Source organism: Mustelus asterias, chromosome 7, assembly GCF_964213995.1.
Source record: "Mustelus asterias chromosome 7, sMusAst1.hap1.1, whole genome shotgun sequence".
NCBI lineage: Eukaryota > Metazoa > Chordata > Chondrichthyes > Carcharhiniformes > Triakidae > Mustelus > Mustelus asterias.
The window spans coordinates 37,143,659-37,413,643 of record NC_135807.1 but is presented as its reverse complement, the minus strand read 5'-3'; the positions used below and the strand labels follow the sequence as shown (position 1 = coordinate 37,413,643).

Here is a 269,985-nt window from a genome sequence, read left to right as displayed (position 1 = left end):
CTCTTTATCATGCATGCATCCATCTTGCATACGCAAGGCAAAAAGTGAATGGAAAGCAGTCCCCCTCAAAGTCAATGCTGGGTTCTCCTGGTCGGGAGTTAAACATTTAACAAGCAGCGACAGTAACTGAGAGGTACCTACTTCTCCATGGGGGAAACTTGGAGCATTGGCTTTATAAAAAAGGACAAGGCCAGTTAAGCACAACTCCATTTTACCAACTAACATCAGAGACCCCAGGCTACTCATGAGAAATTCACAGGAGCTCTGCTATTTTTGACTGATTTTTCGTTAAAAAATAAACAAAAAGCCCATGGAAAGTTCCATGCAGATTTACATCCTTTCCATAAACTTCGTGACCAATATTAAAAGTGTGCCGGTCAGCAAATCAGATTCAGACCCTTTCAAGAAAGGGAAAGTTCCACCATATTAGGGTCAGGTAATCAAGCTATTTACAAGTTTCCCAGTCTAGTCAATCCCCATTCCCTCTCTCCACAAAGTCAAGTTCACACTCTGGTTTGCCAATCATCCAGAACTGTGGGCAACAAGAAAGAAAAGCATTGGGCCGTTAAAAAGTATTTGCCCCTTCAGAGACAGCCATGGATTTAGTTACTAGCGATGGGAAAAGTTGGGAGAGGCTATTTGAATGGGTGGAAAATTTGGAAGGGGGGGGGGGGGGGGAGTCATGTGATGATACTTCCAGCCCAATTCTAGTCTTGGCGAATAAGGACCGCCCTAATAAAAGAAAGCGTCTCCATCTGGCAGAGATTTGCTCAGAAAGCACTGAGCTTCTCCTTCTGGAATCGCCGGGTGTGGGACAGAGAGAGGTTTTCAAAGGTTCACTCCTCAGGATTCTCCTAACAGCTCCATAATCCACTAATGAGGGGAGGGGAGGCTACAGGAAATGTGTTGAGAGGTTACATTCACAATAAATAGCATTTTCTTTTCCATTCTTTTAAAATCATGTTTAGAAACATGGAACATGTCAGTTTTTTTATATTAACTGAAATTAATAAGTCTGAAGGGGAAGCATTGCCATCAGAAAATAAATACTAGAATCCCAACACACGCACAGTTCCCGGATCCTAGGATGCACCCAGAGGGTTTTAACATTAAGTATTTTCTCTATAAATTGCCTGATTACTGTTTTATTGTATTCATTTTTGCAATCATGGCACAGTTTTAGAAAAAGGGGGGGAAAACTTGCCGATATTGGACGGGTCCTCAGTAGTGTTTAATTGAGAGAGGGCGCCACACAACTCAATTGTGGAAAAATTGCACACACACATCGACTTGAATCAAGTGCACCCGGCTTAAAGAGAAAAATTGCAGTTAGTGTTGTTTCCCGTCCACACACATCTTTAAGCAAAAGGAGTGGTTGGAGTTTTCAATGTTAAATCTTAGGAGATGGCTGAAGTTCCAGGCGAAACCCATCAGGAGGTTTTTTTTAAAAAAAACTCCGGTTCAATTCAACTTCACGTTTTAGTTAAAGATACCAGCAACTCCGCCAGCGGCGGATGATCAGACAGACCCTTGCTTTTCTTCCCCCTTCCCTGCACCAGTCACCGATCCAGGGTCAGGGAAATCCTGCTAAAGTCATCTCGACTTCCTTCATTTTTCAAATCAGCAAAGACCTGGGTGAAGTAGTGAGGGTCAGCGTTGATCTGCAGCATCTTGGTACTCATACTGTCAATGATGCGGAGGCACCGGTCCCAGAAGGCATCCTTGGCACTCTCCACCAGGAAAGGTTTGAGAGGGTAGGAGATCTCGTTGCCCATGTAGGAATAGGACAGGTAGAGGCAGGTCAGGAGGGTGGCTTGCAGGTCATGCTCGGTGCCCACCTGATCCCCATCGATGACATCTCTGCACAGCAGATAGACAAAGACCACATTGGCCGGGGTGACAAACGCCTGGTCCTGCCAACCTTGGAGCAGCAAGGAACGGTCCACACTCCGCAGCCAAAGCACCGGGTCAGTCGGGGACAGGTGCTTGAGTCTAAAGCAGCGACGGCAGAGGAACTCCCCCAGACATTTCAGCAACTCGCTGGTGGAAGCCTGGACTATCACTCTTTTGGGAGAGCCGGCCCCGCTGCTGTGGGAGGAGGTCTTCTTGATGGAGGAGACGCCTTGCTTGGTGCCCAGGGGGTCAGCGGGCACCTGGAGTTCGTAGCTGGAGAGGTTGGCACAGGATAGAGACTTCTTCACGTTCTCGCTGTTGAGGTGGACCACGTCGTTCTGGTGGTGGTAGTTGCTGGGGTTGGATTTGCGGGAGCCTTTCTTCTTGGTGGAAGCCACCAGCCGCTTCCAGGTCAAGGCTGGGATAAACATGGAGTGGCGTTTCAAACTCTTGTCCTTCTGCCCATTGGTTTTGGCACTTTGGATGGCGTGGTAGTGACTCAGGGACTTCGAGTCTGTGCCATCCTCAAATAGACTGGACCTCCGAGAGCCGGGAGATAGAGACAAGACTGTACCCATTCTAGCCCGATCAGATTTCCACCAATGTCTTAAGGATTATAAATCCAAGCAGGGGAGGAGAGAGGGGAAGGGCTCCTTTAAGGGGAGGGGAAGAAAAAGCTCGATTAATTCGTGCAAAGCTCTCTGCCCGTTCAAATGCTCACGATTTTAATGGATATTCCAAAATGCAAACAAATTGGCAGAGTTTACACACATGCAAATCAGAAGGAGCTAGTAAATAATCTCCATCCCCAGGCTGGTCAAAAGGCACATTTACCTAAAAAGAGTGGACCTAAAAAAAAATCACATTTATTTTTGGGAAGAATGGGGGATGGGGCTATATGGTGCTAGTTATTACAGAGAAAGAGAGAGAGAGGCAATGACAAATGTACTAATACCTGAAGGATCGCTAGATGAACATCAATTTGCATCCCCGGCATCTGTCCGCCTCGATGGCGAAACCAGTCAGGGGTCTGGCTAAAATTAGGCATGCAATTTTATAAAGCTCCCCATAAGGGGTAGCTTTTAACCCGCATCTCTGAAATTGAGCCCCGACACACGGTCGACCTTCTCCCATTTAATACATGCAAAAGCGTTCGATACATATACACATAAAACAGCCCCCCTTCAACACATACCCACACCCCCCCCACACACACAAAACAGCCAGCCACCCACCCACACACACAAAACAGTCCCACCTCCACAACCCACACACAAAACAGTCCCCCCTCCACAACCCACACACCCACACAACAGCCACACACACAGCACCAAAAGCCGGCCGGTTAACTAAAACACACATACGATTGGAATAAATTCATACATCTCACCTGCGTTTAGGGAGCCCCTTCTCTCCCTCTCTGCAACCGGCTATTTAGTAATAATAAAAATAGCTCGAGTGTAGAAAAGCAGGCTGCTTTTTGAAGAGGCTGTGTATCAAGTTGTGACAATCTAAGGCGATTTGATCTGGCTGCAGCTGCGGCTGTGTGAAACCAATCATTCAGAATCCCTTTCAATCCCAGCCTTCAGAATATGTGATTTACAACAAAAAAAAATGGGGCCGAGGCGGTTCATCTTGCCGCTCGGTTTATTTTTAAATCTCTCTCTTCTACTTTTGTTTTAATCTGGGAAAAGCTTCTCGCTATAGAAACAGACCCCAATTCTCTGCATTTCCCCCCCCCCCTCCTCTCCCGTTGGCTCAGTGAAACAGACCGAGTTAGACTCTGGGCGGAGTGTAAGTGACAAGAAATCTGCAGACGGCACACGCCTCCCTTCTCCTCCCAGTTCATGGACACAGGATGGAATTAATTCTCTCGGGAGGGAAGCTGTCTCTTTGCCATCAGAATGAATATCCTTTCCCGCTCGTTTCTCAGCCATCACCTTGTCTGTAGGACGTATTTGCATTTTAATTCAAAATGCGATTCCGCCATGCAATGTCGGTATGTGAAAACAAGGGCTTGCATTTATGAAAAGTCCCTTTTCAAGACCGCAGGAGATCCTAAACCTTGACGGACAATCCAGTACTTTGGAAGTGTTGTAATGTAAGGAAATGCAGCAGACAATATGCTCATAGCAAGACAATGCCTGGTGATGCTGATTGAGGGGTAGGTGTTGGGCAGAACACTTGGAGAAATCCCCCAACGTCTATGAATAGTGTCTTGGGATCTTTTGCACCCACCCCAGAGGGCAGCTGGCATTTCAGTTTAACAACTCACCCAAAACCTAGGGCAATGCAGCTGGGTTATCAGTAGTAATAGGATGAGGCCTTAGGTGGTCATTAATTGGCCTTAGTTGGCAATGGGCAGGAACCCAAGGAGCAGGAGTAGACCATATGGGCTTTCCATGTCTACTGGGCATCGCAGGGACTGGGGTGCCTTATCAACCCTTTTAATCACATTTTGGTTTTAATGTTTTAAGTTTCATTTGTGAATTATTTTTGGTAGTACCCCTGATTTAGTTCAATTGCTTAATGTTTTGCTTCAAAGGAGTAGACCACAAGGTTCAATAAGGTGCTGCACAAAAGGTGTAGTATATTAGCATGGATAGAGGATTGGCTAACTGGGAGAAGACAGAGTCTTGGGATACGAGGGGCATGTTCAAGATGGCAACCTGTAACTAGTGGAGTGCCACAGGGATCAGTGCTGGGCCACAATCATTCACAATCTATACTAATGACTTAGACGAGGGAAGTGAATGTACTATTGCCAAGTTTGCAAATGACACAATTAGGCAAGTGGCAAAGGTGTCACAAAGCGTCTACAGAGGGATAAAGACAGGTTAGATGAGTGGGCAAAAGCTTGGCAGATGGAATATAATGTAGGAAGATGTGAAGTTATACAGTCTGCTGGGAAGAATAAAGGAGCTGAAGATTCTTTAAATGGAAAAATACTGCAGAAAGCTGCAGACAGAGGGATTTGGGGATCCTTGTGCATAAAATCACAAACAAACTAGCATGCCAGTTCAGCAGGTAATAGGGAAGGCACTCACCTTCTCGGGAGCGGAGACAGCCAGACCTGTGACAGTGGGCTGAGTTTAAATCGGGAGTGACTTCACAGGACAATGGCAATCGCATTGGCTGGTAAGTAATTGCTAATTTGAATTGTCTATTCTAAATTGCTTTCAGATTAAAAGTAATGAAAATATTTTACAGGTTTAAAAGCTAAAAATCAGTTGAAATAAAAAAAATTAAAACCTAATTAAATAAAATAAGGATAGAGACCCAGGTGACGTGTTGTTCCACTTGTCCAAGGTAGACACCAGTGTTTGTACACCATAAGAAATAGGAGTAGGCCATCGAGCCCCTCGAGCCTGCTCCGCCATTCAATAAGATCATGGCTGATCTGAAGTGGATCAGTTCCACTTACCCACCTGATCCCTATAACCCCTAATTCCCTTACTGATCAGGAATCCATCTATCCGTGATTTAAACATACTCAACGAGGTAGCCTCCACCACTTCAGTGGGCAGAGAATTCCAGAGATTCACCACCCTCTGAGAGAAGAAGTTCCTCCTCAACTCTGTCCTAAACTGACCCCCCTTTATTTTGAGGCTGTGCCCTCTAGTTCTAGCTTCCTTTCTAAGTGGAAAGAATCTCTCCACCTCTACCCTATCCAGCCCCTTCATTATCTTATAGGTGTCTATAAGATCCCCCCTCAGCCTTCTAAATTCCAACGAGTACAAATCCAATCTGCTCAGTCTCTCCTCATAATGAACACCCCTCATCTCTGATATCAACCTGATGAACCTTCTCTGCACTCCCTCCAAGGCCAATATATCCTTCCGCAAATAAGGGGACCAATACTGCACACAGTATTCCAGCTGCAGCCTCACCAATGCCCTGTACAGATGCAGCAAGGCATCTCTGCTTTTATATTCTATCCCCCTTGCGATATAGGCCAACATCCTATTTGCCTTCTTGATCACCTGTTGCACCTGCAGACTGGGTTTTTGCGTCTCATGCACAAGGACCCCCAGGTCCCTTTGCACAGTAGCATGTTGTAATTTTTTTCCATTTAGATAATAATCCAATTTGCTATTATTTCCTCCAAAGTGAATAACCTCGCATTTGTCAACGTTATACTCCATCTGCCAGATCCTCGCCCACTCACTCAGCCTGTCCAAATCTCTCTGCAGACCTTCTACGCCCTCCACACGATTCACTTTTCCATGGTAGTGATTTTACTTTGCATTCTGTTAATAAACCATGTTCCTTTCCAGTTGGGCTTCCTGAGTTATTACAGGTACATAAAATTAGAGAGATGAGTACGTGGCTCAAAGACTGGTGTGGGAGAAGTGGGTATTGGTTCGTGGGACATTGGCATCAGTACTGGGGAAAGTGGGGGCTGCATCATTGGGATGGCCTACATCTGAACCATGCTGGGACCAAGGTTCTTGTGGACCCTATAACTAGGGAAGTAGAGAGGGCTTTAAACTAAAAACCCTTTTGTAGGTGTGAGCGTTCATTGCTTGGAAAATTAGGAAATCAGAGTTAAAGGTAGGTGTGCAAGTTATTGATCGGTCTGAGTCTCAACAGAAAACGATAGGTAGGGACAGATCATATGATTGCAACATATGTGTATGATGTATTAGCTAATACTGAAACATGGTTGCAGGGTAACCAGGACTGGGTGTTCAACCTTCCAGGGTATACAATGTTTCAAAAGGACAGGCCAAAAGGGAAAGGAGGTGGGGTAGCGTTGTTAATCAAGGAAGGTTTCAGAGCAGTGCTGAGTGGTGACATAAAGGCAGTGGATAGAGATGTCAAATTGGTTTGGGTCGAAATCATAAATAGTGGGGAAGGAAGACAAGGGTAGGAGTAGTCTATAGTCCCCCAAATGTGACCTCTCAAGAAGTCAGAGCATAAATGGGGAAGTATCAAGGGCATGTTAACTGCAATTTTCATAGGAAAGTTTAATCTGCATATTGATTGGACAAACCAAACCGGCAAGGGTATTGCAGAAGATGGATTTTTGGACTGCATCAAGGATTACTTTTTAGAGCAGTACGTTGTGGAACCTACCCGGGAACAGGCTACTTCAGATTTGGTTTTGTGTAATGAAGGATTAATAAGGAATCTTGCGGTTAAGGATCCCCTAGGAGATCTCTCTTTAACTACTCTTTATACAAATCTGAAGTCCCTATCTGCTTCAAGACCATCATCCCTGTACCAAAGAAAAGCCAGGCAGTTCATTGAGTGCCTTAATGACTATCATCCAGTGGCTCTGAAATCCATCATTATGAAGTGCTTCGAAAGGTTAGTCATGGTATGAATCAGTTCCGGCTTCCCAGATTGCCTGGATCCACTACAGTTTGTCTATCACCACAACAGGGGGAGGCGATGGCCTAGTGGTATTATCGCTAGACTATTAATCCAGAAACTCAGCTAATGTTCTGGGGACCTGCGTTCGAATCCCACCAGGCAGATGGTGGAATTTGAATTCAATAAAAAAACCCTGCAATTAAGAACCTACTGATGACCATGAAACCACTGATAATTGTCAGAAAAACCCATCTGGTTCACTAATGTCCTTTAGGGAAGGAAATCTGCCCTCCTTACCCGGTCTGGCCTGCATGTGACTCCAGAACCACACCAATGTGGTTGACTCTCAACTGCCCTCGGGCAATTAGGGATGGACAAGAAATGCTGGCCAGCCAGCGACGCCCATGTCCCACAAATGAATTTTTAAAAAACAGGTCCATGTCCCTGGCTCTACACTCAACCATGGAACACCTGGATAACAAAGATACCTATGTCAGACTCTTATTTATTGACCACAGCTCAGCCTTCAACACCATTATCCCTACAAAACCCATCTCCAAACACCGTGGCCTGGGGCTTGGCTCATCCGTCTGCAACTGGATCCTAGATTTCTTAACCCACAGACTGCAATCAGTAAGGATAGGCAACAACACCTCTTCCACGATCATCCTCAACACTGGTGCCCCACATGGCTGTGCTCTCAGCCCCTTACTATACTCCTTATACACCTATGACTGTGTGGCCACATTCCCCTTCGACTTAATTTTCAAGTTTGCTGATGACACCACCATAGTAGGCTGGACCTACCTTGTATTAAGTTGATCTTTCTCTACACTCTAGCTATGACTGTACGCTACATTCTGCATCCTCTCCTTTCCTTCTCTATGAAATGGTATGCTTTGTCTGTATAGCACGCAAGAAACAATACTTTTTACTGTATACTAATACATGTGACAATAGATCAAATCAAATGGGGGTAGTGACCACAGTATGATAGAATTCCAGATATAGTTTGAGGGTGAACACCATAGGTCCATAACCAGTGTCTTCAACTTAAATAAGGGCAATTATAATGGTATGGGGGTGGAGTTGTCTAAGGTGAACAAGCTAAGATACAGGTCAGTGCATGAGCAGTGGTGGATATTCAAACAGCTGGTCTAAAATGCTCAGCAAGAGTTAGGGTTAGAGTTTATCCCAATCAAAAAGAGAGATTCCAGGAGAAAGAGGCAAAATTCCTGGTTAACACAGGAGATCAAGGATAATTTGAAATTGAAAATCATGATTTACAAAGTGGCAAGGGGTAGTGATAGACCAGAGGACTAGGAAGCTTTCAGGATCCAGCAGCAAAAGACTAAAAAGCTCATAAGAAGGAAGAAAATGAAATTTGAGAGTAAACTTGCATGCAGCATAAAAACAGTGAGAGTTTCTATGGATACATAAATAGAAAGCAGGTGGCTATTTCTCAAATGCTAAAACACAGAGAAATGTGAGAAACAACAAGGAGGATAGTTGCAAACTTCAGGAGGACATAGATACACTAGTAAAATGGGCAGGCACATAGCAGATGAAATTTAAAGTAGAGAAGTATGCAGTGATAGATTTTAGCAGGAAGAATGAAGAGTGGTAAGATGAAACATACGGCTTAATTTAAAAGGGGGTGCAGGAAGACAGGGGTCTATACTGTAGGAGTACACAAATTTTTGAAAGACAAAATGAGAAGATTGTTGAAAGAGCAAATGGAATACTTGGCTTATCAGTGGCGGAAATGTGTACAAAATCAGGGAATCGTGCTAAATGTTGACCAGTTATTGCTTAGGCCTTCATTGTGTTCAATTTTTGGGCACCATGCTTTATGAAGGGTGTCAAAGCCTCAGAGAGGATGTGGAAACGACAGTCTAAAATTGTATCAGGGATAAAGAATTCAGTTAGGTGGAGAGATTGGAGAAGCTGGACTTGTTCTCCTTAGAACAGGAAGGTTAAGAGGAGATTTAATAGATGTGTTCAAAATCATGAATAGTCTTGATAGAATAAACAGAGACATTGCTTCCCATGACAAAAGAGTTGGTAACCCCCGCAATACAGATTTAGAAGAAGCAGAGGATACATGAGGAAATATTTTGTTGGATATTGAGCTGTGATTCAAAATGCACTGCCTAAATGGATGGAGGAAGTAGATTCAATAGTCACTTTCAAAAGGAATTTGAGCAAATACATGAAAGTTTTTTTAAAAGTGCTGGGCTATGGGTAAAGAGTAGGGGAGTGGGAATAATTGGATAGCTCTATCAAAGAACTAACAGAGAAACAAAGGGCTGAATGATATCCTTCTATACTGTCTCATTCTGTGACACTAGCCTTTCCTCGTAATATAACCCTTTAAAGCTGGGTATAATTTGGGTGAATCTGCTCTTTAGCCCTTCCAAGGCCAAAATACCTTTACTAACGTTCGTTTCCCCAAAGCTGAGCACATTTCTGTAGATACGGTCTGTCCAAGGTTCTGTGTAATTAAAGTACAACATTGTCCCCTTTGAATTATGGCCGTCTTTGGATAAAGGCAAACATTCCATTAAACCTTTTTGATTACTTTTTGTGCACCGACTTTAAGTGATTTTTTTTAGTGTTGGTTGCCCATTGGGACTTGACTCTGTTGGACTTTGCGCTATACCACAAAGAATTGAATGATTGCTGGGTTGACATAAATCCTTCCTTCAGCTCCATTCACCACAGCCAATTGCAAAATCATAGAATCCTACAGTGCAGAAGGAGGCCATTCGGCCCATCGAGTCTGCACCGACCACAATCCCACCCAGGCCCTATCTCCATAACCCCATGCATTTACCCTAGCTAGTCCCCCTGACACTGAGGGTCAATTTAGCACGGCCAATTCACCTAACCCGCACATCTTTGGACTGTGGAGGGAAACCGGAGCACCCGGAAGAAACCCACGCAGACACGGAGAGAATGTGCAAACTCCACACAGATAGTGACCCCAAGCCAGGAATTGAACCCGGGTCCCTGGTGCTGTGAGGCAACAATACTAACCACTGTGCCACCGTGCTGCCCCAAGTTGTTATAGTGATGCGTCAGTTTTGGCTCAGCTGGTGGCATTCTTGTCTTTGTGTCAGATGGTTGTAGGTTCAAACCCTGCTCTTGAGACTTGAACACAAAATCCACACTAACATTCTAGTGCAATACTGAGGGAGTTCTGCATTGTCAAATGTGCTGTCTTCCAGATGAGATGATAAAACTATCTTGCCTTGCAAAACAAGAAATCGTCCCAGTCTCCTGATCAACATTTATCCTTGGATCACCATTGCTAAAACAGCTTTTCTGGTTATTATCTCCAATGCTCTCTGCGGGACCTTGGCATGCACCAAGCATTTGCTACATTATTATGCACACTACACTTCAAAAGTGCATGAAAGATACTATATAAATGCACAGCTTTTACTCTCAATGAGTCTCTCAGGAATAGACATTTACATTAGCGTTGTGAAAAAGGATGATTAAAACAAATTGTTTTTACAGTAATTGCCTCCGGAATTAACTGAGTTGAGTCCTTAGACCATACAAACCATATAAATGACACACAATTAAACAACGGAATTACATTTAGTGCTCTGACTCTCCACATAAGAGATATTCCAGCCATTGAATTGCACTGCAATCAATCCCAGAGAACTTCTATAAATGGAATAACAAATAACTCACTACCAACTTTCTACTTTCTCTGAACACCACCTTCTGCTGTTGTCCAATATGGCTCGCTTCACAAATCAAGTATGGTGAAGCAAGAGCAGTCACGATTTTAGTGGGTTTTAAAGTTGCCTGATGAAGCTGCATCCTAATGGCTTAGAGGCTCCATGCATTGGAAAGTATGGAACTGAGTCATGTAGACAGAGCAGGGTCCTGGTTCTTCCTCAACCACATGGTCTCCCCCTGCCCCATCCCTTCTGCTAGATTCAACTCGATTGGAGGTAATGGGGTTATAAGGAAAGAAGAAAATTCAGTGTACTTACTAGCTGGCAAATACTGTTGGGAAATCTACAGTCGCAGCTACAATGGTATTCCCTCCCTCTCTTCACTGACAATGAATCTGCCGACATTCAAAGTCTAGACTCACACACAAAGAATGGCCATTTGGATGAGGTGCTGGAGAGGGCAGGACAGATGTGAAACCATACTCCATACTCTTGCATGAGTCAGAACCTTTAGAGAGGTTGAGAGAAGATTGAAGGGGGAGAATTAAAATCATTCACTATTAATTTCAACAACTGAATCATGGTAGTGATTTTGTGAAGTATACATGCCGTGGGTAGTATGATGGATCCTAAGATTTGCTGGGATTAGGCTGCAAAAGGCGACTGGGCTTTGTTTGATGGAATATAAGATCTGATTGATTTTGCACAGTCCGGCCTAATGTTGATGGATGCTGTGAGAAACTCTGAAAAATGTCAAAGATGAAATCCTTAGAGATGATGCTATGATAGAGATTGTATTTGAATAGAATGATGATATTGCAAAGGGCAGTGGAGATGTGGAGCATTGTGGAATTCAACTTGATTGTCTTAGGAGAACAAGAAATATTTGTGTTAACACCTTTTCTCAAGAGATTGAAAGGGTGGACAAGAATAGACAATAGGGTAGGCATACAGAATATTAGGAACATAAGAGCAAAGGAAGTTATCTGGCCAATCTTTCATATCCTTTGCCAAATGTCTACTGCAGATCCAGCTTATAAGACAACCCAAATTCTTTTGGTCCAAAAAATTATGTTTTTGCATGTTCTTGACAATTACATTGACTTGCTTTGCTGTCAGTCTCAAGCTTTCACCCCACAAATATATGTTTTACTTACTTTATAACTTATAAGCACCTTATAACTGGGTGCATTGGATCAAGCAAGGGAGTTTAAGACATACCCACACAGAGCCGATCATAAGTGGCAAATGACAAAGATGGCGCCACCTACACCCATGCTGGAGGATTACTTTTATGCTCAGCATACAAGTTGGCTCCTGTTTTTGGAGGAATTTTTCAAGCCTCCAAAGGTCGACCTATATGTCAATGTCTATGGTATGTAGTTTCCTCCTGCCTTGTTCAGTGGCCCTGGTCCCTCAGGCATCCTGACCTCGATAGTCAACAACCTTGAAAGTTTGTAGGTGGAATTTAGCAAAAAGTGGAAATTCTGACTACTAAAGCAAGTCAATGTAATTGTCAAGCATTTGCAAAAACATAATGGCCTACTCCTGCTCCTAGTTTCTATGTTTCTGTGCCTATGTTTCTATGAATCTGCATTACCTCCACTGTACTAGGGGGCACGGTGGCTAGCACTGCTGCCTTACAGCGCCAGGGACCTGGGTTCAATTCCCAGCTTGGGTCACTATCTGTGCAGAGTCTGCATGTTCTCCCCATGTCTGCGTGGGTTTCCTCCGGGTGCTCCAGTTTTCTCCCACAATCCAAAAGACGTGCTGCTTAAGTGCAGTGGCCAAGCTAAATTCTTGCTCAATGTACCCGAACAGGCGTTGGAGTGTGGCGATTAGGGGATTTTCACAGTAAAGTCATTACAATGTTAACATAAACTTACTTGTGACACTAATAAATAAATGTTAAACTACAATGGGAGTGAATAGGAAGGGGTTGCTATCTGTAAATTCGATGGAAATGGTAATGATTGTAAAACTTGGGATGAAAAATTCCGAATGGTTTTGATGGCGAATGTGTTGCTGCCTGACTGAGTAACAGCCAAGTGAAGTGCCAGTCCAGTTCCCAGCCTGTATTGGGCTACCTCAACTGGAGTGGTAGCAACAGGGTTAGATTTAGTCATGGTGTACCTTGACTAAGCCAAAGTTCCTAATTGACATCCACCCATTATAGAACATAGAACATAGAACAGTACAGCACAGAACAGACCCTTCGGCCCACGATGTTGTGCCGAGCTTTATCTGAAACCAAGATCAAGCTATCCCACTCCCTATCATCCTGGTGTGCTCCATGTGCCTATCCAATAACCGCTTAAATGTTCCTAAAGTGTCTGACTCCACTATCACTGCAGGCAGTCCATTCCACACCCCAACCACTCTCTGCGTAAAGAACCTACCTCTGATATCCTTCCTATATCTCCCACCATGAACCCTATAGTTATGCCCCCTTGTAATAGCTCCATCCACCCGAGGAAAGAGTCTTTGAACGTTCACTCTATCTATCCCCTTCATCATTTTATAAACCTCTATTAAGTCTCCCCTCAGCCTCCTCCGCTCCAGAGAGAACAGCCCTAGCTCCCTCAACCTTTCCTCATAAGACCTACCCTCCAAACCAGGCAGCATCCTGGTAAATCTCCTCTGCACTCTCTCCAATGCTTCCACATCCTTCTTATAGTGAGGTGACCAGAACTGCACACAATATTCCAAATGTGGTCTCACCAAGGTCCTGTTCAGTTGCAGCATAACCCCACGGCTCTTAAACTCCAACCCCCTGTTAATAAAAGCTAACACACTATAGGCCTTCTTCACAGCTCTATCCACTTGAGTGGCAACCTTTAGAGATCTGTGGATATGGACCCCAAGATCTCTCTGTTCCTCCACAGTCTTCAGAACCCTACCTTTGACCCTGTAATCCACATTTAAATTAGTCCTACCAAAATGAATCACTTCACATTTATCAGGGTTAAACTCCATTTGCCATTTTTCAGCCCAGCTTTGCATCCTATCTATGTCTCTTTGCAGCCTACAACAGCCCTCCACCTCATCCACTACTCCACCAATCTTGGTGTCATCAGCAAATTTACTGATCCACCCTTCAGCCCCCTCCTCTAAGTCATTAATAAAAATCACAAAGAGCAGAGGACCAAGCACTGATCCCTGTGGCACTCCGCTAGCAACCTGCCTCCAGTCCGAAAATGTTCCATCCACCACCACCCTCTGTCTTCGATCAGATAGCCAGTTACCTATCCAATCGGCCAACTTTCCCTCTATCCCACACCTCCTTACTTTCATCATAAGCCGACCATGGGGGACCTTATCAAACGCCTTACTAAAATCCATGTATATGACATCAACTGCCCTACCTTCATCAACACACTTAGTTACCTCCTCAAAAAATTCAATCAAATTTGTGAGGCATGACTTGCCCTTCACGAATCCGTGCTGACTATTCCGGATTAATCCGCATCTTTCTAAATGGTCGTAAATCCCATCCCTAAGGACCTTTTCCATCAATTTACCAACCACCGAAGTAAGACTAACCGGTCTATAATTACCAGGGTCATTTCTATTCCCTTTCTTAAACAGAGGAACAACATTCGCCACTCTCCAGTCCTCTGGCACCACCCCCGTGGACAGTGAGGACCCAAAGATCAAAGCCAAAGGCTCTGCAATCTCATCCCTTACCTCCCAAAGAATCCTAGGATACATTTAATCAGGCCCAGGGGACTTATCGACCTTCAGTTTATTCAAAACTGCCAGGACATCCTCCCTCCGAACATCTATTTCCTCCAGCCTATTAGCCTGTAACACCTTCTCTTCCTCAAAAACATGGCCCCTCTCCTTGGTGAGCACTGAAGAAAAGTATTCATCCATCACCTCGCCTATCTCTACTGACTCCATACACAAGTTCCCACTACTGTCCTTGACCGGCCCTAACCTCACCCTGGTCATTCTTTTATTCCTCACATAAGAGTAAAAAGCCTTGGGGTTTTCCTTGATCCGACCCGCCAAGGACTTCTCATGTCCCCTCCTAGCTCTCCTAAGCCCCTTTTTCAGCTCATTCCTTGCTAACTTGTAACCCTCAATCGAGCCATCTGAACCTTGTTTCCTCATCCCTACATAAGCTTCCCTCTTCCTTTTCACAAGACATTCCACCTCTTTTGTGAACCATGGTTCCCTCACTCGGCCATTTCCTCCCTGCCTGACAGGGACATACCTATCAAGGACACCCAGTATTTGTTCCTTGAAAAAGTTCCACTTTTCATTAGTGCCTTTCCCTGACAGTTTCTGTTCCCATCTTATGCCTCCATTCTCCCTCAATTGTATACACTACAATGTGGAAGGGTTTTACCATCTCAGTGTGGTTATATTTAGTCTATGCCTCACTTTAGACCCACAACGGCTCAGATTGCAGCTGCTTCAATCCACTGAAAATATATAATGAAAGCTAACAAGATCGGTGAAGTTAATGGAGGTTGGTGAGGTGAAGGGGTGAAGTCACATTAGGGAATGGGAGTCAGAGTGCGGGGTTGGCGGGGAGGGGGGGGTGTGGTTGGTGTAGCGTTGTGTGGGTTTGATCAATTAAGAAACTGGAGTCATCACACTGCTCTTGACTCCATGGTAAGATTTCAGTAAAGGGTCTTCGAGTAGGCATTGAATCCTTCATTGAATGGTGTGCAGAAGGTTTGCTGGTTGATTTACGTAGCCACAAGGCCAGGTAACTCAGCCATACTTTGGAATGTTGCTTTTCAAAGTTGACCCTCACTGCATTCATTTTATGCCCTTTCAATGGGCACAGTGGGTCACAGTCTGAGGATTCAGGATAGACCATTTATCTTATATATTTAGGGCGGCACAGTAGCACAGTGGTTAGCACTGCTGCTTCACAGCTCCAGGGTCCCAGGTTCGATTCCCGGCTCGGGTCACTGTCTGTGTGGAGTTTGCACATTCTCCTCGTGTCTGCGTGGGTTTTCGCCGGGTGCTCCGGTTTCCTCCCACAGTCCAAAGATGTGCAGGTTAGGTTGATTGGCCAGGTTAAAAATTGCCCCTTAAGAGTCCTGGGATGCGTAGGTTAGAGGGATTAGCGGGTAAATATGTGGGGGTAGGGCCTGGGTGGGATTGTGGTCGGTGCAGACTCGATGGGCCGAATGGCCTCCTTCTGCACTGTAGGGTTTCTATGATTTCTATGATTTAGGACGGAGGTGAGGAGACATTTCTTCACCCAAAGAGTGGTGAGCCTGTGGAATTCATTACCTCAGGAAGTAGTTGATGCCAAAACATTGAATGTATTCAAGAGGTGGCTAGATATAGTACTTGGGGCTAATGGGATCAAAGGTCATGGGGAGAAAGCAGGATTAGGCTATGGAGTTGGACGATCAGCCATGATTGTAATGAATGGCGGAGCAAGCTTGAAGGGCCAAATGGCCTCCTCCTGCTCCTATCTCCTATGTCTATGTCGATGTCCAATTTCTACCGCATTGAAGATAGAGGAGTATAGTGCAAAATGGATTGTCCTTGGACAGTTGTTGGTTCAACTGAATGTGTTTTGTGAGAGAGAAGTGATTGAGGGATAGAGTGAGAAGCAGACTGATGAGGTTGATTTATGAAAAATAAAATGCGCTTACTGGCTGCAATGCTTCTTCCCTATCCCTAAAACTTCTCAATTGTAAATTGTTCTTTATTAATGATAGAATGAATAATGCCCTCCGAGTGACTCTTGTTCCAAATATAGCCCCATTCGTCAGCAGACAGCATAGTTTCTTATTTAATCATCAGGAAAGTTGTGTGTATTATTTTTGTTTGTCCTCTTATTGTGACTATAATGGACCATTTCTTCTCCGCAACTCCAATCACATGTTAAAGTGTATTTAAAAATAAAATTGTGTTCTCAAAATTTGTGAGATAGTTAAGAAGTTCAATTCTCCAGAGAGAGAGATAGCCAGAGATGCACAGAGGGGTCAGAGATAGAAATAGAAAGCTCCCAGGACTTGATGGTTTGAGTTATAAGGAGAGGCTGGATAGACTGGGACTTTTTTCTCTGGAGCGTAGGAGGCTTAGGGGTGATTTTATAGAGGTCTATAAAATAATGAGGGGCATAGGTCAGCTAGATAGTCAATATCTTTTCCCAAAGGTAGGGGAGTCTAAAACTAGAGGGCATAGGTTTAAGGTGAGAGGGGAGAGATACAAAAGGGTCCAGAGGGGCAATGTTTTCACACAGAGGGTGGTGAGTGTCTGGAACAAGCTGCCAGAAGTAGTAGTAGAGGTGGGTACAATTTTGTCTTTTAAAAAGCATTTAGATAGTTACATGGGTACGATGGGTATAGAGGGATATGGGCCAAATGTGGGCAGTTGGGACTAGCTTAGTGGTTTTTAAAAAAAAGGGGGGGCATGGACAAGTTGGGCTGAAGGGCCTGTTTCCATGCTGCAAACCTCTATGACTCTATGAGAATATGAGAATAAGATATCAGAGGTAGGTTCTTCACGCAGAGAGTGGTTGGGGTGTGGAATGGACTGCCTGCAGTGATAGTGGAGTCAGACACTTTAGGAACATTTAAGCGGTTATTGGATAGGCACATGGAGCACACCAGGATGGTAGGGAGTGGGATAGCTTGATCTTGGTTTCAGATGAAGGTCGGCACAACATCGTGGGCCGAAGGGCCTGTTCTGTGCTGTAATGTTCTATGTTCTATGTTCTCTGTTCTAGGACAGAGAAATAGAAAAAAAGCTGGAAATTGAAACAAGCAGATATTAAAAAGAGAGAAAAACAGCCTCGTTTTGAGGAAAAGAAAGAAATACGTTAGCATTCTGTCAGGATAACAGGTGTCTTGCCCACAAGCCGGAGAACAGGTGGGGAACCTCCGTATGTTGCGTGGAGAGGCCTTATGGAATCGTGTCCCCTTCAGACATTTAGATAGCCACAGTCAGGTCTTCCCTGTAATCAAGGTCTAAAATATCAGGAGTCCTGCCCACATGGAGCTGGCAGTTCTTCATGCCACTGGTCCAGTGGGAGTAGTGGCAGCTGGCAGTAATGCACCTATCCAAGGTACAGGAACATAGAGGATTCCCACACAAAAGGTATGTGAACGTGGGATGAGGATGACAAGGTGGAGGAGGAGGGTGGTGGTTGGCAGTTGTTGGTGACCGTCAGAGGCAAGGGCAGGGGGCTATGTTTCAGCAGCCCACTCAATCTCACACAGAGTGCTGACTACAAAGGAATCCCCCGGCAGGCCGCTGACAAACTCAGCAGGATTTGATGAGTGACTTTCTAAGGCCGTAGGATAGTCATCCAGCCTCCATTTAATCTCTGAGCCATCACAAATTGCAGTGGGCTCAGGGATAATGGGTGTCAATGGGTTCAATTAATGAATATCCCAGTGCTAGTGGCTGGGAATCCCACGTCATTCTCTTCCTCCCTCCCACTGAATTGGGGACGGTTTTGCAGTTCCACCCATCAAGAACTGACAGCCAATCAGAGGCTAGCAGCTCTAGTGATCGGGGCACCATCTAGGAGGTGGTACCTGCTGCCAGTACCACCAGCACCCAAGGTCCAGTATCATCATTGGTGATGCTGGGAGGAAGGACCCTACATGGGTTTGCTTGTTGTGGTGCTCCCTGTATGGCAAGGACCACTTGCCTGCCACTGGATTAATGCCAGTAGTGGCGAAATTGGCCGGTAAGTGGGAAACTAATACCCATTTAAGAGTCACCATTGACAGTTGGACATGAAAAGTTTGTCCACAGGCCTTTCTCTACAGGCTTTATCAGGGTGGAGGTGGGAAGGTGGCAGGGAATCTATCCTCCTGTCTGATTAATTGCTCCCCTCACTTATCTCACTGTGGGGAAGGACATTAAATACCACCCAGTGAATCAGCTACACAGATAGATATATAGAGACACATGGAAACACAGAAAATAGGAACAAAGTTAGGCCATTCAGCCCTATGAGCCTGCTCCATCATTCAATATAATCATTGATTTATTATTAGTGTCACAAGTAGCTTACATTAACACTGCAATGAAGTTAATCATAGCTGATCCTTTATCTCAACACCAACTCGGTGCTCTCCCCATATCCCTTGACACTTTTAGAGTCTAAAAATCAATCTAATTCCATCTTAAGTATATTAAGGAGGTGAAGGTAAAGAGATTGAGATACAGATAGAAATAGACAGAGGAACAGTAGCTAAGACTGGAGTAGAGAGAGAATGGGACAGAGAGACATGCAGAGAGAGAGAGACAGGTAACTCAATACAGAGAGACTGCAACAGAAAGAAGCAGACAGAAAGATTGAAACAGTAAAATAGAGAGAGACAGAAACCAGACAAGGAGAAAACACTGAGATACAGTGTAAGATATGTAGGCATCAACAAAGCATAAATAAACACAGAGGGGTCGGACAGAAATAGAGACACGGTGGTAGAGATAGAAATAGAGAGATACAGACAATGAGAGAGAGGCAAAAATAGATTTTTTTTCTTATTCATCTGTGGGACACGGACTTCGCTGGCTGGCCAGCATTTATTGCCCTTGAACTGAGAATCAGAAAGAGTTTAGCGGCTATGATTGTCTGCGCCTAGACCAACATTGTGGCAGTAATTCACATTCTGATTTCCAATTGCTCCTCCATGGCCACATTCGCATTGCGCTATGTCACCATGAGAAATACCCTTGAGCAGGGCAATAGGCAAATGGAATTCTCCTGCTCCTGACCCTTCTTCAATGGAATCAATCCCGAGAAGGCTCACAAGATGGCTGCCAGCGGATGGTCCCTCAATTTTGTTCCATCCAGCCCATGGAAGATGTTGGACAGTTGCAGCCCCAAAGCGACAGAATCATAGAACACCCTACAGTGCAGAAGGAGGCCATTCGGCCCATCAAATCTGCACCGACTCTCTGACAGAGTATCTTACCCAGGCCTTTTTCCCTGCCCTATTCTCGTAAGATGTTCATGCTGTTCTAATAGGATCAACAAGATCTTATTCCCTTCAGTTATTTTTCCACTCAGCAGTGACTAACCAAAGTCACACATCAAAAATGGTGACTAATTGGGTGAGGTACCTGTGGGGGCAAGGAGAGATGGGAAGAAAATTCCAGAATAAAAATTCTGAATGATTAAGAGGTACACCTTTGCATAGCGTAACGTGGATTGAAACTGAGCTGGATGTTCTGTACCTGAACACATTGAAATATTTCTATGAGGTTTTCATGTCAGCTAATTCAAATAATGGCTTAATGTCCTCAATAAAATGAGGGTAATAGTAAATTTAATATCGGCTTCTTGACCTGTTCATCACTAAAACCTCACAGTTAGATCACAAACCCTTAGATCTCAGGAAGGAATGATAAGGAAGGAGAATGATCAGACCATTTTTTTTCTAGTTTAGATGGGCCTCAAATGACAACAAGGTCATTAAAATTAGACTGCCAGTACAGCTGAACCTCCTCGCTACATCATTCTGTCACGGTAATAAGGCCAGGGCTGTTCACTTCTGCAGAAACACATCCTTTATTTTATCAGAGGAAGGATGTTAAAAACTTGCTCCTTTCACAGATCTCTGGAGGGTTCTTCACGGAACGCGTTCCATTTTAACACAGCCTGTGACTATTTTTATATCAAGTACAGCGTTACAGAAACATCCTGATTGGAGAAAAGCAGGCAGCTCGAGAGCTCAGTGGTTGCACTTTCGCCTCTGTGTTAGAAAGCCCCACTTTACTGAGGCAGTGATGCACTGTTGGACTATTGAATAAGCCAAGATCCCTGTCCACCCAACCCTTGGCACTATTGGAAATTCCGAGGTCAGGAAGATTGAATGCTACCTAAATGTTTTCTGAGTATGATATAAATGGAAGTGTTTCCACACGCACACTCCAACACTGTTAATTCTAGGGAGGGAATTGAGTTGTAGATAGAACGTAGAGATCATAGAATCCTACAGTGCAGAAGGAGGCCATTCGGCCCATCAAGTCTGCACCGACCACAATCCCACCCAGGCCCTATCCCCATAACCCCATGCATTTATCCTAGCTAGTCCGCCTGACACTAAGGGGCAATTTAGCATGGCCAATCCACCTAACCCGCACATCTTTGGACTGTGGGAGGAAACTGGTGCACTTGGAGGAAACCCATGCAGACACTGGGAGAATGTGCAAACTCCACACAGACAGTGACCCAAGCCGAGAATCGAACCTGGATCTCTGGCGCTGTGAGGCAGCAGTGCTAACCACTGTGCTACCCAATCAGAGATTTATTTTCTGTAAGGCTGAAGAAGCAATTAGAGTTCAATGTTGACATTAACAATCCACTCAATGGCTTCAGCATAAGCAGTGTGAATGGTTGTGATGCCATCAAGAATGGATTTCTCAGGGCAGGACTTCAGTGCTTGGGTGATGATCTGACTGCGATGGCTCCACAGTCACAATCTGAGATGTTCCTTACGTTCCACTAATGGAGCAAGTGGCCACCTTCCTGGCCCACCTTCGAACTATTGAGGGTTCTCATTTTTTGTGGAAAGGTTGAAACCTGGGACTTCACTACTCAAGTCAGCTACCAGGTTGTGCTTGATGATGTTTGCAGGAGGTAGCTCACTGAGATGTAGGGGGCTATCATTGGTTTGCAGGGTGTTGAGTGTGTTCCAGTATGGGTTAAAAACCTATTGGAAAGAGGATTAGAGGAGGTCTTGTGGTGCAACGGATAGTGTCCCTGCCTCTGAGCCAGAAGCTCTGGGGTTCAAGTCCCACCCAGGACTATAAAACATAGGACCAGAATTAGGCCACTCGACCGATCGAGTCTGCTCCACCATTCAATCATGGCCGATATTGTTTTCATCCCCATTCTCCTGCCTTTTCCCCATAAACCCTGATCCCCTTATTAATCAAGAACCTATCTATCTCTGTCTTAAAGACACTCAATGACCCGGCCTCCACCGCCTTCTGCAGCAAAGAGTTCCACAGATTCACCACTCTCTGGCTGAAGAAATTCCTCCTCATCTCTGTTTTAAAGGATCATCCCTTTAGCCCGAGGTTGTACCTCCTGGTTCTAGTTTTTCCGACGAGTGGAAACACCCTCTCCACGTCCATACTATCCAGGCCTCGCAGTATCCTGTAAGTTTCAATAAGATCCCCCCTCATCCTTCTAAACTCCAACGGACCCAGAGTTCTCAACCGTTCCTCATACGACAAGCTCTTCATTCCAAGAATCATTCTTGTGACCCTCCTCTGGACCATTTCCAAGGCCAGCACATTCTTCCTTAGATATGGGGCCCAAAACTGCTCACAATACTCCAAACGGGGTCTGACCAGAACCTTATACAGCCTCAGAAGTACATTCCTGCTCTTGTATTCTAGCCCTCTCAACATGAATGTTAACATTGCATTTGCCTTCCTAACTGCCGACTGAACCTGCACGTTAACCTTAAGAGAATCTTGAACAATGACTCCCAAGTCCCTTTGTATTTCTTGACGGCCAATAAAGATGCATTTGTAACATGGCCAACAGGTTAAGTATCAACCTGCAAAATTCTCCCAACATGCCAATGGCAGGGAATAAGAGTGGGAGAGAATCGTGCTCAGCCATGCTTGACGGAAGCAACCTGTTCCAGGAAAAGTTAGCTGTGGAAACTGATGAAAGCCTATCTTGTGCACCACTAGATGTGGAAAGAGAAACGACAACAGCACAAATGGGCAAGATGTGACAAGTGGTTTCTGCCAGGGATCTGTAATGGGACCTCAACTTTTCATTCAATTTCAAAAAATACTTAAGTGAAGAAATAGAGAGCTGTATATCCAAGTTTTCTGAAGCTACTAAGCAAGGTGGCACAGCAGTAGATTAGAGTGTTGCAATGGGCCATTGGGAGATTGAGTGGACCAGCCTGTGGCAATGTGTGAACGTATGAGGACATCCATTCTAAACTTAAATGAGATAGATCAGAGCATTTACTAAATGGAGGAGAAACAGAGAGATTTAGAGATCCAAATGCGGAAACCTCTTCAAAAACTAGCAGTTACAGAAGGTAATTCAAAAAGGCTAATGGAATTATGCTTTTTATCTCAAAAGGATTAGAAACATAGAAAAAACATAGAAAAACTACAGCACAATACAGGCCCTTCAGCCCACAAAGTTGTGCCGAACATGTCCCTACCTTAGCGATTACTAGGCTTACCTATAACCCTCTATCTTACTAAGTTCCATGTACTTATCTAAAAGTCTCTTAAAAGACCCTATCGAATCCGCCTCCACCACCGTTGCTGGCAGCCCATTCCACGCACCCACCACCCTCTGAGTGAAAAACTTACCCCTGACATCTCCTCTGTACCTACTCCCCAGCACCTTAAACCTGTGTCCTCTTGTGGCAACCATTTCAGCCCTGGGGAAAAGCCTCTGACTGTCCACTCGATCAATACCTCTCAACATCTTATACACCTCTATCAGGTCACCCCTCATCCTTCGTCTCTCCAAGGAGAAAAGGCCGAGCTCACTCAACCTATCCTCATAAGGCATGCTCCCCAACCCAGGCAACATCCTTGTAAATCTCCTCTGCACCATTTCTATGGCTTCCACATCCTTCCTGTAATGAGGCGACCAGAACTGAGCACAATACTCCAAGTGGGGTCTGACCAGGGTCCTATATAGCTGCAACATTATCTCACGACTCCTAAACTCAATTCCTCGATTGATGAAGGCCAGTACACCATACGCCTTCTTAACCACAGCCTCAACCTGCACAGCTGCTTTGAGCGTCCTATGAACTCGGACCACAAGATCCATCTTCCAGAGTCCTACCATTAATATTATATTCCGCCATCCTATTTGACCTGCCAAAATGAACCACCTCACACTTACCTGGGTTGAACTCCATCTGCCACTTCTCCGCCCAGTCTTGCATCCTATCAATGTCTCACTGCAACTTCTGACATCCCTCCACACTATCCACAACACCTCCAACCTTTGTGTCATCAGCAAACTTACCAACCCATCCTTCCACTTCCTCATCCAGGTCATTTATAAAAATCACAAAGAGTAAGGGTCCCAGAACAGATCTCTGGGGCACTCCACTGGGGACCGACCTCCATGCAGAATATGACCCATCTATAACTACTCTTTGCCTTCTGTGGGCAAGCCAGTTCTGGATCTACAAAGCAATGTCCCCTTGGATCCCATGCCCCCTCACTTTCTCAATAAGCCTTGCATGGGGCACCTTATCAAATGCCTTGCTGAAGTCCATATATACTACATCTACTGCTCTTCCTTCATCAATGTGTTTAGTCACATCCTCAAAAAATTCAATCAGGCTCGTAAGGCATGATCTGCCTTTGACAAAACCATGCTGACTATTCTTAATCATATTATACCTCTCCAAATGTTCATAAATTCTGTCTCTCAAGATCTTCTCCATCAACTTACCAACCACTGAGGTTCGACTCACTGGTCTATAATTTCCAGGGCTTTCTCTACTCCCTTTCTTGAATAAAGGAACAACATCTGCAATCCTCCAATCCTCTGGAACCTCTCTCCGTCTCCATTGATGATGCAAAGATCATCGCCAGAGGCTCAGCAATCTCCTCCCTCGCCTCCCACAGTAACCTGGGGTACATCTCATCTGGTCCCAGCGACTTATCTAACTTGATGCTTTTCAAAAGCTCCAACACATCCCCTTTCTTAATATCTACATGCTCAAGCTTTTCAGTCCGCTGCAAGTCTGCACTACAACCACCAAGATCCTTTTCCATGGTGAATACTGAAGTAAAGTATTCATTAAGTACCTCTGCTATTTCTTCCGGTTCCATACAAACTTTCCCACCGTCACACTTGATAGGTCCTATTCTTTCACGTCTTATCCTCTTGCTCTTCACAGACTTGTAGAATGTCTTGGGGTTATCCTTAATCCAAGGCCTTCTCATGACCCCTTCTGGCTCTCCTAATTTCCTTCTTAAGATCCTTTCTATTAGCTGTATACTCTTCAAGATCTCTAACATTACCTAGCTCCCTGAACCTTTTGTAAGCTTTTCTTTTCTTCTTGACTAGATTCATTACAGCCTTTGTACACCATGGTTCCTGTAACCTACCATAACTTCCCTGTCTCATTGGAACGTTGCTATGTAGAACTCCAGACAAATATTCCCTGAAAATTTGCCACATTTCTTCCATACATTTCCCTGAGAAAATCTCTTTCCAATTTAAGCCTCCAATTTCCTGCCTGATAGCCTCATAATTCCCCTTACTCCAATTAAACACTTTTCTAACTTGCCTGATCCTACCTCTCTCCAATGCTGTTGTAAAGGAGATAGAATTATGATCACTATCTCCAAAATGCTCTCCCACTGAGAGATCTGACACCTGACCAAGTTCATTTCCCAATACCAAATCAAGTACAGCCTCTCCTCTTGTAGGCTTATCTACATAATTGAGAGTTATGAGAGTTAATTTACAGCTGTAGAAGCCTCTGGTTAGAACACTGAGCACTGGGTTCTGTTCTGGACACCACACCAGAGAGAGACAGCCAAGAGCCTAAGACTCTAGGTGAGAGGACAGGGATGCCTGGCGAATGGGTGTTTTTAGTCACAGAATCATAAAGCACAGAAACAGGCCCTTCAGCCCAACATGTCTAAGCCAACAATTAAAATACCAATCTCTTCTAATCCCATTCAGACTTGGTCCACAGCCTACCATACTGTGACCATTTAAGTGCTCGCCCAGACACTTTGGGCCCTATTTTACCATTTTTATTCTAAGTGCTGGGTGGACTTGAAACTGGGAGTGTTTCAGATTCTCTTTTAGACCCGTTCTCAGGGGCCCCCATACACACTCTGCCTGAAAAAATAGCAACGATTCTGAATCGTGCTGCAGAAGTCTGTGGGCGGGGCTTATCGTGCCCGAAACACTGCAGCTCCGATTGGCGCCACCAATTGCGCATGCGCAGTGAAGAAATAGAAAAATGCTTCCGGGCCGGATAATGCCTCTCCCCTGGCCCCCACAGACATTGCCCCACGCCCACAACATAACTGACTTCCTTATCGCCCCATCCCCCCCACCACCCAGACCGATCGTGGCCCCTCCCCCCTTCCTGCCACCAATTGCACGCAGAGTGGCAGCAGACCCCCCCCTTCCCCCCCACCGATCACATGCAGAGTGGCAGCGGACCCCCCGCCCCCTTAATAAATAAATATTAAATATATAAATAAACACTAATAAATAAACTTTTAGACTAACAGGTCCATAATTGCCTGGCTTATCCCAGCTGTCCTTCTTGAATAAAGGTACCACATTAGCTATCCTCCAGTCATCTGGCACTTCACCTGTAGTCATGATGTGGAGATGCCGGCATTGGACTGGGGTAAGCACAGTAAGAAGTCTCACAACACCAGGTAAGACTCTAAATTGGACTTGATTTGAGAACAGAGACCTGCTTGAGAACAGAGACCACTCCATCTGACGAAGGAGCATTGCTCCGAAAGCTTATGGTATTTGCTACCAAATAAACCTGTTGGACTTTAACCTGGTGTTGTGAGACTTCTTACTGTACTTCACCTGTAGCCAGTGAAGATTTAACTATCTCCATTATGGCCCTGCAATCTCGTCTCTTGCCTCCCATAGCAGCCTGGGATACATCTCATCAGGCTCTGGGTAGTTATGCAATTTATGCCTGCTAACTTGTGGGCCGAATGGCCTGTTTGTGCTGTAGTTTTTCTATGTTCTAAAACATCTAATACCCTCTCCATATTAATCTTAACATGCTCGAGAACTTCAGTGTCCCAAATGAAATCTCCATTTACAATGTCTTTCTCCTTAATGAATAGAGATAAAACATATTAATTTAAGACTTTGCCCATGTCCTCTGGTTCCACACACACACATTTCCCTTTTGGTCTCTAATGGGCCCCACTCTTACCCTGGTATGTTTTGCAAATTTAGTAAATTCAGTTCCCAGCTTGCCACATTTAAGTGGCATGGGATGGCACAGTGGTTAGCACTGCTGCCTCACAGCGCCAGGGACCCGGGTTCAATTCCTGCCTCGGGTCACTGTCTGTGTGAAGTTTGCACATTCTCCCCATGTCTGCGTGGGTTTCCTCCGGGTGCTCTGGTTTCCTCCCAGTCCAGAGATGTGCGGGTTAGGTGAATTGGCCATGCTAAATTGACCCTAGTGTCAGGGGGATTAGCAGGGTAAATATGTGGGGTTACAGGAATAGGGCTGGGCGGGATTGTGGTTGGTGCAGACTTGATGGGCCGAATGGTCTCCTTCTTCACTGTAGGGAATCTATGAAATGTAAGCGTGAGCTGGTGTGTGAAAATATTGGTGTGTGTTTGTGCAAAATTTTAAGCAGATTTTATTTTAATTCAATCAAATCAAGTCCAATTTAGAGTCTTAAAAGTGTGACATTCCCAATCCAAGCTGACAAGACAGGGCTCTCACCTCCTGTCTTGGGCTTGATCTACATGATCCAAGCTGAGTAGGCATTTTTAAAATACTTTTCCAATTCAATCAAATCAAGTCTAATTCAGAGTCTCAACAAGTTGAGACATCCCCGATCCAAGCTGACAAGACAGGGTATGCGACCCTTTACCCTGTCTTGGGCCTGATCTACATGAGCCAAGCTGATTGGAGTAGGCAGACATCTCCGCCCCCAAGGCTTGATCTCATTTGCATCTTAGCCAAATAGCCGAGATGCCGCTTTTAAAAATTGCTTCATATTGAAAATGAAGCTTAAATGCAACCCAATGGCCACTACCAAGTGCAGCATCAGCAGACTACACTTGATCTTAGACAAAAGGCCGAGTAGGCATTTTGTTTTGTATTTTTATTCCAATTCAATCAAATCAAGTCCAATTCAGAGTCTCAACAAGTTGAGACATCCCCGATCCAAGCTGACAAGACAGGGTATGCGACCCTTTACCCTGTCTTGGACCTGATCTACATGAGCCAAGCTGATTGGAGGAGGGGGAGGTTTCCTCCTCCAAGGCTTGATCTCATTTGCATCTTAGCCAAAAGGCCGAGATGCTGCTTTTAAAAATTGCTTCATATGAATATGAAGCTTAAATGTAACCTAATGGCCTTAACCAAGTGCAGCATCCAATCTATACTACACTTGATCTTAGCCAAAAGGCCGAGAAGGCATATTCTTTGTATTTTTATTCCAATTCAATCAAATCAAGTCCAATTCAGAGTCTCAACAAGTTGAGACATTTCAGATCCAAGCTGACAAGACATTGAGCAACCAAACCACCCTGTCCTGGGCCCGATCTACATGAGCCAAGCTGATTGGAGAAGGGAGAGGTTCCTCCTCCAAAACTTGAGCTCATTTGCATCTTAGCCAAAAAGCCGAGATGCCGCTTTTAAAAATTGCTTCATATGAAACATATGAAGCCTCAGCATAACCTAATGACCTCAACCAAGTGCGGGCCGACCATGGGCTGCCGACCATACACCCGATCTTAGCCAAAAGGCCGAGAAGCGATGAGTTTAAGTGGTTGACGGCAACTATTGCCAAAGTACTGTTGGTCAGTCTTAGCTCAGCTTACATCCCCCAACATCTTGGTCTCAATTTGTCTTCTTATTTCATGATCTGCTGCATTTTCTGTTTGAATTTGACAGCTGATAAGTTCCCATTGATGGATGAATCAAAGGTCCAAACACAAAGATCTATTATTAGTTGTTACAGCTTGAGATGGATGCAAATTAGTCATTGTAAACTTTGATGTGACCCTATCAGAGCTCCAGGGAGCAGGAAAACAGTTTGAAAGCTCTGTGAATAGTCTGTGTGCAGATCTGACTCACAACTGCCCTCTGGTGGCTGGCTGCTGGTTCAATGGTATTCTGTTCCTCAGTAAAAATCAGCAAAATTGAATTTCACCAGAATTTTACGCTCCCCTCCCCCCTCCTCCCCCCCCCCCCCCCCCCCCCCCCCACCCCTCCAGCTTTGTGGGTTTGGCGGGAGTGGGTGGTTGTTGGTGTTTGGTTGTGTGCAATTGCATGGAGGGGATTCCCTCCAGATTCCCACCTACCCCAAGGGCAAGATTCTCATCAGGGGAAGCCCACCTTTGTCCCAATTAAGACTGTAAGACGTTGGAGCAGATGTAGGCCACTCAGCCTATTGAGTCTGCCCCACCATTCAATAAGATCATGATTGATCTGACATAATAATCCTCAACTCCACTTTTCCACCTTATTCCCATAACCCTTGATTTCCTTACTGATTAAAAATCTGTCTATCTCAGCCTTGAACATACTTAACGACCCAGCCTCCACCGTCCTCTACCCGCTGAGAAAACAAATTCCTCCTTATCTCCATCTTAAATGAGCGACCCCTTACTCTGAGATTATGCCCTCTGGTCTTAGACTCTCCCACAAGGGGTAACAACCTCTCAGCATCTACCCTGTCAAGCCCCCTGAGAATCCTAGATCTCTCAATAAGGTCACCTCGCATTCTTCTAAACTCCATTGAATACAGGCCCAACAGGCCCTCTCCTCATAAAAAAAATCCCTTCATACCCCAGATCGACCGAGTGAACCTTCTCTAGGTTGCATCCATTGTCAATATATCTTTCCTCAGATAAGGGGATCAAACTGTTCAAAGTATTCCAGATGTGATCTAACGAGTGTCTTGTATAGTTTGAGCGAGACTTTCCTACTTTTATATTCCATTCCCTTTGAGATGAAAGGCAACATTCCATTTGCTTTCCCTATTCCCTGCTGAACATGCTAGATTTTTGTGATTTATGCACAAGGACCCCACAAATCCCTTTGAGCTGTAGCTTTCTCAATTTATATAATACTCAGTTCCTTTATCCTTCCTAACACAGCATAACTTCACATTTTCCTACATTATATTCCATCTGCTAAGTTTTGCCCATTTAACTGGTCTACATCCCTTCGTGGACTTTCTGTGTCATCCTGACCACTTATCTTTGTGTTATCCGCAAATTTAGCAATAGTACATTCAATTCCCACAACCAAGTCATGAATATATATTGTAAATAATTGTGGTCCCAGCACTGATCCCTGTGGCACTCCACTAGTTAAAGGTTTCCAACTTGAAAATGCCCCTCTTATCCCAACTCTTCATCTTCTATTAGTTAGCCAATCCTCTATCCATGCTGATATACTGCTCCCACAACATCTTATGAGTGATACCTTATCAAGTGCCTTTTGGAAATCCAAGTATATTGCATCTACTGGTTCCCTTTATCTATCCTGTTCATTACCACTTCAAGGAATTCTAATAAATTGGTCAGGCATGATTTTTTTCTTCATGAATCCATGCTGACTCTGTTTGATTATATTATGCATTTCTAAATGCTCTGCTATTACATCCTTTATAATCAATTTATTTGGAATCACAAACTTTCAGAGCGCTGCTCCTTCATCAGGTGACACATCGAAATGAATCTCCCACACATTGTGCACAGCAGAGCGCACTAGTGCAAATCGTGCTACAAAATCTGTGGGTGAGGCTTATTCCCACTGGAGAGGCTGGCAGCATCGCGCTGAGTGGGCCACTGCGCATGCGCTGATCTGTAAGCACTGAGATCAGCACATGTGCAGTGGCCCCGCTCTGCCGGCCTCCCGAATGCTGGCCAGCTCGGTCACTGGCCAGCCCTGCAACCCAGCATTGCTGGCCATGCGACCCCCCCATCCCCCACCACCCCGATTGCTGCTCCCCTGGACATGTCCGGGCCAGCGTCGACCACCCTGAACCCCCCCCACCACCACCCCCCAGCAGCCCTGATCTCCTCCCACTCTCACATGGCAGCCCCTTGGCAGGCCAACCCCCCCCACACCCATCCCGAAGCCCAGCCCCGATCGCTGGCCTCCCTCCGCCATCAAGTCTGAGTGGAGAGTGGCAGCGGGACCCCCCTCTCCCCCTCCCCCCCACCAATCGCATCCCCCAGCACTCCTGCCCCCTATAGCCCCTACCCCCCATTAGGCCCCACCCCCTTGGCATTGCCCGATGCCTGGTGGGCAGTGCCAAAGCGCCCCCTTGGGCATTGCCACTTTGCCCCTTGGGCAGTGCCAGGGGGCTAGGCTGGCAATGCCTGGAGGCACTCCCCCTCACCCTGACCTTCTGGGTGGCCTCGAGGGGCCCCCCTTCACTCCAGTGGTGTCGGGCAGCCAGCTCCTCGCTAGTGGGGAGCTGTTGTAAACCCTGCTGGAGTGAAACACTCCTGGCGGGACCGGGGAGAGGCTAGTGGGCCCGGAGATTTCAGTCCCGGGCCCACTGATGGGATGCTAATCCCTATTAGCATAAATGGGGATTTCTGAGGCAGAGCTGACAGCGCCGGAAATCTGGCACCCGGAGACGCGCAGAGGCCGTGGCACCCAGCGCGAAGCCCGCTAAACAGTCTCCGTTTGAGTCTCGCAAACCGCTGCGCTGCAAAAGCAGTGCGGTGCGCTGGAAGAATTGCCCCCATGATCTTTAGCATTCACCTGAACAAAGGTGATTAACACCGCATTTAAAGAACAGCACTTGTGAGTAGGATGCTGGGTGATTATCACTGGATCATGAGCAAGCTGTTTTTTTTAATATTACCACTTCCTAATCAAGGGTTGCTGAGATGAATTCACTGCCATTCACTGCCACCCTGAGACCAGCTATATCTTAGCACATGACTACGTGACATCTTCCTAGCTGTATTTTTAAAATTAATTCATGGGATGTTGGTGTCACCAATATTTACTGCCTACCTCCCTAAATGCCCTTGAGGAGGTGGTGGTGAACTACCTCCATGACAATGGAGTGGCTTGTTCAGCCATTTCAAAGCATAATTAAGAATCTATTGCATTGCTGTGTATCTGGAGTTACATATAGGCTGGATTGGGTAAGGATGGCAGATTTCCTTCTCTGAAAGGCATTAATGAACCAGTTGGATTTGTACAACATGGTCACCATTACTGATACTAATTTTAATCCCTTAGAATTCCATATTTACCTAATTAACTGAATCTAAATTCCCCTACTGCCATGTTGAGATTTGAACACATGTCTCTGGTTCATTGGGCTGCATGGTGGCACAATGGTTAGCACAGTTGCCTCACGGCACCAGGGATCCAGGTTCAATTCTGGCCTTGGGTTACTGTATGCGGACTTTGCTCCTTCTCCTTGTGTCTGCGTGGGTTTCCTCCGGGTGCTCCGGTTTCCTCCCACAGTCCAAAGATGTGCGGGTTAGGTTGATTGGCCATAAAATTGCCCCTTAGTGTCAGGGGGATTAGCAGGGTAAATACATGGAGTTATGGGGATAGGGTCTGGGTGGGATTGTTGTCAGTGCAGACTCGATAAGCTAAATGGCTTCTTTCTGTACAGTAGGGATTCTATGATTAACCCAGGCCTCAGGATTACTAGGCCAGCAAAATTTTCACAGTGCTTGGACCGAACAGTACAATTGGCCATTGAGTGGAATGATTTTGACTAGCTCCTAATCCTGGATCTGAACTGGTTCATTGAGCAGCTGAGTGTATGCTGAATTTTCAACTGGTTTTCACACTTGCCCATGTGCTGTGACTTATTGATTGCCCTACTTAGGACTGTGCGGTTTTCAAACAATTTATCCTCTGGTGTCAGTCCTGATCGAATAGTAAGAATGAAGGATGGAATATACCAATCAGAAACATTTCTGATTGGAGGAAAACATTAAACTCATTATCTAAGGGTTTAAATGTCAGTGAGAATTACCAGAGTTACAAATATAATAAAGAAATAGTGGTCAATGTATCATTAGAATGACCATAGTGGTAAACTCAGGGGAGGTGCCAGAGGACTGGAGAACTGCAGACATTATGCCCTTGTTCGAAAAATGTTGCAAGGATAAGCCCAGCAATTCAGACCAGTCAGTTTAACTTCAAAATCATTCCACTCAATGGCCAATTGTACTGTTCGGTCCAAGCACTGTGAAAATTTTGCTGGCCTAGTAATCCAGAGACAATTATTCGGGATAAAATTGGTATTAACATGGAAAAATGGGGTTGATTAGGAAAAGCCAGCATCGAGTTCTAAAGGGGAAACCTTTAGAACTCTAGGTAGGGGGTAGGATCAGTAAGTTTGCTGATGACACAAAGATTGGCCGGATGGTTAACAGTGAGGTTAGGTGTCTTGGGTTACAGGAAGATATAATCGAGATGGTCAAATGGGCGGATAAGTGGCAGATGGAATTTAACCCTGAAAAGTGTGAGGTGATAGACTTTGGAAGGAGTAATTTGACAAGGAAGTATTCAATGAAAGGTCTGACACTGGGAAGTTCCGAAGAACAAAGGGACTTTGGCGCGTTTGTCCATAGATCTCGGAAGGCAGGTTAATAGGGTGGTGAAAAAGCCATATGGCACACTTGCCTTTATCAATTGGGGTATAGATTACAAAAGCAGAGGAGTCATGATGGAGTTGTATAGAACTTTGGTGAGGCCACAGCTGGAGTACTGTGTGCAGTTCTGGTCGCCACATTATAGGAAGGACGTGAATACACTGGAGGGGGTGCAGAGGGGATTCACTAGGATGTTGCTTGGGATGGAACGTTTAAGTTATATAGAGAAGTTGGATAGGCTTGGGTTGTTTTCCCTGGAGCAGAGAAGACTGAGGAGTGACCTGATTGAGGTGTTCAAGATTATTAGGGGCATGGACAGGGTGGATAAGGAGCAGCTGTTCCCCTTAGTTGAAAGGTGAGTTATGAGGGGACACAAGTTAAAAGTGAGGGGTGGGAGGTTTAGGGGGGATTTGAGGAAAAGCATTTTTACTCAGAGGATGGTGACGGTCTCGAATTCACTGCCTGGGAGGGTGGTGGAGGCGGGGATGCCTCACATCCTTTAAAAAGTACCTGGATGAGTACTTGGCACGCCATAACATTCAAGGCTACGGGCCAAGTGCTGGCAAGTGGGATTAGGTGGGCAGGTCAGGGCCATTCATGCGTCAGTGCAGTCTGAATGGGCCAAAGGGCCTCAACTGCACTGTGGTATTGTGTGATTCTGTGATTCTTTTTTAACTAACTTGCTGGAGTTTTTTAAAAGGTATGTCATGAACCATACTGATGTTACCTGTGAGTGTGTTCTAATTTCAAACATTGGTTCATGGGTGTATAGACTTTTTGGAATACTGTGAGGAGTCACATAAAACCCCTGAGGAACTAGTCCAGTTGTTGTAAAAACACTTATTAAATAATATTTATTAACTTAAAAGAAGAATATACAATGAAAAGGACTACAATACTCTAAGACACTTAAGTGCATGAATGACTAAAGACACACACACAGTTTATGTAGAAAATTACCCCTTGTTCCAAAATATATCTATGATCCTGAACTTACTAACACTTCCCTTTCCCAAACAACATCCAAATTAAATATATCTGTAAGTCAAATCCAGCTTATAGTTACCACGCAATGCAAGGCAGATGATCAAACCTGGGAAACATATTTTCCTGGTCCAGTGAAGATATTTAAACTGCCTTTAAGGAGGTTTCCTGAAATGTCTGTCTGCCTCTAAGGCTTAGATTCAACACAATAGCATCTGTGATGTAAAAGGTTTTACAGGACCTCTTGGCTGTGAAATGGGTCCTATACTTTGGCTGTGAGGTGTGGACTGCCTGTCTGCTTCTGAAGGGGGTAACTGGTATACTGCTCCCCCTTTTGTCATTTCAAACTTGAGAGTTGGCTGTCTACATAACTTGTTTTTTTTCTCCCCTTTTGTGGAGCTTAGCATTTCTATAGTCCTGAATCACCCAGTCATTAAAGTAACCTTTTTCTGTTTGGGGAACTTAACATTTCTACAGCAGTCATGCAAATAATTTGTTTCTATTCCTAGAGCAATTCACACCTGATCATCTTTCGATGCTCTCTTGCCTTTGGAATGCCGCAATCACTTTTAAAGGCTTGTCTGACCCAGGAAATGCTGGCTGTTACTGTTGCTAGGAAGATTTCTATCTTTCAGGCCTTTGTAACCTTTTGTTACTGTTGCTGCTAGGCAAATCCTTGACAAGGTAACTGAAGGGGCCAGTGAGAGTAATATTGTTGAAGTGGTGTACATGGACTTTCAACAGACTTGTGAGATAAGTTATAGCTCGTAGAATAAAAGAGACAGCAGCAAAACGGATACAAAATTGGCTGAATAATAGGAAATAGAAAATATCAATGGATATCTTTTGGGGTGGAGATTTGTAGTGGTTTTCTCCAGGGGCCTTTGCTTTTCTTGATATATATATCAATGATTCAAATCTTGGTGTGTGCAGGAGACAATTTCAAAGTTTGCAGATGGCGCAAAACTTGGAAGTATTGAAAACTGTGAAGTGTAAAACTTCAAAAGGGCATAGACAATTTGGTGGAGTGGGCAGATGGGTGGCAGATGAAGTTCAATGTGGAGAAGTGTGAGGTAATGGATTTCGGTAGGAAGAACATGGACAGACAAAAGAAAATAAGGGGATGAATTCTTAGGAAGTGCGGGAGCAGAGGGACCTTATTTACACTTGCATTAATCATTGAAAATAACAGGACGGGTAGAGAGATATTCTAAGCATTATTAATAAGGGCATAGGGTACAAAAACAAGGAGGTTTTGCTGTACAAGGCACTAGTCAGACCTCAGCTGGAAAATTTACAGTTTATTTATTAGTGTCACAAGTAGTGTCCCACAGTCCAAAGATGTGCGGCCGGGTGTGTTTGCCTTGTGTATCTTCGGGAGGCAGTAGAGATCTCCAATGTGGGGAGTACGTGGGATGAGAGCACGGAGGGTGTTCTGAAGGTCCGGATCAAAGGTCTTGGCAAACACACCCGGCCGTCCCATCGTATTGGACAATGGGACCCTGTGCGAGAACCTCTCCGGCTATGTCGAGGGCATGCTGAAACCCATTGTACAAAGAACCCCCAGCTTTTGTCGCGACACTATGGACTTCCTACAGAAACTCAGCACACATGGAGCAGTTGAACCAGGAGCACCCCTCGTCACAATGGATGTCTCGGCACTCTACACCAGCATCCCCCACGATGATGGCATTGCTGCGACTGCCTCAGTACTCAATGCCGTCAACTGCCAGTTTCCAGATGCAATTTTACAACTCATCCGCTTCATCCTGGACCACAATGTCTTCACCTTCAACATGTGGAGATGCCGGCGTTGCACTGGGGTAAACACAGTAAGAAGCTTAACAACACCAGGTTAAAGTCCAACAGGTTTATTTGGTAGCAAAAGCCACAAGCTTTCAGAGTCTTAAGCTCCTTCTTCAGGTGAGTGGGAATTCTGTTCTCAAACAGGGCATATAAAGACACAAACTCAATTTACAGAATAATGGTTGGAATGCGAATACTTACAGCTATTCAAGTCTTTAAGATACAAACAATGTGAGTGGAGAGAGCATTAAGACAGGTTAAAGAGATGTGTATTGTCTCCAGACAGGACAGCCTGTGAGACTCTGCAGGTCCAGGCAAGCTGTGAGGATTACAGATAGTGTGACATGAACCCAATATCCCGGTTGAGGCCGTCCTCATGTGTGCGGAACTTGATTATCAGTTTCCGCCCAGCGACCCCATGCTGTCGTGTGTCGTGAAGGCCGCCTTGGAGAACGCCCACCCGAACATCAGAGGCCGAATGCCCGTGACCGCTGAACTGAACTGATAGCCAAGTTCCGCACACATGAGGACGGCCTCAATCAGGATCTTGGGTTCATGTCACATTATCTGTGATCCCCACAGCTTGCCTGGACCTGCAGAGTCTCACTGGCTGTCCTGTCTGGAGACAATACACATCTCTTTAACCTGTCTTAATGTTCTCTCCACTCACATTGTTTGTATCTTAAAGACTTGATTAGCTGTAAGTATTCGCATTCCAACCATTATTCTGTAAATTGAGTTTGTGTCTTTATATGCCCTGTTTGTGAACAGAATTCCCACTCACCTGAAGAAGGGTCTTAAGGCTCCGAAAGCTTGTGGCTTTTGCTACCAAATAAACCTGTTGGACTTTAACCTGGTGTTGTTAAGCTTCTTACTGTGTTCACCTTCAACAACCAGTTCTTCATCCAGACACACGGAACAGCCATGGGGACCAAATTCACACCTCAATATGCCAACATCTTCATGCACAGGTTCGAACAGGACTTCTTCACCGCTCAGGACCTTCAACCGATGCTATACACTAGATACATCGATGACATTCTCTTCCTTTGGACTCATGGCGAACAATCACTGAAACAACTATATGATGACATCAACAAGTTCCATCCCACCATCAGACTCACCATGGACTACTCTCCAGAATCGGTTGCATTCTTGGACACACGCATCTCCATTAAGGACGGTCACCTCAGCACCTCACTGTACTGCAAGCCCACGGATAACCTCACGATGCTCCACTTCTCCAGCTTCCACCCTAAACACGTTAAAGAAGCCATCCCCTACGGACAAGCCCTCCGTATACACAGGATCTGCTCGGATGAGGAGGATCACAACAGACACCTCCAGACGCTGAAAGATGCCCTCATAAGAACAGGATATGGCACTTGACTCATCGATCAACAGTTCCAACGCGCCACAGCGACAAACCGCACCGACCTCCTCAGAAGACAAACACGGGACACGGTGGACAGAGTACCCTTTGTCGTCCAGTATTTCCCCGGAGCGGAGAAGCTATGACACCTCCTCCGGAGCCTTCTACATGTCATTGATGAAGACGAACATCTCGCCAAGGCCATCCCCACACCCGCACTTCTTGCCTTCAAACAACCGCACAACCTCAGACCATTGTCCGCAGCAAACTACCCAGCCTTCAGGAGAACAGTGACCACGACACCACACAACCCTGCCACAGCAACCTCTGCAAGACGTGCCAGATCATCGACACGGATGCCATCATCTCACGTGAGAACACCATCTACCAGGTACATGGTACCTACTCTTGCAACTTGGCCAACATTGTCTACCTGATACGCTGCAGGAAAGGATGTCCCAAGGCATGGTACATTGGGGAAACCATGCAGATGCTACGACAACGGATGAATGAACACTGCTCGACAATCACCAGGCAAGACTGTTCTCTTCCTGTTGGGGAGCACTTCAGCGGTCACGGGCATTCGGCCTCTGATATTCGGGTAAGCGTTCTCCAAGGCGGCCTTCATGACACACGACAGTGCAGAGTTGCTGAGCAGAGACTGATAGCCAGGTTCTGCACACAGGAGGATGGCCTCAACCGGGATATTGGGTTCATGTCACACTATCCGTAACCCCCACAACTTGCCTGGACTTGCAAAGTCTCACTGGCTGTCCTGTCTGGAGACAATACACATCTCTTTAACCTGTGCTAATGCTCTCTACACTCACATTGTCTGTACCTTTAAGACTTGATTAGCTGTAAAGACTCGCATTCCAATCATTATTCATTATTCTGTAAATTGAGTTGTGTCTTTATATGCCCTGTTTGCTGTTTATGAGCAGACCTCCCACTCACCTGATGAAGGAGCAGCGCTCCGAAAGCTAGTGGCGTTTGCTACCAAATAAACCTGCTGGACTTTAACCTGGTGTTGTTAGACTCCTTACTGTGTTTACCCCAGTCCAACGCCGGCATCTCCACATCATGACTACCTGTAAGTGAGTCCATAGACTGGATACAGGAGCTTTGGGCTGGGTTGTGACTTGTGCATTGGGGATTGGGTTAAACAATTTTCTGTGCTGTTACGGAATAATACCACAGTCTACACCAGATTTCTCGCCTAATGAGCTAGTGTTTAAACATGCTCCTCGAACAAGGCTTGGCTTGCATAAGCCTGAAGTCAACGGCAAAGTAAGACAAAAGTAAGACAAAATGCAAATCAGTCATGACACATGAGGCATGAAACTTAAAGAGTTCAGTGCTGCTTGGAAGGTCATGATGCAATACCGCTGAGGAGATGAGGAGAAGTTTGTGTTTGAAGCTTTTACAAAGAGACTCGGCACATTTACATGTCTCGTGAAGATCGGAGAGAGACTCTATCAGTGTCATGTAGATCATTTGCCTGAAAGAGGAGATCTGATAAAGGGCAATCATGAGACCCGCCTTTAGTCCAAATTCCATTTTCAGCCCAAAGTGCAAGTTAGGAAGACTGTGGAAGTCAAAAGCAACTGAAAATGTGTCTGTATTATTACAGATTGCAACAGTAGAGCAAGGTGAGTCATTGTCTTTGATTAAGACAAATCCATCAATGTCACCCGAGAGGGTAGGGAGCATATTAAAAAGGGAGGGTAATCAAACAGATGTAATTGTACACATTGGTGAAAATGACGTAGGTAGAAAGAGCAGGGGGGTCATATGAGAGCAATTCAGGGAGATGGGTGCTAGGCTAAAAAATAAGGCCTCTAGGGTAGCAATCTCTGGACTGCTCCCGGTGCCTAGTGCTAGTGAGGCCAGGAACAGGGAGATTCTACAATTGAACACGTGGCTAAAGGACTGGTGCAAGAGGGAGGGTTTCAAATTCATAGATCATTGAGAAGTCTTCAAGAGAGGATTTAGATGGAATTTAATCCAGATAAATGCGAAGTGATGCATTTTGGAAGTACTAATGTAGGGGGGAGTTATACAATAAATGGCAGAGTCATCAAGAGTATAGAAACACAGAGGGACCTAGGTGTGCAAGTCCACAAATCCTAGAAGGTGGCAGCACAGGTGGAGAAGGTGGTGAAGAAGGCATATGGTATGCTTGCCTTTATAGGACGGGGTATAGAGTATAAAAGCTGGAGTCTGATGTTGCAGCTGTATAGAGCGCTGGTTAGGCCACATTTGGAGTACTGCGTCCAGTTCTGGTCGCCGCACTACCAGAAGGACGTGGAGGCTTTAAAGAGAGTGCAGAGAAGGTTTACCAGGATGTTGCCTGGCATGGAAGGTCTTAGCTATGAGGAGAGATTGGGTAAACTGGGCTTGTTCTCCCTGGAAAGACGGAGAATGAGGGGAGACCTAATAGAGGTGTACAAAATTATGAAGGGTATAGATAGGGTGAACAGTGGGAAGCTTTTTCTCAGGTCGGAGGTGACGATCACGAGGGGTCATGGGCTCAAGGTGAGAGGGGCGAGGTATAACTCAGATATCAGAGGGATGCTTTTTACACAGAGAGTGGTGGGGGCCTGGAATGCGCTGCCAAGTAGGGTGATGGAGGCAGACACGATGGCATCGTTTAAGACTTACCTGGATAGTCTCATGAGCAGACTGGGAATGCAGGGATACAAACAAATGGTCTAGTTGGACCAATGAGCGGCACAGGCTTGGAGGGCCGAAGGGCCTGTTTCCTGTGCTGTACTGTTCTTTGTTCTTTGTTCTTTGTCACAATTCCAGCCATTATATAGAATTAGTAAGCAAAGTCAAAGATCAGCTATGCACACTCAGATGTTAAGAGAGCAGAGTTAAGCTAATAGAAACAGAAGGAGATACCCAGACAAAAAGAGAAAGAAGCCAGATAATGTTTTGCAAAAAAGAAATGTTGTTTTGTTGAAGCTTTTCATCTTGCATTCATCAGGAAATTTGCAAGAATACAAATTGAAGGAAAACAACAAATTTATACTGTATGAGAATAGACTGCTGATAGTTTGGCAAGTGGATTCTGATTGGTAGAGGCATTACCATGGAGTATGTACCAGTTGATGGCGACTGACAGTTAACTGCACAGCGTTGTTTGAAATTTAAATCAGGCAACTTGACTGATTGGTCATGCCATTCAGGGAGAAGGCATCTCGGTAGATGAGATTGAAATCCTATGAGGCCACTTGACTGATTGGTCATGGGGAATGAACCAGAGAATGGCAGTCACTTATTTTGTTAAGCTGAAACAGGTGTAACGTGTGTACATGTTCTTTCTGTCTGCAAAAAACAGGGCCCTGTGTAATAATATATGTACTTTCCAGTACATGCAGATAAACCAGACTACAAGCTTGACTGACAATCTTAAATTGATTGTCAGCATAATTCTTAGTGCATTGAGGATTATATAGCAAATGTGGTCTCATCACAGAAAAACAGTTCTTGTTGGCGGAAGGATTGAAAAGATTGTCAGGAAGCGTAAAGGAGAACATGCCCCTGTCTACATCAATGGGGATGAAGAAGAAAGGGTCAAGAGCTTCAAGTTTTTAGGCGTCCAGATCACCAACAACTGCCCTGGTCCCTCCATGCTGACACTATGGTTAAGAAAGCCCACCAACGCCTCTACTTTCTAGACTAAGATAATTTGGCATGTCAGCTACGACTCTCACCAACTTTTACAGATGCACCATAGAAAGCATTCTTTCTGGTTGTATCACAGCTTGGTATGGCTCCTGCTCTGCTCAAGACCGTAAGGAGCTACAAAGGGTCGTGAATGTAGCCCAATCCATCACGCAAACCAGCCTCCCATCCATTGACTCTGTCTATACTTCCCGCTGCCTCGGCAAAGCAGCCGGCATAATTAAGGACCCCACGCACCCCGGACATTCTCTCTTCCACTTTCTTCCGTCGGGAAAAAGATACAAAAGTCTGAGGTCACGTACCAACCGACTCAAGAACAGCTTCTTCCCTGCTGCTATCAGACTTTTGAATGGACTTACCTTGCATTAAGTTGATCTTTCTCTACACTCTAGTTGTGACTGTAACACTACACTCTGCACTCTCTCATTTCCTTCTCTATGAATGGTATGCTTTGTCTTGTATAGCACCTAAGAAACAATACTTTTCACTGTATGTTAATACATGTGACAATAATAAATCAAATCAAATCAAAGGACAGCAATTTAAGACGAAGCAATAGGAGGAAAAACATTTTTTTAGTGATTAGGATTTGGAGTGCATTGTCTGAGGGTATAGTGGAGGCAGATTCAACTGAAGCTTTCAGAAGAAAATTAAATAATTACCTGAAGAGGAATTTTTTTTAGGGCAACAGGGAAAAATGTCAGGAAGTGGGACTAGGTAAGTTGTTCTTAGAAGAAGAATGAGAGGGGATCTGATAGAAACATATAAAATCCTGATGGGACTGGACAGGCTAGATGAGGGAGGAATGTTCCCGATGTTTAGAAAATCCAGAACGAGGGGTCACAGTCTATGAATAAGGGGGAAGCCATCCAGGGCTGAGATGAGGAAGAATTTCTTCACTCAGAGAGTTGTGCATCTTTGAAAATTCTGCCTTGAAATTCTTGGGAAAAGTCGCTACTGTCTCTGTTGCCCTAAAAAAAATTCCTCTTCAGGTAATTACTTAATTTTCTTCTGAAAGCCTCAGTTGAATCTGCCTCCACTATACCCTCAGACAATGCATTCCAGTTGTGAACCTGTGGAATTCTCTACCACAGAAAGCTGTTGGGGCCAGTTTGTTAGATATGTTCAAGCGGGAGCTGGATGTGGCCCTTGCAGCTAAAGGGATCAGGGGGTATGGAGAGAAAGCAGGAGAAAGTGCATGATCAGCCATGATCATATTGAATGGTGATGCAGACTCGAAGGGCCGGATGGCCTACTCCTGCACCTATTTTTTATGTTCCTTAAGCTGCTCAGACATGATAAACTGAATGATCTTGTTCTGCACTATGATCATTCTATGAATCTAAGATTCCATCTGAGACAGTAGTGAGGCCTTGGTGTAATGTTACATCAGAAAGACACATTTCTGGCAGTGCAGTTTTCCCTCTATACTAAACTGAGATTATGTGCTCTGTCATAAAATCTATTGATCGCTGTGTCCCTCAGTGCTAAAGCAGCTGTGTGTGGAGATTCTAACATTGAAGGTACTGGATGTTCCGATGCTTATTACATTGGTTGCTGCCTCTGGGGATGTTTTGATAGGTCAGCAAATCAGGTCAAGAGTCAGTGAACGTTCTTCTTGATGCAGTCAGTTTCAAGGAGTCTGCAAGCCAACAAATGCCACGGAGACAGGCAGAGGTCCCAGTTAATGTTAAAATAAAGGAGCAGAGAAATGGATTCCAATTTAAAGAAAGCTGCAGGGAGCAAACTTCAGGTAAAGAGGGACACTGAGGCAAAGGTACCCATTTGGTATTCTGCTTAGCATGGCCATTGATCTGAAAGTGTCCTTGTGAATTAGTGTTTGAGGGTATTCGGGAATTCAGAGAGAAGGCATCTCGGTAGGTGAGATTGAAACCCTGTGAGGCAGGCGGTTGTTTCAGTCATCTGAGTTGTAGCGACTTTTCCCAAAAATTCCAAGGCAGGATTTTCAAAGATGCAAATTGGAAACCCTCTTGCTTTTAGTGATATTGGTTGACTTAGAGTCAGTCTGACATCTTGGTGATTTGTTGAGAAATCTATGGAATCTATTTTGGTTGCATCTGTCACTTACTCTGTAGTGTGGTGTGTCCAACCACAGTTCATCTGTTAATTCACATGTACTTCATACTTACCCTGAATGTTAGATTTGATTTGATTTGATTTGATTTATAGAATAATAGAATCATAGAATCCTACAGTGCAGAAGGAGGCCATTCGGCCAATTGAGTCTGCACTGACCATAATCCCACCCAGGACCTATTTCTGTAACCCCACATATTTATCCTGGTAATCACCTGACACTAGAGTGAATTTAGCAAGATCAATCAACCTAATCCGCATATCATAGAACTGTGGGAGGAAACTGGAGCACCCGGATGAAACCCATGTAGACACAGGGAGAATGTGCAAACTCTACATAAACAGTGACCCGAGGCCAGAATTTAACTCCGGTCCCTGGCGCTGTGAGGCAGCAGTGCTAACCACCGTGCCGCCCCATAAATTTGATTTGATTTATTGTCACATGCACAGTGGAGCCCCGTTGTAACGCGCCACGATTTAGCGTGAAATCGGATATGACGCGATGGACCCTTTTATTTGCTATTTCCAGTTTAGTGATTTAGCGCGACCCCGATAACATTCACGATGACATTTTGTGGACCCCAACCGTCGCGTTACAACGGGGCTCCATTGTATTAGTATACAGTGAAAAATATTGTTTCTTGCGCACTATACAGACAAAGCAGACCGTACATAAAGAAGGAAAGGAGAGAGTGCAGAATGTAGTGTTACAGTCATAGATAGGGTGTAGAGAAAGATCAATTTAAAAGAGTATAAGATGCATATTGTAACTTGTTTTATCTTTCTGATTTTGTACAGAAAAGTTTGCTTTTGTTCAAAACCCATGGAATCTTGTGGCTTTATTCCAAAAGCAAGTGTCTTGAATCTCAGCATAATAATGAGAATAAAAGCAAAATACTGCAGATGCTGGAAATCTGAAATAAAAGCAGAAAATGCTGGGAAAACCCAGCAGGTCTGGCAGCATCTGTGGAGAGAGAAACAGAGTTAATATTTCAAATCCGTATGACTCTTCTTCAGAGCTAATGAAATGGAGAAGTGTGATGAATCTCAACCATTATCTACTTTAAGAAGTCTCACAACACCAGGTGAAAGTCCAACAGGTTTATTTGGAATCACGAGCTTTTGGAGCACTACTCCTTCATCAGGTGAGTGTCTGTGTCAATATGCGCAATCTCTTTGGAAATCCTCTCCACTTTGGGCTGACGGTTTGTGGTGTCAATGGTAGCCATGAGGTGGAGATGCCGGCGTTGGACTTTATCTACTCTAGGCAAAATGTTATTGGTCCCCTAAGTGGACCTCCTCCAACATCCCAATCATCCATTCTGATCAAAGATCATAACAGCTCAGATATGTGGAATGCTGCTTGAGCCCACAATCTTTTGACTCAGAAAGGTTAGAGTTTGACACCTGGATGACTTTTTATAGTAAATCATTCTTTAATTTGTTGCTATTGAAAAAGATGATCTTCCCCAATCGCTATGGCAATGACACTTGGTATGGAAATGCTTCAGGCATTATCCAGCTAGAGTCTGCCTGACAGACGTGCTGCTCCCATTGGGTTCAATGCAGGCATTTGTATGAATTAATGACGACAGAAACTGCAGACTGCTCTACAAGACAAATTAACCCTTGTTGTGCCTGAATGCAACAAGTCTTCTGCTGCACAGATTCACATTAACAATCCTGCTCTGAAACGACACTCATGTGAACTGTTCTTCAAATGGAAGTCTGGTGAATGAATATTAGAAGGCGCTGGTGTTGGCATCACAGCCATGCCTGACCCTACCCTTACCCAATATCCACACATACGTTGCAGCAGTGGGTACAGGATACTAAGGAGGGTCAGGAACTTTGTAAAAAAGAGGCTTTGTTGTTTCCCTGGCACAGGACCATTGAGATTGATTATAGTGCCATAGTTTCTGCATGACCCTTTTCACTCCTCCTCCTCCTCATTCTCCTCCCCCCAGTATCTCCACCCCCACTCTCTTTTTCAGGTCAAGTTGTTATCTTATAAGAACATAAGGAGTAGGCTAATGATCTGCTACAACTAGCCCCAAGTGAGGTTTCCCAAAAGTTGTTGATCTGGATGACACCCCCTCAATTTGTCACCGTCCAGCTGGTTCGCCCCCAATTGTTCCAATCCAGGGTGAGGAGGGGTGTTTGGCTCTATCGCCAGAATTCTACCGCCTCGCCGCCACAGAATCGGAGCGGGCGAGGGGCGGACAACGGAAATGTCCATTGATCTCGGGCGGGAATTTCCGGTCTCGCTTGAGCGAGGCCATAAAATCCTGCCTCATGTCTTTATTCAACCCACCTTCTGCTGGTAGCAACAAAGATTTAATGCAACAAGGTTCCCTTTTCCTAGGGTGCCTTTTCCAGAACAAATGGCTATGTTTAATAGGGGGGCCAATTTAACCAGCTGTTCTTGAGTTAAGATTGAGTAAGTTTATTAACTGCTAAAGAGGTAAGGATAAATGGTAAACCACATTTATTTACATTTATATGGATTAGGAATAAGAATTGAGTCCAATAGTAAGCAAATACAAATAAACGTTATAGGGAACAATTGTTGATTTGCGAGATGTAGCTGATGACACATGCAGCCATTATGAATTGATTCCAGTATAGTTGGCTTCTTCAGATGAGTAGTTGGTTCTTCAATTCAGGTGTTCCATGGTTTGGTAGAGATATTTCTGTGATCCTTTTTGCTAGAGGGTTGACTTCCACAATCATAGAGAGAGAGTTTGAGATATTCCTGCAAAGGATGGCTATTTTTGCAGGGGTCCTGCTTCCATTACTGTGTCACACAACTTCAGTGTGGAAAACTTCCAGCTGCTTTTCCTCACAGCACTCAGAGACCAACAGACAGACATAGTCAGGCAGCAGGCAAACTAGCTTTATTTGTATATTTCAAGAGGAAACACAAGTCAGTCTAGGCAATTACACGCAGGGTCTTTGAGATGAGATTGTTGCTGTGTTCCTTTGGAATTACCAGAGATGGGAATCAGTGTTTGGATGCTTTTAGAAATAACTTGTATGGAAACGCAGAGAGAGGTTCCATTGTCCCTTAGAGAATCACGCTGCAGTCATTCTCATGCTGACTGCTCGGAGAGGTTTGTGTCCATTTTAAAATATAAAATTCAGGTCTTTTTTAAAGTCTAATATTTCTGATGCACTATCAATAAGGCGAAAGACTACCGATATGCCAATATAAGTGTAGGCTTTTATTCACAACAGAATCAGGAGCAGATCCCAACAATTAACCGACCTGGACTGAACAAGGGGGAGGAGACAGCCACCTTTATACTAGGTGCTGAGGGGAGGAACCAAACTGGAAGGGGATGTGTCCAGGTATGACAAACACACACAACGGTGGTCCATATAGGACAAAGGCACAACTGAGGTCCACCACATTCACCCCTTCCTTTTAAAAAAACAACACGGGGGTGAAGCGGAAACAATATCACAAGTCCAGACGAACCGGTGGCTTGATCCGTCGTCGTGATCGTCGTAGTGCAGGTCGCAGAGTCGTCCGAGCAGGGAGCGATGTCGGCCCAGGCTCCGTACAGTGAGCGTCGAGAGAAGGCGCTGGGTGGTGTGAAGCGGACCGATCCGTCGTCCCGTCCAGTCGTCGGGTACTGCGTGGCGACGGCTCCGGCGACTCAAGCGAGCTGTACATAGGGGCGAGAGGAATGGGCTGTGGCCCTGGTGGCGTATGGGGAACAGTGGGAACTGGAGCTGGGGGGTGGGGGGCTGCAACAGGCTCTGGGCACACTACATTGGGGACAGGGACTGAGGGAGGAAGAGGCGTAGCAGTCTCCGAATGGACGACACCAGGGACCGTGGGGCGGAAGGACGTGGTGACCTCCGGGGCACCCGCGGGTGCCAAGTCACGGACAGAAACCGTGTCCTCCCGCCCATCAGGGTACGCTACATAAGCATATTGGGGATTAGCATGGAGCAGTTGGACCTCCTCGACCAAGGGATCTGCCTTATGGGTCCGGACATGCTTCCGAAGCAGGACGGGTCCCGGGGACATCAGCCAATCCGGGAGCGAAGTACCCGAGGAGGACTTCCTGGGAAATGAAAACATCCGCTCGTGAGGGGTCGTATTGGTCGCTGTGCACAAGAGTGACCTAATGGAATGTAATGCGTCCGGAAGGACGTCTTGCCAACGGCTGACTGGAAGGCCCCTAGACCGTAACGCTAATAGAACGGCCTTCCAGACGGTTGCGTTCTCCCGCTCTACTTGACCATTGCCCCTGGGGTTATAGCTAGTGGTGCGGCTGGAGGCAACGCCTTTGGCGAGCAGGTACTGCCTCAGCTCATCACTCATGAAAGAGGACCCACGGTCGCTATGAATATAGGCTGGGAAGCCGAACAGGGTGAAGAGCTTGTTCAGGGTCCGAATCACTGTAGCCGTGGTCATGTCCGAGCAGGGGAAGGCAAAAGGGAAACGTGAGTATTCGTCAATGATATTCAGGAAATAAACATTGCGGTTAGAGGAGGGGAGGGGGCCTTTAAAATCAACGCTAAGGCGCTCGAACGCGCGAGTGGCCTTTACAAGGTGCGCCCTACCTGGCCGGTAGAACTGCGGTTTGCACTCAGCGCAGACCCTGCATTGCCTGGTAATCGTCCGGACTTCCTCAAGGGAGAAGGGCAGGTTACGGGACTTGACAAAATGGAAAAATCTGGTGACACCCGGGTGACAGAGGTCGTTATGGAGGGACTGTAGCTGGTCTAGTTGGGCACTGGCACATGATCCACGGGACAGGGCGTCTGGGGGCTCATTGAGCTTCCCAGGCCGGTACATGATGTCATATCTGTAGGTGGAGAGCTCAATCCTCCACCGCAAGATCTTGTCATTCTTAATCTTGCCCTTTTGCCTGGTGTTAAACAGGAAGGCAACTGACCGCTGGTCCGTAATTAAGGTGAATCGTTGGCCCGCGAGATAATGGCGCCAATGCCGGACGGCTTCCACGATGGCCTGGGCCTCCTTCTCGACCGAGGAGTGTCGAATCTCAGGGCCTTGTAAGGTCCGGGAAAAGAAGGCCACCGGACGGCCCCTCTGGTTAAGGGTGGCAGCTAGGGCAAAGTCAGACGCATCACTTTCCACTTGGAATGGGATGGATTCGTCCACAGCGTGCATCGCGGCCTTCGCGATGTCCGCTTTGATGTCATCGAAGGCCCGACAGGCCTCCTCCGCCAGGGGAAAAGAGGTCGATTTTAGGAGCGGACGGGCTTTATCTGCGTAACGGGGAACCCACTGGGCATAATAGGAGAAGAAGCCCAGGCATCTCCTCAGTGCTTTGAGGGTAGTAGGGAGGGGAAGCTGCATAAGGGGACGCATACGGGCTGGGTCGGGGCCAAGGACACCATTTTCTATCACGTACCCAAGGATGGCGAGGCGGCGTGTCCGGAAAACACACTTCGCCTCATTGTATGTGAGGTTCAGGAGAGTGGCCGTACGAAGGAATTTTTGTAGGTTGGCATCATGGTCCTGCAGGTCATGGCCGCAGATGGTGACGTTATCCAGATACGGGAAAGTGGCCTGTAGTCCGTGCTGGTCCACCATTTGATCCATGGCCCGTTGGAAGACTGAGACCCCATTGGTGACACCAAAGGGGACTCGGAGGAACTGGTAGAGGCGGCCATCCGCCTCAAAGGCAGTATATGGGCGATCCTCCGAGCGGATAGGGAGCTGGTGGTAAGCCGATTTCAAATCGATCGTTGAAAAAACCCTATAGTGCGCGATGTGGTTGACTATGTCCGCGATACGGGGAAGAGGATATGCATCTAGTTGGGTATACCTGTTTATGGTCTGGCTGTAGTCAATCACCATGCGGTGTTTCTCCCCCGATTTAACTACGACCACTTGCGCCCTCCAGGGGCTGGTGCTGGCCTGGATAATCCCTTCCTGGAGCAAACGTTGTACCTCGGACCGAATGAAGGCCCGGTCATCCGCACTATAGCGCCTACTCTTGGTGGCTATAGGCCTACAATCCGGGGTGAGGTTATCAAATAACGGGGGGGGGGTGATCTTGAGGGTCGAGAGACTGCAGGTGGTGCGCGAGGGGCGCTGCAGTGACGGTGCCTGGCAGACGGAGAGCGGAGGATAAGGGCCATCATACTGCAGGGTGACGCTCCTATGATGGCTGAGGAAATCTAACCCCAGCAGTACAGCTGCGCAGAGTCGCGGCAGCACGAGGAGCCGAAAACGCTCGTAGACTGTGCCCTGTACCGTCAGCGTCACCAAGCAGCACCCGAGGACCTCCACTGAGTGAGAATTCGAGGCCATGGAGATGGTCTGGCTCCAGGGTCGCACGGGAAGGGCATATTGACGCACTGTGCGAGGGTGTATAAAACTTTCCGTGCTCCCACAGTCAAACAGGCAGTTTTCTGCATAACCATTTACCTTGATCTCCATTATGGACTTGGAGAGTTGATGTGGCTGCGACTGGTCCAGGCAAATCGATGCCACTGTTGAATTAAAGAAGAATCCATCTTCGTCGCCGTCTGATGACGTCACGGATGAAGCTTCCTGCTCAGCTTGCCTTGATGCCAGTCTCAAAGATGGCGACTCCCGCACTTCCGGTGACCGCATCAAAGATGGCGATTCCCGCACTTCCGGTGACCGCATCCAAGATGGCGATTCGCGCGCAGCCGCCGCCTGCATCAAAGATGGCCGCGCCCTCGGAGCACACATGGCTCCACGAGTCTTCAGAAGCGGCTTTGCTCTGCAGACTTTAACAAAGTGGCCTAGCTTACCGCATCCGGAGCAAATCGCATCCTTTGCCGGGCAGTGACGCCGAGGGTGCTTAGGGAGGCCACAAAAGTAACATTTGGGCCCTGCTGGAGCAGCCGTCGCAGTGGAGCCGTCGGTGGAACGGGATCCAAGGTAAGACCCGAGATTATGGGAGGCTGCTTCTAACGTTTCAGCCATCGTGGCCGTTTTCCGGAGGTCTAGGTCATCTTGTTCCAGCAGACGCTGCTGGATGTATGTAGACTCAATGCCCGCAACGTAGGCGTCGCGGATCAGATCCTCCGTGTTCTGAGCTGCTGAAACAGCCTTACAGTCGCATGCTCGGGCGAGGACTCGCAGGGCGCGCAGAAATTGGGCGCACGATTCTCCTGGCTGCTGTTTGCGGGTAGTTAGGAGGTGTCTGGCGTAAACCACGTTAGGGCTCTTTCGGAACTGCCCTTTTAGGAGTTCGATAGCGTCCGCGTAAGTAGCAGCGTCCCGGAAGATTCCATAGACAGTTTCGCTTACCCGGGCGCGGAGCACGTGGAGTTTAGCAGCGTCGGTGTCGATGGCCGTAGCGGTGTCGACGAATGCTTCGAAGCAGTCCAACCAATGATCAAATTTATCAGAGGCTCCAACCTCTTGAGGGTCTAAAGCTAACTTGTCGGGTTTTAGAAACTGCTCCATACTAGTAACTGTTGTGAATAAAATTGATGCACTATCAATAAGGCGAAAGACTACCGATATGCCAATATAAGTGTAGGCTTTTATTCACAACAGAATCAGGAGCAGATCCCAACAATTAACCGACCTGGACTGAACAAGGGGGAGGAGACAGCCACCTTTATACTAGGTGCTGAGGGGAGGAACCAAACTGGAAGGGGATGTGTCCAGGTATGACAAACACACACAACGGTGGTCCATATAGGACAAAGGCACAACTGAGGTCCACCACAATTTCCATATAGGATTTAATGTTTTTTTTTTCTCCAGCATCATAACACAGCCCTTCAAACCCGTTCTGCTATTCAATGGGATGATGTTGATCTCTAAGTTCAACACCATTTTCATGCACTATCCCTTGCTGTTTTTAACGTGTAGAAATATATCAGTCTCAGTCTTGAACATAGCCAATGGCTTAGCCTCCACAGCCTCCTAGGTCAGAGAATTACAAAGATTCACTATCCTCTGAGTGAACAAATTCCTCCTCAGCTCAGTCCTAAACGATCTGAATCTTATTCTGAGACTATGTCTCCTGGTTCGAGAGCCCCCCAGCCAGGGGGAACATCCTTCCTCAATTTACCCTGTCAAGCCTTATAAGAATTTTCTATGTTTGAATGTGATCACCTTTCATTCTTCTAAGCTCCAAAGAATAAAGGCCCAGTCTACTAAATTGTCAACAGATCAATTCTTCCATTCCAGCAATTAATTTAGTGAACCTTGCACTCCAACTATAGAAAGTACATCTTTCCTTAGGGAAGGAGACCAAAACTGCACACAAAACACTAGGTGCAGTCTCACCAAGACTGTATATCATTGTAGTAAGACATAGAACATAGAACAGTACAGCACAGAACAGACCCTTCGGCCCACGATGTTGTGCCGAGCTTTATCTGAAACCAAGATCAAGCTATCCCACTCCCTATCATCCTGGTGTGCTCCATGTGCCCATCCAATAACCGCTTAAATGTTCCTAAAGTGTCTGACTCCACTATCACTGCAGGCAGTCCATTCCACACCCCAACCACTCTCTGCGTAAAGAACCTACCTCTGATATCCTTCCTATATCTCCCACCATGAACCCTATAGTTATGCCCCCTTGTATTAGCTCCATCCACCCGAGGAAATAGTCTTTGAACGTTCACTCTATCTATCCCCTTCATCATTTTATAAACCTCTATTAAGTCTCCCCTCAGCCTCCTCCGCTCCAGAGAGAACAGCCCTAGCTCCCTCAACCTTTCCTCATAAGACCTACCCTCCAAACCAGGCAGCATCCTGGTAAATCTCCTCTGCACTCTTTCCAGCGCTTCCACATCCTTCTTATAGTGAGGTGACCAGAACTGCACACAATATTCCAAATGTGGTCTCACCAAGGTCCTGTACAGTTGCAGCATAACCCCATGGCTCTTAAACTCAAACCCCCTGTTAATAAAAGTTAACACACTATGGGCCTTCTTCACAGCTCTATCCACTTGAGTGGCAACCTTTAGAGATCTGTGGATATGGACCCCAAGATCTCTCTGTTCCTCCACAGTCTTCAGAACCCTACCTTTGACCCTGTAATCCACATTTAAATTAGTCCTACCAACATGAATCACCTCACATTTATCAGGGTTAAACTCCATTTGCCATTTTTCAGCCCAGCTTTGCATCCTATCTATGTCTCTTTGCAGCCTACAACAGCCCTCCACCTCATTCACTACTCCACCAATCTTGGTGTCACCAACAAATTTACTGATCCACCCTTCAGCCCCCTCCTCTAAGTCATTAATAAAAATCACAAAGAGCAGAGGACCAAGCACTGAGCCCTGTGGCACTCCGCTAGCAACCTGCCTCCAATCCGACAATTTTCCATCCACCACCACCCTCTGTCTTCGATCAGATAGCCAGTTACCTATCCAATCGGCCAACTTTCCCTCTATCCCACACCTCCTCACTTTCATCATAAGCCAACTATGGGGGACCTTATCAAACACCTTACTAAAATCCATGTATATGACATCAACTGCCCTACCTTCGTCAACACACTTAGCTTTTATACTCAAATCCTCTTGTAATGAAGGCCAACAGCTGTACTTGCTTGTTAGATTTCAGTGAGTGACTCATGAGCAAGGACACACAAGTCCCTTTGAAGCTCAACACTTCCAGCCTCTCACCATTTAAGAAATATCTTTCCTACCAAAGCAGACAACCTCACATTTCTCCACATTGTATTTCATCTTCCAATCTTTTGCCTACTTAGTCAGCCTCTCCAAATCTCCTTGAAGTGGCTTTTCATCCTGCTTGCAACTCACACTTCCACCTAGTTTTGTGTCATCTGCAAACTTGGAAGTATTATCTTTAACCCCCACATCCAAATAATTGTGGGGCCCAAGCACTGATCCTTATAGTACCCTGTTTGTAACAGCCTGCTAACCTGAAAATTATCCATTTTTTTTTCTACTTTCTGTTTTCTGTCTGTTAACCAATTCTCAATCCATGCCAGTATATTTCCATGATGTGGAGATGCCGGAGTTGGACTGGGGTGGGCACAGTAAGAAGTCTCACAACACCAGGTTAAAGTCCAAAAGGTTTATTTGGAATCACAAGCCTTTGGAGCGCTGCTCCTTCATCAAGTGAGTGGACAGATTCACATTCCGACCATTATCTTGCAGTTGTGTCTTTGCCTATATATGCCGTGTTTGTGAACCCTCCCTCTCTCCACTCACCTGAAGAAGGAGCAGCGCTCCGAAAGCTCATGATTCCAAATTAACCTGTTGGACTTTAACCTGGTGTAAGAGACTCCTTACAGTATATTTCCCCCAATCCCAAGTGCTCTAAATTTGTTTACTAACCTCTTGTGTGGGACCTAATTAAAAGCATTCTGAAATTCTAAATAAACCACATCCAATGGTTCCCCCTTATCTATGCTACTAGTTACATCCTCAAAACACTCTAGGAGGTTTGTTAGTCATGATTTCCCTTTTATAAATCTATGTTGGCTCTACCCAATCCTACAATTATTTTCTGAGTGCCCTGTTATCACTTCCTTTATTTTAGATTCTAGCATTATAAATTCCTGTGTCCATCTAGAGTGGATTTTGACAATGTAAAATCTCATCAAGAATGTGAAATCTGCATTCTGAGAAATTTTATATTTGCCATTCTTATTCATTCACTGAAATAATTCATGTCCTAAATAGCTTTTAAACAAAATGAAAGAAGTAAAACTATGTATTTCACAATATATGTAGTCATGTCATTGTTTAACGGCTTTGAAAATTTACTTGGAAACCTCAGCACCTCTGAGTCTGATCATTTGGGTTAACAACATTCCGAAGAGCTGAACACAAAATCTGAGCTGATGCTCCACAGAAGCACAAGTTTTGCCAATTTTAATTTGATTTGTGGCCAGATTTTTGCATCCTCTTGGAATTGGAAATGGGGTCAGGAATTGCCAAAGCTTTGTTTATTTTTACATCTCATTTAAATTTCCCATATAAAGATTGGCCCACCTAATCGGCCCATCAGCAGAAAGAGGTTTGGGGTAGCGTTGGATTGCAGCCTTGCACATGTGTCCTCTAAGGTTGGGGTCGCCCTAGAGAAAATGTTTTTCATGTCCTCCAGGACTTTTGCCATTCAGACAGGATTTGGCAGGCTTTTGAAAGCCTGCCTTCTTTGAGAACTCAAGAGCCTTGGGTGTAGCCTGCCATTGGAGTCAAGAGCAATTTAACAGATAAGGGTTAAATCTTTTGCCAGCTTCAAATGTCATTCATAGATGCTGTATTATAGGATAGATGTTTTAACTGCAGTGATTGATCATAGAGCTCTGTTGACCATTAATTTGACTATCATTGTTTAATCTATCTACCTAATTGAAGTTCCTCATCCCTGGAACCATTCTCACAACACTTTCCTATATGCTCACAACACTTTCCTATACCCTTGCAAATGCCTTCATATCCTTCCCAAAGTGTGATGCCCTGAACTGGGCACAATATTCCATTTGAGGCTGGATGAGTACTTTATACGGGTTTATCTCATGAAAGTTAGAGTACTTTTCCCTTTGGAATATGTGCCATGGTGAACTCAAAACAGTAGTAAATTGAGCTTTGCAAGCCTCCTGTCATGGGCTGGATAGAAATTTAAATATCCAGAGTTTGTTAACTTTGAAAAGAGTTACCCTGCTGCCAAAGCTTAGAACAAAATCCAGCCACTTTCTGCACTCCTTTGATTGACAGAACATCTGGTCTGAAATAGAAGAAAACACCATCTGGTCTTCCAATTTCAATAGGTTTCATTGTCCAGAGTTACATGTGTTTGCTTTGACAGCTGAACCCTATATGGATTCTTGACCCATATAGCTCAGCAGGAGGTCGTACACAGTTTGATTGGCAATTTTAAGAGGCTATTAAAGGGTTATATGTCTTTTATGTGGTTACTGAATCAATGTTTGTTTTTACAACTGAATGACTACTTGAGAGGATTTAATATTTTTTAAAGCAATTGATGGGTTTTTTTGTGCGGTGTGAATAAACAGGATTAAGGAGAATCCCAAGGCATTTTATTCATACGTTAGGAACAAAAGGGTTGGCAGGGAAAAAATCGGACCTCTCAGGGACAAAAGTGGGGAATTATGCTTAGAGCCCAAAGAAGTAGAGGAGATCCTAAATGAATACTTTGCGTCGGTATTCACAAAGGAGAGGGATGTGTTGACTGGGAGTGTCTCGGAGGGGAGTGTTGACCCGTTAGAGAAAATCTCCATTACAAGGGAGGAAGTGTTAGGTTTTTTAAAGAATATAAAGACTGACAAATCCCCAGGGCCTGATGGAATCTATCCAAGGCTGCTCAGGGAGACGAGAGATGAAATCGCTGGGCCTCTGACACAAATCTTTGTCTCGTCACTGGAGGTGAGGTCCCAGAGGATTGGAGGATAGCTAATGTGGTCCCGTTATTTAAGAAGGGTAGGAAGGATAACCCGGGTAATTATAGGCCAGTGAGCTTGACATCTGTGGTAGGGAAGTTTTTGGAGAGGATTCTTAGAGATAGGATGTATGCGCATTTAGAAAGGAATAAAGTCATTAACGATAGTCAGCATGGTTTTGTGAGAGGGAGGTCATGCCTCACTAACCTGGTGGAGTTTTTTGAAGAAGTGACTAGAATGGTTGACGAGGGAAGGGCCATGGATGTCGTCTATATGGACTTTAGTAAAGCGTTTGACCTCATGTAAGGTTGGTGAAAAAGGTTGGATTTCATGGGATAAAGGGGGAGGTGGCTAGATGGGTGGAGAACTGGCTTGGTCACAGAAGACAAAGGGTGGTAGTGGAAGGGTCTTTTTCCGGCTGGAGACCTGTGACTAGTGGTGTTCCGCAGGGCTCTGTATTGGGACCTCTGCTGTTTGTGATTTATATAAACGATCTGGAAGAAGGTGTAACTGGGGTGATCAGTAAGTTTGCGGATGACACGACATTGGCTGGACTTGCAGATAGTGAGGAACATTGTCAGAGGCTACAGATGGATATAGATAGGCTGGAAATTTGGGCAAAGAAATGGCAGATGGAGTTCAATCCAGATAAATGTGAAGTGATGCATTTTGGTAGAGCTAATGTAGGGGGGAGCTATACGATAAATGGCAGAACCATAAAGGGTGTCGATACGCAGAGGGACCTGGGTGTGCAAGTCCACAGATCCTTGAAGGTGACGTCACAGGTGGAGAAGGTGGTGAAGAAGGCATATGGCATGCTTGCCTTTATAGGACGGGGCATAGAGTATAAAAGTTGGGGTCTGATGTTGCAGATGTATAGAACATTGGTTCGGCCGCATTTGGAATACTGCGTCCAGTTCTGGTCGCCACACTACCAGAAGGACGTGGAGGCTTTAGAGAGAGTGCAGAGGAGGTTCACCAGGATGTTGCCTGGTAAGGAAGGGCTTAGTTATAAGGAGAGATTGGGTAAACTGGGGTTGTTCTCACTGGAAAGACGGAGGATGAGGGGAGACCTAATAGAGGTGTATAAAATTATGAAAGGCATAGATAGGGTGAACAGTGGGAAGCTTTTTCCCAGGTCGGTGGTGACGTTCGCGAGGGGTCATAGGTTCATGGTGAGGCGGGGGAGGTTCAACACGGATATCAGAAGGATATATTTTACACAGAGGATGGTGGGGGCCTGGAATGCGCTGCCAGGCAAGGTGGTGCAGGCGGGCACACTGGGAACGTTTAAGACTTATCTAGATAGCCACATGAACGGAGTGGGAATGGAGGGATACAAAAGAATGGTCTAGTTTGGACCAGGGAGCAGCGTGGGCTTGGAGGGCCGAAGGGCCTGTTCCGTATTGTTCTTTGTTCTAGATTGAAGTTAAAGTTGCCAGAACACCATGACTGTTGGTAATTTAACTGAGGATCACCACACCTCAGGCGAGGGGCAAGGTTGAGAATGCCGGGCCTTCATGAATAACCTCAGCCGGTACGGGAATTGAACTCATGCTGTTGGTGTCACTCTGCATCATGAACCAGCTGTCCAGCCAACTGAGCTAACCAACTGCAGTGAGTTTGATAGTTTTATTAGATGGTTAGAGATTTAATTTTTTTGAAAGCCAATTTCTATTACATTGTTCCTGAGGATGCACATAGTGGATGCTGGGTGAGTGGCTGTGGAAAATACCTGGGGAACATAAGGAACATGGAATAGTGAATGTTTTGCTTTGGGTTTTGAAAGAATGAGCTGGTTGAGTACGGTCTGTACTCTGAGAATTACAAACAACCGAAGAAACATGCTGAAATAAAAATAGAAAGGGCTGGAAAAACTTAACAAGTCTGGCAGCATCTTTGGAGAGAGTAACAGAGTGAAACGTCGGAATTCTACCACCCCGTCTACCACGCGAATTGGAGCAGGCGAGGGGCGGACAATGGGAAGGTCAGTTGACCTCGGGCAGGATTTTCTGATCTTGGGTCGAGTGAGGCTGTAAAATCCCACCCAATGTTTCTAGTCCAATATGATTCTTCTTTGGGACTTCAAAGGAACAGGCTGCTGATTCGATCATCCAGTTGCTGGGATGTATGGCCTGGCTACTGAAATCCATACACCTTGTTGCTCAATTGTCTGGTTGGCAGAATTTATGCTGTTAGATGTGCTTCATGATTGGTCAACACTTACTGAACAATCCTGAGTCTGCTAATAGCTACACTCACAACCAATTTAAGAAAATCAGTCAAACTCGTAATGTGATTCAATTGTGATTGCTTGAAGTGACATACATTCACAGGCAGGGACCCGTCCTCTGCAAAAAAAAGGAATACGTTCAAGCCTTGCGCTTTTCTAAAATTACCAGGAATTTGGTGAGCCTATCCCATTGCTTTCTCCATGGCAACACCTTAGTCAATCTGAATCGACTTGCCATCTTGCCAACCTTTTCTCCAGTAGCATACGTTGTTGTGATTGTTTGAAATGTGTCATTCTTGTGTTTGTTCTGATGAGTGCAAGATGAAAAGCTTCGGCAACATGCCTCCCTTTTTGGCAATATTCAAGATATTTGATTTTTTTGTTTGAAAGCAAAATTAATAATACTCACACATTTTAACATAATCCAGGCAAGAGCAGAAGCACTTCCATATTTTTTCAACAATTCATTAGGCAAATGTACAGTGCCAGAAGATGATGGATAGTTACTTAAAGTGATGACAGTGGATGGGCAATGGCAAACATTCAAAGAGCACGTGGGTGAACTGCAACAATTGTTCATTCTTGTCTGGCACAAAAATAAAACAGTAAAGTTGGCCAAAGGTGGCTTACAAGGAAAAATAGAGATAGCGTTAGATCCAAGGAAGATACCATTTGGCCAGAAAAAAACCCAGCAGGTTAGAATTCAACAAAGGAGGAGAAAAGGATTGATTAAGAAGGGGAAAATATAGTATGAGAGTAAGCTTGTGGGGAACATAAAACTGACTGTAAAAGTTAAATGGGTATGTGAACAGAAACAAGATTGAAGAAGACAAACGTAATTCCCCAACGGTCATTAACAAGGGAGTTTATAATTGGAATAAAGAAATGGGCTGACCAACTAAATACATACTTTGGTTCCGTTTTCACAAAGGAGGACACAAAAACATATCAGAAATGTTGAGGAACACAGGGATTAGTGAGAGGGAGGAACTGAAGGAAATCAGTATTAGTAGAGAAATGGTGTTGGGGGAATTGATGAGGTTGGAGGCTGATAAATCCCCAGGGCTTGATCATTTACATCCCAGAGTACTTAAAGAAGTGGCCCTAGAAATAGTGCACGCATTGGTGGTCACCTTCCAGGATTCTATAATATAGGAACAGTTCCTATGGATTGAAGGGTAGACAATAATCTCCCACTCAATGTCAACAAAACGAAGGAGATAGTCATTGACTTCAGGAAACATAATGGAGGACATGCCCCTGTCTACATCAATGGGGACAAAGTAGAAATGGTCGAGAACTTCAAGTTTTAACGTGTCCAGATCACTAACAACCTGTCCTGGTCCCCCCTGCTGACACTATAGTTAAGAAAGCTCACCAATGCCTCTACCTTCTCAGAAGACTAAGGAAATTTGGCATGTCCACTACAACTCTCACTAACTTTTACAGATTGACTATAGAAAGCATTGTTTCTGGTTGTATCACAGCTTGGTATGGCTCCTGCTCTGTCCAGGACCGCAAGAAACTACAAATGGTTGTGAATGAAGCCCAGTCTATCACTCAAACCAGCCTCCCACCCATTGATACTATCTACACTTCCTGCTGCCTCGGAAAAGCAGCCAGCATAATTAAGGACCTCATGCACTCCAGACATACTCTCTTCCACCTTCTTCCATCAGGAAAAAGATGCAAAAGTTTGAGGACGTGTACCAACTGACTCAAGAACAGCTTCTTCCCTGCTGCCGTTAGACTTTTGAATGGACTTACCTCGCATTAACTTGATCTTTCTCTACACACTAGCTATGACCGTAACACTACATTCTGCCTTCCTTTCCTTCTCTATGTACGGTATGCTTTGTCCGTATAGCGCATAAGAAACAATACTTTATACTATATACTAATATATGTGACACTAATTAATCAAATCAAATCTAATGTAACGCCACTATTTAAAAAGGAAGATAGAGAGAAAACGGAATTACTAACCAATCATCATGATGTTGATAGTGGGAAAAATTCTAGAGTTCATTATCAAAGATTTTATAGCCGAGCACTTGGAAAACAGTGGCAGATTGGACAGAGTCAGCATGGATTTATGAAAGGAAGATCATGCTGGACAAATCTACTGGAATTCTTCGAGGATGTAACTAGTAGAGTTGATGAGGGGGAGCCAGTGGATGGGATTTATTTTCAGAAGGCTTTCGACATCGTCCTACATAAAATTAAACACCATGGGATTGGGCGTAATGTATTGAGATGAATAGAGAACTGTATGACAGGAAACATTGGGGAAGATCTTACCAGAATTTGGCACAATGTCTCCTCCAGAAAAACAGGATGGTTTTCTCTCCAGATCTTTGAACATGTTGTCAATAACCAGCTGGGCGTGTTTCAGCCTGGCTGCACTGAGATCGCAGTGCCATGTTTAAAGGGCGCCCAACCAAAGGAAGCAATAACCTCTCCTCACCCCACTACGGATGTCTCAAGGGCTCCCCCTCCATTCCCCTCCCCCCCCCCCCCCCATCCGTCATCAGAACCGGCACCTTTTCCCCACCCCCACCCTCCCCATGATCAGAGCCAGCATCTAACACCCCTCCCCACCCTCCCCTGCGATCACAGTTGGCACCTCACCCCCCCCCCCCCCCCCACCTTTCCCCACAATAAGAGCCGGCACCTCCTGCCACCACCCCGCCCACCTGGCCCACAATTAGAGCTGGAACATCTGCCCCCTCCACTCCCAGAATCTGAACTGTCACCTCTCACCCCACCCCCTCCAAACAGTCACTGCTGGCACCCCCTTCCTAAGCAGATGTAAATACTCACCTATCACTGGGGCCAATAATGGGAGTTAGGGAGAGACTGCAGCATAGCGCTTCAATACCAGCAGCGTTACAAAACAGAATCGGAGGTTTAAACTTGGCATGCTTTCAGTGCGCACGTCCATGTGTCGGGACTTGCATCTTGTTTGGACACGAATTGCACAATCCGTCGGGATTCGGACCAGAAGTTACGAGTCCATATGTTTTCAAGAAGGAGTTAGATACAGCACTTGAGGAGAAGGGGATCAAAGGATATGGGGTGAAGGTGGGATCAGGCTGTTGATTTGGATGATCAGCCGTGATCATAATGAATGGTGGAGCAGGTTCGAAGGGCCAAATGGCCTCCTCCTGCTCCTATTTTCAATGTTTCTATTACACCTGTACTCAAGAAAGGAGATAGAACACGTCCAGAGAATTATAACATTGGTGCTAGTATAAAATAATGGCCTCTCCACTAAGAGAGAGAATAGGAAAAAATCTAAAAAGCACAAGTATAAGAAATAAATTGTGTGCAACTCCTCACTTCTGTTACTCCCCCCTTCCGTCTCTGTTACTGTCTCCATCTCTACCTCAATTCATATTACTTTCGCTCTCTCCTGCCAGTTTCTGTTGCTCTCTTGCTCCCTCTGCTGTTTGTGATGGTCTGTCTGTTCATCCACAATTGGAGTTCTTCTCCTCCCCCAGTTTCTCGAGCAGGATTCACAACATTTCCAGGTGATTTCTGTCAGTCTGAATATTGTGATCCTCACAACCGTGAATTAAAGGCTGCATAGCAGGAGGCCAGCAGAGTGCAGACAATGCAGATTAGTTGCAAATCGTGATAGCTTGGGTGCTGCAGGTGCATGAATTGCATGACTATTTTTCCTGCATTACCAGCTGATGACTGCTAATTCTGGATTCCTGTGCAATGGTGATCATCTGAGCCATCTTCCGAGTTATCTGGAGGCGGAAAATGGACCATGTTCACAGTGTGCCGCTCCTACTGGATACAGATCTAACCTCTGCAACATTTCCTCATAAGATAGCCCACCCTTTCCTGATATTAGTGGGTACCAACCTTCTCACTAACATGACGTCATGCACTACAATGGGACACTTCCCACTGCCTCAGGAAAGCATAATCAAGGACCCTACACCCTGGCCATTCTCTCTTCCACCTTCTTCCCTCGCGGGGGGGGGGGGGGGGGGAAATATACTAAAGTCTAAAAACATGTACCAGCAGACTTAAGAACAGCTTCTTCCCTGCTGCCAACAGACTTTTGAATGGTCCTATCATATCATAGAATCCCTACAGTATAGAAGGAAGCCATTCAGCCCATTGAGTCTGTACCAACCACATTCCCACCTAGGCCCGATCCCCATAACCCCACACATTTATCCTGCTAATTCCCCCCGACACTCGGGTCAATTTAGCATAGCCAATCAATATAACCTGTGTATCCTTGAATTGTGGGAGCACCCGGAGGGAACCCATGAAGACACGGGGAGAACATGCAAACTCCACACAGACAGTGACCCGAGGCTGGAATTGAACCTGGGTCCCTGGCGCTGAGAGTGCTAAACACTGTGCCACCATGCCACCCTAAAATCAAAGTGGAGAATGTCGGCATTGATCCCACTAACTCTTGTGTGCTAAGCGAGCACCATACCATTTGAGCTAATTCCCCCAAGCTGATCTTTCTCTACACCCTAGCTATAACTGTAACATTATATTCAGCACCCTCTCCTTTCCTTCTCCCCTATGTACTTTATGAACGGTATGCTATGTTCTTTCCCCTATGTACTCAATGAACAGCATGCAAGAAACAATACGTTTAATTGTATCCCAATACATGACAAATAATGAATCAAATCAAATATCAAATGTTTGCCTCGTGAATCATGCAAATGGCCATAGTATTTGCCCTCACCAGTTATAAACAGAGATATATCTCTGCACGAGATATAAGGGTTTGCGCTGCACAAAAACCAGGTGAGATATACCTCAGCAGAAGCAAAATAAAAATGCGGATGCCAGCAATCTGAAATAGCAGAAACTGCTGAAAATACTCAGTGTGTCAGGTATAGAAAGTGAAAGAGGGTGAAGGATTCAGGTCCCTCGCTCCGCAGATGCTGCTGAGTCTTTCCAGCTTTTCCCCTCATACACCAGAGGGCCGCAGAGGTACAGCCCCACACGAAAGATGCCCCTCAGTAAGATGGCGGCGCACTGTTTCTAAGGGCAGGAAAGATGCCCCTTAGTAAGATGGTGACGCATGCTTTCTAACCCAACGAAAGATGCCCCTCATTAAGATGGCGGCGCAGAGTTTCTAACCGTACGAAAGATGCCCCTCATTAAGATGGCGGCGCAGAGTTTCTAACCGTACGAAAGATGCCCCTCATTAAGATGGCGGCGCACGGTTTCTAACTGGACGAAAGATGCCCCTCATTAAGATGGCGGCGCAGAGTTTCTAACCGTACGAAAGATGCCCCTCATTAAGATGGCGGCGCACGGTTTCTAACTGGACGAAAGATGCCCCTCATTAAGATGGCGGCGCACGGTTTCTAACCGGACGAAAGATGCCCCTCATTAAGATGGCGGCACACGGTTCCTAACCATACAAAAGATGCCCCTCATTAAGATGGCGGCGGAGTTTCTAACCGTACGAAAGATGCCCCTCATTAAGATGGCGGCGCACGGTTTCTAACTGGACGAAAGATGCCCCTCATTAAGATGGCGGCGCACGGTTTCTAACCGGACGAATGATGCCCCTCATTAAGATGGCGGTGCACGGTTTCTAACTGGACGAAAGATGCCCCTCATTAAGATGGCGGCGCACGGTTTCTAACTGGACGAAAGATGCCCCTCATTAAGATGGCGGCGCACGGTTTCTAACCGGACGAAAGATGCCCCTCATTAAGATGGCGGCGCACGGTTTCTAACTGGACGAAAGATGCCCCTCATTAAGATGGCGGCGCACGGTTTCTAACCGGACGAATGATGCCCCTCATTAAGATGGCGGTGCACGGTTTCTAACTGGACGAAAGATGCCCCTCATTAAGATGGCGGCGCACGGTTTCTAACTGGACGAAAGATGCCCCTCATTAAGATGGCGGCGCACGGTTTCTAACCGGACGAAAGATGCCCCTCAGTAAGATGGCGGCGTTAAATCGTCATCCATCTGCGCTGTACCTCAGCAGGAAGTGGCGGTCGCTTTTCCTGCGAGGCTCCAGCTGCGGCCGGGACAGGATCAGCTCCGGGTTGTGTTGTCTTTGTGCCCGGCTGTAAGATGATGGGCTCGGCCCGGGGAGGGGTGCGCGGCGGACAGGATCAGTTCACCTGGGAGGAGGTGAAAGCGGATAAACATCGGGAGAATTACCTGGGTAAGGAGAGAGGGGAGGGGGTGGGGTCGGGAGTGAGGGGCATGGGCTGGGCTGGGCGGGGCGGGGCGGGGCGGGGGGGGTTTAGGGGCGGAGTTGGGGTGTGGGGGGGGTGTGAGGGGGGGGTTAGGGGGGTGGGGGGAGGATTAGGGGTGCGGGGGGGGAGGGGGTTGGGGGGGGAGGGGGTTAGGGGGGGGGAAGGGGTTAGGGGTGCGGGGGGGGAGGGGGTTAGGGGTGCGGGGGGGGAGGGGGTTAGGGGTGCGGGGGGGGAGGGGGTTAGGGGTGCGGGGGGGGAGGGGGTTAGGGGTGCGGGGGGGGAGGGGGTTAGGGGTGCGGGGGGGGAGGGGGTTAGGGGTGCGGGGGGGGAGGGGGTTAGGGGTGCGGGGGGGGAGGGGGTTAGGGGTGCGGGGGGGGAGGGGGTTAGGGGTGCGGGGGGGAGGGGGTTAGGGGGGGGGGATTAGGGGTGCGAGGGGGGGGTTAGGGGTGCGAGGGGGGGGAATGGGGTGCGAGGGGGGGGTGGATTTGGGGTGCGAGGGGGGGGGAATAGGGGTGCGAGGGGGGGGGTGGATTTGGGGTGCGAGGGGGGGGGAATAGGGGTGCGAGGGGGAGGTGGATTTGGGGTGCGAGGCCGTGGGTGGATTAGGGGTGTGGGGGCGGATTAGGAGTGTGAGGGGGGGAAGGTTGAGGGGGCGGAGGAAGGATGAGGGGGCGGGTGTGGAGGGGAGTGCGGGGGGTGTGTGGAGGGGGCGGATGTGGAGGGGGGTAAGAGTGAGGGGGCGGATGTGGAGGGGGGTGAGAGTGAGGGGGCGGATGTGGAGAGGTGAGTGAGGGGGCGGATGTGGAGGGGGATGAGAGTGAGGGGGCAGATGTGGAGGGGGGTGAGAGTGAGGGGGCAGATGTGGAGGGGGATGAGAGTGAGGGGGCAGATGTGGAGGGGAGTGAGAGTGAGGGGGCGGGTGTGGAGGGGAGTGAGGGGGCGGGTGTGGAGGGGAGTGAGAGTGAGGGGGCGGGTGTGGAGGGGGATAGAGTGAGGGGGCGGGTGTGGAGGGGGATAGAGTGAGGGGGCGGGGGTGGTGGGTGAGGGGGCGTGAGTGAGGGAGCAGAGGGGGGAGAGTGAGAGAGCAGGGTGGGGGCGAAGGCGGGGTGGGTGTGGGGGCGAGGGGTGAGAGTGAGGGGGCGGATGTGGAGGGGGGTGAGAGTGAGGGGGCGGATGTGGAGGGGGGTGAGAGTGAGGGGGCGGATGTGGAGGGGGGTGAGAGTGAGGGGGCGGATGTGGAGGGGAGTGAGAGTGAGGGGGCGGATGTGGAGGGGAGTGAGAGTGAGGGGGCGGATGTGGAGGGGAGTGAGAGTGAGCGGCCGGATGTGGAGGGGAGTGAGAGTGAGGGGCCGGATGTGGAGGGGGGTTAGAGTGAGGGGCCGGATGTGGAGGGGAGCGAGAGTGAGGGGGCGGGTGTGGAAGGGGATAGAGTGAGGGGGCGAGTTTGGAGGGGGATAGAGTGAGGGGGCGGGGGTGGTGGGTGAGGGCGTGAGTGAGGGAGCAGAGTGGGGGTGGGGGCGAAGGGGGAGTGGGGGCGAAGTGGTGGTGGGGGCGAGGGGGAGAGTGGGGAGGCGGGGGAAGACTGAGGGAGCAGAGGGGTGTGAGGGGGTGGGGTGGGGGCAAAGAGGGGGTGGGGGAGAGTGGGGGGGGCGCGGGGGGAGAGTGGAGGGAGAGTGGGGGGGGAGAGTGGGGGGGGCGCGGGGGGAGAGTGGGGGGGGCGCGGGGGGAGAGTGGGGGGGGGGTCGGGGGGAGAGTGGGGGGGGGGTCGGGGGGAGAGTGGGGGGGGGGGCGGGGGGAGAGTGGGGGGGGGGGCGGGGGGAGAGTGGGGGGGGGGGCGGGGGGAGAGTGGGGGGGGGGCGGGGGGAGAGTGGGGGGGGGGCGGGGGGAGAGTGGGGGGGGGGCGGGGGGAGAGTGGGGGGGGGCGGGGGCAGGGGGGGGGGGCGGGGGCAGGGGGGGGGGGCGGGGGCAGAGTGGGGGGGGGGGCGGGGGCAGAGTGGGGGGGGGCGGGGGCAGAGTGGGGGGGGGCGGGGGGAGAGTGGGGGGGGGCGGGGGGAGAGTGGGGGGAGCGGGGGGAGAGTGGGGGGAGCGGGGGGAGAGTGGGGGGGTGGGGGGGGCGGGGGGAGAGGGGGGGCGGGGGGAGAGTGGGGGGGGCGCGGGGGGAGAGTGGGGGAGCAGAGGGCGTAGTGGGGGCGGGGGCCAAGGGGAGGTGGGGGTGGGTGGGTGGGGGGGGCGGGGGGAGAGTGAGGGAGCAGAGGGGGGAGTGGGGGTGGGGACGAGGTAGGGGCGGGGGTGAGGTGGGGGCGGGGGCGAAGGGGGAGTGGGGGCGGGCGCAAGGGGGGAGTGGGGGCGGGGGCGCGGGAGGAGAGTGAGGGAGCAGAGTGAGGGGTGGGAGGGGAGTGGAGTGAGGGGTGGGGGGGGAGTGGAGTGAGGGGTGGGGGGGGAGTGGAGTGAGGGGTGGGGGGGGAGTGGAGTGAGGGGTGGGGGGGGAGTGGAGTGAGGGGTGGGGGGGCAGTGGAGTGAGGGGTGGGGGGGCGAGTGGAGTGAGGGGCGGGTGGTCGGAGTGGAGTGAGGGGTGGGGGGGGAGTGGAGTGAGGGGTGGGGGGGAGTGGAGTGAGGTGGGGAGAGTGGAGTGAGGGGTTGGGGGGGAGTGGAGTGAGGGGTTGGGGGGGAGTGGAGTGAGGGGTGGGGGGGGAGAGTGGAGTGAGGGGTGGGGGGGAGAGTGGAGTGAGGGGTGGGGGGGGAGAGTGGCGTGAGGGGTCGGGGGGGGAGAGTGGAGTGAGGGGGGTGGGGGGGAGAGTGGAGTGAGGGGGGTGGGGGGGAGAGTGGAGTGAGGGGGGTGGGGGGGAGAGTGGAGTGAGGGGTGCGGGGGGGGAGAGTGGAGTGAGGGGTGCGGGGGGGGGAGAGTGGAGTGGGGGGTGGGGGGGGAGAGTGGAGTGAGGGGTGGGGGGAGTGGAGTGAGGGGTGGGGGGAGTGGAGTGAGGGTGGGGGGGAGTGGAGTGAGGGTTGGGGGCGAGAGTGGAGTGAGGGTTGGGGGAGGAGAGTGGAGTGAGTGGTGGGGGGGGGAGGAGTGGAGTGAGGGGCTGGGGCGGGTGGGGGGGGAGGAGTGGAGTGAGGGGCTGGGGCGGGTGGGGGTGCAGTGGGGAGTAAGGGGCCGGGGCAGTGGGGCGTAAGGGGCCGGGTCAGGGAATGAGGGGCTGGGGCGGCGGGATTCGAGGTGGGGGTTTGGGGTGGGGAACTGGACTGTTTGGGGGGAGATGGCCGGGGAACTTCAGGCAGTGGAAACGGAATGGAACACGAAGGCTGGGAGAGGGTGAGGAGCACAGGGTGCTGAAGGGAAGCAGGTTAGGGGATGGTGAAGGGTGTTGAGGCGGGTAATTCCTGAGTGAGGAGGGAAAGGAGTTAATCCCCAAGGGGAGGGAGGGAGTGCAGTTGTGTTATTGCCTGAGAAGATAATACTTGAGGGAAGGGAGTGAATAATCACTGATCGAAAATTCCCTGAAGGGTGATGGGGTTATTCCTGAAGGGAGAGGGGGTAATCCCTGAGGAGGGAGTGAGGGAGAGGTCTTTCCAGAGGGGGTAATCCGAGGGGGAAGAGAAATGAGACAGTAATCACTGAGGACGTAGTCCCTGAGGAGAGGTTCAAGGGGAAAATCATGGGATGTGAGTGTTACATTGCTCATGCCTAATTGCCCTTGAACTGAGTGGCTTGGTAGACCAGAGGCCTGTGAAGAGTGAATCAGGTTACTGTGGATCTAGAGTCACATGTAGAGGGGATGGCAGATTTCCTTCCCTAAAGGAATTAGTGAAGCAGATGGGTTTTTATGACAACTGATGATTGTTTCTCTTACTGAGACTAGCTTTATATTCCGGATTTTATTAATGAATTTAAATTCCACCAGCTGCCCAGGTTTGAACCTGCATTCCCCCGTACTGATTTGAAAACCCATACTGGGTTTCTGGATTACTAGTTCAGTGACATTGCCGCTATGCTATGGTACAAAGAACAATACAGCACAGGAACAGGCCCTTCGGCCCTCCAAGCCCGCGCTGCTCCCTGGTCCAAACTAGACCATTCTTTTGTATCCCTCCATTCCCACTCCGTTCATGTGACTATCTACATAAGTCTTAAACGTTCCCAGTGTGTCTGCCTCCACCACCTTGCCCGGCAGCGCATTCCAGGCCCCCACCACCCTCTGCGTAAAATACGTCCTTCTGATATCCGTGTTAAACCTCCCCCCTCACCTTGAACCTATGACCCCTCGTGAACGTCACCACCGACCTGGGAAAAAGCTTCCCACCGTTCACCCTATCTATGCCTTTCATAATTTTATACACCTCTATTAGGTCACCCCTCATCCTCCGTCTTTCCAGTGAGAAAAACCCCAGTTTACCCAATCTCTCCTCATAACTAAGCCCTTCCATACCAAGCAACATCCTGGTAAACCTCCTCTGCACTCTCTCTAAAGCCTCCATGTCCTTCTGGTAGTGTGGCGACCAGAACTGGGCGCAGTATTCCAAATGCGGCCAAACCAACGTTCTATACAACCGCAACATCAGACCCCAACTTTTATACTCTATGCCCCGTCCTATAAAGGCAAGCATGCCATATGCCTTATTCACCATCTTCTCCACCTGTGACATCACCTTCAAGGATCTGTGGACTTGCACACCCAGGTCCCTCTGCGTATCGACACCCTTTATGGTTCTGCCATTTATCGTATAGCTCCCCCATACGTTAGTTCTACCAAAATGCATCACTTCGCATTTATCTGGATTGAACTCCATCTGCCATTTCTTTGCCCAAATTTCCAGCCTATTTATATCCTTCTGTAGCCTCTGACAATGTTCCTCACTATCTGCAAGTCCAGCCATTTTCGTGTCGTCCGCAAACTTACTGATCGTTTATATAAATCACAAACAGCAGAGGTCCTAATACAGAGCCCTGCGGAACACCACTCGTCACAGGCATCCAGCGGGAAAAAGACCCTTCCACTACCACCCTCTGTCTTCTGTGACCAAGCCAGTTCTCCACCCATCTAGTCACCTCCCCCTTTATCCCATGAGATCCAACCTTTTGCACCAACCTACCATGAGGGACTTTATCAAACGCCTTACTAAAGTCCATATAGACGACATCCACGGCCCTTCCCTCGTCAACCATTCTAGTCACTTCTTCAAAAAACTCCACCAGGTTAGTGAGGCATGACCTCCCTCTCACAAAACCATGCTGACTATCGTTAATGAGTTTATTCCTTTCTAAATGCGCATACATCTTATCTCTAAGAATCCTCTCCAACAACTTCCCCACCACGGACGTCAAGCTCACCGGCCTATAATTTCCCGGGTTATCCTTCCTACCCTTCTTAAATAACGGGACCACATTAGCTATCCTCCAATCCTCTGGGACCTCACCTGTGTCCAATGACGAGACAAAGATTTGCGTCAGAGGCCCAGCGATTTCATCTCTCGTCTCCCTGAGCAGCCTTGGATAGATTCCATCAGGCCCTGGGGATTTGTCAGTCTTTATATTCTCTAAAAAACCTAGCACTTCCTCCCTTATAATGGAGATTTTCTCTAACGGGTCAACACTCCCCTCCGAGACACTCCCAGTCAACACATCCCTCTCCTTTGTGAATACCGACGCAAAGTATTCATTTAGGATCTCCCCTACTTCTTTGGGCTCTAAGCATAATTCCCCACTTTTGTCCCTGAGAGGTCCGATTTTTTCCCTGACAACCCTTTTGTTCCTAACGTATGAATAAAATGCCTTGGGATTCTCCTTAATCCTGTCTGCCAAGGACATTTCATGACCCCTTTTTGCCCTTCTAATTCCTCGTTTGAGTTCTTTCCTACTTTCTTTGTATTCCTCCCGAGCTCCCTCCGTTTTTAGCTGCCTGGACCTAACGTACGCCTCTCTTTTCTTTTTGACCAATCCCTCAATTTCCCTGGTTATCCACGGTTCTCGAATCCTACCCTTCCTATCCATTTTTACAGGCACATGCCTATCCTGCAGCCCTAACAACTGTTCCTTAAAAGACTCCCACATGCCAGATGTGGATTTACCCTCAAACAGCCTCTCCCAATCAACAGCTGCCAATTTCTGCCTAATCCCACTAAAATTAGCCTTGTCCCAATCCAACACCTTACCCTTGGGACACCACTCATCCTTTTCCATCACTATCCTAAAGCTAACAGAATTGTGGTCACTATTTGCCACATGTTCCCCTACCGAAACTTTGAAGACCTGACCGGGCTCATTCCCCAGTACTAGGTCCAGTATAGCCCCCTCTCTAGTCGGGCTATCTACATATTGTTCCAAAGAACCTTCCTGTACGCATTTTACAAATGCCTCCCCATTCAGACTCCCAGCCCTATGCGATTTCCAGTCTATACCAGGGAAATTGAAGTCTCCCACTACAACAACCCTATTTTTCCTGCACCTATCCATTATCTCCTGACATATCCGTTCTTCCACTTCCCTTGGGCTGTTGGGGGGCCTGTAGTATACCCCCAACATAGTGACTGCGCCCTTCCTGTTTCTGAGCTCCACCCACAGTGACTCGTTACACGACCCCTCTGAATTGTCCTCCCTCTGCACCGCTGTAATATGCTCTCTAACTAATACTGCTACTCCCCCACCTCTTTTGGCCCCTCCTCTGTCTCGCCTAAAACACTTGTACACCGGAATATTCAGTTGCCAGTCCTGTCCCTCTTTCAACCAAGTCTCTGTCACCACAACCACATCCAAATTCCTCGTAAGCATTAAGGCCCTAAGTTCGTCTGTCTTACCTGCTACGCTCCTTGCATTGAAGTAGACGCACTCCAGACCTCCAGGCCCAGTGAGGTCATCCTCCCCCAGAGTACTCTTCTTCTTTGCCAGCCTTGTCCTGGCCCCAAGCTCGTCCCCAGCCTCTACACTTGTAGACATAATTTTTTGATCCCCACCCCCCCTGCCATATTAGTTTAAACCCACCCGAACTGCACTAGCAAATCTCCCAGCCAGGATATTCGTGCCCTTCCAATTTAGTTGTGACCCGTCCTCCTTGTACATGTGTCCTCCTCTCTTGAAAACTTCCCAGTGATCCAGGAATATGAAGCCCTCCCTCCTGGACCAGTCCTTTAGCCAAGCGTTCAATTGTACTATCTCCCTATTCCTAGCCTCACTGGCCCTAGGTATTGGGTAAGAAGTCTCACAACACCAGGTTAAAGTCCAACAGGTTTATTTGGTAGCAAATACCATAAGCTTTCGGAGCACTGCTCCTTCGTCAGATGGAGTGGAAGGAGCAGTGCTCCGAAAGCTTATTGTATTTGCTACCAGATAAACCTGTTGGACTTTAACCTGGTGTTGTGAAACTTCTTACTGTGTTCACCCCAGTCCAATGCCGGCATCTCCACATCATGACTAGGTATTGGGAGCAGCCCAGAGATGGCCACCCTGGAGGCCCTACTTTTTAGCCTATTTCCCAACTCCCTGAATTGCTCTAGTAGGATCCCCCTGCTTTTCCTATCTACGTCATTTGCACCAATGTGTACAATGACATCCGTTTCTTTATCCTCCCCTTTTAATATGCCTCCTATCCGCTCGGAGACATCCAGTACCCCAGCACCAGGTAGGCAGACTACCATCCTGGAGTACCGTTCGCACCCACAGAATCGCCTGTCCGTGCCTCTAACCGACGCGTCCCCCATCACTATTGCTCTCCTAATCCCTCTCTTTCCTTTCCGGGCCACAGAGCCTGACTCTGTGCCAGTGACCTGGTCACTGTGGCTTACCCCTGGAGAGTCATCCTCCCCCACACTATCCAAAGCAATATACTTGTTTTGGAGGGGGACAACCACAGATGACCCCACCACTAATTGCTCACTCCCCTCCCCTCTCACACCTGTCGCCGAGCCCTTCCTATTATGAGAGACAGCCACTGGAATACTCTCTGGTACGTTACCCTTCTGACTTTTACTCCTCCTAACTGTGACCCACGTGTGTTCCCCCTGAGGCCCCCAATCCCTGAGTGAGAGGGCAGAGGAGGGGGTGATCACTGAGGTGGGAGGTAGAAGGGGTAATCGTGAGTGAGCGCAGAGCTGAGAGGGGTCTCATCCTTGGTGTAATGGTGGGGATGCGTGATAGTTATGGGTGTAATCTCTGTGACAGTATCACTTACTAACCTGTCCCTCCAGTGCCCTGTGTCACTGAATGCTTCTTTGCTGATAATAACCAAGCTGCTTGCGTTGACAGGCCACATTGTGTGGCAGAGGCCAGTATCTAATGTGAGAAAAATCATGGGACAGAAGTTACTTTTTTTAGATATGAAACATTAGAAGTTGTGGACCTGTTTGTTAATGGCTAGTCTCACAGACACAGAAAATTGGCAGGAAATGGGTGCAGGTGATTATTGGAGCAAAGGCTGTAGATTTGTAATGATGTGAACTTTTGTTGGGACTCCAAGAAGGGGCCCTGACTGTGTCTGAAATGATCTATCGCGAGGATTTGTTGTCATTAAAAAAATATATACATCCTTAATTTGTCATTTCCTGCAGGAAATTCATTGATGGCACCAGTTGGACGATGGCAGAAAGGGAAGGACCTGACCTGGTACGCTAAAGAGAAGAAAACTGAGGGGGCACAGTCTCGCAGCGAGGAATTGATGGCTGTTCGAAGAGCTGAGCAAGAGGCCCTCATGGCAGCACTGTGAGTGTTGAGAATAACACGTACCCACTGCCATTATCTCCCCCCTCTCCTGAAGGCTCTGGGTTATGGTTCCATGGGCAGCAGCGTTCCTGCAGCATTTCTCGCAAGCTTCCAAATGGAGTGCAGCAGTGAGGGCCACACCCCGTTGTCAGCACACCTGCAAACTAATGATCACTGCACCCGAGTACAATGCCATTCCGATCTCTAAAGCTCAACACCAAGCAGTGCATTTCCCTATTACTTCATTGGTGGCCTGGGGTGTTGGGGATAGGGGGAAGAGTGGAGTGAGTCCGAACTATAACAGCAGCTTGGATTTATGTGGTGCTTGTTATGTAGTTAAAACATCTCGGAGTTTTTTCAGGATTGTATTTCGACCACAAGTGATACAATGTCAAAGAAGGAAACATTGAGACAGGTGCCCAAAAGCTTTGTCAGAAAGATAGATTTTAAGCAGCACTTAAAGGGGAGGAGAGAGAGGTTTGAGGAGGGAATTCCAGTGCTTAAAGGCTGAACAGCTGAAAGCACAACTGCTGATGGTGACTTGAAACAAATGGGAAATGCATAAGGAGGTGCAGAAGCCCAGAGTGGGGGTGGGGGAGGGGGTGGGGGTGGGGGAGGGGGTGGTGGGGGAGGGGGTGGGGGAGGGGGTGGTGGGGGAGGGGGTGGGGGGGGTGGTGGGGGAGGGGGGGGGAGGGGGGTGGGGAGGTTGGAGGTTGTGTGTGTGAGGCAATATTGGGATTTGAACATTGAGGATTTATGTTTCATAAAATAACTCATTTGATTGTGTTTTTGCATAATATGGCACACTGCATTTCTCAGCACTTTGCCATTTCTCAGTAGCCATCACTGACTTTGCTCCTGCCTTGGGTTTTGAACCCAGCCTTCCTGGTGTCGAGCTGTAGATTGCAAACTCTGCCACTCATACCTGCTTCCCGATGTGTCAATATTGACCCTGTATGTTCCCTGCTGAATTCTGTGCACGTGTCTTGCAAAAAGGTTCAGGAAAGTTGTGCTCATTCAAACGTTGATGACTAGACCCGAGCAGGTGATCTTTTTATCACATTGGGTGTTCATTGCTCTGCAGATAGGGTCCAAACCTATCCAGTCTCTATGCACTTCTGGGTAACTATTATTCTATGTATAAAACATCCCAACCCTAGACCATGATTAGCGTAATTAACCTTTTGACCATTTGAATAATTAAAATTTACAAAGTGTGAACAATATTTAAAGAAAGATAACTGAAATAATTGTGAAATGCAAGTATTTCTTCTTTGTATGCCGTGTGTTTTATTTTATTCTTTCCAAGGCTATGGGCTTCACTGATTAAGTCAGCATTTGATGGGCATCCCTAATTGTCCTCCTTGAATTGCTGCACTCCATGTGGTGTGGGTACATCCACAGTGCTGTTAGGGGGGGAGTTCCAATGTTTTGATCCAGTGACAGTGAAAGAGCAGGGATATAATTCCAAGTCACGATGGTGTGTGGCTTGGAGGGGATCTTGCAAGTGGTGGTGTTCCCATGTGTCTGCTGCCTTTGCCCTACATGGTAGAGATTTTAAACGTGCAGTTGAAGGGGGCACAAGTTTCTGCAATGCATCTTGTAGATGGTACAAACTGCTGCCACTGTGTACTGGTGGTGGAAAGACTGAATGTTTAAGGTGGTGGATGGGGTGCCAATCAAGCAGACTGCTTTGTCCTGGATGGTGTTGACCTTCTTGAATGTAGCTGGAGCTGCATTCACTCAAGCAAGTGGAGAGTATTCCATTACACTCCTGAGTTACGTCTTGTAGATGGTGGACAGGCTTTGAGAAGTCAGGAGGTGAGTTACTTGCTGCAGAATTCCCAGCCTCTGCTCTGCTGTTGTAACCAATATGGCTGCTTCAGTTCAATTTCTGGTCAGTGGTAACCACAGGATAATGATAGTGAGGGATTCAGTGCTGGTAATGCCATTGAATGTCAAGGGGAGATGGTTGGATTCTCTCCGTTGGAGGTGGTCATTGCCTGGTTTTTCTTGCTACTTATCAGCCCAAATTTCATATGGACACAGACTGCTTCAGTATGGTGCTGAACATTGTGAAATCATCAGCAAACATCCCCACTTCTGACTTTATGATGGAGGGAAGATCATTGATGCAGCTGATGATGGTTGAGCCGAGGGCACTACCCTGAGGAACTCCTGCAGTGATGTCCTGGGACTGCAATGATTAATTTCCAGCAACCACAATCATCTTCCTCTGTGCTGGATATGACTCCAACCAGTGGAGAGTTATCCCCTTGATTCCCATTGCTTTCAGTTTTGCTCAGGCTTCTTGATACTATACTCAGTCATAGTCATAGAGGTTTACAACATGGAAACAGGCCCTTTGGCCCAACTTGTCCATGCCGCCCCTTTTTTAAATCCGTAAGCTAATCCCAATTGCTCACGTTTGGCCCATATCCCTCTATACCCATGTAACTGTCTAAATGCTTTTTAAAAGACAAAATTGTACCTGCCTCTATTACTACCTCTGGCAGTTTGTTCCAAACACTCATCACCCTCTGGAGCCTTTTGTATCTCTCCCCTCTCACCTTAAACCTATGTCCTCTAGTTTTAGACTCCCCTACCTTGTGGGAAAAGATATTGATTATCCAGCTGATCTATGCCCCTCATTATTTTATAGACCTCTATAAGATCACCCCTTAGCCTCCTACGCTCCAGAGAAAAAAGTCCCAGTCCATCCAGCCTCTCCTTATAACTCAAATCATCAAGTCCCGGTAGCATCCTAGTAAATCTCCACTCTTTCTAGTTTAGTAACATCCTTTCTATAAACAGGGTGACCAGAACTGTACGCAGTGTTCCATGGCCTTGCCAATGTCTAGTACAACTTCAACAAGACGTCCCAACTCCTGTATTCAATGTTCTGACCAATGAAACCAAGCATGCCGAATGCCTTCTTCACCACTCTGTTCATCTGTGCCTCCACTTTCGAGGAGCTATGAACCTGTATCCCTAAATCTTTGTTCTGTAACTCTCCAACGCCCTACCATTAACTGAGTAAATCCAGCCCTCGTTCGATCGACCAAAATGCGTCACCTCGCATTTATCTAAATTAAACTCCATCTGCCATTCGTCAACCCACTAGCCCAATTGATCAAGATCCCGTTGCAATTCTAGATAATCTTCTTCACTGTCCACTATGTCACCAATCTTGGTGTCATATGCAAACTTACTAAACATGCCTCCTAAATTCTCATCCAAATCATCAATATATAAGACAAATAACAGTGGACCCAGCACTGATCCCTGAGGCACACCGCTAGTCACAGACCTCCAGTTTGAAAAACAATCCTCTACAACCACCCTCTGGCTTCTGTCATTATTTTTGTATCCATTCGGTTACCTCACCCTGGATCCTGGAGATTTAACCTTATGCAACAACCTACCATGTGGTACCTTGTCAAAGGCCTTGCTAAAGTCCATGTAGACAACATCAACTGCACTGCCCTCATCTAACTTCTTGATTACCCCTTCAAAAAACTTAATCAAATTTGTGAGACATGATGTTCCACTCACAAAGCCATGCTGATTGTTCCTAATCAGTCCTTGCGTCTCTAAATGCCAGTAGATCCTGTCTCTCAAAATACCTTCGCACAACTTACCCACTACAGATGTGAGGCTCACCGGCCTGTAGTTCCTAGGCTTTTCCCTGTAGCCCTTCTTAAACAAAGACCTAACATTCAAACACTCAAATGGTGACGTGAGATCAAGAGCAGTCGCTCTCGCCTCATCTCGAGTTCAGCTCTTTTATCCTTGTTTGCACCAAGCCTGTAATGAGGTCAGGAGCTGAGTGGCCCTGGATGAACCAAACTGAGCGTCAGTGAGCAGGTTATTACTGAGTTGGCGCTTAATAGCACTATTGATAATCCCTTCCATCAATATGCTGTTGATTAAGAGTGGTAATTGGCCATGTTTAATTAATCCTGCTTTTTGTTGGTAAGATATAGCTGTGCAAGTTTCCACGCTACTGAGTAGATGTCAATCTTATAGCTGTACTGGAATTTCTTGGCCGGAGGTGCAGCTGGTTTCAGATCACATGTCTTCAGTCCTACTCCAGAGGGCACGGGGACTCCGTGCATTCAGCTGTATTTTGCTATCACATGGAGTGAATTGAATTGGCAGAAGATTGGTATCTGTCTTGCTGGGGACTTCAGGAGGAGGCCGAGATGGATCATCCACTTGGCACTTCTGGCTGACGATCTTTGTGAATGCTTCAGCCTTGTCTTTTGCATTCATGTGCTGGGTTCCCCCGTCATTTGAGGATGAGGATATTTATGGAGCTTCCTCTCATTAGTTGCTTAATTGTCCACCACCATTCACAGCTGGATATGGAATGACTGCAGAGTTTAGATTTAATCCATTGGTTGTGGGATTGCTTAACTCTGTCTATTGCATGCCGCTTACATTGTTTGGCATATGAGTAGTCCTATATTGTAGCTTTGTACTCATTTTTAGTTATGCTTGGTGCTGCTGCTGCCATGCTCTTTTGCACTCTTCATAGAACCAGGGTTGATCTCCCAGTTTTGTCTTTTGAAAGATACTCTTAATCTTCACTGTAATCACTTCCTTTCCTAATAAGGCTCCAAGGAGCTGTGAAGAGTATAGGCTAGTGTCAAATAGAACTAACTGACTTGGCACAGATGTGACTGCAGTGATGTGGTTTTGGCCACGTACTCATTTTAGTAGAAAATGCTTTACACACAAAGTTTATTTATATTTACAAAAGGTTTATTTGTATTTACATAAGCTTTTACCACCATTCAGTGACTAAGGAAGTCGAGCACTGCTCTCTATTTTACCATTCTACTCACAAAGTTTAAAGTTGGGGAGACGATGATGTATTGGTATCGACGCTGCATCAGTAATCCAGAGAGCCAGGGAAATGCCCTGGGGACCTGGGTTCAAATCGTACCATGGCAGGTAGTGAAATTTGAATTCAATAAAAATTGGGAATTGAAAGTCCAATGATCACCGTGAAACCATTGTTAATTGTTGTAAAAGCCCACCTGCTTCACTAAAGTCCTTTAAGGGAGGAAATCTATCGTCCTTACCTGGTCTGGCTTACATGTGACTCCAGATCCACAACAATGTTGTTGACTCTTAAATGCCCTCTCAAATGGCCGAGCAAGCTACTCAGTTCAAGGGTAATTGGGGATGGGCAATAAATGTTGGCCCAGCCTGCGATGCCCACATCCCATGAATAAGTAAAGAATGATGTTTATGTGCATATCATGTACATGAATATTGAAATCTCATGCCCAATCATGATGTTGATGACTGAATTATTTGTTAAGCAGAAAAACATCTAGATGCCCATTAGGATGTTTGTCCATTGCATTAGCCAATAGCCACAACCCTGGTTTAGAAAACGCAGTAGTTTGAATGTACTCTCAATACTATCCTTTAAGCTGAAGACTCAAAGGCATTCCACAGGGACTGTGAGATGCAATGTTTCTAAAGTGCTTTTCTTTCAATCTGAAGATGGTCTCTTCCTGGTTCATGAACAATACCGATCTGACCTCTTGGAGACCAAGGCTCACCATCGCATTCACTTCTTCACGTTTCGATAAGGAAGCAATTTGTGCCCGCCCGTAGTAAAACCTGGACGACATTTAGGCTAAGGCTGATGAGTGGCATGAATGTTATTGTCGCTTAAGTGCCGGATAATGGCCATCTCCAACAAGAGAGAATCTAACAATCTCCCATTGGTATTTGAATAACTCCCATTAACATCCTGGCAACTAGAAACTGCACTGGACCAGCCATGTAAATATTATGGCTACAAGATTAAGTCAGAGGCTGGGAATTCTGTGGCGGGTAACTTTCTTCCTGAACCCCTCCCCCCAAAAAGCCTGTCCACCATTTGCAAGGCTTAAATCAGGATTGTACTGGAATGCAGTTGATCAGCACTCCATTCACTTTCTTAAACATTCACTTCTTCCATCATAGTCGCAGCAGTGTGTAAGATGCCCTGCAGTAACTCACCCGAACTTCAACGGCACCACCAAACTCATGACCTCTACCACCTGAAAGGACAAAGTCAGCAGGGAACACCACAATATGTTGCTCATCAAGCCACACACTTGGTGGCATGGTAGCACAGTGGTTAACACTGTTGCTTCACAACGCCAGGGACCTGGATTCGATTCCCGGCTTGGGTCACTGCGTGGAGTTTGCACGTTCTCCCCGTGTCTGCATGGGTTTCCTCCGGGTGCTCCAGTTTCCCCTCTGTCTGAAAGACGTGCTGGTTAGGTGCATTGACCCGAACAGGCCAGACTGTGGCAACTAGGGGAATTTCTTGGTAACTGCATTGCAGTATTAATGTAAGCCTTACTTGTGACAAATAAATAAACTTTTACTTTTTACTTTTAAATTTAAAAATCAGAATGATAATTGGGCCTTGCTCATTATCTTATTCAATTAACGATGGCTATGGAAATCAGGATACTCTAATAGGAATAAAGTCTTGTTGGGGAAGTATTGAGGGAGATTTGCTCAGAGTCAAATCTGGGCTGTACCTGGTGTCAGTTTTCTGGGATTATGTAGGGACACAACCCATGCTGCAATCAACTTGGGAGTGTTTGGTCAGTGTAGAATGACCTTATGCTGTATCTAATCTGCTGTATCTGTCTTTGAGTGTTTGATGGGATAATAATTAGTCTTTGCTATATTTGAACTGGGAATGTTTGATGGTCATGATGTGGAGTTGCCGGCATTGGACTGGGGTAAACACAGTAAGAGTTTTAACAACACCAGGTTAAAGTCCAACAGGTTTATTTGGTAGCAAATGCCATTAGCTTTCGGAGTGCTGCTCCTTCGTTAGATGGAGTGGAAATCTGCTCTCAAACAGGGCACAGAGACACACAATCAAGTTACAGAATACTGATTAGAATGCGAATCTCTACAGCCAACCAGTGGATTCGCATTCTAATCCGTATTCTGTAACTTGATTTTGTGTCTCTGTGCCCTGTTTGAGAGCAGATTCCCAGCTTTATCTGACGAAGGAGCAGCGCTCCAAAAGCTAATGGCATTTGCTACCAAATAAACCTGTTGGTTTAACCTGGTGTTGTTAAAACTCTTACAATGTTTGATGGAGCAGAGTAGATGGGATGTTACTTTATAAAGAAGAATGAGATAATTCGATTTTATCATACACACCAATAGGACTTATCAAACATTAGAAAATAAATCCCTCCAACAGAATCTAAACATAAAACTGATGGTATTTTCTTCTTTTGTCATTAGGGGGTACAAGAATCCCAAAAGGAAACCCACTGGTGTAACTAAAGAGGTAAGGACTGAGTGAAGTGTGCTATAATTAATGGAAATTTTGTCAGAGCAGGTGTGTGATCCTATTTGATATACTGCATCCTGTAAGTGTGATGCTCTGTGTAATGTACTGCACCGTGTGTGTAATGTACTGCACTGTGTGTGTGTAATGTACTGCGCCCTGTGTGTGTGTAATGTACTGCGCCCTGTGTGTGTAATGTACTGCACTGTGTGTGTGTAATGTACTGCGCCCTGTGTGTGTGTAATGTACTGCGCCCTGTGTGTGTGTAATGTACTGCGCCCTGTGTGTGTGTAATGTACTGCGCCCTGTGTGTGTGTAATGTACTGCGCCCTGTGTGTGTGTAATGTACTGCGCCCTGTGTGTGTAATGTACTGCGCCCTGTGTGTGTGTAATGTACTGCGCCCTGTGTGTGTGTAATGTACTGCGCCCTGTGTGTGTAATGTACTGCGCCCTGTGTGTGTGTAATGTACTGCGCCCTGTGTGTGTAATGTACTGCGCCCTGTGTGTGTAATGTACTGCGCCCTGTGTGTGTGTAATGTACTGCGCCCTGTGTGTGTGTAATGTACTGCGCCCTGTGTGTGTAATGTACTGCGCCCTGTGTGTGTGTAATGTACTGCGCCCTGTGTGTGTGTAATGTACTGCGCCCTGTGTGTGTGTAATGTACTGCGCCCTGTGTGTGTGTAATGTACTGCGCCCTGTGTGTGTGTAATGTACTGCGCCCTGTGTGTGTGTAATGTACTGCGCCCTGTGTGTGTGTAATGTACTGCGCCCTGTGTGTGTGTAATGTACTGCGCCCTGTGTGTGTGTAATGTACTGCGCCCTGTGTGTGTGTAATGTACTGCGCCCTGTGTGTGTGTAATGTACTGCGCCCTGTGGGTGTGTAATGTACTGCGCCCTGTGGGTGTGTAATGTACTGCGCCCTGTGGGTGTGTAATGTACTGCGCCCTGTGGGTGTGTAATGTACTGCACCCTGTGGGTGTGTAATGTACTGCACCCTGTGCGTGTAATGTGGTGGAGAAAGAATCAGTTGAAGCTTTCAAAGGGGAATTGGACAGCACCAAAAGAGAGAGAGTGCAGCACTACAGGATAAGAGTAGGATTAGCTGAATTGCTCTTGTAGAGAACTGGCATGGATTGACGGGCCACATGGCTGCTTCCTGCGCTGTAACCATTGTATGATCATATTCTTTCAGTGACGAGGTAGATGTTGTTGTACACTGCCTTTTAAAAAATTCATTCTCATCTAATTTCAGGAACTGGCAGAGGTCTGTAAGCGTGAAGTTGTGGAACCAGACAGCAAAGATGTTGACCGAGTCCTTGGGCTTGGCAGTTCCAGGTAGGGAGAGCCGTTTCTTACCAGTTCTAGTTCTCCCAAATCTATCCATTATACCCTATACTATATATTACTGTCTATAACACTCCCAAATGTATACTGACATATCATTACTGGATGTACCATTCTTATATATATATTGTGTGATGACCTTGTGTATGTTCACATCCCTGAAACCTGCCTTTCATTCTGACCAGCATTCACATGTCAAATGACCAATGTTTTCTAGATCTCCATAAGATCCTTACTGAAGCAGCTCTTTGTAAGGCTCAGGACTCTTAGCATATATAGTTCTGCCTTTTGGTTAACTCCAAGAACCAAGTGTAGAACTTCTAAAAATTCATTCACGGGATGCGGGCATTGTTGGCTAGAGCAGCATTTGCCCAACCCTAATCGCCTTTGAGAAGGTTGTGGTGAGTTGCCTCCTTGAACTGCTGCAGTCCATGTGGCGTAGGTACATCCAACGTGCTGTTGGGAGAAAGTTCCAGAACGTTGACCCAGCAGCAGGATAGTGAGTGGTTAGGAGGGGAGTTTCCACGTAGTGGGGTTTCCATGTGTCTACAGCCACTGGTCGTGGGTTTGGAAGGTGCTGTCCAAGGAGTCTTAATGAGTTGCTGCAGGGCATCTCAAAGATGGTGCACACCACAGTGGAGGGAGTGAACGTTTGTGGTTGGGATGCTTTGTGCTGTGTCAAGCTTCTTGAGTGTTGTTGGAATTGCACTCATCCAAGCAAGTGAAGAGTGTTCCACCACACAAATGACTTGTGCCTTGTAGATGGTGGGCAGGCTTTAGGGAGTTAGGAGATGAGTTACTCACCGAAGGATTCCTAGCCTCTGACCTGCTCTTGTAGCACAGTATTTATGTGGCTGGTGCAGTTTAGTTTCTGGTTGATGCCACTAGAATGTTGACAGTAAGGATTTCAGTGAAGGTAATGCAATTGAATGTTAAGGAAGATGGTTAGATTCTCTCGTTTTGGAGATGATCATTGCCTGGCACTCGTGTGGCATGAATGTTACTTGCCACTTGTCAACCCAAGCATTGACATTGTCCAGTTCTTGCTGCATTTGGATATGGACTGCTTCAATTTCTGAGGAGACGTGAATTGTGCTGAGCATTGTGCAATTATCAGTGAATATCCCCACTTCTGACCTTGTGATGGAGGAATGTCATTGATGAAGCAGCTCAAGGCCTAAGACACTACCCTGAGAAACTCCTGCAGTGTTGCTCTGGAATGGAGATGACTGAACTCCAACTGTTACAACTATATCTTCTTTTGTGCTATGTGACTCTAACCAGCGGAGAGTTTCCCCCCGATTCCCATTGATACTACGTTGGTCAAGTGCTGCCTTGATGTCAAGGGCAGTCACTCTCACTTCATCTCTGGAATTCAGTTCTTGTTCATACTTGAACCAAGGCTGGTAATCTGGTCTGGAGCTGAGTTACCCTTGCGGTACCCAAACTGAGCCTCAGTGAGGAGGTTGCTTGATGTTGATGACCCCTTCCCTCACTTCACTGATGGTCAAGAGTAGACTGATAGGGCAGTAATTGGCTGGGTTGGATTTGTCCTGCTTTTTATGTACAGGACATAACCTGGGCAATTTACCATATATTGCATTGCTCTGCTCTGTGCTAGAGGGTCCCCTATAATTGCAGAGTCCAGATCTACATCCAGCTTTGTCCTGACCAGAGCCTTGTGCACACTCTGCATGAAGCTAACTGTAATGTCTTTTTGTCTACATCATCAGGGTGAGGTGGGCTTTGGTGGGGAAGGGTTGCCAGTGATGCTGTCATATTGCCCATCCCTCAATGACTGAGCAGTTGGCGCTAAGCCTCACAATTGGCATTGTTGGCTTTTCATACTGAGATAAACTCATATAATGCTGAGGTTTGGCCATTAGTTGTCACCATAGAGCTAATTATTGAGGGTGGGCAGGAGTTGGGAACAATAGGTCTCACTCGGTTCATTCCCCTTCCCAGCTAATTTGGGTCAGTGATTTGAAATTAATTCTCAGAAAGAATTAACCTCATAAGAAATGAATCAACTATTTAGAATAATAGAAAACACAGAATGGTTACAGCACAGAAAGAGGTCATTTGGTCCGTCGAGTTTTTGCCAGCTCTCTGCAAGAGCAATTCAGCTAATGCTACTCTGCTGCCCTTTCCCTTTAACCCGTACTTTTTTTAATCTTCAGTTTATTTTCCTTTGAAAGCCTTAATTGAGTCTGCCGCATCTCATACTCAGGCAGCGCATTCCAGATCCTGACCACCTTTAAGAAAAAAGCTTTTCTTCATGTCATTGTTGCACCTTTTGCCAATCACCTTAAATTGGTGTCTTCTAGTTCTTGACCCTCTTGCCAATGGGAAGGATTTCTCTCCGTCTCGATTTTGAATACCTCTATCAAATCCCCTCTCAACTTGAGAACAGCCCCAGCTTCACCAATCTATATACATAACAAGTTCCTTATCCATTTTTGTAAATATTTCCTGCATCCTTTCTAAAGCCTTCACATCATTCCTACACTGTATTGCCTAGATTTGGGGACACTGTTCCAGTTGAGGCTAAACCAGTGTTTTATAAAGGTTCTCCGTAACCTCTCTGCATTTGTTCGCTATTAGATTTCTCATCTGCCAATGATGTGTGCACATGTATCCCCATGTCTCTCTGTTCCTGTACCTCTTTTAGAATTGTTGCTATTATTTTATATTGCCTCTCTTCATTCTTCTTAGTTTCGCTTCTCGGCCTTTTGGCTAAGATCAAGTGTAGTATGGTCGGCAGCCCATGGTCGGCCGCACTTGGTCGAGGTCATTAGGTTACACTGAAGCTTCATATGTTTCATATGAAGCAATTTTTAAAAGCGGCATCTCGGCCTTTTGGCTAAGATGCAAATGAGCTCAAGTCTTGGAGGAGGAACCTCCCCCTTCTCCAATCAGCTTGGCTCATGTAGATCAGGCCCAGGACAGGGTGGTTTGGTCGCTCGCCCTGTCTTGTCAGCCTGGATCGGAAATGTCTCAACTTGTTGAGACTCTGAATTGGATTTGATTTGATTGAATTGGAAAAGTATTTAAAAAAAGTGTATCACTTCTCTGCATTAAATTTAATCTGCTACACGTTTGCCTATTCCACCATAGGAACATAGGATTAGGAGCAGAAGTAGGTCATTTGGCTCTTCAAGCCTGCTCTGCCATTTGATAAGATCATGTCTAATCTGGTAGTAGTCTCAACAGTTTCCTGCTTTCTGTCTGTATCCTTTCTTAAACAGAGGGGTTACATTTGCTATTTTTCAACGTGATGGAAGCCTTCCAGAATCTAGGGACTTCTGGAAAATTACAACCATTATTGTGTAGGCAAAACAGATTTGCATAGAGTAAGATCCCACAATGAGCAGCAGTGAAATGAATCCGTTTCCTTTGTTTTTAAGTGATGTCTAACATTTGCCTATATTAAAACCACATTTGCCACCTTTTGTCCAATCACTTAATCCATCAATGTCGCTGTAATTTAATGCTCCTATGTACACTGCTTACAATGCCACCTGTCTTTGTAAAACTGACACAACGTTTAAATGCTCCTAAGGTGATGAGCTGCAATTCCTCAGGAAGGGATGGGGTGGAGTGTTACAAAGCTTATACTGACGAGAGTGGGTTGGCACCTCTTGTAGAGTTTTAAATTAACCTCCTCTCCACTCTTTCCTCCGATCTCCAAACTCCTTTTGATTTTTTTTAGTGTCACAAGTAGGCTTTTTGACATGAAGTACAGAGCTAGCCAGAATAAAGTGGCATCTGATTAACCAGCCCGTTCCAAACTGTTCCTTTCCAGTGGGACCGCTTCCAGAATGATGCTGACTAAAGAGGACCGTGAGGCGGCTAAGCTTGGACTGGCTATTTTTACGGTAAGAAAAGAGGCATTGGTCAATAATGTTAAAGATGGGATGGGAGACTGGATTACTAAAGTGAGGAAGTTGTCCGACAGTTGTACAGAATCTTTGTCGGAGCAGAAAAGATATTCGGACACAGCATCCATGAGTGATGGATCCTTTATTGCCGAGGAGGCTTCATCAAGCTGCTCTGCCCAATTGTGTACAGTCAGCCTTTTTTATAGGGCAATTCTTACAACTTCTACTAAAGATAATTGTTTCTAGTCCCATGCACTGTTAAATTATTTACATATGATACAAAGAGGTAGGCCTGAGACAATAGATGTTTAATTGCGTCCCCGGTAATGTCATCATCTTTAGTGGTGGATGGATGGAATGGCCATTCAGACAATGGTCATTTAATCATGTCTTAATCGTTTTAGTGCTGTTATCAAGGATATTCAGCTGTGTCCTGTCGATATAGTGAAACATCCCCTTTGTCTGCGCTGACTATTTCATGTATATGTAGAGACAGCAAGTCTACAATGTAGGTGCTGCTAATTTTCTTGGCCCCCTGGCCGACCTCCTGCTGAGCTCAGTTCTCCTCTCCCACACCTTGATCAGACCTTGCAGATCCATTCAAATGATATCAACATTTAAATGATTAAATTATAAGGAAAGATTGCATTAATTTACGGTATATTCCTTTGAACAAGGTTTGATCCAATCAAAAAGATTTTAAATGATAAAGGGATTTTATAGGGTAGATGCAGATAAGACATGTCCTCTGGAGGATCCAAAACAAGGGAGTAGAATCTTAAACTAGCGCCATGCCATTCTTTGATTTGAAAGTATTGTTTCTTGCGCGCTATACAAACAAAACATACCGTTCATAGAGAAGGAAACGAGAGAGTGCAGAATGTAGTGTTACAGTCATAGCTAGGGTGTAGAGAAAGATCAACTTAATGCAAGGTAGGTCCATTCAAAAGTCTGACAGCAGCAGGGAAGAAGCTGTTCTTGAGTGGGTTGGTACGTGACCTCAGACTTTTGTATCTTTTTCCCGACGCAAGAAGGTGGAAGAGAGAATGTCCGGGATGCGTGGGGTCCTTATTTATGCTGGCTGCTTTACCGAGGCAGCGGGAAGTGTAGACAGAGTCAATGGTTGGGAGGCTGGTTCTAAAGATAAACCAGAAAGCACTTTTTCACACAAAGGGCAGTGATCACAGATGGTTAAATGGAGCTGCGATGCAGATCAGCATGGAATGTATGACTCCCATATTGATGTAGTCACGACTCTTGATCATATAAAAACTGAACATGTAAAGTGGGTTATCCAAAATGCTGCAGTTGGAATGATAAGTTCCTTGTTTCCGTGGAGTTTCGGTTTTCAAAATGTGGCCTCCAGAATTTAAAAGGAGCACGCAGTGATTCTGAGGGAATCTCGGACATCAACAGCCATTCGCCTGATTCCCAGCATGTTTGTGTTTTACTAATTTACTAGGCCATTGTTTCTGGTACATAGTCATTTTTGCGATAATGGTTTGGGAAGCTGATGCTGCCTTTCAGAAATGAAGACATGGAGTCTCTGAGTGTGTGTGTGCCAATATTGGTGGGAGCTCCTAGAGGATGTGCTCATACTGGCGCAGGTTTTCTGGAGTGGTAGGTGTTCATAGCAAGTATGTCAGTAATAATGTACGGTTCCCTAAATGCCCAGTCCAGGTGATACCAGTGTATTCAGAGGTGCCCCGGGACTGGACTGAGATTAATAAGGGTTCCACATAAATTTCATGCTGAGTTGTGATTTGCTCCATAAAGTCATCGTATCTTTTATTAGTCACGCCATTTCATAACAGAACTTTAAGGTTTTGTGGTGTGCAAACTGTCCATGCAACTTCCAAATAATAATTTCTTTGTCCACCAAATTCTTATTCCCAGAAGGTAGCAAAACATAATGAACATTTTGACGAGAAATATCTGGCTTCCTACATAGCAGACAGTAAAGGCCTGACTGAGTAAAATGTAGTTGCACATTTTCCCCCAAACACAACAGCTTTATCATTCTTTATTTCTAGCATCATTTGAGCCTTTTTCATCATGGATCAACTTAACAATAGAGGTACCTCGCTAGAGACCACATCAGTAGTGATGCACAGACTGATGCCTGCTATTCTGCAAGGAACATAGAACATAGAACATTACAGCGCAGAACAGGCCCTTCGGCCCACGATGTTGCACCGACCAGTTAAAAAAAAACTGTGACCCTCCAACCTAAACCAATTTCTTTTCGTCCATGAACCTATCTACGGATCTCTTAAACGCCCCCAAACTAGGCGCATTTACTACTGATGCTGGCAGGGCATTCCAATCCCTCACCACCCTCTGGGTAAAGAACCTACCCCTGACATCGGTTCTATAACTTCCCCCCCTCAATTTAAAGCCATGCCCCCTCGTGCTGGATTTCTCCATCAGAGGAAAAAGGCTATCACTATCCACCCTATCTAAACCTCTAATCATCTTATATGTTTCAATAAGATCCCCTCTTAGCCGCCGCCTTTCCAGCGAAAACAATCCCAAATCCCTCAGCCTCTCCTCATAGGATCTCCCCTCCATACCAGGCAACATCCTGGTAAACCTCCTCTGCACCCTCTCCAAAGCCTCCACATCCTTCCTGTAATGTGGGGACCAGAACTGCACACAGTACTCCAAGTGCGGCCGCACCAGAGTTGTGTACAGTTGCAACATAACGCTACGACTCCTAAATTCAATCCCCCTACCAATAAACGCCAAGACACCATATGCCTTCTTAACAACCTTATCTACTTGATTCCCAACTTTCAGGGATCTATGCACACATACACCTAGATCCCTCTGCTCCTCCACACTATTCAAAGTCCTCCCGTTAGCCCTATACTCAACACATCTGTTATTCCTACCAAAGTGAATTACCTCACACTTCTCCGCATTAAACTCCATCCGCCACCTCTCGGCCCAACTTTGCAACCTGTCTAAGTCTTCCTGCAAACTACGACACCCTTCCTCACTGTCTACCACACCACCGACTTTGGTGTCATCAGCAAATTTGCTAATCCACCCAACTATACCCTCATCCAGATCATTAATAAATATTACAAACAGCAGTGGCCCCAAAACAGATCCCTGAGGTACACCACTTGTAACCGCACTCCATGATGAATATTTACTATCAACCACCACCCTCTGTTTCCTATCCGCTAGCCAATTCCTGATCCAATTTCCTAGATCACCCCCAATCCCATACATCTGCATTTTCTGCAGAAGCCTACCATGGTGAACCTTATCAAACGCCTTACTAAAATCCATATATACCACGTCCACTGCCTTGCCTCCATCCACCTCCTTGGTCACTTTCTCAAAAAACTCAATAAGGTTAGTAAGGCACGACCTACCTGCCACAAAACCATGCTGACTATCACCTATCAATTCATTACTCTCCAAATAACTATAAATCCTATCCCTTATAATTTTTTCCAACATCTTGCCGACAACAGAAGTGAGACTCACCGGTCTATAATTCCCGGGGAAGTCTCTGTTCCCCTTCTTAAACAATGGGACAACATTCGCTAACCTCCAATCTTCTGGTACTATACCAGAGGCCAACGACGACCTGAAGATCAGAGCCAGAGGCTCTGCAATCACTTCTCTTGCCTCCCAGAGAATCCTTGGATAAATCCCATCCGGACCAGGGGATTTATCTATTTTCAGACCCTCCAGAATATCCTGCACATCCTCCTTATCAACTGTAATACTGTCTATTCTACTCCCTTGCAACCCAGTGTCCTCCTCAGCTATATTCATGTCCCCTTGCGTGAACACCGAAGAGAAATATTGGTTCAATGCTTCACCAATCTCCTCCGGTTCCACACATAACTTCCCTCTGCCATCTATAACTGGCCCTAAACTTGCCCTAACCAACCTTCTGTTCTTGACATACCTATAGAACGCCTTAGGATTCTCTTTAACCCTATCCGCCAAAGTCTTCTCATGTCCCCTTTTAGCCCTTCTAAGCTCGCTCTTCAACTCCCTCTTAGCCAATCTAAAGCTTTCTAGTGCACTACCCGAGTGCTCACGTCTCATCCGAACATAAGCCTCCTTTTTCTTTTTAACCAACAAAGAAACTTTTTTGGTGCACCACGGTTCCCTAGCCCTACCAATTCCTCCTTGCCTGACAGGGACATACCTATCACAGACTCGCAGTAGCTGCTCCTTGAAAAAACTCCACATGTCGGACGTTCCCAGTCCCTGTAATCTCCTAGTCCAACCTATGTTTCCTAATTCTCTCCTAATAGCCTCATAATTACCCTTCCCCCAGCTAAAACCACTGGCCCGAGGTTCATGCCTATCCCTTTCCATCACTAAGGTGAACGTAACCGAATTGTGGTCACTATCACCAAAATGCACACCAACTTCCAAGTCTAGCACCTGGTCTGGCTCATTTCCCAGCACCAGATCCAATATAGCCTCACCTCTAGTTGGCCTGTCTACATACTGAGTCAAAAAACCTTCCTGCACGCTTTGAACAAAAACTGACCCCTCTAACGAGCTAGAGCTATAACAATTCCAGTCAATATAAGTCAAGTTAAAATCCCCCATAACAATTGCCCTATTACTTTCACTCCTAAGCAGGATTGACTCCGCAATCCTTTCCTCAACCTCTCTAGAACTTTTAGGAGGTCTATAAAAGACTCCCAACAGGGTGACCTCTCCTCTCCTATTTCTAATCTCCGCCCATACTACCTCAACAGGACTACCCTTTTTGGAAGACATTAGTGTGTTATCATCTCCAGTCCTGAAGCAGGTAGAGCTTTCATACTCCTTGACCTTCTGATCTGCCTCATCGACAGACTTCAGGTAGCAGTTAAGCTTATCCCTCCGACACACTTTTGAAGTGCAACTGCTGTCCAGAATTGCACAGTACAATGAATCAACCAACAAGATACTCAGTACTGGATTCAATCTCTGACCAACACATGACAGTAACCACCACCATTTTCAACCTCAGATGCATCCATTTTATGGATTAATTCAAAAACACTTTCGCTGCAGGTGGTTCATCGTGTAATGACACTCAGAATCACACCGATTGACCATTCCCTGTGGATTTCAGGGATTCCAACGTCCACAGTCACTGCCCCAGACCTGATTTCTGTCTCAACTCGCAAATTGACAAAAGATACTACCAGTCTCAGACTGCCTGTCAGCAACCTTGCCTTTGTACTGGAATCTTCTTTTAAAATGGTGTTGATCTTGAAATTCAGCTATTGTGAAATCCTCCATCCTTTGTTTCATGGCACTGTTGTCTGTATTTGCTAAGCAATTGGCTGGAGTGACTGTTTTCCCACATTTTTTATTAGAGCAGCAGCCGTTTGGTTTAGGTGAGTCTTTTAACCAACGGCAAAACTAAAAGTCTATCGACATGAGAAATGCCGCAATTGAGTAATGCCAATACTCAGGGATGTCAGCTGCTTAGAAGGCAGCTTTGCTCACCACTATACCATCACTTTGCATGGACAAGTTGGGCTGAAGGGCCTGTTTCCATGCTGTAAACCTCTATGACTATATATACTTATATATAATCATACTCAATTGTGTATAAGGAACAGCCAGTACTGGCAACCTTTCTTTTGGGACGGGCCAGCATTTATTGCCCATTCCTAGCAGTCCTTGAACTGAGTGGCTTGCGAGGCCATTTCAGAGGGCAGTTGAGAGTCAACCACATTGCTGTGGCACTGGAGTCACATGTAGGCCAAACCAGGTAAGGATGTCCTATTTCTTTCCCTGGAGGACATTAATGAACCAGATGGGTTTTTCCTGACAATCGACAATAGTTTCATGGTCATCAGAAGATTCCAGATATTTTTTATTGAATTCAAATTCCACCATCTGCCGTGGCGGGATTTGAACCTGGGTCCCCAGAACATTAGCTGAGTTTCTGGATTAATAGTCTCATCTTAATAGATAATACCACTAGGCCATCGCCTTCCCCTGGTGTGTTAGAGAAGAATATGCTGAGATAGCTTATGAGTCTGCTCAACAGGCTTGAAAATAAACCTGAATCAGGTAAAGGCTACCATTGGATTCATTCTTCTATCATATGCATTAATCAGAATTAACTGGGTAGCAGAGGAAGAAGAGAGCCATCTCATAGTGGTATGTGGAACCAAAGTAGGTCTTCACCTTGAGTGAACAGGATGTCCAAAGAGGGTATATCTCTCTGTTTACAAAACCTCAAAACCTCAGAAGTCTTTGCCCCTTGACCTAGCTTATAGCTTTGTATGCAAATGATTTCCATATCAAGTCCACTGCTTTGTTCAAACACCTACTGAAAGTTTGCTGCCAGTTCACCAATTTCCATTTAAGAAAAAGTTTTGAGACAAACATAATGATTTGTTTCGTCTTGTCTATAACTCCTGAAATCGTCTTGTTGAATTCCTTTTCCCATTTGTTCAGGTGGTCACAGGATTTATTTGGATGGAACCCTTTCTGTTTGACCTGTTGTTGGCTTTTCTCCAGAGTTGGGAAGTGTTCAGTAATTTTGTTCTTTAACTGGGAGAAATTGAACAAATTCACTGCACTGATCGTGTGATCAGTCTCTGCAGTTCACAATTCAGCTCGTTCAATTTTGCACTTGTGTCCATAAGAAATGCCAAGTCCAGAACTATGCGTTAAATCATAGAAACCCTACAGTGCAGAAGGAGACCATTCGGCCTATCGAGTCTGCACCAACAACCATCCCACCCAGACCCTATTCCTGTAACTGCACATATTTACCCCACTAATCCCTCTAACCTAAGCATCCCGAGACACTAAGGGGCAATTTAGCATGGTCAATCAACCTAACCCGCACATCTTCAGACTATGGGAGGAAACGGGAGCACCCGGAGGAAACCCACGCAGACACAGGGAGATTGTGCAAACTCCACACAGACAGTGACCCAAGCTGGGAATTGAACCCAGGTCCCTCAAGCTGTGAAGCAGCAGTGCTAACCACTGTGCCACCCTAAATGACTATAGAGTCATAGAGTTTTATGGCACAGATAGAGGTCATTTGGCCCATTGTGTCTATGCCAGCTAACAAACATTTATCTATTCTAATCCCATTTCCCAGCACTTGTCCGTAACCTTGTGTGCTATGGCATTCCAGGTTACTCATCTAAATGCTTCTTAAATATTGACATTTCCTGCCTCTACCACCCTTTCAGGCAATGAGTTCCAGATTCCCACCACCCTCTGGATGAAAATGTTTTTCCTTAAATCCCCCCTCAAAATATCCTGCTCCTTAATTAAATGTATGTAAAGATGTGAAAGCAGTAGAAAGTTGATTCACTGGCAGAGAGAAGTGATTTGTAGCGAGCATCTGCCAAACAGGAAAGGAAACACAATCAGGGAGTTGGAAAAGGATTTTGTTCTTTTGAATTATTGCAGGCTTCCACCCTAAAGAGCAGAGACTGCACTGTTTCTGGAAGGATTGAGGTGTGGAGTGGACATGTTTTAGAAAATTCTTATCACCTTTGAGAATAATTTATTGAAGAAGAAACTGATTGGTGCACGTCAATAAATATTAAATGGCTCAGTATAGTTTTATAATGCAGTTCCTGTGAATTTGATAGATCATTAAATTAGTTTATTTCAGGATGATTGGATATCTTTATTAAAATGCTTACTTTTCCAATCAATGCAATTTCAAGAGTATCAACAGAAAAATCACCCCTTTCCCACTCTCAAATATATCATGGAACACTTTCCCATGGGAATAAAAGAATTGCTTTCTATTACTCAGCCCATTTTTAAAATTGTGGATGTGGACTTTGCTGCATGGGCCAGCATTTATTGCCCATTTATAATTATTGCCTTGAGAAGGTGATGGTGAGCTCCAAAATACAATTGTGTTGGCTCATGGTAAATTCGTCATGAGTCTACAATGCAGAAGGAGGCCATTTGGCCCATCGAGCCTGCACTGACCACAATCCCACCCTATCACTGTAACTCCAGGCATTTACCCTGTTAATCGCCCTGACACTAAGGGGCAATTTAGCATGGCCAATCAACCTAACCCGCACATCTTTTGGAGTGTGGAAGGAAACCGGAGCACCTGGAGGAAACCCACGCAGACACAGAGAATGTGCAAACTCCTCACAGGCAGTTAACCAAGGCCAGAATTGAACCTGGGTCCCTGGTGCTGTGATGCAGCAGTGCTAACCACTGTGCCACCGTACTGCCCATGATGATGCATTTAATTAATGTTAATGTAACATAATGTTAACTACTCACCTAAACTGTACAATTTCAAGTGCTATTTAGATAGGTTTTGTAGATCAAAACCACCCTGCCCTGTTTCTGTGCCGTAAACATGTGTGCAGATGGCTGAGATGCTCAGCCAATGGAAAAGAAGCATTGAAGAAATTAAAGACATTAACAAAACAAAGGAGACCTGAATAGCCATGACACTGACAGACACACTGAAGAAAGAGGTGAAAAAATAAGACATTGAAACAAAAGATCCTCCAGACAGCTCTGAAATTAACACAGAGAATGATGGAATAACAGGGTGGAGTCAAATCACAAACAGCAACACAGCTGCACATCCCAGGAAAGCTGTTAGCTGGTGGCTGTGAAATGGATGTGAACACAGTAAGAAGTTTAACAACACCAGGTTAAAGTCCAACAGGTTTATTTGGTAGCAAAAGCCACACAAGCTTTCGGAGCTCTTAGCCCCTTCTTCAGGTGAGTGGGAATTCTGTTCACAAACAGAGCTTATAAAGACACAGACTCAATTTACATGAATAATGGTTGGAATGCGAATACTTACAACTAATCAAGTCTTTAAGAGACAAAACAATGTGAGTGAAGAGAGCATCAAGACAGGCTAAAAAGATGTGTATTGTCTCCAGACAAGACAGCCAGTGAAACTCTGCAGGTCCACGCAACTGTGGGAGTTACAAATAGTGTGACATGAACCCAATATCCCGGTTGAGGCCGTCCTCGTGTGTGCGGAACTTGGCTATCAGTTTCTGCTCAGCGACTCTGCGCTGTCGTGTGTCGCGAAGGCCGCCTTGGAGAACGCTTACCCGAATATCAGAGGCCGAATGCCCGTGACCGCTGAAGTGTTCCCCAACAGGAAGAGAACAGTCTTGCCTGGTGATTGTCGAGCGGTGTTCATTCATCCGTTGTCGCAGCGTCTGCATAGTTTCCCCAATGTACCATGCCTCGGGACATCCTTTCTTGCAGCGTATCAGGTAGACAACGTTGGCCGAATTGCAAGAGTATGTACCGTGTACCTGGTGGATGGTGTTCTCACGTGAGATGATGGCATCTGTGTCGATGATCCGGCACGTCTTGCAGAGGTTGCTGTGGCAGGGTTGTGTGGTGTCATGGTCACTGTTCTCCTGAAGGCTGGGTAGTTTGCTGCGGACAATGGTCTGTTTGAGGTTGTGCGGTTGTTTGAAGGCAAGAAGTGCGGGTGTGGGGATGGCCTTGGCGAGATGTTCGTCTTCATCAATGACATGTTGAAGGCTCCGGAGGAGATGCTTGATAGCGTCCCTCAGCACGTAGTCCTGGACCTTGGAATGTGCCAGTCTGCAACACTCGGTCGAGGACAATGAATTGAATGGATGTGAAACAGACCATACATTTAGAGATTTAAACTGACCAACAGGAATTTAGTTTATACAAATATAATTCCAAATTCCCAGTTCAAATCCAAGTTTGGGCTCTTGCTGTGCACAAATTAGCTGCCACATTGTCAGCAACATAACAGATTTGAACAACTTTATGGAATATGATTGATTCGAGTGCTTTTCTTACATCTACCAATGAGCAGAAACAAGTATGAATGCCTCTGTTAATTCAGAGACTGAACTGTTCCTCCTTCCCATAAATCAAAGCAAGGAAAATGATCTAAACAGGTTTGAATTCTGAATGCAAAACTGGTCAGAAACTGAAGAACAGACTGGGGGATGTGGAGCAGTTAAACCTGTTGGGTTTCTACTCTAAACATTCAAACTAACAACATTAAAGTGTTTGCAGCATTGTTGTCCTCACAATTGCTAGAAATTACATTTCTTTTGAAATGTTTGCATTTCCTGGATAAAGATTACTTCAATTTGCAATTAAAATCACTTGTCACGACAAAATCCGCAATATTTTGATGATTTAAAAGCTATCCAGATTGTGAACATTTTTTAATTTCAATAATATACTTTATTCAAAAAAAACCTCTGAAATAAGCCATTGCAAAACAACATATCCGATAATTACAAACGGTGCAAAAAAACCAGTCACACTTACAATACTTTACGATGCTTAGTTACAAGACATTACGTTCATTTCATTTCAGTTCTTTAAACTATATACATTCATCAGATTTCACTGTGCTGTTGTTTTTTCAGATCAGCACACAGTTACGCAGTCCGAAGACGTTCTACAGTTACCGGGCCCTCGGTCTACCTCAGTTGAAAGGCTTTAAACGGTGGCCTTTCCCCATTGTGCCTTTGCGGCGGCTGCCCCAAGCTTGATAGCGTCCCTCAGCACGTAGTCCTGGACCTTGGAATGTGCCAGTCTGCAACACTCGGTCGAGGACAAATCTTTGCACTGGAAGATCAGCAAGTTTCGGGCGGACCAAAGTGCGTCCTTCACCGAGTTGATGACCCTCCAGCAGCAGTTGATATTTGTCTCGATGTACGTCCCTGGAAACAGTCCGTAGAGCACAGAGTCCTGCGTCACCGAGCTGCTCGGGATGAACCTCGACAAATACCACTGCATCTCACTCCAGACCTTCTTTGCAAAAGCACATTCCACAAGGAGGTGTGCGACTGTCTCATCAGCCCCGCAGCCGCTTCGAGGACAGCGTGCGGTGGTGTTGAGACCTCGAGCGTGCATAAAGGATCTGACGGGAAGTACTCTTCTCACCACCAGCCAAGCCAGGTCTTGGTGCTTGTTTGTAAGTTCTGGTGATGAGGCATTCTCCAAGATGACACTGACAGAGAACCATCCGACAGGATCTGCCATCTCCTTTTCTCTCAGAACCTCAAGGACATTACGTGCTGACCACTGCTTGATCGCCATGTGGTCAAAGGTGTGTTTCCAGAAAAATTTCTCAACAAAGGACAGGTGCTGTGGTACGGTCCAACTACTTGGAGCGTTCCGCGGCAGTGTGGCCAGACCCATCCTCCACAACACTTGGGACAGGTAGAACCTCAAAGTAGTGGCACTTGCTGTTAGCAAACCGAGGATCTACACACAGCTTGATGCAGCCGCACACAAAGGTGGCCATCAGGATGAGGGCGGCGTTGGGAACATTTTTCCCTCCATTCTCTAGAGATTTGTGCATCGCTTCCCTCCGGACACGATCCATCTTTGATCTCCAGATAAATTTGAAGATGGCCTGGGTCACTGCTGCTGCGCAGGATTTGGGGATAGGCCAGACCTGCGCCACGTACAACAAAACGGACAGTACCTCACACCGGATGACCAGGTTTTTTCCGGTGATAGAGAGGGAGCGTTGCTCCCACAAGCCCAATTTCTGCCTTCCTTTGGCGATGCGCTCTTCCCAGTTTTTGGCGCACACCCCCACTGCTCCAAACCATATCCCCAGCACCTTAAGGTAGTCTACCCTAACGGTGAAAGGGACAAAGGATCTGTCAGGCCAGTTCCCAAAGAACATGGCTTCGCTCTTGCCCCGGTTGACTTTGGCTCCTGAGGCCAGCTCGAACTGCTCACAGATTTGGAGGAGCCTGCGAGCAGACGACGGATCCGAGCAGAAGACAGCCACGTCATCCATGTGCAGGGAGGCTTTGACCTGTGTGCCTCCGCTGCCTGGGATTGTAACCCCTTTGATGCCTGGGTCCCTTCTGAGGGCCTCGGCAAAGGGTTCAATGCAACACACAAAAAGGACGGAGGAGAGAGGGCAGCCCTGCCTGACTCCAGACCTGATCTGAAACCTATCTGATTCCCACCCATTGATTGAAACTGCGTGACTGATGTCTGTGTAGAGCAGTTGGATCCAATTGCGGATTCCCTCCCCAAAGCCCATTTTGGAGAGCACATCCATCATATAGCTGTGCGATATTCTGTCAAACGCCTTCTCCTGGTCTAGGCTGATGAGGCAGGTATCCACCTGCCTGTCCTGCACGTAGGCGATCGTATCCTTGAGGCTATCAGATATCTTCCTGCCGGGTACAGCACAGGTTTGATCAGGATGGATCACTGACCCCAGAGCAGACGTGACCCGGTTGGCGATGACCTTGGCCAGAATTTTATTGTCCATGTTCAACAGTGAAATGAGTCGTCAATTTCTAATTTCTTCCCTTTTCCCCTTCTGCTTGTAGATGAGGGTAATGATGCCTTTTCTCATGGATTCTGACATGCTGCCTTCCAGAAGCATACTCTCGTATACTTCCAGCAGGTCCGGGCCCGTCAAGTCCCACAACGCCGAGTAAAACTCAGCCGGTAAGCCGTCGCTTCCGGGAGTTTTACCCTTCTGAAAGGACTCGACGGCCTTTGTCAGCTCATCCAGAGATAATGGTCTGTCCAGGCTCTCCCGCTCGCCGTCGTCTAAGACCTCCGACGACAGGAAAGACTGGGAGGCCGTGCTGTCTGTTGGCTTCAGGTCATACAGTCTGGCATAGAAGGATTTGCAGATCCTCAGAATGTCAGACCGCGATGACCTTACAGAGCCGCCATCTTCCTTCAGGCTGCTGATCATGGAGGTTTCCCTGTGCACCTTTTGGAAGAAGAAATGCGAGCATGTTTCATCCCGCTCCACGGAGCGGATCCTGGATTGGAAGATGACCTTGGAGGCCTCCGAGGCAAAGAGCAAGGCTTGCTGGCTCTTCACTTCCCAGAGAGCCTCCTTGATGTCAACGCCCATTGACTGCAGTTGGAGCAGATTGTGCATGCTTTTCTGGAGTCGAGACATTCCCCCCCCCCTCCCCCGTCTCTCCCTGGCTTTCTGAACCCCTTTGCGGATGAAGAACCTTTTGATGTTCTCCTTGATTGTTTCCCACCAGAGCAATGGAGACTCAAAGAAGGGTTTCACGATTCTCCAACCCTGGTAAACCCTTTTGAGTTCCTCGAGGTTCTCTGGGGTCAACAGTTCTACATTTAGCTTGCAGGACCCCCTGCCCACTTTCTGGTTTTCCTCTAGCTGACAGTTGGCCAGCAGGAGGCAGTGGTCAGAAAAGAACACTGGCTTGATGTCGGTGGACCTGACCGTTTGCACGCAGGATACAAACTTGGAGCGGACATACCCGTCTGGCCGCGATCACATGTATCTACGCTGCGCTCCGTCTGCAGGGTTGCTGAAGAGTCTGGATGTAGCGTCCAATTTGTTTTCAGCCCTGCTGGATCACCTGGCCGTGTTGATGATACAGTTAAAGTCCCCACCCAGAATGATTGGCCTAGAGGTGGTGAGCAGCAGTGGCAGCTGTTGAAAGAGTGCCAGCCGTTCACTCTTAACGGCAGGGGCATACACATTGATCAGCCCGAGAGGGCAGTTCTTCTACGTGACATCTGCTACGAGGAGGTGTCCTCCCACCACCTCAACTTCGGAGATGGTGAAGTTGGTTCCTCGCAGCAGAATGCCTAGCCCGGAGGAACGGCAGTCGTTCCTGCCTGACCAGATGGACGGTCCATGGGATCACACACTTGACCAACGCCTGTAACTGTTGAGGTGAGGTATCCCACATTCCTGCAGGAACAGCAGGTTGGTCTTGACATTGGCCGGGTAGGTTAAGTTGGCTGCACATCGCAAACTGTCTTTAATGCTTCACACATTAATGGATGCAAACTTCAAAGACATTTTAAAAATTTAAGAGTTGACGGTTCTTACATGTCTGGAGTCTTTCAGTCAGCATGCTCCAGTTGCTGCATGCCTGTGGTGCTGACAAAGTTCTGCAGGGCTGAGGTAGCAGTCTGACACTGCCTCAGATCCCTGACCGCGACTGGGTGACATCAGCGGTGTTGTGTAGCCCTCGATTGGTGCCGGGGTTGCAGGCCGGTCTCCGCCTTGGACGTTGTTGCTGCTGTCAGTGTCCTTGTTTCTGTTTCCCGGGATCAGGGGAGCCTAGGCCGCACTGCTGCTTCCGTCGGCTGGATGTTCCCCGGCTGTTTCGATGTCTGTGGTCTGTGCCTGCTGTGGTTCCCGTGCAGCTTGTGAACATTTTTAATCTAAGTTTTAAAACTCAGATGCATAAAGTCAAAAGGTAGCATGCATACCTGAACCTGCGTCACAGTCTTTGCTGCCCATCTCACTCAGCCTTTTGTTCTTTTGTCAGTGGAACCCTGGGGTTTCTTGTTCTTTTTGAAGTTCCTCCTTTATATCAGTGTTCTGAGCCTGTGACATTTCATAGAGCAGCTCTAAAAATCTCTGGAGGACTTTTCCTTGACTTTAACCACCTCACATCTGCATAAAGGATTAGCTCACCATAGGTGGCATCAAACTCATCGGGAAACGATTTGGACAAGCCATGCTGCAAAGCTCTGACATGAATTGAGTTGACGATCTTGACAACAACTGTCATTACGTGAGAGATGTCAATAACTTTGCTCGCTAGTGCTTGTTGGTGGATATCACAGTGGTAATTGACAACAGTGGGGATTTCGGGATCATTTCTGCAAAGCCTGCATTGACACCCAGCATTGACGATGCACCATCGTGATTGAAACCGGTTTCTTGATCAGAATATTCTTCTCTGTTATATACCTTTTGATTTTGTTTTAGATATCCTCACCTCTTGTCTTCATTTTGAGTGGCAAGGGAGTGAGAAAGTCCTCCTTTGTTGAGTCTTTGAATGCCATGCGAATGAAAGCAATTGGCTGGGCCGTATCAGTCATGTCTACTGACTCATCAAACTGCAGTGAGAAACATCCACCGCCTGATCAGTCTTGGTGTATTTGCTGAGACAAGTCCTCGGACAACTTTTAAAGAAAGATTTGATGAAATTTTGCATGCATTGTCTTGTGACGCCATTCCAAATGACCTCTTACTCAAGGCTGCACTGTGTCGACAAGTGAGACAAATGTTCTTGCCTTTGACATCTGTAAAGAGGAATTCACTTTCCCATTCCTGGCCCTCTTGGCGGTCCCTGGCACCCTGCTCGTCATTTTGTCTTCACCCAGCTTATTCCAAGTTTTGATGCCTGCGAGAATCTTTTCCGAGTCGGCGTGGATTTTTATCATGGTTCGACGGGCAATGACAATCGGCTTTTCAAGACTCTGGGATCAACCTGGCAATCGCGATCAACTATTTTGAGATCACGTATCTAGCACCTCTTCACCTTATAATCCCCAAATACTCGGTGTTTAACATTTATATATCATCCAGGATGGCTGCCCAGGGCTCTGCCATTCTTACCGGGGGAGGGAGGGATCTTCTGCTATCACCGGTGGCTCTGTCGCTCTCACCGGTGACTTCCTGAGGGCTCTAACGCTCTTGCCGGGGTCTCTGCCACTCTCGCTGATGGCTCCCCGGGGACTCTGCCATATTTACCGGGGTGTCTTAAATCTCAGCTGTCTTGTTCAGGATTTGCTGCAGTATATGCTGATGTTGGGAAGGATGGGATCTCCAAAGAACACTTAAATCACCGATATGCAGAAGGTCACTTCCCTGGCATCCCATACAGAGTGACCTCTCGAATAAATTGCACTGCTCACCTGGGAATATATTTCAGTAGTATCGCAGGTTAAACGGAATATACGTAGCTCAAAGATCGATCAGAAATGAAAGCAGGCAAGTGATGGAAATGAATAGGAGGCTTGCAGGGTGCATTTGATTAACCAAGTTCCAACCTAAGACCACTGCCCCATAGGTTCAACCTGCCATGTATTTGCACCTGCTGTTAATTTGAAAATTGTATTTAATTCTCAGCTTTCTGTTTCTCTCCAGTATTCATGTTCTTTGCTCTCTTGTTACAGCACCACAAATCTGATCATATCGGGGAATCATCGAGCCAGAAGCGGAAAGCAGAGCGGGAAAGAGAAGGGGCTGAGGATGTGAGGTGAGCTGCCATGAATAGCTGATGCTGACCCCTGTGCTTAGAACCATCTCCTTCTGAAGATATTGACTCTTGTGTAATGAAAAATGAGAATGGAAAGTTCTTTGCTTTACCTCCAGGGGCTGGAGTGGAGCAGGTTATGTGCAGAGCCTATCATAGAAACATAAAAGATAGGAGCCAGGAAGAGGCCATTTGGCCCTTCGAGCCTGCTCCGCCATTCATTACGGTCATGGCTGATCGTCCAACTCCATAGCCTGATCCTGCTTTTTCCCCATAACCTTTGATCCCATTCGCCCCAAGTGCTTTATCCAGCTGCCTCTTGAATACATTCAATGTTTCAGCATCAGCTACTTCCGGTGGTAATGAATTCCACAGGCTCACCACTCTTTGGGTGACGAAATGTCTCTTCATCTCCGTCCTAAATGGTCTACCCTGAATCCTCAGATTGTGACTCCTGGTTCTGGACTCCCCCACCATTGGGAATATCCTCCCTGCATCTACCCTGTTTAGTCCTGTTAGAATTTTATAACTCTATGAGATCCCCCCCCCCCCCCCCCCCCCCGCATTCGTCTGAACTCCAGCGAAAACAATCCTAACCGAGTCAATCTCTCCTCGTACATCGGTCCCGCCATCCCTGGAATGAGCCTGGTTTAAACCTTTGCTGCCCTCCTTTGAGGGCAAGAACATCCTTCCTCAGTAAAGGAGACCAAAACTGCACACCTGGAGCAATGTCTTCAGTTTTCAGCACTGCACCTGCAGAAGGGTATTTTTATTTATTGGTGTCACAAGTAGGCTTACATTAACACTGCAGCGAAGTTACTGTGAAAATCCCCATGTCGCCACACTCCGGCACCTGTTTGGATACACCTGAGGGAGAATTTAGCATGGCCCGTGCACCTAACCAGCAAGTCTTTCAGACCGTGGGAGGAAACCGGAGCACCCGGAGGAAACCCATGTAGATATGGGGAGAACGTGCAGACTCTGTACAGACAGTGACCCAAGCTGGGAATCAAACCCGGGTCCCTGGCACTGTGAAGCAGCAGTATTAACCACTGTGCCATCGTGCCACCCTATATTGGCCTTGCAGACGATGGGTGCAAATTCATCAGAATGATTGAGTTTTTAAAGGGTTAAATTGTGAGGATGGGTTGCATAGAATTGTACTGTATTCCTTCAACTTTAGAAGGTTGAGGGTGGTCTAAGGGATCCTTTGTTTGATTAAGCCAGAACAGTTGATAGGAAGTGACCAATGGTGTCTTACAAGGATCTGTGTTGGGACCTCCAATTATTCACCATATTTATTAACAACTGGGATGATAGGATCTTAGAATGGTTTCTGCACAGAGGGAGGCTATTTGCCCTGCTGTGTCTGTGCCATCTATCTGTAAGAACAACCCTAATCTGACTCCTTAATCTTTTCCCCGTGGCACTGCAATTTCTTTCTCTGTAGGTAATTATCCAATTCTCTTTTGAAACCTGATTGAATCTGCCTCTGCCATACTTTCAGGCAGTACATTCCGAGTGCTAAACTCTCACTGCGTAAAAAGATTGCTTGTCACTGTTGCCGATCACCTTACCCCTGTGTCCTCTGGTTTTTGACCTTTCCGCCAATAGGAAATTTGCCCCTGTCTACTTTGTACAGACCCCTCATGATTTTGAACACCTTTATCAAATCGCCTCTTAGAGTCATAGAGGTTTACAGCATGGAAACAGGCCCTTCGGCCCAAATTGTCCATGTTGCCCTTTTTTAAACCACCAAGCTAGTCCCAGTTGCCCGCGTTTGGCCCATGCCCCTCTATACCCATCTTACCCATGTAACTGCCTAAATGCTTTTTAAAAGACAAAATTGTATCCGCCTCTACTACTACCTCTGGCAGCTTGTTCCAAACACTCACCACCCTCTGTGTGAAAAAATTGCCCCTTTGGACCCTTTTGTATCTCTTCTCTCTTACCTTAAACCTATGCCCTTTACCTTTGGGAAAAGATATTGACTATCTAGCTGAACTATGCCCCTCATTATTTTATAACCTCCATAAGATCACCCCTAAGCCTCCTATGCTCCAGGAAAAAAGTCCTAGTCTACCCAGCCTCTCCTTATAACTCAAATCATCGAGTCCCTCTTAATTTTCTCCTCTTTAGAACAGCCCCGACTTCTCCAATTTATCCATGTACCTGAAGTTCCTTATCCATGGAGTCTTTTCTCCAATCTTCATGATGCCTTCACATCCTTCCTAAAAGTGTGATGCTGAGAAGTGGAGTCAATACTCCAGGTGAATCCAAACAGTTGTTTTATGATTTCCTTCATTTTTCTTCTGTGCCCTAACATTAAGCCCAGGATGTTGTATGCTTTATTAACTGCTTTCTCAAATAGCCTTGCCACTTTCTACTCGTGTCCCCCCTCTATTTTACATTGACTGTTTCCGTGCGGTATATCTCTGACTCTAAGACTCCTTGTTTCTGCCTTCCATTCACTACCCTCTCAAACGTGTTACCACACTTTTCTGCATTTAATTTCATTTGCCCATTCCACCAGTCTGTCCTCTGAAGCCAGCAGAGTTCACCAGACAGTCTCCCAATATGGTGGGGGGCCCGGCTGAGAGGACTGTACTACATTATGCCCCCTGCTGTTGGCAAAATGCTATGGTGGCAGGAAGCAATGGGACTCCATCCTCCTCGGCCTTCCCTCCTGATTTTACGTGCACCTCCCCCACCTCACCTCTCTCCTCCTCGCCCTGGAGGTTTGGCGAAATCCTGCTCTGTACATTAAATACCCTGGAATTTAGACGTTTACGGTGTGATTTGATTGTAGTTTTCAAGGTATTATTTCAAGGAAATTTTTTCCAGTGGTTAGGAGTAGGAGACATTCTAAAAATTAGGAAACACTTCTAGAGGCCCAGGTTGGTAAAAGTTTAGAAGTCTCTTCCGCGGATAGTAATTGATGCCAGGTCAACTGTTAATTACCTCCACCACTGAAATTGGACAGAGGTAATGTTTTCACCCTTGTTAGAGTTTCAACAAAATATCTCAAAAACTAAAGGATGGATTTCAACAAACCTTGATTCCCAGATAGGGAATGGCCCAGGGAAGAACTGCTTAGTTTTTGGTAAAGAGTCGAAACTGGAACTTGGAATTTTAATAAAGGTTCCATCTGTTACATGGAGACGGGGCAAATTGACTTTTAGAATGCTGTAGATTGCTTTAGAATATTGTAGATTGTTTCAGTTGCTGTGGTGAAATTTCTCACAGCTGTCAACATGTGAGCAGAGTTTTCGGAGCAGGTTGTTAGATGTGGGTAGGCCTAAAGCCGCCTCGATGAGGTGGAAGCTCTTAATAAAAAATTTTTTTTCAGCTTTATAGTTACAGAGCATCAGTCAGACAGGAAAAGCCTTTAAGGAAGAGCCATTTAACTATAATAACTAACTCAGCATGTCTGAGGTATGTATGTCTGCTAACTCAAACACCATGGTCATTGCCAGACAGGTGTGACAATGTCTGTAGATATGATTCTTGGCATTTTGGTTGAAGTGACCAGCTTTGTTTGCTGGTCACTTCAGGTTAAGTGGAAGCACTCTTGCTGTGGAAGAAGTTTCTGGCTACAAGTTCCGCTATAGTGAACTAATGAAGAAGTACAGCCCTATAAACAATACTAAAACTGAAGCTCCATTGGCCTTCAGGTTGATGTAAAACATCTTGGGACACAGGAGAACGTAACCGTAAGGTTTTCACCAAGAGAAGCAATTGAATTGACAAAAGCTGACTGTTTCAGAGTGTCATTGCATATCTCCCTAGGGGCATCTCTCCACTCTCTTTCCTTCTCTCCCTCTCTCTCCAGAATGAAAAGAATTCTTTAGTAATTTAAAATACAGCCCTTTAAACTACATGCAAAACAAGATCACAATATTAATAAGGTACACAAAACTTACACACATTCCTTTATTATCTTTTCCAACAGCATCTTAACATACTTTGATGCTTAAACTTTGTTCCTCCTAACTCTTCTATGACCCCTTTTTGATGTCCTTATTTGACTATTCCAAAACTTCCCCTTTTCCACATGCCTCTGCAGACTGGCTTTTAATATTCCACGTTTCCTGCCCAATGGTAGCATATCTTTTTCTGTTCCTCTTTCTTCCTTCACTTTGCACTTGGAGCTGACCTCGGGTATGTTCTGTAACTGCACACTGCCCTTCCAGTTTAGTATTATACTCCTTCAGCTCTTGCTCCTTCTCCTTGCACCTTGCTAATCTCCTGCATCTCTCCCATGGTGCTGACAAGCAGACTTCTTTTAACAGCTCTGTTTTACATGCAGATTCTCCCATCCAGAGATCTGCCTCAAAGACAGGAGCATCGGACTGCGTCAAATCCATCTCCTCTTCAGGAGTAACTTAGCTGGAAAATACTTCTCTGTAGCCTCGTCCATGTTTGTCTCTGAGTTCCTGGCAGCTTGCCAAAATCTGTAAGGAGTCAAGAGAGTTCCTTTCGGAGTCTCACTTCGGTTTGGAGCCATACTCCGGACATAACAAATGAGTGACTATTATGTGCTAAAAAATTTTTTATTGAATAATGATTATAAAAAATAAGACCATAAGACACAGGAGCAGAATTAGGCCACCCGGCCCATCGAGTTTGCTCCACCATTCAATCACGGCTGATATTTTTCTCATCCCCATTTTCTTGCCTTTTCCCCATAACCCCTGATCCCCTTATTAATCAAAAACCTATCTATCTCTGTCTTAAAGACACTCAATGACCTGGCCTCCACAGCCTTCTGCGGCAAAGAGTTCCACAGATTCATCACTCTCTAGCTGAAGAAATCCCTCCTCATCTGTTTTAAAGGATCGTCCCTTTAGCCTGAGGTTGTGCCCTCTGGTTCTAGTTTTTCCTACAAGTGGAAACATCCTCTCCATGTCCACTCTATCCAGGCGTGGCAGTATCCTGTAAGTGTCAATAAGATCATAGAATCCTACAGTGCAGAAAGAGGCCGTTCGGCCCATTGGGTCTGCACCAATCACAATTCCACCCAGGCCCTATCCCCATATCCCTACATATTTACCCACTAACCTATGCATCCCGGGACACTAAGGGGCAATTTAGAATGGCCAATCAACCTAGCCCACACATCTTTGGACTGTGGGAGGAAACTGGAGCACCTGGAGGAAACCCACGCAGACACAGGGAGAATGTGCAAACTCTACACAGACAGTGACGCGAGCTGGGATTCGAACCCAGGTCCCTGGAGCTGTGAAGCAGCAGTGCTAACCACTGTGCTGCTGCGCCGCCCGCGATGCCCCCCTCATCCTTCTAAACTCCAACGAGTACAGACCCAGAGTCCTCAACCGTTCCTCTATGACAAGCTCTTCATTCCAGGGGTAATGACAATTAAAAATAAGAAAAAGAAACTTTATTGAAAGGATAAAGCACTTGTATATATCAGAAGAAAAAGACCAGTGAAAACAGTAATTTCAATTTGGTCTGTCCCATGACAGCTCCCCAAATTGGTACATACATTACCATCCCCTTGGTACACATATTACCATCCCCTTGGTTCACATATTACCATCCCCTTGGTTCACATATTACCAAGTTGCTGAGTAACCTTATGGATAGGCACTACAGTCAGTCACTCCGTTCCTGACCATTCCTCCTGTCTTCAGTGGTGAACATTCCACAATGGCTGCAGCAGCAGGTCCTTGAAGCAACATCCCTCTTAAGCCAAATTTTTGGCTCCATTCCAGTCTTGAGGCCCAGAACAATTCTTTCCCAAAACAAGGCTCAACTCACAGACACTAAGGGCGGGATTTTGTAACCTCGTTGTACCTGCTTTTGGGCACGAAAATGTCATAAATTCGGACACGAAGCGTCCAGCAGGAATGGCGCCCGTTCCCACTTTATCAAAGGAAGAAAATTGGCGAGATCGTGAGCCCGCCCAAACCGGACGAGATATCAATTTACATGTTTTTGCATTCATCAAAATGCCATTGACAGCCTTCATGCTCAATCATCCCAGCTCGCCTGCCTTTACCACCTCGCTCGTCGCAACTGGATCTGTCTGGAAAACACCTCCTCTATATACGTCGGAGTGAGGAGGCAAGTCTCTGCGTTCAAACTGCTCCGTGCTGCTCAGAGGGGACTATTTTGTGGCGGCCATTTTGCGTTTCCGATCCGGTGGGGGTCGGTGGTGGGAGGGGAGATTAACGTCGGAGTGCTGACCTCGGATCATAGGGATTACTCCTAGTCCTAGTGCACGCAGCTGGAAGCACTGTTGCAGGTGGGGGTTTGCTGAAAACTGACAGTGATGCAGTCTCGGGGCTTTTAAAGCAGCACCATCTGTGGCCACGACTGCACGGGTTCTGGGTCTCTGCCTGTGCGTTGGGGGGGGGGGGGGGGGGAATTGCGTTACCACTCTGGAACCCTGTGGGGGAGTTATGGACAGTGTGTGTAGCTGGGAGCTGTGAGGGAGTGTGTGTTGCTGGGGGGCTATGGGGGTGGGGTTGGGTGGGAATGTGTGTTGCTGGGAAGCTGTGGGGAAGTGTGTGTTGCTAGAGGGGGTGGGTGGGGTGTGTTTTTTCTGGGCTGGGGGGTGAGCAGCATTCTTTAACCTCTCCATCTGTCTCTCCCCTATCCTAATTTCGCCCCACCCCAGTTCACATTGAGATGGCTTTTGCGATGCAACCAATTGACCTTCTTTTGGAGAGGTGGCAGATGGAGTTTAATCCAGATAAATGCGAAGTGATGCATTTTGGAAGAAATAATGTAGGGAGGAGTTATACAATAAATGGCAGAGTCATCAGGAGTATAGAAACACAGAGGGACCTAGGTGTGCAAGTCCACAAATCCTTGAAGGTGGCAACACAGGTGGAGAAGGTGGTGAAAAAGGCATATGGTATGCTTGCCTTTATAGGACGGGGTATAGAGTATAAAAGCTGGAGTCTGATGATGCAGCTGTATAGAACGCTGGTTAGGCCACATTTGGAATAATGCGTCCAGTTCTGGTCGCCGCACTACCAGAAGGACGTGGAGGCGTTAGAGAGAGTGCAGAGAAGGTTTACCAGGATGTTGCCTGGTATGGAGGGTCTTAGCTATGAGGAGAGATTGGGTAAACTGGGGTTGTTCTCCCTGGAAAGACGGAGAATGAGGAGAGATCTAATAGAGGTGTACAAGATTATGAAGGGGATAGATAGGGTGAACGGTGGGAAGCTTTTTCCCAGATCAGAAGTGACGTTCACGAGGGGTCACGGGCTCAAGGTGAGAGGGGCGAAGTATAACTCAGATATTAGAGGGATGTTTTTTACACAGAGGGTGGTGGGGGCCTGGAATGCACTGCCAAGTAGGGTGGTGGAGGCAGGCACGCTGACATCGTTTAAGACTTACCTGGATAGTCACATGAGCAGCCTGGGAATGGAGGGATACAAACGATTGGTCTAGTTGGACCAAGGAGCGGCACAGGCTTGGAGGGCCGAAGGGCCTGTTTCCTGTGCTGTACTGTTCTTTGTTCTTTGCTGCTGGAGCTGAGGAGGAGCAGAAGGATGGAAGATGAAGTGCAGGCAGAGGCAGCCCAGACCTTGCCACTCGCAGGAGGAGAGGGAGTTGGCCACAGGAAGGAGGATGTGTCTGTCATTTGGCCTAGTGGGGGCAGGAAAAGGAGGGAACGGAGACCCCGGATTCCGCACGCGAGTGTCCTTCGAGCAGCTTTCGGACATCGTGTGCTGCCGACGGTTCCGGCTCTGAAAGGAAATAACACCTGTGCCATTTGTTGCAGGACCTGGCATTTCGGGGCATGGGGGCACCCAGTCCCCTGTGGATGTGAAACTGATGGCCACCTTAAACGTTTATGCCACCGGGTCCTTCCAGACCACCAGTGGAGATCTTTGTGGCATCTCACAAGTATTCGTCCTCAAGTGTGTGAGGGGAGTCACAGATGCCCTGTATGCCCGGGCTGGCCATGATATCAAATTTGACCTGGACCAGGACCAGTAGGAAGCCCGGGCTGCAGGATTCGCAGCCATCGCAGTGATGCCAAATGTGCAGGGGGTTATAGACTGCAACCACGTCGCCCTCAAGGCCCCGGTCAGGAATCCAGCAAGATTCACGAATAGAAAGGGTTCCATTCAATAAATCATAGAAACCCTACAGTGCAGAAGGAGGCCATTCGGCCCATCGAGTCTGCACCGACCACAATCCCACCCAGGCCCTACCCCCACATATTTACCCGTTAATCCCTCTAACCTACGCATCTCAGGATTCTAAGGGGCAATTTTTAACCTGGCCAATCAACCTAACCCGCACATCAGTTGGTGTGTGACCATCAGCTCAGCATTATGCACGTCTTTGCCAGACATCCCGGCAGTGTGTATGACAGCTTCATGTTGAGGAACTCAGCTATCCCAGAGGTCTTTGAGGAGCCCAGGGTGCAGGGATGGCTTGTGGGGGCATGGGGTACCCGCTTCAGACTTGGCTGATGATGCCTGTGCGGAGGCCTGAGACTGAGGCAGAGACCCGAGATAATGAGGCCCACGTTGCCACCCATTCAATAGTGGAGAGATGCATAGGGCTCCTCAAAATGCAGTTCAGGTGTCTAGATCGCTCTGGTGGGGCTCCAATATAACCCACTGATATCGTCCCGCATTGTGGTGGTATGCTGTGCCCTTCGCAACCTGGCACAGCACTGAGGAGATCTGCCTGAGGAGGAGGAGGATTTGGAGGTCGACCAGCCGGGTGTCGCTGGAGAGGAGGATGATGACAATGAAGAGCAACTGGAGGGCAAGCGGCAAGTGACAGGCATACAAGGGCAGTGAGGGAGGCCCTGATCAACATGCGGTTTGGACACTAGGAGCCTGTGTTGCCACACGTTGATTCCATTCCCCCACCCCTCCCCCAGAGTCATATAATCTCTGCAACATTGGAACACCAGAGTGCTGGGCCTGGGTACGCTGTGTTAGCGAGTTTCTTTGGCAGACTGGAGAGTAATGATGACTCACTGTGCACCATTGTGATGATGCCCTGGTGCAAACTAGTCTGACTCCTACCTGCGCTCCCTCTGCAAGCTGGCACCTGGGTCCATAGCTGGGTGATGGGTAAGGGATCACTAATCTCCCATTCAGGGATGGGGGAGGGGAAGGAATCTCGTGGGTTCTGAGGATGCCATGGCAGATGGTGTAAGTTGCTGCCAACGCGTGCCACCCATCGTAGCCAGTGATTTCTTTGAGCGTCTTCATTTTCTCAGAATGTTGGAGGGGCGTCCCCCCAGTGACATCAACATGGAGGTTCCCTCTGGGGTAAGGACGTTCCTGCTGGAAACAAATTAGTCACAGGTGGGTGGTGAAATGACATTTATTTGTGCCAGTAAAAGTGTCTTAACGATAAGTAATAACATACAAACATGTGGACATGAGACTTTAAAGTGAATAACTTCTATCTACCTAGTGCTACCCTTCACCTGTGCAATCTTGGTGCCGCTACAGCTTCCTAACTTTACGTGGACTACTATGACGTCCCCAGGATGTACATTGGAGGTGTAGGTGGCCAGTTGTCCACTGCCCCTCCTTGGCCGGTGATGCCCTTGGCAAGTATCCTCTGGAGGGCCTGGACCTTGATGGCCCTGGCCGACTTCCAGGTGTCTGGGACATTTCCATGACATCCTCTTCATCCTGCTGCACCTCAGATGCCCTAGTGTCAGGAAGGGGGGGAGCCATAGCCGCTGTCTCCTGCATGGAGGTGCCCAGCATAGGCTGCAGCCCCTTCTCCTCCCTCAGGATTCCTGTGGGTCCCTGGGTCACTCCCTGGGACGTCGGTCCTTCTGTAGTGATCATCAGAAGCTCAGGCGTCCTCAGGTGAGAAGGAGCAGTGCTCCGAAAGCTCGTGATACCAAATAAACCTGTTGGACTTTAACCTAATGTTGTGAGACTTCTTACTGTGTCCACCTCAGTCCAATGCCGGCATCTCCACATCATGATGCTCTGAGTCCTGTCAATGGCAGCAGCAAGTGTCCTCTGAGACTGGGCCATGCTCAGCAGCCCCACAGCCAGGACCCTCTGTGACTGGGCCACATTGTCAAGGGCTGCTGCCACAGCTCGCTGGGTCTCCTGCAAGCTCTTGAGCCTCTCAGCCATGGGCTGCAGAATCTCGAAGCCTGTTGAGTCCCTCAGCTGTGGCCTGCTGTGACTTGGCCATCGCTTGGACCCTGCCACTCATGGTGAGGATTCCCTGTCCCAGGCTTTCCACTGTGAAAACCACCCTTGCAGTGTTGGCTTCGGAACCACGCAAGACAGGCAATACCTGGTCCACCTGAAAGCCTTGGGACTCCTCCCAACAGCCTCACAGTCAGTCCATTGTGGCCGTCAGCCCCTCCTGCTTTCCTTGGCTCTGTTGCTGTATCTCCAGCAGTTGAGGGAGAAGTGATCTCAGAGGCCCAGCGTGTAGCCTGGGGCCAGCTGAGTCCTCGCCTCCGGTAGGCCCCGACGTGCCAGAGGCCTCGGACGTTCCCTCCTCCATCAGAGAGTGACCTAGATGCCTTGCCACTAACTTCACCCACCGATGTGAGAGTTTCTGGGATGGTGATTTGTGAGGTGGAAGCTAACGCAAAACTGGTGCCAGCCTCGGAGGTTCCTTCATCGGCTCCTCCATTGAGTCGTCCGAGCTGTCAGGAGCAGGATGGGTGGCAGCAGCAGTGGGGGCTGAGATGCCAGATGGCCCGGGCACGACAGGGTCCCTTGCTGCAACACAGGACACAAGGTCAAGTGCAAGGGAGGGAGAGGAATTAGGGCTGCATGCAACTTACTTGACATTTTTCCATTGAGTGGAGGATTGACAGGTGCTCACTTCTATATGCCAGCTTGACCATGCTGTTGCTAATGGTCCGCATCCCCTCATTTCCTGCAAGCTCCAGTGCCCGCTCCTGGAAATCCACCACCCCTGTCTTCATCATCGCCCCATGATTTTGGGCATTCTTCTCCTGTGGGGGCAGAAGGAGCCATGAAAAATCTGATGGCATGACTGCTGTAGGGTATCGGGGGTGCCCTCAGAGGGCAAGTGCCATGATACTCTTGGCGGGTGGGGTGGGGAGAGCTTGGGAGTCGGGGCTGGACACATGCTGGGTTTGGGGATGATTTGAGGTAAGATGCTAGATGGGGTTAAACACTCACCCGTGCTGCCCGGATGAGGTCATTTATTTTCTTGTGGCACTGCTTGCTGGTTCTCCTAGCCAGTGCCATGGCACTCAGATGCGGCCACTGCCTCCCAGGCTGTTCTTTCCATCGCTTCCCCTGGGACGACGTCCTGCTGGGGGGGGGGGGGGGGAGGGGCTGTCCCGTCTTGTCTCCACCGCCTTCAGCAACCTAGCCAGGTCAGATTCCGAAAATCTGGGAGCTGCCTTTCTGGATGCTATTTCTTCCTGCACTGTCTGCTTGTCTGTTCATCCTTGGGGTTTTTATGGAGCTGCCCCTTGTTAGAGCAGATCAGCTATAGGCAGTTTGGCAGAGCATTCCAGCAAGGTAAATGCAGTTTGCCTTGTTAGCATTGAGGGGAAGGCGAGTGAGCACTTGCAGGTGTGCTGACGGGGGAGGGGTGGTGAATTTGTGGCTCGATTATGATTGGGGGCAGGGGGGAGAGAGGGTCGTGTCAGACAGCCATTGGGGCCAGGGGTGATGGGGGCCATGTGCAAGTGGGTCCAAGATGGGGGGGATAAGTGGATCAGTAATGTTGGGGAGCATCTAATGTCCATGGGGGGGGACAGGGGGGAGGCTGTATCTGGCATGGGGAGATAAGAACATAAGAACATAAGAAGTAGGAGCAGGAGTAGGCCATCTAGCCCCTCGAGCCTGCCCCGCCATTCAATAAGATCATGGCTGATCTGACGTGGATCAGTACCACTTACCCGCCTGATCCCCATAACCCTTAATTCCCTTACCGCTCAGGAATCCATCCATCCGCGCTTTAAACATATTCAGCGAGGTAGCCTCCACCACCTCAGTGGGCAGAGAATTCCAGAGATTCACCACCCTCTGGGAGAAGAAGTTCCTCCTCAACTCTGTCTTAAACCGACCCCCCTTTATTTTGAGGCTGTGTCCTCTAGTTTTATCTTCCTTACTAAGTGGAAAGAATCCCTCCGCCTCCACCCTATCCAGCCCCCGCATTATCTTATAAGTCTCCATAAGATCCCCCCTCATCCTTCTAAACTCCGAGTACAAACCCAATCTCCTCAGCCTCTCCTCATAATCCAAACCCCTCATCTCCGGTATCAACCTGGTGAACCTTCTCTGCACTCCCTCCAATGCCAATATATCCTTCCTCATATAAGGGGACCAATACTGCACACAGTATTCCAGCTGCGGCCTCACCAATGCCCTGTACAGGTGCATCAAGACATCCCTGCTTTTATATTCTATCCCCCTCGCAATATAGGCCATCATCCCATTTGCCTTCTTGATCACCTGTTGTACCTGCAGACTGGGCTTTTGCGTCTCATGCACAAGGACCCCCAGGTCCCTTTGCACGGTAGCATGTTTTAATTTGTTTCCATTGAGATAGTAATCCCATTTGTTATTATTTCCTCCAAAGTGTATAACCTCGCATTTATCAACGTTATACTCCATTTGCCATATCCTCGCCCACTCACTCAGCCTGTCCAAATCTCTCTGCAGATCTTCTCCGTCCTCCACACGATTCACTTTTCCACTTATCTTTGTGTCGTCTGCAAACTTCGTTACCCTACACTCCGTCCCCTCCTCCAGATCATCTATATAAATGGTAAACAGTTGCGGCCCGAGTACCGATCCCTGCGGCACGCCACTAGTTACCTTCCTCCAACCGGAAAAACACCCATTTATTCCGACTCTTTGCTTCCTGTCGGATAGCCAGTCCCCAATCCACTTTAACACACTACCCCCAACTCCGTGTGCCCTAATCTTCTTCAGCAGCCTTTTATGGGGCACCTTATCAAACGCCTTTTGGAAATCCAAAAACACCGCATCCACCGGTTCTCCTCCATCAACCGCCCTCGTCACATCTTCATAAAAATCCAACATGTTCGTCAAGCACGACTTTCCCCTCATGAATCCATGCTGCGTCTGATTGATCGAACCATTTCTATCCAGATGCCCTGCTATCTCCTCTTTAATAATGGATTCCAGCATTTTCCCTACTACAGACGTTAAACTGACCGGCCTATAGTTACCCGCCTTTTGTCTCCTTCCTTTTTTAAACAGCGGCGTAACATTAGCCGTTTTCCAATCAACCGGCACTACCCCAGAATGCAACGAGTTTTGATAAATAATCACTAACGCATCCACTATTACCTCTGACATTTCTTTCAATACCCTGGGATGCATTCCATCCGGACCCGGGGACTTGTCCACCTTCAGTCCCATTAGTCTACCCAGCACTGCCTCTCTGGTAACATTAATCGTATTAAGTATTTCTCCTGCTGCCAACCCTCTATCGTTAATATTTGGCAAACTATTTGTGTCCTCCACCGTGAAGACCGACACAAAAAACGTATTTAAAGACTCAGCCATATCCTCATTTCCCACTATTAACTCCCCCCTCTCGTCCTCCAAGGGTCCAACATTCACTCTAGCCACTCTATTCCTTTTTATATATTTATAAAAACTTTTACTATCATTTTTTATATTAATTGCTAGCCTAGCTTCATAGTCTATCCTTCCTTTCTATATCGCTTTCTTAGTCTCTCTTTGTTGTTTCTTAAATTTTTCCCAATCACTTGTTTCTCCACTATTTTTGGCCACTCTGTACGCAGCTGTTTTTATTTTAATACTCTCCTTTATTTCCTTCGTTATCCACGGCTGGTTCTCCCTTTTCTTACAATCCTTGTTTTTTGCTGGAATATACTTTTGCTGAGAACTGAAAAGGATCTCCTTAAAAATCCTCCACTGTTCCTCAGCTATCCTACCTGCCAGCCTGCTCTCCCAGTCTACCTTAGCCAATTCATCCCTCATCCTATCATATTTCCCTCTGTTCAAACAGAGGACACTGGTTTGAGACCAAACTTTCTCCTCTTCCATCTGAATCAGGAATTCGACCATATTGTGGTCACTAGACCCAAGAGGGTCCTTCACAATAAGATCCTTAATTCTACCTACCTCGTTACACAATACCAGATCCAAAATAGCTCGTTCCCTCGTCGGTTCCGTAACATGCTGTTCAAGGAAACTATCCCAACAGCATTCTAAGAACTCTTCCTCCATTCCACCCTTACCGACTTGAGTCTGCCAATCAATGTGCATGTTGAAGTCCCCCATGATTATTGCCGTTCCGTTTTTACACGCATCCCTTATCTGCTTGTTTACAGCCCTCCCTACCTCAACATTATTATTTGGGGGCCTATATACCACACCTACTAGTGTCTTTCTCCCTCTACTATTCCTCATCTCTACCCATGATTCCACGTTTTGTTCCTCAGAGCCTATGTCATCCCTCAGTACTACCCTGATATTATCTCTTATTAATAGCGCGACCCCACCACCTTTTCCTTCCTGTCTATTCTTCCTAAACGCCTGATACCCCTGGATATTCATCTCCCAGTCCTGGTCACCTTTCAGCCACGTTTCTGTAATGGCCACTAGATCGTACCCACTTGTGCTGATTTGCACCATCAACTCATTCACCTTGTTCCGAATGCTTCGTGCATTCAGGCAAAGTGTCCTTATTCCAGCTTTTATCTGAACCCGCTTTGATGAGTCGCGAACACCGTCTCCCTCTACTCCCTTATCTAAATTACCGCCTTCATTCACTTGCACCCTCTCCTCTACCATTAATTTTGTAATTCCCCTTACCCCTGCATCCTCCCCCCCATCAATTAGTTCCTTGATCCTAGTCAACTCTTCTAGCTCCCCTCCCCCCAACCTATCTAGTTTAAATTCTCCCCAGTAGCCTTAGCCAACCTACCGGCCAGGATATTGGTCCCCGTGTCATTCAAGTTCCACCCGTTTTTTGTATACAGATCACCCCTGCCCCTAAAGAGGTCCCAATGGTCCAGGAACCTGAATCCCTGCCCCCTGCACCAGTCCCTCAGCCACACATTCATCCTCCACCTCACTCCATTCCTGCCCTCACCTTCCCGTGGCACAGGCAGTAATCCTGAGATTACTACCTTTGCTTTCCTCTTTCTCAGCTGTCTCCCTAATTCCCTGTACTCCCTTTTCATGACCCCTTCTCCCTTCCTACCCACATCAGCGGTACCAATATGTACCGCTACCTCAGGCTCCTCTCCCTCCCACCTCAGGATTTCTGGGACGCGACTAGCGACATCCTGGATCCCGGCCCCAGGGAGGCAGACCACCATGCGAGAATCCCGCCTACCTCCGCAGAAACGCCTGTCTGTCCCCTTCACCATCGAGTCCCCGATTAATACCGCCTTCCTCCTCTTTTCCTTAGCCCTCTGAGTTACAGGGCTGGACTCCACTGCGGAGACACGGCCACTGCTGCTTCCCCCAGGCGGGCTGTCCCCCCCAGCAGTACTCAAGCAGGAGTACTTGTTGTGCAGGGGCAAATCCACCGGGGTGCTCTCAACCACCCTAGCCTTACCCTTCCTGGCCGTCACCCACTTGGCCTCTTCCCGTGGCCCTGGTGTGACCACCTGATGATAGCTCTTGTCTATCACCTCCTCATTCTCCCTCATCAGCCTAAGATCCTCGAGTTGTAGTTCCAGCTCCCTAACACGGTCTCTCAGGAACCGCAGCTCGACACACCCCTCACAGATGTGGATGTCCGGGAGGCCAGATGCCTCCAGGACCTCCCACATCCTACACTGGGAACAACACATTGGTTTCACACTCATACTGGACACTTTATTTTGATGCTTTATTTTATTATTTTTCTGTGCATGCGCAATTTGAGGCTCCAATCGGAGCTGCAGGCTTTCGGGTGCGTTAAGCCCCGCTCACCGCCTTCTGTAGCGAGAAATGGACTCGACCAAAATTTTCGACAGACTGCATAAGATTGGACCTGAAAACGTGCCCAAAAAACAGATCTGGAACTCTCCCAATTTCACGCCCGCCCGACACTCAGAAAAAAATCTTGTAAAATTCCGCTCCAAAGGTCTATGCAGACCTTGATTGTGTCTTCTCATCTACCATCAATCAGGTCGTATGTCCATCAGTCAAACTTCCATCTTCTGAATCTTCAGGTAACTACCCCATATAAGGTTTCTTATTGTCCTGTAATCCAAGGATCTCTGAATGCAGTTTTCAAAAAATGACTTCTGTTAAACTGAAGACAACTTATTTTAGTGTTCTAACTTGAAAAATGGAATATGTAGTCTAAATACTAGTTGTGCAGGGCTAGTACAAAAAAGCAAGGTGTGGGAAAACAAGTAACTACTGATTATTATTGAATAATTAATCAAAGGACAATCATAACTGGGCTAAGATCAATGTCTGCCAAGTAAGATTTAATATTAAATGATTTTAAATGTTCACTATAGGCTTAAAATCGAGCAAAGTAGAAATAAAATGCAAAATACAAAATTAGTGGCTGCAGGCCCCACATTGGTGTCTGACTAAGTGCCACATGGACAAATGGGGTCAACATGGAAGCTTGTGTATGCTTCAGTTACTCAGTATAGGCTGTTGGTCCCACATTCTAGGTTTGAAGGCCAGAAGCGACACAAAAAAGAGAAAAAGAGCAAAAAGGAAAAGAAGAAAAAGAAGGAAAAAAAGCACAAGCATAAGAATCGTGCAAAATCGTCACCATCTGCGTCAACCCATCGAGACAGGTAAATAGTGTGCGAGGAAGAAAAGGGATGGAAGGATGGAGAGACTGCACCTTTTCATAAGTGGAAGTGAACAGGATTGGTTTGGACGTGGCAGAAATTTCTTTAAACTAAACATTCACTGGAAATTATGCTTCAAAAAAAGTTGCAACAACCTTTGCCTGCAAACAATTTCACCTTCCGCCATGTGATGGCTCTGTCAACAAAGCTTTTAACCATTGCCCTCTGATTAGAAAATAAATACTGTTTTGGGCAGTTGCCAACATGAGTGCTAATTGTGTTGGTTTTCTGAATGGATTTTTGTGACTTTAAGTTTCTGTTCAAATGTGTTTTACATAATCACAATCAAACATACCTGTGATCCAACACATTAGAACATAATTCTTTCACATGTTGTGTTTAAGGGTGAAACACTGGTGCAGTTTTATTAATGCAGCTGTAATGTGTTTAATGCCAAAATAAGTATGCTTAATAAATGAGTGACCTCTTTTAAATAACCGAAAATTACTTCAAAAATGCCAGCTATATAGTTGAAGCAGTTTTTCACGAACTAAATATTTAGCAAACAAAATGATCTAATCTTTAGAATGTGCTTGTTTACACCCACAAACAAATCTTAGTTTTAAGAAGCTTCGTAAAGGCACACACAAATAGGCGCAATTTACCAAGAACTCATTAGGATGATCAATCTGAGACCATTTTAGAAGGCAAGGTTTATTTAAACCAAATTAAGTCACGGAAATGTATTTTGTGCCAGACTTGCACGATGGCACAGTGATTAGCACTGCTGCCTCACAGCTGGGTTCGATTCCTGGCTTGGGTCACTCTGTGGAGTTTGCACGTTTTCCCCGTGTCTGCGTGGGATTCCTCCGGGTGTTCTGGTTTCCTCCCACGATCTGAAAGACGTGCTGGTTAGGTGCATTGGCTATGCTAGATTCTCCCTCCGTGTACCCGAACAGGCGCCGGAGTGTGGTGACTAGGGGACTTTTCACAGTAACATCATTGCAGTGTTAACGTAAGCCTTACTTGTGACGCTAATAAGTAAACTTTAAAACTTGATTTGCACCTGAAATTCCATAAACCTTTGGCTGTTTGCACTAGAACCAGATAAACTTACCCGTACTGTTTTTGCAGTGTTATCGTTGGAACCAGCTATCAGTTCCCCAACATTCTAACCCAGCCGTAGGAGTGTAACCTCATCGATTAGTCTGCATTATGATGGAATGCACCCCATGGTAGTAAGAGATGGCAGGGGGAATAGCAAATGCGCTCGTAATTTATCAAAATTCGCTGGACTCTGGGGTGGTTCCAGCAGATTGGAAAACAGCAAATGTGATGCCACTGTCTAAAAAAGGAAGTAGACAAAAGGTGGATAAGTATACGCCGGTTAGCTTAACTCTTGTAGTGGGGAAAATGCTCGAATTTATCAAGGAAAAAATAGAGAGACATCTGGATAATTTACAGGAATTTTTTGAGGACATTATGAGCACGGTGAACAACGGGGAATGTGGTGTATTTGGATTTCTAGAAGACATTCAACAAGGTGCTGCACAAAAGGCTGCTGCATAAGATAAAGGTGCACAGCATTGTGAGTAATGTATTAGCATGGATAGAGGATTGGTCAACAGAGAGCAAAGAGTGGGGATAAATGGGTCATAAAGGTTTACATCATGGAAACAGGCCCTTTGTGTTTTTCTGGTTGGCGATCAGTGACTAGTAGTGTGCCTCAGGGATCAGTGTTGGGAGTGCAATTGTTTACAATTTACATAGATGATTTGGAGTTGGGAACCAAGTGTAGTGTGTCAAAGTTTGCAGATGACACTAAGTGGTAGAGCAAAGTGCGCAGAGGACACTGAAAATTTGCAAAGGGATATAGATAGTTTGAGTGGGCAAGGATCTGGCAGATGGAGTACAATATTAGTAAATGTGAGCTCATCCATTTTGGCAACAACAGCAAAATGGACTTTTATCATTTAAATAATTGCAGCATGTTGTTGTGCAGAGGGACCTGGGTGTCCTTGTGCACGAAATCACAAAAAGTTGGTTTACAGGTAATTTAGAAGGAAAATGGAATTTTGTCCTTCATTGCTGGATGGAATTTAAAAACAGAGGTTATGTCACCTGGAGTATCGTGTACAGTTTTGGTCTCCTTACTTGAGAAAGGATGTCCTGGTACTGGAGGGGATGCAGAGGAGATTCATTGTGTTGATTCTGGAGTTGTAGCCTCAAAATAAGGGGAGCAGATTTAGGACCAAGTTGAGGAGGAACTTCTTCACCCAAAGGGTTGTGGAATTCCCTGCCCAGTGAAGCAGTTGAAGTTACCTCAGTGAATGTTTTTAAGGCAGATAGATTTCATCATTCCAGTAAAGGTATTAAGGGTTATGGTGAGCAGGTGGGTAAGTGGAACTGAGTCTGAAAATATCAGCCGTGGTCTTGTTGAATGACAGAGCAGGCTTGAAGGGCTAGATGGCATATTCCTGCCCCTAATTCTTTTAAGATACAGGTTCTGACCATTTAAAAATATTCCTCAGTAAGTATTAAATTGATATGTCACATCAGTGGAGCTCACACCTGAGGCATGTTGTTTGAATAGTGTAGAATGAGCTTTACTCTATCTAACCTTACTGTATCCAGCTCCAATGGGGTTTGGGGTCATGAGTTTTACCCCTCTGAGCAGTGGTGACACTGGAGAGATTGCCCAGAGGCTATGGTAGATTGACCCTGGACCCCATTGCATGTCACTATACAGCAAAAGGCAAATAGTGAGTCCAAAAAGTGAAGGGAAAATTGTTGGGGTTGTCATGGAACAATATGGAGAGCTTAACTGAAACCAACATGTTTAAAATGGCATTTACAAAGAGCTTTAAAAATTTATTTTCATGAACTTTAATAGGAGAATAAAATTACTATGCTGCTTTATCAGATTGCTCAATTGAATCATTGGTGGAACAGCATGTTAGCCACTGCAGTGTGAAATAGCTTGCTTAATCTGTTCAAAGTTCAAAAAAACATTCTGCCTGCCACACAATTGAGCGACATTGTGCATGAATTCCAGTGCAGGTGTAATCCAGCTATGTCCCAACATTGGCTGGTTGCCAGCACATGGCTCATTTCCTGGTAGTGTACACTCATACACAGGAATCCACCTTCTGCAAACAGAAGAAATATTACAAGCCTTCTACTTTGGGGAGTTTTATTTCCCTGTAGCTTTCTCCATGGCAATACCTCTATCAAAGACCATCCTTGTCACTGCTGTATTTGTCCTGATGAGTGCAAGATGGAAAGTTTGTAACATTTAAAGAGGAAAATAATTTTCAAAGTACTGCTCTAACATCTCTCCTCCTGTGATCTTCCAGAAAGTATCATTCATCATTTGAACAGAAGAGGCACAGTAGACAACGACATGATACAGATTCTTCTGTAGGTAGTGGAACCTCAGTTCATCATGGCCAGGGGTCACAGTAATACAGGGAAACATTCAGCAAACCATGCTCAATAATACGTGGCAGCTCATGTGTATTGCCACCTGGTACTGGAGCCTTTTGAAAAATTAACATCCCAGATCTAGTTATGTTTTTATGCAATGTCACTAGAATTGTCTTAATTCTCAGCAGCACAAATCTGGACTAGTCAGTACTGCTCAGTGTTCAAGGTGTCCACCTCTATAGCTGCAGTATCTATAATGGAAAGATGTAAATATTTTTAAACTTTGTTTTACTGTGTTTACATTAAACAAAAATGCTGTTCACCATTTCTACGGAGTCATTTTCTCTTTCCTTTCCCTGCCCCTTGATTATTGGATAACTGATCTCAAAGTTGAGGTAATCCTAATCCCAGTATCTATTAGAATGCTAATTTATCACCTTATACCAGACAGCTGAGCCCACTTGAGCTTTCACTTAATGTAAAGTGCAAGAAATTAAGATTTTCAATATCATACCTTTACTAGTTTAGTAGCATTTAACTGAAATTTATTTATTTAAAAAAAAGCCAGTCAAGGGCAGGAACCAAAATTCAGGAATCTTAAGAGATTTTTATTCTAACAGCTTTAATTACAGTGCTTGTCAAAATGAAAATTGAAACAAGTATACAAAACATTTGATTTGTAGTGTGTGTAATGAACGGATTAATTTCACCACTAACTCATCCTGATCAGACCCAGGTATTTACTGTCCATATATTTCTCAGCCTTAACTAAGGTAAAGAAAAAAAAGCTTTTCTGCTGGCAAACCAGGTCCTTGCAGTATTCATGTAGCAGGTGGATGGGGTCTTGCTTTGGGTTCCAAACATTCAGGATGGCATGGGGAACAGGGAGGAAATAGGAATTGATGGAAATATGTCTTGCACAACACCAAAAATGGAATGACTCAGATGCAGTATCAACACACTGGAAAACAAAAAACGTCAAGGGGAGGTGTTTTAGGTGCATTCACTGGACATTGCTACCTACTATACACTAGCCAAAGGACAAGCTAATGAAAGCCAAAAGATCCATTTTTCATCTGACCCAACAGTGCCTGCATGCTGCGGTCAGCTTACTGTCAAGTATGGGGCAAGCCATAAGCAAGAGGAAGAGTCAGCACAAGACTCCAAATTCAAACAGATGATATAAATTAGGCATTCTTGGCTACTCATCTTTGTGCTTCACTTAACAGTTCAAGACTTGTTCTCTTCCCTTTCTCTCTCGCTCTTCCCCAACACAATGATATTGTGAAAGTGGCTTCTTGTTCATAACTAACTCCAGCACTTCACTGTAAAATATAACTAATCATCATTATCGGCTCAGAAGAAGCCTTAAGAGTTGGACTTCAATTATTCAGAAGGCAGAAAAAATGTGGGTTAGAATATATTTTATTCTGTTGAATTTCAAATGCAGCCTGTATAGGTCTAGGAAAGGGATACTTGAGCAACCTATGAGACTGACTCACAGAATAGTGCAAGAGAATCTGAACCTAGAAATCACTTCAAAGTGTATGTTAAAATTTTAAAATAAAATCACAAGCAGTCCTTCACTCCTGAAATCACAGATTTAGGAAAACAAGTTGAAAAAAATCATAAGTCACATGCAAGCTTCCCTCCCTCCAACAAAAAGCCATACCCCACACCATGGAACAGCCTTGTTCCAGAGCTAGCAAGCCAAATCTGTTAACATACTTTGCAGTGCTTTGTACTGTTGGGAGCATACATAAGCATCTCCCATTTCTAAGATGTCTGTATATCCCTTTCCTACACTTAATACTTACAAGTCAGTTTAAACTTTCAAAAGAAGGGGAAAATAAAGAACAACCATGGGGGGGGGGTATATATTGCATAGGAGTAGCAAGAAACTGCCTCATTACAAAAAGAGGGACGATATATACACATTTAAATAAGAAACCACATATTTCCTTTCAAGTCTGTACTTCTCACCCATACAGCGTGATATTAGAGTTCTAGTGATTGGATGTAATGAAGCAGGTTCCTGGCACCCAATACCACAAAGTAGCAGTTTGCCACACTACATAATAAAGCAGGGAAGAAGGGACGGGCAGGAGGGGAGGGAGGAAGGGAAAAAGGTGGAGCTATTTGTTGCTTTTGAGTTGGTTGGACAGCCAGTCCAGTCCTTCATACAGGCCGTCACCGCTGGTCGCACAGGTTGCCTGGATGAACCAGGTCCTCTGACGGAGTTGATGCAGACCCAGTTTATCTGTGATCTCTGCAGCATTCATTGCATTAGGCAGATCCTGGAGGGGGAAAAAAATGCAGAATTGAATACATCAACATATTCAAATCCAGGCCTACCTCTTGCTGATGAAGCGTCATCTTTGGGAAAAGAGCAGAGTTTGACAGGTGGCACTTAGCAGTTAAAAGTAGGCATACAAAAGCATGCAGGTGGTTTAAATTGAAAGAGAAATGCCCATGTAAGCAGCAACCAGATCAAAACTAATACTATGATGACATGGGAGTACAGCACACTGTTCAAAACACCCAAATTCCAACTACCCAAGCACTCCCATGTAGCTGGCATGTTCGAGCCAGGATGACAAATCAGAAAGGAGTGATACATCTACAAGGCAGCTCAGGATGCCATCACAAGATTGTGCAGCAATGCAACAGTGGCTGACAGGTGTCACACGAGGATGCTGTTCGAAAGGCCAAGACCGCAATGTCGACTATCCTATCATAGTCTAACACTTACCTGTTTGTTTGCAAAAAGTAACAACACAGCATCTCGTAGCTCATCTTCAGCTAGCATTCTCATCAACTCTTCTTTAGCTTCATTCACTCTCTCCCTGTCATTACTGTCCACCACAAAAATCAAACCTGGAACACAAGTAATTGTTAATAGGTAAGGCAGTTTCTCACCGCCATCACTGACGAAGTAGAGATCAGAGGTTGTAAGATTCTGCATTTGCTGCTGTGCATCTTGAATAAGGTACACGCTGCTGCCACTGTAGTGGAAGGGGTGCTAATCAAGCACACTGCTTTGCCCTGGATGGGATCAAGCTCAAGTATTGTTGAGTTGCACTGATTCAAGCAAATGGACAGTATTACAACACTCCTAACTTGGTCAGGCTTTGGCAATGCCATTAAATGTCAAATGGGGGATGGTTAGATTCTCTTTGTTGGAGATGCTCATTGCCCGGTACTTGAGGCATGAATGTTACTTGCCACTTAACAGCCGACACTGTCCAGCGTTTTGCTGCATACTGCTTCAGTGCAGAAGGAGTTGTGTATGAACACTGCCATCATCTCCAAATTTCCCATTTCTGATCGAGGGAAGATCAGTGCTGAAGCAGCTAAAGATGATTGGGCTCATGACACTAGCCTGAAGTAACTCCTGCAGCAACATCCTGAAACTATGATTGGCTTTCAACAATTTCAGCCATTTTCCTCTGTGCTAGGTACGACTCCAACCAGCAGAGTTTTTCCCAGATTCCCACTTACCTCCATTTTGTCAAGGTTCCTTGATGCCACACTATCAAGTGCTGCCCAATGTAAAGAGCAGTCACTCACCTCTGAAAGTCAGCTCTTTAATGGACCATGGTTGTAAGATGATCAGGAGCCAGGTAGTCCAGGCAGAACCCAAACTTATCAGTGAGCAAGTTATTGCTGTACAGCTGCTGCTCGATCACACTGTTAATGACACCTACACCTTCCATCAGTTTCCTGACAAGTACAGACAGGTGGGATAGCAATTGGCCGGATTGGATATGCCCTGCTTTTCAGGGACAATACATACCTGGTCAATTTTCTAAATTGCCAAGTGAATGCAGTGTTGTATCTGTGCAGGAACATCTTAGCTAGGGATGCAGTTAGTTCTGGAGTACAAGCCTTCAGTACTACTGTCACATTATGTGAAATCAAGGCTATGGGCCCTGACAAAGTGAATTAAATTGGTTGAAGACTGGATTCTGTGATGCTGGGGAGCTCAGGAGGCCGAAATGGATCAACCACTTAGTACTTTGCATTGATGTGCTGGACTCCCCCATCATTTAGGATGGGGATATCTCTCCCACCATTCACAACTGAATGTGGCAGCACTATTGAGCTTCAATCTGATCTGTTGGTTGTAGGATTGCTTAGCTCTATTGCATGGTGCTCCCACTGTTGGCATGCACTTTTTCCTGTGTTGCATAACTATCAAGACTTGTTTCATTTGTCTGTTGGATAGTTCCTAATTTTGGAACAAGCCTCCTAATGTTAGCAAGGACGTTAAGACAGTGCTGCAAAGGTTGAAACTGGGTCGTCTATCTGGTTTTGTTCCTTTTCAAATTTTCTGTAATAGAAAATAGAACTGCTGTGGATCTGGAGTCTCAGATCAGACCAGGTTAAGTTTAGCAGCGTTGTTTCCCCAAAGGACATCAGCAAACCAGACAAGTTTGGGTTTTACGACAATGAAAGATTTCATGGTCACCATAACTGAGGATAGTTTTCAATTCCAGATTAATCAGATGTATTAAATTAAAAGGCAGTGTGGGAAGCAGAGCCAATCAGGAGCAAGGGCACATTTCCTGGGAGGGGGAGGTACTACAGTTGGAGCTGGGAGAAGACAAGAGTAGACATGTATTGCAGGTTTGTCAGATCCTTATTAAACACACACACAATAAGTTAATTACTTGAAACCACAAGTCACCTTCAATTTTACTATTCACCCAAGTGACCATGTAGCATCAGAAGACAGACTATTGGTGGCAGAAGCTCTACTGAATATTACTGAAACCTTAACTGGAACAAACTGGACAATATCCTTGCATGGCACTGAAACTAGTGGCATCTTCATGGGTCAACCTTACTGGATCTCCAAATTGTGGATGGGTTACAATAAGAGATAATAGTGTCTGCCATTGGCTGAATATCTCTAGTGAAAGGTCTCTAATGATTGGGGTTAAAGCACATGTAATGGAACAGTAGAGGAGGTCACTCTGCACCCTTTCTATATAACTGATCTGGGTATTGGGTCAATGCAATGAATTAAAGAGGCGACTCCATCTCAGGGCAACTAAAGCCATTCTTGAGTAGAAAGATCCAAAAGAATGATAAGAAAGGAGTAAGCTGTGAACCCTCCGAGGGCTACGACTGCTTGTGATTCTGGGAGGTGTCAATTGTTCAGTTTCATATTATATCCAAAGCTGAGAAAAAAGATTTTAACCTTGCACTATTGCACACCCGGAGCTTTCAGCAGCACCAAAACCTGCCTGTTGCCAGTCTTTAATGGAATTATTTTGTAACTATTTTATTTCATGGGATGGAAACATCACAGGCCAGCATTTATAATTGGTAATTGTTCGTGAGAAGGTGGGGTGAGCACCTATTAGAATTATTGCTACCATCTGGAGTTAAGTACATCCACTGTGCTGTTAAAAGAATTCCAAGATTTTGATCCAGTGAAGGAACAAAGAACAATACAGCACAGGAACAGGCCCTTTGGCCCTCCAAGCCTGCGCCACTCATGTGCCCAACTAGACCATTCGTTTGTATCCCTCTATTCCCAGTCTGTTCATGTGGCTATCTAGATAAGTTTTAAAACGATCCTCGTGTGTCCACCTCAATCACCTTGCTTGGCAGTGCATTCCAGGCCCCCACCACCCTCTGTGTAAAATACGTCCCCCTGACATCTGTGTTGAACCTTGCCCCCCCTCACCTTGAACCCGTGACCCCTTGTGTTCGTCACCTCCGACCTGGGAAAAAGCTTCCCACTGTTCACCCTATCTATGCCCTTCATAATTTTATACACCTCTATTAGGTCGCCCCTCATCCTCCGTCTTTCCAGGGAGAACAACCCCAGTTTACCCAATCTCTCCTCATAGCTAAGACCCTCCATACCAGGCAACATCCTGATAAACCTTCTCTGTACTCTCTCCAAAGCCTCTACGTCATCTGGTAGTGTGGCGACCAGAACTGGACGCAGTATTCCAAATGTGGCCTAACCAACGTTCTATACAGCTGCAACATTATGTGCCAACTTTTATATTCTATGCCCCGTCCAATAAAGGCAAGCATGCCATATGCCTTCTTCACCACCCTCTCCACCTGTGCTGCCACCTTTAAGGATCTGTGGACTTGTACACCCAGGTCCCTGTGTCTCTATACTCCTGATGGTTCTGCCATTTATTGTATAGTTCCCCCTTATATTAGATCTACCGAAATGCATCACTTCGCATTTATCTGGATTAAATTCCATCTGCCATTTCTCCGCCCAATGTTCCAGCCTATCTATATCCTATATTCTCTGACAATGTTCATCACTATCCGCAACTCCAGCAATCTTTGTGTCATCCGCAAACTTACTGATCACACCAGCTACATCTTCCTCCAAATCATTTATATATATCACAAACAGCAGAGGTCCACGTACAGAGCCCTGCGGAACACCACTAGTCACAGACCTCCAACCGGAAAAAGACCCCTCCACTGTTACCCTCTGTCTTCTATGGCTAAGCCAGTTCTCCACCCATCTAGCTAGCTCACCTTTTATCCCGTGAGATTTAACCTTTTGCACCAGCCTGCCATGAGGGACCTTGTCAAATGTTTTACTAAAATCCATATAGACGACATCCACGGCCCTTCCCTCGTCAATCGTTTTTGTCACCACCTCAAAAAACTCAACCAAATTTGTGAGGCATGACCTCCCTCGTACAAAACCATGCTGTCTACCGCTAATGAGATTATTCAGTTCTAAATGCGCATATATCCTATCTCTAAGAATCTTCTCCAACAATTTCCTTACCGGCCTATAATTACCCAGGTTATCCATACTACCCTTCTTAAATAACGGGACCACATTTGCTATCCTCCAATCCTCTGGGACCTCACCCGTGTCCAGTGAAGAGACGAAGATTTCTGTTAGAGGCCCAGCAATTTCATCTCTTGCCTCCCTGAGGAGTCTAGGATAGATGCCATCTGGCCCTGGGGATTTGTCTGTCTTAATGTTTCCTAAAAAACCTAACACTTCCTCCCTTGTAATTGAGATTTTTTCTAACGGGTCAACACATCTCTCTGAGACACTACCAGTCAACATGTCCCTCTCCCTTGTGAATACTGATGCAAAGTATTCGTTTAGGATCTCTCCTACTTCCTTTGAAGCATAATTCCCCTCCTTTGTCCCCGAGAGGTCCGATTCTTTCCCTAACAAGCCTCTTGTTCCTAACATATGTATAAAATGCCTTAGGATTCTCCTTAATCCTGTCTGCCAAGGACATTTCGTGACCCTTTTTGCCCTTCTAATTCCCTGTTTGAGTTCTTTTCTACTTTCTCTGTATTCCTCCAGTGCTCCATCTGTTTTTAGCTGCCTGGACCTCGTGTATGCCTTTTTTCTTTTTGATTAGACCTACAATTTCACTGGTTATCCACGGCTCCCGAATCCTACCTTTCCTATCCTTCCTCTTTACAGGCACATGCCTGTCCTGCAGTCCTATCAACTGCTCCTTAAAAGACTCCCACATGCCAGATGTGGATTTACCCTCGAACAGCCTCTCCCAATCAACAGCCACCAAATCCTGCCTAATCCAGCTGTAGTTAGCCTTCCCCCAATTCAGCACCGTACCCATAGGACAACACTCATCTTTTTCCATTACTATCCTAAAGTTCACAGAATTGTGGCCACTATTTGCCACATGTTCCCCTACTGCAACTTTGATGACCTGACCGGGCTCATTCCCCAGTACTAGGTCCAGTATAGACCCCTCTCTAGTTGGACTGTCAACATATTGTTCCAAAGAACCTTCCTGTACGCATTTTATAAATTCTTCCCCGTCCAGGCCCCCAGCCTTAAGTGATTTCCAGTCTATACAAGGGAAATTAAAGTCTCCCACTACAACAACCCTATTTTTTCTGCACCTGTCCAGAATCTCCTTACATATCCGTTCCTCAACTTCCCGTGGGCTGTTGGGAGGCCTGTAGTATACCCCCAGCATAGTGACTGTACCCTTCCTGTTTGAGCTCCACCCACAGTGACTTGTTACCTGACCCTTCCAAATTGTCCACCCTCTGTACCACTGTAATATGCTCCCTAACCAGCATTGCTACTCCCCCACCTCTCCTAGTCCCTTCTCTGTCTCGCCTAAAACACTTATACCCCGGAATATTCAGCTGCCAGTCCTGTCCTTCTTTCAACCAAGTCTCCGTCACTGCAACCACATCCAAGTTCCGCGCAAGCATTAAGGCTCTAAGCTCGTCTGTCTTGCCTGTGACGCTACTTGCATTGAAGCAGATGCACTCCATACCTCCCCCCGAATGCTCTTCCTCTTAGATAGCCTTGTTTTGGCCCCAACCTCGTCCCCAGCCTCTATGCTTCTTGACCTATTGTTCTGATCCCCACCCCCGTCACATTAGTTTAAACCCCCCGAACCACACTAGCAAAACTCCCAGCTAGGATATTCGTGCCCCTCCAGTTTAGGTGTAACCCGTCCTTCTTGTACAGGTGCCATCCTCTCTTGAAGACTTCCCAGTGATCCACGAATTTGAAACTCTCTCTCCTGCACCAGTCCTTTAGCCACGCGTTCAGCTGTACAATCTCCCTGTTCCTAGCCTCACTAGCATGTGGCAATGGGAGTAGTCCAGAGATCACTACCCTAGAGGCCCTGCTTTTTAGCCTACTACCCAACTCCCTGAATTGCTCTCGCAGGACCTCCCTGCTCTTTCTGCCTACGTCATTTGCACCAATGACGCCTGTCTGGTTACCCGCCCCTTTTAGGATGCTTCCTACCCACTCAGAGACATCCAGGACCCCGGCACCAGGGAGGCAGACTACCTTCCTGGAGTCTCGTTCGCGCTCACAGAACTGCCTGTGCCTCCAACTATTGCATCCCCCACTACTATTGCTCTCCTAGTCCCCCTCTTTCCCTTCTGAGCCACAGAGCCCGATTCCGTGCCAGTGACCTGGTCACCGTGGCTTACCCCTGGAGGGTCATCCCCCCCCCCCCACAGTATCCAAAACGGTACACTTATTTTGGAGGGGGACAACCACAGGGGATCCCATCACTGACTGCTCTCTCCCCTCCTCTCTCCTGTCTGTCACCCATCCCTTACTGTTAAGGGGGACAACCACCAGGGTACTCTCTGGTATGTGACCTTTACCCTTCCTAACCGTGACCCCACTTGTCTTCCTCTTGTGGCTCTGGTGTGACGACCTGCCTGTAACTTCTCTCTATTAACTTTTCATTTTCCCTGACTAGACCAAGGTCATCGAGCCGCAGCTCCAGTTCCCTAACGCGGTCTCTCAGGAGCTGCAGTTCGACACCTGGTGCAGATATGGACTTCCGGGAGACTAGGTGACTCCATGAACTCCCACATCCGACAGCAACAAGCTGGCCTCCCACTCAATTACCCCTTTCTTTAAATTACTGGAAAAAAACGAACAGAACCTACCCTGCCTCTACCCGTTTCCTCCTAAGCCTGTTGAGCCAAAGCCCTTCAGCTCTCACTCTGCTGCCCGCTTTTAAACCTCCCATGCGCTAAAAAAACACTCCAAAAAACCCTTCCCAGAACACCCCACAGCCTACTTCCGGTTTACAGTTTGAAACTTTAATAAATAAATAAAGCCCGCGAAAATGTAATTTAAAGGTCAATTTTGCACCCTAGCACTCCTGCAACAAATCGCTCCTCCTTGCCTCGCTGCAGAAGAACAAATGAGGACTATCCCCCCAGGTAACTAGCTTTTATATAAAAAACACTCCAAAAAACCTTCCCAGAACAGTGATATAGTTTCTAGTCAGGATGCTCTGTGCCTTGGGAGGGGAACTTGCATATCTTGCCATTCCCATGTATCCATTTCTTTCTAGGTGGTAAAGGTCATAGGTGTGCAAGTGCTTTCAAACGAGCCTTAGGAAGATGCTGACCCAATGTTCTGTTCTTGATAATGGATTATCTTCCTGCGGGAAAATGTAGGGACCTAGTTCCTCTGTGGCTGACAACAAGAGCCATGATGTGGAGATGCCAGCATTGGACTGGGGTGGGCACAGTAAGAAGTCTCACAACACCAGGTTAAAGTCCACACAGGTTTATTTGGAATCACGAGCTTTCAGAGCACTGCTCCTTCATCAAATGAGTGGCTTTGGTCCACTCACTTGAAGGAACAGCGGTCTGAAAGCTCATGATTCCAAATAAACCTGTTGGACTTTAACCTGGTGTTGTGAGACTTCTTATCAAGAGCCATGTAACTGAGCACAAAGCCCACATCAAACTGTGCTTGCCACACCAAACCTTTTCTCCAAAGTTAAAACTAGCCAATCAGCAGCAAGAGCGAAAAATATAACAATGCATTTGCCTAGATCCTAAATATTGAACAACAAGGTCACAAAAATCAAAGCAACAGCAAAACACTCACCTTGTGTATTCTGAAAGTAGTGGCGCCAAAGTGGACGGATCTTGTCCTGTCCACCCACATCCCACACTGTAAAACTAATGTTCCTGTATTCCACAGTTTCTACATTGAAGCCTAGGAAAAAAACAAAACATTTATACCAATATATGTAGAATTGACAGCCCTTGCATCTTCTAATCATTACCTCCCAGATCATCTCCTGCTGTGCAACATCCTTGGGGGGCAATTCCCCCCTACTGTATTCCACGTTAGTCTTTTGTTCAAGATGGTGCATGGAGCCCACTCGCAAGGAGTGACTCCTTAAAAGCAGATCAACTTGTAAGAGCTGGATCGTATTTCCCTCCCTCCATGATGTCACCCACATGTACTTTAAACACTGTTTTGAAACCATTGATCCAAAATTGCATCCAGTACATAGGCCATTTGGTGCTTCAAGCTTGCACCACCATTCATTATCATCCAACTTAATAGTGTGATCCCACCATCCCCCCCGCCCACCCAAAACCCTCTGATTCCCTCTGCCCCAAGAACAATACAAGACCCCTTTTAAAAACATACAGTTATTTGGCCTCAACTGCTGAAAATGGTAGCAAATTCCAATGTCTCACCACTCTAGAAGAAAATTCTCATCTTCATCACAAAAGATTTACCCCATATCCTAAACTATGACCCCTGGTTCAGGACACTAGGAACATCCTTCCTGCATCTACTCTGCCTAATCCCGTTAGATTTTTATAGGTTACGAGATTCCTCCCCCTTCATCCTTCTGAACTCCAGCGAATATAATCCTCACCAACTCGATCTCTTCTCTTACGTCAGTCCTGCGATTCCCAGGAATCGGTCAGGTAAACCTTCACTGCACTCCTCTTACAGTCATATCCTTCTCAGAGAAGGAAACTAAAACTACACACAATATTCCAGGTTTGGCCTCACCAAGGACCTGTATAACTGCAGCAAGACATTCCTGACTGCACTCCTTCTACAGTAAAAACATCCTTCCTCAGGTAAGGAGATCAAAACTGCACACAATATTCCAGGTGTGGCCTCACTAAGGTCCTGCATAATTACAGCAAAACACCACTGCTCCTGTACTCAATTTCTCTCACTATGAAGGCCAACATACCATTTGCCTTCTTTATCTGCATGCTAACCTTCAGCAACTGGTGTACAAGGACAACGAGGTCTCATAGCACATTCCCCTCTCAATTTATAGCCATATAATCTTGACTTCCTGTTTTTGCTACCAAAGTGGATAACCTCAGATTTATCCACATTATACTGCATCCGTCTTGCATTTGCCCACTCAGCTTGTCCAAATCATACTGAAGCATCTCTGCATTCTCAACTCACCCTCCGTCACAGTTTTGTCTCATCCACAAATCTGGAGATATTACATTTAGTTCCCTCATTTAAATCATTCATATATATTATGAATAGCTGGGGTCCCAGCACAGATTCCTGCAGTACCCACTAGTTACTCACTGTCTGCCATTTAGCAAATGATGCATTAATTTCCTGTCTGCCAATGAGTCTTCTATATATCTCGATACACTACCCCAATGTGCTTTAAGTTTAAACACTAATCTCTTACGTGGGGCAGTGTCATAAGCCTAAAGTCCAAATAAACAACACCTCATCAACTCTACTAGTTACATCCTCGAATTTCAGTAGATTTGTCAAACATGATTTCCCTTTTGTAAATCCATGCTGTCTCCATCTGATTCTACCACTGTTTTCCAAGTGCTTTATACATTTTTTGATAATGAACTCCAGACATTTCCCCATTACCGATGTCAGGTTGACTGTCTATATTTCCCTGTTTTCTCTCTACCTTCCCTTTTTAAAATAATCAGGGTTACATTCGCAACCCTCCAATCTGTAAGAACTGTTCCACAAAATACAGAATCTTGGAAGATGACCACCAATGCATCCACTATTTCCAGGATTAAAGTACTCTGGGATGTAGATTAACAAACCCTGGAATTAATCAGCCTTCAATCCCATCAATTTCCCCAATACCTTTTCTCTACTAATTATTTCTTTGAGCTCATCTCGCTCACTAAATAGTGTTCCAACATCTCTGGTATGTTACTTGTGTCCTCTTTTTGAAGGCAGAACCAATGTATTTAGTTGGTCAGCAATTTCTTTGCTCCCCATTATAATTTGACTGTAAGGGACCTCCATGTGTCTACACCAAATCTTCTCTTCACAATCTTCTCTTATGTGCCCACAAGCTTACTCTCATTTTCCCCACTGTAATCAATTCTTCGATCCAACTGTGCTGAATTCTAAACTGCTTCAAATCCTCAGGTCTGTTGTTTTTTTCTGACCAATTTGTATGCCTTTTCCTTGATCTAATACTATCTCTTATTTCCCTTGTAAGTCATGGTGTGGCCACCTTTCCTGTTTTATTTTTGCTTCAGACAGGAATGAACAATTCTTGCCGTTCACCCATGTGCTCTTTTGAATATTTGCTATTGCCTATCCACCGTCATCCTTTTAAGTAATGTTTCCTAATCCATCATTACCAACTCATGCCTCATATCATCATAGTTTTCTTTAGGATTCAGGACCCTTGTCTCAAACACCTATGCCACTCTCCATCTTGAAGAATGCTATCAGATAATGGCCATTCATCTCCCAGGGGTCATAGAATGTCAAGGATGTCATAGACAATATGGCCAACATGAAACAAAAATTTAAGTGCCATTAAAAGCAATCGCTTCAGAGCAATGCATTATGTGAAGTGCTTTGATAAGATGCAATATAAACAGTCTTTTTTGTCCCAACTTACTATGGTCAGAGGTTGGACAAATTTTTCTACTACAATCTCATATGCATAAAAATCTCAATAATAAAAGCACCGTTATAGTTCACGTCAACAAGTTTAATATTCAAACTAAACTCACTTACCTATAGTGGGAATAGTGGTTACAATTTCACCCAATTTCAGTTTGTATAAAATCGTGGTCTTGCCAGCTGCATCTAGACCCACCATGAGAATACGCATTTCCTTTTTTCCAAGAAAGCCTTTGATGAATGAGCTAAGTGCACCCCCCATGGCTCAAGCTTCTGGTTAGACGAGGTTTAATGTTAAGCTGAAAAAGATTTGAAAGTGTCAGGCAAATACAGACAGGAAACATGCATTTTGAGACAATAATGAAACACTCCTGCAAGTTCTCTCACACTGACCAATGCAGATTTAATTGCCCACTCAGAGCACTGCAGTCTGAATATAAGCATTTGTATAATGGGTTTTACTTCTTTAACACTTTGATTTGACAAATAGGTTATTAATATCCTTCACCTACACAAGAACAGTAGATTGGTAGCCATCAGATGAGTAGTAAGAGATAGGCAGTGCAAGAGTATTCAGGATGTGTGCTATTCAGTACTGGAGACCCTTAGGAACAACAACAGACGATAGTCCAATGGGCAAGGGAAAAGGAGTAGGTTGGAGCACGGAGTGCAGGGGAACAGAAAAGTGTAGAAATGCAGTCAAACAAAATTCTGTAGTCCGGGGGATTAGACAGGTGTTTCTGCATCATTTAAGTCCTGCAAGGCGTGTTGCCCCTCTGATGCCATCAGTGTGCAGGATATTCTGCATGGGAAAAGAAACAGGCCAGAAGTTGTGATATCTGTGATACAAGGGTATCTGAGAGGCAGGTATTAAGACCACACAAAGCTAGGGAGGCTCAGAAAAGACTCATCTCTAGATGAGTCCCAGTAATACACACCTCAAGGGTAGAAATATGATAGGAGGATCAAATCTCGACTCGAAGTATTGAGATTAGTTCTAAAGCAGGAGGTAACCTGTTCAAGAGATAGTTCATACCACAATAGGACTGGGACCAATATCTTCACAGGGAAGGTTTAATTAAATTAGTGGAAGAGTGAGCACCCACAAATAGAAGCAGAAGAGAGAAATAGGGTGCAGACTGTGTTGGATAGTACTAGAGAAGAAAGTAGTACTAAATTAGATTGGAATGGAAACAACAGGTTTAGAATGCATCAATATAAACACACAGTATAGGAAGTAAGGCTACAAGGGCAAATAGTCATATTGAAATAGGATGTAGTGGTGGTAACAAAAACATGGTTAAGAGTGTTGGGTACTTAATATTCACAGATTAGAAAGTGTTTCAAAAAGATATGGAAGGGAAAAAGGGAGGCGAGGTGACAGCACTGATTAGGAAAGACATTGGATATCCACGAGGGAATAAGGAGGAAATCCAACTGGTTAGAGTTAAAGACAGATAGGTATGTTCACTTTACTGGTGGTATTCTGGAGACTTCCAATTAGTGACGGAGAAAAAGGGGACCAAAATCTGCAGGGAAACCCACAGATGTGCAAGAACTATAGCAGTGACACTGGAAAATGATCTATATATCGGTTAGGACATAGGGTAAAGTCATTTCCAGCTTTGGGGGCGGGGGGGGGAGGAGAGAATGGGACGACAGGAGCATCTGCAACCCTCTGGGGTAGATCATTCCAAGGATTCACAACCCTCTGAAGAAATTTCTCCTGTGTCATAAATGATTTGCCCCTTATGAACTGTGCTTTCTTTTTAAGATTCCCCATCCAAAGGAAATAACATCCAAATATCTATCACGTTCAGCCCTTCATAATATACAGAACCCTTGATCAAGAAAGGGTACAAGGACATTCCAGGTTTAACCGGTCTGTAGTTACATCAGTGATGGGTAATTTAGAAACAAAAGTCAGGGAAAATATTAACAGGGACTTGAGGGTTGAGTTAATTAGCAGTAAGGAAAGCAAGTATGAAGTTTTAAAGTTTGACTAATCTAATCAAATTATTTGATTAAGTAACAGGTTATGGAATGCAATACATGTTGTCTCTAAGAATTTTAGGAAGGAGTTTGAGAAAGTACCACATAAAAGGTTGATTCACAAAATGAAGGCTCATGGTTTAGAGTCAGTCAGTGCCAGCTTGGATGAAAGTGACTTAAGGATGGTTTTAGAACAGTAAGACATGGCAAACAAAATGACAGAAAATGCTGGGAAAACTCACGTCTGGCAGCATCTTAGAAGACAGACAACTCAATATTAACTGTTTCTCTGCACAGATGCTGCCAGGCCTGCTGAGTTGTTCAGCAATTTGTTTTTATTTCAGATTTGCAGTATCTGTAGTATTTTGCTTTCAAGACGTGGTGCTTGTCCAAGCTGGAAATGGTAGCAAGTGGTGTTCTAAGAAAATAGAGGTAAATTTCAAATTCTGCTGATGATTCCAGGAGATTGGGAAGTGTGATATCAACTGACTGTAACAAGACATGAGCTGGTAGAATGGGCAGACAAAAAGGCAGATGAAATTTAATAGAGAATTGAGAGGTGGTGCATTTTGGCAGAAGTGACAGAAGCAACATAGATTTAACAGCAGAGACCTGGGGAGGTTCATGTGCATTCACCTTTGAAGGTGGCAGGACATGGAAACGTAGAAAATATGAGTAAACTATTTGAGTCTGCTCCGCCATTCAACACAATCACAGCTAAACCTCTATCTCAACACCATACTCTCTTGCTCCCCTATACAACTTTAGAATTTAGAAATCTATTTCCTTCTTGAATATATTCAGTGACTTGGCCTCCACAGCCTGTGCTAGAGAATTCTACAGGTTCACCACCCTCTGAGTGAAGAGGTTTCTCCTAATCAGTGCTAAATGGCCTACCCTGTACCCTGAAACTATGACCCCTTGTTCTAGACCCCCCACAGGAAACAACAAACCTGCATCCAATCTATCCAGCCCTGTCAGAATTTTACAGCCTTCAATTAGATCCCATCATTCTTCCAAATTGCAGCAAATATCAGCTTGGTCAACCTAATCTCTCCCTGTATGACAATCCTGCCATCTCAGACATATTGAGAGTCATTAGCAACATATATAAAGCTTTGTGCTCAAAAGCAGAGAAGTTGCACTCAACCGTTATAAAAGATTGGGAGGGGGGTGGGGAGAAAGTGTGCAGCGAGACCTGGGTGTCCTTGCGCACCAGACACAAGGTAAGCATGCAGGTGCAGCAGGCGGTAAAGGCGACAAATGGCATGTTAAGACCATAAGACCATAAGACATAGGAGCGGAAGTAAGGCCATTCGGCCCATCGAGTCCACTCCACCATTCAATCATGGTTGATTTCAACTCCATTTACCCGCTCTCTCCCCATAGCCCTTAATTCCTCGAGAAATCAAGAATTTATCAATTTCTGTCTTGAAGACGCTCAACGTCTCGGCCTCCACAGCCCTCTGTGGCAATGAATTCCACAGACCCACCACTCTCTGGCTGAAGAAATTTCTCCTCATCTCTGTTCTAAAGTGACTCCCTTTTATTCTAAGGCTGTGCCCCCGCGTCCTAGTCTCCCCTGTTAATGGAAACAACTTCCCTACGTCCATCCTATCTAAGCCGTTCATTATCTTGTAAGTTTCTATCAGATCTCCCCTCAACCTCCTAAACTCCAATGAATATAATCCCACGATCCTCAGACGTTCATCGTATGTCAGGCCTACCATTCCTGGGATCATCCGTGTGAATCTCCGCTGGACCCGCTCCAGTGCCAGTATGTCCTTCCTGAGGTGTGGGGCCCAAAATTGCTCACAGTACTCCAAATGGGGCCTAACCAGTGCTTTATAAAGCCTCAGAAGTACATCCCTGCTTTTGTATTCCAAGCCTCTTGAGATAAATGACAACATTACATTTGCTTTCTTAATTACGGACTCAACCTGCAAGTTTACCTTTAGAGAATCCTGGACTAGGACTCCCAAGTCCCTTTGCACTTTAGCCTTCATTGAGAGAGATTTCGACGACAGGGGCAGGGATATGTTGTGTGCAATCATACAGGGCCTTGGCGAGGCCACACCTAGAATATTGTGCAGAGTTTTGGTCTTTTCTGAGGAAGGATGTTCTTGCTCTCGAGGGAATGCAGCAAAGGTTTACCAGGTTGATTCCACGGATGGTAGGACTGATATATGAGGGGAGATTTATTATGCTAGGATGGTTTCCGCTGGAGTTCAGACGAATAAGGGGGGAATCTCATGGAGATTTATAAAATTCTAACAGGACTAGATAAGGTAGATGCAAGAAGGATATTTCCAATCAGGGGGGGGAAGGGGGAAAGAGAGAAAGAGTGTCCAGAACCAGGGGTCAGAGTCTGAGGATTCAGGTTAGATCATTTAGGATGGAGGTGAGGAGACATTTTTTCACCCAAAGAGTGGTGAGCCTGTGGAATTCATTACCTGATGCCAAAACATTGAATGTATTCAAGAGGCGGCTGAATATAGCACTTAGGGCGAATGGGATCAAAGATTATGGGGAGAAAGCAGGATTAGGCTATGGAGTTGGATGATCAGCCATGATCGTAATGAATGGCGGAGTAGGCTCGAAGGGCCAAATGGTACGTTACCGGTGCCACGTGATAGCGAGTTGAGGAACAGGGAGAGAGTGTAGTTAAACATGTGGTTGCAGGGATGGTGTAGGAGGGAGGGTTTCAGATACGTGGATAATTGGAACACATTCTGGGGAAGGTGGGACCTGTACAAACAGGACGGGGTGCACCTGAACCAGAGGGGCACCAATATCCTGGGAGGGAAATTTGATACGGCTCTTCAGGGGGGTTTAAACTAATTTGTCAGGGGAGTGGAAAAAGGAGTTGTAGTCCAGAAGTCAGTGTTGAGGGTGGTGAGGTATTGGGGAAGGTATCAAGGTCAAGGGTGGGTACCGGTAGACAGGAAGGTGGGTTGAAGTGTGTCTACTTCAATGCAAGGAGCATCCGGAACAAGGTAGATGAACTTGGGGCGTGGATTGGTACTTGGGACTACGATGTTGTGGCCATTACGGAAACGTGGGTAGAACAAGGACAGGAATGGTTGTTGGACGTTCCAGGGTATAGATGTTTCAGTAAGTGTAGGGAAGCTGGTAAAAGAGGTGGAGGAGTAGCATTGTTAATCTAGGATAGTTTAATGGCTGCGGAAAAGCACTTCGAGGGGGATCTGCACACTGAGGTAATATGGGCTGAAGTTAGAAATAGGAAAGGAGCGGTCACGTTGTTAGGAGTTTACTATAGGCCCCCAAATAGTAATAGAGATGTGGAGGAAGAAATTGCTAAGCAGATTATGGATATGTGTGGGGGTCACAGGGTAGTTGTCATGGGGGACTTTAACTTTCCAAATATTGATTGGAACCTTTGTAGGTCAAATAGTTCGGATGGGGCAGTTTTTGTGCAGTGTGTGCAGGAGGGTTTCCTGACACAATATGTAGATAGGCCGACAAGAGGTGAGGTCACATTGGATTTGGTACTGGGAAATGAACCGGGCCAAGTGTTAGATTTAGTTGTGGGAGAGCACTTTGGAGATAGTGACCACAATTCGGTCTCTTTTGTTATTGCAATGGAGAGGGATAGGGCCGTACAGCAGGACATGGTTTACAATTGGGGGAGAGGCAAGTATGATGCGATTAGGCAAGAATTAGGGGGCATAAGATGGGAACAGAAACTGTCAGGGAAAGGCACTAATGAAAAGTGGAACTTTTTCAAGGAACAAATACTGGGTGTCCTTGATAGGTATGTCCCTGTCAGGCAGGGAGGAAATGGCCGAGTGAGGGAACCGTGGTTCACAAAAGAGGTGGAATGTCTTGTGAAAAGGAAGAGGGAAGCTTATGTAGGGATGAGGAAACAAGGTTCAGATGGCTCGATTGAGGGTTACAAGTTAGCAAGGAATGAGCTGAAAAAGGGGCTTAGGAGAGTTAGGGGGGGACATGAGAAGTCCTTGGCGGGTCGGATCAAGGAAAACCCCAAGGCTTTTTACTCTTATGGTGAGGAATAAAAGAACGACCAGGGTGAGGTTAGGGCCGGTCAAGGACAGCAGTGGGAACTTGTGTATGGAGTCAGTAGAGATAGGCGAGGTGATGAATGAATACTTTTCTTCAGTGTTCACCAAGGAGAGGGGCCATGTTTTTGAGGAAGAGAAGGTGTTACAGGCTAATAGGCTGGAGGAAATAGATGTTCGGAGGGAGGATGTCCTGGCAGTTTTTAATAAACTGAAGGTCGATAAGTCCCCTGGGCCTGATGAAATATATCCTAGGATTCTTTGGGAGGCAAGGGATGAGATTGCAGAGCCTTTGGCTTTGATCTTTGGGCCCTCACTGTCCACAGGGATGGTGCCAGAGGACTGGAGAGTGGCGAATGTTGTTCCTCTGTTTAAGGGAATAGAAATGACCCTGATAATTATAGACCGGTTAGTCTTACTTCGGTGGTTGGTAAATTGATGGAAAAGGTCCTTAGGGATGGGATTTACGACCATTTAGAAAGATGCGGATTAATCCGGGATAGTCAGCACGGATTCGTGAAGGGCAAGTCGTGCCTCACAAATTTGATTGAATTTTTTGAGGTGGTAACTAAGTGTGTTGATGAAGGTAGGGCAGTTGATGTCATATACATGGATTTTAGTAAGGCGTTTGATAAGGTCCCCCATGGTCGGCTTATGATGAAAGTAAGGAGGTGTGGGATAGAGGGAAAGTTGGCCGATTGGATAGGTAACTGGCTGTCTGATCGAAGACAGAGGGTGGTGGTGGATGGAAAATTTTCGGACTGGAGGCAGGTTGCTAGCGGAGTGCCACAGGGATCAGTGCTTGGTCCTCTGCTCTTTGTGATTTTTATTAATGACTTAGAGGAGGGGGCTGAAGGGTGGATCAGTAAATTTGCTGATGACACCAAGATTGGTGGAGTAGTGGATGAGGTGGAGGGCTGTTGTAGGCTGCAAAGAGACATAGATAGGATGCAAAGCTGGGCTGAAAAATGGCAAATGGAGTTTAACCCTGATAAATGTGAGGTGATTCATTTTGGTAGGACTAATTTAAATGTGGATTACAGGGTCAAAGGTAGGGTTCTGAAGACTGTGGAGGAACAGAGAGATCTTGGGGTCCATATCCACAGATCTCTAAAGGTTGCCACTCAAGTGGATAGAGCGGTGAAGAAGGCCTATAGTGTGTTAGCTTTTATTAACAGGGGGTTGGAGTTTAAGAGCCGTGGGGTTATGTTGCAACTGTACAGGACCTTGGTGAGACCACATTTGGAATATTGTGTGCAGTTCTGGTCACCTCACTATAAGAAGGATGTGGAAGCATTGGAGAGAGTGCAGAGGAGATTTACCAGGATGCTGCCTGGTTTCGAGGGTAGGTCTTATGAGGAAAGGTTGAGGGAGCTAGGGCTGTTCTCTCTGGAGCGGAGGAGGCTGAGGGGAGACTTAATAGAGGTTTATAAAATGATGAAGGGGATAGATAGAGTGAACGTTCAAAGACTATTTCCTCGGGTGGATGGAGCTATTACAAGGGGGCATAACTATAGGGTTCGTGGTGGGAGATGTAGGAAGGATATCAGAGGTAGGTTCTTTACGCAGAGAGTGGTTGGGGTGTGGAATGGACTGCCTGCAGTGATAGTGGAGTCAGACACTTTAGGAACATTTAAGCGGTTATTGGATAGGCACATGCAGCACACCAGGATGATAGGGAGTGGGATAGCTTGATCTTGGTTTCAGATAAAGCTCGGCACAACATCGTGGGCCGAAGGGCCTGTTCTGTGCTGTCCTCTTCTATGTTCTAAATGGCCTCTTCCTGCTCCTTTGTTCTATGTTTCTATCCAGTTAGATCACAACTAGAGTATTGCATCCATCTCAGGTCACCAGATTTTAGGAGAGCAGAGTGGCCTTGAGAGGATGCAGAGGAGATTGCCAGAATGCTTCCATAGATGGGGGATTTTAGCTACATGGTTAGGTTAGAGAAATTGACATTGCTCTTGTTGGAGCAAAGGAGGAGGGGTGAAATCTGATAGTTGTGCAAGACGACAACAGGTTTAGGAAGGATAGATTTTAAAAATCTATTCCCATTAGCTGATGGCATCAGGACTGAGACACAAATTTAAGATTGAGATGGAGGTGGTGAGAGGCAGATTTTTTTTTTTTAATATTGCCCAAGCGGCATTGACCTGAACACACTGCCTAAAAGGATGGTAGTAGCAGAGTTGATCAAGGATTTCCGAAGGAAATTAAATATATACTTGGAGGTAAGCAAGCTTGTAGGACTACAGAGATGTAACTGGGAAAATGGGACTCTGGAGTGCTCTAGAGAGAACTGGCATAGAAATGGGCTGAATAGCCTCCTGTGAGATATAATGACTACAACCTGCAAAAAAGATGACAGCTTTAATAGTACCCGAAGAAATTGGGTTTGGGACAATTAAGAAAACCTAAAATTATGTTTTGCAGATCATGGTCTCAATTATAATTTCCAGAAAATGAATGCAACAAACAATGGAAAAACCTGGTTGGAGAACAGCACAAATATAATTCACCAGAGCAATGCCCATAAGTGAGTGGAAGACAGCACTAAACTATAAACTAATGGTTAAAATATCTCGGAATTATTTTGGAAAGACAGGTTTAAATTGTTAGTTAGGGCTTAAGGTATTTCAGTACTGTATCTTTAAATTTAGGGTAAATAAAGGCAGTTATGCTCGAAGGTCTGCTGGACAGTAATCCTCAATAGTCTGCTTGTTAAGGATCGAAAGGAGGCTTGGATTGTTTTACAGAGAAGGTGCAATGTGTACAAGTTTGAAGAAAATGGTAGCTGTCTTATAACTCATCACGAGTAGACAGAATCTCCCAAAGTCCCAGAAAGGTGTCAAAGGTACCAGGTTCTAAATGGTTGCACTGTAAACTGTCCATTTACTTCTAAGATGAAAGTGAGAAAGGATCAAAGATAGCCAATCATTTTTACCTGAGGAAGCCATTTTTGAGATCAAATTAGAAGCTTTCCTACAAATTAATACCACAGACATTCTGTATGGTCAGTGGAGAAAGACTGCATGGCTTTTGTGAACTAGCACAGCCACGTGCAAAGCACATGGTTCCCTAGTTAAAGAAATGCATCCTGCAGCCGTCAAAGGAAGAAATCATGGAACAGACTTCGCTGTAGGCTGTGGATTAAGAAGCTTTTTGAAAATTGAGAAAAGCACCTGGAGATGGTCACTCGGTCACCTATTCAGTGAAACAGGAACCCACTGGAAGCAACTGTGGATTTTTGCCGCAAGAACTGTAATTCCAAGGGGACTGCAATGTGTGAAAAGTATAAACGGGGAACGTTCTTCTCTTGTAGTTTAAAGCATAAGTTGCCTACAAAAGGAAGAGAGTGTTTAATCAACAGTGCTTTCATTATTTGTTACAATAAAAGTTTTAAAACATGAAATCTTGTGGTGTCATTCTTCAGCTATTAACTGGAAGTTTGAATCTCAAGCTTGGCAGTGGAAATAAGATCAGCGTCAAGGAATAGCATTACAGAAGTGTGAAAGGATATCTCAGCAGCAGCGCTTACATGTATGGGAGCTGTTAGTTTCTCCTTGAATTTCACAGGCCTGGGAAAGGCCTCCTACTAATCCCAGTCCTACTATTACACAATTCCCAAATTGACCAAAAACACACAATACCAACCTGCCAAGCTGGTGAAATTCCAGTGGCAAACACAGTAGAGCAAGAAAATACAATTAGGTAATGTCAAAGGCACCATATTAGAAAAAGAAAGCAGACCAGCACATGGAAAACAAAAGATGTCAGCACATGGGACATGGAGCCAAGGTGTTTGGCTGCAAAATTACATTATAATTGAAAGGCGATGACCCTCAGATTGGCAGGTCATCTTTTAAATTCTGACATTCTACCCGTCTCCTTTCCATGGTTTTAAAACTCCCCATTGTTAATGTGTATATTTCAGTACACTCTACAAGTTAAAGCTATGAATTTGTGCTGTTTAAAAAAATGTGACTCTGCTCACATTTCCTTGGTTCTTCTGCCTATATTGCTCTGCCAGATTAGCCTTGGCTGCCATGACTCTGCTTTGGTGCTGATTTCAAGTTTAAGATTATCTCTTCCAGCCTACCTGCTAGAAACCAGAACTTTACTGTACTGGACAGAAACTTGTTCGAATCTTTGGTCAAATTATATTGCTCCATTATCTCAAGTGCTTTCCTGTGACCTTTAACATCACCCTACAACTTTCTACTGAAACTACATTCTATGGTGAATTGGCCATCCTCCAAAACTCTGAAGTTTTGTATTCAAGTCCAAGAGACCCACCTACTGCTCCTTTGGTTTACATCTGCCCTTCTGTACACCCTCTTGCCCCACCATTGGTAATGTTTTCAGTCAGAGGCTTCATGCCTATAAATTTCCTCCATAAACAGCCAATTGCTGTGTCTCAAAACACCAAGCTTTTGGCCACCCTTCAAAATATTTCCTTTTGTTAGTGTCCATTTTGTCAATAGACCTCAAACACTTTGTACGTTTTACAACTGCAGGATATTATTGTCCTAATGCATCAACTTAATTTGCTCCTATTATTAGTCATTATTAACATGGCCACCCCTAGAGTTACAAACTCTTGACAATCTAAGAGGGTGAATTTGGTAGCTTGTGTGTGTTTACAGTTCATGAACATCACTTGTTTCACTGGCATGTGGGGTAATATTTACCTAGTCATAAGTGAATAAACATCCAGCCTTATGAGTCTTAAAAGCATTCAGTGATGCCATACAACATTAGGTAAACATTTGATGAAGTGGTTCAAGGACAGGTTTAAACTCCTTTTGAGGTTAGGTTCCAATATGGCCGGAGGCAGCGCAAATGCTCAATAGGCCCCGAATTGTTTGGTGCTAGTTTACAAAAATCCAACCTTTAAATGAGAAAGCAACCAACCAGTTTCAAAATTTTGATGGGAGAAATTGGTTAAGCTGAATCAAATTATTCAATGACCAGGGACTCAAAACAAGATACCATTTTTCAAAATTTTGTAAATACAAATTGAAGGATGACTGCTTTATACATATATGTTCATATCCTAAAATTAGACAAGCTGTTCCGCCCGGGTCCACAAAAGAACAATCTAATCACCTACACTCAAATCAGTGCTAAGAGGTGGCTTTTAACAAAAATTACTAGATGCTCAGTTTGGGTTCCATCAGGACCACTGTTCCAGACCTTATTACAGCCTAGGTGCAAACATGACAAAACACCAAATTCATGAGGTGAGGTGGCACTGGCTGCCTTTATATCATGGAGCCCAGCAAAACTGATAAATGAGATCAGTGAAAATCTCCCATTGTTTGGAGTCATGCCTAGCATAGATTGCTGTTGATATTGAAACCCCAAATAGCTCAGCCCCAGGTCAGTGCAGAAAGTCAGGATAGTGCCCAAGGCCCAACTTCTCTCCATCACAAGGTCAGAAATAGGAATATTTGCATATATGATTGCTTCAGTATTCACATCCTTCAGACACAAACAGTCCGCATCCACAATGGAAGACCTGAACGACAATCAAGCTTGGGCTGTTAATACAAGTGAGCGCAGGGCCATTTCCAACAATAGACAATCTGACAACTCTCCTTGGTATTCTCTGGCATTATCACCAAATGCCCTATCATACCCTGTGGGTGTGGGGTCATTATCAAATTTTACTGGACAAGCCTCCAGAGGTCAGCTCCTAAATTTCTGCAGCAAAAGTAACTCATCTTGGTTTCCCAAAGCCTGTTCACCATCCACAAAGCAAAAGTGTGATGGGATATCCTCCACTTGTGTGGAGAAGTGCAAATTCCATCAACAAATTATCATGCAGGACAAAGCAGCCAGCTTGATTGGCATTTCACCCACCACCTGAAAAATTCACTCCCTCCACCACTGGCATAGTGGCAGAAGTACCACATGCAAGATGCACTGAGGCAACACAAAGCTTCTTCAAGAACACCTTCTAAATCAGTGCCTCTACCACCCAGAAGGACAAGGGCAAGAGATGCAGAACAATACCATCACTTGCAATGTTCCCTGCAAGTCACTCACCAATCCAACTTGGAACTATAATCACTGGATCAAAAAAAGCAGACAGGATTCCCTTCCCAACAGCACTGCAAATACATCTAATAGATCAAGTGAATCTCAGAAATCCTGTAGAGTAGAAGAGGCCATTCAGTCCATCAAGTCTGCATCCACACAGACTCAGTAGCTTACTCAGGCCCACTCCCCTATCCCTGTAACTCCACACATTTACCATGGATAATCCATCTAACCCACACATCTTGGGCTACTAAGTGGCAATTTAGCACGGCCAATCCACCTAACCAACATATCTTTGGACTGTGCAAGGAAGCCAGAGCAACCAGAGGAAACCCACGCAGACATGATAGAATGGCCCAGGGCCAGAATTGAACTGGGGTCCCTAGTGCTGTGAGGTAGCAGTGCTAACCACTGCCATTGTACCAAGGTTCAAGAAGACCAACATGCAGCAGAGTGTTTAATTTGGAGCAGAAGACAGGCCAGTTCTTATGCCAGAAAATAATCCTGTGTAAAGTGAAATGTACATGCACGTCATTTTTTTCTTGAAGTAGGCCATTTGACTCTGGGATCACAACAATTAGTGTCTCTACTAACTGAGGAAGCTCTGGTTAAAAGCTGAAGTATATTGCTTGCTCTCTTCCTCCTACCCAAATCTTGGGTGAAATTCACTTCAGAATCAACTAATAGTACTGGCACATTTTAAGACGTCTCACAACACCAGGTTAAAGTCCAACAGGTGTATTTGGTAGTTGTATTTGCTACCAAATAAACCTGTTGGACTTTAACCTGGTGTTGTGAGACTTCTTACTGTGTTCACCCCAGTCCAACGCCAGCATCTCCACATCACATTTTAAGAGAACCAGGAGTCTCAAATGGCATTGTATCCTTAACGTTAAGCTGAAAGACAACAATTGGAAGTTCCCTGGACAGTAGCCAAAAGTTGCTATCTATGTTGTAATCAACACCACGGATCAAAGTACATGACTCTTGTAGAGGACTTTTTGGAATTAGAAAAAGATAGGAGCATGAGGCGGCCATTTGGCCCTTTGAGCCTGCTGCGTCATTCATCACGATCATGGCTGATCGTCCAACTCAATAGCCTAATCCTACTTTCTTCCCATAACCTTTGAACACATTCGCCCCAAGTGCTATAGAAACAATTGAAAGACAAAACTCCCAAGGTGGGCAACCTCTTTTCTATGCTATAATCCTTAAGAGGTAATGGGAAGATTAAGACGGTCAGCATGAGGCAGCATAGCAGCGGAGGAAGGAAGGATTTATATTGGAGTGAACATGGTGTAAAGAAAATGTGTACTGAAGAGAAGGCTTTAACTTGAGCTGTGATAGCATCAAATGAACTTGATAAATTGAGAGCTATGATTTAAACTAATGTAGCAAGGGCAGGAAAGTCAAAGTTTGAGACTAGAAAGGGGGAGCAAGATTCATATAGATGACAGAAAATAGCAGTAGGCCATTGAGCCTTTTGAGCCTCATTCTTTTTGATCAAATTCAATATCCCGGTCCAGCTTCCTCCCCCCACCCCCCATATCCCTTTAGCCCCAAGAGCTATATCTAATTTCTGCTTGAAATATCAGAAAGCTTAGCTAATTGAAATAGAAACAAGGGAAAAAGGGAAATAAAAACACTAGTAGCAAGGCAAAAAAAATTGAAATATTAAGCTAAGACCTAAGGAGATTAATGTTCAAAAACTAGAGTCGGGACTGGGAGCTACCATGTGAAATAAAATTGCAACCACAAGCACTAACTGAGCTACAACATGGGCATGCCTAGGTTTACAGAGAACTGTTGAATTACCTAGTGAAATAATTTTTTTTGGGGGGGGGGGGGAAAGAGGAGAAAAGAAGAGAATGCAGGGCAATTTAGGAGTTATGAAATAATAAATTAAGTGACACTATCCAAAAAAATGATGAGAGAACTGCACTTCATTGAAATATAGAATAGAAATTTGAACTATTTCCTGCAAATGACAGTTACTGGATCATTTGTTGGTTTTAAATTATAGACTGGAAATGTTAAAAGTTGCATTTAAACTGCTAAATTAAAGTACAAAATTACAAGTGCAAGTTCTGATATTTTACAGGGCCATAGCCAAGTCAGAGTGATGAATTCTGGCCAATTGCACACATTCCACCAAGTATTTCATGCCCATAGACATGTGGTCACATGAAGCCAGTATTGACCAGTCAATTGATGCCACAGGCCTGCCCTATTCGTGCAGGAATCAAAGTGTTGTTTGCCTTGTGCTCTGTCAAGGAGACATGTTTTTCCTTTCCTTACATCATTTTACTATCTCCAAAGACCCATTGGTTCTAACCACAGATCAAATTTCATGGGAGATTTTACACTCAGACGTATTACATTTCTTTGAATCATGGAGTGTAAAAGTAGGGTGGGGGGATGACATGACTGAGGAGATTGGCAAAAGACACTGATTGAATGGACAATCATGTGGCTGGAGCATTTTAATGTGGATAAGTGTAGGGTCAAAGATTTTGGAAGGAAAAACAAGGAATGGGAAAGTGTACATTCAAAAGATACTTAAGGCCATGGCTGACCAGGTGTAAAAATGTAATCGCTGGAAGTGCATGTTGATTGCATCACGCAAACCAGCCTCCCAACCACTGACTGTCAAGGCAGTAGGAAGTGTGGACAACGCAGCCAGCATAATTAAGGACGCCACGCACCCTGGACACACTCTCCTCCACCTTCTTCCGTCGGGAAAAAGATACAAAAGCCTGAGGTCACGGACCAACCGACTCAAGAACAGCTTCTTCCCTGCTGCCATCAGACCTTTGAATGGACCTACCTTGCATTAAATTGATCTTTCTCTACACACTAGCTATGACTGTAAGTTTCCTTCTCTATGAACGGTATGCTTTGTCTGTATAGCACACAAGAAACAATACTTTTCAGTACATGTGACAATAATAAATCAAATTGAGTTCCATGAATATGGAATTAAGAGAACACAAGTAAAATACATATAACACATCGATTTGGTCACAGTTACAATTACTGCATAGTTTTAAGCAGCCCATTAAAATCATGAAGGGCATACAACTTAGAATCATACCATGATGGAATCTGAAGTACTGGAACAATTTCAGGCTAAGATTTAATATATTTTCGAATGAGTTCAAGTATACAATTTCCTGCAAGTGCTAAAGCATGTAAAGCAATAAAACAGCACTTTTAAAAATTGGCAGAACCAAATTTATTAAAAGGAAGATACAGGGTTATGTGGAGAGTTTGGGGCAATGGAATTAGCTCAAATGTTTCAGCAAGATGCTTTCACAGATGAAATAAGGCCTGCTTCAGTGCTGCAAACTTCAGTGGTTCTATGGCATTGAGAGAATGACCCCGTCTCAACTTTCTCATGTTTCAAGCATCACCCACAGGCAGTCATGGTGCAAATTTTATTTCCAACAGTAACTATTTTGGCTGTAGGATTTAAACTAGTGTATAAATTCAAATGCTTTCCTTTACACTGACCTAGGAGAAATTAGTTCAAGACTGCAATACATGTAGAATGAAGACCAACACACATACATCCCCTCTGTAAAACAAGCTGAGGTAGGTTCTCTTTTAATTCATCCATGCAACAAGCACACAATTAACCCCTTTTTACTCACTCCCTTGGCAAATAGCACCTTCCCCTGTTCAAAATGCCTACCATTTGATGCTAGTTTGCATGTCTAGTGTATTTCACAGGAAACAATATTCCTGCATTATTGATTCTCCAACATTAATCTATTCAGCAGAATATGTGCCAATGATTTTGTAATTATTTTGCTGCAGTAACAGTGGGATGGGGGAGAAGATTAGAGAAGTCATACATGTCCTGCCAGATGAATAAGGAATGTAGCTCCCAAAGCATGATGGTTGAAGTGAATGAACTGCAATCCAGGTTTCTACTAGTACAGCATCAGTAAGAGGCTAACTTGAGAAGGGATCTGACTTGTGTATCTACGCAACTGATACTTAGCTACAAAGCATTAATAGTTTATGATGCCCAACAATAATCAAAATAGGGGAGGATGGGAGAGCATAATTACCATAAAGGAAAAGAGAGCCAGACCTCAGGTGAAAAGACGTGCTCATTATCACTGTTTTTGTTTGATGGTATGGAGGATATAGATTCAGGGAAGAGTCAGCTAACATGGAACATTCAAAACACTTTGAACTAAGCTCATGCACCTCTTTTAGTGCTGCAATGTAAGATTTAGAATCAATTTTCAGTTCATTTTAATGAATCAGTGAGAGACGGAACACAAAATTGCACATTGCTCTATATTTTTTGTAGTCTTGAAAATTAAGCATCCATTCACATTATTTGTAATTGGGATAGCTGACCCACCTGGACATCCAAGACGGACAGATAGGTAAACCATCAATTCCCTCAAAATTACCAAACAAATGGAACTGCTCATTATGGTAGCTTGCCCACAGATTTGACGATGCTTTGTTGGTAAACCATTACAGGTTTACCAACAAAGCAAAAAACACTGCTATTATACTGTAAATTTAATGATGCTAGAATACAAGTATTTCTTACCAAGCAGTCTTCTCCAAAACTTAAATTCCTATTATCAGAAATTCCACCCTGCTCCTAACACTGATAAAGTGGAAACAATTTAACTGAACAGGTCTGTGACATGCAAAGAGTTACATCTAACTTTGAATTGCAGCTGAATGCTGTTATGTATTAATGCACTTGTATTCAATTAATAGAGGCATGTAGTCTTACACACCTCTGATCACATGCAACGTTAAGCAGATTCAATAGATATTTGCAAGATTTTGCAATGGACTATAGCACCAAACATTTGGTCTACCTACTTGATAAGGCTGGTTGAAACTATTCAACCTTACAATTCATATATCAGTGTTACAGCTTTAATAATTCATAGGTTGGCAAGTCTGTAACTAGGTTAAATTTAGGAGCAGCAAAAGGAAGAAATTGTCTTTCACCAGAATTAAGGCAATGAATATCCAACAGAAACAGTGATTAAAGCAAAATCCTGAATAGGTTTGAAATGAAGTTAATAAATATCAAAAAAAAAATGTTAAAACGATCTGTGGTACCATTTGAGTGTTTTGCTTGTGGACAGACCAATACTTGCACCTCACCCAACATCACTTTAAAAAGATTAGCTGTCATCAGATTTCATTACTGTCTATAGGAACTTGCTGTGAACAAATTGGCAGCCGCAATTCTCCACACCAGAGTGACTACACTTCAAAAACAGTCCATTAGCCATGTAGTGCTAAGGGATACACTTGACGCTGTCAAAGACTCTGCAAAATTTTGGCAAAGCCCACATAGAGCAGAAGTAGTCTCAAGTGAAGTAGTATCAGAGGCAAGGGCTGCAGAAATAATTCAGCCTGTACTTATCCATATAATCTTAAAAGCACAGAAAACTCCATTTAGCCTAAACAAAAACAGAAAATGCTGGAAAACCTCTGGCAGCATCTGTGGAGAGAATAGAGTTGAGTCTGGATGACCCTTCGTCAGAAAAAAGCAAATCAAAAGATTTAAACCATAGAAACCCTACAGTGCAGGAGGCCATTCGGCCCATTGAGTCTGCACCGACCACAATCCCACCCAGGCCCTACCCCCACATATTTTACCCACTAATCCCTCTAACCTACGCATCCCAGGACTCTAAGGGGCAATTTTTTTAACCTGGCCAATCAACCTAACCCGTACATCTTTGGACTGTGGGAGGAAACCAGAGCACCCAGAGGAAACCCACGCAGACACGAGGAGAATGTGCAAACTCCACACAGACAGTGACCCAAGATGGGAATCGAACCCGGGACCCTGGAGCTGTGAAGCAGCAATGCTAACCACTGTGCTACCGTGCCGCCCCATGGAGGGGAGTTGGAATTGGGCAAAGGAAATGTAAATGATGATGCTGTCAGACCTCAGATTTTCCAGCGTTTTCTGTTTTTGTTCTGGATTCCAGCGTTCCCAGTATTTTGTTTTTATCTATTTAACCTATGGTGGTTGTGCCAGTCTATTGAAGAACTGTTCCAATTGTCCAGCTATTTTACACCACAGCACTACAACCTAAATTTATAGGCAGCGCACTCCAGATCATTGCTCACTGCCCACATGTTGTTTTGTCTATCTAGTTTCTACGTTTCCATTATAAATTCCGACATTTACAGTGGAAACTGCCCGAGTAAACTTTTGCTTTGACTACACTCAATGAGGCAGGCAGGCAACAGCACCGCCACTGACAAGCGCTGGCAACTACAGCAATGAGGTGTTTCGTCCCGGGGACGAAACAAGGAAGGATGTGAAGCGAGTCAGGGAATTAGAAGCTTTTTAAAACGTGGACAGAAGGGGGGGGGGGGGGGGTCTGTAAAATTCCAAAACTCCTGTCAATCGTGTGTGTGTCAGCCCCGATAGGGTTCAATGTAATCGAAATCTAACGCGAGATGAAAATATATAACCACCACGAAGGGGGGAGGGGGGGAATCCGCTTTCCCCTTCAAACGGTGGTTGTACCGGCGGCAGGGAAGCTTCCCCCCAAACACTTCAACGTGAATTGAGACACTCCATCCCGGTCTCTTCAACCCAAGATGGCGGCACTCACCCTCCCCCCCCCGACACCACCACCACCACCACCTGCGCGCCGGAATGGAGCTCCGACAACTGGGCTCCGACACCCTAAGCGCCTCAACGAACCATTGGGACAACAGCGACGGGGGTGATATTTAGGAGAGGGGGACAGGCTGCCAAAACCTCCCCGTCCCCTTCTACACACGGCCAAACTGAACAGGCCACAACCCCACCCGAAACCGTTAGCTCGGGATTTTCTATATTTCTTTGCCTCCTCCTCGGTAATCGAGTCCGCTCTTTGCATCGTTTGCCGCCGCGTTTTACCCGTCACTCGTCCTTTTTTACTCGGGAGATCCGCCTCTCATCCTCGACCCCCACCAAAGCCACCGCCGCTTGCCCGCTCAGCTCAGTGCATTTCCTCACCTCGACTCTAAGATGGAGGCCACAGCTCGCTGCGAGCTTTCTCCGCTCTCTCTCCGCTCCGCCCCCCCACCTTTGCGCCACGTCGCGAGGGCGGGGCCCAGGCTCCCGAGCCTCTCCAATGGCACGACGCAGGACGCCCACGATTGTTGTCAGGTGACCATCCCCAGGTCACCATGGTAACCCAAGGACGGCCAATGTCATGCCAACGGTGGCCGGCCTGAGAGGCCGATTGGTTGCAGAGCAACGACCTCCTGATTTAATTCCATACCCCCGTCTCTCCTTTTGTTTCACTGCTATTATTTCATTTATCGTGTGTGCCCCTCTTTAAAAAGGGGGACACTTTTGTTTAAATTGATGGGAAAACCGTCCTTTGCCTCTCAGTTGGCAGTTAGAAAGAGGAAGGGAAGATGGCTGGACTATAAATGACTGCATATGACTAATACAATGACAGCCTCCCCACATGTACGCTGATGACATCCAGCCACCAAACACCACCGTCTCTCTCTACTCCTCCACTGTTGCTAATTGAGGATGGCACGGTGGCGCAGTGCCAGGGAGCCAAGTTCAATTCCGGCCTCGGTCACTGTCTTTGTGGAGTTTGCACATTCTCCCCGTGTCAGCTTGGGTTTCCTCCGGGTGCTCCGGTTTCCTCCCACAATCCAAAGACGTGCAGGTTAGGTTGATCGGTCATGATAAATTGCCCCTCGGTGTCAGGGGAAGTAGCAGGGTAATTACGTGGAGTTACAGGGATAGGACCTGGGTGAGATTGTTGTCGGTGCAGACTCGATGGGCCGAATGGTCTCATTCTGCACTACAAAGAACAAAGAACAGTACAGCACAGGACACAGGCCCTTTGGCCCTCCAAGCCCGTGCCGCTCATTGGTCCAACTAGACCATTCGTTTGTATCCCTGCATTCCCAGACTGTTCATGTGACTACCCAGGTAAGTCTTAAACGATGCCAGCGTGTCTGCCTCCATCACCCTACTTGGCAGTGCATTCCAGGCCCCCACCACTCTCTGTGTAAAAAACGTCCCTCTGATATCTGAGTTATACCTCGCCCCTCTCTCCTTGAGCCTGTGACCCCTCGTGATTGTCACCTCCGACCTGGGAAAAAGCTTCCCACTGTTCACCCTATCTATACCCTTCATAATTTTGTACACCTCTATTAGGTCTCCCCTCATTCTCTGTCTTTCCAGGGAGAACAAGCCCAGTTTGCCCAATCTCTCATAACTAAGACCCTCCATACCAGGCAACATCCTGGTAAACCTTCTCTGCACTCTCTCTAAAGCCTCCATGTCCTTCTGGTGGTGTGGTGACCAGAACTGGATGCAGTACTCCAAATGTGGCCTAACCAGCATTCTATACAGCTGCAACATCAGACTCCAGCTTTTATACTCTATACCCCGTCCTATAAAGGCAAGCATACCATATGCCTTCTTCACCACTTCTCCACGTGTGCTACCACCTTCAAGGATTTGTGGACTTGCACACCTAGGTCCCTCTGTGTTTCTATACTCTTGATGGCTCTGCCATTTATTGTATAACTCCCCCCTACATTAGGTCTTCCAAAATGCATCACTTCGCATTTACCTGGATTAAATTCCATCTGCCATTTCTCCGCCCAATTTTCCAGCCTATCTATTGTATTGTCCGACAATGTTCATCGCTATCCGCAAGTCCAGCCATCTTCGTGTCATCCGCAAACTTGCTGGTAACACCAGTTACACCTTCTTCCAAATCATTTATATATATCACAAATAGCAGAGGTCCCAGTACAGAGCCCTGTGGAACACCACTGGTCACAGACCTCCAGCCGGAAAAAGACCCTTCGACTGCTACCCTCTGTCTCCTGTGGCCAAGCCAGTTCTCTACCCATCTAGCCACCTCTCCTTGTATCCCATGAGCCTTAACCTTCTTAACCAACCTGCCATGAGGGACTTTGTCAAATGCCTTACTGAAATCCACATAGACAGCATCCACGGCCCTTCCTTCGTCAACCGTTTTTGTCACTTCCTCAAAACACTCCACCAAATTTGTAAGGCACGACCTCCCTCTTACAAAACCATGCTGTCTGTCACTAATGAGATTGTTCTGTTCTAAATGCGCATACATCCTGTCTCTAAGAATCCTCTCCAACAACTTCCCTACCACGGACATCAAGCTCAGTGGCCTATAATTACCCGGGTCATCCCTACTACCCTTCTTAAATAATGGTACCACATTCGCTATCCTCAGGGACCTCACCTGTGTCCAATGAAGAGACAACGATTTCCGTCAGAGGCCCAGCAATTACATCTCTTGTCTCCCTGAGCAGTCAAGGATAGATGCCAACAGGCCCTGGGGATTTGTCAGTTTTAATGTTACCTAAAAAACCTAACACTTCCTCCCTCGTAATGGAGATTCTCTCTAACGGGTCAACACCTCCCTCTGAGACACTCCCAGTCAACAAGTCCCTCTCCTTTGTGAATACCGATGCAAAGTATTCATTTAGGATCTCCCCTATTCCCTTGGGTTCTAAGCATAATTCCCCTCCTTTGTTCCTGAGAGGTCCGACTTTTTCCGTGACAACTCTTTTGTTCCTAACATATGAATAAAATGCCTTAGGATTCTCCTTAATCCTGAAAGCCAAGAACATTTCGTGACCTCTTTTTGCCCTTCTAACTCCCTGTTTGAGTTCTTTCCTACTCTCTATTCCTCCAGAGCTGCATCTGTTTTCAGTTGCCTGGACCTAACGTACGCCTCTCTTTTCTTTTTGATCAGATCCTCAATTTCCCTGGTTATCCACGGCTCTCGAATCCTACCTTTCCTATCCTTCCTTTTTACAGGCACATGCCTGTCCTGCAGCACTGTAGAGTATCTATCCTATGATCAGACTGCTTATCCAACCTCCAGTAATTAGGTGAACAGAATTTGCCTCCGATTGAATATTGATAAGACTGAAGCCATTGTCCTTCTCCTCTGCTTCAAACTCTGTATTTTTGCTGCCCAGCCCATCCCTCTCTGACAAATGTTGGTGGCTGAAGCAGACTGTTTATAACCTTACTATCATATCTGACTTTGAAATGAGTTTCTGACCACATTTCCCCTCCATCATTCCAACAGAATTGCAGAATCTTTATAGTGCAAAAGGAGGCTACTTAGCCCTTCGAATCCACACTGACTCTCTGAAATAGCCTCTACCTACTTCCACTCCCCTGCCTTATCCCCGTAATCTTGCACCTTCTCTCTTTTCAGAAATTATCCAATTCCCCTTTGAATACTTCAATTGAACCAGCCTCCCCCACCCTATTAGGAAGTTTGGCCCAGATTCCAACCACTTTATTATTAAGGCCGAGGCCTTAAACAAGTTTTTTTGTGTCGGTCTTCACGGTAGAGGACACAAATAGCTTACCGAAAATTGATGGTCGTGGGACTGTAGGGGGTGAGGTCCTTAAAATGATTACTATTACTAAAGAGGTAGTGCTTGGTAGGCTAATGGGACTAAAGGTAGACAAATCCCCGGGCCCGGTTGGAATGCATCCCAGGGTACTGAAAGAAATGGCAGAAGTAATAGCAGATGCGTTGGTTGTAATTTATCAAAATTCGCTGGACTCTGGGGAAGTGCCGGCTGATTGGAAAACAGCTAATGTGACGCCATTGTTTAAAAAAGGAGGTAGACAAAAGGCGGGTAACTACAGGCCGGTTAGCTTAACGTCCGTAGTTGGGAAACTGCTGGAATCCATCATTAAAGAAGAAATAGCAGGACACCTGGAAAAAAATGGTTTGATCAAGCAGACGCAGCATGGATTCATGAAGGGAAAGTTGTGTTTGACGAATTTACTGGATTTTTATGAAGATGTAATGAGTGCGGTTGACAGAGAGGAACCGGTGGATGTGGTGTTTTTGGATTTCCAGAAGGCGTTCGATAAGGTGCCTCACAAAAGGTTGCTGCAGAAGATTAGGGTACACGGAGTTGGGGGTAAAGTGTTAGCGTGGATTGAGGATTGGCAATCTAACAGGAAGCAGAGAGTTGGAATAAATGGGTGCTTTTCTGGTTGGCAGTTGGTGACTAGTGGCGTGCCGCAGGGATCGGTGCTGGGGCCTCAACTGTTTACCATATACATAGACGATCTGGAGGAGGGGACCGAGTGTAGGGTAACAAAGTTTGCGGATGATACAAAGATGAGTGGGAAAGCGAATTGCGTGGAGGATGCGGAAAGTCTGCAGAGAGATTTGGATAGGCTAAGTGAGTGGGCGAGGATCTGGCAGATGGAGTATAACGTTGACAAGTGTGAGGTTATCCACTTTGGAAAGAATAATAGTAAAACGGACTATTATTTAAATGCTGAAAAATTACAACATGCTACTGTGCAGAGGGACCTGGGGATCCTTGTGCATGAATCGCAAAAACTCAGTTTGCAGGTGCAGCAGGTGATCAAGAAGGCAAATGGAATGTTGGCCTTTATCGCAAAGGGGATGGAGTATAAAAGCAGGGAGGTCTTGCTGCAATTGTACAAGGTACTGGTGAGGCCGCAACTGGAGTACTGTGTGCAATTTTGGTCCCCTTATTTGCAGAAGGATGTATTGGCCTTGGAGGGAGTACAGAGAAGATTCACCAGGTTGATACCGGAGATGAGGGGGTTAGCTTATGAGGAGAGATTGAGTAGATTGGGCCCGTACTCGTTGGAGTTTAAAAGGCTGAGGGGATATCTTATAGAGACATATAAGATAATGAAGGGGCTCGACAGGGTAGAGGCAGAGAGATTCTTTCCACTTAGAAAGGGAACAAGAACTAGAGGACACAGCCTCAAAATAAGGGGGAGTCAGTTTAGGACAGAGTTGAGGAGGAACTTCTTCTCTCAGAGGGTAGTGAATCTCTGGAATTCTCTGCCCATTGAAGCAGTGGAGGCTACCTCGTTAAATATGTTTAAGTCACAGGTAGATAGATTTCTGATCAATAAGGGAATTAAGGGTTATGGGGAGCGGGTGGGTAAGTGGAACTAAACCACTATCAGATCAGCCATGATCTCATTGAATGGCGGGGCAGGCTCGAGGGGCTAGATGGAATACTCCTGCTCCTATTTCTTATGTTCTTATTGGTAAAAACATTTTCACATCACTTTTGCTCTTTTTGCCAATTATTTGGAATCTGTGCCTTCTAGTTCTTGATGCTCTCCTGAGTGGGAACAGTTTCTCACTATTTATCCTGCAAATACCTCTTAGAATCTTGAATACCACTATAGTGTCTCCTCTTCTCCAAGGAAAACAATCCCAACTTATCCAATCTATCTTCATAGCTAGAGTTCTTTAACCCTGGAATCAAACTTCTAAATCTACTCTGTACTCTCTCCAATGCCTTCAGCGAGCTTTGCGCATGGACAGTGGGAGAGAGCACATTGTGAATGAGACACAGCCAAAGTGAGCGTGGGTATCAGGAATTTGGAGCACAGTGGGAAATGGGTGCAGAAGAGAAAATGGTGCTTCTTTCTTTGCTTTCTAACTTTATGATTGTTCAGAGTGGTCTTACCCTGCCGGAGCAGTAGAGGCGACAAGGGAGAGAGCTGATTGGTAAGTAGTGGAAAAGGTGAGGGAAGTATTTGCCACTTTTATCGCATATAGTTTGTAAGGGCTATATTCTGTAGTAATGAGGACCAGAAAAGAGTGGCCGTAGAGTAATTAATATTATGCATATTTCAAAAGTTTAATTTAAAGGGGTATGTCATGGCAGGAGAGCTCAAAAACTGTGATGTGCTACTCATGCTCCATGTGGGAAGCCAAAACATTTCCAGTGCTTGGGGCCAACATATGTGCAAGGAGTGTCTCCAGCTACAGCTCCTGGAAGCCTGGGTTTTGGAGCTGGAGTGGCAGCTGGGACACAGTGGAGCATCCACGAGGCAGAGTACCATGAATAGCACATAAAGAGAGGTGCTCACACTGCAGGCTCAAACTCCACAGGCCGGAAGGGGATGGGTGACCACCAGGCAGAGCAAGAGGACTAGGCAGGAAGTGCAGGGATCATCTGTGACTATTGCCCTGCACAACAGATATACCGCTTTGGATATTGTTAAGGGGGAAAACAGCAACAGCCAAATTTGTTGCATCACACAAAGTTCAAAAATGGATGGCACAGAAATGTAGTGTCAGTTCAGACAGTAAGTCTGATAGTGAACGTGTCCATAGGAAGAGATCGAGAACTATATAGAAAGAACATCCCACAACAGGAGGGAAAGATCAAGCAGTGGTAGTACAGAACGAGACATCAGGCGGGATAGGGGGCATAGCTTGACAAGGTAAGACTACGAATGCTACTAGGAGTAGAAGCCCACGTGCTCGTGAGATTTTGGTGGCTTCCAATAAATTAGATGAAAATGTTATGAAAGATGTCAAACAGCAAGAACTGCATAGTTGGAGTGAATTTGTGGTATACACGGAGGTACCAATTAGGAGACAAACAGCTCTATCTCACAGATGGATTTGCGCAGAAAAGGTGCTTCCTGATGGAACTTATAAGGCCAAAGCCAGGCTCATGGCAAAGGAATTTGAAGAAAACTTAGAAGACCAGGATTTAAGGCGGCACGGTAGCACAGTGGTTAGTACTGCTGCTTCACAGCGCCAGGGACCCAGGTTTGATTCCCAGCTTGGGTAACTGTCTGTGTGACACCAAGCCTTGTAGAGGCAGCGGATATGGCCTTTTACATATCCCAGATATTAACAGAAACTTTGGGGTTAGGGGATTTGGGTAAAATACCCATTGAGTGTCACATTGACAATAAATCCCTGTGGAAAAAAGTGTAAATGAGAAAAGGTTGAGGATCGACATAGCTTAAAGCAAATGTTAAACAAAGGGGAAATATCAAAAATTAAGTGGGTCGATAGTAGCTATCAGTTATCCGATTGCTTTACTAAGAGCAACATTCGAAGAAACTTTTGGACATTATTAAAGAAGGGCGTATCTGTCTGTGAATAAGTTTTTTTTCTTCAAGACATGTATGATAAAAAAGGAAGGGGAAATAGAGGGTTTTGTGTTTTCTGTTTTTTTGTTGAAAACAATATCAAAATATTTTTTTTTTCTCCAAGGAAGGGAAAACTATTAGGAATGGGTTAACAGACCTTCCAAATTAAATCCTAATTTGATGTCAATTATTCAATAGAAGTCATTGATGTATAAAGGGGCCACAGGTGGCATTGTTTGTTGGTGGAGAGTTGTGTGTGTAGTTGGATCAAATAAATAAAGGTATTTCTTATGAAGAAGTAGAACTTGTGTCTCCTTTACTGAACAGCAACTGAGAGGCTCAAACACAATTGGTTCTGCTGCACATAGGAGAAGTTAAAAAGTGTGAGAATGCAATATTTCTAGGGGATTCAATTGTAAGGGGAATAGATGGTTGTTTGTGGCCGCAAACAAGACTCCAGGATGGTATGTTACCTCTCTGATGCTAGAGTCACAGATGTCTTGGAATGGTTACAGGATATTCTGAAGGGGGAGGGTGAACAGCAGGTAGTCGTGGTACACATTGGTACAAACAACATGGGTATAAAAAGGGATGATGTCCTAAATGGAGAATATAGGGTGTTAGGAAGTAAGTTTTTGAAAAGTAGGACCTCAAAAGTAGTGATCTCAGGATTACCACATATGCTATGTGCATGTCAGAGTAGAAATAGCAGGATATATTGGATGAATACCTGGCTGAATAGACGGTGTAAGGGGGAGGGTTTCAGATTCCTGGGACATTGGAACCGGTTGTGGTAGAGGTGAGACAAGTAAGTACAAACTAGATGTTTATACCTGGGCAGGATCGGGTTGATGTCAGAGGGGGAGTATTTGCTTGAGTGGTTGGGGAGGGTTTAAACTAAAATGACAGGGGAATGGGAATGTATGCAAGAAGTCAGAAAAGGGGGAATCAAGGACTGTACAAGATACAGTAAGGGTAATAAGAAAAATGGTAGGCAGAGAAATCAAGGGCCAGAATCAAATCAGATCACGGTGAAAAATAGTGAGAATGGGACAAGTAATGTTAAAAAAGACAAGCTTTAAGGCCTTAATGTGCAAAGTATTGTCAATAAAGTGGATGAATTAATTGCACAAATAGGTGTAAATGTGTACGATATAGTTGGAATTATGGAGACATGGCTGCAGGGTGACCAGGGATGGGAACTGAACATCCAGGAGAATTCAGAAATTAGGAAGCACAGGCAAAAAGGAAAAGGCAGTGTAGTTGCATTGTTAGTTAAAGAGGAAATTAACGCAATAGTGAGGAAAAATATTAGCTCTGCCAATGTGTAAACTGTATGGGTGAACTGAAAAACATCACGGGGCACAAAACCTTCATGGAGGTTGTACATAGATGTCCGATGTTGGAAATGGCATTCAAGAGGAAATTTGAGATGCATGCAATAAAGGAACATCTGTAATTGTGGATGACTTATAGATTTGGAAAATCAAATTATTCACAATGCCATAGCATAGGAATTCCTGGTGTTTATGGGATGGTTTTCTGGACCAATACGTTGAGGAACCAGCTAGAGAACAGGCCATCCTAGACTGGGTATTGTGTAATGAGAAAGGAATAATTGGCAATCTAATTGTGCGTGACCTCTTTGGGATGAGCGACCGTAATGTGATAGAATTCTTCATCCAAGATGGAGTGTGATGTAGTTGATTCTGAGACTAGGGTCCTGAATCTAAAAGGTGGTCTGAGGCGTAAGTTGGCCATGATGGATTGGGAAGTGCTACTTAAAGGGATGATGGCGGATAGGCAATAGCAAACATTCAAAGGGCAGATGGGTGAACTGCAACAACTGTTTATTCCTTTCTGACACAAAAGTAAAATGGGAAAGGTGACCAATCATGACTTACAAGGGAAATTAAAGATAGTACAGTGGAACCCCGATTTAATGCGCCCTGATTTAGCGTGAATTCAGATATAACGCGATGAATCATTGGACCCTTTTTTCCCCGCAAAAAATTGGCACATTTAGCGTGATCCCGCTTTTTTCGCGGTAACATTTTATGGACCCCAACCATCGCGTTATAACGGGGCCGCACTGTATTAGAAACTAGAAGCAAGCGTAGGCCATTCAGCCCTTTGAGCCTGCTCTGCCATTCATTTTGATCATGGCTCATCATCAAATTCAATATCCTTTCCCCATATCCTTTGATCCCTTTAGCCCCAAGAGCTATATGTAATTTCTTCTTGAAATCAGACGATGTTTTGGCCTCAACTACATTCTGTGGCAGTGAATTCCACACATTCACCACCCGCTGGGTGAAGGAATTTCTCCTCACCTCAGATCTAAAAGGTTTACCCCTTATCCTCAAATTATGACCCCTAGTTCTGAACTCCCCCACCATTTCTGAATTTATCCTGTTGAACCCTGTTAGAATTTTATAAATTTCTATGAGGTCTCCTCTCACTCTTCTAAACTCAATGAATATAATCCTAACCGACTTAGTCTCTCCTCAAAGGCCAGACCTGTTATTCCAGGACTCAGCCTGGTAAACCTCTGTTGTACTCCTATAGCAAGGACATCCTTCCTCCGATAAGGACACCAAGACTGCACACAATATTCCAGATGTGGCCTCACCAATGCCCTATACAATTGCAGCAAAATATCCCTATTCCTGTACTCAAATCCTCTCGCTATGAAGGCCAATATACCATTTGCCTTCTTTACTGCCTACTCTACCTGCGTGCTTACTTTCAGTGGCTGATGCATGAGGACTCCAAGGTCTCATTGAGTATCCACCTCTCTCAATTTACACCCATTCAAGTAATAACCTGTCTTCTAATTATTGCTACCAAAGTAGATAACCTCACATTTATCCACATTATACTGCAGCTGCCAAGCAGATGCCCATACACTCAGCCTATCCAAATCATGCTGATGCATCTCTGCATCCTCCTCATAGTTCACCCTCCCACCCAACTTAGTATCATTTGAAAATTTGGAGATAAGACATTCAGTTCCCTCTTCCAAATCAATAATATATAACAGTTGGGGTCCTAGCACAGATCCCTGCAGAACCACTCCCCCCAGTCACCTACTGCCAATCAGAAAAAGACTCAAGTGATAGGCAGAGAAATCAAGGGCCAGAGTCAGATAAGGACCGAGTAAAAAATAGTAGGAAAGGGAAAAGAAATGTTAAAAGTGCCAACCTTAAGGTTTTGTGCCTGAATGCTTCGAGCATTCAAAACAAAATGGATGAATTAGTTGCACAAATAGATGTAAAGGGGTATGATATAGTTGGCATTAAGGAGACGTGGCTCCAAGGTGAGCAAGGATGGGAACTAAACATTGAGGGCTATTCAGTGTTTAGGGAGGACATACGGAAAGGAAAAGGTGGTGGAGTTGCATTGTTGATTAAAGATGATATTGATACGATATTAAGGAAAGATATTAGCATAGATGATGTGGAATCTGTATGAGTTGAGTTAAGAAACATCAAGGGGCAAAAAAACATTGGTAGGGGTGTGCAGACCACCAAACTTTGGTGATAATTTTGGGAAAAGCATTAGACAGGAAATTAGAGATGCATGTGTTAAAGGAACATATGTGATTATTAGCGACTTTAATCTGCATATAGATTGGGAGACTCAAATTAGTCACAGTACAATGAAGGAGGAATTTCTGAAGTGCATACGGAATGGTTTTCTGGAGCAATACATTGAGGAATAAACAAAGGAGCAAGCCATCTTGTGTTGTGCAATGAGAAAGGATTAGTTGACAATCTAATTGTGAGAGAACCTGTAGAGATGAGTGACCACAAGATGGTAGAATTCTTTGTCAAGGTGGATAATGATGTAGTTGATTCTGAGACCAGGGTCCTGAATCTCAATAAAGGTAACTATGATAGTATGAGGCATGAATTGGCCATGATGGACTGGGAAACATTACTGAAAGAAAAGAAAGTGGACAGGCAATGGCAGGCATTTAAAGAACGAACAGGTGAACTCCAGAAGTTGTTTATTCCTGTTTGACGCCAGCTCTGTAAGGGAATTGTGGCCAAATCATGGTTTGCAAGGGAAATGAGAGAGTATCAGATTCAAGGAAGAAACATTAAATTAGCTAAAAAAAAAGCAATAGGCCTGAGGATTTGGAACACTTTAAAATTCAGCAAAGGAGGACCAAAGGATTGATTATGAAGGAAAAAATAGAGTATGAAAGTAAGCTAGCGGGAAACATAAAAAGTGACTGTAAAAGTTTCTAGAGATATGTAAAGAGAAAACGATTGATAAAATGAATGTAGGCCCCTTACAGTCAGAAAAGGGAGAATTCATAACCGGGAATAAAGAAATGGCTGAGGAATTAAGTTTGTACTTTCCTTCAGTCTTCGCAAAGGAAGACATGAATAATGTACCAGAAGTGCTGAGAGAAATATGTTTTAGCGAGGAGTTGAAGGAAATCAGCATTAGTAGAGAAATGGTTTTGGGGAAATTGATGGGATTGAAGGTGGATAAATCTCCACGTCCTGATAATCTTCATCCCAGAGTATTTAAGGAAGTAGCCCTGGCAATAGTAAATCCATTGATGGTTTTTTTCTAAAATTCTTTGAACTCTGGAATAGTTCCTACAGATTGGAGGGTAGCTAATGTGAGCCTGCAATTCAAAAAGGAAGGTAGAGAGAAAACAGGGGACTATAGACCAGTGAGCCTAATGTCAGTACTGGGGAAGTTGTTAGAGTCTATTATCAAGGATTGCATAACTCGGCATTTGGAAGGCAGTGGTATAATCAGACAAAGTCAGCATGGATTTACAGAAGGGAAATCATGCTTGATGAATCTTGCTTGACGCCTGTCCAGGTACACTGAGGGAGAATTTAGAATGGCCAATACATAGGGCGGCACGGTAGCACAGTGGTTAGCACTGCTGCTTCATAGCTCCAGGGACCTGGGTTCGATTCCTGGCTTGGGTCACTGCCTGTGTGGAGTTTGCACATTCTCCTCGTGTCTGCGTGGGTTTCCTCCGGGTGCTCCAGTTTCCTCCCACCGTCCAAAGATGTGCAGGTTAGGTTGATCGGCCATGCTAAAATTGCCCCTTCGAGTCCTGAGATGTCTAGGTTAGAGGGATTAGTCGGTGGGATATGGGGATAGGGCCTGGGTGGGATTGTGGTCGGTGCAGACTCGATGGGCCGAAGGGCCTCTTTCTGCACTGTAGGGTATCTATCTATCTACCTAACGAGCACGTTTTTCGGACTGGGAGGGAACTGGAGCTCCCGGTGGAAACAGGGAGAATGTGCAGACTCCGCACAGACAGCAACCCAAGCTGGGAGTCGAACCTGGATCCCTGGCGCTGTGAGGCAGCAGTGCCAACCACTGTGCCACCCATAAGGAAAAGATGCTTCCATCCAGGAATGATTCCACTGATCTTTATGTAAAAGTTTATTTAAATCGCCGTTTAAATATAATTCTAACAAATGAAGTAACTTGTATGTAAAAAATGGAAAGGAAACAGCTTTAATTTCCAACTTATCATTTTTTCATTTCCAAATAAGCAACATTCTTCTTAAAGACTTAAATGCCACTTTAAATACAGTTAGCAACCATATCTATACTTGTTATAATGAGTGTAGACAGTCTTGAAGCTTTCAGAGAGAGATAGAGTTCCAGAAGCCATCAGAATCCTTCTACCTTTAACCAGCGTTGAGCTGCAAACTAAACTGCTCTCTGAAAAAGCTTTTTCTCGCTGCTACAGACCCAGGACTGCACGTAAACCACATAATCACAGGACCCTGTCAATCATTCTTTCTGAAATCCCAGGGGAACTTATGTAAACAAAAATCCTTCCAGCATCTGAGTTGCATTCTCACCTGACATACCTACTGCCTGTAGAATAAAGTTGATTTTTTAAATGTTCCCCTTAAACACAAATATATATATATATCCTTATTAATTGCACTACTATCATCACATTCTATTGTTCCTAGAGCTGACAAGGAGTATTCTAGACTTGAAACATTAGCCGTGTTCTCCCTCCACAAATATTGTTTGACCTGCTGAGAACTTCCAGCATTTTCTTCTTTTGTACTAGTTAAAAAGAAACTAGAGAAATTTCTAACCAGTCTGAAGTAAAAGTGAAAAAGAGGAACTGCGTTTGAGAACAGGACACTGCTCATAAAAGTCAAAGTCAGATTGGGAAGAGCTAATGAAGTTGGCTACAGACAAGCCACATATCTGAAGCAATTGCAAGGTTTGATGTCTTTATTTCCAATGTTTGAAGCAATAATATTCCGTTGGGGACTGAGTACCTGTATTTGTGTAAAAGCATTTAAGATAATGGAAACCTGAAAGGGGAGGTGGAAAACCTGGAGCTGGGTTCCTTTGGAGCAGAGGCTTTGTTTGAAAAACTAGCTGGAAAATCTGGAATGGATTCTTAATGCAACAGCAAATGGAGAGCATTGTTTGAAAGAAGATTTAAGGGGTGGAGTTTGGAAACCCTCATATGACAATCATCTGGGGGGGATTATGAGTGAAATCCATGGAAGATCGGTTGATTTGTGAAGCTGGGGGAGGGGTGGAGTAAAGGAATTTCATAATCAAACTTTTCATGTTTGATTAAAAAATTTATAAAGTCCCTCCAGATCAGGAGGAGGCCATTCGGCCCATCAAGCCTGCACTGACAACAATCCCACCCAGGCCCTATCCTCATAATCCCATGTATTTACCCTGATAATCCACATATTTACCTTGATAATCCCCCTGACACTAAAGGTCAATTTAGTATGGCCCATCCACCTAACCCTTACATCTTTGGAGTGTGGGAGGAAACCAGAGCACCCAGAGGAAACCCACGCAGACACCGGGAGAATGTGCAAACTCCACACACATTCACCCAAGGCCAGAATTGAACCTGGATCCCTGGAGCTGTGAGGCAGCAGTGCCACCGTGCTGCCCCAAATTCTTGTTGATAAAAGTAGTTAATAGTCCTGTAACCCTGTTCCTCCATATTTTCTAAAAAAAAGTTAAAAGTTACAATCTTTTAAGCCAGGATTTGTTCTGGAATCTTCCCATCTGGTAGTAACAACAAGTGGGATCGTAAAACCCTTACCAACCTTCTCTGTTACCTCCTCAAACAACTCCAGCAAGTTAGATAAACATGAATTTCCCTTAATGAATCTATGTTGGTTTTTAACAATTATCCTGAACTTGTCTTCTCTATTGACTTTCTCCTGTACTAGTTTCTAGAAGTTTCCCTACCACTGAAGTCAAACTAACTGGTAGTTGCCAGCTTAATCTTTGCACCTTTTTTTGAACAAGGGTGTAATATTCACACCTGTATCTACAGAGGACTGGAAGATTATCACTAGTGCCTCTTCAATAATTGTCTTTGAGAAGATGGTCGTGAGCCACCACCTTGAACTGCTGCAATCCATGTGGTGCAGGTACACCCCGGTGATATTAGGCTTTCAGGATTTTGATGCAACAGCAATGAAGCAAAGGAGAACTAATTCAAGTCAGAATAGTGTGCGATGTACATTGGCGCCTCATCTGCCAATGCCTCCACTTTAAAATTTCCAAATCCTTCCATGACCTCACCCCTCCCTATCTTTGTGGCCTCTTTCAGGCATACAAACCTTTGCAATATCTGCGTTCCTCCAATTATGACCTCTTACGCATTGCCTGGCAGCAACTGAGGGGAGAGAAACCGACTTAACGGGCTAAATTTTCTGGTCCCACAATGGCAGGCTTGGACATGGGGGCTGGAAAATTGCAGAGAGGGGATGGAAGAGGTTTCCCATGGGTGGGTGGGACCAAGATCGGCTGCCATAGAGGCAAGCCATTCGCTAAGCTGATAACAGATAGAAGTAAGTGCCAACATACAGAGGTGTCAACATTTTGCCATGAGTGGAGCAGCCTTGCACCTCCTTGGAGATGGCTTTCCTGCAACAGGTTGGGGGCCACATGGGAGCCGAAGGCTCCATGTCTCAGAGGAGGCTGTGGCAGGAAAGACCATATCTGTAGCCCAAACAATACGCTCAGAAGCTTTCCAAATTGCACACAACAAACTCCTACGGATAGCAGTCTGATATTGAGGTATATATATCGTCCATAGTATCAGAGATAACTGCCACGCTCATAGTGCCATGAGATCCTTTACATCCATTGTCACGTCTGATGAATCAACTGAATTTATTGAAGAGGTGACAAAAGTCATAGTTAGGGAAGTATCCAGTGATTATTTCTCACTTTAAAAAAATTAATCATTCATGGGAGGCAGATACCACTGGCAAAACCAGTATTTGTTGCCCATCCCCAATTGCCCTTAAGAAGGTGGTGGTGGACCTCTTGAACTACTGCAGTCCATCTGCTGTAGGTAGACTCACAGTGCTGTTAGGAAGGAAGTTCCAGCATTGTGACCTAGAGATAGTGACATAGTTCCAAGTCAATATGGTGTGTGACTCGGAGGGGAATTTGGAAGGGTTTGAAGTTCCCTCTAAGTTGTGCTGCGTCTACCGCTCAGGAGACAGTTTGGCTGTGTACAAGAAACAGTCACTTTAAGATGTGCAAATCTATGGTCATGTGCCAATCTTAAATTGACTGAAAAGTGCAATAGTGAAGGGAAATTTGAGGGAACACTGTTGTTCTCATCTATCTTGGTGCCCTTGTCCTTTTATGTGGTAGAGGTTGTGTGGATTTATGGTGTTGTTTGTCAAAGGAGCCATGGCAGGTTATAGCAGTACATCTTGTAGAGTAGATCGTGCTGCTGTCACAGTATGATCTACTCTACAAGACCAGCACATCTGGTGAACTGGTGCAATGACAATAATCTCTCCCTCAATGTCAGTAAAACAAAGGAGATAGTTATCAACTTCAGGAAGTGTAGTGGAGGACTGTCTGCATCAACACGGATGAAGTAGAAATGGTTGAGAGCTTCGAGTTTCTAGGTATGCAGATCACCAACAACCCGTCTTTGTCCCTCCACACCAATGCTATAGTCAAGAAAGCCCACTAACGCCTCTACTTTCTCAGGAGGTGAAGGAAATTTGGTATGTCTGCTTCAACTCTCACCAACTTTTACAGATACACCATAGAAAGCATCCTTTCTGGTTGTAACACAGCTTGGTATGACTCCTGCTCTGTCCAAAACTGCAGAAACTACAAAGAGTCTTGAATGAAGCCCTGTCCATCACGCAAACCAGCTTCCCATCCACTAACTGTCTAACTTCCCGCTGCCTCGGAAAAGCAGCCAGAATAATCAAGGACCCACCCCATGCACCCTGGACATATTCTCTTCCACCTTCTTCCATCGGGAAAAAGATACAAAAGTCTGAGGTCACATACCAACCGATTCAAGAACAGAATCTTCCGTGCTGCCATCAGACTTTTGAATGGACCTACCTCACATTAGATTGACCTTTCTCTACACCCTAGCTATAACTCTAACACTACATTCTGCACTCTCTCCTCTATTGTTACAAGTCAGGTCAGATACTTCAGGGTGTTCGATGAAGCTCACCTGACCTGTAATGTTTTACGTTGAATTTGGCTAGGATAAGAGGTTTCACTTCAGGTATGATTCAACTGACCCATAAGGAGCTTTTATCAAAATAAAGTTTACTTAAGAATATTGTTGACATGTATAGTAAGACAATTAGCAAGAACTTTTAACAATTACACCAAGAAACACAACAACCACAATAATGTATAACTCTTAAGGAATGTTTCTAATGTGTTCCAACCAAAGCCAACATCCAATACACAAAGCCCTCCAAATAACCACAATACAGCATAGGTTAATGCCCACTTGTTACAGGAATCCAGCCTCCTGAGTTGAATCCTGAAAATCCCTTGTGAAGAAACTCAGAAGAGGTTGTAATCAAATCTGTTTCTCAAAACACAGCTTGTTTAAGGCAGGATGGCAATAAGCCTCTCCTTCAGGTAACTGATAATAGTTTCAGAACCAAACAAAGAGAAGAACAGAAAGCGAAGGAGAGAGTGCTTCTTAGCTTGCTGCTAAATTGCTTGAAACACTCCCAAAAATTAAACTGAAAGCCCAGGCAGAGTGGCAGCAGACTCCCCCCTTCCCCCTCACTGATCATAGGCAGAGTGGCAGTGGACCCTCCTTCCCCCCCATTGATCACAAGCAGAGTGGCAGCGGAACCCCCTTCCCCCTCACTGATCACAGGCAGAGTGGCAGTGGATCCATCTTCCCCCCCCCACCAATCTCAAACTGAGAGCCGTCGAACCCACCTTCCCACCCGCCAACGATCTCAAGTAGAGAGCCATTGGACACTTGGCACTTACCTCCTCAATAACCCTCACTGATGGAGCACCCAAATTGGACTTATATGGAGCATGTCTGTTTTGCGCCGATTCTGGATGGACGAACACAGTGGTAAAAGAGGAAGTGCCGGTAAAGTTGGGCGTGCAACCCATGAAGTCAATTTAAATGCATGCAACTGCATTTAAATGGCCATTGCCCCCATTTCGGGCATGGTCCTGAGCAGCCATTTTCGGGCCTTGGTAAAGGGGCAATCGGCGTGGAGAATCACCCAACTTTACCAAGTTTTTGTGCCTGAAAACGGGCGCAACTTGATGGTAAAATCGGGTTCCCTGTCTTTCCCTCCCTCCAAACACCTGGCTGTCAGTGCCTTGAAGTGGCAGGTTAACAGCTTATAAAATATAATGGTCTAAAATCCACTAGCCTACTCAGTACTCTCTGCAGCTTGAAGGCTTTAGTCAAAATTGCTAACAGCTGCTCCAGAAGCAGGACAATTTATACAATCTCCAAGCTCAAGAGACTGTGATATGCGTAATTAGTGGAAACAAAACAACCAAACCATCAAATCTGCCTGATAACAGCACAATGGCCACAAACCAAAGCAAAACTTCCTCCTTTTGTAGAGAAAGTGAAATAAAGAACATTCGAGTGCTGTCAAACTGAGTGATGAGGGAGAGACCTGTGTTGCAACTGCCTCAGATTGAAAATTGACCTTGCAGTGTGATACTGAAACTGAGCTTGCTTGATACATTGACAGGCCTGTCTTTTTCCCTTTTCGGATGTGTGGAAAGGGGAAATATGGAATAGGAAAAAAAGAGAGATGTGCTTGGTTAGACTTTAAGGATGAAAAACTTGAGTATAAAGTGTGTGCAGATAGTGGTAGCTATTATATATTTAAGTGGTTGCATGATTACTTTAAGAGCTGTTCACATGATTTGATGGTGACGTCTTTGGGATGTTTCACAGGCTCCTGTTTAGTTTCATTTGGTACTCTGTACAGGTCACAACAGCTCCTGCAAATAGTCTGTTGTTGTTACTCTGAATCCACATGTGCAAACCACATCTTTTTCTTTTTGTTTAAAACCCACAACCCCTAACATAGTTAGAACATTACAGCAGCAAATCACTTCTAATGTCCAAGAGATTGAGACTTTCAAATGAATGGTGTTTGTACCAAGTGTCCATAAGACATTAAGATGTAGGAGCAGAAGTAGGCCATTCAGCCCATCGGGTCTGCTCCACCAATCAATACGATCATGACTAATCTTTCATACAATGGATCTAACCAGAGTGCAGGTTTAGAATCCCTCAGGGAAAAAAAATTAGAGAATACAAATTGTCAAAAGCTCACATCATTTCACAATGTGTCGCTGAAAAAGTAAATTCTTAGGAAAATATGTGACAACCTGAATGCATCTTATCTAAAGGCAGCTTGTGAAGTTTTCAACTCTTGATGCTACGGCTTAAAATAACAGACCTTACTCTGACCACTTTGGCTTGCCGGAACTTCAAAGTGAAAATGCTGTTGTCATGGGAATTGGGTTGCATTCCTGCTGCAGTGCTGCAGAAATTATTGACCACATAGCTACTGAGATACACAGCTACTTTATACCAGAGGTAAGTGCATATTGTCGGGTTCCTAGACTTGAAGAAAAATCATGTTCTTCCTGGAGGAAAGTGAGGAGCAATGTTTTTGCTGTTTACTCCAATGTAATATCATTTATTCAGCTGATGAATCAGGGCATTTTCTGGTCCATGAAATGTAATTATAAATATAAAAGCTCCTTCTCGAATAGCATGGTGGGTGGTATGAATAGAGATCTGAGGGTGGAGGGTTTCCAAAAGGAGTTCACAGTTAAGGACCACCATCTACGCATCTGCTAATGTCTGGTGCCTTGTTGATAAAGACACCTTGACCAATGACTGGCACAAGCTTTGGCCCGCAACAACGTTCATTGACGAGGATAATATTGACAAAGACTCTGAAAATTTTCATGTGAACAAGGAAAAAAGTCTGGTAAACCAACTCCTTGAGTCTGTAAAAGGTATACCAATGGAATGTGCGATTACGCTGGATGCCGAGGATATCAAGGAAGTGTTTTGTTAGAATGTAACCGGTGACAACTTTGTATTGGATGTAATGTGACCAATGGGAACTAGATATAAGGGTCAGCTGAACATAAGAACATAAGAAATAGGAGCAGGACTAGGCCATCTAGCTCCTTGAGCCTGCCTCGCCATTCAATAAGATCATGGCTGATCTGAAGTGGATCAGTTCCACTTACCCGCCTGATCCCTATAACCCCTAATTCCCTTACCGATCAGGAATCCATCTATCCGTGATTTAAACATATTCAACGAGGTAGCCTCCACCACTTCAGTGGGCAGAGAATTCCAGAGATTCACCACCCTCTGAGAGAAGAAGTTCCTCCTCAACTCTGTCTTAAACTGACCCCCCTTTATTTTGAGGCTGTGCCCTCTAGTTCTAGCTTCCTTTCTAAGTGGAAAGAATCTCTCCACCTCTACCCTATCCAGCCCCTTCATTATCTTATAGGTCTCTATAAGATCCCCCCTCAGCCTTCTAAATTCCAACGAGTACAAACCCAATCTGCTCAGTCTTTCCTCATAATCAACACCCCTCATCTCTGGTATCAACCCGGTGAACCTTCTCTGCACTCCCTCCAAGGCCAAGCTGACCCAGTAAACCAATTACAGAGTGATGTAATAGTCAGCTGACTAGCTGATTCACTATAAATAAGAAACTATGTAGAATTGTAGAGAGTTTGGAGTGGCCCAGGGCTAGGCCCCAAGTTTGGAGTAATGATGTTAAACCCTTTCTTTGATTTATAAGTTGGAATAAGTTTTGTTGTATTTTCATTATCTGCATTTTTGAAGAGTTCTTTCTGAGGAAACATGTTTAATATTGATAACAGTGCTCCCTTTGTGCATTCTTTGACTGTTGGGCGGGGTTACAGACATGGTGTTACATCAAGATAAATTAGATAAAAACAGTGATGACGAGGATGACATAGTGAATCTGGTAGAGTGCCCATTGATTATATTAAGATGTGCGAAGGGTTGATAGATGCACTGGAATAATGTGCATTTATAAGTGAGTAAGAAATGATGTCAATCTATAAAATAAAAGACAAACTTCTGAAATAAAAAATAGCTATTTTGGACTATTATTTAAATGGTAAAAAAAATTGCAGCATGCTGCTGTGCAGAGAGACTTGACTGTCCTTGTGCATGAATCATAAAAAGTTGGTTTGCAGTTGCAGCAGGTAATTAAGAAGGCAAATGGAATTTTGTCCGTCATTGCTAGAGGGATGGAGTTTAAAAACAGGGAGGTTATGTTGCAGCTGTATAACGTACTGGTGAGGCCACGTCTAGAGTATTGTGTACTGCTTTGGTCTCCTTGAGAAAGGATATACTAGCACTGGAGAGGGTGCAGAGGAGATTCACTAGATTGATTCTGGAGCTGAGAGGGTTGGCTTATGAGGAGAGACTGAGTAGACTGGGACTATACTCACGAATTCAGAAGAATGAGGGGAGGTCTGATAGAAACATATAAGATTATAAAGCGAATAGATAAGATAGAAACAGGGAGGTGGTTTCGACTGGCAGATGAAACTAGAACTAGGACACTAGAACAAAATAAGGGGGAGCAGATTTAGGACTGAGTTGAGGAGGAACTTCTTCACCCAAAGGGTTGTGAATCTGTGGAATTCCCTCCCCAGTGAAATAGTTGAGGCTATCTCATTGAATGTTTTTAAAGCAAGGATAGATAAATGTTTGAACAGTAAAGGAATTAAGGGTTATGGTAAGTGGGTGGGTAAGTGGAGCTGAGTCCACAAAAAGATTAGCCATGATCTTATTGAATGGCTGAGCAGGCTCGAGGGGCCAGATGGCCTACTCCTGCTCCTAGTTCTGATGTTCTTATGTTCTTATTCGAGAATGTCTCCCAGCAGAGTATGTCGACTCTCTGAACCCTCCCCTACAAGTAGGTTCGAAGATGGTGTCACGAATGGAACTTATTACAGAAACCCTGCATCTACTATTCAGTGATACAGCTTACCTTTCTAGCCATTTTATTGACTTGAGATTATAGCTAGCCTAGTCTTAGACTATTGTAATGCAAGTAGTCCTAAATTCTATAAGCGGCATTCAAAAACCCAAATGATCTGAAATGTAAAATGCTATTGGCCCTGAGGATTTCCGATAATGGCTACACAACCTGTAAAATTCCATACATTGAAATTCTAGCGACGCTAAAGGTTGAAAATACCACACGGTTCCAAATAAAACTGATTTTTAGGGACTCAAATGATTAGTACATAGGACAACAACATAACTAGATTTAATGATAAATGATATGGCTAATGCATTTTCTTGGAGTGCCTGCACCTCAAACATTGGCACTGTACCTCTGGCTGGGCCCTCTGTCCCAGCAGATGTGTGGACTCTGGTTGGCCAAGCTGGGTATGAAATGTAGATGGCCTTTATATAGTTCTCCTTGAATTTCATCTTTGCATACCACAGGGGGCATTCGTGTTTAATCAAAGATATTGAACACAATTTTCCATTCTTTGCACAGAATGCCAGCTGGGGCAAGAAAACCAGCTTGCAGCTCGCCGGCTGCACTGTCATATTTCCTTGCCACATTGTGCAGCACACTGTGCAAAAATAAATCTACAGGCGTGGCCCACGCTGTCACACTGGCGGGCTGTGGCTGGAGAAATCCGACCACGCTGAGAATCCTGAGATCAGGGCTATCTCTGTTGTTCCAAGGTAAAGCAACATCCCACAGAAATACACCTTTCTTCAGACTTAGTTAGCACAAAAACAAGTATGTTCATGTGATGCTGGGTTTTCAGCTTTGTAACATCTATGGACAGAAATCCAAGCCAGCAGTTGAACAAAGAACAAAGAACAGTACAGCACAGGAAACAGGCCCTTCGGCCCTCCAAGCCTGTGCCGCTCCTTGGTCCAACTAGACCAATCGTTTGTATCCCTCCATTCCCAGGCTGCTCATGTGACTATCCAGGTAAGTCTTAAACGATGTCAGCGTGCCTGCCTCCACCACCCTACTTGGCAGTGCATTCCAGGCCCCCACCACCCTCTGTGTAAAAAACGTACCTCTGATGTCCGAGTTATACTTTGCCCCTCTCAGCTTGAGCCCGTGACCCCTCGTGATCGTCACCTCCGACCTGGGAAAAAGCTTCCCACTGTTCACCCTATCTATACCCTTCATAATCTTGTATACCTCTATTAGATCTCCCCTCATTCTCCGTCTTTCCAAGGAGAACAACCCCAGTCTACCCAATCTCTCCTCATAGCTAAGACCCTCCATACCAGGCAACATCCTGGTAAATCTTCTCTGCACTCTCTCCAATGCCTCCACGTCCTTCTGGTAGTGCGGCGACCAGAACTGGACGCAGTACTCCAAATGTGGCCTCACCAGCGTTCTATACAGCTGCATCATCAGACTCCAGCTTTTATACTCTATACCCCGTCCTATAAAGGCAAGCATACCATATGCCTTCTTCACCACCTTCTCCACCTGTGTTGCCACCTTCAAGGATTTGTGGACTTGCACACCTAGGTCCCTCTGTGTTTCTATACTCCTGATGACTCTGCCATTTATTGTATAACTCCTCCCTACATTATTTCTTCCAAAATGCATCACTTCGCATTTATCCGGATTAAACTTCATCTGCCACCTCTCCGCCCAATTTTCCAGCCTATCTATATCCTGTTGTATTGCCCGACAATGCTCTTCGCTATCCGCAATTCCAGCCATCTTCGTGTCATCCCCAAACTTGCTGATTACACCAGTTACACCTTCTTCCAAATCATTTATATATATCACAAATAGCAGAGGTCCCAGTACAGAGCCCTGCGGAACACCACTGGTCACAGACCTCCAGCCGGAAAAAGACCCTTCGACCACTACCCTCTGTCTCCTATGGCCAAGCCAGTTCTCCACCCATCTAGCCACTTCTCCTTGTATCCCATGAGCCTTAACCTTCTTAACCAACCTGCCATGTGAGAAGGATATATCCTCAAAACAGCCAAAGTTCAGAGAGATAAAGTTAGGGCAGAATTTTCCCGTGCTACCCACCACATGAATTGTAGGGTGGGACACGGACCATACAACAGTCCGTTGACCTCGGGTGGGATTTTCTGGCCTTGGGGCGAGTGCGACAGAAAATCCTGCTCATAGTCTCTGGTGGCTTCCAGTCTTCAGACTCCAGAGAGGGGAGTCACTTAACTCAAAAGCAGCATCTAAAATGCCAACACTTGGACAGCAAAAACTCCACCTCCAGAGAGGGGAAAAACACTGCTGTTTCTCTCAGCTCCAAGCAGCTTCTAAAAACCAAAACTAAGACTGGAATGCTCTGTGAAAAATAGCTGGCCCCAGTCATATCACCTGACCTGTCAATTATTAAACATTAAAAAACACTGCATTAGTTCAGAATGAAACAACCATGATGTCAATTATACTGCTTCAGTAACAATAAAGGGCACCAGCTGCAGACAGCATGGCGCCAACAAAATCCCAGGGTCTGCTAAACCATCCTGCAGAGAAACATGAGAAACAGTCATTGGTCCTGTAAAACTGAACCCAAACTGAGCATCAGTGAACTAGCTATTGATGAGTAGGTGCCGTGTAATAGTGCTACCATTGACATCTTTTATCACTTTGCTGAATATTGAGAGTAGCCTGACAATGCAGTAATCGACTGGATTGGATTTGTCCTCCCTTTTGTGAACAGGACATACTGGCAAATTATCCACATTGTTGGGTAGATGCCAGAATTGTAGGTGTGTTGGAACAACCCAGCTAAGTGCACACCTAGTTCTGGGCCATAAGTCTTCAACACTACAATCGGTTTGTCAGGATCCATAGCTTTTTCTGTTTCTGCTGTGCTGAGCATTTCTTGATATCACACAGAGTAAATGAAATTGACTGAAGACTGTCAATTGTAATGGTGAGGACCTTAGGGGAATCATAGAATCCCTACAGTGCAGAAAGAGGCCATTCTGCCCATCGAGCCTTCACCAACAGCAATCCCACCCAGCCCCAATCCCTGAAACCCTACATATTTATCCTGCTAATCCCTCTAACATACACATCCCGGGACACTAAGGGGCAATTTAGCATCTTTAGACTGTAGGAGGAAACCGGAGCACCTGGAGGAAACCCACACAGATAGTGCGGGAGAATGTGCAAACTCCACACAGACAGTGACCTGGTATCGAACCCAGGTCACTGGAGCTGTGAAGCAGCAGTGCTAACCACTGTGCCACCATGCTGCACCACTGTGCCGCCCCAAGAAGGCCAAGATAAATCATCAACTTGACATTTCTGGCTGAAGATGGTTGCAAAAAATAAAATCAGCCTTATCTTTTGCATTCACATACTGAGATCTGCCATGATTGAAGGTGAAGATGTTTGTGGAGCCCCCTCCTGCTATTTAATTTTCCATCACCATTCATGACTGTTTGTAGAGCTTTGATCGAATCTGTTGGTTATAGGATTCCCTTAGCTTTGTCTATCGAATCCTATTTCCTCTGTTTAGCATGCATGCAATCCTGGGTTCAGTCACCTTGGTTTTTTTTTTGATAGGTCAGGTGCTGTTCCTGTCATGATCCCCCGCATTCCTTCCTAAAGGCATTTGTTAAAATTCTTCCTAAAATATTGTTAGCTAAAGTTGAAGCCCATGTAATTGAAGAAAAACTATTGACCTGGTTTGTAACTTGGCTGAGCAGCAGGAGTCAGAGAACAGGAATAATGGACAGATACTGTAATTGGCAGGATGTGATGAGAGGTGGCCCTCAAAATTATGTATTGGAGCCTTACCTATTCACCCTATTTATTAAAGACTTAGTTTATGGGGTAGAAAGCTATATTTTCAAATTTACTGATGATGCAAAGGAAGGAGGCATTGTAAGCATTGTAGTTGGAACTGTAAAGTTACAAAGATATACTGATAGATGAAGTGAATAAGCAAAACTGTGGCAAATGGTTTTCAATGTACTCGAGTGTGAGGTGATCCACTTTATATCTAGAAAGCATAAAACGTAGAAACATTGAAGATAGGAGCAGGAGGAGGCCTTTTGGCCCTTTGAGCCTGTTCTGCCATTCATTACGATCATGGCTGATCATCCAACTCAATAGCCTAATCCTGCTTTTTCCCCATAACCTTTCATCCCATTCGCCCCAAGTGCTATATCCAGCCGCCTCTTGAATACATTCAATGTTTTGGCATCAGCTACTTCCTGTGGTAATGAATTCCACAACTCCAGAACAGGATATGTTATAAATGATAAGAAAAAAAGCCATGAGGAATGGAGGTTCAAAGGACATTAAAACAACATGAACAGTTATAAAGCTAATCAGAAAGGCGAATGGAATGCTAGGATCAGAATACAAAGGTGGAAATCATACTACACGTCCTGTTTAGATCATTAAAGTATTTCTTTTACTGGGTTGGAGGGGGGAAGCATACTGCACATCCTTCCAGAAAGAAAGTCAGTTCTAAAGTAAACAACTTTGAAAATGCCCCTCCTCCAACAACGATAACACACTTCAAGCAGCCGAAAGAGTAAGAGACAGATCTTCAGGAGTGAAATTAGGAAGCAATTCTGCACACTAAGGGTGGCAGCAATTTGGCAATTTCTTCCCCAAACAGCGAGATCAATTGAAATTCTAAAACAGATTAATAGATTCTTGTTGTTCAAAGATATTAACGACTATGAACAAAGACTGCAGAGCAACCAAGATCCTATTCTGTGTCAGGACGGGATCGAGGGGCTGAAGAGCTTACTCCTGTTGCCGTGTTTATCCGAGAGAGTAGGTGGATACACAGTTTAATGTCTCACCCAAAAGACAGTGGCTGAGATCTTTTGCAGGCATAAATGGTGACAGGGGCGCAAAATCTCGTGAAAAGCTGAAAACAAGATTCTTGCCAGCAAGATCCTGTGACGCAATTGTCCTGGCCACCCGTCATTGATGTATGCGGTTCACACTCAGAAAGGTCGGGAAACCTTATTTAAATACATTTCAATATCAGTAGTAGCTTCACCACCGTATCGTCCCCCACATTTGGATCCTGTTAGCGACATTTACAACAGGTCTGGAGCAACATGAATAAAGAAAAGAGAACCCGTCAGTGCACAGGTAAGTACAGCCCCCAGGGAGAGGGGGACATGCCCAGGCAGTACCCTAGCAATGTCCTCTGGCATTGGGGGATCAGTGTCAGATGTGGGGGGGATGATTACCTCTGGAGAGTGGGGGAGCTTCTGCATGTCCTTGGGGCAGGGGTGGGGGGGGGGGGGGGGGCGGTCTCCATATCCATGAGGGGAATCATGATGAGGAGATGCCAGCATTGGACTGAGGTGAGCACAGTAAGAAGTCTCACAACACCAGGTTAAAATACAACAGGTTAATTTGGAATCACAAGCTTTTGGAGCGCTGCTCCTTCATCAGGTGAGTGAAGAGGTAGGTTTCACGGCATATATAGAAAAAGGCACAATTTCAAGATAAAGGTTGTATGAGGGGAATTTGTTCCCCATGTTCGGGGGTGGTGCAGGGAGGCCTCCCCATGTCCTTGGGGTGGTCCCATGTTCGTGGGTCTGTGTTCCCCATGTCCTGACTAAATTCAGACAATTTGCAGCTCAAAGGTAGAGAGATGCACCACCAGATGGAGTTATAAGTACCTCTTCATCCATCAGAACACCAACACCAAGTTACATTGAACCACCAGATGGAGCTGTTGTGCCTTGCCATGCCCCCAGTTGCCAAGCTGAAACAATACCATTCCAAACTCATAAAAGTTTTAAATAAATTTAATTTAACATTATAAAACCATATTTCAACGGATATGCCTAACTCTCATTCACCTCTGTAATTGCACCAACCTGTGCTTCACTTCTCTCCTGTCTACATCCATGATAGAAAAGTGTGATTCGATTATCTGTCACCTGCCTTGGACCTTGTTTTGATATCGAGTCTCGTGTTACTTTTGATTCTCCTTAATTTCTCACTGATAGTTATCCAGTAGGACTTGCTAGCAAGGGTGTATGAGAGAAAAGCATTACGCTCTTCAACAATGCCCTCCCTCCACACAGTTGAATAATCTATTGACATTGAATGGTGCCCATGAATCTTTGCCTCCAGATGATTCAATACTTTTGGAAAGCAGAGAGAAAAATTGGGAGTCAGGAAGTAAAACAACGGCAATAATTCATTGTGGTAACTGGACATACCCAATGAAGCATTTTTATGATTGACTTAAAGTAAAAATGTAAGAAACCACTGTGGAAGAATAACAAACCCACGACCGGTACCACCAAGAAGGACAAGAGCAGCAGACACGTTGGGGGGGAATTCTCCCTTCCCATCCGCCATGGGAATCAGAGTGGGTGGGGGGCTGACTATACAATGGTCCATTGACCTCAGGAGGGAGTCTCCAGTTTTGGAATGAGCGTTGCTGGAGAATCCCACCCGTGGTGTCCTACAATTTACTGTCAAGCCATACACCATCTTGACTTGGGACTATATAGATGTTCCGTCACTGCCGATGGATCAACTTCCTGGAACTCCCTTCCTAATAGAATTGTGGCTGTACCTGCGGTGGTGAAAGAAAGTGGCTCACCACCACCTTCTCAAGGGTAATTAGGAATGGGCAATAAAAACTGGCTTGGCTAGGAATGCCCACATCCATGAAACAATTAAAACTAGCACCAGCATATAATCAGCAGCAAGTTAATGTTTCTGCAAAGTGTGTCTTCCTACTTACCCAACATCCCAAATACAAGAAGATAAAAGCAAAATACTGTGGATGCTGGAATCTGAAACAAAAACAGAAAGTGCTGGAAAATCCCAGCAGATCTGACAGCAGCTGTGGAGAGAGAATAGAGCCAACGTTTTGAGTCAGGACTACCTGGACTACCTAGATCCACTACAGTTTGCCTACTGCCGCAACAGGTCCACAGCAGACGCCATTTCCCTGGCCCTGCACTCAACCCTGGAACACCTAAATAACAAGGGCACCTATGTCAGACTCCTATTTATTGACTACAGCTTAGCCTTCAACACTATTGTTCCCACGAAACTCATCTCCAAACTCCATGGCCTGGCCCTTGGCACCTCCCTCTGCGACTGGATCTGAACTTCCTAACTCACAGACCACAATCAGTAAGGATAGGCAACGCCTCCTCCATGATCATCCTCAACACCGGTGCCCCACAAGGCTGTGTTCTCAACCCTCTACCCTTTGTATACCTATGACTGTGCGGCCAAATTCCCCTCCAATTCGATTTTCAAGTTTGCTGACGACACCACCGTAGTGGGTCAGATCTCAAACAATGATGAGACAGAGTACAGGTATGAGATAGAGAATCTGGTGAATTGGTGTGGCAACAATAATCTCCCCCTCAATGTCAACAAAATGAAGGAGATTGTCATCGACTTCAGGAAGCGTAAAGGAGAACATGCCCCCGTTTACATTAATGGGGACGAAGTAGAAAGGGTCGACAGCTTCAAGTATTTAGGTGTCCAGATCACCAACAACCTGTCCTGGTCCCCCCCATGCTGATACTATGTTAAAGCTCATCAATGCCTCTACTTTCTCAGAAGACTAAGGAAATTTGGCATGTCAGCTACAACTCTCATCAACTTTTACAGATGCACCATAGAAAACATTCTTTCTGGTTGTATCACAGCTTGGTATGGCTCCTGCTCTGCCCAAGACCGCAAGAAACTACAGAAGATCGTGAATGTAGCTCAATCCATCACGCAAATCAGCCTCCCATCCATTGACTCTGTCTATACTTCCCGCTGCCTCGGCAAAGCAGCCAGCATAAGTAAGGACCTCATGCATCCTCCTTTCCACCTTCCGTTGGGAAAAAGATACAAAAGTCTGATGTCACGTACCAACTGACTCAAGAATAGCTTCTTCCTAGCTGCTGTCAGACTTTTGAATGGACTTACCTTGCATTAAGTTGATCTTTCGCTACACCCTAGCTATGATTGTAACACTACATTCTGCACTCTCTCGTTTCCTTTTCTACGAACGGTATGTTTTGTCTGTATAGCGCGCAAGAAACAATACTTTTCACTGTATGTAAATACATGTGACAATAATAAATCAAATCAAATCAATGTAAGGATGACCCTTCGTTAGAGCTAAGAGTGGTTGGGTTTTTCCATGTCTCCATTCTTGCTCTCCATCTTGTCCCCAACCACTACCCCCACCAATGATCGACCCCTTATCGTGAGATGGTAACCCCGTGTTTTAGATGTTCCGACTGGTAGAAATAATTTTTTTGTCCACCCTATCAAACCTCTTCAGAATTTTGTAGACTTCTATGAGATCATCTCGCATTCTTTTAAACTCCAGAGAATATAAGCCCACAGGGTTTGGTCCTCGGGCCCCAACTATTTACAATCTATATCAATGACTTGGATGCAGGGTAGAAGGTACCATAGCCAAATCTGCAAATGACGCTAAAATAGGTGGGATAGTAAGTTACAATAATTAAATGGCAACTTTACAAAGTTTAGTTTATTAGTGTCACAGGTAGGTTTACATTAACATTGCAATGAAGTTACTGTGAAAATCCCCTAGTGCCTGTTCGGATACACTGAGGGAGAATTTAGCATGGCCAATGCACCTAACCAGCACATAGTTTGGACTGCGGGAGGATACTTGAGCACCTGGAGGAAATGGGGAGAATGCAGACATGGGGAGAATGGGCAAACTCCACACACGGTGACCCGAGCCAGGAATTGAACCCGGGTCCCTGGCGCTGTGAGGCAGCAGTGCTAACCAGTGTGCCACTGTGCCACCCCAAATGTATATGGATAGGTTAAGTGAATGGGGCAAAATGTGGCAGATGGACTTTAGCATGGATTAGTGTGAGGTTATCCATGTTAATAGGAAAAATGCAAAGGCTCATTATCTAAATGGAAAGAAACTTTGCATTAATTCAGTGCAGAAGGATCTGGGTATTCTCATGAGTGAATCGCAGAAACCTAGTATGCAGATAATAAGGAAGGTAAATGGAATATTGGCATTTATTGCTAAAGGAATAATGGAGTGAAAGAGAGAGATTCTGAAAGGAGTTTATATAAAATCTTGGACTGGATTCACTGTTAAAAGTGAGTGGAAACTTGAGTGTCAGTTGTAAAATCTGGACTGGATTCCGGAATGCAACCTGCGAAGGGAAAGTATTTTGGGAGTGGATTCTGAGGAGAAATCCACAGAAAACTAACTTAGATTCAGAAAGGAGTGTGCACTTTACCACAGTCATCTTGTGTGCATCAAAGCGACGGCATGGACAAGTTGGGCCAAAGGGACTGTTTCCATGCTGTAAACCTCAAATGTACTGTGTTATCTGTGTTAACCTTAAACTCCGGGGGGAGGGGGGTGGGGGAGATATTGGGGCTGGGAGACCAGTGATTGGGGGCTCTGCAAGGGGCTTTGCAAGGCCAGTGATGGGTTGCGGGCTGGCCAGTGACTGGGAAGGCCAGCGATATGGAGGCTGGCAATGGGGGGCTACTGCGCATGCGCGATCTCTGCTCTGACAGATCAGTGCATGCGCCATGGCCCACTCAGCACTATGCTACCGGCCTCTTGGGTGGTAATAGGCCCCGCCCCCTGATTTTCAGAGGGAATCATGCTAGGGCACTCTGTGACGCACAGGGTGTCAGAGATTCTCTCTGGAAATCATGCTGTAAAACCAGCGGGAATTACTCCCATTTTCCCACAAATTGGGGACTTAGACTTTTTTGGGCGAATCTCAGCCATGGTCTTTTCAGCCATGGTTCTATTCTGGGATCTTCCAGTTCTAACAGCAAATGGGATTATAACACAGGTAAAGATGGAAGGGGCATTTGTGAATCAGATAGTTTTTTTACAACAATTGATGGTAGTTGGTTATGGTCATCATTACTTTATAATTTAAGATTTATTTAACTGAATTTAAATTCCACGAACTTACGTGATGGGATTTGAACCCATGTCCCCATAGCATTATTCTGGGTCTTTGAATTACTACTCCAGTGACACTACCACTTTGCCACCATCTTCCCTCTCCCCAATACACTGTGTCTCCCAGTCATTCCTTGTTACCCAACAGATACCCATTCAGCATATTACAGTATAGAAAAGTAAACAGTGAACAATACAATACCTTCACTTTCCACATTAAATATTTTCACCAGCCGCAATAGAGATTAATGTCTAGACATCAACTTAATTTACAAAGCAACTTGATGCTGCAACGAGTAGATGGTGGATTCAATATTTCTGGTAGAAGGAGTTCAAGTTGACCGAAGGGTCTTCATCACCTGATCTTACTTTGTGATCTTGTGACCTAATATGTTTTGTTGATTGCCTTCTTGTATGACATCGCCAATAACATCATAAACGAGGTTCCTATCCAGAATCTGTCTGAGCCACCAATCCCTGGGGTTAATAGGTGGGCATGATGTGGAGATGCTGGCGTTGGACTGGGTGGGCCAGCTGGACAAAGGTTTTCTGTCTGAAAATGTTATGGTAGTACAACATTGGGAGTGAATCTTGTGGCATAGAGGTAGCATCCCGACCTCTGGGCTAGAAACTCTGGATCTAAGTCCAACTTCAGGACTTGATTGCCAAGGAAGGTGCATTCATGACATGGTTAAACAGGCAGCTTCTCAGTCTGTAAATCCTTCCAATTTGCCTGAGGGCAGGCAGTAAGAGCAGGAGAGTTTACTGATCAGCCAAACTACAAAAATCAACAGCAAATCAACATTTTACTTTGCCAAGGACCATTTTGTTGGAAGTCCATGGTTGCCAATGTGACCATTAAGGAATGGTAACTGAAGGAGCGAAGCAGAGTGGAATTGGATGGGCAGGGTGGGAGTTAGGGTGACCCACCAACCTCCCACAGTCCTTGGCACGGTCCAGCACACAGGCCCATTCTACTCTCTCTCTCATCATTCACTAAAAGCCCTGTCCTTCAATGATGTCCAATGCGCTTTGGTTACTATGGTGAAGTTTACTGACACCCTTGATAATTGAGGACAGGCAGGCCACACAAATCACCACGTGAGGTCCTACAAAGGCTTCAGCCAAATGCACACATATCTCTTAAATCCAACACACAACTCCCTCTTGCAGTCAAAGCTAAATTACCCATTGCCTCTTTACTTGCAGCCTTCACCTGCATGTTAGCTCAAAATGACTATCATCAAGGAAGGATATTCAAGGTTGAATGTGCCCACTACAGTGTCCTACACTGGAAGTGGCTGGCTGGCACTCCTCCACCCTATAAGTGCCCAGTGGCACCTCTCTGACTCCTTGAGGAGAAGGGACACCTGGAGGGACATTGAGGTGCCCTATTTCCCTCTTAAAGTTTTAAAGTTTATTTATTAATGTCACAAAAAGACATATTAACACTGCAATGAAATTACTGTGAAATCCCCTAGTCGCCACACTCCGGAGAATTTAGCATGGCCTACGCATTTAACCAGCACGTCTTTCAAACTGTGGGAGGAAACTGGAGCACCCAGAGGAAACCCACATGGACCACAGGGAGAACATGCAAACTCTGCACAGACAGTGACCCAAGTTGGGAATCGAATCCCAGTCCCTGACGATGTGAGGCAGCAGTGCTAACCACTGTGCCACCGTGCTGCTCTTGTCAAGTGCTCGAATGATGGAGCCATCACAGTGGACCGAATGTGGACTGAATCTTCCAGCCTTCGATCCAGTCATGCTGGATTTTTAAAAATTCATTCATTGGACATGAGTGTCACTGGCTGGCCAGCATTTATTGCCTGTCCCTAGTTGCTTGAGGGCAGTTAAGAGTCAACCACATTGCTGTGGCTCTGGAGTCACATGTAGGCCAGACCAGGTAAGGACAGCAGATTTCCTTCCCTAATGGACATTAGTGGTATCTCTGAATGAGGTTCTCTGCCTGTCTCTGTGTCTCCAATATGTCTCTCAATATGCCCAGTCCAGAAACTTGTGGCTCAGCAGGGGAGAGTCAGGGACCTCGGCTGTCACTGCCTCCGGCAGCTGTGAACATGTGTCAGTGATGGGCTCATCTAATTATGACCCTGAGCCTACTCTAGAACTTGGACCCACTACGGTGTGTGTAACTGCATTGATGGAGGCTTCAGGTGAACATTGTGACAGTGCAACCCTAAGGATTCTGAGGCCCTTTCCTCAGAGGTGGGCTTGGGGCTGGGGCTTGGTCTGTGGTGTGACAGAGAGAAGTTTAACAACACCAGGTTAAAGTCCAACAGGTTTATTTGGTAGCAAAAGCCACACAAGCTTTCGGAGCTGCAAGCCCCTTCTTCAGGTGAGTGGGAATTCTGATCACAAACAGAGCATATAAAGACACAAACTCAATTTGCATGAATAATGGTTGGAATGCGAATACTTACAACTAATCAAGTCTTTAAGAAACAAAACAGCATGAGTGGAGAGAGCATCAAGACAGGCTAAAAAGATGTGTATTGTCTTTTGAAAGTCACACACAGTGTGACAGGGACGCAGTCCTCCCCCTTTTCTTGCTGGTAGCTGGAATAGAGAAAAGAAAGCTATTGTGACTGACAAAGTAAGTTCATAAATTAAAGAAAGGTCTCATAATCAGTGGGAGTGTGAAAGTACAGTGTAGTCCTGCCTGTGCCCCACACCAGTCTCTTCAGCCCACCCCACCTTGAAAGAGCAGCTTTGCCAGCTGCTTGACTACCTAATTTTAATGAACATACATGACATGCAAATTAAGGCAAATAGGGTTCCCGACATGGATTAGCAGGAAAGTCGACCCACCATGAAGTCCTGAGGTGAAAAGTCCAATTTATTTTCCCGCATACTCAATTTTGCTTTCCTAGCTGTCTGGGTTATCACCACTGGCTGGAGTGGAAAGTTCCACTCTGACAGTTGTTAAGATCCGGAATGTCCTATCTGAAAGAGTGATCCAAGCCTATTCAATAGAAACTTTCAAAAGGCAAGCGTTGCAGAGGCCTAGCTTTCAGGGTTATGGGGAAAAATCTTGAAATTAAATTGGACAGCTCTTTCAATGAGCTAGAACAGGTATGATGGGTTGAATGACTGTAAGATGCCTTGATTGTATCAACATTTATTCTCATGTGTTTTATGTCCCTAACCAACCAGTGAGAGAAACCTTCCATTTTTTAACCCTTGAAAGCAGTTTAGAATTTTTAAAAGTTCTATTAGATTTCACCCCTGGTCTTAATCCTCCCTTCCAGTGACGACAGCTACGCCTCTTCAAGCCCCTAACTTTAACTTTTTATTCCTGGTATCACACTACTGAAACTCTGAATTTTCAGGACTCTTTATACCTCTTGTTATGGAATGATTGATACAACACGTAATACTCCACAGGGCGGCACGGTAGCACAGTGGTTAGCACTGCTGCTTCACAGCTCCAGGGTCCCGGGTTCGATTCCCGGCTCGGGTCACTGTCTGTGTGGAGTTTGCACATTCTCCTCGTGTCTGCGTGGGTTTCCTCCGGGTGCTCCGGTTTCCTCCCACAGTCCAAAGATGTGCGGGTTAGGTTGATTGGCCAGGTTAAAAATTGCCCCTTAGAGGCCTGGGATGTGTAGGTTAGAGGGATTAGCGGGTAAAATATGTGGGGGTAGGGCCTGGGTGGGATTGTGGTCGGTGCAGACTCGATGGGCCGAATGGCCTCCTTCTGCACTGTAGGATTTCTATGATTTCTATGTTCCAAACTTAATATCACTCCCTCATTTAATATCCTTAGTTGTAACCCCCCCAAAAAAAAATCCACGTCAGTTGTCTAAGCCCATGTAGTAATCACTAAACAGCTGATTCTAGTCCTTGTTTAGTCTGCTCATTTCATAATGTGAATGACTTAGAGTTCCAGTGGGTGTTTTACACCTGACAACCTTCTTCATAAAGACAGGTGTGATTATCCCAAGTTGCAATATGTTTTGACGAACACTGTTATTATGGTTTCAACAGCTCAAATACAACTTCTGCGTGATATTTTTTGTAGATATTTAATTTTCCGAAAATAGCCCTTAGAAACGGAACATGAGCCAAACTAAGTGCATGTCAAGTGGAAAACATAGCAGACGGAATAAACAATGAAGTGGCGCGCATGTCAAATGGAGTTTACGTCTCGTAGAATGCATGTCAACCGGAGGACACATCAAGTGGAACACATGTCCAGTGGAGTACATGTCAAATGGAACGCAAATTCAATGTAGAGAAATGCAACATGCTTCACATGGGGGTAAAAAAAATTCCAGGAAGGGGCTATTACTGAAATGAAAGAAAATAAAGTGCTTGGAAAATGAAAGTGATATGGTGGACCTTAACAACAATAAGATGAAGCCATCGACAATGCTCAGTGAGTTACAGGGCTGCATTAGCCTACAGCCAGGGAAGCTAGGGTAGAATAATGCCAGCTCACCAGACAATGAGGTTGCACATGAGTTCTGCTGCAGCGGGCTCAGATGTGGACTTTGGTGGGATGGTGCACAGGAAAAGGCACGCACACAGGAATACTTGATGCAATCAAGAAACCTGTGTCTGCAATAATCTTACTGAGGCCAGTCTTCCAACTCCATCACCCTTTATTTACGATGTGGAGATGCCGGCTTTGGACTGGGGTGGGCACAGTATGAAGTCTCACAACACCAGGGTTAAAGTCCAACAGGTTTATTTGGAATCACGAGCTTTTGGAGTGCTGCTCCTTCGTCAGGTGAGTGATGAAGGAGCAGTGCTCCGAAAGCTCGTGGTTCCCTATAAACCTGTTGGACTTTAACCTGGGTGTTGTGAGACTTCTTACTGTACCCTTTATTTAAAATATGCTCAAAGTGCCGTTCGGTGGCTACAGAGTACAAGTCAGCCCCAAAATCCTTCGACTGCCGGCATGAATGGAGCCAGCTGGTTTTAGCTGCTCCTTCCCTATTGGACAAAATTCCACTCGTCTAACACAGACACTTGTATTCTCGTATTCCCCTGTGGCCATCATAACAGTGTCAAAGATCACGGAAGTGTCTGCCACCAGCCTGGCAGAGAGATTTGTGCAGAACTTGGAGTCCATCCTTTCAAGTATGGGAGTCAAATTAATGAGAATGCTTGTGTACTCCTGAATGATGCAGTATCTGATGAGGGGTTTCTCAGCTTCCATTGCAGCACAAGCAGAAGCCCTCCGCCATTGGAGTGCTGTAGTGGAACACAGACTGAAATCATGCAAGCTCAGTTTGATGTCGTGTAAGCTGCCTGCATGACTGGATACCAGTGCCTAAAGGGGCTTGCAGGGTTTCACAACAATTGAGCAATCTGACCTCCAGCAGATTACTATGATTGCCGTGGTGCTGCCTCAGGGAAATGGCAGAGTCAGTGTTATCCACTCTCAGAATGACTGCATTCATTCTCCACCAGCTGTCAGTGTCCTTGCTGTTGCCTGTCAGCCAGCCAGCCCAGGCTGCTGACGTCCCGGCTGAGGTGAAACACTCCAAAACTGAGCTTTCTAAGGCAAGAGCTGTTCGGAGACATCCTCCAGGTCCTTCCACTCAAAGTCACTTTCACTGGCCATGCTGCAACTAGGTGGCTAGCACTATGTTGAATAAGTGACATTTGTATGGAATATTGGATGATTTGTTTGGTAAAGTTGGTTTGAAATGTTTGTTTTCTGGTGGCTTTTGGTTGAGCATTGTGGCCAGCATGGAACCTGTACGCTGAAAAGTGGGCACTGCAGAGACATGTAATGGGGCATGTCGTTTGTGTGCCTGACAAGACCTCGACTCAGAACTCAGCTACAGCAAGAGTCCCCCAGGAGAACAAGGAGCAATAATCTTAAAATTACAGCTAGACCATTTAACTGGGAAATCTGGAAGTATTTTCTTGCAAAAACAGTAGCAGGGATCTGGAATTCTCATCCTCAAAAGGCAGTGGATATAGGGACAATTGAAACCCTCGAGATTGAGATTTTTAGATAAATATATCAAAGAATATAGAGCTGAGGAGGTAAATGGAAACTGTCAGGGAAAGGCACTGATGAAAAGTGGAACTTTTTCAAGGAACAAATACTGGGTGTCCTTGATATGTATGTCCCTGTCAGGCAGGGAGGAAATGGCCGAGTGAGGGAACCGTGGTTCACAAAAGAGGTGGAATGTCTTGTGAAAAGGAAGAGGGAAGCTTATGTAGGGATGAGGAAACAAGGTTCAGATGGCTCGATTGAGGGTTACAAGTTAGCAAGGAATGAGCTGAAAAAGGGGCTGAGGAGAGCTAGGAGGGGACATGAGAAGTCCTTGGCGGGTCGGATCAAGGAAAACCCCAAGGCTTTTTACTCTTATGTGAGGAATAAAAGAATGACCAGGGTGAGGTTAGGGCCGGTCAAGGACAGTGGTGGGAACTTGTGTATGGAATCAGTAGAGATAGGCGAGGTGATGAATGAATACTTTTCTTCAGTGTTCACCAAGGAGAGGGGCCATGTTTTTCAGGAAGAGAAGGTGTTACAGGCTAATAGGCTGGAGGAAATAGATGTTCGGAGGGAGGATGTATTGGCAGTTTTGAATAAACTGAAGGTCGATAAGTCCCCTGGGCCTGATGAAATGTATCCTAGGATTCTTTGGGAGGCGAGGGATGAGATTGCAGAGCCTTTGGCTTTGATCTTTGGGTCCTCACTGTCCACGGGGATGGTGCCAGAGGACTGGAGAGTGGCAAATGTTGTTCCTCTGTTTAAGAAAGGGAATAGAAATGACCCTGGTAATTATAGACCGGTTAGTCTTACTTCGGTGGTTGGTAAATTGATGGAAAAGGTCCTTAGGGATGGGATTTACGACCATTTAGAAAGATGCGGATTAATCCAGGATAGTCAGCACAGATTTGTGAAGGGCAAATCGTGCCTCACAAATTTGATAGAACTTTTTGAGGAGGTAACTAGGTGTGTTGATGAAGGTAGGGCGGTTGATGTCATATACATGGATTTTAGTAAGGCGTTTGATAAGGTCCCCCATGGTCGGCTTATGATGAAAGTAAGGAGGTGTGGGATAGAGGGAAAGTTGGCCGATTGGATAGGTAACTGGCTATCTGATCGAAGACAGAGGGTGGTGGTGGATGGAAAATTTTCGGACTGGAGGCAGGTTGCTAGCGGAGTGCCGCAGGGATCGGTGCTTGGTCCTCTGCTCTTTGTGATTTTTATTAATGACTTAGAGGAGGGGGCTGAAGGGTGGATCAGTAAATTTGCTGATGACACCAAGATTGGTGGAGTAGTGGATGAGGTGGAGGGGTGTTGTAGGCTGCAAAGAGACATAGATAGGATGCAAAGCTGGGCTGAAAAATGGCAAATGGAGTTTAACCCTGATAAATGTGAGGTGATTCATTTTGGTAGGACAAATTTAAATGTGGATTACAGGGTCAAAGGTAGGGTTCTGAAGACTGTGGAGGAACAGAGAGATCTTGGGGTCCATATCCACAGATCTCTAAAGGTTGCCACTCAAGTGGATAGAGCTGTGAAGAAGGCATATAGTGTGTTAGCTTTTATTAACAGGGGGTTGGAATTTAAGAGCCGTGGGGTTATGCTGCAACTGTACAGGACCTTGGTGAGACCACATTTGGAATATTGTGTGCAGTTCTGGTCACCTCACTATAAGAAGGATGTGGAAGCGCTGGAAAGAGTGCAGAGGAGATTTACCAGGATGCTGCCTGGTTTGGAGTGTCGGTCTTATGAGGAAAGGTTGAGGGAGCTGGGGCTGTTCTCTCTGGAGCGGAGGAGATTGAGGGGAGACTTAATAGAGGTTTATAAAATGATGAAGGGGATAGATCGAGTGAACGTTCAAAGACTATTTCCTCGGGTGGATGGAGCTATTACAAGGGGGCATAACTATAGGGTTCATGGTGGGAGATATAGGAAGGATATCAGAGGTAGGTTCTTCACGCAGAGAGTGGTTGGGGTGTGGAATGGACTGCCTGCAGTGATAGTGGAGTCAGACACTTTAGGAACATTTAAGCGGTTATTGGATAGGCACATGGAGCACACCAGGATGGTAGGGAGTGGGATAGCTTGATCTTGGTTTCAGATGAAGGTCGGCACAACATCGTGGGCCGAAGGGCCTGTTCTGTGCTGTACTGTTCTATGTTCTATGTCTATGTTCTATGGGATCAAATTAACATGACGGAATTAAATTCAACTCAGTAAATCACCAAGGCTCCTCCAACAGTACCTTCCAAACCCACGACCTCTACTACCTAGAAGGATAAGGGCAGCAGATGCATGGCAACACCACCACCTGCAAGTTCCCCTCCAAGCCACACATTCTGACTTTTTGATTTGATTTATTATTATCATCATCACACATTTTAAGTTTATTTATTAGTGTCACAAGTAGGTTTATATTAATACTGCAATGAAGTTACTGTGAAAATCCCATAGTCACCACATTCCGGCACCTGTTTGGATACACTGAGGTAGAATTTAGCATGGCCAATGCACCTAACCAGCACATCTTTTGGATTGTGGATGGAAACCGGAGCACCCGGAAGAAACCCACGCAGACACGAGGAGAATGTGCAGACACCGCACAAACAATGACTGAAGCCAGGAATTGAACCCAGGTCCCTGGCGCTATGACACAGCAGTGCTAACCACTATGCCATCGTGGTATACAATGAAAAGTATTGTTTCGTGTGTGCTCTACAGATATGGCATACCATTCATAGAGTACATAGGGGAGAAGGAAAGGTGAGGGTGCAGAATATAGTGTTACAGTCATAGCTAGGGTGTACAGAAAGATCAACTTAATATAAGGTAGGTTTGAAACTATATCCACATTCCTTCCCTGTCATAGAGTCAAAATTCTGGAACTTCCACCCTAACAGCACTGTGGATGTACCTGCACCACATAGACTGCAGCAATTTCAGAAGGGAGCTCACCACCACCTTCTCAAGGACAGATAGGGATGGGTAATAAATGCTAGCCTAGCCAGAGACACCCACATCCCATGAATATAAAATATATTTTACATATAAATATTAAAAGTTGAATTGACTTGAAGGGGTCAAATGATTTTTTTTCTCTATTCGGATGTTCCTTCCTGTAGCATTGAAAGTGTAGCATTTTGAATGGGAATCTGCAAGAACAGTAAGAAGTCTCACAACACCAGGTTAAAGTCCAACAGGTTTATTTGGTTGCAAAAGCTGCAAAAGCTGCAATCTGCAAGAAGTCAACCCTCCCCTGAAATGCACTTGATATAGCACCAGAATGGCCTCTGGATTCTTTGAATAAATTCTAATTTCTAAAATTGATCGATGGGTTCCAAAGCTGGAAAATAGGAATCATTCCTTCAGTTAGAATTACTTCCTTTAGCCTGCCTGTTTACATTGCATCGCTTTTAAAATCTATTAATGGATCTGAGGTATGTGGCATTGGTCAGTGAACTGAAGGATGTGTAACATGTGTATGATCCGGCTGCATCAATAAAGCAGGTTAGCTGCTGATTATCTCACTGCTTTTTGTGGCTGTGCACTAATTAGTTTCTGTATTTCCTACATTACAAGAGCTCTGATGAAAAGTCATCGATCTGAGATGTTGGCCGGAATTCTCCAGCTGTTCATACCCTGCCGCCGCCACCAATGAGAACGGAGAATTTGGTGCTCAGCCAAATCTCCATTCACTGCAGTGGGACCGGAGAATCCCAGCTGCAGGCGAGGTTGGAAAATCCGGCCTGTTAACTTCGTTTCTTTCTCCACAGATGCTGTTGGCCAGTTGAGCATTTCCAGTATTTACTGTATTTATTTCAGATTTCCTGCATCCACTAAGTTTTGCCTTTGAACTATTCTTATTTCATTGGCTGTAAAGCTCTTTATGTTGATTTTAGGTTGTAAAAGATGCTATATTTAACATGTCTTTTTTGTTGTTAAAGGGTGCTCTCTGACTTTAGGACCATAATACGTCAATCCTGTTAAGTTAGTGCGGTGACTTCAACTAGAGTTTCATTTCAGATTGGAATATTCTTGGTCAATGATTGTTTATTAATCTCGTATTTTAATTAATCGTTTTATATTTGTAATGAAATGCTATGTGTGGAGTGTGACCTGGTATGTGATGTATAACTTCTGGTATGTGATGTGTGACTTTCGTATGTGATGTTTGGCATGTCATGTGCCTCCTGGTGTGTGCTGTTTTGGATCTTACATTCTGGTGCATGTGGCACCTGGAGTATGTGTCTAGTGTGTGACATCTGGAGTATTCGAATTATTGTGCAGCAGGAGACCATTTGGCCCATCAAGCCTGCACCAACAACAATCCTACTCAGACCCTATCCCCGTAACCCATATATTTACCCTGCTTGTTCCCCTGACATGAAGGGGCAATTTAACATGGCCAATCAACCTAACCCGCACATCTTTGGACTGTGGGAGGAAACCAGAGCACCCAGAGGAAACCCACACAGACATGGGGAGAATGTGCAAACTCTGCACAGACAGTGACCCAAGCCGGGAATCGAACCCAAGTCCCTGGTGCTGCGAGGCAGCAGTGCTAACCACTGTGCCGCTGTATCGCCCTGTATGTTTGAAATCTGATGTTTGGAATATGTTATCAGGTGTATGACGGTTCGAATGATGTCTGACACCCTGTAAGTGTGACATCCACAATATGACATCTGGTGTTTGATGCCTGGATTTTCCCAGGCCCAGTTGAGCAGAAACAGAGGTGGCCTGAAGAAAAAAAAGTGGCCTTTGAGCTGTGCAGCCAGAGGTCTCCTTTCATTTCTACCCTCTCCTGTTTTCTCAAGGGTGGGGGAGGGAGCTGGCCCCAAACAGGCTAATTTGCATTGTTGTGGGCTTCAAGGGCCTGTCTCTGGTAAGTTGCTTAATTCTCAGTGAGGCAGCTGGAGCTACCCACCTGTCTGCTTTCAGACCAGCTGTACAAAGGCTACAGCTATGAAATGGAGGTGAGAAGAGTTTTACAAGGTAAGTTAAATGGTTTTGGATTTCCGAATTAACAAATTCAAGTTTTCAATTTTCAAATGTTCAAAAGGGAAGTTTTTCTTGATTTGTTCATGGAATGTGGGCATCACGCTGGTTAGGTGCATTGGCCATGCTAAATTCTCCCTCAGCGTACCCGGAGTGTGGCAACTCGGGGAATTTTACAGTAACTTCATTGCAGTGTGAATGTAAGCCTTACTTGTGACTAATAAATAAACTTTAACTCACTGGGCCAGCATTTATTGCCCATCCCTAATTTCCCTTGAACTGAATAGCTTGCTAGGCCATTTAGGAGGGCATTTAAAAGTCAACCACATTGCATAATTATGATGTGGAGATGCCGGTGTTGGACTGGGGTAGATACGATGAGAGGTCACACGACACCAGGTTATAGTCCAATAGGTTTATTTGAAATCACAAGCTTTCGGAGCGTTGCTCCTTCATCAGATGAAGTCACCTGACAGGACTATAACTTGGTGCCGTGTGATGTCTCACATTGCATAATTAGACTTACCTGAAAAGGAAGAATGTGCAGGGTTACAGGGAGAAGGCAGGAGAATGGCACTCGGTGAATTGCTTATTTGGAGAGCTGCTGCATACATGATGGGCTGATTGGTCACCTTCTGTGCTGTAACAATTCTGTGATTCTGTAAAAGTTGTCTAGGTTGGATGGAATATTCAATAGAAAACAGCAGGGCTGGATTCTCCTGCAGAACGGAAGTGGGTCTTTTAACCTGCCCCTTCCTGAGAAAGCCCACCTTTGTTCCCATCTTGGGTCTGGCTACTCGGGTGGCAGATCTTTCTTTGGGCCAATTATGGCTCCGACCCGCAGAAAATTCTGCTTCTCAGAAGGCTGGTGACAGAGGCAGGTTTGCAATCTGGAACTGATTCCCTTCTCTGAGGGGAAATCTGGACCATGGAATGTGTCTTTTCTAAACACAAGACCAGAATATACACACATAGCATTTGTGATACATTTATGGCCTGCCGCTGTCAGCAGGGTTCTGTGCGAGGGAAATGATAAATTAAAATACACCAGAGAAAATAAAAAGCTGAATTCTGGTCAATCATTCACTTAACCAAAGCACCATCTACTGTCACTGTAATAAATTATACACAAGAAGGAATTAAAATAGATTCCTGTCAAAACTGTTTAATACAGGAGGCAATTAATACAATTTAATAGTAACTCAATCCTCTTCCTACATGGTTTGAATTGAAATTTCAGCAGATAGGTTGGGTTTGGCTGAAATCCCTGGCTCGTGTTCAAAGTCACCAGCCACAAGGAATGATCAGGTGTGGAATGAAGCTGTTTCTGTAACCCCCGCCGTACCAAATCCAAGGACAGGATGAAGAGAATATCAAGTGGAACCGTCCACCCCAAGAATGCTAGCACCCTGAGTGATGCCTTGTCCTCTGGCTCAGTTATTAAATCATCGGTCCAGTGCTTCTGGTGGAAAGGTGCCACCACCATTGCCACCTCGAGATATTTAATGCTGTGGTGATTGTCACTTTAAGACAAGCCTTACTGAGTAAGGGTCAGCTGGTCTGACCAACCAATCAACATCCAGCATGGGGAATCTCTCTAAGGGGAGGAGTTCTCCTGGTTAGAAAGAGCATCCTATGGATTAGCTTGTAAGTTTAAGTTAAAGTTAATTGACTTGTGTCACAAGTTGATTTATATTCACACTGCAATGAAGTTACTGTGAAAATCCCCTAGTCGTCACACTCTGGCACCTGTTCGAGTATACTGAGGGTTAATTTAGCTTGGCCAATTCACCTAACCTGTAAATCTTTGGACTATGGGAGGAAACCAGAGCACCTGGAGGAAACCCACACAGATACAGGGAGAATGTGCAAACTCCACACAGGCAGTGACCCAAGCTGGGAATCGAACCCAGGTCCCTGGCGCTGTGAGGCAGCAGTGCTAACCATTGTGCCTCCGTGCCACCCTAGTGGCATGAGGCATGGAGCTCATGAAGTAACCTCATGAATAAAGTTTGCTTAACTTAAGAAGCCTCCGGGGGTACATGAGATAAACGATCATGGCATTGTATCCAGCCCAACACCTATGAGTATTGTGTTTTAAACAAAAACTGAAGGGAAAAATATACATACTAGCAAAAACAGACCCACTCAATGTCTCCTCAGAGGACTGGAGTCAATATGTCAAGCGCCTCAGGTTTTATTTCCAGGCAAATGAAATAGGAAAGGTGTCAAAATGCAAACCATTTCTGCTGAGTGCGGAAGTTGGACCCACCATCTTATTTGCAGCCCCTAGCATGCCCGATGCCAAATCATTCAGTGAGCTCATGTAATTAATGAAGAGTCATTTTTAACCTAAACCATCAGTTATAATCCAGAGATACAAATTTAAGTTGAGGATGAGAGCCCCAGGTGAAACTATCACAACTTACATTCCAAAAATAAAGCAAGTATCAGAGCATTGTGATTTTGGAGCGACCCCAAATAACATGCTGCAGGATCGGTTAGTCAGTGGTATGTCTAATTATGGCGGTGTATAACAATTAGGGCAGGAACCTGCACCCAGCCATGGCGCCTAAACCGCCACTGAAAGTAAGAAACATTTCCATCATCAACAAAACAAAAAGATATAGCGGAGGCAATCAGATAGTGATGCTTTAGGTGAAATGTTTCCAATGTGGGGGTAACATGCTCCTCCATCAGGGAGGTGGTGGCATAATGGTATTGTCATTGGGCTGGTAACCAGAGACCCACGGTAAGACTCTGAGGACCCAGGTTCAAATCTTGCCATGGCGGATGGTGAAAATTTAATTCAATAAAAATCTGGAATTAAATCTAATGATGACCATGAAACCATTGGCAATTCCCATAACAACCCATTCGGATCACTAATGTCCTTTAGGAAGGACATCTGCCATCCTTAACTGTTCTGGCCTACATGTGACTCTGAAACAGCCTAGCAAGCTACTCAGTCCCATGGCAATTAGGAATGAGCAATAAATGCTGGCCCAGCCAGCGACACCCACATCCCATGTTAGAATTAATAAAATATATGTTTAAGGAGACTGAGTGCCATTATCCTCACCAAAGAAGGCTTTTGGTAAAACAGTACAGAGCTAAATCAAGACTGTCAAGTAACAAATCAGCTAAGGAATGCCAGGATGCACAAAATACTGGGATGGACAGAAAACACTGGTTTAGAGAATAGTAAGTTAATGAGTGAAGTCGGAGTAAGGGAGAAAGTAAATACTAAATCAGAATTATTGTGCATGTATGTGAATGCACAATGTATAGCAAATAAGATTGGGGAGTTATAGGTGCAGATTGCTTTGTGGAAATATGATCTTGTGCTGATTAACTGGCTCAAAAGGGCAAGACTGGGTGTTAAATATTCCTGGTTACAAGGTTCAGAAAAGATAGGAAAGCAAGAAAGGTGGTGGTGGATTTGGTTAAGGAGAGCATTGCTGGAGAAAGAGGATGTCCCAGAAAGTTCAAGTCCCCAATAGGGCTCTCTAGAGGGCCCACATCTGGCACTGCCCCCGGCACAGGTTGACACAGCCTGGACATGTCAGTCTCTCCCCAGGGGCTATACTTAACTTGGCAACCCCCAGCGAGGAGGCCATTCGGCCCATCAAAGATGTGCGGGTCAGGTTGATTGGCCATGCTAAATTGACCCTCGTGTCAGGGGATTAGCAGAGTAAATGTGTGGGGTTACGGGAATAGGGCCGGGTTGGGATGTGGTCAGTACAGACTCAATGGGCCAAATGGTCTCCTCTGTGCTGTAAGTATTCTATGATACTATGAGACTGCACAGATTCTGAAAAGCATCTTACCCAGGCCCATTCAACCCCCGACCCCCACACCGTTCTATCCCCATAACCCCACGCAACTACCATGGCTAATCCACCTAACCTTTGGACACTGCAGGACAATTTATTATGACCAAACCACCTACACATCTTTGGACACTAAGGAGCAATTTAGCATGACCAATCCATCTAACCCGCACATCCTTGAACTGTGGAAGGAAACCGGAGCACCCAGAGGAAACCCACGCAGGCACGGGGAGAACGTACAAACTCTACACAGACAATCATCCAAGGCCGGAATCGAACCCAGGTCCCTGGCACTATGAGACTGTGCCACCGTGCCATTCCTGGCACTGTGAGACTGTGCCACCATGCCGTCCTACTGCAACAATAAACTTTAACTCCAATCTTGTAAAATACCTCAACTGTAGCTGACATATTTTCAGCATTGGAATATAAGACGTAGGGCAGATGTAAACCATTTGGCCCTTTAGCTTGCTCTGCCATTCAATAAGATCATGGCTGAAATGATTGCGGTTTCGACGCCACTTCCCTGCCTGCCGCTAATAACCTTCAACTCTCTGGTAGATCACAAATCTGTCCAACTCAGCCTTGAATATATTCAATAACGCAGCCTCCCCGCTCTCTGGAATGGTGAATTCCAAAGATGAATGACCCTCATAGAAGAAATTCATCCTCATCTCCCTCTTAAGCAGGAGACTGCTTATTTTGTAAGGGTGCTCCCTAGTTCCAGATTCCCCCATAAGGGGAAAATCCTTTCAGCATCTACCCTATCAAGCTTCTCAAAATTTCACTTCTAATGACTTCTCCAAAGAAACTTTTCCACACTGGTGATTTACATATGGGGTAGGTTTACACAATGATTGTCTTACATTTATTTCACACGGTGGTGTTACAACCAGCCAAGAGGGATGAAATAAGTCAGCGGAGGCCAGTATCCCTTCATCAGATTCCCTTTTATTTGCAAGCTCTATTTAAGTTCATAGAGTTTTGGGGTCTGCTTGGGCGGCATGGTGGCACAATGGTTAGCAATGCTGCCTCATAGCGCCAGAGAACCGGGTTCAATTTCGGCCTTGGGTCACTGTCTGTGTGGAGTTCGCACGTTCTCCCCGTGTCTGTGTAGGTTCCCTCCAGGTACTCCGGTTTCCTACCACAGTCCAAAGATGTGTGGATTAGGTTGATTGGCCATGCTAAATTGATCCTAGTGTTGGGATTAGCAGGGTAAATATGTGGGATTACAGGAATAGGGCGTGGATGGGATTGTGGTTGATGCAGATTTAATGGGCTGAATGGCCTCCTTCTGCAGTGTAGGATTCTATGATCTATGTTCTATGAGTATTACAAGCTCCGAGTCAGCATTCAGATTTCATATTCTAAGAGGCAAACCTCAATGGCCTCATTGAAGCCATTACAAGATAATTCTTTGATTCTATCGCTTTAGGTTGGGTGCCAGAAGGTTAAGGGACAATTTGTTAACATATCTACTACACCCACTGTGAAACCCAGCCACCAAAATATTGACAAGTGGAATAGGTTGGATTGGAGTTGAGGAAAGCTGGAAGAATTTGAGATGAAAGGCACATTGTTAGTGGTCACATTTCAGGCTAATAGGATAAGCTGTGTCTCAAAGGGAATGAAGGAGCTTAACCTGGTGTTGTTAAACTTCTTACTGTCTCAAAGGGAATCCAGGCTACCCGGAACAATCAGGGCAACATCATTAAAGCCACTTTGCAGCCCTTTTTACACCCCATCTGATCCACTCACTGTGCAAAGGAAAATCAGCCAGATGGTAGCACAGACTACTGATTCACTATCACCCATTTTGTACTAACAGACAGGATCAATTTCAACCCTTACGGCTGACATTTGAGGCAATATCAGGTTGTGTACTTGGCAGAGAACGATGGCATTCACTGACTTTTTTTATCAAGTGCCAATACCACCAGCCAATATCTTGCTGGAGGGTGTGTGTGGGCATTGTTGCAATGAAAGAGCAGTGGCAGAGCAGCACTGAGAGTGACTGAGAGTGAGAGCACAGTGAGACTGATGGAGAGGATAAACGCAGGGTGGCAGAGCGGCGCTGAGAGTGAGAGCCCAGCAATGGGAAGGATGAAGGAGCTTGTGTGGGTGTGCTGAGCTGGGGATTTGGGGAGGGGTGGTGAAATTGGCAGGGGTGGGGAGAGAGTTAAGAGCGAACTGACTGCATTTAAAATATAAACAGAATGTGGCATCAGAAGAAAGTAGTAAGTGATTGGTTGGAGACAATTTTGCTTTTTCTCTCTACACTTCATTCATTTAAATGAGAGTTTGAGAAATTAAAAATTTCAGCCCAGGTAAGTATAAAAGTAAGTGAAGTATTCAAATAGAGCAGGTCTAAATTAAAATGAATAGTTTAAACAATGTAGTAACTAGGTTGTAAAAGATGGAATCGAGTTATTTTTCACGGATGGGCAGCTGAGACGCAGTTCTTGCAATTCCCGTGCATGAGGAAACTTCAGGACCTACACGTGTCTTGAGGGCATCGCCAGTGTAGGAAGTGTCTCCAGCTGCTGCGACTCAAGCTCAGGATTTCCGTGTTTGAGGGGAGAGCAGGAGTTACTGCAGAGCATTAGAACAAGTGTTTGCTGAATCTCGGAGGTGATCACCCCACTGGCAGTGAGAGTTTAGGATATTTGGTAGGTGTGTACCTGTAAGAATAGGGATTGAAATGAAGTACAAGACTCTTTGTGGTATCTGCCACTCTCAAATGGGTACCCTGCATTGGAGGCTGCTGAGAGTGATGACACCTTGAAGAAGGGTAGTTGAGGCCATGGAACTATTGGGCAAGGCATAGGGGGAGAAGCAATGAGTACAAATGCAGTCATTAGAAGAAATTCCATTGTCAGGCATATCTGCAACCATTATCCTGGGTCCCATATACTATGTTATCCCCATTGTACCAGGGTGAAGGATATCTTGGGGAAGGTGCAAAATATTCTGCAGAGGGAAGGGAATGAGCCAGAGGTTGTGGTACACATCATTACCAATGACATTGAGAGAGCTGGCACTGAGGTCCTCCAGTTGGACTTTTATGAGCTAGGGAGGAAGTTAAAAAGTGGGACCTTGAGGATGGTAATCTCTGGATTACTCCCAGTGTTGCATGCTAGCAAGAGCTGGAAAAGGAAGAGAGCGAGGATCACTGAATGGCTTGAGGCATGGTACAGGAGGCAAGGTTTCAAATTCCTGGGGCACTTCTACTTGAGGAGGCATCTCAAAAGAGACCAGCTACTCATCAGCAGGGCTGAGACTGCTATGCTGGCAGGGTGGTTCACCAGTGTGGCTGGGGAGGGTTTAAATTAAATTGGCGGGGGCATTAGCAAAAAATGAATGTCACAGTTAATAAAAGTGTACAAGTTTTTGATGATGGATTCACAGGGGCCTACTGCTTGCAGTGGCAGATATTTTGGTTGGAATTTTCCCGTCCCACCCGCCATGGGAATCATAACGGACTGAACAGGACCATGCAAAGGTTCATTGACCTCGGGTGGGCTTTTCTGGTCGTGGGGAAAGCATGGCTGGAAAATCCAGCCCTTTGTTTCACTCCAGTTAAGGTGTTGTTGATCCCCTGTAGCAGAAATTTGGTTTTGTTTCAAAATGGTAGATAAAGGCTAGTCCCAATTTTGCATTTTAATGTTCTGCCAAGAGAAATTGGCTAACTTCGAGCCATGTGTATTGGCAGAAAAGAAAAGAGGTCACCTGACCTCTCAACTCCATTTTCTTTCAAAGTAGAGTGTCAATTCTCCATTTTGTTTTCAAATGTAACATGTCCATTTTCTATAAATCCATGCGTATAACTGTGTGAACGCGACACCTGGTCAATTGGAGACCAAATGGTTTCTGGGATAAACTTATATTCTTACAACATTCCCTCACCTTCATTTTCCTGGCATTAAGAACAAGAGATTGAATAATACAGATCCAAGGTCATTGAACGTCCTTCGAACGGGAACAACAATGAGTGCAAGGCCAAACATATATGAAGTACCACATGTTCTGAGGGCCACACGAGACACTTGAGGTGGGCCACTAATGGGCTTGGAGCTGTATTAAAAGAATCACTGCAATAGAATAATCAGCATGGACCAAGCTGTGTTGACAGAACAGAAGGGAATGATTACTTCAGAAGCAGCTGCATAAACAATGTAGAGTTCCCTCTGCATGAACAGTGTGTATTTCCAGTGCTTTAGCTGAAGTCTTGCAGACAACAGTCACCTTTTCTGCTTTTCCACAACCTCTTTCACTTGGCAATAAATTGTTGTGCTTTACTGGAGATGCATCTTTTTGTTTTTATTGGCCAAAAGCCACCTAGGTGTGGTTTGGATTATTTATACCAATGGGAACCCTGTTATTATGTCAATAATGCTTCATGTCGGTCAAATTAAAAACATGACCTTTCAAATACTTGTGTGTTGGGAAAGATTGCAGGATTTTGCCCAATATTTCAATACAATGGAGTTCCTTATCTCCATTAATTTTTCTCTTCCTTAAACGTTGTACAACTATTTAAAACATGGCCCTAGCATTGCCTAATAACTTTTTTATGCTGCACCTTCTCGAGTCATAGAGGTATACAGCAAGGAAACAAGCCCTTTGGCCCAACTCGTCCATGCTGACCAGGTTTCCTAAACTGAACTAATCCCATTTGCCTGCATTTGGCCCATATCCCTCTAAACCTTTCCTATCCATGAACCTGTCCAAATGTCTTTTAAATGTTGTAATTGTATCCACCTCTACCACCTCCCCTGGCAGCTCATTCCATATACTCACCACCCTCTGTGTGAAAATATGCTCCTCAGTTCCCTTTTAAATCTTTCCCCTCTCACTTTAAACCTATGCCCTCTAGTTTTGGACTCCCCCACCCTGGGGAAAAAACCTTGACTATTGACCTTATCTATGTCCCTCATGATTTTATAAACCTCTATAAGGTCAGTCCTCATCCTCCTATTGCATGAACAGTGTGCATTTCCAGTGCTTTAGCTGAAGTCTTGCACACAACAGTCACCTTTTCTGCTTTTCCACAGCCTCTTTCCCTTGGCAATAAATGGTTGTACTCCAGGGAAAATCCAGCCGCTCCTTATAATTCAAACTTTCCAGTCCCGATAACATCCTTGTAAATCTTTTTTGCACCCTTTCCAGTTTAATAGCATCCTTTCTATGGCAGGGTGATCAGAACTGTACGCAGTACTCCAAATGTGGCCTTACCAATGTCTTGTAAAGTTGTAACATAACGTCCCAAATCCTGTACTTAATGTCCTGATCGATGCGATCCTAATCATTTTGACTAATCATTTTTAATTTCTTCACTGAGACTTGGTGGATAAAAATAAAGTTTGCTGCGGTTGTTATGAAGAGATTAGCTGCTTTCCACATCTGGAAATCCCTACCTTTGCCATCTGTGCTTCACTTGCAAAACAGTTTGCAAGTCATGGCAGTTACAGCAGACTATCCTGTCGCAGTAATGGCCCTGCCTCTTTCAAGTGAAAATAAGTAAGGAGCTCCTAAGCCACTAGCAAATAACATTTTGGACCAGCAGAGATCCGCTGTTATCAAAGAAAAGACACAAAATATTGAGAGGTCGGCAAAATGCTCTTCACCCTATCTGTAAAGTGAACACTTTATTTTGCACTCTATCCTTTTCATTTTCCCCCATGTACTCTATATACGATATGTTTTGTCTGTACAGTGCAAGAAACAATACTTTTCACTGCATCCCAGTACATGTGACAATAATAAATCAAATCAAATCAAATCAAAGGAATGAAATGCTTTCCAAAGACATGGAACCATACCACATTAAGAAAGGTGAGCTTAAAGGTGAGGATGGCATCATCCTGTGGGGAGTGAGAGAAGTCGTTTCCTGTGTTAGGGAGGGAAACACTCCTTGCAAAGTTGCATTGTGCCCATCCAAATGTGTCAAAAAAGAAGATGCTTACCAGAAGCTTTATTTGGTGGCCAGGCATCAATGGCAATATTGAAAGGCTGGTGAAGCGTTGCGATCAGTGCCAGCAAAAGTTACCTGCGACAGCCCCTTTGCACCCTTAGGAATGGCCAGGCTGACCATGGTTGTCCACATAGATTATTTAGGACCATTTTTGAGCACCATATTTCTACTATTGGTAGACGCCCATTCCAAATGGATGGAGGTATTTTGAGATGACATCCACAACCGCACATACTACAGTCTTTGTATCTCATGGAGTACCTGAAGTACCAAGATAGATAAGTCGCCGGGTCTGGATGGGATATACCCCAGGTTACTGTGGGAGATGAGGGAAGAGATTGCAGAGCCTCTGGCGATGATCTTTGCGTCGTCGATGGAGACGGGAGAGGTGCCGGAGGATTGGAGGATTGCGGATGTGGTTCCTATTTTCAAGAAGGGGAATAGGGATAGCCCAGGTAATTACCGACCGGTGAGTCTAACCTCAGTGGTTGGTAAACTGATGGAGAAGATCCTGAGGGACAGGATATATGAGCATTTAGAGAGGTTTAGTATGCTCAAGAATACTCAGCATGGCTTTGTCAAGGGCAGATCGTGCCTTACGAGCCTGGTGGAGCTCTTCAAAAATGTGACTAAACACATTGACGAAGGGAAGGCGGTAGATGTGGTTTATATGGATTTGAGCAAGGCGTTCGATAAGGTCCCCCATGCAAGGCTTCTAGAAAAAGTGAGAGGGCATGGGATCCAAGGGGCTGCTGCCCGGTGGATCCAGAACTGGCTTGCCCAAAGGAGACAGAGAGTGGGTATAGATGGGTCTTTTTCTAAATGGAGGTTGGTCACCAGTGGTGTGCCCCAGGGATCTATTCTGGGACCGTTGCTGTTTGTCATTTTCATAAATGACCTGGATGAGGAAGTGGAGGGATGGGTTGGTAAGTTTGCCGACGACACGAAGGTTGGTGGGGTTGTGGATAGTCTGGAGGGATGTCAGAAGTTACAGAGGGACATAGATAGGATGCAAGACTGGGCGGACAAGTGGCAGATGGATTTCAACCCAGATAAATGCATTGTGGTCCATTTTGGTAGGTCAAATGGGATGAAGGAGTACAATATAAAGGGAAAGACTCTTAGTACTGTAGAGGATCAGAAGGACCTTGGGGTCCGGGTCCATAGGACTCTGAAATCGTCCCCGCAGGTGGAGGAGGTGGTTAAGGCGGCGTATGGTGTGCTGGCCTTTATCAATCGAGGGATTGAGTTCAGGAGTCCGGGGATAATGATGCAGCTATATAAGACCCTCGTCAGACCCCACTTGGAGTACTGTGCTCAGTTCTGCTCGCCTCACTATAGGAAGGATGTGGAAAAGATTGAAAGGGTGCAGAGGAGATTTACAAGGATGTTGCCTGGATTGAGTGGCATGCCTTATGAGGATAGGCTGAGGGAGCTCGGTCTTTTCTCCTTGGAGAGACGAAGGATGAGAGGAGACCTAATAGAGGTGTATAAGATGTTGAGAGGCATAGATCGGGTGGACTTTCAGAGGCTTTTTCCCAAGGTGGAAATGTCTGCTACGAGAGGACACAGGTTTAGGGTGCTGGGGGGTAGGTACAGGGGAGATGTTAGGGGTAGGTTTTTAACACAGAGGGTGGTGGGCGAGTGGAATCGGCTGCCGTCAGTGGTGGTGGAGGCAAACTCAATAGGGTCTTTTAAGAGACTCATGGATGAGTACATGGAGTGTAATAGGATGGAGGGTTGTAGGTAGGTCTAGAAGGTAGGGATGTGTTCGGCACAACTTGTGGGCCGAAGGGTCTGTTTGTGCTGTATTTTTTCTATGTTTCTATGTTTCTACCTATCAGATAACAGAACGGCATTCACAAGTGTTGAGTTTCAAAGTTTCATGTCTTTCAATGAGATAAAGCACATCAGAATTGCACTGTATCATTCCTCATCCAATAGACCTGCTGAGCGAGCAGTCCAGACTTTCAAAGCTGGCTGGAAGAAACAGTCAGGTGCATCTTTGGAAACAAAAATAGCTCGTCCTTTTAGCCTACAGGGCCACCTTCATTTCGTCACCAGAGTTGCATAGTGCCCATCTGAGTGTGTCAAAAATGAACCTTGATGGGTTGTCGACGAAGGACCAGGTTAAGCCTGGTATTCCCAAATTTAACAGAGAGGATAGAGGCAAGACAATGCAACTAAAAGAAGAAACCTGATTCAACTAAAACTGCAAGATCATTTGAAATAGATGACCCAGCCTAAGTGAAAAAGTTCAGAAGTGGCTGGGTTCCAGGAATTGTTACGGCCAAGACAAGACCCTTATCTTACAAAGTGAGTGTGCAAGACAGGATTTTGAGGAAACATGTGCAACAATTACATGGACATAGAGCCAGTGTTACAGCCTGATTTGTTGTTGCAATCTGGAAATGTTGTTGGCTGCCCGAGAAATGAAATGTCCATTCAGCCTATGACAGCCTGTTCCAACTGAAACAGAGGAAGTTGAAGCATCAGTCCCAGAAGAGAGACAAATTGTGATGGTTTCCACAGAAAGTACCTCAGTCAGTGGACTTGCATCGCTCTACGAGGAAGAGGAAGTCGCCAGAGGGACTGAGTTTTTGATGGACTGATTAAAAGTGTTTGTTGTTGTAAATTATGGGGGGCTGTGTAAGTTACCAATCATTCCATGCATAAAGGGGCATAGAGGGGGAGGGACGTTGTGCCTGGCCCCTTAAAGGAGTGATCTTCTGAAAGGAACACATGATCTGGGCTGACCAATTGGGAACCGATTTGGGGCTTCACTCCAACTTGTCAGAGCTTGTCCCAGCAGTTAGATCCTAGAGTCATGCCTGGAACATTGAATCTGCATCACAGTTGTTGTTCATTAGTAAACATCTGCATCTTGATCTTAACTGGTGAAGCCAAGTTACTAGAGTTACATTTAAAATAGAGATCAAATCAGGGATTATAATATTTAAATGTCAAACCTTCCTCCCAGGAGTGGATGATTGGCCATCCCACCTCCCGATTCTGTTAAAACCAGAAGCAGGCAGGTTTGAGGCAGGTTGGACTTGGGTTTAACATTTTAGCAATGGATTTGACCCAAACTCACCTATTCTGGAGGGTTAAAATTCCTCCCAACCTGTCAGTTGCTCGACTAAGAGTGCTGGTGGATTGACTCAGTTTTTCTGACACTGGAACAGCCACTGTTTGCACTCATCCCTCATCATGTTTCTTGTCTGACACCAAACGGGATTAGAAATGGACTAAAAATAAACAATGGATTACTTGAAACAACTTGACAATGCATGACAGCTCATTAATGCTGAAGACAAACTATGTTGATTCCGGAAGGATTTTCTTTGTGTCATACCCAGTGAAGGATTGTCATACTCATAACTTTAAACATAGAATTTTGTCCTATGGAAGCTTCTGGAACTGTCATTTTTCTATTAAAAATGAAGACTGATGAACTGTTATGAAGCCTGCTAAGGGGTCAGATGACCTTTGCTTATTTATCCTGGATTTCCCTCCCTAACAACATTGTGGGTCATCCCACAGCACATGGACTGCAGCGATTCAAGAATGAAGCTCACCATCGCCTTCTCAAGGGCAACTGTTAACTTTAGGATAGTAATGGACAAGGATGAGTGCTGTCCTACGGGCAGGGTGCTAAATTGGGGGAAGGCTAACTATAGCCAGATTAGGCAGGAATTGGTGGATGTTGATTGGGAGAGGATGTTCGAGGGTAAGTCCGCGTCTGGCATGTGGGAGTCTTTTAAGGAACTATTGATAAGGCTGCAGGATAGGCATGTGCCTGTAAAAAGGAAAGATAGGAAAGGTAGGATTCGAGAGCCGTGGATAACCAGGGAAATTGAGGATCTCATCAAAAAGAAAAGAGAGGCGTACGTTAGGTCCAGGCAACTGAAAACAGATGGAGCTCTGGAGGAATACAGAGCGAGTAGGAAAGAACTCAAACGGGGAGTTAGAAGGGCAAAAAGAGGTCACGAGATGTTCTTGGCAGGCAGGATTAAGGAGAATCCTAAGGCATTCTATTCATACGTTAGGAACAAAAGAGTTGTCAGGGAGAAAATCGGACCTCTCAGGGACAAAGGAGGGGAATTATGCTTAGAACCCAAGGGAATAGGGGAGATCCTAAATGAATACTTTGCATCAGTATTCACGAAGGAGAGGGACGTGTTAACCGGGAGTGTCTCGGAGGGAGGTGTTGACCCGTAAGAGAAAATCTCCATTACAAGAGAGGAAGTGTTAGGTTTTTTAGGGAACATTAAAACTGACAAAGCCCCAGGGCCTGATGGCATCTATCCTCGACTGCTCAGGGAGACGAGAGATGTAATTGCTGGGCCTCTATCGGAAATCTTTGTCACTTCTTTGGACACGGGTGAGGTCCCTGAGGATTGAAGGATAGCGAATGTGGTCCCGTTGTTTAAGAAGGGTAGCAGGGATAACCCAGGAAATTATAGGCCGGTGAGCTTGACGTCCGTGGTAGGGAAGTTGTTGGAGAGGATTCTTAGAGACAGGATGTATGTGCATTTAGAACGGAACAATCTCATTAGTGACAGACAGCATGGTTTTGTAAGAGGGAGGTCGTGCCTTACAAATTTGGTGGAGTTTTTTGAGGAAGTGACAAAAACGGTTGATGAAGGAAGGGCCGTGGATGTCGTTTGTATGGATTTCAGTAAGGCATTTGACAAAGCCCCACATGGCAGGTTGGTTAAGAAGGTTAAGGCTCATGGGATACAAGGAGAGGTGGCTAGATGGGTGGAGAACTAGCTTGGCCATAGGAGACAGAGGGTAGTGGTCGAAGGGTCTTTTTCCAGCTGGAGGTCTGTGACCAGTGGTGTTCCGCAGGGCTCTGTACTGGGGCCTCTGCTATTTGTGATATATATAAATGATTTGGAAGAAGGTGTAACTGGTGTAATCAGCAAGTTTGCGGATGACACGAAGATGGCTGGACTTGCGGATAGCGAAGAGCATTGTCGGGCAATACAGCAGGATATAGATAGGCTGGAAAATTGGGCGGAGAGGTGGCAGATGGAGTTTAATCCGGATAAATGCGAAGTGATGCATTTTGGAAGAAATAATGTAGGGAGGAGTTATACAATAAATGGCAGAGTCATCAGGAGTATAGAAACACAGAGGGACCTAGGTGTGCAAGTCCACAAATCGTTGAAGGTGGCAACACAGGTGGAGAAGGTGGTGAAGAAGGCATATGGTATGCTTGCCTTTATAGGACGGGGTATAGAGTATAAAAGCTGGAGTCTGATGATGCAGCTGTATAGAACGCTGGTTAGGCCACATTTGGAGTACTGCGTCCAGTTCTGGTCGCCGCACTACCAGAAGGACGTGGAGGCGTTATAGAGAGTGCAGAGAAGGTTTACCAGGATGTTGCCTGGTATGGAGGGTCTTAGCTATGAGGAGAGATTGGGTAAACTGGGCTTGTTCTCCCTGGAAAGACGGAGAATGAGGGGAGATCTAATAGAGGTGTACAAGATTATGAAGGGGATAGATAGGGTGAACAGTGGGAAGCTTTTTCCCAGGTCGGAGGTGACGATCACGAGGGGTCACGGGCTCAAGGTGAGAGGGGCGAAGTATAACTCAGATATCAGAGGGATGTTTTTTACACAGAGGGTGGTGGGGGCCTGGAATGCGCTGCCAATTAGGGTGGTGGAGTCAGGCACGCTGACATCGTTTAAGACTTACCTGGATAGTCACATGAGCAGCCTGGGAATGGAGGGATACAAACGATTGGTCTAGTTGGACCAAGGAGCGGCACAGGCTTGGAGGGCCGAAGGGCCGGTTTCCTGTGCTGTACTGTTCTTTGTTCTTTGTTTAACTGGGGATGGGCAATAAATGCTGGCCAGCCAGCAATGCCCATGTCCCATAAATGAATTTCAAAAAACGTAGGCCATCAAGCTTCCGGAAAGTTCCAATTGAATTCCCCCAAATGTGGACCCTCCCCCTGTAATGAACATCCCCATTCGGCTCCCCTCTGTTGAATCCGGGTTTGCTCATGTGTGAAGACTTTTCAAAACAGAGCGTCAATGGACTCCTAGGCCTGATGGGCTGAATATTTGTTCCTGGATCAGGAATGCAGAGTTGGGACACTTTTTCCCAGCTCTCAAACCAAATTTGGGGAAAAGTGTCCTAAAAGCTCGGATTTTGAGTCCAGGGAGGATGGGTGAAAAAATAGTTGCGATGGGCAAACCCTGAGAGAGTTTGGAGGCTGTCCAATGCGGAGGCAGGCTGGGCGAAAGGCTATCCTCACTTTGTCAAAGATATGAAAGAATGAATAAAACAAACAATAGCCCCCAGCCCTCACACTCCCTCAACCCCCACACACTCCCCATGCCCCATCCTACAAACCTTTCTTTTATTCATTTATGGGATGTGGGCATCGCTGGCTAGACCAGCATTTATTGCCCATCCCTAGTTGCCCTTGTGAAAGTGGTGGTCAGCTGCCTTCTTGAACTTCTACAGTCCCTGTGGTGTAAGTACACCCACAGTGCTGTTAGGGAGGGAGTTCCATGATTTTGACCCAGCGACAGTAAAGGAATGGCGATATACTTCCAAGTCAGGATGGTGAATGACTTTGAAGGTAACCTCTAGGTGGCAGGGTTCCCATGCATCTGCTTCTCTTGTCCTTTAAGATTGTAGTGGCCGTTGATTTTGAAGGTACTGCCTAAGGAACTTTGGGGAGTTCCTGCAGTGCATTTGTAGGTGGCACATATGGCTGCCACTATTCATCGATGGTGGAGGAATTGAATGTTTGTAGAAGGGGTAGCAATCCAGCAGGCTGCTTTGCCCAGGATGGTGTCGATCTTCTTGAGTGTTGTTAGAACCACACTCCTGACTTGTGCCTTGTTGATAGTGAACAGGCTTTGGGGAGACAGGAGATGAGTTATTTGCCACAGGATTCCTAGCCTTTGACCTGCTCTGTTAGCCACAGTATTTATATGGGTAGTCCAGTTCAGTTTGTGGTCATTGGTCATCCCCAGGATGTCGATAGTGGAGGATTCAGTGATGGTAATGCCATTAAATGTCAAGGGGTGATGGTGAGATTCTCTCTGGTTTGAAATAGCAGATCCATCATTTGGGTAGGCAGCTTCAACGTTAGCTGAGTTATTTGGAGAGGTAAGATACACCTTTGGATATGGTCCCAGGTCATCTTTGGGAGAGGGAAAGTTCCCTTGTGGATTGTTAAAAGTAGACATGAATGTAAAAAGTGGAGCAGCTTATTGAAACTGTCAAAATGAACTGTCAAATGGAACCAGTAAATGGAACTGTCAAAGGGAACTGTCAAGTTTTCAATGATTTAAATCTTCCGTACTGTAACTATTTGAAAAAAACTGTCTGCAATTAAAAACATGAGTGCTGTTGACACAAGCTTGAGGACTAGCATTTGTAGGATTAATAATGCACGACTGATTTCACAACCCATTATTATCACAGTGGGTGCGTGTCAGTTCACAGTTTGAGTGATAGTCATAAAGCCTTTGAAGTGAGACTATGAATACAAATGCTTGTTGTTTTAAGGGATTAAGTATTTGAAGGAAGTTAAATGTGGTAAGTGTGGTGAATTAGACTCTTTTAAAAACAAAAACAGTAACTTCATCAATAGACACTTAAGAACTTTAATATCGTCATAACCCCTGAGGTTTTCCCATGATGGAAACTGGGTAAATAGGCAAAGAAGCTGTAAGGGCAAAGGGATTTGGGGGCATGGATTGGCATAAATTGGCACTAAGTTTGTAAGGGACTGTTAAGGTCCACGCAGGGTGGGTAGAGGGACATAGGCTGGCATGGAGAGTATGTATTAAATTCCAACAGACTTCATTTTGGCTGTTGGAAGCACTTTACCCTGCAGTGTGGAAATCAGATAATATCTGTAGAACTATCATGGTATGAAGGCTTTAAAATCTCTTACTCTTTAAACTTAAACAGGCTGCTGCTGCCAATGAGAGTTTAAAATAACTCTCAGCTGAATTGCTTTGATTGAAAAGCCATCAGCTGCAGTTTAGAAAAGAATGTGCAGGGATTTGGGGAGAGGGTGGGGAATGGCAGTACAGTAATTGCTCCTTAGAAGAGCTAGCACGGACATGATGGGCTGAATTACCTTCAGTGATGTAACTATTCTATAACTCTGACAACAAAACTTGCATTTATATAGCTCCTTTAACATAATAAAAACCCCCATCCACAAGAGCAGGTATTAGGTCGGGCAATCAAATCCTGGTAAAAGAGGCTGGCTTTAAAGCGTGTCTTAAACAGAGAGTTGGAGAGGGTTTGAGAGGACGAAGGGAACTGAAGACATGGCCACCAAAGATGGAGGGAAGAAAATTGCGGTTCTCAAGAAATCAAAATTGGAGGGGTGCAGAGGTCTCAAAGAGCTTTGGTGCTGGAGGAGATTACATAGAGTGGGCAAAACCATGCAGATTCAAGATGGCACCGGAGTGTGGTGACTTCTTGTGACCTGTGCCCAGCATGCCCTCTAATTCTGTCTTTTGCTCTCATTCTATGCTTTTAAAACTCTACTCTAACATTTATAAACTCTCGAACAATGCTTTCATTCAATCCCTTACATGCTTAGCGATCCTTAGGTTACTAAGTTGATCTTTCTCTACATCCTAGCTATGACTGTAACATTATATTCTACCCCCTCTCCTTTTTTTCTCTCTATGAATGGTATGCTTTGTCTGTATAGCACTCAATAAACAATACTTCTCACTGTATACTGATACACATGACAATAATAAATCAAAATCAAATCAAATCAAAAAATGGCGGGATTTGGAAAGGAGAATGAGAACGTTAAAATCAAGGTATTGCCAATGCAGGACAGCGAGTACAAGGGTAATGGTGTATGGGATTTGCTGCAACTAAGGACATGGACAACACAGATGTGGATGAACTCAAGTTAAGTATGAATGAGGATAATTGATTAAAGGAACATTTCCAGAATTGCTTCTCAGGATGGGCCTAACTAATAAGATAAGCAATAGGTACGATAGGCCTTTTCTTATTCTAACCTCTGTTCCTATATAAATGTGAATTTAATGAAAAAAAGCTTATTCCATGCTATGTACACAAACTTAGAATAGCAACAAACTTGTATCAAAAGTGAGAGTGTAGGCCACCAAGAAAGATCAGCGCATATTCTCAATGTTGCTTTAAGAGCTCATCAGGTATCTCTTTTAAGATGTCAACTTAATAAACTAACTCAAACTAACTTAGGGACAAATTAAGAGGGGCAGCTCCCCAAAAGAAAGGGGGAACAGCCCGAACCAAAAACAAAGTCGAAAGGAAACTTAAAACATCAAACCAAAAGCTGATTATTGGGGTCGATAATACACCCCAGCCCCTGTGGCACCCAGCGGTCGCGGAAGGCGTCAACCGCGCCCGTGGACACCGCATGCTCCCTCTCCAGAGACACCTGGCCGCGAATGTAGCCGCGGTAGAGGGGCAAACAGTCGGGATGGACGGCCCCGTCGATCGCCCGCTGCCTGGACCTATTGATGGAAGAGCTCATCAGGTAGCTCTTTCGGGTACCAACATAATAAACTAACTCAAACTAACTTAGGGACAAAGTAAAAGGGGCAGCTCCCCAAAAGGAAGGGGGGAACAGCCCGAACCAAAAACAAAGTTGAAAGGAAACTTAAAACGTCAAACCAAAAGGTGATTATCGGGGTCGAGAATACACCCCAGCCCCTGCGGCGCCCAGCGGTCGCGGAAGGCGTCAACTGTGCCCGTGGACACCGCATGCTCCCTCTCCAGAGACACCTGGCCGCGAATGTAGCCGCGGTAGAGGGGCAGACAATCGGGATATACGGCCCCGTCGATCGCCCGCTGCCTGGACCTATTGATGGAAGAGCTCATCAGGTATGCTCTTTCCATTTCTGGATCAGTTGTAGGCTAATTGATCAAGACTGTTTTCAATGATTAGTTAACAACTCTATTATCATTGTATCATGTGTCTCCCAGGTGGGGAGAAAGATGGAACTTAACCTTACTTAGTCGAGCAATTCTGATGTTCATCTGAGATAAGAAGAGGGTGATGTGACTTCAGGCAATTGTAATATGGCCGAGATGTAGAGGGATCTGGGTGTCTTAGTGCATGAATCGTGAAAGGTTAGTGTGCAGGTACAGCAAGTATTTAGGAAAGCTAATAGAATGTTATCATTTATTAAGAGGGGAATTGAGTACAAAAGTAGGGAAGTTATGCTTCAGTTATAAGAAGTGTGAGTGAGGCCACATCTGGAGTATTGTGTACAGTATTGGCCACCTAATTGAAGGAAAAATGTAAATGCTTTGGCAGCAGTTTAGACAAGGTTTATCAGACTAATACCTGGAATGGATAAGTTGTTTCATGGGGAATGTTTGGATAGGCTAGGTTTGTATTAGTTGGAGTTTAGCAGAGGAAGAGGTGACTTGATTGAAACAAATAAGATCTTGAGGTTTCTTGATGTGGAGAGGATGTTTCCTGTTGTGGGACAATCTAAAACTAGGGGTCTTTAAAAATAATGGGTCGTCCATTTAAAACGGAGATGATTTTCTTTTCTCTCAGATGGTCATGAGTCTTTGGAACTCTCTTCCTGAAAAGGTAGTGGATGCAGTCTTTGAATATTTTTAAGGCAGAGGTGGATAGATTCTTGATAAGCAAGGGGGTGATAGGTTATTAGGGGTAGGCAGGATGTGGATTTGATACTATCAGATCAGCCATGATATTAAATGGCCAAGCAGGCTCAAGGGGCCAAATGGTCTATTCCTGCTCCTTGTTCGTATGTACTGATTAAGGAGCTGACAGAATCTCTACAATGCAGAAGGAGCCCATTCGGCCCATTGAGTCTGCACTGACCACAATCCCACCCAGGCCCTATCCCATAACTCCGCATTTACCCTAGCTAGTCCCCCTGACACTGAAGGGCAACTTTGCATGGCCAATCTACCTGACCCGCATATATCTTTGGGACAGTGGGAGGAAACCGGAGCACCCGGAGGAAACCCACGCAGACACAGGGAGAATGTGCAGACACCACACAGACAGTGACCCAAGCTGGGAATCGAACCCGGGTCCCTAGCGCTGTGAGGCATAATCAAAGTGGAGAATGTGGGCATCGATCCCACTACCTCTCACATGCAAAGCGAGCGCTCTACCATTTGAGCTAATTGCCCCAACTTTACTCAAGGAAGAGGAATCAGATTATGAACTCTGAACATACAGACATAGTAAACAACTAAACCTTAGCGAGATTTGGAAACAGAAATCTAGATCTAGATCCCTAAAGGGATCAAGGGTATGGAGAGAAAGTGGGAGTGGGATACTGAAAATGCATGATCAACCATGATTATGTTGAATGGTGGTGCAGGTTCAAGAGGCCGAATGGCCTACTCCTGCACCTATTTTCTATGTTTCATTCCCAGCCTTTCTGCCTCCAACAATGATTTGTCAACCTAGATTATATGCTCAAATCATACGGATTTGAAAGCGCTACTAAATGAGTCAAGCTGACATTTACGCTTGGCAATTCCCAGGTGAGTTTTCCATTTGTAGCTTGATATAAGTCAGAGCATGTTGAGGAATTTAGTGCTCATTTACTGCCATAGCTCATCTGAAAGGATGAATTGATGTCAGCAGCTCTGGAAACAGTTGAAAAGCTGGATTGAGTCGGTGATAAGAAGACAAATCAAGGCGGCTCCCTTTTAAATGAATTTTGCATTTTGTCGTTCCATCTTTCTGTCAAAGGCCCAGCTGTATTAAGTCAGAGCTCAGAGCTTCGATTCTGTTGTTCAGTGACTGTACTGGCAGCTTGAGGTTTTGCATAAAAGGCAAGTTGCCTCATGCACAGTTGCACAGCACACCTGCAGACCTCGAGTCACATGACATCTGACAAGGAACTGACATGTTTATGGGACACGTGTAAGATGCAAAGAGGGAGAAATTTAACTTTGCTTCATCGGTGCTTTGCTATAATGAAGGATAAGGTGATGGATTTTGCTTCATGATCTCCTGTGCTTGATCTCTTCCAGAAGTGTGCCAATTTCCAACACAAAAGTCTGACATTTTTAAATCTCTGGGGTGCCACACATATGCAAATTGGGGTCTTAACATTTATATCCCGATTGAAATATGTATGTAGGTGCCAAACCAGTCCTCAAAGCGACAGAAGTGGGAACAAAACATTTTTCAGAGATTTATTTCTGTGGGGGCAAGAAATGTCCTCCAACTGCTGTGAATCTGGATTTGTCCACTTTGGTTCTCCTACTTCCATCGCCATTGCTCAGAATGGAATTTGATTCTGATGGACAACATTAGTTCTCTTTAATTCTTCTTGTTCATTCTATCTGAATATTGCTTTTAGTTCAGATATAAAGGGCAGAATTTAATAACCTACCCTGTGGTAAGTTTGGTGGTGGTGAGGGGAGGGGGGGGAGGGGTTGGGGGTGGCATTGCCTTCCCGCCACTGCCCTGATTAAGTCTATGCCAGGAAGGCCAGTGGACGGCTACCAGCCCACCACCAATTGAAGCCCTTAAGTGGGCTATTAATGTCCACTTAAGAGTATCATTCCATCACTACTGGTATTAACTCAGTGGCATATGAGGGGCTTACACTAAAAGCAAACATTGACATATTTTCTTGCAGGTTCCTAGGGTGTGGCAGCCTTGTTTATCAAGCTCTCAGTGCCTGATCAAGGAACCCTGCATCAGGAAGGGGACAAGAGTCCTGCTGAGAGCCACCCCCTGCCGTTGCTTCCAAACTCCCTCCCCTATGCCCCCACACCGTGACGCCCCTCATGCCATCACTCATGTGTGCCTGGTTCCATGACAATGCCGTGGCCTTGGATAGGTGTAGTGCTAGCAACCGCCATCTCATCCCTGGCGGTTCTGCTGGGCAATGCACAGCTGTGAGTCTCTGATTGGCTGGTAGCTCTCAGGAGCAGGACTTCTGTCCCCAGGGTGTCCTTGGTTCCGGGAAAGACCCACTGCTGCCCGATTGAGTGCCTGATTGACTGCCACATAATACAACAGTGACTACATTTCAAAAGAATGTCATTGGCTGTAAAGTCCTTTAACACGTCCAGTGGTGATGGAAAGCGCAATTAATAATGCAAAAATAAATCTGTCATGTTGGCTGGGAAGGGAATATAGATCAAGGAGAACTCCCTGTCCTTCCTTGAGTTATGTCATAGAGTATTTAATGTTCATCTGAAAGGCAGATAAAACCAATCGGAAGGATTGGTCCCTTTGATGTTTAGTTAATTATTTATTAGTGTCACAAATAGGCTTACATTAACACTGCAATTAAGTTACTGTGAAAATCCCTTAATCGCCACACTCCGCCAACTGTTTGGTTCAACTGAGGGAGAATTTAGCATAGCCAATTCACCTAACCAGCAGGTCTTTTGGACTGTAGGAGGAAACCGGAGCACCTGGAGGAAACCCATGCAGACATGGGGAGAATGTGCAGACTCCGCACAGACAGTGACCCAAGCGTGGAATTGAACCTGGGTCCCTGGCACTGTGAAACAGTAGTGCTAACCACTGTGCCACTATGCAGGCACCATTTCCTCTGTTACATTGGATTAAGAAATGAGGGGTTCTACTTCAAACCGTATATGGGAGGAGGTTGCCCGAAGGTGAGAAGAGAGAGCAAGAGCATGGCGATGGCAACACTTTTGGGGGGGCGAAACACCGGCTAAGGGTTTTGTTTGATTACTAACATTGTTAGAATGTCATCACCTTGAAAAATGACTTTTAATGTAGAAGTATTTCCCAGGGCACTTCAGAGAGGTTTAATCAAAGAATGGATGCTAAACCAAAAAAGAAGGCATTAAAAAGGGTGACTAAAACCTTCATCAAAAAGATGGTCTTAAAGGAGATAGAGGAGGTGAAGAAGAAAATCCAAGGGAAGTGGGGAAAGATGTGGCGATTATTCTCTTGGGAAGGTGTACAATACTTTCACACTGCAATAAGCTGCGGTGAGGTGGAATGATACAAGGAGGAAGTTAACTAAGTAACAATGAATATGTAAACCGCTTCTCAATCTGAATGAACTGTGTATTCTATTCTATAGGATGGAGTAGGCCATTCAGCCCTGTGCACCTATATGCCATTTAATTAGAGAGTGGCTGATATGTACCCACTTAACTTGCTTTCTGTTTTATCTCCAGGACATTGTGTGCAGCCCTGGAGTAAAGTCATTGGGCCATTAAAAAAAAATTGTTTTTCAGTTATTTTCTTTGAACTTTTCTCTTTACTTGCTATAAAAATATAGAAAAATTGGGGACTGAAGGCTGTTTGGCTGACAGTCAAGCATCATTTAATTGGGTCATGAGTCTTTTTGTTTTCCAATTGGTGTAGGAAGGCAGTGCGTCATAAGAAAGGGTGTGCTGGCCAACCAATGGCTGGAGCATGGGGGGCAAGTCATGTGATGAAACCTCCAGGAATATATTTAATCACAGTTGGTGATTCTTAGTACCACCAACACAGAGAAACTAGGAATGGGTGTTAAATGTGCATCCCGCCAAACAAATTAAAAGAAGAAAGTGCACCATGCAGGCCACAGGTAGAAAGACCATGGGATATATGGCCAATCACAAAAAAGTTGGAAACATTTCACTATCTCTACATTCTCCTTTGATAGTTTATGAGACAGGAACAACAAACATGGGGAAAGTACCCACACACGATTAAATACATACACTCAGCTCACAGGAAAGCTACCAGCACAATTTACCAATTCAGAGCTCTCAATACCGAGAAATTCGGTTGACATGTTAGTTAATTGAAGGCAGTTGAGTTATTCTCCCAGACAGTTTTGTTTAATTAATCCAATTTAGTTTGAAGAGAGGGGTTGTTAACTTGTGGGCGGAGGGCTGAGGTCCATATTCATTTGGAGCGCACTAATATGAAAATGCCATTCCCTGGGATTACAGCACAGTGTCAGTCACTGTCTACACACAATGCCCACACTGTCTCTGTGACTTTCCTTTCAAAAATACTTTTCAATTAATGAAATATTTTGCTGACTGGTCCTAAAGTGCAAGTTGGAGAGTGAGATGGATGTGGGGGGGTGGGTTGGTTTACACAAATGATGTCAAGACAGAATGGGACCTCAGACTTAAAATTTAAAATTGCAGGGTTGAAAGCCCTGTGACTGTTCTGGAATGCTCTCTGCCTTAGCTTCAGCTATGATGGTTGGAAACAAGGCCATGTCAAATCTAACCTAGCACCACAGAATCTGGAATAGCTTGTGGGGTGGAGTCTCCAAACCATCCATGAAAGCACTTCCATTGTAAAGGACATGCAGACCCCATGGGCGGAATCTCATCAAAGAATAGCAAAGTGTCAAGATCTGAGAGGAAACCGGCGAGTTCCTCACCAGAGAAACAGGCAAGCACCTTCTCCAGATCTTATGGCATTTTGTCAAAAAAAGATGCCCCCTCCCCCCACACATGTTTCATACCATCATTTTGAGGGGCAGCGCCTAAACATGCCAGTAAAGCCCAACTCCATAGAGATTGTAAGAGTGGCCCAATCAGAGCCAAAAATAACCTTCCCTGCCCACCAAACCACAGAGGTATCAGCGGCTTACACACCCTCTTTCACCAGTCATTGTTGGCATCTCCCTCTCCACCTCCCCCACCCCTCCCAACATCATCGCCAGCATCTCCCTCCTCTGCACTCACCCCTCCCCACCCCCCAGCCCCTGCCACCTCTCACTGTATGCTCAGCACAGGCATCCACCTCTCTCCCTCACCAATCATCGCCTTCATCTCCTACCCCTTCAGTGCATGTTCGCTTGCCCCCCCGCCCTGCACTACACATACATGTTCCCACCACCTACCCCACTCATGAGGCTACCACTAAGGCTGCCCCGAGACTTCCCCTGGCACAGTTTCAACCTGGCAGTGCTAACCTGTGCCAGGGAGCAGTACCGGGGGAGTGCCATGGTATGTCCAACTCCCCTGAGGGCTATACTCACCTTTGTGCCCCATGACAGGTTCATATTTGGGTGAACCTGTTGTAAGCTTAGCCGATGTGGTGGGTGTCATGTCAGTGAGATTTGAAAATATGGCAAGGGGGGAAAACATGGCATGGGGGGGGGAGGGGGGGTGGCGGGGGGGGGGGGGGGCTGATGATTATATTTAAGTTTATTTAAACCATTTAAATTAGGATCTTGCCCTTTGTAGGAATGAACCGCATGACATCACCCCTGAGAAGTGAGGGAATTCGTGGAACGCAATCTCTCCAGAGAATCATGTTTCCCAGTTCTCTCCGGATTTTCAGCCTGTGTCGCTGTTCTCTCTGAACACAGGCTGAAAATCGCTGTCCTACACCATGAACCATTCCATGCCTTGGGCGTTCTGTGAGATGTTGGCTATGGTTTGTGAGACTTCTTACTGTGTTTACCCCAGTCCAACGCCGGCATCTCCACATTATGGTTTGTGTTACCAGATGATTCAGAGTGAACGTGAACCTCTGAAGAAAGGGCAAACCTTTTCTTTAGTAAAATATGTTTCTTGTAGCCCCCTTATTAAAGGATCTACTTTGGAAAGTATGGAATACTATCAACGCACCCCACTGGCTCTTGGGCAGAGTCAGCAGCTGCAGTCTAAGGCGGGTGCATCATGTTAGTCAAGATATAACTTTTGCTTTTTAGGGCTGAGATGTTTTACTCCTTTTACATAATCATAGAGCAGTGCAGAAGAAGGCCATTCAGCCCATTGAGTCTACCCCAACCCCTTTAAAGAGAAGTCCAGTCCCACTCCCTGGATCTTTCACATACCTACAATTTTTTTCTTCATTATTCAAATACTTTTTGAAAGTTGCTATAGAATTGTCCCATTACCCTTGTGCATTGTAAATCCTAACCACTCGTTGAATAAAAAAGGATTTTTGACATGTCGTTTCTGGTTCTTCAACTATTGGAAATTATTTGTCTTTATTTAATCTATGTAAACCCTTTTTTATTTTAAACACCTTTGAATCTCCCCTTAGTGTTCTCTGTTCTAAGGAAAATAGCTCCAGCTTTTCCAGTGTTGCTCCCTGGAACCATTCCAGTAAATCTCTTCCATATCTTCTCCAAAACCTTTAAATTCTTTCTAAATTGTGGTTTCCAGAATTTGACGCAATATTAGAAGTAGGGCTGAGCTAGTATTTTACATATGATCACATAACTTCCTGGCTTCATGTCTGTATTTATGAAGCCCAGAATGCCAAATGCTTTATAGATTTAATTAGTAACTTATTCTGGAAACCTTTACTTTTTGCTTGTCAGCTTAAATGGTCCTTTGTTATTGAACACTAGCCAGAATTTTACATTCCCCACCCACTCACCCTGGGCGGATTCTGAGGCCGGGAAAGGGGTGTAAAATTCCATAGGCGGGATTCCCTCCGGGATCCTGCCTGCCCCGACCCAGACACGATTTTAAGGTGGGATAGGAATGGCCCCCAAACGGGAAGCCCACCTAAGCCTCTAATTCCCGACTTGGGTCACTGTCTGTGCGGAGTCTGAATGTTCTCCCTGTGTCTGCGTGGGGTTCCTCTGGGTGCTCCGGTTTCCTCCCACAGTCTGAACAAAATGCTGGTTAGGTGCATTGGCCAAGCTAAATTCTCCATCAGTGTACTTGAACAGGTGCTGGAGTGTGGCGAGGGGATTTTCACAGCGAGCTCATTGCAGTGTTAATCTAAGCCTACTTATCGTTGGATTTTTATGAAGATGTGACTAGGGCGGTTGACGGAGGAGAACCGGTGGATGCGGTGTTTTTGGATTTCCAAAAGGCGTTTGATAAGGTGCCCCATAAAAGGCTACTGAAGAAGATTAGGGCACACGGAGTTGGGGGTAGTGTGTTAAAGTGGATTGGGGACTGGCTATCCGACAGGAAGCAAAGAGTCGGAATAAATGGGTGTTTTTCCGGTTGGAGGAAGGTAACTAGTGGCGTGCCGCAGGGATCGGTACTCGGGCCGCAACTGTTTACCATTTATATAGATGATCTGGAGGAGGGGACGGAGTGTAGGGTAACGAAGTTTGCAGACGACACAAAGATAAGTGGAAAAGTGAATCGTGTGGAGGACGGAGAAGATCTGCAGAGAGATTTGGACAGGCTGAGTGAGTGGGCGAGGATATGGCAAATGGAGTATAACGTTGGTAAATGCGAGGTTATACACTTTGGAGGAAATAATAACAAATGGGATTACTATCTCAATGGAAACAAATTAAAACATGCTACCGTGCAAAGGGACCTGGGGGTCCTTGTGCATGAGACGCAAAAGCCCAGTCTGCAGGTACAACAGGTGATCAAGAAGGCAAATGGGATGTTGGCCTATATTGCGAAGGGGATAGAATATAAAAGCAGGGATGTCTTGATGCACCTGTACAGGGCATTGGTGAGGCCGCAGCTGGAATACTGTGTGCAGTATTGGTCCCCTTATATGAGGAAGGATATATTGGCATTGGAGGGAGTGCAGAGAAGGTTCACCAGGTTGATACCGGAGATGAGGGGTTTGGATTATGAGGAGAGGCTGAGGAGATTGGGTTTGTACTCGTTGGAGTTTAGAAGGATGAGGGGGGATCTTATGGAGACTTATAAGATAATGCGGGGGCTGGATAGGGTGGAGGCGGAGAGATTCTTTCCACTTAGTAAGGAAGTTAAAACTAGAGGACACAGCCTCAAAATAAAGGGGGGTCGGTTTAAGACAGAGTTGAGGAGGAACTTCTTCTCCCAGAGGGTGGTGAATCTCTGGAATTCTCTGCCCACTGAGGTGGTGGAGGCTACCTCGCTGAATATGTTTAAAGCGCGGATGGATGGATTCCTGATCGGTAAGGGAATTAAGGGTTATGGGGATCAGGCGGGTAAGTGGTACTGATCCACGTCAGATCAGCCATGATCTTATTGAATGGCGGGGCAGGCTCGAGGGGCTAGATGGCCTACTCCTGCTCCTATTTCTTATGTTCTTATGATACTAAGAAATAGACCTAACTTAATAAGGTCCTTAAGTAGTCACTTAATGGCCATTAAAAGGCCTTTTCCAGCTCAGCCTTAGTTTTTAGACTGGCGCAGATTTGACGACTGAGGGTGGGGAACAAAAAAGATTTTCACCCTCGATCACCGTGGGCGTGTCAATCGGAAGGTCTCTCAGGGATCTAGGAGCTCCCCCCTTCCCTCCCCCACCTTCACCCCTAACTGCATCCCCTCCCTAACAGTGGAATTGCCCCCCTCCTGACCTCTGAGGATGACGGGTGCTGAGCGCTCACCATCCTCAAAATTCAGGCCATTGTTCCAAGTTAGGCATCCAGTGACAAAATCTGGTGAAATCCTTCGTAAATCTCCCTCTATATTGCTCCACCAAACTCTCCAAGGGAAGGCACACTGGGGATATCTCCACACTGATCCATCAAAGTTAAAGTAAAAGGTTCTTTATTAGTCACAAGTAAGGCTTACATTAATACTGCAATGAAATTATTGTGAAATTCCCCTAGTCGCCACAGTTCAGCACCTGTTCAGGTCAATGCACCTAAACAGCACCTCTTTCAGACTGTGGGAGGAAACTGGAGCACCCGAAGGAAACCCATGCAGACACGGGGAGAATGTACAAACTCCACACAGACAGTGACCCAAGCCGGGAATTGAACTCGGGTCCCTGGCACTGTGAGACAGCAGTGCTAATCACTGTGCCACTCTGCCGCCCAAAAACACTCCCAGATCGTGATAAAAACAAAATACTGTGGATGCTGGAATCTGAAACAAAACAGAAAATGCTGGAAAAACTCAGCAGGTCTGACAGCATCTGTGGAGAGAGAATTGAGCCAACATTTCGACTCTAGAATGCTAGACTCGAAATGTTGGCTCTATTCTCTCTACATAGATGCTGTCAGACCTGCTGAGTTTTTCCAGCATTTTCTGTTCTTACTCCCAGAGCATGTACAGGATGGGTTAGATATAGAGTAAAACTTCCATTGCATTATCCCAACAACCACTGCCTGATCAGGCACAGCATGGTTTAGATAGCAATGGTTCTCAAACCTTTGACCATCTGTGAACAATGTAAGCAGGGCAAGAGATTCCCTACTGGTCCTACCCACTGGCTTTTACTTACCACTGCGCAAAACCTCATGACAATGAATGGGTCGAATGGGATTTATTTTGATGAGACAGCAGTGAGGTGATGTCTGGTTTCCCCGCTGAAAAGCACAGGTCTTATTTCAAGCTCCATATTCAGCCAGTTTCAATGTTTCTGGGCCCACAAGTGTTGAAAATCTGATCACACAGTTTTATGTCATAAAACTGAAATAAATCTTGCTTATAAAACTATACAACCAATACTCAACGATGAGAACTCGTGCTGCATAAGTTGGAGCCGGTCTAGTTGCGTGACATCACACGACTGGTCAGGGTGAGGATTCTGGCCTGTTCTCTGTCTTGGCCATGACATTGTGTATCAGGAACTTACATTTTGGACAAGCCAATGGAGCATCTGGAGGACCCACGTGGATCACTTGAGAACCACTGATAAAGAGTAAAATTCCCTTCACGCTGTCCCCATCAAACATTGCTGGAGAAAATTTGATACAGAGTAAAGCTGCCTCTATAACATTGTATCAAATGTTCTAAGTCAGCTACGGTATGAATTGACATTCAGTGCCATACTGAGGCAGTGGCAGATGAGATGTTAAACTAAAGTCTCCATCTGTCCTTTCAGGGTGCATGATACACCCCAAGGCATGGTTCAAAGAAGAACAGAGGACTTCTCCTTAATGTCCTGGCCAATACTTCTCATTCAATCAAAATGAATAAAACAAATTATCTGGTTATTATCTCAATGAGGGTCCTTGCTACAGTGTTTCCCTATATTACAACAATGACTACATTCAGAAAGAACTCCAGTAGATCTGAAGCTGTTTATAACTCACTGAGGATATGATAAGGTGCAATATAAATGCCAATTATTCTTTTTTGCATTCCCGTTCTGAGAAGCTGTCTTTGAAAACTGCTTGTCCTCACTCTCATTTCCTCTTCAAAATCTTCCCTTTGGTCTCTTGCTTCATTGATCTTCTCCAAATCTCCATTGGAAAGCATTCAGGTATTTTTTTCCACATTGAGCAAGGTATAAACTCAAACAATTGTGGATCTGCGTCTTATAAAAACTAAATACCTTTTTGTAGTTACCTTCTCCTCCTCTTTAGCTATCACTATACCAAGAACCTGTGTGTGAGATGGTGCGGCCCATGACCCCAGTTTATTGCCAATTCTCCATTAATTTCTCATGAGATCTGTCTGATGCACTTCTCATTTCTTGTTGGGGGGCGGTCTTCAGTACATCTTCAAAGAATGTTCTGTTTTATGCCAAATGATTGATCAATTTAATTCAGGTCAATGGCATTTCTTTTGGAAAAATTGTCAGGATTGAGTGGCCAGCCACATATACACATGTATATTTATTGCTATGTTAGGGTGACTTGGCTGCACCATATCATTTTATTTAAGCCAAGGGGTGGGTGTAAATGGTTCAGTAACTTAGGCACTGACTGACAGCTGGAATGATTTCAATCACAACAATATAAACTATCTTTCTAATAACTTTAATTGTGAGTAATTTCCTTTGTCCGCTTGTCTCCTGAAGGCACTGACTCAAGTTGTGATACAATCCTTGATAGATTAACAGGCCCTTTCATACCATGACCACAAGGCCACTCTTCGCATAGGAGTCCTTAAAATTAAATTCATGAAAACACGATTTATTTTCACCTGGCTTTTGGCCATCCCACCTAACAATTCCTTCTTTGGCTCAGTTAATCAAGGAAAATATTCTATATACCTACCCTGTATGCATTCTTAATTGCCTTAAATACTTTCCCTTTTAGCTCAGGGATCTGTGATATTTCAATGCCCCTCCATTGCTCCACATTTCCCAATATCCCGTAATTTAGTGACATTCCCTTTCCATGTTATTCCCCTCCAAAGCTCAGGGACACTGAGCCTGAGGACAGTGGACAGGTTTCCATGAGCAGTCGCAATGGCACTTGCTGCTGACCTTGAAGAAAGCTGCCCATAAGGATCTACTGATCTCTGTGCTGTGGATGTCCCCTTCCCTGACCTCAAAGTTGAATTTGATGCCAAGTCCTGGGGATGACTAACAACAGTAATGTCATCAAGCAGCCTAAGAGACCGATCACATTGAAGTATCCTCCCAGACAGCAAACCAGGAGGCCTTTCACTTTGAATTAACACTTCATTGAGAATGAAACAAATATTAATGGATCATCCACAAGGGACCAAAATATCATATGCAAACTTGTCATTTATTACATTTTAAAATTGTGAATTCTATGATAATGGAGAAGTTTGTCACAGCACAAATGTAAAATTAGGTTTTCAGGACCAAAAAAGCTGTTCATCAAGAATTATGAACCTAGACCACCATTAAAACCTTATTCAACATATTGCAAGTTTTTAAAGGGTTTTTACTGTAAGAAGGACAAAAGAGGAAGTTTTTTCTGTTCAGTGATTTCCACAAGTTTTCAACAGAACTCCCTGTGTGAAGTTTAGAATTACTGACAACAACGCCTAGATTTCCATGTTTAACTGTGCATGTCCAAATTCAGGAAGTTGCTGTCACTTTCAGAAGCATAATCGCGGCAAATGCCGAGAGTTTCACCATCATTACTGCTGCACTTTGGGGACCGTATCCATCTATTCCCATCCTATTCATGTATTTGTAAAGATGCCCCTTAAAAGTCACTATCGTATCTTCTTCCACTACCTCCCCCCAGCAGCGAGTTCCAAGCACCCACCACCCTCTGTGTAAAAAAACTTGCCTCATACATCTCCTTTAAACCTTGCCCCTCGCACCCTAAACCTATACCCCCTAGTAATTAACTCTTCCACCCTGGGAAAAAGCTTCTGACTATCCACTCTGTCCATGCCCCTCATAATCTTGTAGACTTCTATCAGGTCGCCCCTCAACCTCTGTCGTTCCAGTGAGAACAAACCAAGTTTCTCAAACCTCTCCTCATAGCTAATGCCTTCCATACCAGGCAACATCCTAGTAAATCTTTTCTGTACCCTCTCCAAAGCCTCCACATCCTTCTGGTAATGTGGTGACCAGAATTGAACATTATATTCCAAGTGCGGCCTAACTAAGGTTCTATAAAGCTGCAACATGACTTGCCAATTTTTAAACTCAGTGCCCCGGTCGATGAAGGCAAGTATGCCGTATGCCTTCTTGACTACCTTCTCCACCTGCGTTGCCACTTTCAGTGACCTGTGTACCTGTGCACCCAGACCCCTTTGCCTATCAATACTCTGAAGGGTTCTGCCATTTACTGTATATTTCCTATCTGTATTAGACCTTCCAAAATGCATTACCTCACATTTGGCCGGATTAAACTCCATCTGCCATCTCTCCACCTAAGTCTCCAACCGATCTATGTCCTGCTGTATCCTCTGATGGTCCTCATCACTGTCTGCAAATCCACCAACCTTTGTGTCGTCCGCAAACTTACTAATCAAACCAGTTACATTTTCCTCCAAATCATTTATATACATATTACAAACAGCAAAGGTCCCAGCACTGATCCCTGAGGAACGCCACTTGTCACAGCCCTCCATTCAGAAATGCACCCTTCCACTGCTATCCTCTGTTGTCTATGACCCAACTAGTTCTGTATCCACTTTGCCAGCTCACCTCTGATCCCAAGCGACTTCACTTTCTGCACCAGCCTGCCATGAGGGACTTGTCAAAGGTCTTACTGAACTCCATGTAGACAATATCCACTGCCTTACCCTTATCAATCATCTTCGTCACTTCCTCGAAAAATTCGATCAAATTAGTGAGGCATGACCTCCCCTTCACAAAACCGTGTTGCCTCTCGCTAATATGTCCACTTATTTCAAAGAATCCTCTCCAATAATTTCCCTACCACTGACATCAGGCTCACCAGCCTGTAATTGCCTGGATTATTCCTGCTATCCTTCTTAAACAAAGGAATAACATTGGCTATTCTCCAATCCTCTGGGACCTTCCCTGTAAGAAGTCTCACAATACCAGGTTAAAGTCCAACAGGTTTTTTTGGTAGCACGTTTGGTTTATTTGGTGAGACTTCTTACTGTGCTTACCCCAGTCCAACGCTGGCATCTCCACATCATGACCTTCCCTGTACCCAGAGATTTCTCTCACGTCCCCACCAATTTCCTCCCTTGCTTCTTTCAGTATTCTGGGGTATATCCCATCAGGCCCTGGAGACTTGTCTACCTTAATGTTTCTCAAGAACCCCAATACCCCCTCCTTTTTGATCTCAACATGACTCAAACTATCTACACATCCTTTCCCAGGCTCATCATCCACCAAGTCCTTCTCTTTGATGAATACTGATGCAAAGTACTCATTTAATAACTCAACCATTTCCTCTGGCTCCACACATAAATTCCCTCCCCTGTCCTTGAGTGGGCCAACCCTCTCCCTGGCTACCCTCTTGCTCTTTATATATGTATAAAATGCCTTGGGATCTTCCTTAATCCTGCTGGCCAATTACTTTTCATGACCCCTTTTAGTCCTCCTTACTCCTTGTTTAGAACATAGAACATTACAGCGCAGTACAGGCCCTTCGGCCCTCGATGTTGCGCCGACCTGTGAAACCAATCTAAAGCCCATCTAACCTACACTATTCCAATATCATCCATATGTTTATCCAATGACCATTTAAATGCCCTTAATGTTGGCGAGTCCACTACTGTTGCAGGCAGGGCATTCCACGCCCCTACTACTCTCTGAGTAAAGAACCTACCTCTGACATCTGTCCTATATCTATCACCCCTCAATTTAAAGCTATGTCCCCTCATGCTAGCCATCACCATCCGAGTAAAAAGGCTCTCACTGTCCACCCTATCTAATCCTCTGATCATCTTATATGCCTGTATTAAGTCACCTCTTAACCTTCTTCTCTCTAACGAAAACAGCCTCAAGTCCCTCAGTCTTTTCTCATAAGACCTTCCCACCATACCAGGCAACATCCTGGTAAATCTCCTCTGCACCCTTTCCAATGCTTCCACATCCTTCCTATAATGCGGCGACCAGAACTGTACGCAATACTCCAAGTGCGGCTGCACCAGAGTTTTGTACAGCTGCAACATGACCTCATGGCTCCGAAACTCAATCCCTCTACCAATAAAAGCTAACATACCGTACGCCTTCTTAACAACCCTATCAACCTGGGTGCCAACTTTCAGGGATCTATGCACATGGACACCGAGATCTCTCTGCTCATCCACACTACCAAGTATCTTACCATTAGCCCAGTACTCTGTATTCCTGTTACTCCTTCCAAAGTGAATCACCTCACACTTTTCCGCATTAAACTCCATTTGCCACCTCTCAGCCCAGCTCTGCAACTTATCTATGTCCCTCTGTAACCTGCAACATCCTTCCGCACTGTCCACAACTCCACCGACTTTAGTGTCATCCCCAAATTTACTAACCCATCCTTCTACGCCCTCATCCAGGTCATTTATAAAAATGACAAACAGCGGTGGCCCCAAAACAGATCCTTGCGGTACACCACTAGTAACTGAACTCCAGGATGAACATTTCCCATCAACCACCACCCTTTGTCTTCTTACAGCTAGCCAATTTCTGAACCCAACTGCTAAATCACCCTCAATCCCATGCCTCCGTATCTTCTGCAATAGCTTACCGTGAGGAAACTTATCAAACGCTTTACTGAAATCCATATACACCACATCAACTGCTTTACCCTCATCCAGCTCTTTGGTCACCTTCTCAAAGGACTCAATAAGTTTTGTGAGGCACGACCTATCCTTCACAAAACCGTGTTGACTATCCCTAATCAAATTATTCCTTTCTAGATGATTATAAATCCTATCTCTTATAATCCTTTCCAAAACTTTGCCCACAACAGAAGTAAGGCTCACCGGTCTATAATTACCAGGGTTGTCTCTACTCCCCTTCTTGAACAAGGAGACAACATTTGCTATCCTCCAGTCTTCTGGCACTATTCCTGTAGACAATAACGACATAAAGATCAGAGCCTAAAGGCTCTGCAATCTCCTCCCTAGCCTCCCAGAGAATCCTGGGATAAATCCCATCCAGTCCAGGGGAATTATCTATTTTCACACTTTCCAGAATTGCCAACACCTCCTCCTTATGAACTTCAATCCCGTTTTAGTCCAATAGCCTGTATCTCAGTATTCTCCTCGACAACATTGTCTTTTTCCTGTGTGAATACTGACGAAAAATATTCATTTAGCACCTCTCCTATCTCTTCGGACTCCACGCACAGCTTCCCACTACTGTCCCTGACTGGCCCTAATCTTACCCTAGTCATTCTTTTATTGCTGACATACCTATAGAAAGCTTTAGGGTTTTCCTTGATCCTACCTGCCAAAGACTTCTCATGTCCCCTCCTGGCTCTTCTTCGCTCTCTCTTTAGGTCCTTCCTGGCTAACTTGTAATTCTCAAGCGCCCTAACTGAGCCTTCATGTCTCATCTTTACATAAGTCTCCTTCTTCCTCTTCACAAGAGATTCAACTTCTTTAGTAAACCACGGTTCCCTCACTCGACCACTTCCTCCCTGCCTGACAGGTACGTACTTATTAAGGACACGCAGTAGCTGTTCCTTGAACAAGCTCCACATTTCAATTGTGCCCATCCCTGCAGTTTCCTTCCCCAACCTATGCACCCTAAATCTCGCTTAATCGCATCATAATTTCCTTTCCCCCAGCTATAACTCTTGCCCTGCGGTATATACCTATCCTTTTCCATCGCTAAAGTAAACGTAACCGAATTGTGGTCACTATCACCAAAGTGCTCACCTACCTCCAAATCTAACACCTGGCCTGGTTCATTACCCAGTACCAAATCTAATGTGGCCTCGCCTCTTGGTGGCCCATCTACATACTGTGTCAGGAAACCCTCCTGCAAACATTGGACAAAAACTGACCCATCTAAAGTACTCGAACTATGGTGTTTCCAGTCAATATTTGTAAAGTTAAAGTCCCCCATAACCACTACCCTGTTACTTTCGCTCCTATCCAGAACCATCTTTGCAATCCTTTCCTCTGCATCTCTGGAACTTTTCGGAGGCCTATAGAAAACTCCCAACAGGATGACCTCTCCTTTCCTGTTTCTAACCTCAGCCCATACTACCTCAGTAGACGAGTCCTCATCAAACGTCCTTTATGCCACCGTAATACTGTCCTTGACTAACAATGCTGCACCTCCCCCTCTTTTACCACCTTCCCTGATCTTACTGAAACATCTAAACCCCGGAACCTTCAACAACCATTCCTGTCCCTGCTCTATCCATGTCTCCGAAATGGCCACAACATCGAAGTCCCAGGTACCAACCCATGCTGCAAGTTCACCCACCTTATTCCGGATGCTCCTGGCATTGAAGTAGACACACTTCAAACCACCTTCCTGCCTGCCGGTACACTCCTGCAACTTTGAAACCTTATTCCTGACCTCACTACTCTCAACCTCCTGTACACTGGAGCTACAATTCAGGTTCCCATCCCCCTGCTGAATTAGTTTAAACCCTCCCGAAGAGCATTGGCAAATTTCCCCCCCAGGATATTGGTACCCCTCTGGTTCAAGTGTAGACCATCCCGTTTGTAGAGGTCCCACCTAGCCCAGAATGAGCCCCAATTATCCAGGTATTTGAATCCCTCCCTCCTGCACCATTCCTGTAGCCACGTGTTCAACTGCTCTCTCTCCCTATTCCTTTCCTCGCTAGCATGTGGCACGGGTAACAAACCAGTTTCTTTAAGTTTCTTTCTACTTTCCTTGTATTCCACACTTGCTTCATGTGTTCCCAGCCTCCTAGCTTTGACAAATGCTTCCTTTTTCTCTTTGACTAGGCTCACAAGATCTCTCATTATCCAAGGTTCCCAAAACTTGCCATACTTATCCTTCATCCTTACAGGAATGTGCCGGTCCTGAATCCCTATCAATTTAAACTTGAAAGATTCCCACATGCCAGATGTGGATTTACCCTCAAACATCTGCCCCCAATTTACCCTCAAACATCTGCCTCCAATTTACCCTCAAACATCTGCCCCCAATTTACCCTCAAACCTCAGCCCCCAATCTGCAAAAGGGACATCAGCTGGGTAAGTGATTGGGCAATAAGGTGGTAGATGGAGTATAATGTGAGGAGTACCAGAGAAAATAAATCCTGTTGCAGTTGTGCAGGGTTTCAGTTGGACCACATCTAGACCACTGCGTGCAGTTTTGAACTCTCTGCCTAAGGAAGACCGAGGAGAGGTGCAAGGAAAGTTAAGGAGATTGATTTCAGCAAAGTCTCAGGTTAAAGGGTCAGTGATTTAGGACTGAAAATGAGAAAGAATTTCTTCACTCGGGGGCTTAACATCTCTGGAATTCTCTATGCCAGACTGCCAATGGATGGCTAGTTGTTGAGTACATTCAAGGTTGAGATAGATAGATTTTAGACTCTTAGAGATTGGGAGCAGGGGCAGGATGTGGAATTGAGATTGAAGATCAGAATGATTCTATTAAACAGCAGAACAAATTTGAGGGACCATGAAGCTGAGTTCTGCTTCTGTTTCTTATCTTCATATGTTCTCACCCAATAGACTCCCCCCGTCTCCCCCCCCCCCCCCCCCCCACCCCACCCCCATCCTCAAAAAACAGACTAAAAGGTCATTCATCTCATTACTGTTTGTGGGATCAAGCTGTAAGCCTCTTCCCTGGTTAGTTGAAAGCCATTCAGGAACACTGCGCTTCACTTTTCCTTCCAATGTGTTTCTGAATCCAGGTTGCCTATGCAGAGCGGGAACAGTCCAGGCTGCTGCACCAATCACCAGTGCCATTCCACTCCAAGCCTGAAATCACACCCTGGCCTAGCACAGTGTCAGGGTTAGCACTGCTGCCTCACAGTGCCAGGAACCCGGGTTCAATTCCGGCCCTTGGGTGACTGTGTGGAGTTTGCACATTCTCTCCGTGTGTGCTTCCGTTTCCTCCCACAGTCCGAAAGATGTATGGGTTCGGTGGATTGGCCATGCTAAATTGACCCTTAGTGTCAGGGGGATTAGCAGTGTAAGTACATGGGGTTGCGGGGATAGAGCCTGGGTGGGATTGTTGTCAGTGTAGACTTGATGGGCCGAATAGCCTCCTTGTGCACTGTAGGGATTCTATTCCATGACTCTCTGATTTTCCTACAACAATAACTGCAGTGTAAAGTAAATTAGGCACTTTGAAGTATCTCCGAAAAAAATCGACAAGTCAACTCTTTTGTCTTTAAATTGACCAATTCATGGGGTTGCTATATGAAGCAGAGTGGCAGAATGAAAATGCAGTGCAGCTGCAAACAGAACTACAATGTGTTTGACTACACTTTCAATCACTGGCCTTGGATCCCAACAAGAAAAGCAAGGCTGACTGTCACTTTAATAGATGAAGTGAATTTTACCCGCCCGCCCGCCATGGGAATCGGAGCGGGCGAGGGGCGGAGCAAGGGAAGGTCTGTTGACCTCGGGCATGATTTTACGGTTTTGGGACGAGCGAGGCTGTAAACTCCTGACCCTGTGTTTATATAATCACCTTTCATGACCTGAGGAAATCCCAAAGCACTTCAATGTTATGGAGTCACCATTACAATGTAGATTTATAGACAACAAGCCCTCAGAGACCTGAACAACATATGCTCGGCAAGAGAAGAGCTGGACAGTTTCCATCTTCACTGTCTCAGACCTGTCCTCGGCATTGCTTGGCAGGACAAGGTCACCAACTCAGAGGTCCGGGAGTGTGCCAATTCCATCAACATACATCCATTGCTAAACCAACAACATCTTCGCTGACACACCCACATTCATCGGATAGATGATGGCTGTTTACTTAAATACATTCTGTACGGTGAATTGACCACTAGTCATGACCTCCTGGACACCCATGTCTCTGCTACATGAGAGCTATATGTAAAGATGGTGGACATTGACACTGACAACTGGGCTAGTGACTGTTTGGAAAGGCATTTGAAGAGACAAGCAGAAACAAGAAGTTCAGCTGGCAATGAAGAGGGTCCAGAGAAAACAGAGGCCAGTGAATCATGTATCTTCCCAGTCCACTATCTTTCTCTGCAGCAAATGTAGCAGAGACTGCCATGCCAGAGTGGAATTCCTGAGCCACACCTGCCAATTCTAAGCACTGGGTTCACCAACACCATCTTCTCACAAGTGAACCAACAATGAAATAATGGCCAGAAAACTGAACTTATTTATCCTCTCCCCAGCTGTCCATAAGCAGAGGTACTTTTTAAAGTGGGCTGTGGCTTGTTTCCTCACAATCTCAATTTGTGTGATCCAATTCAATAATAACTTGTAGAAAACTCACGTTTTGATTAACTCAGAAGGTTAGTTTATTTACATTTTGACCTCAGCAGCATGGAGATGGGGGTGGGGAGGGTGGTGGGGGAGCAATGTTGGTGTTCGCAAACTCACACATTTACACACATCAATGCACTCACACCCCCACCCCCACCCCCCCACACACACACACAAACACACACGCACACAGATTCATGCAACATTCTTGTAAGGGGAGTAGAAAATAGAAAGATTTACAATTGCTCAGCTGGAAGTTTCTGCAGTTCTTTCTGATTGGTGTTGAATCAGCAGTCTGAACTGAGAGGCTAGAATGTAATATTAAAATGGACCAAAGGACAAGAAATATGAGGTCATGGAACGTGGACCATTAATTAATTAAAACAGGCAGCACGGTGGCACAATGGTTAGCACTGCTGTCTCACAGCGCCAGGGACCCGGGTTCAGTTCCCAGCTTGGGTCACTGTCTGTGTGGAGTCTGCACGTTCTCCCCGTCTCTGGGTGGGTTTACTTCAGGTGTTCCAGTTTCCTCCCACAGTCCAAAATGTGCTGGTTAGATGGATTGGCCAGGCTAAATTCTCGAACAGGCGCTGGAGTGTGGCGACGAGGGGATTTTCACAGTAACTTCATTGCAGTGTTAATGTAAGCTTACTTGTGACACTAATACATAAATAAACTTAAACATGTTTGTGTCCAACACCAGGACTTGTTGGCCATGGAAGGAACATTTAATAAAGTTTACCAGGATGATAACAAGCTCAGAACACAAGGTTACACACAACTGGTCTACTTTTATTAATATAAAATAAATAAGGAAATAGTTACTTAGTTAAACAGTGACTGTACATTAAAAAAATAAATAATACTTTGACTTACACTAGTCTGGAGAGTGTCATACAGGCATGTCATATTATGAACTTTCAGTCAATAATTTTAGAAATTGGATGTAACAAACTGTGAAGGGGACTGTCACAAATCATGTGATTTTTGACATTTGAACTATGGGCAGTATCAAATTTCTGCCGAATACCTAATTTAGTAAGGTCCAAGGTGAGGGGTACCTCGCAGGTACCTAGATGGAATTCACACATATCATTGTTTAAGAATGGTGTTTCCAGACTGCCTGTCTCCATATTTCATACTAGGCAAAAGGGAAAATCGACATTCAATGTTCTCCATCACCTTCCCATTGTATCGTGGTGGCCTTCCACATCCAGACTGGAGAGGTCCAAGAGCTGTTAGCCCAGAAGTCATGTGATCCAAACTGCTTTAAGGGATTGCACCCAGGACCTAGCAGATCTATCAGAACCCTTTGTTGTCAGCCAGTCTGAGAACCAGACACTGAAACTAACTGTAAATTATCAAGCAACCAATGTGTTTTGCCTGCTCCAGTTTCAGAGTCCACCTGAGAACCAATCTCCGAGACATTCGACGGCGAGAAACCTCACTTAAAGCCTCCACTTTGCAATTGGGTATTGTGGTTCATGAGAATAAATAATCTTCTTTATTTTAAACTCCCAAAAGCTTGCTGCTGAATTGTTTAATTGGGATACATACTCCAAAGGTATTAAATGGCCCACCTCTTGTTATACAAAACATACTGATTTATGGACAGCAAGTGGGCAGATACACACATTGGGCTATATCTTCTGAGTTCTACAGCGTCAAATTGGGTGGGGGGGGGGGGGGGTTGGGGTGGAGGTGGGGGGTAACCATAGATATGCTGGGGAATCCCCCTTGAAACTACAAAAGGTCAGCATTTGCACAGCAATTGCCCAGAAGTGTAAATTGTGTTGCACTGGGAACCATCCGAAAACGCAATTTAAACTGCAAACTTAAGATGTGTCCCGCAGAGTTACATCATTAGTTACTCTGAAACGTTAGAAGAATTGAAATCTCTTCTAACTCCTGGGTAAGTATTGTAGAGACCCAAACCAACCCCTCTCCCCTCCACCCTTACTATCCACCCCCAATGACAGTCCCCCTACAACCTGATTCCCCAAGGGACTGTCCCACTCTGCCAACTAACACCCTCTTTGGGATTCCTATTGCCCTCAAGGAACACCTCTACCCCACTTGCAAGCTTGACTCTTATCCGTGAACTGACTCGAACCCTGGTCCATGACCAGACCCCCCCCCCCCCCCCCCCTCACAATCCACAGTGTTTGATCCCCCCCAACATCTCCTGATATTCGACTCTTCCGTCTGTCTGTTGTCTGGACCCCCACAACCCCTGATGTCTTACCTCCACATCCCCCAACTACCCCAATCCCCCGCTTCCTTCGCCCCGCACCCGCCGATGCCCGACTGAAACAGACTTGGTGCAGGGTGGTGGGCACAAAGTGGCATTCCAGCACAGGTTGCCACTCTGAGGAAAGCACGGTCCAATTCTGTCTGTAACAAAAGAGATGTAATGATTTATGTCAAGGTTCATCCCGACCTGGTCCATAACTCTTGTGTTCGACGGAGTGTTTCCAAGGACATCAACAGCTGATTGAAGGTCATCAACTCAGTGAAAGATGCTCTTTGGTATGCCTAAAACATGCTGATCTTCCAGCGCAAAGGGCTGTCAATAAGTAAAGTTTATTTATTAGTATCACAAATAGGCTTACATTAACACTGCAATGCAGATATTGTGAAAATCCCCTAGTTGCCACACTCTGGCACCTGTTCGGGTACACTGAGGAAGAATTTAGCATGGCCAATGCACTTAACCAGCACATCTTTTGGACTGTGGAAGGAACTGGAGCACCCGGAGGAAACCCACGCAGACATGGGGAGAATGTGCAGACTCCGCACAGACAGTGACCCAAGCCAGGAATCGAACTGAGGTCCCTGGCACTGTGAGGCAGCAGTGCTGACTACTATGCTGCACCAATGATTCAGACTGGCATATTCCAATGTCCTGGACTATATGCTGTATTAAAGCCTGGTAAAGTTGCTGCAAAGGTTCAGTAGGGAAAGGCCACTGTCTAAGGTCCTCACACGATAGTACGACGGATTGAAACTGTGTAAAACCCCTCAGGTTGAAATGAGTAATATACATATAAACAGTAATTGTGCGTGTCATGAGGCACTTCAAAATGCCACATATTTTATTGAAAGGAACTGATCTGTTTTGCATTTTACATTATGTCAACTTTGAACTATTATGTAATGTACTTTATAAATTTTATGAATGAAGTAAATTTTTTCGAAAAAATTATCTAATGCTGCTATCAAAAAAATAAACAAATCAGAGCATGAAAAAACACAAGAGAATCTCTATCCTCACTGTAAACTTTCTAGTGGGTGCATTGCAAACATAATATTTGCTGAAAATAGGCTTTGTGGACTCAGGGGAATCTGCTGTAATATTGTTGCTGCATTGTGTAATGTTTTGTCAGTAACTCTCAACTGCTGACTTCCAGACCTTTCCAGGAATCTATCGAAAGAAAATAGATCCAGTTGACATAACTGACACTCTCTGGAATGATTTATAGTTTATGACAGCTCAACCCAAATATGCTAAATGCTGTTTTTTTTAGATGATCTGCCAGCAGGAGTGGCAAAGTAAACACTTTTTTCCTATGCCAAACAGATTCCCTTATGGCTCTCAGCACCTTCCAAAGATCCACACACTGTATGAGTTGGCTGCTCGACCTGGAAACGATTGGCAAATTTCCAGACAGACTCCGGGGTATAATATGAAAACTCAGAGCCTTTTGCGCCTATCTCTTCTTGAGAGTGAAATTCTTCCTGGGGCATGAGGCCAGAGATATCTGCTGCCCTTTGGTGGTCTAGAAAAAGTGCGTACTACTTTGGCATGAGCCTGGGTAGTGATAACAGCAGGCTGTTAGGCAGTGGAATGTCTCCCGTAAGAAGACCTTGAGCAAGAAAAGACTTTTCTGTTCTTAATCCCATTCAAATTGGAGTCCACGTACTATTCTCTCATTGAATTTCCCCAAAGCAATGGTGGCACTGCTGCCTCATAGCGCCACGGACCTGGATTCGATTCCCAAATTGGGTCACTGTCTGTGTGTGGAGCTTGCACATTCTCCCCTGTCTCAGAGGGTGGTGAGTCTCTGGAATTCTCTGCCCACTGAAGTGGTGGAGGCTACCTCGTTGAATATGTTTAAATCACGGATAGATGGATTCCTGATCGGTAAGGGAATTAGGGGTTATAGGGATCAGGCGGGTAAGTGGAACTGATCCACTTCAGATCAGCCATGATCTTATTGAATGGCGGGGCAGGCTCGAGGGGCTAGATGGCCTACTCCTGCTCCTATTTCTTATGTTCTTATGCATGGGTTTCCTCCGGGTGCTCCGGTTTCCTCCCACAATCTGAAAGACGTGCTTATTAGGTGCATTGGCCATACTGAATTCTCCCTCAGTGTATCCAAACTGGAGCCGGAGCGTGGCAACTCGGGGATTTTCACAGTAACTTCATTGCAGTGTTAATGTAAGCTTGCATGTGATGTTAATACATAAATAAACTTGTATTCATCTATACTTTAGGAAACAAAGATTTCCTTTCCCTTGCCTCTCCTTAAAAAATTATTTAACAGTTGTTAATATCTCTCTAATCCTCAATTGTATATTGCAATTATCATCAGCTGAGCTCCTAGTAAAGAGATCAATTGACCCTACCTCCTTTCCCCAGGCATCTGTACCACACCTTCAAGTAACCTGTGGGAAAAATCTCTTTGTCTAATCTCCAGCCTTACTTAATGCCTGTGAACATTGTTCTTGTCCGTTCCTGTTCCTGAGGGAGCGACTCATTGAACAGCAAACAAGAAGAGACAAACCTAATCTGGGGGTGATACCAACTGGAGCTGCCCCACAGCAGCCTGAGTGGAATCAGCTAATACGCAGCAAGGGGAAAAATATTCCAAGTCATTTTTAAGAGCCCAGGCTGCTTGCCAAGCAGTGCCTGCCCAAAGTGGGAGATCCAAGGCTGATTTGAAATTGGGCCTCAGGCCTCAGTAACATTTCATGAGCTGCCAGTGAAGACAATTCTAAGCCTCTTGTCCTCATGTGAAACTATTTCAAAACATTTTTAACATTGAATTTCATCTGTTACCTGTTTTCAAAATTCCCAAAGTACGTTTAAAACCTTCTATTGCACATCCTGTTCAGTTTGGTAGTCTGATCCTTAATTAGCTTCGTATCATGTTAAAATTCATCTCACCATAGCAATTACAAGGGGGCACAAGTTCAAGATAAAGGGGGAAAGGTTCAGTGGAGATGTGCGGGGGAAGTTTTTTACACAGAGGGTGGTGGGGGCCTGGAATGCACTGCCAAGTGAGATGGTTGAGGCAGATACGTTAGTGACATTTAAGACTTATCTTGATAGGCATTTGAACAAACGGGGAATAGAGGGATATAAGCGGCTGGTCTGGATAGGTAAATGTGATTGGCGCAGGCTTGGAGGGCCGAAAGGCCTGTTCCTGTGCTATATGGTTCTTTGTTCTATAACTGAACTTCGGATCATTTGTAGAAATATTAAATAAAAGAGGCCCCACAAACAAACTCCTGTGGGACTTCACTGGTAATCTCCCAGGCTGATGATAATCCCTGTACCCAGGGTGACCGACTTTTAAAAATTCTTTTGTGGGATGTGGGTGTCATTGGCAAGGCCAGCATTTGTTGCCCTTCCCTAATTTCCCTTGAACTGAGTGGCTTTCAAAGCCATTTCAGAGGGAAATTAAGAGTTGACCACATTGCTGTGGGTCTGGAGTCACACTTGGGCAGACCAGGTGAGGGCAGCAGATTTCTTCCCTAAAGGACATTTGCGAAACAACAATCGATGGTAGTTTCATGGTTACCTTCACTGAGATTGGATGCAAAATGGCTGACGGGGGCAGTGCTGCTGGGTTTGTGAGAGTGTGGGGGCTGGGAGGGGGTGGCTGGTGAGTCAATGAGAGTGTGGAAGTGACCCTACAGGAGGGGATCACAGTTAGTGTACATGTGCAGGTGCGTGCTGCGCATGCGCAAAATCCGATGATCAAGATGTGCGATGGATTCAGAATGTAGTCACACAGGGATGCAGGGTAAGTACCTCAAATACCGGAAAGCCCCATAAAATCCAGAATGATTGGTCACCCTGCCTGTCTCATCACCCTCTTTGTTCTACTGCTTCCAAATTGCCACTGAAAAGTCAAAACTGTGGATATATCTCAACCAGATGGATTCAGGTTCATGAGGGCAACAGAATGTTACCTTCACAAGGGCAATTAGGGATAGTTAATAAATGCTGGCTTTGCTAGTAACACCCAAATCAAATTAACACATTAAAAAAAAAATCTGTATTCCTCCAGTCCCCAGGAATTTCTCCAGTATTCAGTGATTTCTGAAGGATTTGTACTCACGTTCTTGTCATCTCTCAATATACCACCTGAAGAATCCTTGAGTGCATCTTATCTGACCTCTCAGATTTATTTCCTCAAGTTTGGGCAGTTGGTGGTAATGTGATGATCAGTGCCACAACTTATCTCAGTAATATCTGCTAGTTTTCAGTTCATAAAATTTGAGGCAGCCTTTGTGACAATAATAGTTAATCCGTGACCTGCTCTCAATTTCAGTAGCCCCATCCTTTATTTTCTTAGCAAATTAAAACATACATTTGACGATATCTTGGCAAATTGAATTGGAAAGGTTTCTCTGCCATTTTGAAGCCCCTTTTAACTCCAGATATGCCTTTTCTTCTTGAATCCTTCACAATTTTGTTCCATTATCCTTCATATTTGTAAATGAATAGAACAAGGGGTCACAGTCTCAGGATATGGGGTAGGGCATTTAGAACTGAGATGAGGAGAAAAAAAATTTCACTCAGAGGGTGGTGAACTGAAGAATTCTCTACCACATAAGACTCTGGAGGTCAAGTCACTGACTACATTTAAGAAGGATTTAATAATTTCTAAACGCTAAAGGGGTCAAGGACAATGGCGAGAGAGTGGGAGTATGGCATTGAAATAGAGGATCAGCCATAATGAATGGTGCGGAGCAGGCTCGAGGGGCTGACTGGCCTACTGCTCCTATTTTCTATGTTTCTATATTACCAGTGGCAGGGGTGTCCTTATGGGCCTAATTGTGGGCTCTGTGGGAGGGCACCCAGTGGCAAGTGCCACAACCCCCACCTCCAGCCTCTCAATTGTCCCCTCCTGACCAGGGCCTGTCTGACAGGTGAGCCTGTCCACTTACCTTTATTCTGGGCCACCAGCTACACCTGGTCCAGAGCGTCTTGCAGTCCCAGCAGTGGCAGGGGTGAAGTTCTGCTAGCCCAGTGATTGGCCTCAGGGGTAAAAGCCACAAATGCCTGACAACTACAAAAATCTGGTTGTGATCTCCAGGGCTGGTGGAGGCAGATTCACCTTCAACTTTCCAGACAGTGGCTGAGTCCCCCACCTGCATTCTAAATCTTGTAAGAAGTTTAACAACACCAGGTTAAAGTCCAACAGGTTTATTTGGTAGCAAAAGCCACACAAGCTTTCGGAGCTGCAAGCCCCTTCTTCAGGTGAGTGGGAATTCTGTTCACAAACAGAGCATATAAAGACACAGACTTAATTTACATGAATAATGGTTGGAATGCGAATACTTACAACTAATCAAGTCTTTAAGAAACAAAACAATGTGAGTGGAGAGAGCACCAAGACCAAATCTTGGCCATGGTGTTCCCATACACCTACTGCCCTTGTCCCGGTATAATGGACTTTTACTGTTTCCAAGAGATGTGGAAGGCAGTGAAACAGTTAAACACTTGAGGGGGAGAAAAAACGTATAATATTCTCAGTTAATCTCAAAGAAGGAGAACTACAGCTGCAGCCTGGGCCTTTGAAAGGCTCCTTTGCTTGTCCCATTCATGTTTATCAATCAGGTTTAATTTTAGGCTTTGATTTCCAAAGTTAAACTTGGTATAATGTTACATGCGGCATGTCGGGTGCAATGCACCAATTTAGTGCCTTTTGCCTGACAGGCACGTAGAAAAAATGCAAAGCAATATGCCGTGAGAGAATTCCAGGGATGGTTCAGGTGGGTGGCAGCTCCCCCGACAGGGAGAAGGCTGTAGGAAGCAGGGGGCTGTTTAGAAGGGGAGGGAAAGCATAAAGGTGCAAATAGCAGTTCTTATCACACAATCCGCTGTGACCCACAGGATACATCGGCCTTCATATCACACACCAGGTCATTGGTTCATGGCTGCTCAGGTGTTCTCACATTACAAAATTGCTTGTTTCCCTCAAATATAGAAAATTTTAGAATAACTCTATTAACGTTCAGCTCATGTTCCAATACAACACTGTTTGTCTTAACCTCCCCTCCCCCTCCTGCTTTCTCCTTTAATTTCATCTTTGTCTCCGTCTCCCTCATTGTCTGTTTGTCTATGTGTGTGTGTCTCTATCTCTCATTTTTGAAATAATTCTTTCCTCTTTTCTCTGTCACTCTCTGTCTTGATGCTTTTTGAATTTCCTTCTCCCCTATGTGAGTATGTGTCTCGCTTCCTCTTGCTCTCTCTGTGTATGTCAATCTAACTGGTTTCCCTCACCTACTCTGTTTCTCTGTCCCCTCAGTGTCTGTGTGTTTGTGTCTCCTTGTTCCCCTTCAGTAGTTCAGCTGGTAGAGCAGAGAACTGCAGATGAATCAAACTGACATCCTTAGGTCGCTGGTTCAATTCTGGCTAAAAGGAAGCCCAACTCTGTTTTTGTGCAGCACAATGGTTAGCACTGCTGTCTCACAGCTCCAGGGACATGGATTTGATTCTTGGCTTGGGTCACTGTCTGTGCAGAGTTTGCACGTTCTCCCCGTGTCTGCGTGGGTTTCCTCCCACAGTCCAAAAGATATGCTGGTTAGGTGCATTGGCCATGCTAAATTCTCCTTCAGTGTACCTGAACAGGCACCGGAGTATGTCAACTGGGGGATTTTCACAGTAAATTATTGCAGTGTTAATGTAAGCCTACTTGTGACACTAAGAAATAAACTTAAAAAGCCCAATCCATCACGCAAACCAGCCTCCCATCCATTCAGTTTGTCTACACTTCCCACTGCCTCAGTAAAGCAGCCCGCATAATTAAGGACCCCACGCACCCTGGACATTCTCTCTTCCATCTTCTTCCTTTAGGAAAAAGATACAAAAGTTTGAGGTCACATACCAACTGACTCAAGAACACCTTCTTCCCTGCTGCCATTAGATTTTTGAATGGACCTACCTTGCATTAAGTTGATCTTTTTTTACGCCCTAGCTATGACTGTAACACCACATTCTGCGCTCTCTCGTTTCCCCCTCTGTGAATGGTATGCTCTGTCTGTATAGTGCGCAAGAAATAATACTTTTCACTGTATGTTAATACACGAGACAATAATAAATCAAATCAAATCAAAAGGCTTCACCTTGTTCATCTCTGTGTGCTCCTTTCTCCTCTCATTGAATGTCTCTCTGCCTTACTGTATCCCTCCTTCTCAGTCTCTGATTCACACAAACACACACACAGAAACTCGGTTTCCACTGAACTTTTCCAAATTTATGGTAACAAAGTGGGAGATGTTATGAAAAAGTTCCAGATGATAATCTGTTGATATCCTGGAGCCTTCAGTCTTTGGTGTAGGCTGTTGGGATATCACAACCTTTCAAAATAGTTGGATAGGTATTGGGAAAGCAATTCGAAGTCATATGTGCAGTTACAGGCAGAGAAATATATCCTGGGGCAGAGTCTTTTTGCCATTAGCCTGCAATGCATTAGACTGATTTGGGGGGCAATAACTCTTTCTGTTCAGAACCTAGGAGGTACGGAATGGTGAAGTAGGCCAAATATTGGCCTTTCACCTGGGACTTCAATTCAGCCCTGACCGGTTAACTGTACGTTTCCTCTATATACTGCTTGTTAGGGTCCCAATTAAACGGAGATTGGGCAGCTTCAAGTTGTTAACAGGATGCTTAGCACAAAAAATTGGAGAACCAAACAACATGCAAGGAGGCCATTCAGCCCCACTGCCATGCTCTTTCCCAAGAAACTCAACACAGGAAATGGATAAAAACGATGCCAGGGTGACAAAGGGCACGCTTCTGAGATTGGAGTTGAGTAGAAGGAGTTTTGTTCTGCACCTTACCTGAGTTGCATGTGTTTTATGTTAAGAGCGGATAGCTCCGGTGTGAAGATGTCCCTTTCTCCACCTTGAATGTGAATTTTGCAAAGAAAATCGTGCAATATTGATTGGAGGTTAGTATTTGGAACACATAAAGAATAGTTTAACTTTGACAAGGTCGTCTTGTCATGAATAAAACATCTTGCAAAGCTTTTCATTCGATGTGAAGACGTCACCAATGCGAACACATAAATCATGTTTCATTACATCATTGTGACCTAAATGCAAAAAGGAGAAATGAGGCATGGGAGCCATTTTAACCTCACCTGTAAAATTGGTTGGCGTCTGATCTGATCCTGTTAGTTGCATTCTAACTGAGTTAAAATTACATCCCCTCCCCCACAACAACCAACCACCATCCTTCCCCCAACAAGGCACCGACAAATTGCGCCCCCTAAACATTTTTCTTTCATGAGCCTGAGCTCTCATTCCCTCGATGCTGTCCTTGCCCGATTGCTGAATCATTCTCTTGCGTTCTGCCTCTTCACACTATTGTTTTTCCAGACTGCCTCAGTGAGGACGGTCAGTTCAGGAAACTCAAGCAGGGCACTGGCAGAGTCATGTGGACAAGTTAGACTTCCTGCCTCACCACTAATCCTCTAACAGAAACAATGAGTCCTGTCTATCTAACTAGCACAATAGCAAAATTATTTATCCCTGTGGAATTCTCTGCTCCAGAGACCAGTGGAAGCGGAGTCATAATTTTAAGGCTGAGTGAGATTCTTGATTGACAAGGGAATCAAAGGGTACGATAGACAGGAAAGTCGAGGCCACAATCAGATCGGCCATGATCTTATCAAGTGGCAGAACATGCTCGAGGGGCCAAATGGCCTTCTGATGCTCCTAATTCATGTATTAGTATATGGATGGGCTGAATGGCCTCCTTCTGTATTGTACGGATTCTATGATTCTAACCCCTTTTCTTCATGTGTTAATGATTGATAAGTCTTTAGTTACCATCTCACCAACCAATGCAAATAGTTTTTTCTAAGTTATCTCATCAAAACACTTCTTAATTCAGAACAATTCTATCAGATCTTCTCTTAACTATTTCTAGCCTAGTGGAGAATTCCAGATTCTTCAGTCTCATCTCTTACCTAAATCCTTTAAGCCAGCTACTCGAGTAACTTTCTTCTATCACCACCTCCATGGCTTTGACCTATTTCCTAAAGTCAGAAGTGCTCTAACTGTGGCCTGATGAAGATCAGTAGTTCTAGGGATCACAACACGTTGAAGCGTAAGTTTTAAAATGTTTGTAACAAAAGATAGTGATCTTCCAATTAAATCCTAACTTAGAATGCCTGGATAGATTGTCTCCATGTGGTAGATTGTCTTTGGGTGGTTGACTTTCCCTGGTGGTAAATGTTCTCCAGGTGCTACATCATTTCCATCAGGTAGATCTTCTTTCATGACAGATGTTCTCCAAGTGCTAGATCTTCTTGTTAGTGAGGGATACAGCAATGGCAATGGCTTTGAATGTCAAGGGGCAATGGTTAGATTCTCTGTTGTTAGCGATGGTCATTGCCTGGCAAATGTTACTTACCACTTGTCAATCCATCGCGCAAACCGGCCTCCCATCCATTGGCTCTGTCTACACTTCCTGCTGCTTAGGAAAAGCAGCCAGCATAATCAAGGACCTTGTGCACTCTGGACAAATTCTCTTCCACCTTCTTCCACAGGGGAAAAAAATACAAAAGTCTGAGATCATGTACTAACTGATTCAAGAACAGCTTCTTCCCTGCTGCAATCAGACTTTTGAATGGACCTACCATATATTAAACTGATCTTTCTCTACACACTAGCTATACTTGTAACACTATATTCTGCACCCTCTCCTTTCCTTCTCCCCAAGTACTCTATGAACTGTATGTTTTGTCTGTAGAGCACGCAAGAAACAATACTTTTCACTGTATCCCAATGTGACAATAATAAATCAAATTAAATCAAATCAAAAAACCCAAGCCTGGACATCGTCCAGGTCTTGCTGCATCTGGACAAGGGCTGCTTTAGTACCTGAGGGGTCACGAATGGTGCTGAGCATTGTGCAGCCAACATCCCCACTTGTGACCTAATGATGGAAGGAAGATCATTGATGAAGCAGCTGAAGATATTTGGATAAGCACGGAAAGGTCATTTCCCCTGACTGGGGAATATAGAACACTGGGGCATAGCCCACACTGAAAGTGGCTAGGGACCTCTGCTGTGGTGTTGCCACATAGATCAGCACCATTCAGAGAGGAGTAAATGAAACTTGAGGAAAGGTGGTGTAAATTGCATAGACAATCCTAGAAAGGTGAAAAGAGAAAAATGAAATTTTAAAGCATTCATAAAACATTCTACAGGATGAGAAAGGCAGTGTTTTTCAATGTGATTATCCTTATTATTAGTCCTGGTGAAGTGAGACAAGAGTTGACAAATTATCACTTCACCCTTTAAAAGAAAAATCAAAGCTCGACATCAAGGCGCTTCATATACTTCAGAAAGAAACATTCACTAATCACTTTGAAAGATGAAGAGAATAGAAGCGGTTAAAGCTTTATGACTGAGGATTGTACCTTACCTTACAAGTAAACTCAAGATTATTTTTTGATGCACAATACTGATGATTGCCTAGTTTTCTGTCTGATGTGCATTTTTTGATGTGTGTAGTAGTTTGCTCTTGGCTTGTCACGTTGATCAATGGCAGATTAATAGCTATTTCCGTCCATTCCCTATTTTCTAATTCAAAGACTGGCACCTGATCACTTCCATGGAAAAAGAACTCAGGATGGAAGCCAGGAGTAGGAAACTGATGCAAAATACGGGAATGTCTGACCTACACCATCTTCCCAGAATGAGCTTTAACAGTTCAAGTAGGCAACTGACCACCACCTTCTTCAGGAATCGGCAATAAATGCTGACCTTGTCAATGTCAATATTTTGAGGATAAATACAAAAAAAAGCTGGGTCCATCTTTTTTCTCTCCCTGGCCCAGCAGGGCCACACCTGGAATCCATTCCATTCCATTCTCCAAATGACAATTCTTGGGATATTCTAGACTGGGGGCAAGATCTTGTGGAGACAACAGAGTTCTTTGCCATTTCTGGCAACTTCAAAACATAGAAACATAGAATATAGGAGTGGGAGTAGGCCATTCGGCCCTTCGAGCCTGCTCCACCATTCATTTTGATCATGGTTGATCATCAAATTCAATATCCTGATCCCCTTTCCCCCCATATCCCTCGATCCATTCAACCCCAAGAGTTATATCTAATTTCTTCTTAAAATCAGACAACGCTTTGGCATTGAATCCACAGATTCACCACCCTCTGGGTGAACAGATTTCTCCTCACCTCAGTTCTAAAAGGTTTACTACTTGTTCTCAACCTATGACCCCTAGTTCTGGATTCCCCCACCACTGGGGACATTCTTTCTGAATCTACCCTGTCTAACCCTGTTAGACTTTTATGTTTCTATGAGATCCTCTTTCACTCTTCTAAACTCCAGTGAATATAAGCCTAGCCAACTTAGTCTCTACTCATTTGATAGACTTACCATCCCAGAAATCAGCCAGGTAAACCTTCGCTGTACTCCCTCTATAGCAAGGACATCCTTCCTCAGATAAGGACACCAAAACTGCACACAATACTCCAGATGTGGCTTCACCAGCGCCCCATGCAATTGCAGTAAGACATCCCTATTCCTATGCATGAACAATCCAACTCAATTGTGTCTGTCTCAATGTGATGTGGATGCTTGGCATGCCAGCTCGGTTGAGCACCTCACGCTCTTCCAGAGGCAGCTTAAATGAATATAGTTGATCTTCTTGGCTTGACGCTAGTCTGCATACATAGAAGAGAGTGGACAGGAACATTGCACCATAGACTTTCAGTTTGGCAGGCAGCCATGTTGTTAGGGCTAACATGGAAGACACACATCATTTGCAGAGAAAAATATTGAAAGAGCTTGAGAGAAGAAACAATCTAGGTGCACAGATTGTTGAAGCTTATAATCATTGTAGAGAAGCTAAAGCTAACAGAATATTTGGATGTATGAATAGAGACATTCAGTATAAATCATAGAATCCCTACAGTGCAGAAGGAGGCCATTCGGCCCTTTGAGCCTGCACCAACAGAGTATCTTACTTCGGCCCTATCCCTGTAACCCCATGTATTTACTTTGCTAATCCTACACATCTTGGGACACTAAGGGATGATTTAGCATGGCCAATCCACCTAACCTGCATATCTTTGGACTGTGGGAGGAAATCAGAGCAAGCCCACGCAGACACGGGGGGGCCCAATTTTACCAAACCTTCGCGTCCGTTTTTAGGCGCAAAATCGCAGTAAAGTCGGGCGTCGGGCCTATACCGCAATCTGCACCCGATTCTGAGCAGATCGTGGCTTTACCGACACCCGATTCGGGCACGGGTCTGGCCCGTGCCCGAATCGGGTGGTCTGATGATTTAAATGCATTAGCATGCATTTAAATCAACTTAATGAACTGCGCGCCCAACCCTACCGCCAAATCCCATAGAACCATAGAACCATAGAAAATTACAGCTCAGAAACAGGCCTTTTGGCCCTTCTTGTCTGTGCCGAACCATTTTTTGCCAAGTCCCACTGACCTCCACTTGGACCATATCCCTCCACACCCTCTCATCCATGAACCCGTCCAAGTTTTTCTTAAATGTTAAAAGTGACCCCGCATTTACCACTTTATCCGGCAGCTCATTCCACACTCCCACCACTCTCTGCGTGAAGAAGCCCCCCCTAATATTCCCTTTAAACTTTTCTACTTTCACCCTTAACCCATGCCCTCTGGTTTTTTTCTCCCCTAGCCTCAGCGGAAAAAGCCTGCTTGCATTCACTCTATCTATACCCATCAAAATCTTATACACCTCTATCAAATCTCCCCTCAATCTTCTACGCTCCAGGGAATAAAGTCCCAACCTATTCAATCTCTCTCTGTAACTCAGCTTCTCAAGTCGCGGCAACATCCTTGTGAACCTTCTCTGCACTCTTTCAATCTTATTTACATCCTTCCTGTAATTAGGTGACCAAAACTGTACACAATACGCCAAATTCGGCCTCACCAATGCCTTATATAACCTTACCATAACACTCCAACTTTTATACTCGATACTCTGATTTATAAAGGCCAATGTACCAAAGGCATTCTTTACAACCCTATCCACCTGTGACGTCACTTTTAGGGAATTCTGTACCTGTATTCCCAGATCCCTCTGTTCAACTGCACTCTTCAGAGTCCTACCATTTACCCTGTGCGTTCTACTTTGGTTTGTCCTTCCAAAGTGCAATATCTCACACTTGTCTGCGTTAAATTCCATTTGCCATTTTTCAGCCCATTTTTCTAGTTGGTCCAAATCCCTCTGCAAGCTTTGAAAACCTTCCTCACTGTCCACTACACCTCCAATCTTTGTATCATCAGCAAACTTGCTGATCCAATTTACCACATTATCATCCAGATCATTGATATAGATGACAAACAACAATGGACCCAACACCGATCCCTGCGGCACACCACTAGTCACAGGCCTCCACTCAGAGAAGCAATCCTCCACAACCACTCTCTGGCTTCTTCCATTGAAAGAAGTTTAACAACACCAGGTTAAAGTCCAACAGGTTTATTTGGTAGCAAAAGCCACACAAGCTTTCGAAGCTCTAAGCCCCTTCTTCAGGTGAGTGGGAATTCTGTTCACAAACAGAGCTCATAAAGACACAGACTCAATTTACATGAATAATGGTTGGAATGCGAATACTTACAACTAATCAAGTCTTTAAGAACCAAAACAATGGGAGTGGAGAGAGCATCAAGACAGGCTAAAAAGATGTGTATTGTCTCCAGACAAGACAGCCAGTGAAACTCTGCAGGTCCACGCAACTGTGGGAGTTACAAATAGTGTGACATGAACCCAATATCCCGGTTGAGGCCGTCCGCGTGTGTGCGGAACTTGGCTATCAGTTTCTGCTCAGCGACTCTGCGCTGTCGTGTGTCGCAAAGGCCGCCTTGGAGAACGCTTACCCGAATATCAGAGGCCGAATGCCTGTGACCGCTGAAGTGCTCCCCAACAGGAAGAGAACAGTCTTGCCTGGTGATTGTCGAGCGGTGTTCATTCATCCGTTGTCGCAGCGTCTGCATAGTTTCCCCAATGTACCATGCCTCGGGACATCCTTTCTTGCAGCGTATCAGGTAGACAACGTTGGCCGAGTTGCAAGAGTATGTACCGTGTACCTGGTGGATGGTGTTCTCACGTGAGATGATGGCATCTGTGTCGATGATCCGGCACGTCTTGCAGAGGTTGCTGTGGCAGGGTTGTGTGGTGTCTTGGTCACTGTTCTCCTGAAGGCTGGGTAGTTTGCTGCGGACAATGGTCTGTTTGAGGTTGTGCGGTTGTTTGAAGGCAAGAAGTGGGGGTGTGGGGATGGCCTTGGCGAGATGTTCGTCTTCATCAATGACATGTTGAAGGCTCCGGAGGAGATGCCGTAGCTTCTCCGCTCCGGGGATGTACTGGACAACGAAGGGTACTCTGTCCACTGTGTCCCGTGTTTGTCTTCTGAGGAGGTCGGTGCGGTTTCTTCCATTGAGCCAGTGTCTAATCCAATTTACTACCTCCCCATGTATACCTAGCGACTGAACCTTCCTAACTAACCTCCCATGAGGGACCTTGTCAAAGGCCTTGCTGAAATCCAGGTAGACAACATCCACCGCCTTCCCTTCATCCACTTTCCTGGTAACCTCCTCGAAAAACTCTAATAGATTGGTCAAACATGACCTACCACGCACACAGCCATGTTGACTCTCCCTAATAAGTCCCTGTCTATCCAAATATTTGTAGATCCTATCCCTTATCACACCTTCCAATAACTTGCCCACCACCGACGTCAAACTTACTGGCCTATAATTTCCCGGATTTCTTTTGGAACCTTTTTTAAACAACGGAACAACATGAGCCACCCTCCAATCATCCGGCACCTCCCCCGTGAATACTGACATTTTAAATATGTCTGCCAGGGCCCCTGCAAGTTCAACACTAGCTTCCCTCAAGGTCCGTGGGAATACCCTGTCCGGTCCTGGGGATTTATCCACTCTGATTTGCCTCAAGACAGCGAGCACCTCCTCCCCTTTAATCTGTAAAGGTTCCATGACCTCCCTACCTGTTTGCCCTATTTCCGTAGACTCCATGCTCGTTTCCTCAGTAAATACGGATGCAAAAAAACCATTTAGTATCTCCCTCATCTCTTTTGGTTCCATTTTACCATCTTCTGGCCCATTCTGGATCCGTGCTTTTAGCGACCTGCCAAATAAAAATCCGATGCAGATTTCTATTCTGCAGGGGAACCTCCGAAGCTCTCTCTGCCCTTGTGAAGTCACCATCCTCCTCGACCATCCTTCACAGACCCCCCCGCTAACCACCCCGGCAGATCCCCCCCCCCCCAGGATCAGACCCTCCTGGGAGGCAGGCCCCCCCCGGCAGACCCACCCCGCCCCCCCCCCCCCCCCCCCCCGCCCCCGGGATCGGATCCCCCTGGGAGGCAGGACCCTTGGCAGAGCAAAAATCTGGGAAAATATTTCAAAATATGGATGGGGGGATATATATTTTGAAATATTTTCCCAAATTTTTGACTGTCAGGTTTTTAGTTCCTGCGATTATAATTTTGACATTATCTTCCAAAGGGAATTCCTCTAATTCTGTGCAATGTTCAGATGAAAACAAGATGACAGAAAGGATCCAAGGCTGCTCCAGAGGCAGATTAGCTGCACCCAACTTTGCCCATGCAAATCACATTCATAAGTAGGGGCATGTCTGCCATGGAATGTGAGAGAAGAGTTGCCAATACAAATTCTTTTCACTATGGTTGATTTCCCAGATTTAGTCATCTCCTTGAATCTTATTTCCAACCAAGTTCCACCACGGGGACAATTCTTCCAAGTTCACCACATGACTCTGAACATTTGAGCACCTGGCTCATGGCTACAGGGATATCAACAATCCAGTTACAGAACACAAATGTATTATACAGGTCACTAATTGCTCACTAGGATACTGTAGTTTAATTACCTTTCCCATAGATAATTAGGCAGCACAAAGAAGATGCTACATTATTTTCAGTTTGCAAGACTCTCCCAAGTCCATCCTCCCCCCCTCTCTGCTCTCTCTGCTGTCTTTTTCTTCCGCGCCCGGGCGCGCTTTTTCGGATTTTTTTTCGAACTGCGCATGCACAGTTCAGAGCTCCGATCGTTCTGGCAGCGCTAAGCCCCGCCGACTGCGTGGATCGGACTGGAGCTGGCAAAAACTGTATGGGCGCGCTGCAAAAAGGATTCCGGGCTCGGATCTATTTGATGCTCAGATTCGGCACTTAGACTCAAAATGGTAAAATCAGGCCTGGGGAGAATGCGCAAATGTGGCATAGTTGGGCACCCAAGGTTGGAATTGAACCCGGGTCCCTGGCGCTGTGAAGCAGCAGCGCTAATGACTGTGCCACCATGCTATCATCAGACATCATTCTCTCATGGGACAGTTCACTGGCCTGAACCAATCTGCAGTCGTGCCCAGTTTTGGTCCCTCCACATGATGGGTAATATAGTGACTTTGGAAAAGGTTCAAAGGAATGGAACGCAGCAAGCGCTCAATCAGGATGTTCCAGCCAACTGCAGGCTTGATGGACCAGCTGGTCATTTCCTGTCTGTCAATTTTGTTTTTTTAATATTTTAAATAATCTGTTCTAGTGTTTTAGCCAGTTGTAATGATCGGGAATACCCTTTCTAAAAGAGGTGGAAGCAACTTTTAACTTCTAGCAGAGAAGTGGATAAATATTCAAAGGAGAAAATCAACCACTGGAAAATGTGGGCGGGATTCTCCAGCTGCGTACGCCCCAAGACTGGAAATTCCCACTCAAGCTCAATGGACCTTTAAATGATCCGCTGAATTTTCTGTCTTGCCAGCTACGATTCCCGCGGCGGGAGAGACGGGAGATTTCTGGCCAGTGTGCTTCTCTGATGATGCTTTTTTCCTGCTATTGTACTTCCTTGATCTTTGAATCTTTCAGGGAAAGCAAAACAATTGTCTGGATTTGCCTGTATTCATTCAATCACAGAACTTAGAATCATAGATGCCCTACAGTACAGAAGGAGGCCATTTGGCCCATCGAGTCTGTACCTACCACAATCCCACCCAGGCTCTATTTTCGTAACCCCATGTATTTACCCTGCTAATCCTCCTGACACTAGAGTCAATTTAGCATGGCCAATCAACCTAACCCGCACATCTTTGGACTGTGGGGAAAAAACCGGAGCACCCGGAGGAAACCCACGCAGACATAGGGAGAATGTGCAAACTCCACACAGACAGTGACCTGGGGCTGGAATTGAACCTGGGACCCTGGCACTGTGAGGCAGCAATAATAACTTATGATGCTGAAGGAGGTCATTCTTAATCATGTCAATGTTAGCTCTTCCATGGAACCAAATTGATTTCAAAGCACAGAAACAGGCCATTCGGCCTAGTCTCCAAGATGTTTCTCCCTCTCAAGAACTTGTACCTGCCCTCCCACTCCCATTTCTCTCTATTTCATTCTCCCTCACATATGCATCAATCCTCTCTATTAATTCTATAAATGTTAATCTGCAAATTCTCATTATTCTCCATGTAATAATTACACCAGTCACATTTCATAGAATCATAAAAACTTGAGCTGAACCTTTCAGTCCACATTGCCTGGACCACCTCATTGAAAGAGCTATCGATATGTCCCACTCCTCTGCACTTTCCCCATAGCCTGGCAAGTTTATTATTTTTAACCATGACTCACTCTGAGTCAGAACGTTCAGGAACCACCCCAGAAACTTGAGCACAAAATCTAGGAAGTCACTAAATACAGTATCGAGGGAAAGCACGACAAGAGATATTGAAATGTCGTATTTCGATTACAAAATTTAACTGAGGTCGTCTGTCCTCTTATAAACCTCATGGCACTATTTTAAAAAAGAGCGGGGGGAGATCTTCCTGTTCTGGCGAATACTTAACTAACCACACTAAAAAATACATCTCCGGCCATTATCTCACTGCTGTTTGTGGGATCTTGCTGAATTCTATAAATGCTAATCTGTAAATTCTCATTATTCTCAGTAGGAATGGCAAGGATCACAAATCTTGTTGAATATTGGTGCCCTGTATTTATTTTTAGCAGTGATGCATCCCATTTCTCAGTGAAGTAAGTAATTGCTTTCTCACTCATGAATGACACTTGGCAAGTCTGCTACTTAGTTCTACATGTACTGAAGTGGATTGTGGCATAATTTTGATATATGGCAGCTTTAAATGAAGCTGACTGTTCCACCCTAGTTGTAGAACAGGTAAATGGAAAGTGCCTAAAGGTGGATAAAGGCTGAGGAATTAGGACAATGCACTGCGAACACCAGAAGCCCAGGGCGTAAGGTAGATTTCAGTGAACCTTTTTGCATTTTAAGCTTCCTGGCTTCTTCTTCATTCAATTATTCTTGTCCTTCTCCAGTACCTAAAACAGTAGCGCTCAGACTGTCCACTCCAGTGTAAGGAGGATATGGCATGAGGTGATCTATTGGAGATATGAAAAGAAAGGGAGGGAAAAGAGAATTGTGGAGAGAGAGAGAGGGAGAAAGAGAGAGAGAGAGGAATGAATACTGTATTTTATACTTCAGGTTGCATCCTTGTCTGAGTTGATGACAGTCTTGTCTCTGAGTCAGAAGGTCAAGGTTTAAAGCGCCACTCTCGAGATTTAAAAAAAAACTCCATTCTTGAAGTTACAAAGCCAATGTGCAGAGTGGACAGAGTGAGACTTTGATCCATCTCATTGCTTGCTCCAAAAAACAATTCAAATTGAATCCAGTTTATGGTTCCCAGAAGAGAGACATACAAGATCCAAACTGACAAGAAAAGGCATTGTACCTGATCTTGGGCTTGATCTGATGCTTAATGTTAGCCAAACCTTACTCTAGAGACTAGAATACATCATATAAACTGACATTTTCACTGTAGTTCTGGGAAGGTGCTGTATTGTCAGTTATCTGTCAGTTAAACTGAGGCTGTTGTGGTGGCAAATTTCAGCTGGTGTCACCATTTGCATCAATCGTCAGCTGGACTTTCCCACTTGGTATGACTGATGTTATGGGCTTTCATATCTCTTTAGACAGCACCCTTGAATTGAAGCTTTGGATGTTCTTCTGGTCTCCAGGCCTGGGGGTATAGCCATCTTCCATCCTGTGCGCCTGCCCAAGCCAGTATTTGATTAATGTTCTCATGTTTGGTACCTTTGCCCTGGAAAGAACTGCTTCATTGGTGACTTTGCCTTTCCATGTGATGCCAATGGTGCATCAGAGACACCAGAGATGGAAATTATTGAGCCTTTCTTCTTGATAGGTTTAAGATGTCCAGGCTTCACTGTCATACAGCAATGTGCTGCGATATAGGCCTTATAGACAAGCATCATGGTCTTATGGATCAGTCTGTTGATTCTCCATGCTCATTTTGTCAGTCAACCAAAGTTGGTTACTGCCTTTCTAATGCATTTGCTGAGCTCTTCATCAATAGACAGATTGTCTGTAACGGTGGATCCAAAGTAGCAGAATTAGCTGACTTGTCTGTAACGGTGGATCCAAAGTAGCAGAATTAGCTGACTGCTTCCAGTGATGAGTTGTTGTGTCTGATCACAGGCAGAGACACAACACACTGTTCATAACTACAGTCTCCTTTACACTGATGGTGAGGGAGAATATGACACAAGCATGGGACAGACAATCCATCAGTCTGGGGCAGCTCTTCGCCCTAGGCAACTAAGACAACATCATTAACATAGGGAAGATCTCAGATCAGGGCTCCAGCCAATAGCCCTCCATCCATTAGATGTTAATTTACAAGGTCTTGGTGGCACAAACCTTCCAATAAAAGGCCAGCTAATTACAAGGAGCTATAGATGTTGACGCCCTCTACATTGTTCATAGTCAACGCATATCATTAATGAGTGGAGATGATGGGTAATCTACTAAACATCTGGAAAAAGCAGATGATGACCTGCAACTGGACAACTGGATGCCTTTTATGGAAGAGTTTCCAAAATCATGTGTTGAATCAGTGGATTTTCATTCAACAGCTGGTGCGGTCTATTGAGTAGTCGTTGAGTGGTGGTTTACATTTCCATCACAGAGGCTATCGCCATCCACTTGACCCCGGGCAGAGATTGAGATTGGGGATCTCTCTTTTTGAAGCTAGGCCAGAGGATACAGATACAGAAGCCCATTGTGACAGACAGTGACCATCGTCAAGGAAATCTTTTGGACCTGGTTTGGCTCTTTCCAGAGGAAATTAATGAGAACGAAGCTGTTGTAGCACTGAGTGATCCCTTAGATGATGAGGTCCCAGAGGTTGGTATGCCACTTGGATCTATTGCCAAACCATATGAAGTCTCAGTTTCCTTTTTGAGGAGTTGGCTGTGTTTACTGCGGCAGAGCAGCACTCAGATCATTGTCCCACTGAACCCATCAATACATTGCTTTGTATACTGCTGATTGATCATGAAGAGTTGTTCAGGAAGAACAGAGGATCAAACTACCAGAGTGTTGATAGAGCCTATTAGCTTGGGTGAAAGTAAATTGGCGCCCACACTTCAGTCCCATCTGAAAATCTTCTTCCCACTAAAGCTGTCCTTCAGCGTTGAAGCTGAAACCAAATCTTCAGAGCTTCAGAATCTGGTACAAGAATTTCATCTGCATATTGTTTTAGAGATTCATCCCATTGTTGAAAACATACTGTCTTAACTTATCTTCACAATGATTATCACGGTCCATGGTGAAGGGACCTCACACTGAGTAAAGTGTAGCAATCTAACCATTGCCTACAGAAAGCAAATGTCCTTTCTGAAATGTCTTCGAGAAGCCATCTCTTCTTCGTTTCCTGTAATATCTACAGGACTTTTGTCATAATTCTCATCGTCCAGATTCGTTTGAATCTTAGATCTTCGAAAACTTTTTTGCCCACAGTGAACGATACGTCAGTGAGAGTCTTCATTGGACTTGAAGCCCAATGTGTATATTGACCAGGCTTGGCAGGCTTGCGGTAGACAGTAATAGAGAGCAATTTCAGTGCTGGTGTGATGTTAATTATGTAGACCGTACCTCTCAAAGACAGGGGGATGGCATCATCAAACTGCATGGCCCCCGGGCTATTCAGAACAGACAAGGTATTGAGCGTACCTGACCAGCCCATGGTTGCAAAACTTAAAACACAGGCTAGGATTTTCTGATCCCACACGCTATGGGAATCATTGGGAGCGGGATGGAAAATTTGATGGGGCAGCAAAAGGCCCATCGACCTCAGCCAGGAATTTTCAGTCCTGTAGCAGGATGGATCTGAAACCCGCGCACCCCCACCCCCCCATGTCCAATATTAGATCTAATTCTGCAATTGGACAACATTTGCGAAGCCATCTTGGAGTGTGCAAAAGATTACGTTGACAACCAGTTTAAGATTATCAGTCAAGCTTGTTGTGTATCACACTTATGTGTGCTAGAAGGTACATATATAAATACATAGGGCCCTGTTCTTTGCAGACAGAAAGAACATGTACAAACATTGCACCTGTTTCAAATAAACAAATAGGTGATAGACAATCTCTGGGAGGCAGTGGCACAGTGGAATTATCACTGGACTAACAATCCAGACACCAAGGGTAATTCTCTGGGGACCCGGGTTTGAATTCCACCACAGCAGCTGGTGAAATTTGGCTTTAATAAAAATCTGGAATTAAGAATCGACTGATGACCATGAAACCATTGTCAATTGTCATAAAAACCCATCTGGTTCACTAATGTCCTTTAGGGAAGGAAATCTGCCATCCTTATCTGGTCTGGCCCACATGTGACTCCAGACCCACAGCAATGTGGTTGACTCTCAAATGATGTCCTCTGCAATGGAGGGCAGTTAGGGATGGGCAATAGATGCTGCCTAGCCAGCGACGCCCGCATCCCATAACAATGAATAATAAAAAAAAACTTGCAGGGCAATGCCTTGACCAACCTGCCTGGTTTGAATTTTTTGTTTAATTGGCAATTAATTGTCAATCCTCAGTTAACTGGTGCATTCTCCATGGCAAAGTTAGGTGGATTGGGCATGCTAAATTGCCCCTTAGTGTCAAGGGGACTGGCTAGGATAAATGCATGGGGTTATGGGAATAGGGCCTGGGTGGGATTGTGGTCAGTGCAGATTTGATGGGCCGAATGGCCTCCTTCTGCACTTTAGGATTCTATGATTCCATGAAAGTCTCTACCAATCAGAGTTCACTTGCCAAACAACCAGCACCCCCTTCTGATGTATAAATTGTTGTTCCTTTTGTATTTGGTATTCTTGAGAATTGTCCGACGAGCTTTGACACAATGTATCTTTTTTCAACAATACTTGTATTCACAGACATCTTCAATCTCCCTTTACAACAAATGGAGGTCCCTATCTGCTTCAAGAAGACGACCATCATCCTGGTCCAAAAGAAAAGCCAGGCAGTGTGCCTTAATGACTATCATCCAGTGGCTCTGACATCCATCATTATGAAGGGCTTCAAAATGTTATTCACGGCACAAATCAATTCCAGCCACCCAGATTGCCTGGATCCACTGCAGCTCGCCAATCGCCGCAACAAGTCCATAGCAGATGCCATCTCCCTGGCCCTACACTCAACCCTGGAACACCTAGATAACAAGGACACCTATGTCAGACTCCTATTTATCAACTACAGCTCAGTCTCCAACACCATTATTCCTACGAAACTCATCTCCAAACTCCATAGCCCAGCACAACTCCTTCCTCTGCAACTGGATCCTGCCCTGGAAAAGCAGCCAGCATAATTAAGGACCCCACGCACCCCGGACATACTCTCTTCCACCTTCTTCCATCGGGAAAAAGATACAAAAGTCTGAGGTCACATACCAACCGACTCAAGAACAGCTTCTTCCCTGCTGCCATCAGACTTTTGAATGGACCTACCTCATATTAAGTTGATCTTTCTCTACACCCTAGCTATGACTGTAATGCTACATTCTGCACACTCTCTTTTCCTTCTCTATGTATGGAACGCTTTGCCTGTATAGCGAGCAAGAAAAAATACTTTTCACTGTATACTCATACATGTGACAATAATAAATCAAATCAAATCAAACACTCAAGTTCTGTACTACTAAATGACAATTACTAATATCCTATTAGTCAATGTAAGAACTTGATGGTTTTCACAAGTGAATCTGGGACAGCCCACTCTGGTAAAACTAAGGATTCTTTGGATTCATTCTCTTGGTGTGTGTGTGACACAGAAATACCTGAAACGCATTTCTTGATGTGTTGACTGCAGTGCTCAGAAGCTGATTTCTCAGGATAACTGGTAGACAACTCATCCTAATTTGCTGCACCACCAGAATGCAACCAACATCCTATCAATCAACTATCCAAACTCCTGGCATAAATTTCAGCCTGTAACTCAGTCATCAGCTCCAATTGTAACTCCGGACCACTCATCAGTTGATTTACGATCTCAGTTCAATACCCAGGGTGAGATTTTCTAACCCCTCCACTAGCAGACATCGTCATGAGAGGAACAGGTAAAGCTGGAGAGCTGTTAACTTTATCGGCTCTCCAAATTTTCCCGTACTGCCCATTATCGGGGTGGCACGGTGGCACAGTGGTTAGCAGTGCTGCCTCACAGCTCCAGGGACCTGTGTTCAATTCCTGGCTTGCGTGACTCTCTGTGGAGTCTTCTCCCTGTATCTGTGTGGGTTTCCTCCAGGTGCTCTGGTTTTCCTCCCACAGTCCAAAGATGTGCGGTTAGATGCATTGGCCATGCTTAATTGCTGCTTAGTGTCCCGGGATGCATAGGTTAGAGGGATTACCGGGGTACATATGTGGGGTTACGGGGATAGGGCCTAGGTGGGATTGTTGCTGGTGCAGACTCGATGGGCCGAATGGCCTCCTTCTGCACTGTAGGGTTTCTATGATTCTATGTTGCCCATCCAGTGTCGGGGCCAGAAAATCCAGCCCTCACCCACTGTGAGAAAGAACAGTTCAGTGGCATTGTAACTTTCAGGTTTGCTTTCTGCTGCCGGTGGACTTCCAATCCATTTTAAACGGGGACATCGCAATGGAAATATACACGGCCCAGACCACCCATGACCAGGTGGGCAGCGAGGTTGGCTGTCTATTCATCTTGAGGGTATCCCCGTGATTGCCTTCCCTGCTGGGCTGGGCCTTGTGGAAACTCATTGCCACATCATGCTAAGGCTGTCTGACAGAAATTGGAGTCAGCCTCTGACAGCACCATCAAGACTATGTGAAATGAACTCCGCCTGCTGGGGAAGCTACCCCTTCGCAGGGAGGCAGCGACTCGGGCGCGAGTGATGTTACCTGCACACCGACTTGGTTTCCACTGAGTGTGTGTAGGGTTAAAATCAGCCTCCATTTCATCGATACTCCCTGTGTAACAGAGGTGGTGGGTGAGACAGATTGGATTGAGGTGCATATTAGTGTGGAAGCAATGGCGCCAGAGATTACAATTGACGAATGAACACAGAAGGTGACCTGTATTACGAGATGAATTTCACTGCCACAGTGAATGCTGACACTGTTGAGCCTCAGGGTCCTAATGAGAAGATGGGCCCTTAAAAACAGGTGCCCTTCATCTCCAGGGTTTTGCATGGTGTTGACAAGGGGGCTGACAGAGAGAAGAAGTGCCCTCCTGCAGGTGCTTTTCATAAAAGTGAGGTCCCCTTTCTTTATCAGATACAATAAGCATTTTGTAGCTGAATGTACGAACCAATATTTTACTGGAAGTTCCTCATCAATTTCTTGAAAGCCTTTAATTTAACTTTAATGGGAATCCAACTCACCTCTAAATACCTTTTATGCACTTTTGTGAAAAAGACTTGGCATTTAATAAAGTACGTCCAATATCTTATCTCACAGAAGACAAGATGATAGGGGTCAAGGACCTCATAGACTAATAATTCAGCTGAGCTGAGAGAGGAGCTATTTTACAGAGTGGCTAGTTTAAAATAATTGGACAGCAATACAAAGGGGTCTTTCAGGCATGTTGCAGAGCGCAGAGCTTCCACCTAAATGAGGAGGACGTCATTAACTGCCGCTGAAAACTTGCAAATGATAAACTATCATCTATTATCTTCATCAGCCACAGCCATATGTGAAGGAGTTGCAGACAAGCAGTTGAAGGGATGGTGGTTACAGAGTTGCTAGAATCCTTTCTTTGGACAACATTTCCCCATGAAATTGCAACATTTTCTTTTCAATTATCATTCTTTTCCTCATTCTCAAGAGGAGTTTGCATTGGGTGTGATTGGAGGTAGGAGAACATGAAACTATCTCAAGATAGAACCCTTCCTGGAGTTTGAATGTTCAACTGAAAAGACCATCATAAAGGACTTGCATTAACATTGAACTTTTCGTATCCAAAGTACTTCAAAGTCAAACTGTACAGCCACTTCTGTACAATAAATGATGAATGACCAATCTGATTTCAGTGACAATGATGAATGGAGAATTATTGCCAGTACTTGAGGGAAACTATTGTTGAATAGTGCTATGGGATCTATTTAAATAAGTAAATGGGAATCTGCAAGTTTTGCTTTTTACCCTCTCTCATCAAATACAATTTTACTCCAACTCATTATTTCTCCTGACCTCTATAAATGTTATCCTCTATTAAACGTTATCTTGGTCGATCGAACCAGGGCAGATCTTACTCAGTTAATGGTAGGGCGTTGGGGAGATATAGAACAAAGAGATCTAGGCATACAGGTTCATAGCTCCTTGAAAGTGGAGTCACAGGTGGACAGTGTGGTGAAGAAGGCATTCAGCATGCTTGGTTTCATTAGTGAGAACATTGAAAGAAGTCTCACAACACCAGGTTAAAGTCCAACAGGTTTATTTGGTAGCAAATACCATAAGCTTTCGGAGCGCTGCCCCTTCGTCAGATGGAGTGGATAACCACTCCATCTGACGAAGGGGCAGCTCTCCGAAAGCTTATGGTATTTGCTACCAAATAAACCTGTTGGACTTTAACCTGGTGTTGTGAGACTTCTTACTGTGCTTACCCCAGTCCAACGCTGGCATCTCCACATCATGAGAACATTGAATACAGGAGTTGGGACATCTTGTTGAAGTTGTACAAGACATTGGTAAGACCACACTTAGAATACTGTGTACAGTTCTGGTCACCCTATTATAGAAAGGATATTATTAAACTAGAAAGAGTGCAGAAAAGATTTACTAGGATGCTAGCGGGACTTGATGGTTTGAGTTATAAGGAGAGGCTGGATAGACTGGGACATTTTTCTCTGGAGTGTAGAAGATGAGGAGTAATCTTCTAGAGGTCTATAAAATAATGAGGGACATAGATCAGCTAGATCGTCAATATCTTTTCCCAAAGGTAGGGGAGTCTAAAACTAGAGGACATAGGTTTAAGGCGAGAGGGGAGAGATACAAAAGTGTCCAGAGGGGCAATTTTTTCACACAGAGGGTGGTGAGTGTCTGGAACAAGCTGCCAGAGGTAGTAGTAGAGGCGGGTACAATTTTGTCTTCTAAAAAGCGTTTAGACAGCTACATGAGTAAGATGGGTAGAGAGGGATATGGGCTAAACGCGGGCAATTGGGACTAGCTTAGGGGTTAAAAAAAGGGGCGGCATGGACAAATTGGTCCGAAGGGCCTGTTTCCATGCTGTAAACCTCTGTGACTCTATGACTCTTCCCATCTATTTTTAATCTTAAAGTTCTGCAGTGTTATACTCCAGAAAACTAGAAAGTAGTGATAGCTAGAACATCAGCCAATCTTTATACACTTTTAGAAGCATTTATTTACAAGAGTTACACATTACAAACTCGCACCTCCCAACCCAATCCTTGCAGTTTCAATCTGTAGCCATTGGTAGGAGGACAAATTAGCCCCCAGTGACTGGCTGCTCCTTGCATACAATTAATGTACAACTAACATAGTGTACGGAGGGCCACCCTCCATTTTACCATCCACCAGCCAGTTACAGACTTTAAAAATCTAAGCTTTGTGTCTTCTTTGGCCAAGCTTGGCAATGTCCCTCACAGCAGGCCTGCCCTCCACCAAGGTTAGCACCTTCAGGAGACGATGCGAAGAAAACCAGCAGGAAGACATGTGTCTGGGCTGGGTAATTGTGTGATGCAAGTATGTTTTCCAATTGACTCTGTGCTCGCTCATCTTCAGCGCCGTTCCATGAAAGGATACTTATCTGTTTAACCTTTTGGAGCTTAATAATACTCTCTACGGACTCTCTGACATGCCCCTGTGCCTTTGATAGTTTGAACTCAAGGGCACTGTTGGCACAAACAAGGAAGGTGGTACAGTCTTGATGGAGTCCCAGGAGTAATTAGAATCTGTTTCTTCGACCTAAATCACGACTTGCACGCAGCTTAGAGGGGAGTGTTCCAGTAACCAGCCTGTGGGAAAATCGTCGCGATGCAATGTCACTGCTCTCGAGAGAAAAATCCCATCTGATAAGGTTCTGTTTAGTTGTACACAAGTGGCACATTCTGCTTTGAGTCATGGTCACTCACAAATTACCATCCATTAGCTGTGGACTGCAAAGCAAATAATTAAAAAAAAACCACACAAACTGTCCCCACTGCCGGGTGGATTAAGATAATTGTCAAAAGAGGGGAGATGAGGAGAAATCTTTTTCTCACAGTAAGTTTTTGTGACCTAGAATGCACTTCCTGAAAGGGCGGTGGAAGCAGATTCAATCCCACATTTCAAAAGGGAATTGATTATAAAGTTTACGGGGTTATGGGGAAAGAACAGTGGCGTTGGACTAATGTTACAGAGCGGGGGAGGTGGGGATGCAAATGGCTCATCCAACCAGAAACAAAGTTGGCATGGAGCCAACCCGTTCCACACTAACAGTAATGTCCAGCGGGTGGGCTAAATGAGAGCCAAATGGGACTTCCACCCCTCACTGTGAGGAGGTCCCACCCTCAGGAGCTGCCGGCTAACCCAATTAACTGGCAGCTCCGTCAGTCTCGGCAGCACTAAGAGTTGGTTAGTGGGTGCTGCTGGGATTGCAAGGGGAGGTGGAGCAAGATCCCGGGGTCCCCAGAGACAGGCAAGTCTTGGGTATTACTCAGGGAAGGTTTGGGAAGGGCAAAGAGGGGGAAAAGGGGTCGGGGTGGTGAGTTTAAGGCTGCGGATGGGTAGGAATAAAGGGGAGCCTCCACATCAGGGGGATAACCTCCTCTCCCCCGATCAGCAAAGGCAACTCCCTGGTGATACAAACCCCTCACTTCCTTCCTGCCCTTTGATAAGATTGTTTAAAAAATCGGGCTGTCCACTCCCACTGGACTGCCCACGTCACATGTTGCATGGCAGCTTTTTATCAGAGTCAATTGGTTCAGTAACAAACCAAATTGATCTTTGATTAACTATTTAAAAATGGCGGATGGACTGCCGATTTCAGAGTCCACCCAGATTAAGGGGTCAGCTCGGGTAGGTGGGAAAGTGGTGGGGTGTGTGGTTAACCACTGTTAGTTAGTATTTATTATTACCTGTATATGTGGCACATCACTGTCGGTTCCGCCCAAGACTCCTCCCCCTGGTCCGGGTTTAAAGGCGGTGGCTCCTCCCCCTAGCCTTCAGTACAGACCAGATCTCCGACAGGGATAGCTCCAAGTTCTTGCTAATAAAAGCCTATTTGTCTTGCTCACAACTAGTCTTGACTCGATTGATAGTGCATCAGGGTGGCACCTGCCTACCCACGCTATTTAATGTCCCCCCCCCCATCCGCACGCACTTTGGGGGCATGTTGAGATTCTAACACTTGAAGCTTTCATTTTGTGTTGTGGGCCTAGTATCTGACAATGGTTGAAACAAAGGTCTAAAGGTCCAATGGAGCTACTTTGATTTAAAGATTTAAAGTAATTTTGAGTATTAGTTACCTTTTAGATTAAATTTGCCTTTCAAATGCTTTCAGCAATTATTTTTGCTTTGTTTTCATTTTCAAAAATGAACCATCATATTTGAATTTCTGTATTTTATATAATATTTGCTTTGTCATTACATTTTGTATAACCAAAGTCAAAGAATGTAGACGATGGCAGGTGGAATTTTTTCAAACATCTACATGCAACATCAATGTCAAACATGTCGGGTCAAACACAGCTCGGCTAATATCAGAGTAAAGCTCCTGCTGCAAAGTTCATTCAACACTCATAGAGTCATAGAGTCATAAAGGTTTACAGCATGGAAACAGGCCCTTCGGCCCAACTTGTCCATGCCGCCCTTTTTTTTTAAACTAAGCTAATCCCAATTAGCTTAGTTTAAAAAATGGCCCGCATTTGGCCCACTTACCCATGTAACTGTCCAAATGCTTTTTAAAAGACAAAATTGTACCCGCCTCTACTACTACCTCTGGCAGCTTGTTCCAGACACTCACCACCCTCTGAGTGAAAAACTTGCCCCTCTGGACACTTTTGTATCTCTTCCCTCTTACTTTAAACCTATGCCCTCTAGTTTTAGACTCCCCTACCTTTGGGAAAAGATATTGACTATCTAGCTGATCTGTGCCCCTCATTATTTTATAGACCTCTGTAACATCACCCCTCAGCCTTCTACGCTCCAGAGGAAAAGGTCCCAGTCTATCCAGCCTCTCCTTATATCCATCAAGTCCCGGTAGCATCCTAGTAAATCTTTTCTGCACTCTTTCTAGTTTAATAATATCCTTTCTATAATAGGGTGACCAGAACTGTACACAGTATTCTAAGTATGGTCTTACCAATCTCTTGTACAACTTCAACAAGACATCCCAACTCCGGTATTCAATGTTCTGACCAATGAAACCATGCATGCTGAATGCCTTCTTCACCACTCTGTCCACCTGTGACTCCACTTTCAAGGAGCTATGAACTTGTACCCCTAGATCTCTTTGTTCTGTAATTCTCCCCAACTGAGTAAGTCCTGCCCTGATTCAATCTACCAAAATGCATCACCTCACATTTATCTAAATTAAACTCCATCTCCCATTCGTCAGCCCACTGGCCCAATTGATCAAGATCCCATTGCAATCGGAGATAACTTTCTTCACTGTCCACTATGCTACCGATCTTAGTGTCATCTGCAAGCTTACTAACCATGCCTCCTATATTTTCATCCAAATCGTTAATATAAATGACAAATAACAGTGGACCCAGCACTGATCCTTGTGGCACACTGCTGGTCACAGGCCTTGAGTTTGAAAAACAACCCTCTACAACCACCTGTGGCTTCTGTCAAGAAGCCAATTTTGTATCCATTTAGCTACCTCACCCTGGATCCTGTGAGATTTAACCTTATGCAACAACCTACCATGCGGTACCTTGTCAAAGGCCTTGCTAAAGTCCATGTAGACAACATCAACTGCACTGCCCTCATCTACCTTCTTCATCTTACCCCTTCAAAAAACTCAATCAAATTTGTGAGACATGATTTTCCACTCATAAAGCCATGCTGACTGTCCCTGACAGTCCTTGCATCTCTAAATGCCTGTAGATCCTGTCTCTCAAAATACCTTCAAACAACTTACCCAGATGTGAGGCTCACTGGCCTGTAGCTCCCAGGCTTTTCCCTGCAACCCTTTTTAAACAAAGGCCCAACATTTGTCACTCTCCAATCTTCAGGCACCTTACCCGTGACTATCGATGATTCAAATATCTCGGCTAGGGGACCCGCAATTTCCTCCCTTCCTTCCTCGGGAAGGTGCCAGGTACAGAGTAAGCTCCCTTGTCAGCTGTTGCTCTCAAACTGGGATCGATGGACACCTTGGGGATCTGTCAGTGAGACTTGCCCTGAAATAATCAGAAGACGTTTACCGGGATGGGCTTGGTGCAAGTGGAGAGTTGGGATGAGGGTCTTGCTGCTATGTGTACAGTGCAGATTGGCTCCTGTCTCTCCTTGGAGGGCAGGACAAATGAAGAAGTGCTGAGAGTCCCTCGGACATTGCCAGGTAGAGCTGCAGTTACCATGGCTGCAGGTAGGTGCCAAGTGAGTTCAGCCTCGTTCAAATAAGGGGAGCTTTTTTAGGTATCTAAAAACTCAAAGAAATGCCTGTTTTCTTAAAGGCATGGTAGCACAGTGGTTAGCACTGCTGCTTCACAGCTCCAGGGTCCCGGGTTCGATTCCCGGCTCGGGTCACTGTCTGTGTGGAGTTTGCACATTCTCCTCGTGTCTGCGTGGGTTTCCTCCGGGTGCTCCGGTTTCCTCCCACAGTCCAAAGATGTGTGGGTTAGGTTGATTGGCCAGGTTAAAAAAAATTGCCCCTTAGAGTCCTGGGATGCGTAGGTTAGAGGGATTAGTGGGTAAAATATGTGGGGGTAGGGCCTGGGTGGGATTGTGGTCAGTGCAGACTCGATGGGCCGAATGGCCTCCTTCTGCTCTGTAGGGATCCTATGATTATTAAAATATTCTTTACATGCAGCATTTTCATATTTTGAGTATTATGTTGTATTCTAATATGGGTGAGGGCCAGTGATTATTAATCCATTTAGAAATGGCCCCACTAATCAGAGTAGTTTGAGAACCGCTGCTCTGAATTGCAGTGTCAAACATCCCTATGCCAGATACAGGCAGGGCAACTGGAGATGGCAAATAAATGCAACCTGCGTTGACTATATTCCAAGAGCACATGAAAAAAAAACACGCGGATTAGTTTCAGAGCAGTGCCCTCAAGCATTCCTGAATTTGATGAGAACAAGTTCTCCCGACATTGATGTTTAATTGATTAACAAGTGTGAGGGAGATAAATTACCAGGAGTCAGAGGATATCCCCTGTCACCCGGGAGTCACCCCTGCAGTTGCTGAGGGGGAGAAAACAATTGTGGCACCTGATAGTGAGTGA

The 269,985-nt window shown here is 45.3% G+C and overlaps 3 protein-coding genes and 1 non-coding gene across 8 annotated transcripts; 1 reads left to right on the top strand and 3 right to left on the bottom strand.

Moving 5' to 3' along the window:
* Positions 1 to 1,559: 1,559 nt before the first annotated feature.
* Positions 1,560 to 2,471, bottom strand: LOC144496073 (cyclin-dependent kinase 5 activator 1-like). The gene has a single exon (XM_078217031.1). It carries the CDS (start codon positions 2,469 to 2,471, stop codon positions 1,560 to 1,562), a length of 912 nt encoding a protein of 303 aa, XP_078073157.1.
* A 25,358-nt stretch (positions 2,472 to 27,829) lies between these two features.
* On the bottom strand, positions 27,830 to 28,022 carry LOC144496200 (U2 spliceosomal RNA). Its single transcript, XR_013498387.1, has one exon. It is a non-coding gene; the product is annotated as a U2 spliceosomal RNA (small nuclear RNA).
* Positions 28,023 to 63,743: 35,721 nt separating this feature from the next.
* c7h1orf35 (chromosome 7 C1orf35 homolog) lies at positions 63,744 to 121,667 on the top strand. Of its 2 annotated transcripts, XM_078215871.1 has the most exons (8): positions 63,746 to 63,924; positions 72,494 to 72,644; positions 79,929 to 79,974; positions 81,227 to 81,309; positions 85,124 to 85,196; positions 101,109 to 101,191; positions 117,789 to 117,917; positions 121,271 to 121,667. In XM_078215871.1, exons 1-8 carry the CDS (start codon positions 63,831 to 63,833, stop codon positions 121,377 to 121,379), a joined length of 768 nt encoding a protein of 255 aa, XP_078071997.1. In that variant the 5' UTR covers positions 63,746 to 63,830; the 3' UTR covers positions 121,380 to 121,667. The 2 variants fall into 2 exon arrangements, with proteins under 2 accessions (XP_078071998.1, XP_078071997.1); XM_078215872.1 differs by lacking the exon at positions 117,789 to 117,917 and having other exon boundaries at positions 63,744 to 63,924.
* Positions 121,668 to 121,927: 260 nt separating this feature from the next.
* Positions 121,928 to 153,732, bottom strand: arf1 (ADP-ribosylation factor 1). Of its 4 annotated transcripts, none has more exons than XM_078215874.1 (6): positions 153,610 to 153,711; positions 143,732 to 143,888; positions 134,632 to 134,816; positions 131,722 to 131,832; positions 124,093 to 124,217; positions 121,928 to 123,637 (listed from the first exon to the last, which is right to left on the bottom strand). In XM_078215874.1, exons 3-6 carry the CDS (start codon positions 134,777 to 134,779, stop codon positions 123,476 to 123,478), a joined length of 546 nt encoding a protein of 181 aa, XP_078072000.1. In that variant the 5' UTR covers positions 134,780 to 134,816; positions 143,732 to 143,888; positions 153,610 to 153,711; the 3' UTR covers positions 121,928 to 123,475. The 4 variants fall into 4 exon arrangements, with proteins under 4 accessions (XP_078072000.1, XP_078071999.1, XP_078072002.1 ...); XM_078215873.1 differs by having other exon boundaries at positions 153,511 to 153,657; XM_078215876.1 differs by lacking the exon at positions 143,732 to 143,888 and having other exon boundaries at positions 153,610 to 153,732.
* Positions 153,733 to 269,985: the final 116,253 nt, after the last annotated feature.

Coding starts and splice junctions, on each gene's coding strand:
- arf1 (XM_078215876.1), bottom strand. CDS start 134,779: ATGGGGGGTGCACTTAGCTCATTCATCAAAGGCTTTCTTGGAAAAAAG. Junction 124,218..131,721: donor CTACTTTCAGAATACACAAG/GTGAGTGTTTTG, acceptor CTTGTGTTCCAG/GTTTGATTTTTGTGGTGGAC. Junction 123,638..124,092: donor TACTTTTTGCAAACAAACAG/GTAAGTGTTAGA, acceptor TTCCCCCTCCAG/GATCTGCCTAATGCAATGAA.
- LOC144496073 (XM_078217031.1), bottom strand. CDS start 2,471: ATGGGTACAGTCTTGTCTCTATCTCCCGGCTCTCGGAGGTCCAGTCTA.
- c7h1orf35 (XM_078215871.1), top strand. CDS start 63,831: ATGATGGGCTCGGCCCGGGGAGGGGTGCGCGGCGGACAGGATCAGTTC. Junction 63,925..72,493: donor ACATCGGGAGAATTACCTGG/GTAAGGAGAGAG, acceptor CATTTCCTGCAG/GAAATTCATTGATGGCACCA. Junction 81,310..85,123: donor CTTGGGCTTGGCAGTTCCAG/GTAGGGAGAGCC, acceptor GTTCCTTTCCAG/TGGGACCGCTTCCAGAATGA.